At 45.0% G+C, this 278,695-nt stretch overlaps 2 protein-coding genes across 3 annotated transcripts; one reads left to right on the top strand and one right to left on the bottom strand.

Moving 5' to 3' along the window:
- Positions 1-58,201: 58,201 nt before the first annotated feature.
- On the bottom strand, positions 58,202-139,964 carry LOC146798673 (forkhead box protein N3-like). Of its 2 annotated transcripts, none has more exons than XM_085625974.1 (5): positions 139,628-139,964; positions 114,871-115,329; positions 95,244-95,347; positions 93,695-93,768; positions 58,202-58,717 (listed from the first exon to the last, which is right to left on the bottom strand). In XM_085625974.1, exons 2-5 carry the CDS (start codon positions 115,309-115,311, stop codon positions 58,416-58,418), a joined length of 921 nt encoding a protein of 306 aa, XP_085482100.1. In that variant the 5' UTR covers positions 115,312-115,329; positions 139,628-139,964; the 3' UTR covers positions 58,202-58,415. The 2 variants fall into 2 exon arrangements, with proteins under 2 accessions (XP_085482100.1, XP_085482101.1); XM_085625975.1 differs by lacking the exon at positions 139,628-139,964 and adding an exon at positions 122,090-122,236.
- Positions 123,510-222,155, top strand: LOC146798674 (potassium channel subfamily K member 13-like). The gene is made up of 3 exons (XM_085625973.1): positions 123,510-124,014; positions 130,897-131,638; positions 216,939-222,155. Exons 2-3 carry the CDS (start codon positions 131,182-131,184, stop codon positions 218,534-218,536), a joined length of 2,055 nt encoding a protein of 684 aa, XP_085482099.1. The 5' UTR covers positions 123,510-124,014; positions 130,897-131,181; the 3' UTR covers positions 218,537-222,155.
- The last annotated feature ends 56,540 nt before the right edge of the window (positions 222,156-278,695 follow it).

Here is a 278,695-nt window from a genome sequence, read left to right on the forward strand (position 1 = left end):
ACAGTAGAGTAGTCTGTAGTGGCCACAGGTAGGCCCGAGAGTGCAAATCCAAGGGACAAGAGGGTCCTCAAACCCGTCTGTAGAAGAGAGAACGAGTTCAGTGCAGGGGGTTAGTTTCAACCCAGGGTGTCATCCTCCAGGCTTCGTTCCTGTGACATCTGCGGGTCACGTTGGCAGTTTCAGAGATCTTTTTGTTGTTTCCATCCGGCGATCTCCCCACACGTCGCCAGCCATCAAGCCATTCCCAGGCTTCGTCTGGAGAAAGGAAGAACCATGATTTCCCTTCCGATTCTACCCTGAGTTTGGCTGGGAAGAGCATAGAGTGCTTAACCTCTTTGTCTCTGAGGGCTTTTTTCACCGCCATAAAGCTGCGTCTCTGGGCTTGGACCCTAACTATAAAGTCCGGGAAGAAGGTGACAGTCGCGTTGTAGGATGATGTCTCTAGCTCGAAAATTAAAGACCCTCGTAATTATAGGCCTGGGGGGGCACCAGATTTTGGGCGCCCGCCCGGGACTCGATGGGCTCGTTCGATGGAGAAATAACTAGAGAGGCCTTTCGGTTGGAGTTTGTAAGTCCTCCACATAGAGATCAACAGCCGGCCCTTCTGATTTTTCCGGGACCCCCAGGATACGAATGTTGTTCTGCCTCGCCCTCCCATCGTAGTCATCGAGGAGCTCTTCCATTTTCTTCTGTTGAGCTTGAAGCTGGGACACCTGTCCCTGTAGAGTAGAGGTGTCCGATACCAGAGCTTTCGTGGTGACTTCTACATCTTTTACTCTTGAGTCCATTTTCTTCAGGTCTGCGCGCAGGAGAGTGACTTCCACATTCACCGAGTCAATGCGGGTTTCCAACGAAGTGTGAACCCCAGCGATGGCCTCCATGACGTCTTCCAGAGTGAGAGTTTTGGATGAGGAACGGGGCTGCGGGGTCCTGGGATCCTCGCCTGGCGTAGCTACGGTCTCCTCCCCCTGTCTAGACCAGGCACATTTGGCGAGTTGTTTCTGAGTCTGAAACTTGAGCCCGCCACTTGAAGCCATGGATGCAGAGAGAGCACGATGGAGCCCAGAAAACTCAGAGGCTGCTCACAGAGATTAGTTGAACACATCTGTACTATCCGCCGGCAGCACAAGGGAAAATCCAGCCCCCGTCGGCCTGTCGGGGTTCCAGGTGAGTCAGCCAGGTGGCGGGGTGGGGTGGAGAGGACGTGCGAATATGTATCTGTCAATCGCGTAAGAATCCTCTGCACCCGGTGGAGGGTGCTATTGTCTCTGGGGTAGTGAGAGTTGTGGTATGGAGCAGTGTATGGTCCCCCGGGACGCCGTCCCTTGAGTTATAAATTAAGGCGAGTCCAGACGAGCTAACGTGTAGCACACCTCCGTGGTTTGGGGAAGCCAATCGGGTCTAGGTGCACCCCTCGTGCCCCGTGGATTAAAAACTGTGATTTTATGTCTCTTGATCTGTTGTAAATTCTAAAATTGTTAAATTTATTTGGGTATTTTACTGTGAGGTTGGGTGAGAGTAGCTGAATAGTTTCTTTTGTTTTTACTACTGTTGGGACATTTTGAGATTCCGTTTTGGTGTTGCAGCGCTCTAGTCTGCTCATTGGGCTGGAGCTTTACCTCCTGGTAGCCCATTTAACCAGCACACTGGTGCAGATGCGCCACTGGTGCGCCAAAGGCAAGCCCGTCTGTGCCTGTCCCATACAAAATGGTGAGTCCCATACAAAAAGCCATGCGTCATTCCTTACGCCTGGTCTGAGCAGGCGTAGGGATTTTGACGTAGTGAAGGCATAGAATGACGCAGTGAATAGTTTGAAAATTTCTCTGCGTCAGTCCTACATAACTTTTTGCGTGGGAACCCCTAGCCTGCATACATAATACCTGGTGCAGGTATACATCCAGAAATGTATTTCTTATTCCTAACCCATCCCAGAGCGCCCAAAATACAGGAAGTGAGCATAATGTACCACTGTCATGGCAATCCAAATACCAAGTGGGGGGGGGGGGGGGGGGTGGGTGGAGAGTTTATTTACCTATTTTTTCTCTTTTTTTCTGTTTAAATGTAATCCGATTGTAATGTCCATTATAGTTGACACTTTGGATGGAATGTACTGAGACATGGTAGCTATGGAGGGACACACTGTATTGTTTGCCATAAGTACAGTTATACCATGTGCATCTTTGTGAACTATGCACAAATCTACTGCCCTTTTTTCTTTCTTAACTGCAAAAATCAATATAATATGTTAAAAAAAAAAACCTGGCGCAGGTATAAGGTGACGCAGGGCTTTACAACGTGATGCATCTCCCTAGGTGTGTCACGTTGTAAATTGACGCATTGTTTGCGCCGCCGCTGCGTCAAAAAAAGAGACACAATGGTGACACAAAGAGGCGCAAGGGGCTTGTAAATCTGCCCCTAGATTGTTTTCTGTTTGTTCCCAATTGGCGGGTCTGACATTCCTGAAACTGAAGAGAGGGAGCCCAGGCACTCAACTGAGGAAAGAGGAGACAGGCCTCCCCTTATAAATGGTATTAGGTACTTTCTAGTTCAGAGGATGCTGATTAGTCTTCCCCTGACTATCAATTTCTGGATGGAAGGGGTGAAGGCTGGGACTACATTTTCTATTGTCAGGGTATGAAGGGTCTTTTAGAAGTGAAGCAGCCCTTTATCTCTCTTCCTGAGTGCTGTCAGGTGTGGCTGTTGATAGGTGCAGACAGCTCACACCTCTTTGTGACTTTGATGTTGTGCTCCAGCTTGTAGATGACACTATTGTGAAGAACATCATTCAGGACAAAGGCTGGAAGACGGCCTAAGAAGGACATATGGAAGAAAAGAGAACAAACACATCTGGTTCCGAAAAGACAGATAGATAATCCCCATCTCCTGTCTGCCATCCTGATTGAATGAGAGCTGCTGATCCCCTTGTACTTCTTGTTCCACATTCCTGTTGACCAAGAAGGGGGTGCTCTACAGGGTATCCAGAGGACACCTGCACAACCAGAGCATACAAAAAAGTGATGGATGGAATGCCTGAATTAATCTCAGCCACTGGTAATTACTTGGGCCGCATCCCAGTTCATTGCTATTTTGCACACCGTGCCACCTCAGTTTGGACCCATCCATATGCAAACCAGCCTTGTGCCAATGGGAGTCAGCTCCTCACTGAAGTAACCTAGGTCCGGTTTTGCCCTAGTTAGGGACGATGCGGGCCTGAGTAATAACCAGTGGCTGAGATCAATTTAAACATTCCAGTCACTTTTTTGTATACCTGTGCAACCAGGGCTTTTGTCTGTCTGACAACTAGCTTTACAGCAATGAGGGAACATCACCTGGAGTTACGTGACTTGCCCTGGGACCCCAGGGAGTCTGCTGAGAGAGAGCAGTGAGGGGGCTACTGAGCCAACTCTGCAGGAGGATCTGACTGTTGGTGTAGACAAGAAGCAATTTACATTGGTGCTGAGATTTAAAACACATATTACTGGAATGCTCAAGATTGGAAACCATTCCCTGAACTCATCAGAGAAACAGCAACACTTCCCAAGTGTGCTTGAGGAGTCTCCGTTGTTGTTCCCATCATCGCTGTGACATTTGCCAAAGTGTGCCCATTCAGCTTGCCCAAATGAAGCCAGGATCAACAATACTCCATTGCACCTGCTTTGTGCTCATGATCTAGGCCGTTGCGAAAGAGTCACTTCTGAACCTGTGAGATCTGTGCTTCGCCACCAAAGATGCCTGCAAATCTGTGGTATCCAAGATACCCCCACTGTCCTTATTGAATGGCTAGCTCAGCACTGATCCCCAAGAGTGCCAGATGGACAATGCCGCTCCGAAAAATGTGGCTTTTGTTTTGTGTAAAACATGGCCTCAGGCCTACTATTGTAAACGGACTGTGGCAGTTTAAACACCTCAATTCACCTATCAAAATCAATGTATCTACCCTATGTATGCCTCGTATTCCACAAAGCAGGCTAGATGGTATTTAAAAGTATGAAATGTAGACATTTGATGTTAAAATGTCCTTACAGTGACTAGTATCCCAAAGCTGTTTTCACTGCAGGAAAAATGTCTGCCCCAGAGAGAAAACCAGAGTACAGATTAAAATTCCAATACTGTATCTCAGGAATGGGACAAGCTCGAAAAATAACGAAACAACAATTTGTAATAGCTATTTAAAGTCTAATTCATTGGTGTAGTTGAATTAAAAAAAAAATATTAAGGAAAAGTACTTTGCAGAAAGTTACATTTCCCTTCATAAAAATCCTGGAGACACTGATTTGCAAGGTGTAAAATGCCTCCAAGGAGCAAGCAATAGGCCCATTTGAATGGGCAGAGATGACACCTCTGAACCTCCTACAATATGCAGGGTGGGGGCTATGAGCATCCTTTTTGACATTTCAGTGACAAGTCCTGCTGAAGTGTCAAAGCCTGCTTGACAGGTCTGCTGGGTTTGCATATAACACTTTGGGCACACTTGAAGGACAGAGAACAGGATGCCAAGGTAATGTGTATCCACAGACTGGTTGCAGAAGTACCCTGAATTATTCTACCCAACTTCTATCTCTGGGTTTTACATATAGCACTTTGGGGTGTACTTGAAAGGCAAAGAACAGGATGCTGAAACACTAAGTGTGTTTTCACTGTCTGGTTCCTGAAGGACCCAGCTTTGTCCTACCAGACTTCTGTCTGTGGGAATATTTAGTGCACAGTGGCTGCTTTAAACTGTATTTTAGTGTTAGGTGTGGAAGGACACTAGGATTACAATAGAATACTCCCCATACACAACGCCAGCCCTCGGAGCCCAGTTAAGTGTGGCTGGACTTTTGCCTTCTTAAAAATACCCAATGTGGGTACGGTTGGCTCCGGGAACCTTTACCTCATTGGTTAGGGCGTGCTGAGGACTCATTCCCACCCACTAGCTCATGCCAGGCATAAATGTGGCACCTCCAGGCACCCAATTCACAACATTGCTGGACCTGAGGAAACAGACGAGGACTGAACCTGCTGTCTGTGACCTGACAGGATCCCTGAAGGACTGGACCTGCTTCCTCTTGTACCCAGGATCAAGAAGTGGACTCCAAGGGTCAACCTGGTTTGGTGTATCTGATACGCGCTCTGTTGTCAGCCTAAAATTGCATCTACTTCCTGTTCTACCATGGCCATTGACTATCATTGGCGCTTTGGGCTTTTTGGCACCAGTTCTACTTAAAGCTGTAAAAAGTCACATTTCGTTCCCTTTATTAGGTTTTTGCCATTTTTGTCATTTTCATTTTTACATTTTACTCTGTTTTCTAATTCAGGTTGGATTTCTTTTTGTTTTGCATTTTGACTTTATTACTGTTTTGGTACAGCATAAATACTTTACACATTGCCCTAAGTTAATCTTCTCTGCTCTGTGCCAGTAGGTTAAGTTCAGCTTAATTTTGTAACTTTTAGTGGTTTACCCTTACAAAGGTTGTAAGGTGGGTAGTCACCCACTACAATTAATAATCCAATTTCTTCAATTGTAAAAACATTGTAATAATGTTGGTGTTACTGTAGATTAGCATAGAAAAACATGTCTGGAGTCTGCTAGAAACTGCACAAATAATAAATGCAAGCTAAACAAAGTATGCAAATTCCGTTATTATTTTCAGTAAAGAGAGGTGAATACAGCTCTGTATTGTCCTTCTGTCTTGAGTCTCCAGTACAAAGTTCCTTTCTATCTCATTACACTCTCTTCTTAGTTTATCTAATGTATCTGAGCATTGTTGAACATTTTCAGAATAAACAAGTAGCAGAATGGCCCTGGTAACGTTTCATTTGCTCACATTCTGTGAAACATTGCCTATTGTTCAAACACAATAAATGAGAAGTGATGTTATCAGCTTCTATGAAAGCCTTTTCATTATATAAAAACAATCACTGAAAACGAAAATTCAATCCCATACAAAAACATGAGTCTATTCAATGAGACTTAATTATCAGGTTACAATGAATTATTGGCTTGAATAAATTCCATTCATGTTTTGAACATATACCCAAATACACAGCATATATAGTGTTAGAAGGGGGATACACAGAAAATAAAACAAATTACAAATATAATAATGCCATTGAGCTATGCACCACGCCAGATACTCTCACAAGTTCTGGTTCAAAAGTATGAGACCTGGTTGAGTATGTTATAGGCCTATCAGACAGAGGCTTGCACTAGTGTTGGTAAGACGTGGTTTTGTCTATGGAATTCACTCCTATGCTGCTCATGCTCTATCTTGTCTGGATGTCTAAGAAAGCTTGACTTGCTGCTGTCTGTGTTGCATCTCTTCTGTGTCAGAGGAAAGCTACCAGATTTGCTGTACCAGTTTTGCATATGATTAAAGCTTGCATGGCCTGCTGTGAGTGCTTAGACCACATATGTAGGAGTGTGAATGTGAGGATTGTGGTGTACTATATGGTGATGTTTTGCAACCTTACCATGTAATATACTCATAAAATCGTGTTGGGCCCAGTCAGACTCGTTTAGAAAACTTTCATCTCATCCCTGGGTAGCTGTGGCTTCGAGTAGCAAGGCTTAAACAAGGAACTAGTGTAAAGCATTTAGAAGCACTAAACAACAAAAAAAGAAAAGCGCACAACTCAGAGGAAATCCAACACTAATTTATAAAAATAGATTAGAACGTTGGAATGTTGAGTGCTCCTCTGACGACAAATGAGAAGAACCGGGCTTATAATGGCTGGTATAAGTCTTCATGTTTCGCCCTTTTTAATTTAGAACATTCTACCCTTAGAGCATGGAATGTTCTAATAGCCTTATAGCCCTTCTACCTCGGACTATACCAGTTGCTAAAGGCTCTCTAACTCGTTATCAGGATCAGGGCCTTTAAGAACCGGTATAGTCCCAGCAGCGGGCTATAAGGCTGAATCATATTTACATGAATTTTTAAACACAAAGATGAGCAAACTTCTCCGGAGTGTTCCAGAGATATTGATTTTTAAGAAAAACTTATAACTCAGCTTTGTAGTCCAAAGCGCAAATTAGCATTGGTAATCGTTTGAAAGAGTTGTGTTCGGCAACTCCAGCCAGGATTGGGCAACCAATCCTGACAAGGAGATGGTTGGGGTCAATAAGTGTATTTGGATAGTTACCTGGTCACCAAAGCAGTTTCAAGTCCAGTTCCACATTATACATCAAGACCACCAAAGACTTCAGTGCTGTGGGCCTGATGATGGGGATTCACGATGCGGAGGATGCTGAAAGATGTTTTCGGTGCTCTGCGGCCGACGGGGGACTTCCAGGGGTTATTCCTCGGTCCATGGGTAAATTGGGGCAACTTTTGCCACAAGGGTTGGAGTCCCTCAAAGTTCTCTTTGAGCCAAGTAGAAGACCAGCAGTGGCTGGGCTACCAGTCTGCGGTCAGAGCGGGTCCAGTGGTATCCTTTGGTGAGGGCTAGTGTTTGTCTTTGGCGACCAATCCACTCTCTGATGACTCTCCCAGGTTTGGCAGACACAGGTGCAACTTTTGTGTCTCAAGTGGGGGGTTCTTGGCTGCACATCGGCAGTCAGCAGTGATTCTTTGCGAGTGGTTGCTGACTGGCTAGGACAGGCGACTTCAGCTTTTGTAGCTCTGGAGCTAGATCAGGAGTTCAGCCGACTGACCCTTGGAGTCATGACTGAGGTCTGAGGCTCAGGAGCAACTTATCCTCAAACCAGAGGAACAGGGTCAAGACTGATTTGCATATGGCTGGGTCCGAACTGGGGTGGTGAGGTGAGCAAAAAAACAATGATGGATTCAACCCAGATCTAATAGTGACTGGGGGTGAGTGTCTGAAAAGTTTCAGTGCTCTATCCATCATCTTATTCTGTTTGCTAAAACCAGGCCCCACAGGCACAGGCCTCTGTCTGCTAGCTCAAGGAGCAGCAGATGCAGTCCAGTGGTTGGTGCAGTCTCTCTTGCCAGATCCACTGGTCAGTTGGGCAGTCCTTCTTTGGTCCTCTCTCCAGTTCAGATCGGGATCTGAGATTCAGGGCGCCAAGGGAGCCATATTTATACCTAGAACGTGCCCTGGTGGGATGATACATTCACTAGTCAATGGGCTACCAGGATCCCTCCCACCGTATGCACTATTCTGCCCACTCTCAGGATTTCTAAACCCTTCCGGGGATGTTATGTTAGGAGATTGGTAGCCCACCCTAGATGTAGGGCTGCCTGTGGGCTACACACCCAAGGAAAAAACAGTTTAATGGCACAAATAATTTGATATCTTGAAGTACCCATCTCTGTAGTCCCATTCTGAATTTAGCAGGACTGAAATGTTAGCCTGGAACTCTGTATTAGCCAATAGGGCTAGTAACCATACCACATTAAAAATGACAATTTGAAAGTTAGATTTTTAGGACAAATTATAGTATATGCAGGGCCACTGGAAATATGTAATGTGCGGCTGTGGCAACATTCGTATAAGTGTATCTTTGCCACATTTGCCACATAATCCATCATCTGCCGCATAATCTGCAGATTTTAACAAAACATATTTAGTTTCTAGCATGAATGGTTCAGAAGTTACTAAAAATGTGATGATATATTTTGCCGTGCAGTGAAAAGCCATTAACAAAGCTGGACTGGTCACCTTTCTGCTGCTTATTGCTATATTTGGGTGTTAAACTGTTATTAATGAGGTACAACCAATGCCCAGAGAGTGTTATCGAGTTTAAAAATGAGCAAATAATGAAGCAATACTATTACAAAATGTGCAGCATTATCCTGCATAATTGTCCTTTTTTTGCCGCATAATTTACTCAACCCTGCCACATAATTTGGCCCTCCCCTGCCTCATAATTCCAGTGGCCCTAAATATATGTCCCACTAAATAATATACAGCTCCTTGTCTCAGGGCTTGATAGGCTTTCCGTAAGGGAGACTTCTATATATTCTTAAGGGAAGTGGTGGCTTTGCCATTGGATGGTAAAGTCGAACTAGCAGTTTTAAAACTGCTTTCCCAATTCGTAGTGGGAGGCTGGGAGCCATTTTGTACATTGTCACACAAAGGATGGCACAATCAGTGCTGCAGCCCAGGGTGGATAAAATCAGTGCTGCGGCCCTCGGTGGACACTTTAACTTACATGCCCTTGTAACCCTTGGTACCATATACTATGGACTTATAAGTAAGTAAACTTATGCTGATTGGGGTTAGCCAACTCAACATACATTTGGTAAGGGATTAGAACACTGGCACTGACGTCAGGTTAGCAGGCCTCAGTGCAGTCCCACACAGCAGCATCAATCCAAAACATTGTGGGGTGATCATGCAAAACAAGGCATTTCCTTACAATGAGCATGCACACTTTGTATTATTTCTGCTTGTGGAAGCCTGCACTGCTACTGCCCATAAGGCTGCATTTACGTGTGTGGAAAGGAAGCTCACACTGCTGTTATCCATGCATTACCTGTTACATGTATCTATGTATGTAAAGGAAGGTTGCATTGCTGCTGCCTGTGCAGTTCCTGGTCTCTTAGTTTTAGAAACATTTTCATTGCAGTTACAGGTAGCTGGTGTGTGTGAGTGTTTGTGTAAGAGAAAAATAGAAACTTGCATTGCTTTTCCCTGTCAGTGTGCTTGTTCTGGTGTCTTGGAAGTTTGTATTGATGCTGTCTACCATATAACTGTATATGAGAGGAGCTTGCACCATGACTTGCTTTTTGCGTGTTTGAGATGCTTGTAATGCCTTTGCTGCTCTTGCAGTCCCTTTCCTCTTTTAATGAACCATTTACTGCTGATGCCTATGTTGTAACTGTTTTGTGTGTTAATAAAGCTTCACTATTCATTTTTAGGTAGAGCCTGGGCCGTGCATGCGCTGCTCTTTGAGGCATGCTGTACTCGAGAATGGGCTTGAAGCTCCGCCCATATTTTTCATTGGCTTGTGTCATTGTCCTCTGCAAATGCTGGCGTCTGATTCGTTAATAGGCTTGTTAGTCCCTCCATAGTACCGCCTTTGTTTTATTTGTAACCTCCTATGAGGACTGGCCCTTTTGCTTCTGTTGTTACACGGTATGTCTCATCTAGTCTGTAAGCACTATTTTCTTTAAAGAGTTTCTCCTACTGCAGGCACCACATGCTTTCCTGCAACATTCAGTGCGCTATGCACGCTTTTACTTTCCAAGCAGCCCGGGACAATGGTGGCCGCTTCTTTGAAATGATATAGGTCTCGCATTTACAAGAGTTTGAGCTATTGGCATTGTAAATGACAGTTCTTTTTATTTATTTGTTAATTATCAAAACTGAAAAATAAAAGGCAATGTCATTTACAATGCCAATAGCTTAAACTCTTGCAAATGCGAGACCTATTGCATTGCAAATGCTTGTTTGCTATGTAAAAGTGAACCCTTGTGGTTTTTTCAGTGCTTGTTTAGCTAAACATCAGGGCCCTCGCAAGGTGGGAGTGACAGAGAAAATCAGAGTGACAGAGAGAGTCATTGTGCCATAGGTCTCGCACTTTCCAAGGTCCCGCTCACATTCAGCAATATTTATTATAGTCTTCGTCTTCTATTATAATGAGGTAGCTTGCGTGGCCAGACCACACGATAGCGATACAAGACATGTTTTCTCTTTCCCTTTAGTACATTAGCTACTGGGGGCCAGGCAGTATTGCAGGTCCACTGCCTCAGAGGCCCACAGCTTACTGTTGGATCCCCAGACGATCACCACCAGACGGTGATGTACTCGGGAGGCAGGGGGGGCCAAGGCAGACCATTGGGCGTAAACAACAGTAGGGAGGGGACACAGATGGAGGACCCAGTGAGGCTCGTTAGCCTTGAGCCTTAGGATCACCTGCGGTCCCTACCTATTTGGGGTCTCCAAGGCAGGGCTGGGCCTCCCCAACTTGCCCCCACATTCCAGTTCCATGGCAACTCATCGGGAAGGGGGATTTGCATCTCATCCCTCTGACGTTTAGGGATCACAGTAACCCATAGGAGGAGGGCTATCAGCGCCGGAGCTTCACTGCCATGCGGCCATTTTGACTGCTGGCTTGGCCGCACCCCCAGCATGAGTTATAGTTAACGCAGTGTGGCGAGTGAAGTGACCAGACTGTTCGGAGGTGCATGACTTATAGTAATGTGAAGGTGGTGCGTAAATTATAAATTGAAGTTATAATTATAACTTTATAATTTTAATGTTTGTGTATTGTAAGTTGGTTTTGTATAGAAAGAATACATAAGGTGTTTCTAACTATAAATGATCTTTAACCTTACTTTTTTAATTGTATGTTAATGGTTTTTATTTTTTTAATAAAAATGTGTCATTGATTGGACTGTCGTAAAGTGGAGTGTAGTACAGTACAGTGACGGAGAGTGTTTTAGAGTCTAGTGTCGAAGAGTGAAGTATTGTAGATTGGAGTAGAGTGGAGGGACGTAGCGTACAGTGGAGTAAAGTGTTGTACAGTGGAGTGGTGTGTCGTTGTGGAGTACCATAGAGTGGAGCGGCATGATGTGCAATGTAGTGGCGTGGCGAACAGTAGAGCTGAGTTTTGTGCAGTGGAAAGTTGTCAACTGGAGTGTCATGAAATGGAGGAGTGGAGTGTCATTGAGTTGTGTCGTAGAGTGGCATAAAGTGTAGTGGAGTGTTGTAGAGTGTCATGGCATAGAGTGAAGTTCAGTGGACTAGAGTATCATATAGTTCAGTGTTGTTGAGTGTAGTGTTATGGAGCAGAGTAGCGGAGAGTCTCGTACCATGTAGTGTTGTCCAGTGGAGTATCATTATTTGTGAGAACACAGTGCATGGTAGAGTGGCGAATTATAGTTAGTGTTGTCTAATTAGCATGCTGAAATGAGTGTGTAATGAGATCCACTACTTATAATAATTTGAAAGTGGTGGATAAATTGTAAATGAAACTTATAACTATAACTTTTTAAAGTTTGTGTAGTTTAAAGTTGATTTGTAAAGGGAAAATAAGTTTTCCTAACTATAACTGAGCATTAACCTTTGTTTTTTTCATTGATTTTCGATGGTTTTGAATTCATTTTTAGGAAAAATGTGTTTCAAATCGTAGAGTCCCGTGTCACAAGTGGAGAGTTGTTATGTTGAGTGTCATACAGTACAGTGGATGTGAGTGTCGTGGAGTGGAGTATTGTGGCATCTAGTTGAGTTCTGTATCGTAGAGAGAAGTTGAGTGGCGTGTCGTCAAGTGTAATACAGTGGCGTAAAGTGAATGGGTAAAGTGTTATAAAGTGCTATAGAGTGTAGTACAGTGATGTAGAGTGGAGATGCATACAGTGGAGTACAGTTTCAGACAGTGGAGCGGTGTAGAGTGGAATATAGTACAATGGCGTAGAGTAGGATAAAGTGCAGTGGAGTGGAGTACACTGGAGTGGGGTAATATAGAGTGGAATAAACTGTCATAGAGTGAAGTGGCGTGTTGTAGACTATAGTTGCGTGGAGTACATTGGAGTGGCATAGCATACAGTTGAGTCAATTGTCATAAATTGTAGTACTGTGTTGTACAGTAGAGTGTAACGGGGTGTCTTACAGTATTGAGAAAGAAATGTAGACTACACTAGAATAGAGTGGCATACAGTCTAGTTCATTTTTGTTGAGTGTAGTTGTGTACAGTACATTTCAGTGTGGTAGAGTGGATTGGCATTCAGTGTTATAGAGTACAATGGTGTAGAGTGGAGTGGCATACTGTGGAGTAGAGTGGAGTACTGTTTCAGAGTAGAGTGGAGTAAAGTGGAGTGCAGTGGTATACAAAGAGTTGAGTACAGTGTTGTATAGTGGACTAGAGTTTCATAGAGTGTTGTACAGTGGCATACAATATAATACAGTGTTGTACAGTGGACTGAAGGGGTATAGACAGGAGTAAAGTTTCAGAGAGTGACATACAGTGTCTCAAGTGGAGAGTTGTTATGTGGAGTGTCGAACAGTACAGTGGAGGAGAGTGTCATAGAGTGGAATGGAGTGTCATCTAGTGGAGTGGCATAACATAGAGAGAAGTTGAGTGGCATGAGAGGCATAGGGTGGAGTGTAGTTTAATGGCGTAGAGTCGGATAAAGTGCAGTAGAGTGGAGTATAGGGGAGTGGGATACTATAGAGTGGAATAAAGTGTCGTGTAGTGGAGTGGCATCTGATAGACTATAGTGGCGTGGAGTGCAGTAGAGTGGAGTGTCGTACGATACAGTCGTGTAGAATATCATAAATTTGGGGTACTGTGTTGTACAGAAGAGTGTAGTGGGGTGTCACACAGTATTGAAAAGTGGTATATACTACAGTAGGGTAGAGTAGAATACAACCTAGTTGATTTTGTATAGTGCAGTGGTGTACAGTACAGCCGCGATCCATGCAGGTAACAGCGGTAGGGCGGTGGGGCCATGTAGGGGGGATTTCGAGGGACGATGCAGAGGGAAAATTGATTATTTATTTAATTTTTCCTCTGCATCGTGCCTCAAAATCCCCCCTTACACTGCCCCACTGCCCCTCCGCAGTTACCTACACAGACCACGGCTGGTACAGTACAGTGTTGTAGAGTGTGATAGAGTGGATTGGTATACAGTGTTACAGAGTACAATGGCTTAGAGTGGAGTGGCGTATATTGAAGTAGAGTTGAATAGAGTGTCAGAGTAGAGTGGCATACAAAGAGTTGATTACAGTGTTGTATAGTGCACTAGAGTATCGTAGAGTGATGTACAATGGCATACAGTATAGTGCAGTGTTGTACAGCGGATAGAAGGGGTATAGACACGATTAAAGGGTCAGAGAGTGGCATACAGTGTAGTAGAGTGTAGTAAAGTGGAGCTGCAGAGAGAGCAGTAGTGTGTGAAACAGTAGAGCTGCGTAGAGTGGATTGTTGTACAGTAGTGTAGAGTGAGGTAAAGTCTCATACAGTGAAGTAGAGTTGAGTGGAGTGTGTAACGTAGTGTGGAGTAAAGTGCAGTAGAGTGTTGTGGTGTGTCGTAGAGTGGAGTGGACTAGTATACAGTAGGTAGTAAACTGTTATAAATTGGAGTGGGGTCTCGTACAGTAGAGTGGAGTATTGTGTTGCATAGAAAAGTGTTGTATACTAGAACAGAGCGTATAACATTGGAGTATAAGGGCATAGATTGGAGTATTGAGTTGGACAGGCAAGTGTACAAGTATATAGTGGAGTAGAATGTTGTAGAATGGCATGAAGTGTGGTGGGCTTTTCTGGAGTAGAGGAGAGTGTAATACAATGGAGTGGAGTGGCATACACTGTTGTGGCATGACCTGGATTAGCGTAATGTGGAGTAGCATGCATAGAGTGGAATAGCGTACAGTGGACTGTAGAAGAGTGGAGTGGCATAGAGTGGATTAGCGTAGAGTGGAGTGTTGTACAGTGGAGTGGCATGGAGTAGGATACAGTTGATTAGCATAGAGTGGGGTGGTATACCTTGAAGTGGCATAGCGTAGAGTTGAGGAAACTGCTATATATTGGAGTGGTGTCTCATACAGTACAGTGGAGTGCTTTGTTGCACAGTGTTGGAAACTGTGGTAGAGTGTTGTACAATGGAGTGTACGGGCATAGAGTTGAGTACAAATTAGGACAGTGGATTGCACCAGGATAGACTGGAGTGGAGTCTAGTAGAGTGGCATAGAGTGCACTAGAGTTTTGTAGAGTGGAGTCAGATAGAGTGGAGGAGAGAACATTGGAGTGGTGAAGAGTGGAGTAGCATGGAGTGGCATAAAGTGGAATAGCGTAGAGTAGGGTAGCACAGACTGGAGTGGCATAAAGTGGAATAGCATACAGCGGAATGGCATAAAGTGGAATAGCATACAGTGGAGTGGCATAAAGTGGAATAGTGTATAGAGTAGTTGAGTACAGTGGAGTGGCATACAGTGAAGTGGTGTAGACTGGAGTGGTGTATTGTGGGGTGGGGTAGGGTGCAATAGCATACAGTGGAGTGGGGTAGCGTGGAATACCTTACAGCAGAGGGGCAAATATTGAAGTTGTATACAGTGTAATAGCATAGAGTTAAGTGGTTTACATTGGAATACCATAGAGTGGAGTACAGTGGAGTGGTGTAGAGTAGAATAGGGCAGAGTAGAACAGTGTAGAGTAGAGTGGTGTACAGTGGAGTGGGGTAGAGTGGAGTAGTGTATAGTAGAGTGGCATACAGTGGAATAGCGTAGCGTGGAGTGGTGTACAGTAGAGTGGCATATGCTCGAAAAGCGTATAGTGGAGTAGCATACAGTGAAGTGGCGTACAGTGAAGTGGTGTAGGCTAGAGTGGCGTACATTAGAATGGGGTAGGGTGCAATAGCATAGAGTGGAGTGATGTCCAATAGAATAGCATACAATGGAGTGGGATAGAGTTGAGTGGCATACACTGGAGTAGAATACAGTGGAATAGTATAGAGTGGAGTGGCAAACAGTGGAATGATGTAGAGTGGAATAGCATATACTGGAGCAGCATATAGCGGTGTGGCATACAGTAAAGTTGCATACAGTGTAATAGTGTAGAGTGGAGTTGTGTACAGTGTAATGGCCTAGAGTGGCCTGTCATACAGTGGAGTGGCATAGAGTGTAATAGTGTATAATGGAGTAGCATACAGTGGAGTGACGTATAATGGATTGGTGTATACTGGAGTGACGTACAGTGGCGTAGGGTAGAGTGTAATAGCCTACTGTAGAGTGGTGTCCAATCGAATAGTGTAGAGTGAAGTGTCATAGAGTAAAGAGCCATACATTGGAGTGGTGCAGAGTGGAGTAGCATACAGTGGAGTGGCATACAGTGGAGTGGTGTACAGTAGAATGGCGTGGAGTGGAATAGCATATAGTTGAGTAGCGTCCAGTGGAGTGCCATACAGTGGTGTGACATAGACTGGCATGGCGTAGAGTGTAGGTAAGTACAGTGTAAGATCGTCGAGTGTTGTAGCATACAGTGGCATTGCGAGTGTGTAAAAGCATATAGCGGAGTGGCATCGAGTGGTGTTTTGTTCAGTGGAGGGACGTGAAGTGGCGTACAGTGGAATAGCATATAGTGGAGTGGCTACTGTGGTGTGGCATACAAATGTATGTGCAATTTAACAGCAATGTAGATTGTGGTGTGCAGAGTAATGCAAAACAGCGAATTGCGCAGCCCTACATTTACCAATCAACGCAGGGCCACGCAGGCTGGCCTTGCGTTGCTTTGTAAATCCTACCTAAGTATGGCATTGCCCATGCGATACCATGCATGATGCAAGGGTACCTCAGTGCAATAATATAGCTAGGCCATAGTAAACCATGATAACTTTGTAGTATTCCTTGGTACAGGGTGATGACAAGCCAGAATATAATTAGGTAATGTCTTTTTCAGAGAATAAAAAGACAGCCATATTATTTTTACTATAATTCTGCTGTGTGCAGTGTTAGGGCCTTAGATACAGGTGAGTAGTAGGTCCCTACCTATTACCACTTTGTTAAAGTGGAAAAAGGTAGGAAAATGCATTTATATGTTTAATACATTTTTAAATAGGTTTACGGCCATGTACCGCAGTAGTTTCACTCAAATGTTGACATTTCGCCAAAGTACCATGGTGACAGATATCGCTAAGTTTAAATGCCTTACAACTTAAAAAATACTTACCCAACTTAACTACAGTACCCAAAAAGTATAATCTCTTCCATAATGTATAATCCTGCAAAATGTCTTGTAAATCTATTCAGCTGTTTTTGTGCTACATATCATACAATAGTCTATGGAAAATGTATTGGTGGAAAAATGCGTTTTAGGACCCCCTTTTATCGTTGCACCCCTTAACGATTCACTGCAAAAATGTAGAAATTATTGGTTCGGGGGCGTGGCCGAGGCGCCGACAGAGATAGCGGCTGGTTGACGTTGCTCCGCGTCAAGTTCCGAGGATTTCCTTTTCTACACCGTTGGAAGCCTTCAAACATCAGCTTTTTGCACAGGAACTGTTATCGGAGCCTCTACTGACATCGAAGATGCCTTGTGTTTTGGCATTTTTATCTTGAATTCGCGGCGCGCTCCGTAGCTGGGCCGCGACCGCCATTTTGTTTTTGGTTTTTTCTCACTTTACTCCGTTTTTCTCATATAATGTGGAGAAATTGCCTCACAAATTGCTAATAGCTCCATGAAAGGATAGTTTCCTTTGAAGGTCCACTGCTAATATTGATTCTGGTGGTATTCCATGAAAGGCATATTTTTTCAAGTGAAATTTTCTACGTATTCTTTTTACACAATTGACTCTTTCACTTTGACCTTCCCATCTGATGGAACCTTCCTCTTGATAACACCTGTTGGTGCCTATGCCTGTGGTATGTCAGCAATCTTGATGTATCTGTTTTAACTCTACGACACGTTCCATGACTAGACTGTGGCCGCCTTTTTGCTTCAGCCTGCAACGTTCTTCTTTGACGCAGTAATAGATGTGCGATATAAGTTGCCGCCACCATAATGTGTTGGGAACATCTCCCTTCATGGTCTGCTTTCAATTTCTTCGCTTATAATTTTTGGTGCTGAGCGGCACTGGAAGCATATGCCAATATTGAACCTTTGCTGCAACTTTCTTCAACAATTGATATTTTCATACTATGAATGTTGCTCCCTCCATAGTTTAATCCGCGTTTCTCCTGATTGCGGCGCACAATCCTTTTCACAGGATCTCAACTAATTGATACTTCATCGACATCATAAATCTGCCTCAAGCATGTTTCTCCACCTATCTTCAAATAATCAGTGTTTACCTTGCTGGTTACCCATGTCTATGGGAAGGAATAAGTCTAATCGGGGCGCTGCCTCATCTTACGCATCTGTCATGCGCCCAAAATCTACCGCAGTGCCTACATCTAACCTCTATTCAGTATTAAAGAACGACAATGGAAGAATCCACTCAAATCCCTCATCTTGCGGAATCATCCTCTGACACTTCTGCCTCTTCACCTACTTCTAGTTCTCACTCACCTCAAGTCATCGGTAAAAATGCGTCTAAACCTAACTCTTCGCCATTGCTATAGTCTACTAAAAGAGTTAAGAAAGACCCTTCTTCACCAACTTCCTCTCCTCCACCAGTTCCTCTGGAATTACTTCTGGATGAAATAAGGGCTCTTAAGCCATACATGGAAGATACAAATGCTCACCTCCAAGCTTTAGAGGATAATTGGGTTTCATCTCAAAATACAATTGCTTCCATGGAAAGTCAAGTCAATTCTTTACAAGTCTCTGTGCAACAGATTCCTCCAATGAAAGCTGAAATAATTCACCATCAGAAACAAGTAGAAAATCTTGAGAACCGTAGTAGACACAACAATATACACATTTATGGCTTAGTAGAAGGTCTAGAAGGGTCCAATCCTATAGCCTTCAATCTTCAATCTTTTCTTTCGCAGGTCTTAGAGATGCCAGAGTCTCCTTCATTAAATATACAAAGAGCACATAGACTTGGTCGAACACCATCTACTCCCTCATCTCAATGTAAACCAAGAGGTATAATCCTATACTTCTTAGAATATACGGACTTGTTGAAAGTGTTACAAGCAGTTAAATTTAAGTGCCGTATTGTTTGGCAATGCTCACATCTATTTTTCTCACAAGACTATGCCAAAGTTACTGCAGACAAACGGAAAAGTTTCCTTGCTATGAGGCCAGCACTTCGTGATTTAAATGCTAGATATGGTTTGATTCACCCCTGCCTCTTTAAAGTAACTTATAAAAATAAAACCACCACCTATGAAGATCCTGATTTACTTCAACATTTTCTGGACAATTGCAGAGAAGAATCTATGGAATTTACAAGAGCATCTTCGTCATAAATATAATATTGTTTCCTTATCTCATATGTAACCTTACGTTATCTTTCATTCCCCCCTTTTAAAGATAAATCCTATTAATTATCTATTCTCCTTCTTTGATTCTTCATTCCAGATACCGATTTCCTTCCGTATTTCCGCCGTCTGTTATATAAAAATTGTTTGGAACATGTTTCTCCTCGTGGTCTTCCCCGCAGTTGTCTCGCTGGTCGTACGTCTTCCCGTTTGTATCGCCTCAGCACCCCTCGTCTATGTTTGAGTTTGTGGTATGTTTCATTGTTCTTCTTCTACATTTATTCAATATTTTCTCTTACTCCCGCTCTTCTTTTCTCTCTTCCCTTCTTCTCCTTTCTAGCTTTCTCCTTTTTCCTTTTTATCACTCTCATTTTTCTTATTTCATTTTCTCTTCTATCTCTAATGAGCTTCCTACTAATTGTATTTTTGATTCCTACAGGTTTTTTTCCAATGTTCTTATTTGATATACATTTTCCATTTTTTATGCACTTTTATTTTTTTCTTGTATCTTTGCATGAATTACGTTATGTATATTTACTTGGAATGTCAAAGGTTTGGGTACACCTATTAAAAGGCAGAGGGATCTTACCCACTTAGCTAATTTAAAGGCAGATATTGTATTTCTACAAGAATCTCATCTTGTTTCTTCAGAAGTTTTAAAACTTAAACGTCAATGGGTAGGGACTGTTTTTTCCTCTCCGGGTACAAGTAAGAAGAATGGTACAGTGATTCTTTGTCATAAAGAACTTAAAATTTCCTTTTTGTCTGAGGATACAGATGATTGTTGATTAATTGTTCATCTTAAAGTTAATAATGTTCCTATTTCTTTATTTAATGTGTATGCACCCACTAAACCTGACAACAATGTTTGGCCTCATATCTCCACACTTCTAATGTCTATCCCCACACCATATGTTATTTTTGGCAGAGACTGTAACCTAATTGTTGATCCATATATAGACCATTCTTCTAAAGCAACTTTCATCCTCTCCCCAATGCACCAACAGTTTTCTACCTTAATCTCCCATGGATCTCTTGTTGATTCATGGAGATTCTGTAATCCTCAACTCCGTGAATATAGACTATTTATTTGTTTCTAAGGCACTTACACAACACTTAATACATGCATATATTGGTTCTATATTGATCTCAGATCATGCCCCAGTAATTTTGGATTTGGAACTACTTCCTGTTGGTGAGCTTAACAGAAGATAGAGATTTAATGTGTCCTTGCTTATTGATCTGACTTTTACTTCTTCTTTTGAATCTTTTATTACTGATTTCTTTGATCGCAATTTATCCTCCGTTTCATCTTTTGCTGTCATTTGGGATGCTTTTAAAGTCTCAGACAGACATTTTATTATTTCTCATGTAGCTAAAAAGAAAAAATGTAATTCCCAGAAAGCTTCTGAACTTCTTAAAAACATTAAGAGATACTTTACACTACTTCTAATTCTAAAGCTGACCTTAATAATCTTATTGTAGAACATTTTTAATACAATAAATTATCTACAGAAAATGCCAGCTCCTTAAAGGTAGTGCTCGCTATTATGGTGGCCAGAACAAAGCTGGCAAGCTCCTTGCCTCTTATCTTAAAGTTAAGAAAGATCATTTAAACATTGAATATATTCTAAACGCTGATTCTTCCAGAGTCACCAAAGACCTAGACATTTTAGAATAATTTTAAAAATACTATTCGTCACTCTATACCCCTGAAACTACTCCAGATTATACGCAAATACAACAATACCTAGACTCCCTACCGAAATGCTTTCCTAATGATATTGATTTTTTATCCTTAGAAGATGACATTTCCGTCAAAGATATATCTCATGCCCTACGTCTCATTAAGACAGGGAAGGCTCCTGGTCCAGACGGATTTCCTGTGGAATTTTATTCTCAATTTTCTAAATTGCTTTTACCACATCTTCACTCACTATTTACATTTTTTATTTCCTCTAAGGCCTCTTTTGGTTCCTTTCAAGATGCACTTATTTGTTTGATTCCCAAAGAAGGGGAAGGTCCTCATTTATGTAAACATTACAGACCGATATCTTTAATTAACTCCGACTATAAATTATTCGCTAAACTACTTGCTCTTCGTTTAGAACCATTTTTGCCATCTATCATTTCTCCAGAGCAATCTGGTTTCATTAAGGTTATGTCCATCTCTGACAGCACTAGAACCTTTTTTAATATTTTACATAAATCAAATAAATACCCTCATTCACTTGCAGCCATCTCGCTTGAAGCGGAGAGAGCTTTCGACCGAATGGACTGATCTTTTATTTTTCACACTCTCTCATGGTTTGGTTTTGGGCCCAAATTCATTTCTTATGTCTCCTTATTATACACATCACCCAAAGTTTCCATCCTTGTTAATGGTTCTACTTCCGCATCTTTTACCCTTCATAGAGGTGTTTGGCAAGGTTGCCCTCTTTCTCCACTTCTTTTTATCCTTTCTCTGGAGCCCTTTCTTGCTAAAATTAAACAAACTCCTGATATTTATAGTTTCCAAAATAATAAAACTAAAATGAGTGTTTATGCAGATGATATTTTGTTATATCTATCCAAACCTGACATTTCTATCCCAGCTTTTTTGTCAGAGGTCAACGATTTTTCCTCTCTTTGTGGTTATAAACTGAATCCTGACAAATGCGAAATCCTTCCTCTTAATGTTTTTTGTTTCAGACATGATTTCCTTTCAACTAATTTTACATGGAGAGCCCAAAACATTAAATATTTGGGTCTATGGTTTGCCCCTCCCATCAAGCTTACTCTAACATTAAATATGACCCAAGTCTCCAACACAATTTCCAATTCCATCTCTAAATGGCGTCCTCTATATTTAACCTGGTGGGCAGGCTTGATACTATTAAACTGATGCTTGTACCTGTTATTCTATATAATATTGTTGCTATTCCTCTTGCTATCCCCTCTCATTTCTTCAAGAAAATGTATTCTATTTTATCTGTCTTTTTATGGATTAAGAAAAAAACAGGTATATCCCTTGCTATGCTCAAACGTAGTAAAACACTTGGAGGTGTTAACTTCCCTGATTTTTAGGTGTATCACAAAGCCTTCCTTCTTAAACAATTCTTTAAATGTTTAAATAATTTTTCTTCAAACACCTACCCACTATGGACAGATATTGAATTTTCTTTCCTTTATCCTTTCTCAATTAAAGAATCTCTCACATTTACTCATGAGACACATTTTTTATCCTCAAATATACATAATTCTTCACTTAAATTATTTCAAAAATTATTGTTTCACATCTCTTTGATCTTGATCGTTTTTTCAACTCTTCGATTTGGCATAATCACCTTATAACAATTAATAATAAACCAATATTCTGGAAATCTTGGCAAGATAAAGGTCTGCTCTGGGTTCATCAACTTTACCCATATGACTCCTTTCTTACCTTTCCTGAAGCGCAGACCCTTTGTAACCTCCCAAACTCCTATTCTAATAAATTTAAGGCATTGACTCATTCTATTCATTATACACTCTTGTCTTTACCACCTTCATCTGTGTCTTCTCTCCCTTCCTCAACTCACGATAGTATCCTTCCCATATTAAGTACCCAATCAAGTGCTTCTACTATTTATAAATTTCTTCCAAAGCCCATAGAACATAAATGTAAATCTGAAGTTAAAATACAATGGGAACAAGATTTTCATACTGTATGGTCTATTTCATTTTGGGATAAATTATGGACTAAAATTCACAAGACCTCAAGATCAGCTAGTACAACTCAGACACTTTTCTTTTGATACAATAGGCTTATGTTTACCCCAGCATCACTACATACATTTACACCTACCATTGGCTCCAACTGTTGGTCCTGTAATGCTTCTAACGCTGATTTATTTAATATGCTATTTTCTTGCCCTATCACCCTCCACTTTTGGTTGCAGGTATGGTCTCAGATCAATACTATTTTTCATACTCAATTTCCCTTCTCCCCTCTAAACATTTTTCTAGGTTCACTTTCCGAACATTGGCAAACCATCACATATAATACAGATATTGTAGATTTATTGATTGCAATAGCTTTCCAACAAGTCACCAAAAACTGGAAACAATCCACACATTTATCCTTCCAAGCATGGTGGTATAGTGTTTGTCATAAGCATCGACTAGATTGTGCCTTTATATCTCCTATATCCCTACTTATTAAAAGAGAACACTTATGGTCACCTATTACCATTTTCCTAGATATTTCTGCTCAAACATTCAATCAACATCATCCATTATTGGAAGAAGTCCCCAAACCTCCATAAATATACTTCCTCATTTTATATATATTTTATGTTTTTTGCATTACTTGTCTTTTCCCTTACTTCATAATGTTGTATATTTAAAGTCAAGTTGATGTAGATTAGTTTATTTGGTGCATAATGTATAACTATGCAGTATATTTGCTAACATAATATATGTATATATATATTTTACTTTACAGATATTCTTTTCAATTGTTTCTTATCACATTATATTGTATTAAGCTCTTTTATTTTCTTATCAGTTTCTGGTTAAATTATTTTTATCTTCTTCCCCCCTTCTTCTGCTTTGCACCCTTTCCTATGTTTGCATTATTGTATCCTTTTTACTTATGCAGCAGTTTGGTTTTTGCTATTTAGTTAATAAGCTATTTTATCATTTATGATTATATTAGCATACAGCAGTTGTTTGTTAAACATGGAACTAAGTTGCATTTTTTCAATCAACTTCTATTCAAACTTAGAAAAAAATAATTATTGGTTGGCGGAACTTGAGGAGTTTCACTCCGAAATACTGCGAAGATGCATAAAAACCAGCGAGATTCCACCAAGTTCTGCGAGCAGGCGGAATTCAGCACATCGCGCTGCTCGAGCTGATTTTTGGTGCCGGGAACTTGTGCCACACTGTAAAATCAGCGTGAATGGCACCACGTGGCGCCCTAGATGGAGCTGCTTCTTTCTGCCGCTAGGTTAGACTTTCTACTCGAGCAGCAGCTTTTTCAATGCGAACTGTCGCGACCTGCTGTGACAGCCCACGTTGAGAAATCTCGCCAGGAGGCGTTCTAGCACCCAAAAATCATGCTAGGGGACTCAAATTGTTGCTGACACTTGCCAACTTAATGTTGGCGAGCCGCGTGCACGAAAAAAATCTGCTGTGCATCAGTTGGCGCTGTTTTGCCGGAACTCCATGCTCCAAGCGGAATGCTGAGTGGACAAATCTCTGCAAACTCCGCCGGCAGGGCTGAATTTTTCACCAACTTCTAGTAGAAATGCTATTGGTCGGAAATGTTTTGTGATGATTCGTCAAACGGGTGGACGGTATTAGGGAGCTAATATCTGTGGAATTCCTATCTTTAGGAATACTAACTAGAAATACAGAGTGGAAATCACATTTAATGTGATTTCTTTAATTTTATGTATTGTATTTTGTATGTATTTGTTCATTGATTTGCAGAATCTTGTGACAATAAATGTGCCTTTTAGTTATTCATGTAGTAATTCTGAAACTTTGCATATACAGTCTGGTTTATTTTGTGGGATCCCTTGCTTCTTTTAGTAGGATTATGCTACATATGAATCCCAAAGTGAATGATAGCCAATCATTGTTGTTATAAAAATTAAGATTATTGTTTTTTTCCTAATGGCCAATTATCATGTCCTCCACATAGTAGTTTGTGTAGCTCACTGCTAGGTCGCTTTTCAGTTTTGTTCCAGAGAGTACATAAGGAAGACAGTTTTTGTTTAGCTTGTTGGGCACAGTTTTATTTTGTGAGCCAGGGAGCATGCAAAGAAAACGTATGTAGATTAGGATGTATTATTAGTTATGCATTCATTTATAGGATTCCATTAGCATGTGACCATAAATGGGTCTTTCAGTTGTTCATGTAGTAAATCTGGAACTTTACATATGCAGTCTAGTTTATTTTCTTGCTACTTTCAGTTGAATTGTTCAACATATAAAGGCCAATGTGAATGAAAGACAATCATTGTTATGAGAATTGAGATTATAAATAGTTTCCTAGTGGCCAATTACCATTTCCTCCAAATAGTACGTTGTGTGGCTCATTACTAGGTCAAATTTGTCATTTTGCTGCACAGAGATTGTTTTTGTTTGGATTGTTGGGCCAGTTTTATTTTGTTAGCCAGAGAGCATGCAAAAAAAAAATTATGTTGATTAAGATCTATTTAATTTGTTATATATCAGTTTATAGGTTTCCATTAGCATGTGACCATAAATGAGTCTTTCAGTTTTTCATGTAGCAAATCTGGATCTGTACTTTGCAGTCTAGTTTATTTTTTGGGCTTCCTTGCTACTTTTAATAGTGTTGTGCTACAAGAGATCACTAAGATGTTGGGCCTTATAACTTCATAACCCCTTAATAACATCACTTGCAATAGTAAAAATGATCATCTACATTGTTCAATGTACATTGCTGTGAAATTTCATTACAGTCTGTTCAGTTGTTTTGCTGCTACATGAAATACAAAAGTGTATGTAAAATGCATTGTATTTCAAGCATTTCTTGGAACCCCGACCAAATGGCGCAAAACTTTCAGTCCTCCGATGATGTAATGGGCAAAACCGGTCTGCAAAGTTTTGCGGATATTCATCAAACGGGTGCAAAGTTATTAAGGGACAAACATTCAATTTATCCCTATCTCTGGTAACCCTAACTATAATTATAGAGTGGCTCCTCCCACTCTGGGAAAAATAAAATATATATATATATATGTACGTAGACTGTCTTTGGTTCTGGTCTGTTCTGCCATCCCAAATGGCCACTTCCTCTAAACCAGGACACCGTTATGGAATGCTGTTGTCCACACCGTGTCATTGTTTTACTATTCCAAGATGGCCAACACATTGGTTCTGAATGTGGAAGCCATGCAAAGAAGGTACAGTCATTTTATTTTGTACTTATTGTATGCAAATATGACCTGAATATTCTAATTTTAGATGTTTTGTGGGCAAATACAACAAGCACTGGGAGAGCCAATAGCTTTTGCCTATGGGAGAGCTACTGGCTTTGTCAATTTATTATATCTATGTTGCACAGTAGCGTGGCTGCTGTGCAGCATGGTTGAAAGTTAGGAAAAAAGGCGATATGGCATGATCAACACTGACTGCAAGGGACCGTGATCCGTTTTCTCAGTATAGAATTATTCCCTGCTTTCACCGACAAAAAACCCCATTTAATTATCTTACGTACAAGCTGAACTTCACCGTTTAGGCCTCGCCTGAAGACAGCACCATGCAAAGCAGGGAGCACAGTGCCATTTGCTCACTAATGAAAACAAGCATTTGAAATGCAATAGGTCTCGCATTTGCGAGAGTTTAAGCTATTGGCATTGTAAATGACAATGCCTTTTATTTATCTGTTTTAGAAAACAACGCATAAATAAAAGGCACTGTCATTTACAATGCAAATGCGAGACCTATTGCATTGCAAATGCTTGTTTTCTTTCTATTCCAGTACTTTGAAGTTACTTAGCTGATACGATAGTGATCCCACACCCTTCTAGAAAACCCTTTTGCTTGCCTAACACTACAAACTAAACAACTAGACTAATTTAAATAACTCTGGTTGAGCTAGCGTGCAAACTGTTGAGAAGTTTTTTCAAGTGCCCTCATGCTTGCTAATGTGCGCTTTACAAATATAGGTGGTGGAGTCATCCAAGCTTGGTAAATGGTGATTTTTGAGTGCCTGTCTCTACCCAATAATGTGTCATGTCAAGAAAGAGCCACAGTTACTGGTACATCATCTTGCTCCAATAGCGCCCTGGCTGGATAGACATTTCCTGCCCTCGCTTCTGGTGGAGAAAAGAAATAAAGCAGCATCCTTTTCGCAGGTCAGTCTGAAGCTGGCTACATCAAAGATCAAGTTGTCCAGGTTTACTAATGAGCAGAGCTTGACTTTGCTAAATATGCCGCTGTGCCTTCTGCTGTATCGCACTCTAGGTGGCACTGGTACCCAGTGCTTTAAGTGGGGAAAAAAAAACTGGGGGTGCTCTAAAAGGGGCGTGGTTAATGTCTTGAAGGGGCATGGCCTATCCGAGTAGGGGCGTGGTCTAAATCAAAATAACTAGCACTGTGTGCTTAAGAAAATCATGAAGTCGCATCCAGCAAAGGATAATAAAATAGGCAAAGAGGTATATTTATTAAATATAACCCATAAAAATACCAAACACTTTAAAAAACATGTAAAGAATATTTATATTACTTAGAAATCTATTGCAGGATTCCCCAAAACCCTCGAAGATATTCAGTGTGTTTGTTTTGCTGGGGTTTCTCACAACAATTTTCTTCAACAGACCTTCTACCTTTTGCAAGCCAACTCTTTACATACAGCTTTGGGTCAAATGTTTCAAATGGAGGACCATTGAGTTTTATCCATAGGCATGAAGAAATGGTCTCTACAAGAAGAGAGGCCCTTGTTGGACAAGCAATTAAGTTCATTGCGCTGAAACCTCTCTCGCAATCCGCATTACTTGCTGGCAGGGTTTCCATGCAAACTACTAACTTTTTTAATGCTTCAGGGGTTTTCTTTCCAACAAAATCTTTGAAAAGTCTAAAAGCTTGTATAGTATCTCTTGCTGGCAGCTGAAATTCTGAACACAGTTTCTGGATACCTGTTTCCCCATAAAGAATGCATTCATCACCAGAAGGCAAGTTGCCTGCATCTAGCACACTGAAGCTGGCTATAAGTTCTTTCTCAGAATCAGGGGCACATCGTTTATTGATATTTACTGAAAGACTTTGGTAAAACTGATTTTGATTAAGGGCAACAGAGTTACTTCTACCATGGGAAAGAGGAACATCCTTGAATTTGCCCTCGTCTACCGCTTTCTGAGCCGCAGAAGCAAACTCCCCTGGTGAGTTCTTCATTGCTAGAAATATGCGTACTTGACTAACCAAAAGTCTGTGGGCATTAACAATTGTAATATCCCTCCTCTGTAAGGAGAGTGATAAGTCTTTGAGCTCTTGAAGTGCATCACACATTACCCCCAAATCTCTGATAAAAGAATAGGATGTATGCTTCTTCAAGAGACCTTCATACTTACTCCGGTCTCTTATGGGTCTGGATGGGTCTTTAGAAGCATTCTCAAAATGTTTGCACAAGGCAGGGAAGCAGTTCCAAACAGCTTTCACAGATCTGTAACTGGATGCTACCCATCTAGTATCAAGCATTTTCCCTATCTTCTGAAGCTGTACACATACCTCGCTGGCGGCCAGATTTAGCTTTCTCTGGTTTTTTGGTGACATGCTGTATGTGGCATACAATGAGTCCATGAAAATCTTAAAGTGATTGACCCCTGCAACCTCATCAACTGTATCTGCCAGGTGATAAGGCCTTGCGTCACGAAAATAGAATATTGAGCCTCTTATCTGCAACAAAAATTGAATAGTTTACTCCAGTGATCAACAATGTTTATTTGGAGTGCTATTTGGCAGGCAGGTGTTACTCTTCATTTTGTGCTGCTCCTGAAAGGATCTCTCATTGTACATATACAGGCCCCATCCCCTCTCCCGCACATATCCAGGCCCCCACCACCTCTCCAGCACAGACGCAGGCCCCCACCACCTCTACAGAACAGATTCAGGCCCCCACCACCCCTCCAGCACATACACAGGCCCTCCCCACCTCTCCAGCACAGATGCAGGCCCCAACCACCTGTACAGTCCCTTTAATCCCCCCACTCCCGTGACTTTCTCCCAACGAAACAGTTTTTCTGCTTGACCTTTCAGGTGGAAAGCCGGGGCTTTCAAGGGTAGCCAAGTATAAACATTTTACTACTATGCAATTTTAAATCCATGTTTCCCTTTTAAATTAAACCATTTTCCCCAACTTAACATGTGAGGAAAGCCTGAGCAGTAAAAACCGTAACAAATCAACCTCCTAGAAATGGGCTGTGCACCTAGGGCCTCATCTGTGGCCTTAGGAGCGTCAGTGCTGAGGATTAACCTTCCACATATTTCTTCCCTAAAGCATTCTGCTTTGGTATCTTATTCAGTTATTTTGTCAGGAAGGAATACGCCTCTTGCCCAGCCAACACCCTCCCATCCAGAAAATGCAGGTTGGCACATGACTAAAAATTACTTAGATGTCACAAGCACGAACAGAAGCCCCCCCCTCCCCGAACTCAGGACTCTTGGAAGCATGAGGTTCTCACATATGCTTCAAGTACATCTGCCTCCTACGTCTACCTAACCATAAACAATGTGCAGCCACGGTTCTTAGTAATCCAGTACTTTTTGACTGTAAACACTGGTTAAAAAAATATCCATGTTAACCTTTGTTCCCTAATAGTATAGAAAGGCTGTATTATTTTGTTTTTGTTTTTTAGAGTTTTATATAGCGCGAACTTGAACCGAATAGGTTATCAGAGCGCTTTACATAGCACCAGTTACGTTACATAAGGACACACATTCATTTTTGTTAGGCACGGGGAGATTAAGTGATTTGCCCAGAATCACAGGATGTTTTAGCGACATTACCGAGACTCGAACCCAGTTCCCCAGGTCCGAGGTCGAGCGCCCTAGCCGTTAGGCCAACACCTCTCCCCTTAAATCCTCCATCTGCATATCTCACATCATCCAACTATTCCCATAGGCATATATGAGACTGTCACTCCGTGTGGCCTACAAAGAGGCCACGGATTGGATGTGCATGCAGTCTGCACGCCTCTATGACCTTCTGACACACTGAGAATCTCACACTGCATTCTGCCTCGGCTTCAACCATCTCAACCTTGCCACATCATAAACACCGATCCCTAATTTAAACTCCGACGCCCATAGAGCACTCAGTTCAAAGTATGCAGTACACAACAGTTGTGTGTTGCACGAAACAAAAACTACTTCCTGGTTGGGGGGGGGGGGGGGGGCGACGACGACGACGACAATTCCTCTTAGGGAATGCAAGATGAAGTAACACGTGACTGCATGCATAAAGCACTCTCAACGGATACCATCTCTGGGTGATGAAGAGGGCTTGGAGTCAACAAATACTTGGACAGACTGTCAGAGGGCTATAATTAGCATTTATATAGTGCACAACCTGCCATAAACTGCACTTACCGAGAAAGGATGGGGCTCCACAGGTGAAAATGCTGAAGGTCGGGTTTTCGTGCTGGAGCAGGCTGCCTGGGGTCCTCTGCCTCTTCAGTTTTTCAGCATCCCATGCTGGCACCACCTCGACGTTGCTCCTGGATTTGTCCCGCGCTGCCACCACCTCGACGTTGCTCCTGGATTTGTCCCGCGCTGGCACCACCACGACGTTGCTCCTGGTCCTGGATTTGTCCCGCGCTGGCACCACCACGACGTTGCTCTCCCGCCGGAAAAAGAGAAGAGAAGGGAAATCCCGAGAGAAAATGGCTCTCTTAAAGGATTTCCCTTCCTCCAACAAAGCTCACCTGGCATGACGTCATGCCGTCGTGCTGTGGACGTCAGGCCGTGACCACTGAGCTGATAGGTTCCCAACAAGTTCAGCAAAGTGGAGGATGGCGAAGGGAGACGGGGTCAGGTTACCTAACAGTGCAGCAACAGTGGGCAGAGTCTGAGCACCGGCAGTTTTTTTTTTGGGCCCTCAAAACGGGTCCGAAAAAAATAAAATAAAGAACGGACTACCTTTAGTAGCCACGAAAATAGAGCCCGATAGAGACCCGTTTCGAGGGCCCCAAAAAAAAACTGCCGGTGCTCAGACCCGGACAGACCCGGCCCACTTAAAGCCCTGCTGGTACCCTTTTTATTCGAAAGCCCATCTCTCCATCACGCCTGCTGTTTCCTTTCTCTTCTTTCTAGTGCCTGTTTTAATCTTTCAGTAATCACATGCAATCTTTAATGAATAAACACAAAAAGACTGTTGCCCCAAGAGGATGAAAGCTGTTAGTTCCATTCTTAATCGTAAAGCTCACTTTTCAAAACACTGCATGGCTGCAATGAAAATAGCCAAGAACCGTGGCAGTGTGCACTATCTCAATAAGGAACAAAAAGGGTTTAAGGGTAGGTGTGCTGGAAGGGTGCCACGGAACGGGAAATGAAGATAAAAGGCCAATAAAATGCCGATCCTTATATCGAGAGGATGCTCTCAACAGCTAGAGCGGCTGACTTTGGTACTGGGAATCAGGGTTCGAACCCCCCTAAAAAAAAACAGACTGGCGAGCTACCAGGAGATGACGAAGAGAAAAAGTAGTGCACAGAAACAAAAACAAATGGCCACTACAGTTAGGATCGAAGTAGCAGGGCCAGTCGCCAGGACGTTGACAAACAGCCAGGAGGCAGGACTAATGTACAGTATTTACCAAAAAGAGCCATGAAATTTACGACGTCAGACCAAGCAACCAAGGAAAAAGGGCTGGGTGTGTTCCAACACCTGAGATGGATTACTTCATGCCTCGCAAAGCAGCGCATGCGCTGACTCTAGGCTCGACCTAAAGAAGAAAATAAGAGTGACAATGAAGGTAACCAAGGGAAAGTAATGGGTTGGGTTAAAAGTACCCTTTTAGAGTTTGTTTTAAAAAACAATAGTGTAGGAAGCTGGCTCTGTAAATACTATACCAAAGTAAGATAATGCAGTTTGTAAACAGTTTGAATTTGTAATTGTATATGCACTTTAGTTTGACTTACAGTATGGTTGCAGAGAAATGCAATAATTTGTAAATACAGTATATAGACTTGAATTGGCTTTTCAGTAAAATACCAGGTAAGGTACTTTTTAGATTACTTTTCTTACTCATAGTAGTATGCCTGGATACTACTCTGGGAAATTTCCTGTAAACAGGTAAGTAAAATCGTTTTGGTTAAATAGTACAATTTTAAAGAATTTCTTTAGGTTTTTAAACTCCACACTTAGACCCTTTTGCTTGTCAATGTTATCCTATGGAGGAAAATAGTGTTATCGGTTTTAGGGTAAGTATTTGGTAGTGGGAGTTGAGGTTCTGGGGGTAGACTCAGGGGTCCCCCAGAGTCAGGGATGCACTCTCGTTACACCCTCAGTGGCACTAGGGCGGCTGGGTGCAGAGTGCTGAGGCCCAATGTTATCCAATGGGGCATAGGGGGCCTCCGGTTGGTGGCTGTTGAAGAGCAGGCCACAAGGTTGTGAGAGCCAAGCTTCTGGTGTTAGGCTCAGGGCAAAGGGTTTAGCACCCAAAGTGCACCCGCAGCGGCGCAGGGGCAGCTGGGTGCAGGGTGCTGTTTTGGCGTCGGGTGCCCTGTTGTTTGCGATGGGGATTTTTGTTTTTGGTTTTCAGCTGCAGGCTCGGTCCAGTAAGACTTCCGGGAGCAACCAACAGCTAGGCAGGTAAGTTGGATGGCTCGGGGACGTAGGTGCACCTCGGGTTCTTATCTCCAGTGTGCTGGGCGGCTGGATGCAGGGGTGTCTTTTGAGGTCTGATTTCACCTTACCGGGCAACTTGGGGTTGGGGGGGTCTCCGTGCAGAGGCTGCAGGTGACGTCAGGTAGTCCTGGAAGGGTCAACCCACGGTGGACTCGGACTCTGGAGCGCTGGGGGACCTCACTGGGACCAGTGGGCCACTCGAACTCAGGCCGTAGGCGAAGGGTGCAGTGGTGGTTCCAGGCATCTGGTTTCTTTTTCCTTAGCATGCTCGGAGTCTTTCTTTGGCATTTCTTCTGAACAGAGCTGCTGTTCACAGGAGATCCGGTCTTTGTTGAAGGCAGTCAGTCCACCCGGGGGTTCTGGAGGTCGCTGGCTGCAGGACAAGATGATTTTTGGCGCAGGTTCTGAGGAAACTGCAGACGGGCCGGTAGGGCTGGGGCCAAGTCAGTTGTTCTCTGCATTCGCCTCTGCTGGGCATCTTCTTTCATCCTTTTTCTTCTTAGGTTAAGGGAATCTCCCTTCTTGGTTCAGGGCTGCCCCCTAAATACTGTATTTCAGGTGCGTTTTAGGGGTCTCGAGGTCAGTAGCCAATGGGCTACTGGCCTTGGGCTGACTACACCCTTGGTGAGCTCACCCCATTTGGGGGAGTGAGTACAATCCCTAATCCTGATTGGGGAGTGCCTGCCATCTGCACAATGGTGGGCACTGAAGAGAGGGCTTCATCTCGCCTCCCCCACCTGAGCTGCCGAAAAGGAGGGGCGACAGGACGGGGGCCTGCTCCTGATAGCAGGAGAGGCTGGGGTCGCATTACAAAGGCTGCCAGGCCTTTGAAGCTCTCCTGCCACAGATGGTTTTTCCTGGCCTGTGGCCTGTGGGTGGTGTGAACATCTCTGCCCAGGAAAGGCTTCGTTTCTTTGTTTCTGGGCTCAGGGAGCAAAGGCTCCCTCCCTAGGGGTCCAGAAACATGTCTCCTGTTGGCAGGCTAGTGTGTACCAGTCAGGGAACCCACCAGAGGCTGGTCGTTTTTCAGGGGGCATCTCAAAGATGCCATCTGTGTGCATTTTTCATTAAATCCCACACTGGCATCAGTGCGGGTTTAATGTGCTGAGAAGTTTGATACCAAACTTCCCAGTTTTCAGTGTAGCGATTATGGTGCTGTGGAGTTCATAATGACAAGCTCCCAGCACCATTTACTCTTAATGGCATCACTGCACTTACAATGTCTAAGAATGGACTTAGACACTGTAGGGGTACAGGGCTCATGCACCTGTACCCTCACCACTGGTATGAGGCACCCAGCTAGAGGGGTGACTGATCTATGCCAGGGCAGTGGGTTGTAGGCATGGCACACAGGGATGTGTGCCATGACGACTCTTCACTTTGTTATGCACCAAAGCACGCAGCCTGCAAAGGCAGTGTGTGTGTGTGTAAAGATATAGGGCCTCTAAGGGTGGCACAATAAGTGCTGCTGTCCTTCGGAGTCTTACCTAGTCACAGTGCCCTGGATACCTGTGGTACCATTTACCTGGGGCTGACCTGTGGCCAAAGATGCCAATTGGGTTAGCTTTTGGGAAAGAACACTGGTCCTGGGAACCTTATTGGCAGGGACCCAGGGCACATCTAGTCAAAGTGCATCAGTAGTCTGGCAAAAAGTGTGGGGGGGGGGGGATTACTGCAACAGAAACCCACTTTCCTACAAATAGATTGTCACAAACAATGAATGCGCGCTGTCTTCAGGCGAGACCTAAAAAGGAATGTAAAAGAGAACTATAGGAGTACTTTTTTATGTATGCCAAAATGCATTTGTGACTAGGCCCCACTGACGTACATGGTCCTAGTTGACCTGAGCCAACACAAATGTAATCTGATGCATACAACTTACTCCAGTCTCAAATTGTATTGATACATTTTGGACTGGAGACGAGGTTAGACTCAAATCCAATTGTACGCCATTACAGTAGTCCAATCATGATGACGTGATCGATCTCTGCCAATTATTCACTTTTTTCTGTGTTGCAGACATCTATACTGTATGTATGCACATCATTTGTTGCACAGAGGCATGTCTACTCTTTGTGGGTGAGTCTTTTGCTAATTTCAGAGTGGGTGGTAACTCTTAGAAATAGAACTCTCCACGGTCTTGATCAATCCGATGAAGAGGGAAGAGAAGTTTTCCTTGTTATAGAATGATAAAAGAAAGAGATCCACAGCCAATGAAACTTAACCTTTCATATCTGAATGAATGTTGCAAGGCACATGCTTTCTGAAAAACATGTGAAGCTGTTAAATAGGGAGACCGGAAAATGTTTCTGTGAAGATACAGATATGACTGCAATTGTAGACCGGCTCATTTTGATGTGAGTATAAAAGGTTTTATCTGTTTACCCAAAAATATACGGGACCTTTTGTTTACTCTGTGCCAATGACTTCTAAAAGGTGTCTGCAGTGGACTGGTTGGTGCTATGCAGGATTACTAAACGAGTAGCTTATGCATATTTGCTATGCAAACAAATGATGGACGGAATGAAGAATAAATCATACATTCACCCCCAGTCAAGAGATCTGGGTTAAAATCCATCGTTCTTTTGCTCACCATGCCACCCCAGTTTAAACCCGAACTGCCAAGCCAGGTCCTCCCTGGCCGGAAACAAGCATCCTGGGACAGGTTTCAGAGTATTACCCCATATCAGCCAGGCTAGCTTGAATCCAGTGAGCAAAGGACCCAGGTCTGGGCATACCCATCCCACTTAGAGCGAAAAGTGCTATGGAAACAAATGATGGATTGAATGCAGAATGAATTCTACATTCACACCCAGTCAAGAGATCTGGGTTAAAATCCATCGTTCTTGGCAGTTCGGTCTGGACTGTTCCCATAAGGAACAAGGTCAAGACTGATTTGCATATAGCTGTGTCTGAACTGGGGTGGCAAAGTGAGCTAAAGAACAATGATGGATTCAACCCAGATCTGTGACTGGGGGTGAGTGAAAAGTTTCAGTGCTCCGTCCAGCATCTCTTTGTGTTTGTCTTATGCATTTTTGAAGCATGTGTTTGCTTTGTTCGCCCTAAATTGGCAGGGTATGCCCAGACTTGGGTCCCTTGCTCACATTGCCACTGGATTCAAGCTAGCCTGGCTGATGAAGAGTGTTACTCTGAAACCGGTCCTAGGATGCTTGTTTCCGGTCCAGGGAAGACCTGGCTTGGCAGTTTGGGCTGGACTGATCCCATGAGGAACAGGGTCAAGACTAATTTGCATATAGCTGGGTCTGAACTGGGGTGGCGAAGTGAGCTAAAGAAAGATGATGTATTTAACCCAGATCTGTGACTGGGGTGGAGTGTCTGAAAAGTTTCAGCGTTCCGTCCATCATCTCCTTGAGTTTGCCTTATGCATATTTGAAGCATGTGTTGTTTCTCATGTCTTTGTGTTTGCTTTATGCATATTTGAAGCATGTGTTGTTTCTCATGTGCAGTGTACTCTCCTGTCATCTCATGTTCTGTCCTGAATAGCAGAAGCCTGCAGCCGGTGCATCGTATATCAGGGCTACTGAATTCCAAGACTGCGTAGTCATGATTCCACCCCATGCCTCTTTCTTCCACTACCAGACACTCCCTACCCCATAATTTAACTCTTTCAGGTACTTTTTAATTCCTGCTTTTTCCTTTAGTCACTGTTTTCCATCTTTCTTATCCTCTTTTTTAACCCCTTTCATGTTTTTCTCTGGCCGAGAGTCTGATGAGAAAAATAAGTGCTATTCCTAAAAAATGAGTACTTGTTTTACTTGGAAGTCTTCCTTTTAAGGTCTCCTTTTATGAATCCTGGTAACCACATTCCTTGAAACCCATAATCCTCTGGGACTACTCTACATCCTAGATGATTGTTTCCATCATGGGGTACAGAACTGTTAACCTGTGCTGTGCATCGACAGACCGAATTGACACCAAAATACAGAAAGAAAACATTAAAGGCAAATTTACAACACTGGGGTGGTTACCGGAGTGCTTTTTGATGCTGAATAATTTTACGAACAGATCAATTGAGGCGGTGACAGCTTGCCTGTAAGGGCATGAGGGCGCTGTAATATCAGCAGTTTATGCACTGCTCCTTCCTTCTTGAAATACGTGCTCAGCATGATTGTATTGTATTGTATTGTATTGTAATTGCATTTATATAGCGCTTACTACCCCCCGCTTGCTACCACTGACGAGTCTTTTTTAGTGAGTAGCACGCTACTCCGGAACCCAAGAAGGATCAGTGTTGAATTAGTATGACTCTGCTTTTACAAGCAAACAAACAATCTCACTGATCATGTAATATACAGAGACGTTTTAAGACATGGGTAAAGTGAGCAAATGACCAGGGCCCCCACCTTTCAAGGGGGCCCCGGAAAAGTGAAAAGTGTATCTAGTTCACGGCTGTGTATTTTTGTATTTTAGTCTTTAACATATGCTTCAATATTGTTAGGCAACATAGGGCTTGAATTAGTAAAACATGTGTAATAACGCTCAAAGTTGTTTTAATCAGGGGCTCCTAAATGTTTCTTTCCTGGGGCCCCCCAAAATGCTTAATATGTTCCAATGCCATGCCTGCACCAAGTGGGCTCTGTCGTGTCGTGGGCCTCAGGCCCACATGCTACTGAAAAGATGGTCACCAACACAATTAGTAGGCTTAGCAACTGAACTCGAGCACGTGCACCCAGGCCCTTTTTATTAGCAGGGTCACGTCACTTGTGACGCCTGTGGTGGATGGGTGCAGAGACGTTTTAAGGCATGGGCAAAGTGGGCTCTGGCCCCGGGCCCCAGCCTTTCAGGGGGCCCCCTGATACAGCCAGCTCTGTTCTGCAGAGAATCTTGCTCTGATGACTTTGAATAATTCTAAAACCGATTGTTGTCAAGTGCGTTTTTCTTTCATTTATGTTTAATGTGGGTAATGTGTAAGAGTCTATTACAGACATTTTTCAGACAAATATTTTGTTTATGTTTCATGCAACATCCATAAAATAAAGTTTATTTTAGATCAACACAGTAACTCACAGATGAAAAATGGGAGGGGGGGGGTCTCAGAGATTAATTGCAGTAACATTAGTTAGCTGCTGCTGTGTTACAATATTGTAAACACACATCACTCTCCCTGAATATTAGATGGAAACACACATAGAATTTGGTCGAGTGTCCATGCGCACTGTCAGTGAGCTGGCCAAAGAGGGCATGAAAGAGCTGAAACTGGGTCATAAACTTAAAGCTGCTCCGGAAAGGGGCCCCCAAAGTACGTTTTGCCCAGGGCCCCCAAAATCCTTAAGACATCCCTGGATGGGTGTGGGTTGCATGTGTGTCCACTGCCACGAGGGTGTGACTGACCAACTAAGTGTCTGCTGAGACACTAGAACGTGTCCAGCACAACACTACAGGATCTACTGTCTCCATTTTTTGTGTGCTTATGTGATGGCACTGGCTTTACAACCGTCGTCACACATTGAAAATACATAACTGACACAGCGGTCAAAGTGCATAAAAGAAAGTATTGAAAGTGTGATTGTGGGTCCAATGGGGGTAGAGTCAGCGAGTGTGGGGGCGGGGTCAAAGGCATGACTTAAAAGAACAAAATATTCTATAGCTGTTTTATTGGCCTTTCATCTGCAGTTAAAAGCATATATAATGTAATACAAACAGCATAAATGAAACACAGATGCAACTTAAATTTATACATGGAAATGCATTTTCCTGGTAGGAGAGGTCAGTTGTTTATGCAGTCACTTCAGATCTCTGTCGTCGTAACACATGGACCCCTTATTATATTCCTAGTTGGTGCACTGGGGAAATAATGACATGCATTTATAGTGATAAGATGTTTAAGATATGGCAAAACGCTGTGAATAAATCAGACATTAGTTTAAACAATGTAATACACACATTATAAGATAGATGGCACACAGTGTAAATAAGCTGTTGCAAAATGTGCAAAAAGATTTGTTCAAATGTTTACAGTGCTTTCAAAAGTTATGTTTTAGTAATATGCTGATTCTACTTAGTGCAAACTGTTTAATAGGTTTTTATTGAAAGGATAAATTCCATATATTGTCTATTAAAGACTATACTGGCTCCCAGGCAGCCATTTGATTTGCTGATTAATCAGTTGCCCACTCTTACACTTTTTTGGGTAGCAGACACCCTGGACAGAAGGCTTGTTTCTTCTTTAGTTGCCTCTCCCTTCTCGTCTTTCACCCTGCTGCAACTCAACCGTGAATATGTCTGTGGACATATGGTACACTACAGTGTTCTGCTAAGCTACTATTCTACAATTCATTGTTGTACTGCTCTATTATGCGGCTATTATATGTTTTTAAGATAGCTCATCGCTGGTTATATTACATTATACTTTGGGGTGTGTGTGTGTGTATTACCCATTTTGTATTGCGGCATGCTGCTGTGTGGTGCAGTCATGTTATGCTGTATTATGCTATGTTCGACTCTACATGCTTTAATTACACTATGCTCTTCGATACTTCGATATCTCTTATATTGCGCTATGCTCTTCGATACTTCGATATCTCTTATATTGCGCTATGCTCTTCAATACTTCGATATCTCTTATATTGCGCTATGCTCTTCAATACTTTGATATCTCTTATATTGCGCTATGCTCTTCGATACTTCAATATCTCTTATATTGCGCTATGCTCTTCAATACTTCGATATCTCTTATATTGCGCTATGCTCTTCAATACTTCGATATCTCTTATATTGCGCTATGCTCTTCAATACTTCGATATCTCTTATATTGCGCTATGCTCTTCAATACTTCGATTTTTCTCAGACCTCCTAAACCTTGATATGGTCTCCATACCATACTGAAATATACTGTGCTGTATCAATGCTACCAGAACTCTATTCTGCTATGCTGCTATGATGTGGTGCTCAGCTGGTCATTGAGTCAGCACTCAAGGAGCTAACCTAAGCTCCTGGCAGCGCTCTACTGCAATTGAAGTGCTTCGAACACCTAGTTTCTACATTGTGTGAGAAAATCTTGCTCATTGTGTGTGAGAAAGCAGCATCAGAAAGCAGAGCATTCTCCTCCTTTGCAAAGGTTGCTTGGACAGTAGTCCATTCTGGACTACAGAAACACTTCATAAAGTATGCATGACACACTGATAACGTGACCATTGATTCATTTGTAAAAGAATAAGTGCTAGTGCCCAACGTTCTCCTCAGAAGCCGGCAGCTGGTGCAGCGGATATCAGGGGTACTGAATTCCAAGACTGCGTAGTCTTGATTCCACCCCATGCCTCTTTCATCCAACACTAGACACTCCCTGCCCCATAATTTAACTTTATCAGGTACTTTTTCATTCTTGCTTTTTCCTTTAGTCACAGTTTTCCATCTTTCTCGTCCTCGTTTTTTGACCCCTTTCATGTTTTTCTCTGTTTCTCTGGCTGCAAATCTGATGAGAAAAATAAGTGGTATTCCTAAAAAATGAGTGCCGATGGGACCCACTGATTCAAATTAAGCATCATTTTATTAAAAAGTCACTTCAAAAACATATAATAATAACCATTATTTGTGTTTCTCCTTTTATTTTTTTTCATTTATTTCACATGCACATTCTGCAGTTCCCCATCTGCACCCTGCTGGGTCTACCTAACCCCCTGACCTACCACCTCAAATCTGTAAGAGGCCGACAAGTAGCTCTCGCCCTTGGCGTCGCTTATCAGACTATCCTCCAACTTTGGGGCACACTCAGGTATCCACATCATACAATAGGTTTACACAAACTGTGGCATGTAGTAGGCATGGAGAGGCTATCACTCACCACTGATCTCCAGCTAGATACATACCATGACCTGTGGGCTCCATTTATAGGTGGGCTCCATTTATTCTGTCTGCAGAATTTAACGAACTGACTTGCCCTAAATTCCTTCAACTATTGCATCTGATTCCGGAGCCCATAGATTTGGCAACCAAGACTGTCTGTCACTCACTGGCAAGAGGGGACCAATGTGCCTGATACATTTGCAAGAGGGGTTAAGAAAGGCATGTAATATGATTGATGCCTACATATAATAGCGACCGAGTCAAAAATGGGGGGAAGGGGCGTAGATGGATGGGGTTCTGTTTGTTCTATTTTTCTGCCATATCATAAGATTCGTCTGCCAACCCCCGGGTTGAAGGCGGGAACCTGTGTAATTGACCTGTGGTGATTTGTTTCTCAAAAATAAAAAAGACTCGGTCCATAAAGAAGTTCAGGCTTGATTGCTTTATTCTGCAAAAAGAAGCAGAGAACTCTGGGTAGTTCTCAAGTTTAGGTGGAGAGCAGCTCCTGAATAGAGCACTCTTAACACCATCGACACTCTAAATCTGCTGACCTCAAATGTTAAGAGTGTCGTCGGTGTTGAGTTCTCTATTCAGGAGCTGCTTTCCATCTAAACTTGAGAACTACCCAGAGTTCTCTCACCTGAGGTGAAACAACTCCTTTTAAGTATGTCTTTCGATGGGGAACCATCATTGTGGCCCAGAAGATATACATACAAATCTCAAAAAGATGAAAAAAATCAGAGCAGGCAAAATCGGTGGGCATGTGCTTCACCAGTACTCCTAAAATATAAAGCACTGTCACACAAAAAGACTGGAGGTCATAGACAATATAATCAGTCACAGTCTAATAATATCAAGAGGAGACGCATCAGTTTCATCCAACCTGACCGTTCCCATGAGGTCATTTTCAAGGACAAATGACCCAGTAATAGGGATCCACAAGGAAAACGGGCCTCTGCCACAAACAGTGACTGCATTTACTTGCCTCCGATCACACAACACCTGAGGGTAAAGTCTGAAGTTTTTTCCAGAAAAAGGGAAGGCAGTAACAGTAGGTAATAATATTCACTGTGCTGAAAGATGCATATTTCTATATTGCGATGCAATAGGCACATTGACAATACCTGAGATGTTGTGGTAAGTGGCAAGCATTACTGCTTCAGAGTACTACTATTCGTCATGAAGTCTGCACCGCGGGCGGTCAGCTGCGCTTTTCAGTGCGCAGGGCACGGGAGACACCGCCTCCTTTCCTCCTGCTGCTGCCTTGCTTTCTTGGACAGCGAGTCCCTGTCTTAAGCATGGGTGAGTCCTGGCCGCACTTCCACGTCACAGTTCCCCCTGGTTTTATCGAACAGCTTTGCACCTTTGGGCAGCTTGGACGCCTGCGATTGACTGAGGGTGGCAGTTCCTCGGGAACCTAGGATACTTAACTTCCAACAGGACGTTTCCTTGCTAGGCTGTAGCAACAGGGGGGGAAGCGGATGTAATCTCATCTCATGGAATATCGCGTGATTGGCCAATAAGTTACGTGCTCCTTCATGGCTTCTTTTTATACAAAGGTTTGACATTATCTGCTTATAGGAAACTTGGGCAAGTACAAATAATTTCCATTTGGAGGGTTGTAAGTCCTTTTTTGTCCCGGCTGTCCTCTCGAGTTCAGGAAGATCAAAGGGTGACCTCTTAACTTATGTTTCCTTAGCATTAGATTGTACTGTATCAGCGTTGCCTATAGATAATCCCCGCTTACAATCGGTGATATTTCGCGAAGGGCCTAGCAAATGGGGACTTGTGAATTTTTATAACTCAATTTCTTGTCCCTCAGAAGTTTGTTATATATCTTCGTTGGGTTCCTTTTAAAGAGAAAAACTTAAGGCAGTTTGTGGAAACATTATGATAGCCGGGGATTTTACTATTCATCCATGTGGGGATCCAAGGAAAATGAATCTTATTGATTTGGGTTGCTTATGTGTGAAGGGTATTCATTTTGAGCATAACGCATAAGGAGACATCCTTAATGATTTATTGAATGAATTTGATTTATTCTCGTCCTTATGCACATTGGACCCACGTAGTAAGGTTCTCAACCCAACCTTTGAAGGAAGTGGCGGAGGCTCTATCATTGATTTCATTCTTGTATCATTGCCCCTTCTTGAGATGATCTCAGGTTTTTCCATTGAGGCAAGTATTTACAGTGACCATAATCCCCGATGTGTGCATATCAGTCGGCCTTCCATGGTTTCCACCCGGGCGGGCAGGTAGGAGTGGGGTACTGAAAGCAACGGATGGAGGAAGAAGGTTAAAATGAGCTCAGACAACTCTGGAGTCATTTTGCTACTCTTTACACGCCCACTGTGACATTAAGCTAGTTCTATGTACTGGCCCATTAACAGACCCGGGTGAAATTAAAGAAGCCTTTAAAGTCATCTCTTCTACAATATCAAATCTTCTTAGTGTTCCTGCACGGCGACCAGCTATCTTGATGCCCAGATGGTTTGATTCTGATAGTTCCCGTGCTGCTAGGAACCTGAAAGAAGCACTATGCGAGAGTCCAAAGGATATGGTCTTAGTTAAAACCAGCAAAATGGAGTATAAAGCAGAATTATCCAGACTTAAGGCAGCAATTGAAGGCGAAATTATGGAGGGATTTAATTGAGGCAAGTACCATGAAGAGCAGTGCCAAGTTTAAGGGCATTATTAGCAGCCCTTTTTAAACATGAACGCAGGCAGCGTGGTGGAAGCCCATATAACAGAGAAGAATGGGTGCACCGTTGCTGAGGTTCGTTACTCACAAGACCTCAAGGTATCTCGCCAGTTCCCAATTAAAAGAGGAGTGCGCCAAGGGTGTATCTTAGCTCCCTTTTTGTTTAATTTATATATTAACAAATTAGAGCAGATCTTATTGTAGACTAAGATAGATTACCCCTACGTGGGACGGCGTGGCCTGCCGGTTTTGCTGTACGTGGACGATGCAGTCCTTATGGCCCAGACAGCTAGAGGGTTACAATCCCTCCTTAACTCTTTTTCTTCTTTCATGGAAGATTTGTATCTGTCTATAAAGACTCCAAATCTTATGTGATGCAGGTGGAACCTCGAACAAAAAAGCGGTACCAGTTTAGGGTTGGTGCCACCCTGGTTCCCCGCACAATCAGTTTAGGGTTGGTGCCACCCTGGTTCCCCGTACAGAGGTTTTCTCCTACCTTGGGGTCCTGATAGATAATGAAATGAGAGCCTTTAAAACGGAGTAAAAAGGGAGATTTAGTACGCGCTAACAACGCTGTTTTTAATTTTGCATCTCAACTGGGTAGGAAACCGATTGCTGCACTTTTGCAGATATATCAGGCAAAGTGCATTGTAAACGTTTCCTATAGAAGTGAAATTTGGGGGTACATTACCACGGATGAATTACAAGTGGTTGAAAACAACTTCCTAAAACGTCTTCTATGTGTGCCGCAGGGTACCTCAAGCTACATGGTTCACGAGGAGCTGGGGGTCCCCGATCTGTTGGCCCTTTGGCCTCTTTTATTGTGGCTGAAGTTTTGGTTGCACGAGTTACCGACCTTAAGTAAATTAATTCTAAAGGAGTGTATGGGTCTTGATCATGCCCATTATATCCCATGGCTTAACTACATTAAGAAATGTTTTGATTGGTTGGGAAGAGTAGAACAATTCTCCAACCCAGAATCCGTGCACAAGAAAGACTTGGCTGGGTAAAGGAGAACTTTTTTAATCGGAGGACTGTCGCAAGGGAAGGGTGTGAGCTGAGGAAACCTAGTGTTCGTAGGTTTGTTATTCTGAAAACTGTACAATCTACTGAGCCATAACTATTAGGGCATTTTAGTGCCTATGATAGTTTTTTACTAACTAGGTTTCGTTTTGACCTCTTCCACCTTCTGCTGGCTCAGCTGTGTGGGTGTAGTAGAGGTCAGGGCTTACAGTCCTATGGCTGCGAAGGGACGTCTCCACAGGACATGATTCATTTTGTTTATGTTTTGTAATTTTTATAAGATCCCCCGGAAAAAAATTATTTTTTCAACTCTGAAATTATTGGATTTTAGGCAAGTGTGCGTCCAGCTTTCATATTTTTACAAATGTTATCTGGCAACATTATCCTACCTGTCCTTAGTTTTTTTAAATCAGCAGTGAGGCTTAGAGCCTGCTACGACTAATTGTTCATGGCCTTAAGGGATCGTCATGTGCTTTTTTGATTTGGTTTGAGCTCTAATTTTATTTTCTTGCGCGCGTACATGTATTGCATAATGTGTTCTTTAAAGTATGAGTTGCCATCCATATTACTCTTCTGTATATGTATTGTTTTAGATTACTTTTATGGTTTTATGCAAAAACCAAATAAAGTGAAATTGTTGTTGTTGTTGTTGACTTAAAATCCAACTTTATCCTTAAAGAGGATTTTAAATTACAATTCTTTTGAAACCAAACATGATTTTTCTATCTGTACCCAATCAAACGTTAGCACTTATTAAATGTAATATGGTAACCCAGTGTTATCCTATGGGAGAGGTAGGCCTCACAGTAGTGACAAGCGAATTTGGGAGTTTTTTTACTACTAGGACACATAAAACTTAAAAATACATATCCAGCTTTTTAAATGCAGTGCTCCTCGCCCTATGGACTGTTTAGGGCCTTCCCCAGGGATGATTTCTATGTATTATAAAGGTAGGTTCAGGCCTGGCAAAGGGTATTTTTGCCAAGCCGACTTGACAGTTTAAATGGCTATTTAGGTTGGTAGCACAATAAGTACCACTTTTAAAGGGACTCATATGTAAATTAAATGGACCAATTGGGTGTAAGTCAAGTTTACGATGTTTAAGGGAGAGATCAGAAGCACTTTAGGACTGGTTAGCGGTGTTAAAGTGCACAGAGTCCAAATGCCAACAAAAAGGAAATTAAGAATATATGAGGTGTGAAGGCGATAGGTTTGGGGGTGACCCTGCAGAGAGGGTCAAGTCCAACACTTATATGTTCTCAGCATCTCTTCTGCCATATGCCTCATAAGACAAGTGGCAAGGAACTGTGATTCTCTTTGTTCTTACAGGGGCATGTCAACCCTGGCTCTCATCTGATGGAAATGTCAGTATATATATATTCACCAAGCTGCAGCTAGAGCCAGGCTTGATAAGCCATCAATGTGGACATCTGTCACATCCAATTCCACACTTGATGAGTTCATCGAATCTGGCACCATAGATCTTTGAATTTAGCTGTTTAGAACTCCCTGTGTATTGTATGGGTGGTCTTAGGAAATCACACTACCTAACAACCTGAGCATGTTATGCAGTAAATGGAAGTCTTTTGTAGAATATTTATTTGTAAATGTCAATCCACTCCAAGAACCTGTTTAATATTTTATATAATATATGCATTGACCTTAAAAAAGCCAGAGTTGGCCTGCACAGCAAAATGGCCAGCATGCTTTGATTTTTAGAATTCCTGTCGTAAAAGCCTTAGGAGAAAATATGCATTTTAAAAATGTTTCAGTGCTTTTTTTAATTAAAGAATTATTCTGCCTTGTTTAACATAATTGCCTTTTGAGACACAGTAGTTACACACACTAGAAAATCCAATATGGAAGATGGTGTTTATTTGCTATACCACAATTTCGCCCAGTGAGTGAGTTACAAGTGTTGACAGTGGAAGAGCCATGCTTACAGGTTTTCAAATATAGGGTAGTCTTACATACTTACCCAAGATTTTCACCAAAGTCGGATTGCTATTTCACATCAGTCAATCCGCTAAATTACAAACATTTTTCTAACTATTAAAAAATGTGACAGAAAGATCATTATACATCCTTGATGTAATTATATAGCACCACTCAATGGGACTGGGTTAAGCGAAGAAACATAAGCTTGCAGTTTTGGGTGTTGTAGGGTAGTAGAAAATTGAAAGAATAACAATACCAAGCAATGTGGAAAAGTAGAAAAAGAGGTGAAATGAGATTGACAATAAGTGCAAAAAATGAATATACCTAGAAAAATTAGAACAACTGAGACATGGGGAAAAACAGAAAATGCTGGAATCGCAAAGGGTGAGAAAAGAAAAGTGTAGGAAAGTGCCCCTTTTTTTTATATTGGTTGCCCCCACTTTTTGCCTGGTACATGATGTGATTTCGACTGAAAGTGCACTTGGTTCCTGCCAACCAGGTCCCCAGTGCCAGAGCTCTTTCCCAAAACTGTGCAACTGTTCCCCGAATTGGCAAAACCTTTAGAACCCTCTGTAGGTCCCTAGTAAATGGTACCATGGTATCTTAGGCCGGAGGTACTAAAGAGGGTCCCTAAGTGATGCAGCACGAATTGTGACATACACTAAGGGACCCCTCACCAAGCACATGCACGAGTGCCATTTCAGGCTGTGTGTCTTGGTAAAGACAAAGTGAAAACACAACATGTCACACGTCCTTGTGTGCCTTGTCCCCTACCACTGCATATGATATTTGTAAGTCACCCCTACAACAGGCCTGACACCCCTAAGGCAGGGTGCTTAATGTTATATGTGAGGGCATGTAATCACGAGGGAACTCCACAACGTGTGGAGGAGGGAACAGGAGGCATGGGGTTCTAGAAGCTAGCAGCCTCCGCTATTAAATGTTTACCACAGAAAGCTGCTCCTAGTGAAAGTGACCCTAATATAGTTACAAAAGCATTGTGAGTGAGGGCATCTCACAAAAAGTGATGGACTGGTCTCACACACCACCTGGTGTCATGCTTCATCATCGGCCAGTCCTCGCCCTCTAAAACCTTCGTTTGATAGAGGGCGGGCATACACCTGACGACAGGGATGCACTTCTAAGCAATTGAGTGGGGGCCCGGGAAAATGTGTGTGAGGTTAAAAATCATTATAGTTACCAGAAAATCTTATTTTAATGTGGCTAATAACTATATGATATTAAAAGCATTGGACGGTGAGTGGGGTGTTTAGTGTCCCCTAACCGTCTTGTGAGTGGTCAACATGTTTCTGCCGTGTCGGCCCAACTTGGTCCAAGGCATTCATCAGGACCTAAGTGAAAACAGGGGGGCTCCGTTCTTACCAACTGGAGGCAAGACAATACCACTGTGCGGGTGTGGCAAAGGCCACGCTCCACTTCCTAATGAGCTTCCAATATCAAACATTTATTTGAAACTGTAAGAATGGGTCAGGAAAACAATAAAATATTAGCATAAAGAAACAACGCATGCGTAGGTTCCTCTAGGTGAGTGACTATTCACGTGACTTGTGACACTCTATGTGTGTACACATAAAAAATTATTGTGAGAGCGAGGTGGCTCTCATGAGTCTTACCCTAGTCGCAAAAACTACTTGCCCCATGGGGGGAGGGGAGGGGAAACTCCTGTTCGTTCTGAAAGGAGAAAATGTAAACCAAAATTGCATGAATAAACGTTTTGGAGTGAGGCCTCCAACCACAACGCAAAACACACACATTCGCACAACGATGGATCAATGAATCCCATTTAATCAGTCACTTCAGTCACACTCTTACTGTCTCAGGAAAGTATCCCTCGTGCGTCCTACGTTACTGCTCTGCTCCCGGTCCTCCCGAATGTTAAAGTGAGGAAGTTGGGCCGGTGCTTTTATAGTGCGGTCGTTTGGTTAATTAGAAGCGGCGCTGAGAGATAAAGCCGGGAGAGTGCCTCCCGGTGTGTTGCTTCCGATGTCGCAAGCGGACATAGGTATAATGAGTGCCGAAAAATGCCTGGTTTTAAAATGGCCGAGACGCGCGTCCAATGGTATCACTCATAGAGCGGGTTATGCCCAAATATGGTGTCATACCGGTATGGCGGGGCGTGACTGGCTGGGGGTGCGACCCAAGGTGGAAGTCGTTCAACGTGCAGGCGTCGCGTGCGGCTGAGCGCGTGTTTGGTTGCCTGGGTAACGCGGGTGTCTTGCGAGAGCCAGGGCTCGGCAATGCCGAACACGAATTGCCAGGGTCGGCGCGAATAGCTGTGAAAGTTTAAATGAAGATGAAATTAACATAGGAAAAGGGGGGAGAGAGTAACCACAAATTCCCAGTTTGAAATGGATACCTAGAGGGCGCAGGTGCACTACAGCATTGTAGAAACTGTGGTGCGTAATGGTGTCATGCGTAGCTCTATGGTGGGTTGGCAAGTTGTGGGGTAAAAAGGTGACACGATGGCGTCAGGGGGAATGAAAAGACAATGGTGATTGGTACAAAAATGGGAGTTTGTTAAATGAAGGGGCAGAGCTGATCGCAAGGTGGCTCGGTGTTTGTGGCCACTCTAAGTGCAGATTCTTGAGGAGGTAGGGTGGTATGATCATGAGAAAGTTAGATCTTAGACCAGTGATCATCGACCCAATTGTAGCCACGGGATGTCATCATTGAGGCCCTGCTCGTGGGATCGCAGGCGATAGACCCACCGTTGTTCCCTCACATGTAGGGCTTTTGAGAGGTCAAATTTGCTTTTATTCATCACTTCAAGGATGGTCCATCGTAGGTCTGTGTCATTATGATTTCTTTCCAGAAAGTGACGTGTCAACTTAGTGTTCGTTTTTTTACACCTGATGGTGCTACAGTGTTCGTTAATGCGAATTCTGATTTTTCTTGTTGTCATGCCTACATATTGGAGGCCACATGGGCACGTTATTAAATAAACTACATTTTCGGAATTGCAGTTGCTGAATGTTCGTAGTTGCCATGGTTTACCGGTGCCTATGTTCACTTCTTTCGTATTACTGGTAAGGTTGCAGGATGTACACCCACCACATGAAAAATGGCCCACCACGCGTGGTTGGTCCCAAAGCCTCTGTTGTTCAGCGCCATCTGTGGTTGGCATTTGGGCATGTACTAGTTAATCTCGCAAGCTTTTATTGCGTTTGAATGCAAACAATGGTGGTTCTCACTGTTTGCCAGCGCTGTTCACGATATGCCATCTTTTCCTAATGATCTTTTGTACTGTGTTTGAGGCAGGAGTGAATGTGGTAACACACACTGTTCTCTCAGTGTTCTCTTTTACCACGTTCTCCAGTAGCGCTTCCCTTGGATTGTTTCTTGCTCGTTTTTTGGCCTTTCTCACCATTTGTTTAGGGTAATGTCGTTCAAGGAGTTTCTTTTCCAGTTGAACTGCCTGTTCTTCGAAGGTATCAATGTCGGAGCAGTTTCTTTTAACACAAAGGAATTGTCCTACCGGTAGATTTTGTCTTAGGGCCTTTGGGTGGTAGCTCTCATATAAGAGTAAGCTATTTCTGTTGGCGGGCTTGTTGTGCACCTTGGTTGCTATCCCTTCGTTGGTCATTGTGATGTCTAGGTCTAGGAAAACTGCATGGTTCTTGTCAATTGTGTGTGTAAATCTGAGGTGTCTGTCTTTGGTATTGACCCATTGGACAAATCTTGTTGCATCCTCTTCAGTTCCATTCCATACTATTAGAACGTCGTCTATAAAACGCTTCCAAATCTTAAGGTGTTGTAAGAATGGGTTGTGTGGGCTATGGATGAAGTCGTCCTCGAATTGATGGACGTACAGGCAGGCCATACTGGGGGCAAAGGTGCTGCCCATCGAAGTTCCCGTGATGTGATGGTGGATGACCTTCTCGAATTTGAAGAAATTTTCTGTGAGGGTCAGTTCAGCACATTCCATCACGAAGTGTTGTGGGGTTCTAAAATCCCACTCCCTGTTGAGGATGATGTTCTCCACAACTTCCAGGGTCCGTCTTTGTGGTATGCTTGTGTAAAGAGCTTCTATGTCCATTGTTATAAACCAGTCATTGGTTATATCCACCGTCAGGTCTCTAAGGAGACATAGAACATCCTTCGTATCCCGGAGGTAAGACAGTGATTCCTTAATGATTGGCCGCAGGAACCAGTCACAAAATTGTGACAAAGGCTCCAAGGCTGACCCTATACCAGAAACGATTGGTCTACCTGGTGGGGGCATCCGGTTTTTGTAAATCTTCGGGAGTATGTAGAATTTAGGCATCCTGGGTTCCTCACTTACGAGGAAGCCTGCCTCCTGTCTGGTGATCCAGTCGTTGCTGAGTGCTTCTTCTACCATGTTTTTGATCCTGATTATGAGTGGTCCTGTAGGGTCGGTTCGATGTATGGTGTAGCTGCTTGAGTCGGTGAGCAGTCTCAGGCATTCTTCTCGGTACATGTCATTATCCATGATGACAATGGCTCCCCCTTTGTCTGCCGGTTTGATGATAAGGTCGTTGTTATTACTCAGGCTTTGTAGAGTCGTACGTTCTTTTCCGGTAAGGTTATTAAACCCTTGTGTGTTCTGGAAGTTGATATCCTCAATGTCTTTAAGCACTGCTTGCTCAAATGCAAGTATTTGGCATGAGATATTTTGATTAGGTGGTTGGAAGGTCGACTTCTTCCTTAATCCAGTTGATTTCTTCGCCTCTGTATTTTCTTTAGTGTCTCCAAAGAAATCACGTAACTTGATTTTACGGAAGAACTGGGCCAGTTCCGTGTTGAGTACAAAGGGGTCGTTCTTAGGAGTGGGAACAAATCCCAAACCTTTGGAGAGGACGGTCTTTTCATCACACGTGAGTGTATGTTTGCTGATGTTGACTATGTTAGTTGTTCCCTGCTTGTCGAGGGCATGTCCACTCTCCCTCTGCTCCTGGTCACCACTACATGGGGGGGGTTGTTGTTGGTCCTCCCACTGTACCTTCGTGTTTCTTCTTTTTTGTCGGCCTCTCCCTCTGCCTCTGCCCCGGAATAGAAAAGGCGGTGGTCCTTGTGGGAATCCGAAGCCTGGTTGGAAATACGGTTGCTGCCAGTAACCGAATGGAGGGGGTTGTGGGGCTTGCATCATGGGGTGGTGGTACCCCGATGGTTTCCCATATTGTGGTCCTGAACCCTCATCGCTGCTACTATCACTCCTCTCCTCTCCGGAGCTGAATGTCCAGTTAAGAGGAGTGGGTCTGAACCGTTGTCTTCTCTCGGTCTGTTGTGGAGCTGGTTTGTCATAGTGTTTATATGGATATACAGTTTCTTTTCTGAATTTCTGTACGTCCTTTCTGAGTTTTGTCAGTTTTAACTGTGTGAGGTACTCCATATAATCAGAATGGTCTTTGTTGATTTCTTCCAGCTTCTTCTTAAAAGCTGAAAGTTGTACCGTTGTCTTCAGTTTACATTCGCTCTGTTGGATCTCAATAAGAAGGGTATCCGCTAATTGTCTGGCGGTGTTAATGATTAGGATAAGCCAGTCTTTCGTGCACTTCCAGGCGATGCTAGACCAATTGATTCTGAATTCCCTATTGTTGAGGAACAATCTTGGCTCATTGGTGACAATGAGGCCTCTTGGGGCCGTGTTCATCCGGAGATACTCCGTCATAAATGCCCCATGGAGGGCTGTACGTATTTGTTCTTTTTTCTTAGTAGACAGTGCCTCCCATTCGTCTGAATTTTTAACCGTCTGGGTAACTATGGTTTCGGCTAGTAAAGATGGTGTGTTGAGGATCTCCGCTAAGATCTCCTCCCCGAACGAGAGTTCGGTATCCATATTGCAGGTAGGGTAAGCGGATTGTGATGCTTGATCAAACCTCTAATATGCTCTTTTCGTTCTTGGGGATAGGCTCGACTAAGTCTGTCCTTTTGTTCTGATCAGGAAAGTATGTGACTCAGAACAAGGCCCTACAGTTAGGGAAGGGTACCCCTTATTTTGTTCCCACAGCAAGCAGCTGTACATAACTGTAATCACGAGGGAACTCCACAACGTGTGGAGGAGGGAACAGGAGGCATGGGGTTCTAGGAGCTAGCAGCCTCCACTATTAAATGTTTACCACAGAAAGCTGCTCCTAGTGAAAGTGACCCTAATACAGTTACAAAAGCATTGTGAGTGAGGGCATCTCACAAAAAGTGACGGACTGGTCTCACACACCACCTGGTGTCATCCTTCATCATCGGCCAGTCCTCGCCCTCTAAAACCTTCATTTGATAGAGGGCGGGCATACACCTGATGACAGGGATGCACTTCTAAGCTATTGAGTGGGGGCCCGTGAAAATGTGTGTGAGGTTAAAAATCATTATAGTTACCAGAAAATCTTATTTTAATGTAGCTAATAACTATATGATACTAAAAGCATTGGACGGTGAGTGGGGTGTTTAGTGTCCCCTAACCATCTCGTGAGTGGTCAACATGTTTCTGCCGTGTCGGCCCAAGTGGGTCCAAGGCATTCATCAGGACCTAAGTGAAAACAGGGGGGCTCCGTTCTTACCAACTGGTGGCAAGACAATACCACTGTGCGGGTGTGGCAAAGGCCACGCTCCACTTCCTAATGAGCTTCCAAACGTCAAGCCTAGAGAAAGAGTGATAAAATATCAAACATTTATTTGAAACTGTAAGAATGTGTCAGGAAAACAATAAAATATTAGCATAAAGAAACAACGCATGCGTAGGTTCCTCTAGGTGAGTGACTATTCACGTGACTTGTGACACTCTATGTGTGTACACATAAAAAGTTATTGTGAGAGCGAGGTGGCTCTCATGAGTCTTACCCTAGTCGCAAAAAATACTTGCCCCATGGGGGGAGGGGAGGGGAGGGGAAACTCCTGTTCGTTCTGAAAGGAGAAAATGTAAACCAAAATTGCATGAATCAACGTTTTGGAGTGAGGCCTCCAACCACAACGCAAAACACACACATTCGCACAACGATGGATCAATGAATCCCATTTAATCAGTCACTTCAGTCACACTCTTACTGTCTCAGGAAAGTATCCCTCCTGCCTCCTATGTTACTGCTCCCGGTCCTCCCGAATGTTAAAGTGAGGAAGTTGGGCCGGTGCTTTTATAGTGCGGTCGTTTGGTTAATTAGAAGCGGCGCTGAGAGATAAAGCCGGGAGAGTGCCTCTCGGTGTGTTGCTTCCGATGTCGCAAGCGGACATAGGTATAATGAGTGCCGAAAAATGCCTGGTTTTAAAATGGCAGAGACGCGCGTCCAATGGTATCACTCATAGAGCGGGTTATGCCCAAATATGGTGTGATACCGGTATGGCGGAGCGTGACTGGCTGGGGGTGCGACTCAAGGTGGAAGTGGTTCAACGTGCAGGCGTCGCGTGCGGCTGAGCGCGTGTTTGGTTGCCCGGGTAAGGCGGGTGTCTTGCGAGAGCCAGGGCTCGGCAATGCCGAACACGAATTGCCAGGGTCGGCGCGAATAACTGTGAAAGTTTAAATGAAGATGAAATTAACATAGGAAAAGGGGGGAGAGAGTAACCGCAAATTCACAGTTTGAAATGGATACCTAGAGGGCGCAGGTGCACTACAGCATTGTAGAAACTGTGGTGCGTGATGGTGTCATGCGTAGCTCTATGGTGGGTTGGCAAGTTGTGGGGTAAAAAGGTGACGTGATGGCGTCAGGGGGAATGAAAAGACCATGGTGATTGGTACAAGAATGGGAGTTTGTTAAATGAAGGGGCAGAGCTGATCGCAAGGTGGTTCGGTGTTTGTGGCCACTCAAAGTGCAGATTCTTGAGGAGGCAGGGTGGTATGATCATGAGAAAGTTAGATCTTAGACCAGTGATCATCGACCCAATTGTAGCCACGGGATGTCATCATTGAGGCCCTGCTCGTGGGATCGCAGGCGATAGACACACCGTTGTTCCCTCACATGTAGGGCTTTTGAGAGGTCAAATTTGCTTTTATTCATCACTTCAAGGATGGTCCATCGTAGGTCTGTGTCATTATGATTTCTTTCCAGAAAGTGACGTGTCAACTTAGTGTTCGTTTTTTTACACCTGATGGTGCTACAGTGTTCGTTAATGCGAATTCTGATTTTTCTTGTTGTCATGCCTACATATTGGAGGCCACATGGGCACGTTAATAAATAAACGACATTTTCGGTATTGCAGTTGCTGAATGTTCGTAGTTGCCATGGTTTACCGGTGCCTATGTTCACTTCTTTCGTATTACTGGTAAGGTTGCAGGATGTACACCCACCACATGAAAAATGGCCCACCACGCGTGGTTGGTCCCAAAGCCTCTGTTGTTCAGCGCCATCTGTGGTTGGCATTTGGGCGTGTACTAGTTAATCTCGCAAGCTTTTATTGCGTTTGAATGCAAACAATGATGGTTCCCACTGTTTGCCAGCGCTGTTCAGGATATGCCATCTTTTCCTAAAGATCTTTTGTACTGTGTTTGAGGCAGGAGTGAATGTGGTAACACACACTGTTCTCTCGGTGTTCTCTTTTACCACGTTCTCCAGTAGCGCTTCCCTTGGATTGTTTCTTGCTCGTTTTTTGGCCTTTCTCACCATTTGTTTAGGGTAATGTCGTTCAAGGAGTTTCTTTTCCAGTTGAACTGCCTGTTCTTCGAAGGTATCAATGTCGGAGCAGTTTCTTCTAACACGAAGGAATTGTTCTACCGGTAGATTTTGTCTTAGGGCCTTTGGGTGGTAGCTCTCATATAACAGTAAGCTATTTCTGTCGGTGGTCTTGTTGTGCACCTTGGTTGCTATCCCTTCGTTGGTCATTGTGATGTCTAGGACTAAGAAAACTGCATGGTTCTTGTTAATTGTGTGTGTAAATCTGAGGTGTCTGTCTTTGGTATTGACCCATTGGACAAATCTTGTTGCATCCTCTTCAGTTCCATTCCATACTATTAGAACGTCGTCTATAAAACGCTTCCAAATCTTAAGGTGTTGTAAGAATGGGTTGTGTGGGCTATGGATGAAGTCGTCCTCGAATTGTTGGACGTACAGGCAGGCCATACTGGGGGCAAAGGTGCTGCCCATCGAAGTTCCCGTGATTTGATGGTAGATGACCTTCTCGAATTCGAAGAAATTTTCTGTGAGGGCCAGTTCAGCACATTCCATCACAAAGTGTTGTGGGGTTATAAAATCCCACTCCCTGTTGAGGATGATGTTCTCCACAACTTCCAGGGTCCGTCTTTGTGGTATGCTCGTGTAAAGAGCTTCTATGTCCATTATTATAAACCAGTCATTGGTTATATCCACCGTCAGGTCTCTAAGGAGACATAGAACATCCTTCGTATCCCGGAGGTAAGACAGTGATTCCTTAACGATTGGCCGCAGGAACCAGTCACAAAATTGTGACAAAGGCTCCAAGGCTGACCCTATACCAGAAACAATTTGTCTACGTGGTGGGGGCATCCGGTTTTTGTGAATCTTCGGGAGTATGTGAGGGCATATCTGCATGAGCAGATATGCCGTTGTGCTGGTCAGCCCTATTGCTGCCAGTGCAAGTGACCAGGGAAGCCATCTTAAACCTTGTACTGGACACTAGTGAAATGAGTTTCCACGCTACATGATGGCTTCACTGAAAATAGGGATGTTTGGTACCAAACATCTCATCTTGATAAACCTACACTGATGCCAGTACTGGCTTTATCAATACATGCACTCAGAGGGCACCTCAGAGCCTCCCCCCCCCGAATCCCTACCTGCTTCTGGTGTGCTTGCTGACTGGATTCTTCTACCAGCCTGCCACCTGAGACACTGTTCTGACCTCCTAGGTGTTACACCCTCTGCCCAGACAGGCTTTTGTTCTTGGCCTTCTGAAAGCAAAGGCTCTCACAAGCCTTTGCTTTCAGGAGGCCGAGAACAAAAGTTTATCCAGGCAGAGGGTGTAACACCCCCTCCCACAGGATGACCTACTGATTAGCCTTCTTGGGCTGGTGAGCTTCAAAGGAGCTGCTGTCTTTGGAATGCGAATCTGGCTCCCCTCACAGGATAGTAAGCCTCCCACCCTGTCCAGAGCCCACATGGCACCTGGACAGTTGGTAAAATTAGCTGGTCAGGGCGGCGTGCCACCCCCAGGCTAGTACCACCCCTAAGGTGGGCCAATTGCTAGGTGACGCAAATTTTCAGAGGTAGCCATCTTTGTGATGGCATACCTAGGAATTTTGGGACAAGGTTGTGCCCACTTCCTACTAGACATTGTCATATAGTGGGCGCAGTGTCCCAAAGGGGCAGTAGCCCACTGGCTACTACTACCCTACACTCCCCTAAAGCCCCTAAATTCAGTATTTAGGGGAGTCCCTGACACCAGAGAAGCACATCCTGATGACCTAAGAAGAGAGAGGACACCGAAGAGCTCCAAAAGCAGAGAAGACTGAAGAGAGCACCTTACTTGACCAAAGCCACGCTGGCCCGTCTGCAGCCCTCGTGGAAAACTGCGCCAAAGTCAACTCGTCCTGCAGCAGTGACTCCAGAAACTTGGGATGATGACGCCTAAAGACAGCTCTGCAACTGTCGTCCCTGGGCCTTGGAGAAAAGGACCAAAGTTGTCCCCCCCATCCCCGAGCATCGCAATGCCTGAGCCCACTTGCTGGTTCAGCCCAACTGGTTTCCTAGTCAGAGCCTGCAGCCTCTTTTAACAGAGACCGATCCCCATCGAAACACATTGGGCTCCCAACGCCGATTTGCTCCCGGCTGTCCTCATGCCGCTGATGGTGTACCGTTGGTGCTGCCTTAGACCTTGCCCACAACTCACCTTAACTCATGGAGATTGATGTTGTAAGTCAATGTACTGTATCTGTTTGCAGAACTTGTTTCCTCCTTCCATAGGATAAAATTGCAGAACTCAGAAATTGCACTGTGTCCACTTTTTAAAGTGAAAAGAATTAGTATCTAAAAATGTACTTACCCGAACGATTTTTCTCTGATGCCTTAACATATATAGAGATACCTGCTATTTTTATAAATTGGTGTGGATCTCTTTCTTGAGTCATGTTGTCATTTATTATTCATTGTCTGTATTTGCAAATGTCTCACACTCCTCTGTGCTAAGCCTAAGGCTGCTCCACCAGACTACCCCCAATAGAGCACTTTGGGATTACATTGTAAGCACTGTCCATGAGTAAGGGAACCCCTGGACTCTTTACACAGTATATCAGATTATTGATATAGCACATAAAAAGCCAGCTTCCTACAAAAATGGAATCGAGCCCGGGGGGGGGGGGGGGGGAGGTAAAGATAAATGAAAAAGTTAAAAAGACAAGAGGTGAGAAAATAGAACAAAGTGAAAATGGGAAAAAATTTGCAAAAGATTTTTTTTAAAACTGTATCTGAAACTTGTGTGTGTGTGTGTGTGTGATTGATTGATCACTGGTTCTAAACATTATAGGTTGGTTCTGTTGGTTAAAATACAGACTGTTGGGATCCAGGTGTAGGCTTCAGGTCACATGTTCTAAGTCCAATCTAAAACCTCAGTGGGTTAATGCATCTACTGCAAAGATCTCTGTGCATCCTGCTGGTCTCATCTAATCCCAATGAAGATTAATACACTTTCTATAGAGATTGGTGTGTAGCGCAAGGATCACAGGCTTCAATCTAGTGAAATTGATTGAGCTAAATCACCGGTGGGAGCGAAGCTGTAACCTCTAGGGCACACGTCCCAGTCCAAGTGAGATAGATCTTTCCCAGTTGTGCATTAATAGAGTTGTATGCTCTCTCACTGTGTGATTACAAATACCAAGCTTCCGATAGTTAGCGAACTTGTTTAAATATTATCAGTGAAATACAGACATGTTAACCTATCAATTGATTATGTAGTTGGGCTATATATTCGTATATGCAGTTACCAATGGTTCTGCGTAAACACTTAGACCACAAAAATGTCTTCTGCAAAAACAGACTCCAAAATAGACAGCTAAAATCTTGACTTGGATATGCTCCCTATACATTTTTGTACCTGTATTTAATTCCAAATTCAAGCCACTCTCACATTCAAGCTTATTTTAGGATTGGCGGCATTTACTGTTTGCTATACCTTTGCGTATTTGAGGCCAAGTGCTTCAGAGAGTGGCTTTAGATGCAGGTCAAAATTTCAGTTGAATGATATTTACGCACGGCTAAAGATGTTGAAGGTCAGCGTTTTTGCTAAAGATGCTATTGTAGTCTATCTGCTCTATTCATAAATATTGTGCTGTGTTTTACGCTATAGTACTCCTGACTTACTCTTAAATTCCAGGAGTATACCAGCAGTACTTCAATAGTAGGTTACACTTACTTATAGCAAAATCTTTGTGAATCGAGCCCTAGATTTCCAAAGGCTACTGTGACCTGTACTTGAAAGGCCAAATAAATACAGGATATTTTGTTCTTTTTGCCACACGTCTGACCATAACCCCACATCTGGTGATTGCTGCTTCGGTGCCTGTGTCGTCAACTATTGCACCCCAGATCATAGTTCATACTTTATTGACACTTTGCCCCTGTTGTCCCCACACACTCACACTTATCTCATCCCCCATCTTCGCATTTATGGAATATCTTTCTGCCATTTTGCCCTAACATTTACTGTCACACCCCAGCGTGTTCCCATCATCACCCCCTTATATAGATGAGACTGCCAGGCCCCCAATCAAATAATACTCTTGGACGTTTTGTGGTTTTATTGACCGTGTGAGAAGGCAGCATAACACCCCTGCCTTTGGCATGAGGGTCTTAGGATCAGTCGTCTTTGGGTAGTGTCTGGTCAGCATCAGTTGTGTGTCGGCGGTACTGTATTTTGGATTTCCATGGGACTCAGAGGCCCTCAAAGCAGTATGTCTCTGGTAATGAAAGATCACAGTAATTTCCCCTTTCAGTACTGAATCCCAGCCAGGTGAAGCAGGGACCTAGCAGCCTCTCGTGCTTCACTGTCCACCTCCACCAGACCCATGGCCTCGATGCACCAGTCCAGTCGGCTCCCGGTGTGGTCTGAGAAGACCAGGAGCTCCAGGCAGCCGCCATCCTCAGGTGTGCCTGGGCCCGAGGTAAACAGCACTTGCTCCGCACCTCCTTGCACCAGCTGGATGTTCACGATGCTGTAGGTGTGGTCCTTATTATGAGGCCCTGCTAGCTGTAGAAGGTCACTTGTCTGCCCACACATGTCCGTTCCTTCGCCTATGGGCAAAAAGAAAGGTGATTGACCATTATTTAAGACAAAAGTGCATGAGATTCCCTATTTTCGTCCACCCCAAGTTTTGAACCAAGTATTGTTATTTTCACTATTTCTTTATTACAGATTTTGGCATTGTACCAGGTCACAATCTTGAAATCACTTTAAAGCCTGATCTCCCAAACCCCACCTCCCTCCCATAAAATAATATTTTATTATTAGGAACTTTGGAAATATCATAATTTTTAGGTCGAGCCTAGAGGCAGTGCACATGCGCTGCTCTGCGAGGCATGCTGTAATCCCTCTGGGAAGTTTGAAGACACCCACCACACGCCCACTGTTTTGGCTGCTTGGTCCGCCTTTACAAATTCCATACTTTTAGTTGGGTAATTGAGTACTAATGTCCCACCTTGTGGCTGTTTTGTTCCCGCCCTGGTGACCGCCCCTGCTACATGGATCCTTTCGATATGGGCCATATGTTTTGGGAAGCGCACTACTTTTTCTTTGTGTCAACTTGTTTTTTAATTTTCTGTTTTGCTTTACTTTGCTCCCACCCACCTCCCGTTGTCGTGTTCACCATGCTCCCGCCCCCTCCCGTTGTCTGCATTCCCTTTGTTCCCGCCCCCTCCTACTGTCAGCATTGCCTTTGTTCTAGACCCCTCTCGTTGTCCATGTTGTACCCAGATGTGTACAGACACTGCACCGCTACAAGCGCTCTATCAAACTCGGTATTGTCATCTCATCGTTAGAAGAAAAGCAAAGCTACAATCCATAGAGCCTTGTAAAATGGCCGAATCAGTGGAAACACCACGGCTGTTATTTCCACTGACATAACTTTCCCTCTTAGAGGAATCTGGAACATTTCAAATAATAACAATTTAGGTCTATAATTCGAAAATCATTGCTCAGCACAGCTCGTTGGACAGAGAGGGTTTTACCACTATGTCAAAACGCAATGTTGACATTTCGGGATCACTAGTGAAGCCAACCTACTTTTGTAAAAGAATGCTGTGGCCCAAAACCGCATGTAATTGAGGTACGGCACCGAGAACGGACATTCCAACTCCCCGACTGTGGGTCTTGAGGGAACGCAACCGTCTCTTGCTGGATGCACATCAAGACTACGTCACTGTGGGCCTTGAGGACACTGCCCAGGCACTCTTGTTGCGGGCCTCGGAGGCTCAAAATAGACTACTTTGTGTGCACCTTGATGACACACAACCTCAGCAACTCGGGCTTTGGGCCTCGCAGCTGTATAATCCCTCACTCTGGGCCTGCCAACAGCCCACCCCATGGTTCGGTGGGCCTCCCGAAAGCATACCGCAATTTCCTCAATTGCGGGCATTCAAGGCACATAGCTCTGGCCCCTCTTGCCCTGGACGCATACACAATTCCTCCACTTTGAGCTTTGAGGAAGCAGCCGTGCCACTCCGTGGACCTCAGAAACATGCATCCCAACTTCATCACTGTGGCCCAGAGCGCACACATCCCAAGCCTGGAGGTACCTCTTGCTGGAGGCCTCACCGCTGGCAGAACTGCAGGCATTACAGTCCACGTTCACCACGGGCCTTGTAAGAGCTTGGCCCGACTATCTTGGAGTAGGCCTCGCTGTTTAAGATAGAGAGCCAGCAATCATTGTATTGCAGTTAAATTCTGCCGCCTATTTTAACATTCTCCGGACACAGGATCACTTTGAATTAATGATATGCTCTTGGTTGCAGCAAAGGCGCAGGTTCCTACAGGTACCTTGGGCTGGACGACGATGCGCCCTGCATCACTCACTACATACCACATCCTGTCCATGATTTACGCAGCTTACAAGAATACTTGTCTACCACGACTCCAGGTTTGAGCCACAAAAAGTGTCAGATTTTCATCTGCCGTTCTACTTTCTGACATGTTCACCCAAGTAATACAATCTACCCGTACATGATATTTTTGGCTATGCATGGCACCATGTCAGGCGAATAACTAGCACCAGCAGAAACGTGGAATTATAAGGCAGAACCAAGGTACTGGCCTAAGTCACGGAGGTAGAATAAAACCAGCGTCGGATTGGTAATGCGGGCATTCGGATACTGACTGATGGGCCGGTATCTGAATTCCAGCTGTGAGCTGCTTTTTTGAGCAGCCTGGGGGCCCGATTTGGGCGGTTTCTGCGTTGTTCGATGCAGCCTGCGGCCCAGTGGGTGCCTGAGTGGTCTTTCTGGAGATAGATGGGCGTCCATTACGTCCCTTTTATCAAAGGCAGAGTTGTCACTCCCTTTCTCTCGCTGGGACGGCCATTAATATATGCATATTGAGCAGGGGCAGGAAGCCTGAGCAAAAGTGGCCTCACTTGTTTAAGGTGTGTTTCACCAGTGTAAACTAATCCGTGCATTTTTTTTAAACCCACCTCTCCCCCCCCACCTTTTTTTTCAATTTTGCCGAAGCAGTGTTTTGCAGAAAGGCAATATGCAAATGTGGGCCACTTTTTTTAGCGTGCCCGGGCCTATTTTTAATCTCAATCCAACCCTGAATATGCCAAATGCATTTGCAATGCAATAGGTCTCGCATTTGCAAGAGTTTAAGCTATTGGCATTGTAAATGACAATGCCTTTTATTTATCTGTTTTAAAAATCACACATATGTAAAAAGCATCGTCATTGTCAATGGCAATAGCTCAAATTCTCGTAAATTTGAGACCTGTTGCATTGTTAGGTGAGCCTGTCACTAATGTGGGTTTGCATGTGATTTCATAAAGGAACAACTTTTTGGAAACCCTGTTTTGAGAAACCGTTTCACCTGAACTGTTTAATCAAAACTTTCAAGAAGAATGGCGTTCAGTAGAAAACAGTGAATAAAGTTGCTTTTTCGTGTGTTTATTGTGTAAAATGCAGTTCATTTTGATCCTGAATCCTCTCTTTTGGTCTTTTTCATTGGGCACTATTTACTTTCTTTTAATTTGCTACTCCTCCTCAAAATTCCTCCTTCTATCATTTTTTCTACCATGTTCCTTGCGTCTTGCTTTTTTATGGGGGTCTAGTCCTCAACCCATTCCATCTGTCCTTTTTAAGCTGAGCTTTCTTTACCTGTTGCTTGTGTTCCTCCTTTTTTCGTGGCCGTCAGCTTATGTACCCTCATTCCTCGTCTTCAACCTTCCACTAATCCGCCTTCTACTGCCTGTATCTCCTTATATTGTTTCCACTTCATTATTAAAACGATTTCCGTTTTACTATTGGCCCCAAATTATTTATTGTAATAATGCAATATTATGTACTTTTAAACCGTTCTTGCAGGTTTCCTATTATTTTCAACCAAACTGTATTTCTAATAATCGGTTCTCCCCCCCAAAAAATTATTTTTGATTATTTGGGTTGTTTTTCTTTGAATTTACATACTACATTAATGTGGACCCAGAAGCTCTCTTTTCTCTTACTTTCATCAAAATTCCAATTCTTGACTGCAACATGATGTGGGATCAATACATCCCTCATTGTAAATATGAAATTGTAATATTTATGCCAAAGAACATACCTCTACTGTACTGTTTCTTGCAAGAAATTGATAGCACTAAAACCTTTTCCCAAGTTTAAAGAGGTATAGTCAATGCATTCGGAAAAGAAGCCCACCAGTACCATTTCTTCTATGCAAATATTCATAGGACCAACAAAATTCAAGGTCGGTCAGGAAGCTTTACGTAACTGAAAGACACATTTTGCCATTTCCAGTGCAGAGTACTTGTGCTCATTATACTGAATGACAAGCATATCGATACTGCCATCAATCGTGGCCACCAATATGTTTTAGTCTGCTTGTTTGCGGTCCAGGGAGGACCTGGCTTGGCAGGTCAGCCTGGACAGTTCCCATGAGGCACAGGGTCAAGACTGATTTGCATATGGCTGGGTCTAAACTGGGGTGGCATGGTGAGCAAAAGAACGATGGATTTAACCCAGATGTCTTGACTGTGGGTGAATGTTTGATTTGCTCTGCATTCCGTCCAGCATCCTTGTGTCTTTTGCTTTGTCGCCCTAAGTGCGCCGGCCTTGCCCAGGCATGGGTCCCAGGTTCACTGTGCCATTGGATTCAAGCTAGCCTGGCTGATGAGGGGTGATGTCTAGACACCAATCCCAGGATGCATGTTTCCGGTCCAGGGATGACCTGGCTTGGCTGTTTGGGCTGGACAGTTCCCATGAGGCACATGGTCAAGACTGATTTGCATATAACTGTGTCTAAACTGGAGTGGGGTGGTGAGCAAAAGAAGGATGGATTTAACCCAGATCTCTAGACTGGGGGTGAAAGTTTGATTTCGTCCATCATCTTTGTGTCTTTCAACAATATGTTTTAGGCAGTTTCTTCTTTGTAGATGTCATGCTTGGGTCCAGTGGGAGCTGTCTCAATCAGCATATCATGAGCACTCTCAGTATCTCATGAGGGAAAACAAAATATCTCAACATAACAAGTTGCCCTGCAAAGGCACCTCTACCAGATGATTCTTTCCAATAAGGCTGCAACTCTTTGTTCATGTTTCTCTTTTGGCCAACCTTGTATAAGATGCTCGACCGCTTCAGACAGACCCTCACCAGAATGTACAGCACCTCCCCAATGTCCTTGGGGAATTTCTCCCTTAATCTTTCCATGACATCCTTCGGCTTGCGCTCTCTGTTCGGTTTAGGTTCTGGAGATCCATGGACAATGATAGAACCTCGCTGGAAGTTAAGCCCATAACCTGAACCCAAGGGATGGCCCCTCTCCCTGGCATTAGCGCCTCTGACAATCTGACGACACATATCTTGTATGTTCTCAATCTGTTGTGTCGCCACAGCGCTGTCATTTGGCCCCTTATCACGGTCTCCTCTATAGACAATTGTTATACATCTTTGTATAGTCTTGCATAGGCTTCTTAGGCTTAATTATTATATATTTTGTACTAGCTGTTCTACATATTTCCTACCATGTACAGACTATTTTCATTTTGTGAAGTGCTCTGATGCGCATGCGCCTATATAAAATCACTTAGTAAATAAATAAAGTACAAAACATAGTAAATATGATGCATTCTTATCCACTGTTCCCCTTTTCTTCTTCTGTTTTCATAATATTACACTTCATAGAATTGCTTTCTTTCATTTTTGGGGTATTATAGGTCATATCATGGTAATGCATTGTATAGCAATAGCATATTTTAAACACAAAAATACATAGTATATATGCACATGCGCACAGTGTAAAATGCTATGTATTGCCACTGCTGTATGTGTGGGAAGGATCATGATGTGCATGTAACACAATAATACACTCGCCTCCATTTTTGTGGGTGTGGGGGACGAGTTTGAAAAGCAGATATAATTTTGGTTAAAAACTGCAGCGATGTCGCTCCAGGAGTGCCAGATTCGGGTTCTGCTTGTGTTCACCGGCCCTCTGGTGCTAATCAGCTCCATACCAGCTACCTGTGGCGGCCGCTTCAGGCCCAGGTTAGATCGACACCTCGGCTGGAGTGTTATTTCCACCTCGGTGTTTGTCTCAGCGCCTACACACCCAGCATCACCATTGCCGTCGGTTCCCATGGAAACCTCCGTTGCTAAGGATTTTTTGTACTCATTTGAAGTAAGAAAAAAATGAATAAAACCATCCGCTCGGAAGCGACATTGACGAGTGAGAAGGGAAGATGTGTGAAAAAGTGCACCTGCTGTGATACAGGCACAGATGCGCCTGCGTCTATGCAGCTATGCCTGCGTATGTAGTTGCGTCTATGCCTCGCCTTTTGGGGTGTAAGTGTTCTCTGGGTCTGACTCTGCCCTGAAGCCAGTTCTAATCCAAATGCGCGTGCTTGTGTGTTGCTGTGGATATGAACAGTGCGCTGCGATCTGGAGCTCCTAGGCGCACTGTAAAGTGGACCTGCTAAAGAGGCAGATGTGTAGGGTGATGGAAGAAAGAGAGAGAAGGTGGCCTCAAAACCAGGCACCCTTGATAGTAGCAGTGCTCAATTTGTAGAAAATTATGTGCCAGGGCTCTCGTCAGGAGGCTGCTGCAGCTTGCACCGCAGATTGCCCCTGCCAGCCTTCAAATAATGGTAACAACACAGCTACTAACCATCACACTCCTACAAGTGTGACAATTTGGACTTTTTCAGGCCCCCAAAGCTATAAGAATGACTTGGGAGGCAGGCAATAGTCATTGTTGATGTACTTTGAATTAATACTTAACTGTTGTTGAGGTCATCTCTAAATTGGCCACCTTGTGGCAGACTGTCACAAGCACCGGTGCTGATAATTAAGTGCCGGTGCTGAGCACCGGAAACCACATGCTCAAATTAAGCACTTATTAGGCAGCCCCGTTTTGGGCACGGGTGACGGCAGGGTCCAAAGGAAATCTTTAGGATAGTACTTAAAAAAATACTTTAAAAAAAACTGCATTTCATATTGGGGCCCCTGTTGTGCTGCGATACTCTAATTTATCACTAGGAGTTACTGCTACACGATCTACACTATTGCCACTAGATGTCGCTGCTGCATATAGTGTAATAACTAGTTGCTTAGTGCCTCTGATGCCCATAATAACATGTTTTCCTCCTTACTGGCCCGGTCCGTGGAATTCTGTATCAGGGGAGGACCAAAGTATGCGGCAAGGTTGCCTAAATTATGTAAAACAATGCAAAGTAATTGGGATAATGAGGTATATTTTATGATAGTATTATTTTATCATTTTTACGTTTTTGCTCGTTAATCATATGGCAAAGGTTCAACTCAGTACCAGTTTAACACCCAAACAAAGCAATAAACGAACAGTAACAATTCAACCTATGCGAAAAGCTATCCACTGTGCTGCAACAAGGTGTCACTGCGTTTCCAGAAACTTTTGATCCGTCTGAGCTAAACGCAATTTGTTTAAAATCTGCAAATTATGGAGAAGATGATGCATTACGTTGCATGCAGTACTTCTAACATGTTTTGAGATTGGACTACAGCAATCCTAATGCATTGTAATCCTGATGAAGGGCTGATTTGCCTGCCAAGGATTGTAAGGGTGAAGTGTTACCACAGTATGACTAATGTTGCTTCTTGTCAAGATCATGACAGTATGGTTTCGTTCAAAGCACCTAACACACCAGTTTACTATACACCAATCCACATCACACAGAATTTGCACAAAATACGCTTCATTTCATGGACTCAGCCCACTTACTCCAGCCTACGTGAGACCACCAGGTGTACGAGTGCTCCTAGGATGTCAGGAAATCCTGATGTAGCATAGATATTTGCTTTGCTGGCATGAGCTGTGTGGGTGTCCAAGGGTGGCTGGATATAGAGGTGGGCGAGCCACTGAAAAGCTCAGGCCGGTATCAAGTCCGACTCCTGGCTCTGCTCTCCCTTTTAATTTGTTGGCTCACCAACTTCTGGCTGTATATGCGGCTCACTCACTCTCTGCAAAGCATCCATCATTTAGTAGGGTATTTTGCTAACGGTTGACTGAGAAATACCACACACCAATCCTACTATCTAGGCCAGATCCCATGCACAATATCACTTTATTATATATCTTATGTCTTTAGTACTGTATTCATTTTACTTGCTACTGTACTTTTGCTTGATTCTGCTAAATAAAAATAAATTTAAAAAAACAATCCTACTATCTGCTGTGTGATACCTGTTACCAAGAATTTTAGTACTGCTAGCATTTTCGCGCAGAGAAGATGGTATTCAATCCCCGTGTTGGGTTCCAGGGTACCCAAAACAATAAAAATCTGTTTTGTATATTGTATCCTCTGGAACTGAAGCTCACTCACGTTTATGAAAAGGGGGGGCTCTTGGCCCCCCCGCCTGCATGGCGGTGCGGCGACCTCCCCCTTTCCTTCCGGACCTCTCGGTGGTGGGGCGTGTCCTCTGGGGCGCGCCCTGCCACCGATTGGTTGCCACCTTGACCCGGATGTCGTTAATCGACGTCCGGGTCGGAGGGGAGGGGGCGGGCCACTGTGGAATAAAGAGGCGGGGAGCGCCCAGGTGACCCCCTTGTTGCCTGGACGCTCCCCCACAACGGACGTGCCCTGCGTTCGGGGCTTCGATTTTTCACGTGTCTTCTTGATTCCCTTCTGCAGGTTTCGTCGTTACCCAGCGGATAGAGCGGAGGATCGTTGCGGGGAAGCTGGTGCAGATCCGGCTCGAAACGAGGTCTGGTGCCGGAAAGAGGTTTTCGTGTTGGTGGCGTGCGGGAGCCTTCGTTAGCTCAGCGGGGACTGTTGCGAGGTATTGCGAGGCAGCGGGTGGGGTGCGGCAAAAAACGCCGGCAGAGCGGTTGTCCCGCCCATTCTCACTGGTGCTGGGGTAAGTTTCTGGCAGAGGCTGTGGCGTGACCTTGAGAGCTGCTGCCTTCGGACCGGGGTACTCGATCGTCATTTAGTGGGTCCCTTTATTTTCTGCGCTAGATACGGCAGCTCCCCGTAGAACCCAGCCAGACAAAGACCTTCTCCTCCCCCCCCCCTGGTTCTCGCCCGAGCTCCGTGTGGAGAGAAGCGTCAGTTACAACAACTGGAGCCTGTTAGGAGGTTATTATTTTATTGGAAGTGGGGGTGCTTGGAGAAATAAGCGCGCGCAAAGGGCATTAAAGGCTGTAATTAGTGAGCATTATAGATTAGGTGATTCTCGAGACAGGAGTGTGTACAAGGGTAGTGGACTGGGCAGTCACAGAAAGTTAGCGCTTGTACATACGTGTTTACCTTTATACACTCTGCTTTCACATCTGTGTGATTTACCACTCCCAGGAATTAATATATGTTCTATTTTAGGTGGGTTATTACTGCATTGCTGTTTTTTCCCGAGGTAAGCTGAGTGGTGGACGGCGGTGTTGGACGCAGGTCTATTTCCGGCTGGGAGTACGCAGGATTCGAACGGTAAGAGGAGAGCGGGGGGCTCGCATTGCATTGCTTCTGGTAGCCGCCGGGTGGGTCTACGTTAGAGTTCACTCACCCCTGACAAACCGGATAAGCCGGGGCGTTGCGGTTACGGTTGCATGGTGCTTACAGCCCCCTGTACATCCTCCATCTGGTGAAGGTAATAAGCGCACTTACACTTGTGTCGGAATATTAGGAGTGTAGGGCGGTGCACCTCAGTCATGCCGGGGTTCATGGGTAGTAAAGGAGGGTCCAGGATGGAGGTTATGATGCAGGCCATGATGCGGGAGATGAACAGCATTAATAGGAGGTTGGGGAAAGTGGATGAATTAGAGGCCCGCATGAATGAAAGGTTTGCTGATCCCCCAGGGCCTTCAGCCAGGCCCACACGGCAGCGAAAGGCACCCTTGCCAAGGGGGGATTTTGCTAGCCCACCAAGGAAGTCTAAGGCCAAGAAGCCTAGGTGCAGTGCCTCAGCCCCGGTAGTTCCGGTTTCGATCCACCCCGCACCCGCGGTTCCGGTACCTCTTATACCTGTGCCGATAGTTCCTGCGCCGGCTCCGGCCACGCCGCCGGCGCTACCTCCTGTGGGGCCTGTTTCCCCACCCGCGGTACCGGTGCCGGGCCTCCCGCCGCCGGTCACTCCCTTGCCTGCCATACCAGTGCCGCCGGTCACGCTCCCAGGGGCGCCCGTAGCCCCAGATGATAAACCGGATTCGGTCCCTGCTGAATTGGTATCTTAAATAGCGGCCTTATTGCCTTGGCTACAAAAGGGGGGCGTTTTACCTGCTTCAGCAGATCCTGCTGCGGATGCAGCACAGTTGGTAGAAAGGATTAAATCGGCAGCGGCGGCTGACAGAGCTGCGGTTCCCTCATCTTCTTCACTTACAGGTTCCAGCCCCGCCCAACCGAGCGCAGATGGTGGTCAACCGGCCCGCGTGCAAGGAAATGGTAAGGAGGTGGCGCTGCCTCTCTTGGGTGATGGGTCAATGCCCTCCAGGAGTGAGAATTTGGCACAACATGTGTCCCAGGCAACGAAAGAAATGATCTGGGCGGGAAAATATATTTACATTTTTTCATTGCTACTTGATAACAGGGAAATGGAACATGCAAAGTCACTAAAGGAGTGGATGCATCCTAGTGAATGGAGGGCACAGTGTTCTAGATTTAGGGTAGAGGAAACTTTGCTCAACTGGGTTAGGGCTTTCGCAGTATTCACGGCCATCATGGCCGAACGGCCTCCTAATGTGCAGGCGCCATTGGCTTGCTACCAGAGTAGGATTGTGGGGTGGAGCGAGCAGTACCCGGGGGATGCCTGGAAGGAGTATGATGTCAATTTCAGGAAAGCTAAAGAATTTGACACATCACTGACATGGGACAGGGTTGACTCTGTGTCGTGGCATAGGCAGTTCTCAGGGAGCTCAGCCCCACCCCAGTCCACCAGTGCGGTCAGGGGGTACTCCACCAGACCCCAACACTCCTTTCGGTCGGCTCAGGGGAGCGAGGTCCCGGGTAGGAGTAGGGGGGGGGGGGTCTGAGAGAAAAGGGGTGTGCTGGGATTTTAATAAGGGCACCTGCACGAGGGCCCCTGGCACCTGTAAATTTAGACATGCATGTTCAGTCTGCGGTCACCCCTCCCACCCCGAGTCATCTTGCAGGTCTAAGCAGGGCAACCACAGTCAGAGGGGGAGGAAGAAGCCAGAGTAGTGTAGATAATTTGGCTATCCCCACCCTTATAGATGTTTTGGCTATGATCCCCTGGTTGAATAGGTACCCGAATCACACAGCGGCCACTCTACTTCAGGAAGGTTTTTCCCAAGGTTTTAGGATCCCGGCAGGGGGGTACACAGGTAGCGCACATTGCAGGAATCAACTGTCAGTACAGCATAACCCCGCAGTGGTGTCTGCTAAGATTAGCAAGGAACTGTCCTTGGGTAGGATAGCTGGCCCTTTCCAGAAGGTGCCGGTCCCCAATTTTGTGTGTTCTCCACTAGGGGTAGTACCCAAAAAAGAGAAAGGGGAGTTCAGGCTGATCCACAACCTGTCGGCGCCTAGAGGAGCGTCATTGAATGATGCGATTGATGAGGGGATTTGTAGTGTAAAATATGCCTCATTTGACCAGGCAGTTGACTTATTGCGGGCACTGGGGCCAGGGGCGATGATGGCAAAATCAGACATAGAATCTGCTTTCCGTCTCCTCCCAGTCCATCCTCTGGACCACCATCTCTTAGGTTTCACTTTCGATGGCAAGTTCTATATGGATAAATGCATGCCCATGGGCTGTTCCATCTCACGTGCCTACTTTGAGACGTTTAGCTCATTTTTGGAATGGGTCATGAGAGAGGCGACGGGCCACCGGCAGGTTATGCATTATCTGGATGATTTCCTTTTCTTAGGTGCGGCGGGATCTCAGGAGTGCGCTTGGGCGTTGCAGGAATTTTGTGTGCTCATGCGGGCTTTTGGGGTCCAGCTAGCGCCGGGGAAGACGGTTGGACCGTCCACCTGTTTGGAATTTCTTGGTATCGAAATTGACTCAGTGGAAGGATGCTTCAGGTTACCCATGGACAAAGTGTCTAGGTTTAGAGCCGCCCTACGTCAGTGCCTACGCAAAGACAAGGTTACATTGCAACAGCTACAGGAGGTCGTGGGGCAATTGAATATTGCGCTTCGGGTCATCCCAATGGCACGCCCTTTCTCGCGCTCCATTGCCCAAGCTATGAAAGGGTTACGGGAAAAACATCACCACACAAGGTTGTCATCTGAGGTTCGCCAGGACATGCTTATTTGGATGGCATTCCTGGAAGATTTTAATGGCAGAGTTGTGTGGTCAGGTCCTCCCACCACATCAGCAGAATTGGGCTTATGGACGGACGCTGCGGGGAGTGCGGGCTTTGGTGCCATCCTGGGGACCAAGTGGGTCGCCCAGCGGTGGCCGGCGGAATGGAGAACACGGGGTCTGACCGCCAATATTGGCTTTCTGGAACTCTTCCCGATATGGGTAGCATTGATGGTCTGGCCGGAACACTTACGCAATCAATCCGTGGTGTTCTGGTCAGATAACATGACAGTTGTGGAATGTATAAACCAGCAGGGGGCACGCTTTCCATTAATACTGCGCTTAATAAAGGAGATTGTGTTGCAATGCTTAAAATGGAATGTGGTTTTCAGAGCCAAACATGTCCCTGGCATCCTCAACAATGCAGCTGACTCCCTTTCTCGCTTTAAAATGCAGGTTTTCAGGGAACATCTTCCTGCAGCAGACCCTCAGCCAGCGCAATTCCCGGCAGTACTTTGGCAGATTGGTGCCCCAGATTACAGGACCTCGTGGTTGCTAGCTTAGCCCCCAGGACCAGGGCAGCTTACGAAGGGGTGTTTTTGTCTTACCGGGCTTTTTTGGGGCAGGAATGGGAGGTTAGGTGGGCTCAGGAGGACAGCTTTGCAGCTTACCTAGAATCGATGCACAGGGAAGGGCGCTCAGTGGCGGCTGCGAGCAGACATAGGGTGGCGGTCTCCTTCTTCGCCCAGGGTAAGGGCATGCGAGATCCCACTAACACCTTTCTGGTACGCAAGGCCTTGAGGGGTTGGCGCCGTTTACAGGGTTACCGGGGTGATAAGAGAAGGCCCATTGGACTGGCACGGCTGACAGCCTTATTGGGGGCGCTACACGGTGTGTGTAGCTCACAGTGGGAGGTACTTTTGTTCAAAGCTGCATTTTCCCTGGCCTTCTATGGGGCTTTGAGGGTTGGGGAGTTAGTGGCTAGGTCGAAAGCGGATAGGGTGGGCGGACTACAGTGGGCCGGTGTGAAGATCAGTGAGGACGTTATGCGGATAACAATTCAGAGATCAAAAACTGATCAGGATTCTCGGGGTCACACCATAGTGCTCCACCGGGCTCGGGCCAACCCTTGCTGCCCGGTTTCTCACGTGGAGGCTTTCTGCAGGCAGCGGGAGGGCACGGCGGGGGGCGCACTGTTGTGTCACGCCGATGGTACACCATTGACTAGGTACCAGTTTAGACGAGTCTTGGAGCTAACGGTAAGACTGGCAGGTTTTGATCCAAAGGAATTCGGCACCCACTCATTTAGGATTGGGGCAGCAACTGAGGCAGTGGCAAGGGGTCTCTCAGTTGAGAATGTTAAGAGACTGGGGAGATGGTCGTCCGAACGTTACAAGAGTTATGTACGAATTGACATGTTGTGACAAGACGGTGCTCACGCCTGGTATGTTCTGGTTTTTTGCAGTTTCTCAAACCTGTCACGCAGGGGAGGAACTCGCCACCGGGCGCCGACGACCGACACCAGCACAGCACGGAGGACACAGGAAATTGGTGACTTGGATTGTGGGCCACTCTTATGTTAGGCGTGCGGAACATGTTTTTCTTTCAGGAGACCGTAGGACGAGGGCGGCGCAAAAGGGGTTTGATATCTCATTCTTCGGGAGAGGGGGTTTATGCCTCAGCCAGTTTCGGAATTTTTTCCAGGGACTCTTAGCTCAGCAGCTGCCCCCCGTCAGTGGTGATACTTCACCTGGGGGAGAATGATTTGGCCAAATTGGGGAGGTGCGTGCTTATTGAGGAGATCATTTCCACTGCGGGGTGGGTGGCCAGGACTTGCCCGGGTTCCACAGTAGTTTGGTCTCAACTTATCCCTCGGTGGCAGTGGCGAGGGGGGGGTCTCGGTCAGGGCGTTGAATCACTCGGTACGGAGGATCAACACACAGTTGGACAAATTATTTCGGGCCCCCCAGTTGCAGACGATTCCACATGGGTGTATCTGGGGCGAGCATTTTTACCTGAGGGACGGGGTGCACTTGACTGAGGCAGCGAACGTCTTGTGGTCTAATAATGTCTGGGCCTGGTTGGAGGGATTTGCAAAGTAAGCGCGCTCCTGGCTTAGGTCTAGGTAGAGGGGGAGGCCAGATCGTCGGTTAACAATGCTGGCCTGTGGCGGTAAGGTCATGACCGGTGAGCAACTATTTGAAGGTCTGAGGGGGCGGGCATCCTCCTAGGGAGGTTCCCGCCCAGGGGGAGGGGCCATTGGCCCCTCCTAGAACTTCAGGTGCAAGGTAACTGGTGCTTCAAAGGGGCGCGGGTTGGGGAGTCACGCTTTCCTTAGGCTGGTAGCCACCCCGCGCGCGCATACTCATGACGTCACCGGATGGCGCAGAGTAAGGGCCCTCCTTTAGTGGGTAAATGAAGTTCACGGCGTGGACCGGGTAATTACCGGGCCCGGCTGCGCATGCGCACATCTGTAGGGGAGGCGCAGCTAGTAGGACCTGACACCGGTTAGCGACCTTGCCATATGGCCCAGAAATGTTAGTATACAAAAATGCAGAGGAGGATGTTAGACTCGGTTAGGAAACAATCTGTATTAGAGTCTTTGTTAAGGATAGTCACTCACACCTGTTGACAATAATGTATCTAATGTCCTGCTGATTTGTGTATAACTGTTTATTATGCAATTATAAAAAAATTTTGTTTTATAACTTAATAAATACGGCCGGGGGGTCTTGCGACCTCCCGCCTTCCAAAGATACCACGTCTATGTTCCTGTGTCCGGGGGTGGTGAGGTCATAGGGGGAGGGCGGTAGCCAGTCACTGACCATGTGGGTTCCAGCCTTTCTCTGTCAATCCTGTATTGCTGCACCATTTAAGGTCATTGATTGGTGGCCTGGTTTCCCACCTCATGCTGCATGGTTTGTTGTAGCAGAACATGGATCAGGCATAGCGTTTAGTGGCGTAACAGTGCTGCATCCTGGATGGTGTACTGCAGAATGAAAGTGTGAGCTGCAGCAATCAGCCTGTGAGAGATTCACCTCTCCATGGCCGTTCATGTAGGTCTGGCCCTGGGCGCCGGTGTGTGAGCTTTTATTTTTTTCAGATCAAAGAGAGCATGTACTGTTTTTTTGCTCCCAATATTGGGTTGGTCTTGAATTTTGTGTGTTTTTTTACATCTTTTCTTTAATTCTCTACACTTTTAGGAATTTTTATCACTTGATTCTGATTGGTGGTATTTCAACGTGGTATTTTCCACTGGTTTTTAATCACCTCTCATACTTGTAATTGGGTGTTAGTTATGTTTGACATGTGATAAATATTACATACGATAAATGGTGTATGCGTTAAATAGGGCACAGGACTACAGACATGTGGTATTAGCACATGCGTCAAATATCACGTGTTTTTTAACCTGAGATCAGACGATTTGTTAAAGTCATACAGTATTCGCCCTGGCATGCAGTAATGTGCCTAAGCAGCCTAACTCGTTATCGGGGCATTAGTCTGTGTGAGCAGGGCTGTTTCTAGTTCGTGTTTCTCCAAGTCAAACTGCTGTAATAAGGTACGCCATTTTGAAACAGTCACACTCGTCAAAATTGGCATTTTCAATCATCAGAGTAATACAGGATTTACATTGTTTGGAGGACACTTAACGTGCAGTGCAGTGCACACATATGGACCAGTGAAATTCAATGTTGGTGTTTCACTCTATCCGCGGGGACAAATTAAAAATTTTAGTTAAACAAATGCGGCGACTTCAACTTTCAACAGGTTGTTACAAGGTTTAATGTTTGTTCTGCTTATTAATGCCATTTGACCCGAGTTCCTTGCATGGAAAGGATAGATGTTTCTCTACTAAAAAACATAAACAGCAATAGACCTACATTACAACTCATATACAGAATTATGAAGCCACAGGTATGTATTCTAATTTAAAAAAGCACACACATAACTAACCCACAGGACCACTAGCAAAAAAAACACACGACTGCTCCGAGAGATACCAAAATAAATCAAACACATCAAATGCAAAGGGACATATGCAGCGAAGCGTGTTCGTGAACATTAACAGATATACATACAAAACAAGCCCATCAAATACATACACACAAATGGCTACACAGACAAGCTCAATAGTCAACACAAACAGAACTACCCATGAACATCTATACACAAATCTAACCAAGCAGAAGCACATAGACACAGACACACGTTAGCACACTATGAACACAAATTAGCAACAAAACAAACACCAACCCCATAGCTAATCCGATGCACAGTCAGAGATGTTAAAACAAATGATGCTAAACTCTTGTGATGTTCCACATTTCTATGATCATTTCATAAATCTCCCTGCACCAGATGGACAACGAAATGTGCCTGCGCGTATTGCTTGGCTTTCAAGCTAAGCTTTCCGGTCTTTTTTCTGATGTTGCAGCCCCATGAGCAGGAACCACCGAGAGACCTTTTTAAAAAATATATATATATTATCCCCATGTGGCTGCTTAGGAAATCTGGGCCATGAGTTCGAAAATATCATAGCTGTGGCTGTATGCATGAGAAAACGATCTCCACACACTCCCAGTTCTAAACGAAAACCAGCAAAATCATTTACCTTATTTCGGTATAAGCCCTTGGGATGGGAGGAGGCTGACAAGTACCGCCTATTTCTACCCGTTGACCTCACCGCACCTTTAAATAATCAAGGCCTTATTTATAAAAACTGTTGCATCGCTGCGACAAAACAGTTTTCACTGCACCCTCCTTGCGACACGTTGAATGCTCTGTATTTAATGTACAGAGCTCTATGTTGCAAAGAAACACAGATACGTCAGGAATGATGGCGTATCTGTCGGTGCAAAAGGCATGCATTGCCGGAGTTGTGCCGCAAGCATGACGCAACTCCAGCAATGGGTAGGCCTGTGCCTATGGCACTGCGTCACCCTTACGCTTGCCATGGGGCAGGCATAAGGCTTTGACGCATTGGCGTCCTAGAAGTGTCGCAGTGAAATATCATAGATTTCACTGCAACACTTCTACAAGGCTTTCTTGCTGGGGAACGCCCACCCTGCATTCATTATACCTAATGCAGGTGTAATGTGGCTTATGGCTTTACAAGGTGATGCATCTACCTAGATGTGTAACTTTGCAAATATGGCGCAACATGGCGAATTGTATACACTGCTGCTGCATCACGAAAAGTGGCGCAACGACGGCGCAAAAGTGTCGCAAGGCCTTCATAAATAAGGCCCACTGTTTCATGCAATGGAAGACCTCGACAAAACTCCTATGCCCTATTCGAGCTACCCATAATACTATTCAAATGTGGGGGGAATTTCCACCTGGTGGAACAAGGAACCAGTTTGTTGCCATTTGATCTAATATCTCCCTATGCCACCAGCTCGCGGTATGCAGTAGCCGTGCGGCCATGTAGAGCCATTTGAAGTGAGGGCGTCAAGCCCACCGTCCTCCTATGTGACCTGTAATTTAAGGAGAGCCCATCATATTCCCAGTTACAAGTAAGTCAGAGCAGAAGTTGGTTGGCACACCTTTGCTAAGATAGCGCCCTGTGCGGAGAGTGCCCTTGCTGATGGTAGTGAATCAAATGAGGCAGCCGGGGGCCCCTTTTGTGTTCACTGGTCAGTGCCCGGATGATCAGGGACTGGCCCCTGAACACAAACATTCCCAGACCTCTCCCAGCTCACCTAAATCATGATAGCTTAGCTGCCTCACCCAGGTGATGGGCCAAGAGGGCTCAGAGGGTGAAGGGTGGGCAAGGAAGGGGTCAATTGGGTGTTAAAAACATTGCCCGCGGTACGATAATGAATGACTAAAGCCACTTTAAACTGGCAAATCGGACAGGAACGAACAGCAAGGGGCAAAGACAAGGCTGGAGTAAGATGAGAATTGCGCTGTTGTTGGCATAACATTAATGCACACAGCTCCATGCGCCCCTCAGAAAATTGCCGGCCTGGGCCCGGCTCGCCAATGCTAAAGTCTGGCCCTGATAGTAAGCTATGTGGCAAGATCATTTTATGTTTTGTTAATAAAACTTATATACCACAGAATTACCATTGGTCTCATAGCTCTTATCTAAAGGTTAGAATACCATATTGCACCAGCTATTATTAAAAAGAGCCAGTCAGTCATGGCAGCTAGTGCTACTTTTCCCATTCAGATGCTTGGCAGTGGAGTTCAAAATAGCACAAGCTGCTATTGCCAGGCATTTAAAGAAGTTACTGAATACTTGAGTTGAATAGCTAAATCTGACAGGCCAGCATTACAGCTCAGTAAGGGACAGGGCACAGATTTTGTTGGCGATTAATTAACTGGCTAGATAGAACAAAGGCAACTCCTTAGTAGACTCCAACATATCAGAGAATGTCTCCGGGATATATTTATGTGCAGCAAAATATTGTTGGCATATAAGGAGAGAATGCGGTTGTGGTTTGGGACTAAGTTTCTGTTGGCAAGACTTCTGTCTCAACACAGATGACAATAGTTATAGTTAGCAGGATTATGGGGTAGCTGAGGATACCTCTGCCAGAAGTCAATGTAAATGTAAATTGATACTTGTATAGTGCACTACTCACCCGCAAGGGTCACAAGGCGCTCGTACGAATACCACTGTGGAACCCATCCTGGCTTTCCCTGTGAGGCGTCCACTCCTGGGCACCCCCAAGGTGGAGGCCAGGCATCCTTAGCGTTGTGGGGGCCGTTGTGGAGATTAAGCAAGCTATTGCCCAGAGTTGCAGAGTGGGACTCCATGATTGGAATGGCACCAAGGCGAGAATTTTCAGGTCCGTGGAATTTTTGAGCCAAAGACCCGCCGAGGCAGGGAATTGAACCCTGGTCCCGGGCCAGACCTCTGCATCAGGGTCTGCCGCTCTAATCATTGAGCCACACTTCTCCACTCTTAACCAGCTTTCTGATGGTATGAGATTTGTCTTGTTTATAGCTATAAGGTGTGAGAATTGTAGTTCAGACCAACTTCAGAGACTCTAAGCCCAGACAAACAGGTATCCATGATCAGCAGAATCAAAAGCATTGTTGGCATCCAAGCAAGTCACTCTCAGTCACCACGCCGGGCAGCGCTGGAATTGGAAAACTTAACTCTGGAAACCCATACATTAGGGGTCAAGGTGTACCAAGAAAAAGGGGGTGGAGTCACATGGGCGGAGTTATGAAAAGCAGTCTGACAGTCAACTTATACGTTTATTCACAAAGTCACAAACTGGCAATAAGGAGAAACGCAACAGTAAATCTGTTCTGGTTTAATTGGCTGCAAAGGCTGCATTTTTAAATATCTTATGGGGTTAAGGCACCTCTCAAGAGAGTTTTGTGTGTCCAGTAAATCTGAGGGAATATTAATAATGGTAAGATAACTCTGGTGGTTAAAGCCCTTGCTGTAAAGATCTGTGTTTTGTTTAGTAACAGATTTGACTCACATAGTAGTACAGAGGATTAATGTGTCTCCTGCAAATCTCATTGTGTACCATGTAGAGACAGACTATGTTATGTAGATAGGTAAGTTGGTCACTGCTTTTGACACCGAGATTATTATTGCAGTTCATAAATTGCAATCCTTTTAATACAGCACCCTACGCCGTGAACCTGCATCAAGCCCCGGCATGCAAAAGTGCAAAACATGGGTTTAGAACCATATTTTATTTTTCTCAGTCTGTTATCATAAGGCTGCTAAAATGGTTTCTTTGGGTAAGAATAAATTCTTATTAGTACAGACACCCCAAACGCTGCATTGGGTTTTAAATTCTGACTTTGTGTTTCTCCCAGCCATTCAATCTTAGTATATAATCCCTACCAGTAAAGACAATGTATGGCTCCTACACCTTGAAACCCTCTTTGGCTTATGTAACATCCTGTATATTAATTTACATATTTCTGTGATTTATTGTCGCTGTATAATGTGCGCATGTGATGTAAAGCACTCTGACATCCTACAGTAGGACGAGTAGCACTATAAAAGTATTAAATTAAAAAAAAAGTAAGTGCTCTTTAAATTGCTAACTGTGTAAATAGTTATACATACTGATACATCTGACAGTCTTACTGTGCATGCATATCTCTTTTTTTTTTTATAACTCAGAATCTGTTTAATAAAGTTTTCACATATCAAAACAAAAAAAAAAACCAGAGCAATGGCCTGGGAAGGCATAAAAGAAGTCAGCACCTCGAGCCTGGATCCCAAGCCCAAGAGATACATAGATACTGATTTAGGGGATACATCAGATTAAACAACAGCAGCGTCGAATTGACTCATGCATGCACATCTCTTACATGTAGGGGTTGCAGAAGGTCAAAACCTCCTACTAAATCATAGTTTCTCTTCAGTACTTTTGAAGTGATAACAAACTGTGTGCCTGTTTTACCCATAGTATTGGCATCTAGGTGTTAGGCTGCAGATAGCTCCCAGCCAGGATTATACAAAAACAAAAGAAGGGCTGATGGACCTTCAAATTTGCCCTTTGTTTTGGGCCTAGATGGAAGAGAAAGTAAAATTGCCCCCCTGCTGCTCTTAACTGAAAGGAGACAACAGGTGGATGTTGCCAAATTGTATACCAGCATTGGCGTAATGAAACTTGAGGAGGGCCCCTCCAAAGTACATGCAGGGACCCCTACCCATGCTTTGGAGCCAGTCTGGAGCTCTAAGACCAGGGACCTGTCAGTGCTGCAGGGGGCCCCTGGAGCTCCGGCTTCCCCGCACCGTGGGGGCTTTTATTACGCCACTGTGTCCAACTGTTGGCAATTTACACCAGGACCAGTTCAGCATATTTCACTGGGGCCAGACGGATTCCCGATCCGATGCAATAACAGCTGCTGGAGACTGACTCCCCCTTCATTCTAGCACTGAGATGGGCATTAATGCCATCTAAATACAAAAGAATGCTGTGCAAGTCTGATGGTTGGTTGCATCCTGGTTTACATTCAGCCTGGTTAGCAGAAACTACTGTTGGGTTTTCAACTGCTAGCTAGCTGCCTGCCAGTATTTTATAAGACGTTTTGCATCCGTGTTGACCATGGAATGTGATCTATTAGAGCCAAAGTCTCTATTACCCTTGTTCAGTGTGAGCAACAGCACTATCCACAATTCTCTCATCGACTGGGGTGCTTTCCTGTTCCTCAAGATTCAAGACTACTTCTAACAATATGAAACTCTGTGTGCTTCATAAAACATCTATCAGGTCTTCCCCATCTATTAGTCTATCTCTGTTTGGGCCCGTCATTGCCAAAGTTATGTCTACTTCAAGTAAAAGGAGTCCTAATGGATTTATAATACTGCCCAGTTTCCCCGAATAAAAGCCGCTTGAGCTCTGAATTGACCACAGGAATTTAGCAAAAAAACTCTGCACCCAAATAATGTATAGCTCTCTATCTAGCCATTTAAGAGTATCACGTGGTTGTTTATTAAAAGGGTTAATGCTATCAACTCTTATTCCTACAACCATCATCAAGGATATGAAGAGAAGGGAGAAAAATAACTATACTTCGTTCATTGCCATAGGTTTAGCCACCTCTTTTATGTGTGTGTTTTTGCAAATAAGCTGTCTGAATTTTATGGCTATGTAAATAAAACCAGATTATTTGCTTCTTAACCATATTGTTTATACCTCAGTCATTTTGATGGCAGTTGTCCAAAACCAGTCTTGCGCCATGTCGACAGGTAGGGAGCCATGTATTTACACAATCAAAGCAGAACACATCTAGTGAATTATTAAGGGTTCCATAGACTCATTAAGACATGTACTAACCATGCAGCAAATCAGGTGGGGGGCAATGTGGGTTCATTTTGGTAGATCTAGGATGACTGGCTGCAGCATTCTGTATGGTCTGAAGTGTTCTGAGTAGCTGGGTGGGGAAACCAGCATAGAGGGTGTTGCAGCAGTCGAGGCCGCTGGTGACGAGGGCCTGAGTGATGGGCTTTCTGGTGTTGGTTGGAATCCACCTGAAGATTCTGAGGAGCATGCAAAGTGTGTGGAAGTAGGAAGAGGCAACTGCATTGACTTGTCGTTTCATGGTCAGTTGTCTGTCACGGATGATGCCGAGGTTGCGTGCATGGCCAGTCAGTGTGGGTCCGAGTTCTGCAGGCCACCAGCTGCGGTCCCATGCGGAGGTGTTCTTCCCGAAGATCAGCACTTCAGTTTTGTCGGAGTTGAGTTGGAGGCACTTTCCTCTCTCCCATCTGGCTATGTTGGTCATGGCGTTGCAGAAGTTGGTTTTGGCATTCTAGGGGTCCTCTGTGAGTGAAAGGATCAGCTGAGTTTTGTCTGCATAGGAGAATATGTTGAGTCTGTGGGATCTGATGACATCTGCGAGGGGGGCCATGTAGATGTTGAACAGGGTTGGGGTGAGGGATGAATCCTGAGGTACGCTGCATATGATGCCTTTGGGTACGGAGGTGAAGGGAGGCAATCGGATGCTCTGTGTGCGTTTTGTGAGGAAGGAGGTGATCCACTTGAGGGCGTTTTGCTTTATGTCAAAATATTGCAAGAGAAGTAATATGTTGTTTTAATGGCTCCTAATTAGCCCAGGTGAATTTGGTTTCCTAACCAATTGGAGTTAGGTGTGAATCCTCCATGGAACTTCTCTTTCTTCTGTCCTAAACCAATAGCATCTTCAGTTTTCTCACCTCTGCTTGGTGGTCTGGCAAGTGAAAGGCTAAGTTTACAGGGTTTAGGATTATCTTTAGAGGAAACAGTTCAGTGTTTTAGAACAGTGTTAACTAGAAGATCTTATGAGCACCATTGGTCCTTTCACATTTGATGTACAACATACAGGTTGCAATCTTTATCTTGTCTTCAGCTCAGATGTAGTATTTTCTTCTGGATATTTTTCTTTTGGGGTTAGCTGTAGCCACGTTGAATGTCCAGTGGGCTGCAATCATAGCCTTTAGAGAACTGTGGGAAAGTTAGAAAATATTTCTGACTTAATAGGTTATTTAAAGGTCTCATCCTACCTCATTGTTCGTGGTACACTTTACTTCCATCAAGGGGATTTACCATTAGTATTCTTCAGCATCCACCCTTTGATTCTTTGAATTTAGAAAAGTTGAGGTTGAAAGTTGTATTATTGGTGGTGATCACCTCCCCGGGGAGATTAGGCGGTTTGGGCTTGATAATAAATTCTCTACCTTATTTGAGAGTCTTTCCAGATAATTTGTTTCCGAAACGGGTTCCTTTTCCGCCAATAATTTTTTCTTCATTTAATTTAGAACAGGAAGTTGTTGTTCCTGGTATCCCAGAATAATGTTATGATATACAAATATTTAGATGTACCTAAATCTCTACTATCTTCTTTTGAGTGTACATCAGAGATTCACAAATATTGTTCTTATTTTGCTACATTTGACACAAATACCAGTGGACTGAAACATTTAATTGCCAATCTGAGCAGATGGGTCAGGAGTACCTCTTCTGCCTAATAAACAGAGAAGGTCTGCAAAGGTGTGCTACTGCTACATGGGCCTTGACATCAGGTGCCTCCTTATTTAATATATGTAGAGTAGCGATGTGAACCTTATCGAATGATGATTTCTGATAAGACAGCATTGACAGTAGACCAAAATATTCTGTCAGCAGGAAACTATTATTCTGGTTGTTTCGAAATTTCATTATTGGCTTTCAGTAAATGACAATGGTGAAAGCCATACATTCTAATTGAGACTTCTTGCTGCAGATTAACCACCTTTTGAATACTTCCCAGGTGTCAGACTGAATCTGGAAACTTTTCAACAGTACCTCAGTGCGCTGGATGAAGGCACCTTGTGGCACTGCACGAATGTTGTCCTTCTCCAGAATTGATGTGCGCGGACAATATGGGCCAGCACAACCCGTGTTTCCAGGGTTGAATGCAATCTTGCTTCAGATCAAAGTTTCACCCGGCCATGCTCAAGCTCCTCAGATTTGAATATCTTATGACTCCCTCTGGGCCCCAAAGGGCGAGAGGTCCTCCATCTGGACCACCCCTGGCGGGTTCGCCCTCTGCACCAGTTGGACCTTCCAAGCCCATGCTTCTGACTCCACTTTCGACCCTACTTCCGGACCGACCCCGTTTGCTTTGATGCCAATGACGACTCACGCCGGAGGAGGAGGACCCAATCGTTCTCTCCATTGTCGAGTTGGCACAGCTCTTACCGCGATTGGAGTCATGCTTGATTCCACCCAAGGCACCTCTTTCCCCATTGGATATATCTGCACCTCAACAGAGGCAGCCCACTCCCCATTCCCTATATGGCACCGTCTCTGATAACGACTATGACCAGGGTGATGAGTTCGCTAAATCTTACAATGACAGCAATTGGTATGAGGACTTGCAGGAGGGTAGGGGCCTTGATACCTCTCCGGAGATAGTTCTTTTTTCTCCCAACGAACCAGCCACAGAGGAATCAGCATCTTACATTATGGTAATGTGTAGGGAAGTCGAAGTTCTAAACCTCTAGATCCCCACCATGGGGGTAAAAACTAATGTTCTTACTGAGGTCCTGCAACTGGGACATACTTCTACTGAGCCTATCCTCCCATTCAATGAGGTGCTAACAGACATTTTATTGGGGGCATGGGCCAGACCTTGTTCTGGCCCCCCATCAACCGACAAATTGTAAGGTCAGCCATCATCGCCCTACTCTGGGCGACACTGCTTCCTTCCACAGTACCCTTCTCCTGACAGCCTTGAGGTACATGCCTGTACAAGTCGGTCTAATACGAACACGTTCCCTACCACTCCTCCTGACCGGGAATCTAAGTGAGTGGAAACATTCAGTAAGTGTATCCTTTCCTCCACCAGCCTGGACCTGCAATCTGCCTACACCAGTCGCTTGTTAGGGCGCAACTCCCACGCCCTTTGGGATTTGGTGGCTCAAGTCCTCCTTGGTGTGCCCGACAACCTTCGTCCTACCCTGCATCAAACAATACAGGATGGTCTTGTTGTGCTCAAGTTCACAATTCATTGTGGCTTGGACACCAATGATTCCATCAGGTGATCCATTGGCATGAGTTTTGTCATTTGCCGCCATGAGTGGCTGTGATCAACTGAGTTCTCTGCAATGTCCAGTCCTCCCTGATGGACATGTCCTTTGATGGGAAGTGCCTGTTTGGGGACAAGGCTGATTCTGCTCTCAAATGATATGATTTAAAGAGAGCAGGGATACCACTTGCTGTCTGGGCCTAGACCCCCCTCTGCCAACAACACAAGGTCCTAAACTCCTTTCCCTGTTTTGGACAAGGCACCCCTTAATTGCCAGCCAGTCCAGCCCCCTATGTGGACCCAGCAGTTCCGCGGTCATGGCTACAGTCAACGTAGCACCCAATCTGCCACCACCCCACCTCCTGCAGCCCCACCTGCCAAACCTGTTTAGCTTGCCCTTGAAGGAGCAAAGCCATCCAATTGGAGGCAGAATCCAGTGATTCCTTACGGGTTGGCAGGGGATCATTTCCAGCATGTGGGTCCTGCAGATAGTTCGCACAGCTTATGCTTTACAATTCCTTTTTTGCCTGACACACCTTCTACCGTCTCCCCAAAGACTGATGGAGGACCATCTCTTCATTTTGCTGCAGGAAGTGCAAGCCTTTGGGCCAAAGGGGCTGTTGAGAGGGTGCTGGCCACAAAAGAAGGGTGTGGTTATTATTGCCTCTAAATTCTGGTTCCCAAGAAGGACAGAGGTCTTTGGCCTATATTAGACCTGCACCCTCTCAAAGCCTTTCTCCGAAAGGTGAAATTCCAGATTCTCGCCCTGGCTGAGGTTCTGTCGGTCCTCGACCCTGGAGCCTGGATGGTGGCAGTGAGCATACAGGGTGCCTGTTTTCATATTCCCGCCCTGCTGCCCCACAAGCACTACCAGCAGTTCGTTGTGGGACAGGTGCATTTCCAGTTTTCTGTACTCCCGGTGTGGGGTGGGGTGCCAATCTTCGCCTACCTTGACGACTGACTGTTGAAAGCAGGCTTGCCTCAGGCAGTTGTCAACCACATCCAAACTACGGCGAACCTCCTATCATTGTAGGGATTCACTATTGAGGTGCTGAAGTCACACCTGATTCCTTCTCAGATGCTCCCCTTCATCTGAGCCATTCTTGTCATGGTTCGGTTTTGTGCCTTTCCCCTGGGAAACAGAGTCCATGACATTAGTTCACATCTACCGCATTGCCCTTATCAACTGCATATCGACCGTATATTCAACTTTATTTGTTCAAATTGTTGGATTGCCTTGTGAATATGATGATTTATTTTATTCTATTTCTATTTTTGAATATACATTTTCTATTTATTACTTCCTGCTAATATCTATTGTCATTGTATATTCTCTCTAATTAAAGGAACTGAAACGAATTCAAGAAAAATATAAAAAAAATGAGAGTTGAAAATAAATAACATCATATATTTCTTATATAACAATTGTGTATTCTTGATCTATGTGTACAGCAGAGTTAGTGGTTGTCTCTATTTGCACACCTAGAATATTTTGGCGTATTTTATTGAAGCTTGCTATAATCTCTTTACCCATTGTGTCTTGTCCCTGCGTATGGCAAGTTTATTGGTTATGTAGGGGTCCCCTTTTTTTCAAAAGTGGAGGTTGAGCAGTGACAGCTGAACACCTTTGACCTTCCTCTAGAGGTGCCTGATGTCATCTTGGCAGTCATATTTAATAAAAAAAAACTGTACACGTCTGTCAGAACAAATTTGTGGCTTGGCATGGCACACACCAGATTGACCTCCTCTAGGCTAAGTTATCTTATGTTTGTTTTTTCTCTGGCCTGGCAAGGCTTTGCCCTGGGCATAGTTAAGAGTTATCTTTCGGTCTTCTTATGGTTACCAGTCCAGCCCTCACTGTTTAAGTCACTGGTTGTGATGTGATTTCTGAAAGGGATTCAATGTATATTTCCCCCTTCTTCGTCCTGACTTTATCTAATGTGCACTCCGTTTGAGCTGCTTCACCGCTGTCCCTTAAGGCTCTTTACCATTAAGACTGTGTTCCTAATCGCCATCACCTCTGCACTGTGCGTGAGTGAGCTCCGCACTCTTTGTGTCAAGCCACCATACACTACCTTCTTCCCAGACAAAACTTGTTGTGCGAACTCCGGTATTCTTCCCGCTGAAAATTGTGACACCATTCCATGTCAGTCAAACCATCATCAAACTGGCATTCTGTGCTCCGCCTCACCCCTCTAAGGAGGAGGAGAGACTCCATCGCTTGGACCCCAAGAGAGCGCTGAGCCTCTACATAGATTGTACCAAAGAACACTGGGTGGATGATCACCTCTTTGTGGGGTATGTAAAGGCAATGCAGTGCAGAAGAGAACAATCTCCCATTGGATTGTGCTCTACATAAAGATCTGCTATATATTGCCCAAAAGAAGCCTCCAGAAGGACATCATGCTCATTCTACCAGGGCCAAAGCTGGTATCACTGTGTTAGCACGCAGAGTCCCTGCTCTAGACATTTGACAGGCAGTTATGTGGGCGTCCCTCCATATGTTCACAAATCACTATTGTCTGGACAGTCATGTCCGAAGAGAAAGGCATTTTGCCCGCTCCGTCCGGTGGGACTTTCTGGTTTGAGTCCACTCACAAACCCATTTCCACATAGGCACTGCTTTGGTATCTATTCAAAAGGTGAAAAATCTGTGGCAAGAAATCTCTATCAGAAGAACAAGTTACTCACCTTCGGTACACTTTTCTAGTTGAGAATCTATTTAGCCCTAGATTCCTTATCGATCTTACCATCCTCGCCGTTCTGTGATTGGACTCTGCTCATTATTTAGATATTAAGTCCAGGAATCTGCACACTACCAGTTTTCTTTTGTAACTCTGCACAGGGCTTGACTGGCCGTAGCGGGCACTGGACGCTTTACCGGTGGGCGGGAAGGGTGGGGGCCGGTTTTGGACCAGTGGGGGCGTTTTTGGTACAGGGGGCCGGTTTTGCAGCAGTGCTGCAATATCGGCCCCTTCAGCAAAAGCAGCAGTAGTGTTTCCCATCAGCACCTCCCCCAACTCCCCTCCGTCCACCGCCGGTCAGACTTCATTGCCAGGGTTGGTTTGCGTTCCCAGTCCGGCACTGGCTCTGCATCTGGTGGCGCGGACAGTCCCGAAAGCACCTGACGTCAGCGCGCAGTAGTAGCATCTATATTGGCCCCGCATGTCATTTCCAGAGGGGAACGGTGTCCATGTGGAGCCGCAAAGTACCACCTTTTGGCATGTGGAGGCACTGCTGAAAAGTTTCTGGATATAGTCTGACGCCTGGAGAGCATTCAAAATGTAAGGAATCTGCCTCTAGATGGAATATCTACCAGTAAGAGTGTTACCAAAGGTAAGTAACTTGTTCATCTTGGTTTTACAGTGCTTAATTTGAGCCAGTGGTTTCTGGTGCTCAGCACCAGCAAATAATTGTCAGCTCCGGCTCTTATGACAGTCTGTCTGCACATGGTGGCACTGTCAGTCGAATTTAGAGATAAGGACAACATCTATTTATTAATTCAATACACAATACAACATGACTAATACCTACCACCCAGATCTTTTTTTAATGGGAGACATCCATTACAACGCGGGCATTGCATCGCATGCCTTTAGATCGCAGTCATTACAACGCAAGTCGTTACAACGACTTGCCCTGGATGGCGCTCTAACCTAAGGAATAGTATGATTTACTATTCCAACACCTTCCCTACTGTACGTAGACTGGAGTTGGAATAGTGAATCATACTATTCCTAAGTTCAGCGCCCTCCAGCGCAAGTCGTTGTAACGACTTGCATTGTGAAAACCGCGATGTGACATACCGCGTTGTAATGGAACGCGTTGTATCGTCATATATTCTTTTTTGATAGCTTTGGGGCCTGGACCTGTCACACTTTAAAGAGTGTGATGATTAGTAGTGTGTTGATGCTGTTATTGGCCGCTCTGGCAGAGCCAACGGGGGGTGCAAGCTACAGTGGCCTCCTGACGAGGGCCCTGGCACTTATTTTTCAAGCACTGTAGTTTTATGTATGTTAGTACTCCTTCAACTGGTGTGTGTGGTTGGACTTCACAGATTAAAGGAATTGTACAAGGAAGAGGGGTCGCTGCGAAGGAAGAGGCAATTTCTAGATTACTTGGGGTAATCTCCATTACTCTTTCTCCGTTTCTTCCTCATATAATTCATTTTCAGCCTCTAATAAGGTTTGAAGGACAACAGTAAACTTGTTAGAGACAGGACGTCTTCTGGGAGAGAGTCCTTAACGAGGTTCTGCCTGGCAACTGTACACAATGAGAGGAATAGTCAAAGAAAGTGTTGTAATGGATGAATGGTCCGTATTCAAGATGGTATGTTCATGTAGTTTATTAGGTAATAAATAAATGAAGTAAGGTACAATGAACGAACCCCAACAGGAGCAGCCTGCTTGCTGCTCAGCCCTACTCTCAACTGACATTTATGCACGCATACAACATTCTATGACATCATACACTCATACTAACATTCTACACCATACACTGGCTGAGCAGCAAGCTGGAAGCAAATACCACAGAAAGACGACTAATACAAAGAAATAAAAAAAAGGAAAAGCAGAGGGACTGTTTATGGAGCGTGGCTTGATTGAAAAAGAGCTATGGAGATCACCGCAGGTAACCTTGACTTGAAGTTGCTTATTTGCTGCCCTCCGTGATGAATCGCTGGAGCTCCAAAGCTGAGGGTGACAGTGGATCAAATCAACCACCATGATTGTGGTGAGCTTGCCTTCATGCTTATGAGTGCTTTCAGCCGGGAGTCATTTACAGGCCCTTGATTAGGCAATTGATGTATACAACAAGCTGGGATGTGTACAAGAAGTGGGAATGGCTTTACAGGTTGCACTCGCATTTCCAAATAAAACTGTCAGCATGAGAGGAGCAGGAAAAAAAAATTCTTAGCCGCTGTAGAGATCTCCAATACAATTAGAAGAATGTCCGCTACCCTTTTACTGCATATATTGCGATTTTTTCAAGTTTGAGATTCAATGTCATGGTACCAAAACTTTAGAGGAGTCTCCTCTACTGGCAGAGTAATTAGTCCGTTCTCACTTGTTCCAGATACTGCTGAAGAAGATGGCCACTGGATCCTCCAGTGACGTCAGCAGCAGTACCAAGCCAGGCAAAGCCACGCGAGCCCCGAGAGAGGAAACTTTCATGCCAACCTTCATGGAACCACCATTCCCTGTGAAGAAGAGGGGGACAACTCTGCTTCTCACGTTAGGTGGGTGACCTGATTTCCTTCCACTAGCAAGTCTCTACAACTTTTCACTCCATTACTCAAAGTCCTCAGCTCAGGACAGTTGAAGGGGATTGAAAGCAGCTAAAGTGCAAGCAATGCCAGACAAACACACAGGTCACACCTGGCACCAGTCAATTGTTAAAGGGAGGCACTGGCCCGCAAGAGCAGGCACAGAGGCAAGATGTGCATGAATAATTCAGTGACATGCAGATGTACACGATCTAGCAACGCACGGCAATATTATTGATACCTCGTCGCCATCTTGCACGTCATTGTTATTTTTAAAATAGAATTTCCATGAAACTTAGACCTGCATCACAGAAGACATTGCTAATATAGCCGATGGCACTAGATCTATTTTCCCCTCTGTCTCCCGAGGTGTTGATGCCAGACATGCATAGCAGGGCACAGCGGTCTCTGCCTCCATCTTCACATAAACAAGGTCTCATAATATTCTTTGGGTAGATAGTACTTAGGCCAAAGCCATTTGTTTCTTTGGAAAATAACCACAACTCTCTAAGCTTAGGTAATATATTTATATATTATTTGATACTATCCCTCCTAGAAAATCAGCTGAGGGGTAGCAGCACTTTTTGGATTTTTATTACCTTGTCAGGAAACTACAAAAGATAATGGGGCCTATTTGCAAGGCCTTTGCGCCACTTTTGTGTCATTTTTAACATGGGAAAAGTGACGCAGGGGCTTGTAAATCTGCCCCAATGTGTTTTGCAGCGATTTTTTTATAGAGCTGACGATTCTGTCTTCCCTCAAATAGAAAACTGTTAGCAGAACAGTCAGACCAAGATATGTATTCCCTTGTGTCACTGGATTTATGGACATCAGACATGCGCAGGCTTCACATGGGTTTTTATCTGTACTTACCTGTTTCTTTTGTATTTATTTGCTTGGAATATGCAACATATAAGCATTCTAGTTTCACAGCGCAGGGGAAAGGGATAGAGGGAAACGACTGCGGAGAGGGGTTCAGATAGAGGCAGAACTCCTTCATTGATGATGTCATGTTCTGCGCTTTTGAATGGAAACACAGAACTGAAATCAAAGATAGTGAAGTTATATGTTTTTAGATTGTATCCACCCCAAATAATCCATTGGTGGGTGGCAGCCTCTAGTCGGCCTGATTATCCTGCCATAAAGGTTTAAAGGAGAGTGGTGCTTCTGTTTTTGTTTGAATAATGGTTTTCAAAAGATGTATTTTCTGTTCTCCATCATTCAGATATGGACATGTCAGAGGATATAGTGCACCCGGATGTGATCCCAGGATCAGGGTATGTTCCTAGAGTCACCTAAGTGTAGGGATAGTACCAGTAAATTATAAATGTGCATTAGTGCTGAAACCCCGAGGCACAAAAACAAATTCAGCTGAAAGCCGCATGTTTGACAAAATAGTAAAATGTGGTGCATTCGATATAACAAATGTAAAAAAACCAATTATTGTGCCTATACATATGAAAACATATGTGGGGGTTATTTAGACTTCCGTTGAGTTTAAAGTTGTTTGGAGATGCATCGGTGAGGTGGTCCCCAAGATGGTGGCCAGAAGAATTGGGCACTGCGCGGAATCCCAAACAGGTGGTTACAAATCTGGGAGTCCGCCTGGATCAGCAATTGATGATGAAGGAGCACGCCACAATGACTGTTGGCACATGTTTCCATGTGCTAAGTCTTCTCCGAAGGGTATTCTCCTTCTTACCTTTAACCACTCGAAAAACTCTTATCCAGGCACTGGTGTTAAGCCACCTGGACTACTGCAATGCTTTCCTGATTTCAGCTAATGAAGCCTCTTTCAATAGATTGCAAGTAGTCCAGAACACAGCGGCTCGCTTGGTCTCCAATGCCCCAATGCTTCCCCCCCCGACTGGCCTCCCGCCCTCTTCTGCAACAACTGCATTGGCTTCCAGTGCGGAAGTGGATCAGATTTAAGATCTGTTGCATTGTCCACAAATCTTTGAATGGCAAAGGTCCTACTTATCTAGCAGACAAACTCACCAAGGGGCATATTTACAAGGGCATTATCGCCGCTTTAGCGGCAATAATTTCATAGCCCTATTAACAAGGCGGCGCTAACATGCATTAGCGCATGTTAAAAGCCGTTTTGGTATTGCCTCGCTTCGCATCGCTAATGAGATGCAAAGAAGGCGTACCTTTCAGGGAACAACATGAAAAGATTCGCTAACCGCACATCGCGGTATATACAAGCCGGGCCAGTACTTGCGTAGGGAAGAAAAAAGCAGCGCTAACCGCGGATATCGGGGAAAACTAACGTCTACAAATATTTCGACTTAGCCATGTGCATAATGGGAGGTGGATTGTAAGGTTACATCCACCTCTCCTTATTAACAACATGCCCATCAGCGCAGTTGTAATATCGCTGGTTTTCAGGTGATATTGTTGAAAATCGCCGTATATCGGCAGATTTCACATCGCCTGTTTGGAAATCGTTGCAAATACGCCGCTAACACGGCGATGTGAACTGGCGATATACGGCGATATTCAAAATCGCGCTAAGCGCGATTGGCAATGTTCAATGTGAATCATTGATCATTTGCCTCCAAATATCTGCCACTTAGGTCCCTTCGATCAGGGACCAAATATTTACTTCCTACTCCACGCTATAAAAAATCTCGCCTAGTTGGTAAAGCTTTCTTCCACCTAGCCCCTACTTATTGGAACTAACTTCTTATTCACTTGCGACAATGCCCAGATCATTTACAGTTCAAAAGGCTCCTCAAAACTTCATTGTTCTAACCCGATCCTCTTCTGTGGCTTGCTGTAGCAACTCTATAGCGCGGAGATACTCCTTGTGGGGTGATTCAGGCGCTTTATAAATTAATAAATATCAAATATAAATTAATAAAAGTTATCAGCTGGTTTAGCAGACATTTTCTCGTGGAAACAGCTGCTACTTATATTGTTGGAACCTCTTCTGGTGGGAAAGAGAGTAGTGGAGGGTCCACCATGCTATGGCAGACCTGTCATCCCTGATGTTATTTCCGGTAACAGACTGTGAAATCTGCCTTCAAATATTTAAGAAGATTAAAAGGTCTTGAGTAATGGCTCTGTACATAAGGTGGGTTCACAGCAGAACAGTAGACCATTCTGCTCCCCAGAAAAAGGGGTTATAGTTGGAGGAGGTTAACTTTTTTTTTAACTGAGTCACGTTTAAGGTATTTCTAAGTGTCATTTAGCATTTTAAGGTAAGTTTGCAATGGACATTTTTGTTAACGCTGCCATTCATTTTTCTTGCTTTCTTTTTCTCACACCATCATGGGGCATATCTACAAGGCGGCGATATAAAATTATCGGCGCTTTTGCGGCCGTTTTCGGCCGAAAAGCGGCAATAATTTTATCGCTAAATTAGCAAGGTCACGCTATTGCGTGAAACCTTGCCTTAGCGCCTGAATTCCTAACGCCCATCTTTGCATCTCTAATGAGATGCAAAGTGGGCGTTCTTCCCAGGATAACGGGAGAAATGTCGCTAAGCGACATTTCTCCTATTATCAAGCCTCACGCAAAGCAGCATAGCGACAAGAAAAGTAGCGATAACCTCTGTTATCGCTACTTTCCTTACGCCTGCTTTGAAACTGACTTAGCCATGATATCCTATGTAAGGTGGATATCATGGCTAAGTATGTGCGGCCCTATCAGCAAGCTATCGCCAAACTTCCTGGGATTATCGCTGGGCTTCCAGCGATAATCTCACATTTGGCAGTTAGCTCTAGGATTTTTATCGCTTTTGAGATAAGTGATGCTAATAGTACGCTATCTCAGCGATAAAAATCCACGCTAGCTGGCGATAATTATCCTAGCACTAAGTGCGCTTAGCGATAATTATCGCCGGCTGTTGCTGATATGCCCCCATGTTTGTTGTTGATGGAGCTTTTTATGCTTTCCACCTCCATCTTAATTGCATGGAATATTGTTTCAGAGGTTTTTTTTAAAGGTGTTTTAAAGGTGTTCTCGGAATTATTGTCATGACTTCGACTTTATTTAATGTTTTTTGAAAAGATGTATTTGGTCTCACTTTCAGCAACCTATTTTGCTCACAGTGTAATATTTTGGGACTGATTTCTGGACTTTAGATGTGGCCAATTGGGGATGAACACCAGAATCCATGCGAGAGGAGGGTCACAGGGCACTACAAATAGATGGGGGCTAGTTAGTGTATGAAATGCCAGTGATATCACATTAAATTATGTTGTACAGGGTTACTTCAGAAAGCTATTATACACCTGACTATAATGGGTGTGGGTAGGTTATTTTCTATATCGTCTAGTATTCTGTAAAGTCACCTAGAGAACATTCTATCTAGTTCCCTACCTGCGAATATGTTGTTATGCATCTCATGACCTGCCTTTTCCTTGTGCTCCATATATGATAGAGTTTAGCGTTGAAACCCGGCATATATGTTTTATTATGCCTTTGTGGATTAAGCGCTCTATGTGGGAATCTGTTTCTAACCAGTAGGTCACGGTTTCAGATCCCTCGTGGTCAACTGAGCTTTTCATCTTCCAAGGGTCAAAGACATTAACATGAAATTAGACTGTGTAATAACAATTGCATACAAAAATGTATATGAAGAGCCACAGATAAAAGCGCTACATAAAAAGTTGTCACAAAATATTGCATTGTTCTCTCCTCAAAGTTTGTTTTCAGTCAAAGCAGGAAATCGCCCCCCTCAATCCAGCAGAGACATTCGTACGTCTTTGAGATCTTGATACATGGACCAAAGAGTAACTGAGGGGGGACCTTTGTCATAGAATTAAGAGCGCCAAGATATTAGGACCACTTTCAGACACATAGATGCACCGGGGGGTTGAAAGGCATGAGGCTCCATTGAAAGTGTATGGAATAGCCTTGAGCAGACACAGGGCAACAGCCAATGTGATATTATTGGTCATTTCACTTTAAGGAGACCATATCCCTCCTCCCTCTCCACAGGACTAAGGGTGCAGCACCCCCTCTTTCCAAATTAGAGCGATGCATCCACTCTTCACTGGTGCCTGCAGGGTGACCTCTGTTTCTTACAGTTTCCTATGCCTATGTCCGCTCACCATCCTAATCCACCCTAATCGTTCAGATGGTACCTGTCTCGTTGGGGGTGCTGTCTTCCAGCTCGTCAGCAGGAGGGCCCAGGAGGATCTGGCTCAGAGCATCTTGTCTAGAATAAAAGGGCAGGAAGAAAGACCAGCAGATTATTAGGGAGGACAGAATGGGGCTAGGAAGTAAGAAGGGGGCAACAACACAGAGGGCACTTGCCCTGGGCATCGGAGGATCAGAAATCTATTGCACCACTATGGAATACAATACAATACTAGAACACACAAGTGACACTCACCAACGGCGATATAACCACCCGAGTCCTGAAGGTGAGATCTTAATCCTCATTAGTGGACTAGGTCCCCCTCAATTACTTAGGGAGAGCAGGCTCCATATTCTGTATCGACTGCTGCAATATTCACTGGAGAACTCTTATACTACTTGGTGCACAGACTCCTACTTGACCCCAGCATTTCCCTCTACCCATTGCCTGAAGAAAACCTTGGCCTCTGCAGAGACGACTTAAACAGGGCCAGACTTGGAACCTCAACCAGCCCTGGCAGATTGCTGCTCGGCCAGCCCTGGGAGCGGGGAGGCAGGGGGTGCTAGCAAGAAGCACCACTCCCGCTTTTGGTACAGGGGGCCGATATTGCAGCACTGCTGCAAAACCGGCCCTCAGTGACAAAACCGGCCCCCACAGGCACAAAACCGGCCCACCGAGGAAGTGCCCAGTGCCCGCTACGGCCAGTCCGGCTGTGGATTTTAGGCAAGGGCAAAGTGGGCTCTGGCCCAAGGATCCAGACTTTCAGGGAGCACCCCTGATAGAGCCAGCTATGTTCTGCAGAGAGTCTTGCCCAGATGACCTTGAATAATTCTTAAACAGATTGTTTTAAACACCGTTTTCCTTTAATTTATTTTAATGTGGGTGATGTGTGAGTCTATTACATATATTTTGCAGAGAAATGTTTTGTTTATGTTCCATGCAACATCCATAAAAAAAAGTTATTTTAGATCAAAACAGGACCTCACATATGGGAAATGGGTAGGTGTCACAGAGCTTATTTGCAGTAATATTAGTGAGCTTCTGCTGTGTTACAATATTGAAAACACACATCACTATCCCTGAATATTAGATGTAAACACATTTAGAATTTGGACGTGTGTGTTTGTGCACTGTTAGAGACCTAGTCAAAGAGGGCATGAAAGAGCTGAAATTGTATCATAAACTCAATTTAAGCTGTTCTGAACAGGAGCCCCCAAAATATGTTTGGCCCAGGGCCCCCAAAATCCTTAAGATGCCCCTGTGCCTCTGTACCACTACCTGCAGATCCTCTGCACCACTACCTTGAGGTGTTTTGCACGACTCCCTTACAGGTCCAGCACCACTCTCTGAAGACTGTTTGTACCCCTTCATGAAGGGCATTTGCATCCCACACATTACGGCTGATTCACATCTTCCTCCATAGACTTATACGCAACATCCCACCTAGACTCCCATTCTCCTCCCAGCACATACTAGCACTACTCTTTGCAGACCCATATTCACTACCTGTGCTGCTTCATACAAATGCTCATGCGCCACACCTCTGCCATTACCTTGACGTGTCACAGTTTTGTCCACACCAGTTCTTCCTCAGCCCCTCTATAAGCAGGTGCCGAAATTTGGGCTCCACGCACCACAAGGAGCCTTTGCCCTCAATCTGTGAATACAAGGAGAAGAGAAATAACTTAGGATAGTTTACCTGAATGCTTGCATCATAGTGGATGTCAATTGCGGGCCAGAGTTGGAGTGACATTGTCATCTAGGAATCTACGTGTGTAGACTACCTTGTTCAATGTTGGAGTGATGGACACCTACAGGGGGAGGCGGGGCCAAGTCTAGGAAGGAAGTCTGCGCAGGGTGGTGTGTGAGTGACCTGCTCTAGCAAAGGATCTCATGCTAGGAATGTAGATTGCCCCGCTCAGGGCTGGGTTGAGGTACATCTAGTAAAGGACCTCAGGCAAACTAGTAGAGAGCAACCTGCGCGTGTCTCAAGCTAAGGAGGTAAACTGCATATGTCAGGACATGTGTGACTGAGCCTAGCAGAGGTCTCAGGCTAGTGAAGCAGACATTCTGTATTAGGATGGGAGAGTCAGAATCAACAGTGTTGTGGCCCACAACTTTGCCAAAATGGCTTCAGTTTTGGCAGTATTTTGGGAGATGAAGGCATGAAATTAATAGGCAAGCATTGGAAGACATTCCACGTGTTTGAAAGTCTGAATACTTTTGTCTTTGGTTTAGCAGTAGATGGCTTCCATGACAAAGAATGGGTAGTGGGTGGTTAGATGATTTACCAAGCAGAATTTACCTCAGTAGGGAGAGCAAAATCAATGATGGATCAGCAAATGCGATCCGTAAAAAGTCTGAATCAGGCACACTGAGTGGGAACATGTACCCAGGAATAGCCTCAAAGAAAACAACTGAAAATATGCGTAGGAAAGTGCCCTTTTTGACACGGTCACCCCACACTTTTTACCTGGTACTGGATATGATTTCGACTGGAGGTGCACTGAGTTCCTGCTGAGCAGGTCCCCAGTGCCAGATCTCTTTCCTAAAACTGTGCAATTGTTTTCCCAAATTGGCAATACCTTTAGTTCAGTGGCGGCCAACACAGATAATTACCGGCAGGGCGGGTGGAGGGGGCAGAGGGTTGGGGGGGTGGGGATGGGGGTGGGGGTAGAGAAGGCCGGTAAGAAACGCACGGCGGGTGGTTTAATAATGAAAAAAAAACACTTACCTGGTGCTGCCGGCTGCCTCTTGCTCCTCGGCTGCCAGCTCCTGGTCCCAGCAGTCTCTGGGACTGCATCATGGTCTCCCCATCCAATCCCCACGTTGCTCTCAAGCATGAGAATAGCATGGCGATTGGCCTAAGCAGGTTGAATTAATGCTCGCTTAGCCACAGGAAGTCTGTGCTGTTTCTCCAACATAGCCGTGCAATACAGCTTGGTTGGAAAAACCTAAGTGCCCTTGTCAGGATGGCTGGTGAAACTGACATGCGCACTTAAAAGTGCACATCTACCCCTCCTCCTCCCCCCTTCCCCCTCACCTCTCCCATAACCCGGCCCGCCACTCCCAGCACACACTAGCTCAGCCAGCAGCTGAAAAATAAAACAATAGTAAAGTATTGTTTTATTTTTCAGCTGCTGGCTCTGAGCCAGTGGGGCGACGCTCCTCTGCTATTGCGAAGGAGCCACCGCTGCTTTAGTTCCCTCTGTAAGTCCCTAGTAAATGGTACCCCTAGTACCTGGGGCCTGAGGCACTAAAGAGGATCCCCAAGGGCTGCAGCACTAATTGTGCCACCCTAAAGGACCCCTCACCAAGCTCATGCAAACTGCCACTGCAGGCTACGTGTCCTGGTGCAGACTAAAGTGAAAACATGACATTACACACATCCATATGTGCCATGTCTCCTAACACTAAATGTACTATTTGTAAGTCATCCCTACAGCATGCCTTACAGCACTATGGCAGGGTGCCTTATATTACATGCAAGGGCATATCTGCATGAGCAGATATGCCCCGTGCTGGTCAGTTTCATTACTGCCAGTACGAGTAAAGAGGGAAGCCATTTTTTAAACATGTACTGGACACTGGTGCAAACGAGTTCCCCAGATACATGATGGCGGGAGAGGGGTGTTTGGTATCAAAGGTCTCGTATTAATACACCCAAACTGATGCCAGGGTCTGAATTAGTAATCCATACACACAGAGGGCCCCTTAGAGGTGCCCCCTGAAAACCTACCAGCCCTTGGTACTGATGACTGGCTTTCATCAGTCTGCTACCAGAGATGAGTGTCTGACCCCCAAGGGTGAGGGCCTCTGCTCACCGGAGGTCATAAACCGAGCCTGCTTGGAAGAGGGTGCTTTCACCTACTCCCACAGGATGACCTGCAGATTAACATTCCAAGGCAGGAGAGCTTCAAAGCGCTTACCACCTTTGGTATGTGAATATGATATCTCTCCTAGGAGTAGAAGCCAGCCCCACATGTCCAGAACCATTTTGGCACCTGGACTGGTGGGAAAATGATCTCGTCCGATAAGCGTGCCCACCCCCAGACTGGTACCAACCCGAAGGGGGCCTAACTTGAAGTGGGCACAGCTTTTCAAAGGTAGGCATATTGGTGATGGCAAAATCAGGCAGGGGGCGTAGTGACCTCAAGGGTAGGTAGCCCATTGACTAATATCCTACACTCCCCTGGAATCCATAAATTCAGTTTTTAGGGGAACCCTGGCACAAGAGAATCATATCCTGATGACCTATGCAGAAGAAGGACACTGAAGAGCCGCAAAAAGCAAAGACTAAGGAAGAGCAATTGACTTGGCCCCAGCCCTACTGGCCTTTCAGCTGTTTCCCCATCAAATTGCGCCAAAATTGTCTTGTCTTGCAAGCTTTCATGCCACCAAAGTCATGGGAGGACTGCCTGCCTTCAATAAAGACTCAAGGATTCCCATAGAGCAGTGGTGCTGCTCTCCAGCATCCAGCAGGCATCCCAGAAAAGACTGAGATACTCCAGAACTGCAATAGTCCAATGCTGCAAAGCACCGCTGCAGCCGCACTTTCTAGTCTGAGCTGATGTGGGCCAATGGTGTCAGCGTGGTCCCCAAGCCCTCAAGAGACAGAGTCCACTTTGGTTTTGCCATTGTGAACTCTTCAACACCGCCTGCAGCCTCTGTTTGCAGGCCCCCTCTACCGTGCGTCCCCCCGGCGATGAAAATCTGACACCTGAAGACACCGCTGCACCCATTGCCCCTGGCCTGTGGAGAAGAGGACCAAAGGTGTCCCCACATCCCAAGCATTGTGAGACCTGAACCCCTCCCCTTGTGGTTCAGACCAACTGGTTTCCGAGTCCAAGCCTGCAGCCTCTTTTCGATTGGACCGATCCCCAAAGTGTAACATTGGGCACCCGACGCTGGAAAGCACTTTTGCACCCACCCACCCCAGTGCCGCCTGAGGTGACCTATGGGTATTGTCTTGGACCTTGCCCCATACATACCTTAAGTCCAAGAGATTGGTCCCTTAAGTTGCTGTGAAGTGCCCGAATGTAGTACATGTTCTTCTCCATAGGATAACATTGGAACCAGACGCTGAAAAGCACCTCTGTACCCTGCTGCCCCAGTGTCACCTAAATTTACCTGTTGGCGCTGCCTTCAACTTTGCCCAATACTCACCTTAAGTCCAGGAGATTGGACTCGTAAGTCGCTGTACTGTACCTGAATGCCATACTTGTTTTTCTTCCCATTGGATAACATTGCAGCTTCTGAAAGATGTACTGTTGACTTTTTAAATGCAAAAGTATTTCTCTTGTAAAAAAAGGTACTTACCTGATCGTATTGATCTGGTGCCTAAACATATATAAACATACGTGTTATTTTTTATGAATTGATGTTAATCTCCTTATTGTCAGGTGCATCATTTATTGACTATGGTGTGTATTTGCAGAAGGAATACCTTGACTCTTTGGACGGTATATCTCTTTTTGGTATACCATATAACGAGCCAGCTTCCTACAATATGCCGCTTTGAGAATACTTCAGATGCTTTTAATCAGGAAGTCATCAATCAAACACAATGTAGTCTACAGAAATCTCTTTTAGAAGTTTAAAAGCACTAGTTGCACGTCTGTCTTTGTCTGGCACCTTCTCTGTGAGAAATTATAGAAAAACATTATTTGTGTGAACGCACTAAAAAAATAAACCAAAGAACTCAGAATGATACCAAACAATCACCTTTGCAGAAAAATAATGAAATTGAAGGTGTATCTAAAGAAGAACCCGTTGTGATGTTACCTACCCTGAGATTGGTAGTTCCATTATCTTGTGTGGCCACTGAGCTGTTCTTGCTGGGAGTTTCACATTAGTGTTTTCCAAGTGACCCCAATCACCAGAGCAGATCATGGTCCATGTGAACAGGGAAACTAGTATCAAGGAGTTATGGTCCACAGTTTCTGCAAGGCAACGCCTTTGCCGTATCTTGTTTTCGCCAATGGCCACATCATTTCTTTCCTTCTGTTGATGTTTCATGCTAAGAGGCACAATGGGTTAGTGTACCATCCTCATCAACTTAGGTGAGGGTGGCCTCTGTCTTGTGGATTGAGCAATCCATTAATTGTGTGCACGAACTCTGGGCAAATACTTCAGAAGACAGGGGAAGGAGATGGCAGCATCTCCCCCCTTTCTCGGGCCGTGTCTGTCCCATCATGGCTGACTCCCAGGCTTCTGTCTGGAACGTTCTCAGTGGATTTTTGCTCTTCAATGAGGTAAGTATTCCTAAAATAGCATAATCTTGGCCAAACGTGTTGAACTAACTAGCAATCCCAAGAAAAAAACATTGTGGTGCCCATACAGGGCATCCAAAATAGCCACCTGCATGGCTGCAATGGACTTGACTTGCTTAAAGTATTCTGCTTGTAAGAGGACTATCTGGTATCAAACACTCCAATACCAAGTGCTTTGCCCAGGAGCTGTAAAGAGTAAGAGTGAGTTTTCAGATCTAGGTGCCATTAAAGTCATTTTGCACAGTCACCTGGGGCCACTGAAAGTGAGTGGCTCCCAAGCCTTGAGATCCGGGACACTTTCCGGTACTCTGTCGCATGTATCATAGTAAACATAAAGTTGGTAGTCTTAGGCATGTAACATGCTACATCCCTATGTGTATGCAAAGGTTTTATCCTGAGAGACAAGTGAGCCAGCTTTAAAATGCCTGATTTACCATGGGGCAGGTAGTAGTAATGGCGAGGATGCTGATCTCCACTCTCTGTGTCCTGCCCATCATTTTCCTACCTGCATTTAAGAGCTCTCAAGATGGTGGACGAATGCCAATCTCAGGGTGCAAGGTGGTCCGAATTTAGTAATCAGGCTAAACATGAATGCAGAACCCGTCACCAGTGTGCTGCGTGTACCAGACACAACACTAGATACTACACTCAGTAAGCAAATGGAAGCCAGTACAGTGAATACAATATTGGTTGAATGTGCTGACTTGGCTTGATTTGGAGAGACAGTCTAGCTGCTCTGTTTTGAAGAATATGAAGAATAGTAGCGCGGAGTCCCTGTCGCATGGCAGCGAGTGATCTCAGCTAAGGGGGTGCATGTATAAATTAAAATGTAGAGAGGCATAACCAAGGCACTCCACAATGAAATAGGTGAGAAAATAAATGAACCTAATTAAACCTTTATCAATCTCCCAGCAAGGAAGTGATATCCCTGCTGTCTGTGACATTGAAGCCAAATCGACCTTGCGCATTCCTTTGAAATTTTACAATGGGTTTTATCCAGTGGTACAGAAAACCCCACTAACATCAGAAAAACTTTCTTGTGCTTATAAATGTCCCAAAGAAGCTGTTACCTTCTTCTAAGATGACCTGTTCTGTACCGTGAGCTGAGCAGAATCAGGATTGTGCCTTTCGCAGAAGATTATTTTGTTCAATGATGATAACACTCCAATGGCGTTCTCCTACGTGTAGACGTCTCTAGGCGCTAGTGCCTTTATCACTTGTAACCGACGAGGTGGAGTTTATGAAAAGAGCTGTTCTTTGAAATCGCTTTTAAAGTGAGGTGGAGAAGGCTTCTGCCTTGGAGCTTCAGGGATGCAGTTACATTTAGGTTAAGCCAGAATGCAGACGTTCCTACCAGTCGCAGTATGAAGATGATATGGCTTGGGTTAAAATAAGAATTTATTGCATGACGTTAGAGCTCTCGTCATAGGTGGATACGACATCTTATCTACCAGGTAAGGGAGAGCCAGATTGAGATCATGTTAGAAGAATAGGAGTGGACCTTTAAATATGGTGGACGAATGCCAATCACAGGGTGCAAGGTGGTCCGTATTTAGTAATCAGGCTCTACATGAATGCAGAACTCTAAACCAGTATGCCGCTTGTACCTGACACAACCCTAGATACTACACTCAATAAGCAAATGGAAGCCAGTAGAGTGAACACTGTTTATTGCATGATGTTAGAGTCTTGTCATAGGTGGATATGACATCTTGTCTATCAGGTAAGGTAGAGCCAGAGTGAGATCACTTTAGAAGATTAGGGGTGGACCTTTAAACATGGGCCAATCCTCGACCTTAAACCAATGGCGATTTCGCCTGACGCTCTCTTCTGCTCAGCCCGCTGTAGGTCCCGCAGTGTGTTCCAGCTCCATAATTGTGTCCTCACCACTCTTTCCAATGCTGTAGCACAGAATCGAGGCTTTCGGATAGTTTTACAGCTGCTTGGCTTAGCTATTTTTAATCTGAGATATTTTTAACAGTCGCATAACACCTACTTCTTAAAGATATCTGGGTCAAGGCCCTCAGGAGAAACCTGTTTGCTTTTTTGGGCGTTCTGCGACAGGAAGTGTGTCAAGCTAAGTAGATAAATTGCAGGATTCTATCAGCGAATCAGAATAGACCTGGATCCTTTATAATCTTAAAAACTGTTGGAAAGTAGTTGCCAGAAAACTATGTGGTGCCAGTGCGAAGAATACTGTATTACAGTGTTCCCAAGCCGTGTTGTGTCTTGGTCTGTTTTATGAATAAACAATTTCCCCTTTTTGCCACAGATACAATGTAATTTCTTTTTCTTGAAACCATTTGTGTGCAGTGATTTGTACTTTTATATTGCCCGTCAAGATGTGTGGTTTCATCTCTTGCTGCTAAGGTTTGTTTTACTTTCTTGTCAAGTTCTTTTCTTTTGCTCGTTTAATCTCATGTTTTCCAGGACGTTTGTGCAAATATCACAAAACCACTGATGTAAAAAATAGCAATTCTTTCGACACAGCAACGAATTTATTTTCTTTTTTCCTCACCATATTTTGTTTTTTGCTATGGAGGAGAACCCTATAAACACTTCCTTTCCCATCCCTGCTATTTACCTTTCTTTGTTCTTTTTTATTTTACACCTGAGATGGTGTGCTGTCACAGCACTGTGTACCCTTTCCACATTGTGATAAATATATTGTATTGCCTGAGTTTATCCCCTTCTTCCAGAAGAGTTCAGCAAAAGAAACACAATTGTTTCCCCCACGCTGAAATATGCCACTGTGTTTTGTGAAAGAGTCTAAAAATCAAAGAGATTATAACTTATTTTTTATGATTTTATTTTTGTTGCCTTACAATTTTTAGGTCTTGGCGTGGAATAGCGTTACGTTTTTTACCAGCCTCTTGTAATAAAAAAAAAAAAGAAAAATAGGAAATAAATACATGTATGCATACATACAGGTGCTTTGGGTCAGCTCTCTTCATTCATTGGTCTGTTCGTCTGTCATTCACAGACTGTTTTCAACCATGACATCATACAGCATGGGGCAGAGGTCAGTCCGCTTCGAACATTTGCTCTCCCGCCCTGAATGACGGCCATTTTTTCCCTAATTAATTTAAAGAATAAAAGAAGTACAGTGCTGATGAGCCAATGCCTTTTTTATTTATTTTTTTACAATTTTTTGCCTTTTTTAAGTTATCCTTGTGTGTTTACCCTAAGTGCTCAGGCCAAAGTAAATCAAATCTAGTAGTACCTTTTCTTTGTGCCAATAAGAATCATATTTTCCTGTTTTTTCTTTTAGCGTGGCTCATGCTTGAAATAAAAAATAAAAAACCTTGCTTAAGTCAAAGCTATTGGCTTTGCCAATGCCTGTTTTTCTTGTGTGCTGAATTCCCTGATTTCTTCCATAGCCTTCCGAGATTTCAACTCACTTTTGTTTATTTCTGAGGAAACACACCTGTTCCCGTAGGCTTTTGAGAAGCAACATAGCAAATATTAGGGGGTTCCGGGTAAAAGCTGCCCATCTCCTTTGGCAACCAAGAAGATCAGTTGTATTAGATAGAACTGCTCACATCCATTTCTTTTAGGAACAAGCTCTACTGGACATGACCAGGAAGGGCAAGGGGGAAAAAACGCACCCAGCTGCAGTATCTTCTGGATTTCAAACTGTGCTGTTGCATTGGCAGAATTAGGGCACTCAAAGAAGCAAGACTTGAGTGGGTGGTACAGAATTATCCACACCTTCTAAAAAACTCAGGCAATGCTACACGGCCATACTAGTGACAAGGCGGATCTATACAAATCTCTATAACATACCATATTCATGTAAACTTCCCGTAACCGTACTAAACAACGAGCCAAGAACATCTTGCTCTAGGTCACTTTGTTGAAAAGGGGACAAGCCTTCAGGATTTTCAATGTCGCCACCTATGGGGAAACCCTGGCATCTTTGAGAAAGCTGTGACAACATGAGGTCTTCCTCCATGTATGTCTGCTCCCCTGATCTACATGGAATCAAGGCCTCTCATGGTAGGATTTCAACATAGTGACATGAAATGCCTGGTAAGCCCAGTGCAGTCTGAGGTTCTCAGCATAGGTTCTTCTATAAGCAATGGTCCGCTTTGTAGATTCCAGTCCACTTAGACTGTATTTTAAGAACAGCTCTTCCTCCTCTATATTAATAAAGGTAGCCCTGGCACTCTGCCCACACCAGATGCATTGTCACCTTCTGGCTGCACAGAGGTGAGCTACAGACAAACGGTTAAGAAGTAACCTTGTACTTAATTACAAGATGTTGGGATACCCCAGGTTGTTTTTTCTCTGGTTGGATGCTGTTCTACCTCAAGCCACTCTGTTCTGTTGGGGTCCCTCATTATAAGATAATACCGGTTGGTGGAAAACGTTCCCTCACTGTCTTTCCCTCTGTTTTCCAAAACAACAGAGCAAGTTGACTAGGCCTATAGTGAATATAATTGTGGCTGACATTTTGGAACTTTTTGTGTAAGCCGAGGCCCTCGGGGTAGCTAATCCATCTGTTTAGGCTCTTTGTATGTGGCTTCGTTTGTCCAGGCTATGTGCTGTCCTTGGTTACACGAAAGGAAAAATGTGCCTCTAAGCTTGTCATGCTTCTTCAAATGGACGCCACTCAGGAAGTTGACAGAAGACAGACCGTGCTTGCTACCAGTTATGGACATTCTAGCTCAGTAAGCGAACATCTATGCCCAAGCCTGAGCAATACAAATTCAAGAGAAGTGTAGACATCCTACCTAATGGCCGCCTCTCTGACCATGCCCAGCTTGACCCTCCTTTCTGCTAAATCCACCTCCTTGTCCCTTGAGCGTCATGTAGAGGTAGGGCAAAGAACAGATCCAGATGGGTTCATTTTGCCTTTGGGTTGTTCTATGTCAGTCTTCATTTACTCCCTGGCACCCAGAGCTCTCTCTGGCTTCTCACACTGTTGGGCGCTGGTCCGGCAAGCTAGATGGATCTGCCGGAGAGGCCCCCCCTGTCTTCAGTGCCACCACAGAACATCTCGCAGTGACGCAGCATTAGAGATTTGACATTCCACTCTGTTTCTTGCGCGTGACATTGAATTCGCCATAAAAGAGGCCGAGGTGTCGCTTGATCCTTGTTGTCTGTTGGTACCATGTTGAGCGCAGGTGAAGGACTACACTTACTCCAAGCCTCGATCTGAAGGAGGAAGTGTTAATACTGATGTAGAGTAGCACCTTACTGGTGGGGGAATGAGTTGAAGAGACTGGGCCTGTTGACGCCCAGACGTGCAGGGACGTCTAAGTAGACTTATGGGAAAAGAAAAGAATATGCCAGGTTCTGTTTTTTAATGTGTATCTATAATTTTGGAGCCAGAAGCGTTTTTCGAGAAGGGTTTGTTGTGACTGGTATGGATGGAAATCAGTTCTGGGAGACTTAGTTGATTTTAGAAAAGTTTTTTCCTCTGGCTTACATTCAGTGGGAGGAAAATGTACACTAAAGGAGTATCATGTTATGTATTCCCTTATCTTACTTTTATCTTGGATGACAGAGTTGTAGGCAAGATGATGGTAGGATAGCCTGTTACAAGTATTACTTCCTGAGGCATTTATATGCTCTACCCTGCCACTGTGATGTGGACCTGCAAAGGATGCTTGCTGGTGTATTCCTTGGGATGCGGGCAGAGTTCAGTTGGCTCACAACGCCCATTGCTCCCCCAATCTTCCCTCATATTCAATGGGCTGGGCTGAGGCTGCTGGTCCTGATACCCCTTCTTTTTCTTAAACCTATCAGTATTTCAAGTCTCATTACCTTTTTACAACTCTGTCATGTCATGTCCCATGCGGTGCTGCGACTAGGTGTCCATGGCTGGGTGTGAAGTCCAACCCCCTGTAAGAATGAGATGTTGATTTGCCAGCAGAAACATGCCACTGATGTTGCCTTCCCAAGAAAGGTAAATTAGAGCATTTATGTAAATTGCAGCGGTGGCCGACGCAGGTAAGCGCGGCGGGGTGGGAAGTGAGGGAAGTCGAGAGACGACGGAATAGGTCAAATTAAATAAATAAATAAAACGTATTCTGTCGACTCACCCCGACCCCACCGGCTTACCGGCACCGGCCTCAACTGGTAAATCGTAGTTGTCATTCCATTTAATATTTTAGTGTTGCAGACCTTTCATGGCATGCAGCACTATTTAAATGCATCTTGAACAAAAACGAATGCTGAATTATGACATTGCAAAAACAACAGTTGATGGACAGAATGCAGAACAATGTCATACATTCACCCCAGTACAAAGATCTGGGCCTAAATCCATCGTTTTTTTGCTCACCATGCCATTCCTGTTCGACCCCATCCATATGCAAATCAGTCTTGACCCTGTGCCTCATGGGAACAGTCCAGCCCGAACTGCCAAGCCAGGTCCTCCCTGGACTGGAACCAATCATCCTAGGACCGGTTTCGGGGTTTCACCCCTCTTCAGCCAGGATAGCTTGATTCCAGTGGTATGGAGAGCACGGGACTCACGTCTGAGCATACCCGTCCCACTCAGGATGACAAATGCAAAAACAACAGTTGATGGACAGAATGCAGAACAATGTCATACATTCACCCCAGTACAAAGATCTGGGCCTAAATCCATCGTTTTTTTGCTCACCATGCCATTCCACTTCGAACCCAGCCATATGCAAATCAGTCTTGACCCTGTGCCTCATGGGAACAGTCCAGCCCGAACTGCCAAGCCAGGTCCTCCCTGGACTGGAACCAAGCATCCTAGGACCGGTTTCGGGGTTTCACCCCTCTTCAGCCAGGATAGCTTGATTCCAGTGGCATGGAGAGCACGGGACTCCCATCTGAGAATACCCGTCCCACTCGGGGTGACAAATGCAAAAACAACAGTTGATGGACAGAATGCAGAACAATGTCATACATTCACCCCAGTACAAAGATCTGGGCCTAAATCCATCGTTTTTTTGCTCACCATGCCATTCCAGTTCGAACCCAGCCATATGCATATCAGTCTTGACCCTGTGCCTGGCATGGTGAGCAATAGAATGATAGATTTAACCCAGATCTCTTGACTGGGGGGAATGTTTTGAATTGTTCTGCATTCCGTCCATCAATTGTGTGTCTTTTGCTTTCTCGCCCTAAGTGCGCCAGGTATGCTCAGATGTGAGTCCTGGGCTCACTGTGCCACTGGAATCAAGCTATCCTGGCTGAAGAGGGGTGAAACCCCGAAACCGGTCCTAGGATGCTTGTTTCCGGTCCAGGGAGAAACTGGCTTAGCAGTTCAGGCTGGACTGTTCCCATGAGGCACAAGGTCGAGACTGATTTGCATATAGCCAGGTCTAAACTGGGGTGGCATGGTGAGCAAAAGAATGATGGATTTAACCCAGATCTCTTGACTGGGGGTGAATGTTTTGCTTTGTTCTGCATTCCGTCCATCAATTGTGTGTCTTTTGCTTTCTCGCCCTAAGTGCGCCAGGTATGCTCAGACGTGAGTCCTTCATACTTGTGACCTGAAGAGATAACTGGATGTTTCAGGAGCAAACATTTAACTTGCTGTTGTGCCAAATATTCTAACTGTCATGACGTATGTATATATATATATATATATATATATATATATATATATATATATATATATATATATATATGTGTATATATAAATATAAAAAAAATATATATATATATAAATATATATATGTGTATATATATATATGTGTGTGTGTGGTGTGTGCCAGTATTATACCTTCTGCATGTATCTATGTGCAATCTGCAGGGCCCGGTTTGAATCCAAGTTCGGGCATCTCAGCCTTTCATCATTACGCAGCTAGTGAACTATGCAGCTCTAACCACCTCATTATGCGTGCCTGTATAATTCTAATACGTGCAGTACCTCCCGTTAATGCCTATATGAAAATTATGAGTTGTGGGGATTATATTACGTCCACTATATACCACGTGTGATAAAATCTGTATCCCCTGGATACATTTCGACAGGTCAAACCTGCCAAATTTTACTGGTCAAAATTTGCAACAAGAATAGTGCGCCATGCAGGTTTTGTTGCAGTAAGCGCCAAGATCTGCATGTTGTGACCCATTTTGCCAGCAAAACTTGGAAAATGTGATCATACTCTCACACAGTAAAAATCTGAGCATCTTGGTATTGGATTGTAGTGTATGAGATAATTATTGTACAGAACATTGCAACATTCGTAATGCGACCCAAAATTGACTAAAATACTAATTGAGAGTTCGGCGGGAGCAGCATTATCTGCCAAAAAACAGGAGACGTCCTGTCTGGCGAACTCACAGCTGGCTTAATGATTTTCTAAATGGGCTATGATTGAGCTAATCAATAAGCCCGATAAAGACCAAACTGTCTTCGAGTTGCATCGACCTTTATTGATGTTAAACATGAAGATTCTCAGTGGAGACGTGGCATGGAGAGCATCGATGGTCGTACAGGACTTAATACACCCAGATCAGTCAGGATTTATACCCTTTCAGAAAGCCACTGTAAACTTAACTTAGATTGGTTCATGTTAGTCATTTCTTAGACCGGGATGAGCAGGAATATGCCGTGGCCGAACTTGACATAGAAAAGCCACTTGATATTATGGCGTGTGAGTTCCCATTTAAAACCATACAGTGAGTCAGATTTAGCCCACATCCTATCAGTCTGATTACACTGATCTACTCAAAATGATGTGCTATTGTAAGCACGAGCCAGGAGACACCTGAGAGCGGCCGCACAAAAAAGGTATGCTTCATGGGTGTCCTCTTACTCCTCTATTATTTGAGCTTGTGGTGGAGCCCAAGGCCAATATGCTTATGTCATACCTGAGGTACGGGGGACTACTAAAAGGAAATCTTATGCATTTGGTGTCCCTCTGTGCAGATGAAACTTTAATATAACTGTGGGACCTTTTGAGGTCTGTGCCCTGTATGTTGAGGCCACCTCATCACCTGGGATATCTACTGCTTCACCTCCTTCACTGTCAACCTCCACGTGAGAACACCCCCTGCTGTAATAGTGACCAACAAGGCCATAAGGCAGTGAAGCAAATTCAACACCCAAATTACAGCAACTTTACAAATGGCATTCCAACAGCGTATCCAGTCTCATTCTTGCTGAGACATTCCTACGATCAAACCATGGACCTATGACAACTTGGCTCAACAAAGACATAAAGAAGATGGAAATAGAAACCACTGTACTCCTATCTTAGTGGAAGAAATGGGACACCCATCATAGCAATACTAACCTTCAACCAGATCATTGGTGTGACCAAATGTCATATGAAGGAACTTCATAGAATTCTCAAGTAATTATGCAACCCAGACTGCACCACATCAAGGAGCTCCCTTATGCTGCCTCCCCCCACCCCATGGAAAAGAAAATCATGGGGCCCCTCTCACAATTTTTCACAATTCATCTATTAAATTGGCAATGTTTAAATATGTCTAGACTTATTTAAACATTGCAGTTATGTTCTGTTACAGTATTAGAAATGTAATCAAATACAGGATTGCCAAACATACTATTCTGGTCATTCAGGCCTTATTAACATGTAAAAGTATCCACTGTGTGATTATTAGAAATGGAAGTGGGGGTTTTGAAGAATATTTGGAGTTCCTTCCCTTTTGATACCTTCTCCCAGCCTGGCTATAAATACCAAAAGATGTTAGTTATGGCCCATTACGGAGCGGTTTACTGGCGCTCATTTTTTCTGCTTAAAACAAGGCACTGTTGGCAGCATAATGCTTCTTTTGGCCAAAGCATGGCACCCCCCCCCCCCAAGGATTACTTGAGGCCACCCTAGGGGAGGCCAGCCCCCCAGTTTGAAGACTCCTGGACTAATGGCATTGTAGATCACCTCATTCGAAAGCAAAGATGCTGGAGCACCGCCTCAGAAACAATACTCCTGCTGTACAGCCCACTCAGTCCGAGATGAAGAAGATAACATCTACCAAGAGACTTTGAACCATGGCCTCTATCAAAAATCTCTCGGAGTCCTTATACAAGGAAATGGTCATTATGTGGCCTAACTGGCTCAACATCAGTTCCTTGTCCTGTTTGACTGTGCAAGGACAGCTTGATTGCTGCCACCACTGTAAGGGCTTCCTTCAGCAACTCTTACAGAGAGAAAGAGAGACCCATAGAGAAAAAGATTCACAGAGAAATTGTGCAACTAAGAAAGAGTGACCACGTGAAAGAAACCCAGCAGTACGTAAAAGTTAAAAACAATCTAAGCTGCTTTGTTACTTATTTGAATATCTCTTTGGTCCCTCAAATAGTTCATCAAAGCAATCAAAGTTGAGGAAGCAAAGGTAGATAAAAAAGAAGAGCAAAGAGTAAGGAAGAACATTTTCAATGGAATGGTCTTCCCAAAGAAACTGAGGCCCACTTTTAGTGAAGTTTTGCTTGGGTGTTCAAGTGAATCAACGCAATGCAAATGATAGTGTCAATGTACCTACCATTTTAAAGGTCTTCATATGCACGGCTAAATTGTGCTGTGCTGTGCAAGCGCAAAAATGTGGGCCTCATTTCTCACCAGACAGAGCAACCGAGCTATGCTGAGCCATCTCATAAGCAGGTATGGGATGAGAGTAAAAGAAATGCAAACCAAAACATAAGAGGACTGAAGGGGCCATTGAGATGAATCAGGGGATGTGAGAAAGTTATAAACGAGCATTCAGTTGATTCGAGGGCAGGCCAGAGAGAGAACATTTAAGGCAGGAGACTGTGTATCCAGAGCTGGAAGGAAGAGGGAGGATTATTGGGGAGTTCAGAAACCTGCTCGGAGGACAGAAACCTTCTCGGAGGGCAGAAATAAACAGGGATAGAAACCACACCTCTAACATTGGCTTAGGGGTTGAGGGAAGAAGAGTGTTTAGTTATCTGGTATGGTAGTACTTTCAACAGTAAGTGCAGGTATTGACTGTCTTGGAATATCTGCTGTGAAGGCTGAAAATTAAAAAAGATGGGCATTTAATTGCCAAGCCTAATAATTGTGCCCACTTCCATGTCTGCTGCAACACAGTAGACTAGGGTATCCCTCACTCTCATGCCCCCTTTGTCTCACATTGATTATTCTCATTTGTCCAAAACCTGTTTAAATCCAATTTCTGCTTTAATCTGAGCAGTCCTGCTAGTAGTCGGTTTTTAGCACTTACATTTCTGCAAGAAGTTTATGCTACTAGTGACCATTTGTTCAAAATATCTTATTCGATTATCCCTTGCCGCACACATAAACTCCAATGGAATACACATATTATGCCATATGTAAAAGTTGCAGAGTTGTTTCAGATAGAAAGGAAGAAATTATTTTGCCATTTCTACGGGAAAGTATTTAAGTAAAATACTTTGTTCCTTTCTATCTCGACGTGGATGGCACTGGCTAATCCTATGCTTGAAGACTTTGATAGAAAAGCAGACATTTCAGGTTCACTTGGTTGGTATGTTACTGATTCAAAATGTAATACTGTGCCTGGAGTGGTAAATGGCCTTTGTTATTTTACAGCTCGGCATGGACAGCAGTGTGCTAGTCCTATGCTTAAATACTTTGCTGTAGAAATGACAAACTACTTTGTTCCTTTCCATCTCGGCGTGGATGGCACTGGCTATCCCATGCTTAAAGACTTTGATAGAAAAGCAGACATTTGAGGTGAGCAAATTTAGATTGTTGCTGGTGTTGAGGGTGCTCTATACAGGAGCTGCTTTCCACCTAAACTTGAGAACTACCCAGAGTTCTCTGCTTCTTTTTGCATAATTTATGCACCACTCTATGCCTGAAAGGGTATTGTTTTGATATATATATATATATTATGCTTGTAAATGTATGTACATACGCACACACACACACTCACACACTCACACACACTTACAAGGCTACATTTACGTAACAGTTTCTATGGCAGGGCCTCCACCCTGAGCCTCCTGCCCTTCTCCCCAACCCGTCTTCCCTCTGCCGGGATTATGCAGCCGCCCTCCTCCTGTGCTGCCTGACAGAAACAGAATGCATTGCTTAATTGTTTTCAGTCTTCTGAGGCCCTGTGTAAGGAGAGCATACCTTTCAATTCTCCTTACAATGACCTGTCCTTTGTCCCAAAAACCGGGGCATGTATTTAAAATTAAGAAGTATGTTGGGACAACCGGACAGTCCACCGTAAACTGGGACTGTCAGGGGGAAACTGGGACGTCTGGTCACCCTAATCATATATGAACAAAAACTCTGGTTTACCATATATTACCAAGGAGCTTAGACTTCACATGATATATGTTATAGAGTCTGGACAAGTCACCACCACACTGCTACAAGAGTGTTGCTCCTGTACTAACATTCAATTTTACAACTAACTTAATTGTATTATTTGCTGATTAATGCAGTATGACTACAGCATTAGCTAAAGAAAAGTAATTAAACTGTAAGTTTTTACCTCTTGTCATGCTGAAACCAGTGCCTGGTGTGTTTTAAAATCCACCATTGCATATATATTTTTCCAGAGAATCGATGTTCTATACCAGGCGTTGTTCCAGAATAGTACCAGAATAGTACAGGGAGCCCTCACAAGTATTTCTAACAAGAATCTGTAGGTGGCTCTGCCCACACTCTCAGAAGTCTCAGCCCCTTGGCTGTAAAGGTTTGTTCTAGATGTGCCCCTGGTGTTCAGCATTTCAAAATCTTTGAACTGTGAAGTTTTCATGGTCACGAAGCAGAGAGCAACTTATCGGTATGCTGTAAGTCATTGGTACAGTGGTTTGGGTTATGTGGAGTAGCTGTTCGAATATCACCTGGGGCAAAAGAGTCCCTTTTTATTAACTCCAGTTTGACACCACAGCTCTCTGTAAACCTGTTATTACCAAGTCTTTAAAGTACACATAGTGGGCATTGGCTCCACCCAAATAAGTATCGCTCTTTTACTTCTTACTATTGGCTGTTTGGTGTATCATTCAACCTCCTAAAATGTGCTTGTCTTACAAAAAAATTGTCCCTCAAGTATTGTATCTCAAAAGTACACTGAATCATCACATATGAACTTTTTAACTCATAGATGCATTGTGTAGAGAAAGCAATTGTTTTTTTTTTCATTTGCAGCATTCTTTTTTTATGTTTTATTCAGGACTCAAAATGCAAGCCAGACCTATTGGCTTTACTACTGCTTTTTATTGTTGTGTGATTGTGTGGAGTTCAGTATGTGTGTGTAGTTAGCAGTGTTAAGGCTAGGGGAAGACGAGTACCCTTTTGCCTTATGTGTGGTTTGTGTACACGTGTGTGCTCCTGTTTTGTCATTGCAGGTTGGGGTGACCAGTACCCTTTTGCATGATGTTCTGTATGCATATAGTGTGCAGGGTCTTTTTTGGTTAATGTGGGTTTGGGGAATATTAACATGCTATTGAATGATAATGTGGTGCATGCAGCAGAGTGTGTATATCTTTCTTTTGTCAGTGAACGTTTGGGGTAGTCAGGTGCTCTTTTGCATGGTGTGATGTGTGTATGAGTTTCCAAAGTGAGTTTTTACAGTGTCAGAGAGTGTGATTGGAAGAGTGCATTGCCTGTTTGTTCTGTGAGAAGTATGTTGTCTGTTCTTCTGTTTGTAATGAAAATCAATGATGTAGAGTCTTGGGTCCTCATTACTAGTGCCCGGTAAAAGATGTGCTATTTCGTAACCCTGGGCGTAGTAGCGCTACGCAAAGTGCACTTCGCATGTTACGTGTAGCTACGCAAACTGCGTAGTGCGGTAGGGAAATGCTGTTCGCACTGATTGCACAGTGCCAGATGCTTGTCCGCACTGTGCAATCATTGCAAACGGCATCTTCCACAATGCAAGCTGTCGTTTTCTGCCGCTCGAGTAGATTTGTACTCGAGCGGCAGCTTTCTCAACGCAGACTGGTAGTTTCTCATCGCGAGCATACGCAACCACTCGCAATGAGAAACCTGACCTCCTCACGTTGAGAATCCCGCCGGGAGGTTTATTTTCCACACTCGCGATCGGCAACTTGATGTTGCTGATCATGAACGAGAAAAAAGTCTCGCCGGGATGTTGATTTTGCTCGCTCAAGGTCGCCAACTTGACGTTGAGGACCGCGAGCAAGCAAAAAAATGCCGGCTACACTACCCGTTTTTGCACTGTGCTACGTGCAATTCGCGTAGTAGCGCAAACAACGCACACTCCGCGAGCGTAGCCTAGTACTACGCCTAGGGTTAATTTCTTGCACCTGATAAAATCCAATTCCGCTGAGTCAGAGTTTATTTGGTGCGATAAATACTACCTGATTACAAGTTTTGACTTGTCAGTGATTATCACAAAATCCATAATTTCAATACGTGCAGTAACAGTGGTTGCTGCACATATCGCAATTAACCAAGCGAATTGAATGTAATGTTTGCCCTGGTTTGAGTTTGTTCATATGTACTGAGCCTAGGTTGCTATAGAATGGTGAGTATGGATGAAATAATGCATGGAATTTAGAGGTGTGTGAGCTGGGAAAATCTGGGAGTGGAGTCATGGTTGGAGGGATGATGAAGCCCAGATTAGAGCTATTAAGATGATCCTGTACCTATGTCCCGAACATGTATTGAAGACATATCTTCCAAATCCCTGAACATCTCCAAACAACATCCTAGTAACGACCTCCTTTCAGCTACAATACTTATCATCTGGAGCAGTGAAATGGTACTGAAGCTTCTCTGGGAAGCCACAGTGGCACTCATTAAATTTTGCAAAAATGGAATCCATGGTGCATTTGTTATGTAGCACTCATCTTTTAACCCAACCCTACTGATCTGGAGTTCTAAAAAGCTGCCACTTGGGCACCAGTCATTTCCTGGGCAGCTCAAGCCCAGGTGCAAGTGAATGAACTTGTAATGGCGCTGGCAATCTAAATTTTTTCTTTTGGATCTTAAATCTGGGATGCTTGTATCTGGCAGGACCCCCTTACCTTGGCACTGTCTGTCTGCACCTTCCGGAAGCACTTGCTGAGGGATAGGTTGTGGCGCACCGAGTTCTTCCATCCCAGTGATGCTTCCTTATAGTAAGGGAAGGTGTTCAGGATCCAGCTGTAGATGTCCTTCACTGGCAGGCACTTGCCCCGCGACCCCTCGATGGCCATGAAGATCAGGCTGCTGAAGGAGTATGGGGGCTTGGCCAGGCAATTTCCTCCACCTGCAGCTAAAGGAGGCTTCTCTGTGCAGCCAAGGGGCTCTGTTCTGACCCCTCCCTCCCTTCCTAACTGCAGCCCCCTCAGCAGGTTTTTATTCTTGTGCAGCCAGTCTAGGTTAGTCAGGTCTGTGTCAGCACGAGTCGGATCTCTCGGGGGGACCTTTAGCCAACTTCCAGCAGCATCTTTCAGGTTCTCGCTGTGCCACGTTGGCCTTGCCATCGATTACGGTGTTCTGATCTGTAATATATACACAATTAGATGAGTATCACCTCCTCCCTTTAAAACATATCCAATTCTTGGATAGTGTCCTCTGTATAGCAGAAGACTGCTCCCCTTTCAGCCCTGTAAGGGAAACTTGAGATTCATATTCTAAGCCGCTTTTGGATTCTAGGCCAGTGAAGGACATTTAGGCCATGTGTCCTAGGTTGTTAAATTGTATGCAATTCAAGTGTTCTAGCTCATTGAGGGGTACACTACTCCCTCTGTTCCAAAATGTTGAATGATACATTCCCTACATGTTGTGCGTTATAACGACACCTGACCCCCTCTCGTCCAGGTAATTTAGGGTTACTTGGTCCCTTTGCTTTGCATCATTGAGGGGCACTTATTCAACCTGTTGTCGATCACTGAGAGACACTTGGTCCACGTATCCTTATGTTGTACATCATGTCTGTTTTACTGAAAGCCCCTTCTCCGCCTCTTCTACGTTATTAAATGAAACTACTCCCATTCTAGTTCATCGACTCATACTTGAACCACCCGTCATTGAGGGCTACTCATGCTCCGTGTACTAGTTCATGTGTAGGATATAGGTCTTACATGCTTTAGGTTGGTTAGGGACACTAGGTTCCGCTCTTCTGCATCATTGATTTCCACATTCCAATCATTTAAAGGTCATTGATAGAAACATGGTTCATCTAATCTATGTCATATATGCATTTTTTTTATTTTGTTGAACTCAATGTGTCACTTTGAGGCTGGTTCATAACATTTGTCCACCAGGCAGACATCTCACAACAGAAATTCCAATCTCTGGTAGATATGCAGTACTGGTTACTGGCTGTATGATAGCTGTATTTTAAGAAATCTGGAGGAAAGTGAGAAGCACTTTCTTCTCTGACTGATTTTGGGGAATCTGTTTTAGCAAAAAGGTGACGGAGTCTTAGAGATTGGTCCATTTCGGGTTGGCCTACAGGCCAAGCAAAGCTATAGGGCCTCCCACCTGGAACCATTAATATACAAGCTAACTATCAGAGTTAAGCACCATATAGAAGCTGTTCTAGATCATTCATGGTTGGTCCCTTAGAGATAGGTGTTTGGGGGACATTAGGCTATCCTGATCTAGACCAGTTAAGGATGGTAACTCACTTTGTTCTAGTTCCACTTGTCCTACAGCATTAAGTTCCGTGAGATCTTAATCTCCTAGGCAATTGGAGGACAGTTTGTCCATCTGTTCTAAGCCACTGAGGGTCAAATGCTTGCTACATTATAGATAATAGAGGGGCATAGTTGATTTGTTAAACGTCCTTGAATTAATTTGGACTCCTTTATAGTTTAACATTGAGAATCGCCTGGACCAAGTGCCCCTCAACTTCCAAAAAACGAATGGCCCATGTGTATCTCAATAATAAAGAACAAACGTCATGGTTGAGGGACACTTGGTCTATCTGTTTTAGGCCACTTGGGTCCCTATAATCTATTCCATGTTACTGAAGGACACTTTTCCCATCTGTTCTAGATCACTGATCAAACTCACTCTGTGGGTTCTAGGTCATTTAGTTTAACGTGTTCCAACTGGTGTAAATGATTGACTGACGTGCCCCGCATGTTCTATGTCATTGACAGCACCATAGGTATGTCTGTTTCGGATCACTGAATAACACTTGACCCACCGGTCACTTACCAACAGGCCAGGGAGCGAATACTCACTCTACTTGTTTTAGGTCACTGGTGAGATCTAAGCTGCCCTTGCTCATTGTCATGGAGGGGTAGTTGTTTAGTGTGTTCTAAGACCTTGAAGGACACTTCACTTTCATGTTCTAGGTCACTGAGGTCCCTTGTACGAGTGTTTTATGTCATTGAAAGCCACTTGCCTCATATGTTCAAGGTCAGTGAGTGAAATGTAGTCCCCCTTTTCTAGGTCATTTTAGACACCTGATCCGAGTATTGAATGTCTATTGATGCCACATTCAAGATCAAACTGTCACACTTAATCTGTCTTCTCTAGGTTGTTAATGGACAGTTGTAGTACCTGTTCTGGATCAGTGAGTGGTGCATCAGAAGATGTATGGTGTCTATCTGTTCTAGAAAAACCAAACACAAAAAAAGTTATGGGAGGAATGCTTGCTATAACTCTAACCACTGTCTGTTGGTTAGGTAGCATTCCAATCCGTCTTTCTTTTGCCCACCATGCCACCTCAGTTTGAACCCAACCATATATATGCAAGTCAGTCTTGACCTTGCTTCAAATGGAACAGTCTGGCGAAAAATGCTAGTCCAGGTCTTCCCTTAGCCAGAACACAAGGTTGGTTTCACCCTGATTGAGGCTCGTCAGTTGAGTGTAGCTGGGTTCCAGTGGCACAGTGAGCATAGGACCCACTTCTGGAGATACCCCTGCCACTTAGGGCACTACAACAAACACACAAAAGTTGATGGAAGGAAAACTTGCAACAAGCTCTACAAACACAATCTCTTGGAGCAGCTTTCCAACCCATCACTCTTTTGCCAACCATGCCACCTCGCTTTGGATCCAGCAATACGCAAATCAGACTTGACTCTGCTCATATTGGAACAGTCCAGCCCGAACTGCCAGGCCAGGTCCTCCCTGAACGGGAACACCAGCAACCCATTACCAGTTTCACCCTTACTGGGGCTCGTCATTCAGATACAGCTTAGTTTCAGTGACACAGTGAGCACTGGACTCACTTCTGGGCATGCCCTTGCCATCTAGGGTGGTACAACAAACACATAAAAGGTGATGAGGGAATGCTTGCAATAAGTCTAACCTCTGGCAATTGCTCGGGTAGCATTCCAACCAATTTTTTTATTATCCACCATGCCACCTTAGTCTGCACTCAGCAATATGCAAATCAGTCTTGCCTCTGCTCCAATAGGAACAGTCCAGCCTGAACTGCCAAGCTGCACCAGAGTGATGAGCACCAATCAAGAAAAAACCTGTCTTGGGTTCTTGTGTTTCGCTTTAGGGAGGACCAGGCCTGCAGGTTCGAGGTAGACTGTTCCGATTGGAGCTGGGCCAAGACTGATTGGCATGTGGTTGAGTCCAAACTGAGGTGGCATGGTGTGCAAAATAACAATGGTCTGGGATGCAACCCAAGTAATTACCAGTGGCTGAGATTAATTCAAGCATTTCATCCATCACTTTTTTTGTATACTTAAGTGTGATGGGTATGCCCAGATGTGGGCCCCATGCTCACTGTGCCACTGGAACCAAGCTGCACCCGACTGATGAGCCCCAATCAGGACAAAACCGGTCTGGGGTTGCTTGTGTTCCAGTTCAGGGAGGATCTGGCCTGGTAATTCAGACTGGACTGTTCGCAGGGTAAAGACTGATTTTCATATGGCTGGTACCAAACTGAGGTGGAATGCTTTATAAAATAATGATGGCCTGGAATGCAGCCTTTAGTAATTACCAGTGGCTGAGATTTATTCAAGCATTTTACCCATCACTTTTTTGTATACTTCAGTCTATCTGTTCTAAACCATTGGTGGGTGCTTTCTTGCAGATCACTGAGAGACACATGGGTACCTGTGACACGCTATTGATTGGAGATCAATGAAGGACGCTGAATCATCCTGATCTGGGAGCTTGAAGGACATGTCCATGTGTTCTAAGTTACTGAGGGATACCTTATCCACTTGTCCAAGAACACTGAGGTGAACTTGCTCTAACGTCTTTAGGGTGGATGTGGAGCATCCCCGCCTCCCCCCATGTTCTGGGTCATTGAGGGACAGGTGCTCCACTATGTCTGGATCAATTGGGGGCACTTACGTTACCCTTTCGGCATAATTGAGGCAACATGGCATGCCTGTGCTGGATCACTGAGGAGCCCTGTTTTACATCAATGAGCAGCACATATATAACTTGGTCTGGATAATCATGAAACGTTTGGTCCTTTCCTTTAAGTTATTTGAAGTACAATTAGTTAATTTGTTCCAAGTCATCATGAAAGGGCAATTTGCATGTTCTTTTTCCACGAGGGACACGTCACACTCGTTCTAAGCCAATGAGGATCACTTGATACATTTGGTCTGGATCACTGATGGACAGATGGTATGACTAATGCAGGTCACTGAATTGTCCCTGCTTTCCATTGTTCTGTCTTATTTGGCAACACTTCTCCCCGTTTCAAGTTGCTGAAGGGTACACTAACTACTTTTTGTAAGCCGTGAACGAGCACCTAATCAATCTTTTTTAGATTAGCGATTGGAACTAAGAGTACATGTTCTAAGTCACTGATAGACACTTCAACTTACTGTTCTGGTTCATTGGGGACATTTGGCCGCTGGTGCTAGGTAGGGACACTTGAGCCACCTCTTCTGTGGTACTGATGGGCGCGTGATTCGTAGACGCGTGGTCCCATTTTGTAGATCATTAATACCTCCCTCCAGTTTCAGGCTATGCATGGGCAATTGGTTTGTCTGGTTTAATCTATGGTGGGAATAAAATGCTTCAACAAAGTTTAAGGTCATGGAAGGTAACTTGCTCCTTATGTACTAGGTCATTGATGGATAACCCTGTTTTCTAGATAATTGACGGATGCTTGGACCACTTTTAATACAGCAAGGAGAGAAATTTAGTTGATCTGTTCTAGGTCACAGAGGATCACCCCAACTACATCTTCTGGGTCACTAGGTCTTTAAACGGCGCTTGCCCGCCCTGTGCCAGGTAAATGTGTGATGTTTGCAGCTTGGACACTACTACCACGACTTGGACAACTACAGCACCTGGCATTAGCCGAGACCAGAGAAATCTTCGGGTTTATAAACCCTCGTTAAAAATACCGAATTACATGAACACCCGCCCTGAGGAAGCCCCAGGCCTGATGGCCAACTAGGGGGCGAAACACGTGTTGGCTGTGCCATCCTTTTTTCGTTTGCAGCTACCAACAAGAATAAATAATACAAACATCAACCGGATCTACTTGTATCAATTGGATTTTATCCCAAATAACGGAAATTCAAACTCTAGCCCAGACACACCATTGCAAAACTAGTTTCAATTTAGGGGGAAAGGGGCATCTCCCCCTGTCTCTGGGCAAGAACCAGCACATGAAGGCTTCTCGCTTATTATATGATGAGTAAGGGATGAGGATCTCTTTCCCCTCGCACACATACAACAAAAGGTCAGTATAGCAGTTTTGTGCCAATACGGGTGGATTTTGTGGCCAAAGTGGACTCTTTTAATAGTGGTTTCTGTATGAGTACACCAGTTCATGGATTTGTGGGGCCATAGAAAACTTTATGTCGGGTAAAAAGGCTAGGGGGAAAAGACAGGCGACATCCTTAGCCTTTCGCGTTTTTTGAAATACCATTAGAATGCACAAGTTGCCACAAAAGTCCCCCATATTTCTTTAGTGGATATTTCTGTTCTGTGAAGTTGCCTTAACATTCTATCCAGGTTTGCTCAATGTCCCTGGCCCACTGTGATTTCCAATTGACTACTTAACTTCCCTCTGACATTCAAACAGTGTGTCGTGAAAGGTCTTAATTTGCATTCTGTGAATGAGGCAGGCTTTTCTTTTTGGTGCTGGGGCCTGTTTTTTGTCCCAGTCCAATCACTCCTCGCCCCAGCTAGCCTCCCCTATTCATCTCTCCACTTATCCCCTGCTCAGCCGGACCCTCCTCCGTCTCTTCCGCTCTTTTCCACCTGCCACGCTCTCTCCCACTCATTGCATGTGTTCTCCCCTCTCTAATAGACTTGTAGAGAGGGAAGGACAGATAGTGGTAGTACTAGTGCGTGTTTTTTCCTTCAAACTCCCTATTTCCTCTCTTCCCACCCCAGCTGCTCTTGTCTACCCTTTTCATTCCCATGTCTCCCCATCTCTGTTCCTTCCCCTTCAGCTCGCGCTCAGTCCCTCGTTCTCCCCCCATCTCCATTGCTCCCTAGGTCTCCCTCCTTTGGTCTGCACATGGCCAACACAATCTCCTCAGATCTCTCTCTTTCTGTTTTCATTCCGTCTTTCTAGCTCTCTCGCTATCTCTTCCATATTCACTCTCTCGTGCTGTCTGTCTTCTTTGCTCCCCCCATGTCTCTTGTCACATCTCCCGCGTTCTCCTCCTCTGCCCTCCTCTCTTTCGCCCATCTCGCGTCCTTTCTCCTCTTCTTTTTATCCTGCCGTTATCCCACCTCTCCCTTGGTCGCTCTGTTGCGCTGTATCTTCTTTCGCCCCTGCTCCCTCTCCTGCGCTCTCTCAGTGTTGTCCTTTCTCTATCCCTCTTTCTGTCACTCATGCACTCTCCTGCTCTCTAATCTCTCTCCCGCTTTACCCGCCTTCCTTCTTCTTCTCTCTCCACACCTTCCTTCCTGTCTCTATCGTGTTCGGTTTCTCTTCATTACTTGCCTGCTCTCTCGCACTCCCTCAATTGTCTCTTTTTCTCCTTCCATCGAGCCGTCTGCTCGCCTCCCTCCCCAATTGCACCCGTCTCTCTCCCGCGCTCTCTATTCCTATCTGTCTGATGCTCTTTTGTCGTCTTTCCTCATCTCCCTCGTACTCTTTTGTAGGTGTGTTTTTTTTAATCTCTCCTGCTTTCGCCCACCACTCTCCTCATCTCTCCGTCACTTCGACTGCCTCTCTGTTTCTCCTGCTTTCTGGCCACCTCTCGTGTATTTTCGCGACCACATTCAAACCTCTCCCGCTGGTTTCCCATCTGCTGTACTCTTTCTCTCCCCCACCTCGCCCCTTCTCTCCCTCTCTCCTGCAGTGCTGGGACCTCGGCAGCCCCTGCCAGCTCCCTGGTCCCGGCCCCTCTGCCTTACCTCACAGTGCCGGTCTGAGTTCGCCATTGCTTGAAGGATAAAGAGGCTGCGAGGGGCTGAGGTGCCCCCTCCATGCCTGCAACCACCGGTCTCCATGACAACAAGGACGCTGCTCCCTCTCCTTCCTCATTGTGTCTCTGAAAGCATGTGGAAAGGGCTGGTGGGGGCAAGGGGGGAAGGTAGGGGCTAGGCGAGGAGGGAGAGTAAATCTGGGGATGGGTGCGAGGAATGGAGCAGGGGGGCTGAAGGGCGGAGAGAGAGTCGGGGAGGAGGGAGAAGGCATCATTGGAAGGGCCGGAGTGCAGATAAGGGGGGAATAGCTGTGGGGAGGATCAGAGATGGAGGAGTGGGGAGAAGAAGGAAGTGAGGGGGGTGGTAATCAGTGAATAGCGAATACAAACTCCTGCACCTATCAGCATCTAGAGACCCACAGACTTCCACCAGCCCTCGCCGCGGACCTGGGGGTACGGTGTGCATCCATCTACCAGCGCCCCGGATTCATGGGGTGCCCCCAGCATTCACAAGCACGGATAGCCCCCCGCACCCCGGTATCTAGTGAGGCAGGAGGCATCAGCGCCCCGGATTTACAGACTCAAGCCCGTGCCACATAACTCATGAGCGTCACCACCTGCCGTCCCAGCTGCCCCCACAGAGTGGCGAAAAAACCTCCCAGCACCAACGCGTGTAGACTGGCGTTTCCCAACACCAATAAATGGCCACTTGAAACCCAAACACCCGTCCAGCACATTTCTCATCCCCGAAAGTGCACTCTACCATCCCCTCTGTGCCCATGCAGTTACGGACGGCCCCCATTACCCATCTAAACTCGGAGTTACAGCTGCCTGTCTCCCAGCACATCCGAGCGCCCCAGCACCCCCAACCGCCAGTTTCAGGCTGCGCCACCAGCACGCGGACCGTTACTCTCTCATATATATTATGTTGAAGGAAATTCCGCCTGCGGATTCTCCGCAAATTGGAGGATTTTTGGTTCCTCGCGCTGTTCCTTTCAACCCAATGCACAGGTGCGCTCTTGGGACGAGGGTGTCCGCCTGGCAGTCTGTCAGCCTTGTGTCTGTAGGTGAGCGCTCACAGGGGCGTGTCCCTTGCCTGCACTCCTCCCGGCAGCGGATTCGGCTCTGTCTCTGAGCTGCTGCTATGTTTTTCGGAAGGGTGCATCTCCGGTTCTGCCGTGTGCAGGTTTCCACCGGTCAGGGGTGCATTTCCATGTTTTGCTGAATTTCAGTGAATAGTAACTTAGGCGCGATCTAAAGGGCTGCAACCAGGAAAGAGAAATCGAGAGAGCGAGAGAGAGAGAGAGAGAGAGATGTCAGCTCCACTTCACCGACAGGAGGGGGAGGTGAAGGATGGGGGCGGAGAGCACTAGGAGAGACCCGTACGTGGCAGCGACAGGCGAGAGCTCTCCATGGTGCCGCCCTGCCTGCCTTGGTAGCATAGTCTCCCGTGCAGACACTGGCAGGTGGAGGCAGGCTGGCATGACCACCTGAAGCAGACTCGTGCAGCTGATGCCACGTTGCCATTATTCCCTCGGCAGCTGGAGCCAGGCTGGCATGATCACTCGCTAGAGACCTCGGCAGCTGGTACCACTTTGCCATGGTAGCGTGATAGACAACCAGCAGCCCGAGCCACATTGACACTATAACTCAACGCACCTGGATCCATGTTGGCAAGATCACTTTGCATGAGCCAAGGCAACTGCTGAGATAGTGGCTTGATCATTGGAAACACTCCCTGGCATCTACTTGGTTGGTACCACGCTGGAACCATAGCTCAATAGACCCAGCAGCTAGATCCACATTGACATGACTGCCACAGCATCCGGCACCTCGTGGGCATGATCACCCGATCTGAAGAAACCTACCTGCGCTGAGAAGCCTTCGCAAGCGCTGATCCTGACCCACCCGAAGGTGAGTGACGAACGAGGGGTCTTTTTCTGCCTGGTGAGGTGTTCCCGGTGGCAGGGGCATCTTAAGGATTTGGGGGGCCCTGGGCCAAACATATTTTGGGGGCCCCTGTTCAGGACACCTTTGAATTTATGATCTAATTTGAGCCCCTGTTTCCCCACGCAGTTTCCGCTTCCTCAGCTGCGCTAGCGATTCAGTTTGCATCATAGGCATTAGCCTATATATTCCCGATGTAAATGGACATGTGCAGCTTACAGGTGTAGGATTCAGGGTTTCCTGCCCTGCTACTACATTTTTAATACTTTTTAAATTGTATATGTGTGGCTGAATTACTCTGTGCTTTTTAACAATTTCTCCTACCTATTCGCCCTTGCACTTTACTTGATTCTGCTTGCCAACACCTCCTTAGCTGCTCCGATTCACATTTCGGTTTTCCTCCAGTCCTGGTCCGCTGCTGCTGATATGCCGATTGTGTGGAGGGCTGGGGCTACTATCGGGCTACTCACTTCCGCCCACGCAGTTTCCACTTCCTCAGCTGTGCTAGCGATCCAGTTTGCATCATAGGCATCAGCCTATATATATTCCTGATGCAAACGGATGTGCGCAGCTGATAGCTGTAGGATTTGGTGTTTCCTGCCCTGCTACTAGGTTTTTATTACTTTTTAAATTGTATATGTCTGGCTGAATTACTCTGTGCTTTTTAACAATTTCTCCTACCTATGCGCACTTGCACTTTACTTGATACTGCTTGCCTACACCTCCTTAGCTGCTTCGATTCGCATCTCGCTTTTCCTCCAGTCCTGGTCCGCCGCGGCTTATACGCCGATTGTGGAGGGCTGGGGCTACTATCGGGCTCCTCACTTATGCCTATGCAGTTTCCGCTTCCTCAGCTGCGTTGGCGATCCAGTTTGCATCATAGGCATTAGCCTATATATTCCCGATGCAAACGGACGCGCTAAGTGGACGTGCACAGCTGGCGCGCTGCTGGCGCCAAAGGTAAGCCTGTCTGCGCCCGGAGGCGTTCGGCGCCGGCCATGCTGCCCAGTTCCCCTCCGGTGAGTTTCTTCCACTATATTGCAATAGGGAAAAACTGTTTAGCCTTAGGCGGCTACCCTTATGTCACTGTACAGCCGCTGATCCGTGGTTGGAGGTAGACTTTCGATGCAATAAGTGCAACTGGACTCTCAGCCCAGGAAACTCGCACCCAATATCCTCCCACTTAACAATAAGTGTAAAAACAATAAGAAAACAGAGGACTTAAAGGCCACCCTTTTAAATTGTCGCTCTATACAAAAGCATGAACCATAAATTTATGGCCTACTTTTAGACTAACAGTCTGATCTTTTATTTCTCACTGCCATCCCTACGGGTTATAACATTCTTAGGAGGGACCGATTGAATGGGAAGGAGGGAGGTGTTGCCATAATTTACAATAAAAAACGAGACTGCTTAGGCTTCTGCTGTACCTTATCCCCCCACCATAGCATAGCTGGATTTCTGATTTACAGACCTCCCAGTGCTATTGGAAATGTTATTACTACGCTTAATACAGCCACCACCTCCCTGGCCTTAAAATACAACAACTGCCTCATTGTGGGATATTTCAATATACATATGGACAATGGAAGAGACCCTCAAACAATTTCCTTGTTGGAGGAGCTGCAGGCCTGCAACATATTTCCATCTGTTTCTTTGGCCACCCATGAGAAGGGCCATACCCTAGACCAAATCGTTCACAACTTTGACATATCAGTAAGCCTACCTCTTCCCATTACCTGGTCTGACCACCTCCTATTAAAATTTGTCATTCCCAACTCTGCCACAGCCCCTTGAGCTAACACAGGGCAGAGAGTCTCTAATTACATGACGTTCAATAAAATAACCATCCCGATGTTAGCAGACGCCCTCGGTCGTTCCTCACCAGAGCTGTCTGGCTGCCCCGACTCGGACGCCCTCTCAATAGATTCATGGCTCCGAACCAACATTGATGCAGTGGTACTGGTTGTTTGCTGCTCCTCAAAGAGGTCAGCCCCACCAGCTCCATGGTTTAACGATTCCCTTAGATCTCGCAACAGAAATTGTGGAACAATTGAACAATAATGGCGTAAATCCTATCTACCTGAGGACAGGAAGGTGTATAAAGACACCTTAAATGCTCATTACATTCTCGTGAAGGCAGCCAAGAAAAACCTCTTTCAAACCAAGATAGAAAATGCCCAAAATAAGAGGAAGGAAATCTTTAGCATAGTTAAATCCTTTACTGCCCTGAGAGCCGGCACAAAGGAAGGGCCATGCACTGAAGAATGGTCTAAGTAAATAGTTGAATTCTTCCACAAAAAGATCTCCATGATCCAACAAGCCTTCACTAACATCTCAGAGGAAGAACTGACTTTCTACCTTAGTTCTAATAGCAAATTTCACCTCTTGGATCCTCCATCTTTACTAGCTTTCCCTGAGTTTCAGCTTGAAGAGTCACTGACCCCTCTCCAAAGCATTAAGTCTGGCTCTCCTACTGACCCATGTCCAGGGAATATCTTGAACCTATTAGCTCCCACCATAAACCCCACAGTAAACCAGCTCTTTAATGCTTCTCTCTCCTCGGGCAACATGCAGAAATTATGGAAGAATGCTAAGATTCTGCAACTGATAAAAAAGGCTAACGCCAAACCGACGGACCCTGCCAACTACAGGCCAAGCTCCCTTCTTCCGACCCTCTCCAGAGTACTAGAGAAGCATGTAAACAAGGCCCTCCAAAAACACATTGAAGATGGGAAGCTCCTTCATGAGTCCCAATCCGGTTTTAGTGCTAACTACAGTATGAAGTCCGCTCTGCTGGAAGTGACTGAATTTCTCAAGGGTAAGCTGGACCAGGGAGGCAAGACTGTTCTGATATTGCTCGATACGTAGGCAGCCTTCGATATGGTCCCACATGAGAGGCTCCTGGAGAGACTTGCTAACATCAGTCTGGGGGGGGGGGGCCGCCTTAACATGGATGTCATCCTTCTTGGCAAATAGATCTCAAGACATCTGGCTCCCCCCTTTCTCATCCCCAGTTCCAGCCATGAATGTAGGTGTCCCTCAGGGCTCCATTCTCAGTCCTACCCCTTTTTAATATATATCTATCCCCCTTGCATTTCTGGTAGAGGAAGAGGGCGCCAAAATTGTTTCCTATGCTGATGACACTCAGCTGATTTTTACGTGTGAAAAAGGAACCGACTTTGACGGGGCAATGATTAGGTCTTGCCTCACAAAGGTTTTTAACTGACTTAAAATCAATCAGCTGAAGTGCAATCCTGACAAAACTGAAGTTGTTTTCTTTGGTAATCCATAAACGCCTGACTGGAGCGCTTGGTGGTCAAAAGATCTGCCGCCCCCGCCCGCTGAAAAGGAGAAAGTCAAAAATGTAGAAATTGTCATAGACAAGACACTCTCCATGTGCTTTCAAATTCAAAATCTAAATGGCACTTGCTTTGGCATACTCTGGATGCTATTCAAAACTCCTGCCACTGTTACCGCTTGAGAGCAGAAAGATCGTGGTGCAGACTCTGGTGACATCAAAGCTTGACTATGTCAACAGCTTGTACCTCTGTCTTCCCAAATCCCTTATCCAGCGCCTACAAGTGGTACAATACGCGGCGGCCAGAGCCATCCTGAGACCTAAACCCAGATCTAGTATGACCCCTATTCTTACGTCTCTCCGCATAAAAGACCGGATCGGCTTCAAAGCGATGACCATCTTCTTTATAGCTTTCCATGGCTTAGGAGCCGGCTACATAAATAAGCGCGTTAATCGCTACACAACAGCTAGACCCCTAAATTCTTCCAATGCCAACCTGGCCATCATGCCTAAAATATGCAGTGCCCGCATTGGAGGCAGATCCCACGGCTTTCTAGGCCCAAAATTGTGGAATAGCCTTCCTGAGTCTCTGAGACTAACCACAGACCTACTCTCTTTCATGAAAGATCTTAAAAACCTGGCTTTTTGATAACTGATGGGTCTTTTACGCATGTTTTCCTCCCACTGTCACGCGCCAGGACTCTCTAGTCTCAGTAGCTGTGCGCTTTATTAAATACACTATTTCATTAGGCCCCTGACAGTGCAAAGGAACACTCGTCCAAATTCTAAGGGCCTTATTTATGAGACCTTGCTTCACTTTTATGCCGCCAATGCGTCACTTTTTGTGCTGCACCGGCAGCGTAAAAAATGTGCCATGATGCGCCCTATTTACAAAGTGACGCATCTAGGCAGATGCTTCACTTTGTAAACCCCTGCACCGCATTATACCTGCGCCAGGCATAATGTATGCAGGGTGGGTGTTGCCCCGCAAAATGCCTCGTAGAAGTGGCGCATTGAAATCTATGAGAACTCAGTGCGCCACTTCTAGGACGCCATTGCGTCAATATCTTACACCTGCCACACAGCAGGCATAAGACTGATGCAGGCCCTTTCACATGGGGCTTGCCCAATGTGAAAGGACACATTGCTGGAGTTGCATCTATTTTCAGACACACCCCAGCAATGCATCACTTTTGCGCATACAGATTCGTCAGAAATACTGACATATCTGTAACTCCTTGCGACATGATGCGTCATACAGTAAATATGACACATCCGTCATGTCGCAACGAGGGCGCACTAAGAATTGACGCATCCCTGTTTTCACACAGCGATGCATTACTTCTCATAAATAAGGCCCTGAATGTGTTTACATCTAATATTCAGGGATAGTTATTTGTGTTTTCAATATTGTAACACAGCAGCAGCTCACCAATATTCCTGCAAATAATCTCTGTGACGCCCTCCCATTTCTTATATGTTGGCCTTGTTTTGATCTAAAATAAACGTTTTTTATGTATATTGCATGAAACATAAACACAAAATTTCTCTGCAAAATGGCTGTACTAGACACTCACACATCAGGTACATAAGAAATAAATGAATGGAAAACAGAATTTAAAACAAACTGTTTAGGAAATATTCAAGGTCATTAGGGAAAAACTCTGGAAAATGGAGCTGACTGTCAGGGGGCCCCCTGAAAGGCTGGGGCCCTGGGCCAGAGCCCACTTTGCCCCTGCATTAAAACGTCTCTGCCCGGTGGGACCTGGGTGGCTGAGGATGGTTGATGGACCCCCCAGTGCCCTCCCTGCAGCGGGAATGGAGGGTGCTAGGGGAATTCCTTTGGCCAGAAGGCATCAGGTGCTGGTTCCTCCCTTCAGGACAGCAAGGGTGGACTTTAGATGATTCCTATTCAGTAGAAGATATGAGAAGGTCTCTTCTAGAGGAAGGACAGTGTTGAATTACTCGTTAACAGGAGATAATCAGGGTTTTTTCTTTGACAGAAGACATGGGCAAGTCTCTCCCTGGTAGCAGATATTGGGGGGGGGGGTCTCTTTTCAATAGAGGCTATTTTTGACCGAGAGCATCAGTGTTTCTCTTCAATAGAAGACATTCACGAGCCTCTCCTGATAGATCTCCTCAACAGTGTCTATTCGATTAAGGAGGTCACGCGTCTCTTCTATAGAAGACAATAAGTGATCCCTTGTAAACAGAGGGCAGTGTCGGTCTCTCCTTGATAGTGTACATTATGGGTTTCTCTTCAACCAAGTTCCTAAGTGGCCTTTCTTCTTCAGGCTATCAGAAGGCAGGGTAGGTCGCCACGTTGCACCTTACGACTCTCTATAGTTTCCGTCGCAGCATTGTCGCGGTCCTCTGCTACTTTCTCAAGGTGCACACAATTCCTGGCTGTAGGGTTGTATCGAGAGACCTCATTACGCTCATTTTAAAGTCGGTACTTGTTTGACTCACCTCCCTAATCACATTATGATAACTATCTGATACCAAAACTTTCCCCCCTAAACCTGATTAATGGTAGGGATACTAATTATCACTTTCTGGTCCTGAGGAAACGCCATGGATCCCTCCTGGACCCCTGAGGCGTGAAACATGTCGACCTACACACATTGATAGAGTGCCATTCTTCATAATTAGAAGTTAACGATCTACACATGATTTTTATCCGTACCAAGGGGAACCCGGATTAAATGTATCTTTTTGGTACCCCTTAGGTTTTTTAAATTCACCACTTCACTCATCCCACACACCCACACTCATCATCGCGGCTGTTTTATTAAAGGATCTCTGTCAAACAGCCCTCTCGCAAAGCCCGTGGGGTACTGCAGCGCGGACCCCACAAGGAGCTGAGCCCGATGATGACGCATGACACCTTCACAGGTGTGTGAGGGCACTACTTCCTAATACGGAAGACCCCCTCTTCTTTGCTAGATATCCATCCCGATACACACTACCTTAGGAACAGTTACCCTCTCAGTGTTTTCATACTTGTTCTTGGGAGCAAGGGTTCTGGACAGGGCCGGACTCTCTGTAGCAGGCACCGGATGTTTTACCGGTGGGCCGAAAGGGTGGGGGCCGGTTTTCAAACAGTGGGGGCCGGTTTTGTTACTGGGGGCCGGTTTTGCAGCAGTGCTGCAATATCGGCACTCGGTAAAAAAACCCAAAAAAACACAACAGTGCTTCTCACTAACACTCTTTCCCTCACCCCTCCTCTGAGCCCGGTGCAGCTGTAGTGCCAGGGCTGGTTTGGGTTCCCCGTCCGGCCCTGGTTCTGGACCTTTTATTAGCTTCCTGTACCCCCCACCTTTTTTGATCTCCTTTATAGAGTACATTATTGGTCTCCTTCCAGCAGTCTCTCTTTTATTGAGGATGCCGGGGCTCATTGAGGGGCCACACCATGAAGACCTTCCTTGGTTGCAGACTTCTGGTGTCCTGGGAGGCTGCGATGTCTATTGAAGAAAAACTTTATCTTATTTTTCTAGCGTTGAGGATTAGGACACTTTCTTGACACCTCTCTCTCGTTTCCTTTTCAGGGTTGGACACACCAAACAGATCCTTTTTTCAACCGTCTGTGTCCCGGAGTACATATGGCCCAATATCACTTGTACATTGGCCAGGTAGACGTCATGGAGATCGGACTCTGGCCCTCATCGTGAGATGCAATTACACCACTGCGGTACTTACAAGGAGGGCTCTCTTCATCTTGCCACACTTCACCATCAAACTGACCACGAGCCTGGAGGGCCCTCATAGTGCCGAGAGGCTGTTGAATTGTTGACATAGTTCCAGTTGACCACCCTGGCAGCCGCCTAACCCTGATGCCTCTGGGCAGGGAGCTTTTGGAGAATGCAGCGGGTCGATCAGCCGTCCCCAAGGCGGTGTTTAGTGCCCTCCATGGTGGAGTGATGGCCCCAAGCAGCTCCCAGGCCTCGGGGGGCTGCTGTTGTAGTGGCAATTCCAGGTGCACGGACCTGCCACCCAGCGATGATAACGCCCGCTTTGCCCTACTTGCCCTGCTGATGGTCACTTATTTACTCTGTGGCGCCGGAGTCTTCTCAGCGCTAGAGCACCCAGTGGAGCTGGAGAACCAGCAGCGTTGGAATCGGACTCTGAGTGCCTTCTCTCAGGACTTCGAGGTGAGCCCAGCTGAGCTGCGCCGGTTCCTGAGGGAGTACGAGCTTGCCATGGCTGCCGGGGTCCGGGTGGAACCACTCAAGCCCCGCTGGGACTTCGCCGGGGCCCTCTACTTCGTGGGGACCGTGGTGTCCACCATAGGTGAGACACATCTTACCCTTCCCAGCAAACTTGCCTGACTGCCCTCAAACACTTTTTACCACATTCAGACTTGCCTTGCCACAGCTCTTCCCCATTACCACAAACTCTCCGTCCCACACCAACACTCCCCATATCATACTCAAACTCAGGAAAACTCAGTAAAACTCTTCTCACTGCACTCAACCTTTCCTCACCATAAAAAAAACCTCTTCACTATAATTTTCCACATTTTCCTTACATCACTCAATCTCCTTGCCCAACGCAAGACCTTCATACCTGCCTAACACTCACCACAGCTCCCAGCCTCCTCCTCACACACATTCATCTCACTACACTAATTCTCCTCAGTGTACACAATCTCCTCGGCTCGCACAAACTTATCACATACAGATTCTCCTCACCACATCCAAATTCAGCTAGCCTCACTCCATGTTCTTCACACCAAGCCACTCTCCTCACCGCACTCAAATGGTTCCTCATAGAGATGCACTCAGAGCCTGATTCACAACCTGCACTTTAAAGTAAGTTTTGTAGTACTACAAACATTACTACAAAGTGCTATTCAATTAAATTCAATTCAAATTAAGCTTTATTCGATTTATAAATAAATCATAAAAGCACGGCTAAAAAAGTATACACATTCTGATATGTTATATAACAGACATTAACAAGCATCGGCATAGCCACTAGGTCTCGCCTTTGGGACCTTATAAGAGACTACAATGCAAGTGCTAAGGTGCTTGCCCCTGCACAAGGGGTTCTGTGGGGTCTAATGTTACACCACTACATAGTGGATACATGCTTGCCCCAACTACATCTTTAGATGACTTTGCAATGTCAAATCGTGCCCATTGTCATCGGCTGGCATTTTATTATAAAGGCAGGAAGAGTTGAAAGTTGGACCTCACTGTAGTGCAGACGCTCGAGGTTCTTGACACACAAATGCACAGTGAAAAAAAATAACAAATCTCTCAATTTAAAGTCCTGGTTTGTTACAGGAGCCGGTACTGACAAACACAGGCCTAGCCTCTCCCCACTCACCGTGCTTGCTTGCTGCATGGCATCAGCTAGGCCCCAGTTACACACACAAACACCTTCTTAGAGGCTATCCACCCTTGCACACAAGGAGGAGACTTGAGGAACCGAGGCCTTTCTCCCCAGTGACACAGAGAGCCCCCCTCCGCGCAGCGTTAATTACGGCATCAAACAAGATGAAAATATTTCACAAAAACGCTCCTTCAAATGGGACCCCACACCAGTTGCCACAAGACTGCACATATCTTTCTTAAAACGCCTTTATAACCAACTACAGTATTATGCATGTTTTTTGCCACTGCAATAAATGCTGAAAGAAACAAAAGTTCCAAAAGGCCAAATGATAACTAAGCAGTCTGATTTAACCAATACAACGCAGGAAGAGCCACCGCCGACTCATTTGTCTATTTATGGCAATATATTTCTAAACACACAGCATTAGAATACAACATTGTTTTTTAAATGACACACAGCGCCACCTGTGAATACGGTGGACCTCAAGGCACATACGTATTTAGCGAGTATTTGTCTACTTCGGAGCGCTGCACCAACATAGCATGAGAGAACTCATTCAGCTGTTGTTTGCCAACTGACTGTCTCACGATAGGGTTGGCACATCTGGGCCATCAGCAGTGCAACAGACAACAGATACCTCCAGGGGAGGTTTGTCAGCTACAGGGATGGACATACCTTTACTGCGACATCAAATAAAGCAAGACCCCGATTGCACTCACGACAACGGGGAGGTATATGTTTGGGGGGTTTACTAATGCCCAACAGACAACCCTGGTGTTATTTACACATGCTGTAAAAAATGCACAACAAAAACAGACTATGAAAGTGCCTGCCGTTTCAATTTTGTAAGAGGTATTACAGAATAATATTTTTATCGGGATTGATACATGCAAACCAAATAACCTATGTTAATGCCATGTATTGGGCCTTATTAACGTTATCGGGCAAGAGAGAAAAAACACACACACGTATACCTCACTGGGTGATTATAAAATCGTATGATTATGCCTGTGACAACACTGCACTCTCAGAGGATTTACGTTTTCTCGTGGATGGCAACACTTTATAAATCTTAGTTTTGCAAAATAAAAGGAGGGACAAAAATAATGTGAGCTGCTCTTAATCGCACTGTACCCTATAGTATAGCGTCCTGCCCACGGTGAGGTACGTGGAAGAGATCACCGAACAAGGCTTCCCCCGAGAAGCGAGGCCTCTTTTTACCAGTGACTCCTCACTCGAGCAGGAAGGCCTCGCTGTTGCTTTTCAAGGCTCAGAAATTCTCTCTGCCTAGCTCGTCCCCACTCAACCGGCTTGTCGGTTGTCTGCGTGTAATCTCCCTTTCCCTCTACCCCTGAACCACCCACCAAGGCCTCCAGCAAACCGGACGCACTGCTGGCAACACAACTGACCAGCTTCTGGGAGTCTTGCATGTAAGTGTGCTACTGGGCCGCACTGACTCCAGGAACTACTGCTCGGATTTCACATGTGTGCAAGAAAAAAAAAACAAGCGCGGCAGCGAAAGTTAAAGCGACCGCACTAATTAGACAAGGAATGTCAGGAATGCAGCTGGCACCCGGTCACGCTGCTGCTTGCTCCCAAGACCCCTAGGCCATGGGAGTCAACGTTTAGCGAGAAGGCGGGACATGCACCCGCCATTGGCCAATTGTGTGCTTTCAATTTTTGAAAGCCACACGCAAAGTCCAATAGACTGTGTGGCAAAACTAAAGCCAGACGCACAAGTTTGCCGCAAAGCTGGAGTGTTTCCAAGAGGCCATCTCCTAGAGCAGCGCATGCGTGCTGCGCTGAGCGAGACCTAAAAAAACAGGTTTCCAAATACACGCGGTTATCAGGCATATAGTAAAGAAAGCATAACTTTAAGGAAAACAATACATCAAACTTTATGACATTTCATTACATAGAGTTTATAAAAATGCTGTCGTAGCTCTAGCAGCATAGGTCGATTTCACATTGAATTCCTAAACCTGATAACACTTTTTAACAATAAGGCAACAGATTTCATAATCATTTCATTATCCAGAGTTTGTAGTTTCATATATGCTACACGACATTGTCTTAGACCTAAACATTTTAAAATATGGATTATGAACCTTTTCCTTGGAACTGAATACAATTTACAAAATAGGACAGAATGCAGAGTTGATTGGCATGATATATCATCATATGGGCACAGGACCAAATTTCTTGACCAATCATTTATAGTTGGATGGCTGACAAATCTATGAAGAATCCCCAAACGAAAATGGGTCAAGAGCATTCGTTCGAAGCATCCCTCGACTTGAACCAAATATGGCTGAATGCCTGGGCATGTTAACATCATCTGATTATCCATAACAGTTATTTTTTCGCTTTCTTTAGACCATCTCTTATCTTGTAGATAGACCAAACAGTCTGCTTTCAATACCTTTCTATGGATTACAGCCATGCTCTCTGGTTTCTCCTAATATTCAGGCTGGCCAATTTCATTTGCTCGATGTTTGATATAGCGGAGCCACGGAATGGAGGAAACCCTATCCAGTTTTAAACAGTCCTTGATAATTTCACGATTAAAGCTGGTCTCATTGGACACCCAAACTATCTGCCAAAGCAAAATGGGGTTAATTCTGATCACATCCGAGATGAAAGGCAAACAAAGCTCAGAATGACAAATAAAATTAGCAGTTGAGCTTGGAACAGCCAGCAAATATCGTATGAATGCGTTCTCACTCAATTGTAGTGGCTGCACATCCATAAACCCCCATATACCCGCTCCATACAGAGCTATCGACAGACACTTTGACTTATACATTTTTAGTAATTCAGGGGCTGGTCTGCAGCCCAATTTTCTAGAAAAGTTGATCCAGCACCTATAGCTCTCGAAAACACCAATTTCCTTGCCTATACGGCAGCGGACCACATCCCCGTACGATCAAAGTTAATCCCCAGGTACTAGAACTTATTAGTGCATTCCATTTTATCATTTTTAATAAAAATATTACAACATTTAATGATCTTCTTTCTGCATTTCATTATAAAAGTCTTACTAGTGTTCACACTTAGACCCCTGTCATACATAAAAGTAGCAAAATTAGTTACTGTTCTTTGTAATCCTAGTTGAGTCCCTTCCATTAAAACCGCATCATCTGCATAAAGTAAAACTGGAACTGGGCTGTTGTTAATAATCAGATAATCCTGGTGATGATCTATCAAATACTGGCCAAGACCATTAATACATAAGGTAAAAAGAAAAGGAGCAAGCACGCATCCTTGCCTCACTCCTTTTCTTATCGGGAATTTAGCTGAGCATTCACCGAGTTTCCCGAACCGCACCCTTGCCCCTGCATCTCTATATAATTCACTCATAAAAAGTATTAATGTGGGATCGACTCCCATCGCCTTCAATGTGCTCCATAACATTTCATGTTTCACGCTGTCAAACGCAGAACTAAGGTCTACGAATGACAAAAAGAGAATCCCCTCCTTTGCCTGCGTATATTTACTTATTATCAGGCTTAGATTTAAACCCTGCTCAATGGTCCCAAGACCTGGTCGAAACCCGTATTGCAGGTTTGAGAGGATGCTAGTCTCGTCTGCCCATATCTGCAGTTTATTTAAAATAACCCACCCTACCACACTGAGGAGAGAATCTAATAGGGAGATTGGGCGATAACATATAGGTTCATTTCTATCCCCCTTTTTAAAAATCAGAATCACGATTACATCAAACCATGAAGAAGTGAAACCTTGACGACAGCATCTATCCAGGACATTAGTTAATAATGGAGCCCATAGCTGGATATTGCTTGTATACACATCCACAGGAACTCTATCCGGCCCTGGGGCTTTACCAGCTGCACTCTCATTAATAGCCTGGATTATTTCCTCAACAGAGAAACATATATCTAGGGGAAATACAGTATGATGTGCGATCATAGGTAAACTGGCGATTCCAGGTCTTGCTGAGTTTGAGCAGGTTTATCATCATTATAGAGTGTGGTGAAATGTTGGCTCCATTTATCCTCACTTATCGCAATTTCTGCAGATGGAATGTCACTTGAGGCAAGAAATGGGGCCTTAACTGCTTTCCAAAGCTAATATTATCTCTCCAGAGGCATGCATCATGAAAAGCTTCCCACACATCTGCCCTTAATTGATCCTTTCGCGCTTTTAACGCACTCCTATAAAGAGTTCTGACCAGTCTTATTTCCTCACGGTTTTTATCCTTTTTATGTAGCACTTTCTTTAGGTGTGTATGCGCCTTACTGCATACCCGATGAAACCAACCCTGAACCTTTGGTTTTCTCTGTTTTTGTTTCACTGTTAATTGATTCTGAATCTCCCCAGTAATTTTATTAAAAGCATTTAGGACAACCTCATTCCCCGCAATGGTGCCAAGGCATGCTTCAAAATCCTCTTTGCATATCTTTACCAGTTGTTCAATAAAATTATTTGGATCTACTTTAGGCCAACTAAGGGAGTACCCATTAAGACTAGCAAGTTCTATTTTAAAATCGTATTGAGTTCTCGGGCCCTTCTTACCCATGACAGGGCTCACCAAATCAAAATTAATGCTTACGGGATAGTGGTCACTCATGGGAATAGAGTGAGTTTCGAATCTACGGACCTTACTGGAATGTCTATTCGAGACTAGAATAAAATCAATGATGGAATTGCAACCTCTACCATTAAACACTGGCCTATGTGGTACAGATGGTATACACAAATCATTGGCATAACCCAGATCAAATTGAAAAACAATTGTATTCAGCAGGTCCCCCGTCTGTGTATGAGAAAAATGTGCCTGTTCATCATCTTTTTCTTGATCTAATCCACAGATGCCCTTTCCACTTTGCTGGCACAGGAGATGGTTAAAGTCCCCTCCCTATATTATACACATATTAGTAGACAAATCATCCTGCAATTTGTTTAAATCCTTTTGCAAATGCATTAGTGTGGCGAATATCTGCCCTTTGGGAATATTATTGTAGAAATGTAATATTACAACACAATACCTTTTCTCCACATACAGTATTAAGATCTGATAGTAAGCTGTCTCGACTTTAAGATTTAGCTTATTCACCCCCACTGTGTTTGATACATAAATACATAGGCCGCCCTTGTTGCGTCCATGGCCCGTACTAACTGCTGGAGTGTAGAAAGTTTAATATTCTTTAATGTGTATTTCCTTCACCATCTAGGTTTGTTGTAGGCATAGTATAGAATATCCTTCAACAAAGGTTAGCCACAGGGGGTCGGATACTTTCAGAGACAGCCCTGCAACATTCCAGAATAGTATTTGACATGCAGATATTTCAGATAATCCAACTTTAGGTATGGCCCCTCAATATCACTATTTATCATGTTAGTTAGGGTATCTAGTCCCATTGGATCTGTTGCTGTTATTGTGGGTCTCCACAGGGCAATCCTGTCAATACTGTTGTTTGATTTATAGGTGCATATCTTCTCCCCTATTAGTTCTAAATTTGTTTTAGAATTAACTATTGGATAAGCAGGGGACACCCTGCCCCACTAACATCCTGAGTGCTTATTTTGCCTACTACACTCGGTGAATCTATATCCTCGAGTGTAGGTCGGATGTCGAAGCAGTTATGAACCGGGACATTATAGTGGTTTATAACATTTAAGTAGGGGCCCCCAGTCTGGGCTTTGTGCTGTTTAACATTTTGTGGCTGGTAAAAATATCCTAACAGTAAGACATTCATTCCCGTGTGTGCAATATGTGAATTCCTTGCCCTAGAGAAAATAGTGTGTACTAAATTTGGGTCACTAAAGGTCAATATGACACAATCACCCTGCAAGGTTTTATGGTCTCTTCCTACTCAAGTGACCCGTCTGACCATTTTAAATTTGGCAAAAAGTGCATCCATTAGGCCAGTTTTACCACCCAGCCAACAAAGAGATTTGTTGCGTAGGGCCTCCCAGGTTTCGGATGCTGTTATAGGCAGACCTGGGACATTGGCTAGAATTACTGTGTATGGAGTTACAGCAGGAGGTAATTCGAGGTAGGTATTATCTACATTTACTGATGATTCCAAAGGCCTAGCCGTAGGCCCCCCCCAGCCCTGTAACCTTTCAGTCCCTTGTCTCTTAGATGTCCGTTATCCTCGTGATTGGCATGTATCATAATGGAAGATGGAGCGACTATAGATGTATCAAGAGGTACCCTACCAATCACAGAGTTTTGAGCTGAGCTTCCTTGGAGGGCAGTATGGTGAGGAGGGTTACCCTCATGTTGTTTTGATACTGCTGTGGGACAGGGCCTAGTGTTAGATTGTACATTTATATTACCATGCATAGCCCTGTTACCGTCTCTCAAACAACCTTCAATAACCCCCACTCTCTCTGTTAGTTTAGTTGTAACCTCAATAACATAATTATTCAGATCGTCTATTTTCCTCATTATTTTAACAATTTCAGTAGCCTGGCCCTCGATTAGCGCATTCGTTGAGTCTACCCCAGAGGATGCAGTCCTACTGCCGTCCACCGTCTTACCCTGTTTGCCTGCATTCTTCCTTTTCTTAGTTAGAACTTGCTTACTTGAGATTATTGCATGCATTGAATCTCGAGTTCCCTCCCGGGCCTCAGGGTTTCCATTCTGGGGAGCCTGGGCTACTGTTCCATCTCGTACACCACTAGGGGTGGGGGGGGGGCATTAGATGTATTAACCGTACACTTAGTTATAGCCAGCGTACCCACCCTCCCTTGCGTCAGAGTCTCCTCCACCAAATTAATTTGTTCCTCAATTGCCCCCATATCCCCTGTAAGATAATTCATCAAGGATTTCTGCCCTCCCACACCGAATATAGCTGGGGGGATGGTGCCTGCCTTCCTTTTACCCATCTCAAACCGCTATCCTCAAGTAGGGAATACAGATGCCTAATGATAGTAACAATGTGATTAAAACACAAAATAAAAACTCACAGTGCTTTTTAGGGGGGTGGCCCCTTGTTCGGTCTAGGACGGGCTAAGACGGGCCCGTCTTGGCCCGGTCTTGGCCCGGGCACGTCCTGCGCGCGTTCCACGCTGCGGGACTCCTGAGCCCTCTTTATAGCGCTCCTGTGCCCATCAAGTTGCGAACCCTCCTCTCTGGACCGGTAGGGACAGAGTCAAAAGTGCTGGTGCTGTGCACATGGTAAAGGGCTCCCGCCTCGCGGCACTCCTGAGCCCTCTTTATGGCGCTTCTGCGCCCGTCACGTCGCGGCCCCTCCTCTCTGGACCAGTAGGGACATAGTCAAAAGTGCTGGTACTGTGCAAATGGTAAAGGGCTCCTGAATCCTATTTATAGCGCTCCTGCGCCCGTCACATCACGGCCCCTCCTCTCTGGACCGATAGGGACAGAGTCAAAAGTGCTGGTGCTGTGCAAATGGTAAAGGGCTCCCACATCGCGGCACTCCTGAGCGCTCTTTATGGCGCTCCTGTGCCCCTCATGTTACTGCCCCTCCTCTCTGGACCGGTAGGGACAGTGCCAAAAGTGCTGGTGCTGTGGAAATGGTAAAGGGCTCTTCACAAACTGCACTTTTGCAATAACTCCCACTTTTGAGTAAATTTACTATTTTTAGGTATTTACAAACTGCACTTTTGCAGTAACTTACACTTTTGTAGTACTTACAGTTTTGTAATACTTACACTTTTGTAGTACTTACAGTTTTGTAATACTTACACTTTTGTAGTACTTACACTTTTGCAGTAAGTTTCCACCTCCACTGTTTTCTAAGGGAGGGTATTGCAGTACCAGTGGTGGGCCATGTGCAGTGCTAGACTTAATACAAAAGCGCACGTTACTATTGATGATGACAGTATTTTATTGTTTAATTTATTTAAAACCATACACAATATGTGAAGCATTAAAACCTTACAATAAATAATAAATATCGACCCCCCTCTCCAAGATTTTAAAAGTTTAAAGAAAAACGTTAAAAAAAGAGACCTTTTTCTTCTAGATGTTCTGCAGATTACATCGTCTGAGATTTACCTTCCCATCTTCTCGTTGCTAAAGATAACAAATTTCTCACCTGTCCTACCTGCTGGGGTCTAGTGTCCCAAAAGCAGAATAGAATAGCATCACATATTGTTCTTGTCCCTTCTGTATTAAAATACGTTTTCAGCAGCTTCTTTCTAATGTCTAATAATTCGGGACACAAGCAAATTATGTGTTCCAGCGTTTCCATCTCCGTTTTACAAAGGCAGCACTTGCTTGTAAGTTACTACAAAAGTGCAGTTGGTGAATACAAACAAATAGTAAACTTATTCCAAAATGTAAACTTCCCTAAAAGTGTAAGTTACCTTTGTGAATAAGACTCCTAGGGGCATATCAGCAAGGGCCGGCGATAATTATCGCTCAGCGCTCTTAGCGTGAGGATAATTATCGCCAGCCAACTCTGAATTTTATCGCGGAGATAGCGTGCTATTAGCAACGCGTATCTCCAAAGCGATAAAATTCAGAGCACAAGCTGCCAAATGTGCGATTATAGCTGGAAATCCAGCGATAATCACACAACTTTTGGCGATAGCTTGCTGATAGGGCCTCACATACTTAGCCATGATATCCACCTTACATAGGATATCATGGCTACGTCAGTTTCAAAGCAGGCGTAAGGAAAGTAGCGATAACAGAGGTTATAGCTACTTTTCTTGTCGCTATACTACTTTGCGTGAGGCTTGATAATAGGAGAAATGTCGCTTAGCGACATTTCTCCCATTATTCTGGGGAGGAACACCCACTTTGCATCTCATTAGAGATGCAAAGATGGGCGTTAAGGGAAATGGCGATAAGGCAAGGTTTCACGCGATAGCGGACCTTGCTAATCAGGCGATAAAATTAGCACCGCTTTTCGTCCCAAAACAGACGCAAAAGCGGCGATCATTTTTTATCGCCTGCTTGCTGATATGCCCCCTAGTCTTGTCACCATACGCCCAGTTTTACTTGCTGCGCTGAAATTCTCTACCACACCCGAAACACGCCTAACCTCATCCAACCCTCCTCACAGCACTGAACGTTGCGCATCCTAGTACCACTACTTCACCTCTCTTTTCTGTTCTTTTATCGACACCTAACTCTTCCTAGCCCTCTATTCCTCACTCTCACGCCTCTCCTACACCCCGTCACTTTATGTCTGCTCCAAAATACCCTTTCCTCTCCCTCTCCCAAGTTCTTTCTCCTCACCCAGCCCTGCCAAGTACCTAGGTCCATGAGTGAGGTGCTGCTCCAGTCCAGGGGTTTCTTTGAATTCTGGAATTTATAGTCTTGTTTATTCCTTTTTAAACAGGACTACCAGTCCCAGAATCCAAATTAAAAAACGTGGACTGGAGCAACTCATCGCTCATGGACCTGGGAGACTAGACAGCTAAGCGCATCCCATCACCCCTGGGCTTCATTTCACCGCTCTGCATTTTCGCTTCCGTGCCTTGCCCCTTCTGGCGTCATGATCCCTTCTTCCTTACCCCCATCACCTCGTTTAACCCCCCTTCTCACCACCACTTCGCCCCAGCATACTCCTCCCCATCACCTCTTTCAGTATCCTTACCTCCCCACCCTTTCTCCTTTCCCCTCGCCAGTGCTTAAATTGTAAAAAAAAAAAAAATTGTTGGGGCTCTTGTCAGGAGGCCACCGCAGCTTGCACCACCCATTGCCACTGCCAATGACAGTACACACACAACAACTAGCTCTCACTCTGCTTCAAGTGTGACAAAGCAGACTGTTCGAGGCCCCCCAAAGCTGTGAGATTAGGCTTGGGAGGCAGGTATTTGTTGTTTTAATGTCTATTTGGTTACTAAACAACTGTTATTGCGCTTATCTTTCTATTACACAAACAGCGCCACCATGTGGGAGTTGTCATAAGATCCGGTGTTGACAATTATGTGCGGGTGCGGAGCACTGGAAACCACCTGCTCAAATTAAGCCCTGGACCCTCTCCCGCCCTCAGCACTTTCCCTCCTTCCCTTCCCTTCTCTCTCTCTTTCACCTCACACTTTCCTTCACATCCTCACCTTTCTTCCTATCATCCCTCTTCCCACCCCTCAACTCTCCCACCCGTTCCCTTTTCAGACTCCCCACTGCCCCCCTCCTCGTCCCCTCTCAGCCTCTCGTGCCTTCCTCCTTCATCTACTCCTGCCCTCACCCTCCTTCCCCTCTGCGCGCTACTTTACCTTCCTCTCTTTGCACTCCCCCCTGCAGCGACTCTGTGAACATCCATTATTGCCTATTATTGGGGCTCTGGCTGGAGAGGACTGTGAATCAGAGATAATGAGCGGGAACGGAAGATGTGTCAGGGAATATTTTAAGATCTGAGATGTAAAGGGGCTGGGGGGGCTGCAGGGAGTACTTTAGCATTCAGAGGGACACATCAGCGATAAGCACCTAGCAGAAAAAAAGCAGAAACATTCTGAACAGGAAGAGCCCCGTCTGCTGGGTATTTTTTGTTTTTCTTTACATAGTTCATCTATGCCAGAAAATATCAAAATCAGTGGCGTAACATTATCTCCCGCGGCGCGGGGGGTGAGGGGCAGCTCCGAGGCCCCTGCCCCCCCTATCCGGCACTGTGCACGGGTTGCGGGCCCCTGGCCTGACAGAAGAGCTCCTGGGGCCCCTCCAAATAATTTGCAGAGGGGGGCCTCATTGCAACGTTGTTTGCACTCCCTTAGAACCTAGACGAGCCCCTGGCATTCATTGAAGCATTTTAACCCGCCCCGAGGGCAATGCCCGTCGTTTAGAGCCCTCATCCTGTCTCTCAAGGCCAGACGGGGCCTGGTACGTTAATCAAGAACCAATAAATAGATGAGGGCCACTTAGGAGCAGGTAGGGGGCAAGTGGCAACAACTAACTACCGGTGCTGCCAGAGGGGGTGGGACTAAAAAGCTTTAGGCTATTTGCCCCAATCAGGGCACACGGTTTAGAGAAGGTCTATGCCAGGGCTTTAAGTGTTTGGGTCTTGCCCGGGCTCAAACTCGCTGTAATTAGAAAAATTACTGAGAACTCGGTGGCATATCATCAACAACCGTCGATAATTATCGCTATGCGCACTTAGCGCTAGGATAATTATCGCCGGCTAACGCCGAATTTTATCGCTGCGATAGCGTGCTATCAGCAACACTTATCTCAACAGCGATTAAATTCCAGGCGCAAGCTGCCAAATGTGCGATTATCGCTGGAAATCCAGCAATAATCGCACAACATTTGGCGATAGCTTGTTGATAGGGCAAGGCAGACTTAGCCATTAGATCCACCTTCCATTGGATATAACGGCTAAGTCAACCTGAAAGCAGGCGTAAGGAAAGTAGCGATAACCACGGTTAGCGCTACTTTTCTTATTGCTATGCTTGCTAGCGCGCCCATTGATAATTGGAGAAATGTCGGTTAGCGACATTTCTCCAGTTATTTTGGGAAGGAACGCCCACTTTGCATCTCGCAAAGGTGGGCGTTACGGGAAAGTGGGCTAAGGTAAGGATTCACGTGATTGCTTGACCTTGCCGATTAAGCGATTAAATTATCGCCGCTTTCCGGCCGAAACGGCCGCAAAAGCGGTGATCATTTTATATCGCCGCCTTGTTGATATGCCCCTGGGTCTCTTCTGGGTCCTATATTAGAAGTCCATGTTGACACCAGAACCTGGGCTTCTATTGGAATTCTCCAGGGCATATTATCAAGCTCATTATCGCCGCTTTAGCGGCAGTTTTCTGCCGCTAAAGCGGCGATAATTTTAACGCCGTTTCTTGATAATATGCCCCTTAGTTTTACAGGCACAAACGCTCATTGATTTTTCAGCAATGGCTCTATAAACACCCTTAAAGTAATCCGTGACAGCGATGCAGTCCTTGTTTAGACTTAACGTTTTATTTCATTTTGCCTTTCCCAACAATATTTGATTTTTCCAGATATTGTTTTTCTGTAGTTCTCCTGTAGAGCGTAAAATGGATTGAGTCGCCTCCAAGTGTCTGGTTGTTTTCACGATGTGAATGTGTATTTGTAACAAGGAGCGATTGGAACTCTGAAGTTGAGGCTGAAGGCAGAGTGGGTTTCTCGCAGCGCCTCTCAGTGGGTAATAAAGGTGTTTAGACCACATGCTCATCCAATGCTAGGCCTCTCTGCAGAGCACGCAGAGTGATGGTCGCATATGCGCCAATTGTAATTACCATTGTATGTGAGCGCGTGTGAAGTGATTTATGCATTTGTTGAAATACTGACAGCCCCAAACCAAAAGCAAATGCTGTGTTGAGAGAAATCGAGTGTATGTGTGTGTGATGGTGAATAGGAGTTGAATGATGCAAGGAGGTACATACAGGAGGACAGAATGAAAATGCAGTGAGTAAGAGGAAGCAGATGTTGGGAGAAAAAGAGCATAAGTGTTTAACCGAGTGAAAGATTGCAGAGGAAAGTGGTGTGAAGGGGAGAATAAGAGTGACAGACTGTTCCAAAACTCACTTAGTTCACAATCTTACATTTTCAGAATCTTACATTTGAAATTCTAATTATTCACAACAATATTATTGTTACTCATTTATCTAAAACTGCTAACAAGCATGGACAATGCTAACAGGCCTGGCCTGTTTTAGGCACATGTTCGTTGTAGTGTGATACGTTTTATTGCAAAACCAAAAAATTCCCAGAGCGCCACCAAATAGTGGACATCTGGTACCTGTGTGAAGCATGGGATTCTAGCTCACATGTTCTAACCCTTGCTGTTTATCAGATAGGCCATGCCTCTTGAATTTTTGATGACACTTCTTTGGTCACGCCCCTTTTAAAGACTTTCCATTTACTAGCCTTTAGCGGCCCTCTGGTTTTCTGTTGTCTTCATTGGAACACTCATCAGACCACGGAAGCTCAAGGGAAACTGGGCAATCTGTGTAAAGAGTATTGAGTCGTGTCCCTTTAATTTGAGGAACTTTAGTCCTCTTTTAGCCTCCTCTGCAAAATTTGATGAGGGCGAGCAGTCCAAGCTTTCTCCAGGTGGGTAAATTAGTAATATGTGAATGGTACATATGTAGAGAAATTTCCATCCAATGGTATAGTTTTTTAAAAAGTATAATCTATGGGCATGGCTGCACAGGTTGTGGTAAGGCGGTCCTTTCTATGGGCCGTGGTTTAAATTGGATGCATCCCTGACCTGGTGCAGGTCCAAGGGTAACATACAAGGGAGTGGCTCAATACCGCCTGTGCTATTTCTGCACCATTTGGATGTTCTTATATCGCACCTTTGGAGGTCTGACTGAAGCTGGAGAGAACAACTTTTATGCCATGTGTGCCAGGTATGCCCAGACGTGGGTCCTGGGCTCACTGTGCCACTGGAATCAAGCTATCCTGGCTGAAGAGGGAAAGCGGTCCCAGGATGCTTGTTTCCGGTCCAGGGAAGACCTGGCTTGGCAGTTCGGGCTGGACTGTTCCCATGAGGCACAGGGTCAAGACTGATTTGCATATGGCCAGGTCTAAACTGGGGTGGCATGGTGAGCAAAAGAATGATGGATTTAACCCAGATCTCTTGACTGGGGGGGAATGTCTTGAATTGGTCTGCATTCCATCCATCAATTGTGTGTCTTTTGGTTTTTATGAATATCAAGATGGCAGTGCCCATCTAACACAATGATGAAGCGGCAAGAGGAAGTGGTGCCTTAGTGGGTACGGGAGTGCTCGCGGTGCTGTGTCAATTTATTTTGTAGAAAGTGTGATTTGCACAGGAGGATCCCATGGTGAATCAGTTCCTGACCGGGTGATCTGACAGTACACAGAAAACATGGTGGAGTTGCGGCTACATTAACAGGAATATAGAGACAAGCCTCTAATCCTTGGCATCCACAGAGAAAGTATTACACCATAGAGAGGTGAATTCGTGAAACCGTGGATAAATATTGTATCCTAAATATCATTTATACAAATGTTGTCTATTGGTTATAGATTTTCTAATATTACCTCCATTGGGGGCAATATTTTTGTAGATGATGGTTAGGAGGTAATATTTATGCCAAGCATATCTGAAACAGCTGGTCTGGTACCACAGCCCAAACTTAGGTTTCTTTTGGGGCAGGAAGGGGTAAAAATCGCTATTCATTCCAGCGCTAAAAAAGGCTAGGAGAGCTTTCTGATTAGTGTACAGGACAATCTTGACTGGGACGCGCATTGCAATCCTTTATTTGATTCCTGCCATACACCTACCGAATCATCGCCGTGAGGGGAAAGGCCAGCAAGGGTAGAACCTCCACATTGCCAGCCACACGCGTATTGCTTTGAGGGGAACGGCTTGAAGGAAAACTACACTGCCCAGCATTCCACTCCTGGCGCTCGCCTCAGATGTCATCAGGCAGCGCCGGGGTACTTTAAAGCCGACACAGGAGCACCGCAGCGCGGGACGCGCGCGGGCAGAGCCCGGGCGAAGCCCGGGCCAAGGGCGGGCCCGTTTAAGCCCGTTTAAGCCCGTTGAAGACCGGCGAAGGACGGGACGGACCACCCCTCTAACGTCCAACATAAGGTGAGGGTTATTGCCATCTTGCTCCATCCCAGCTTCTGTGCTAAAACTACTCGAATATCTTCTTTGAGATTTGCTGTGGGTACAGTTGAGGTGTAAGGTATCCACCATGACATCTGTCACTACAACATCCCTATGTGATAACAGTGTTACCACTGCTGGTGTAGGCGGGACAATGTTGGGCACTTTGGATAACTTCCTTATACGGGTGTCGTCAGTTCTGGCTAAAGATATCGAATTGACAGAAAAAAGGCTATCCTTAGACACTGTGTTTGACGAGCGGTCATCTATGGGAAGCCTGGCGGGGGCTAAATCTCCGGTTGTTATCGATACAGTGCCAGATGACACACTATGCTCTTTGGGCAAAGTTATAAGTAGCCCACTTCTTTCTACAAAAGATCTTATTGTGGTTCCGGAACAACAGCCTATAGTCATCTCGGGGACGAATAATAAATACACTGCCCAGAAACTTTTGACCTCCCCTATTATTAAAACTAGATCAGCACTCGTAGCTAAGAAGGGTATGATGATCCAATCTAAGGGCATGTCTGTGGAAAGTAAATGTCAGGGCGACAAAATTTCTACACCATCAAAACTTAAAGGCAAAAAAAGGAAGCTGGGAAATGATCGACCAACCAAGGAGAGTATTATAAATAAAGATTGCTCTGGCCAACCTTGTTTAGCAAGTATCGAATTATCATCTAAGTTGGGTGTGGAGAGTGATCCTCTAGCTGAACCGGGTCCCTTATTTTGGAAAAAAATGGAAGATATGCTCAAAAAGACGATTCATCCTTTTCACGGAAGACTGGACCGCATTGTCTCCCGTGACATGTCTCGAACTTTCGCTTGTAACAGTCCAGAAGTCTTTGGGTAATCGGATTAGTGAACCGACTAACAAACTGATGTTATCCCTATGCCAAAATGCCGTGGGTAATTCCCGAAATGGATTGCCCAATAGTGGTAGTACACCCGTTGTAAATATGCCTGAGTCTTCTTGTGCTACTATTTCATTAGATAAAGTTGTTGAGGGTAGACAATATGACCAGGGACCCAAGGATAAAATAGATGGGACAAGCAAATTGGTACCTAATGTGGGCTCTATATCAACTAAACCTGCTGAGTATGTGACACCAAATTTACCTACTATTGAACTCCCTCCTGAATCTGTCCCCTATGTGGTTATATTGGCTGGAGTACCATCACTGGGGCCGGGCAAGAGGGAGACACATACAGAGTTAAGAAATAAGTGCACATTTTGGCTTCATGCAAATAGGCCGTTGCCTGTATATAACAGGGCCGAGAGTTTGTCTGTGAGAAGAGTAAATTGGGTAGGCAGAAGTGTAAAAACATTCGGGGGGGGACTGTGTAATTGTTAATTTTAGGGATAGGAGATTTGTTGAACACATTTGTAATTGGCCACATATAGATCCCAGATCACGGATCCAATCACTTTCACTAACCTATTTTTATACTTCTGGACAAAATCTAGATAGAGAAAAGTCCCCATGGAACGGTCAATTTAGTTACCCAATTGCACGGAACCTAAGCCTTTACAATAGGTTTTCAGTTTTGTCAGGATTGGAGGAGTGTGACTGACAGCAATTGGAGCCAGGGGGAGAGCCCTTAAGTTTTGGTAGAATTAAAAGACAACCTGAGTTAAATCTAATGGAAGGGGAAGGACAAGTGACGGAAGGTATAGGAACAATTGTGGAAGGACTAAGTTTAGGAGCTAACGTTAATGTTAGCACAACCTTACGATTAGGCACTAACTGTTCCCCCCACCCTAGCTTATACAGGGCAGTCAATTCATCGATCCCGGCTAAGTATACAAAGTTTTGTTCTAGTACTGTTACAACTAGGGATCTAACAATTGAGGAACCCCAAAGCAGTGCTGGAAGCTCGATGATATACCCTGGTCTTATTGAGGGCTTGTCTTTACCAACTAAGGAATCATTAACTATTGATATGCACACGTGGATATATCCTAGCCCAAATGCGGTTAGGACTGTAACAAAAGAGGGCACACAGATTACAGCTTGCCTGACTTCAATGGTATCGTGGAATCTGGCTGGCATCGGGTCTAAGGTTGCTTCACCATGTTGGCTAGATTTTATTAATAATTTTGATATTTGTCTCTTTCAAGAGACCTGGTCTGTTGAACCAGTCTATAATCTAGGTTACTTGAACTTTTATATCCCTGCAGTGAGAGGACACAGGGGACGCCCAAAGGGAGGATTGACAATCTGGGTCAAACAGCATTTAAGTTCTAGTATTCACTTATTTCCATCAGGGCATAGCGATATTATCGCCATTAGGCTTAATATGATGGGTGACCTAAAAATTGTTATCATTAATGTGTACGCCCGAGGACTCCCCGGTGGGAAAAAATCAGAGGTATTTAAGATATTAGAAACTCTGATTGAATCATTGCCAGATGGGGTTTTGCCACTAATTGCGGGCGATTTTAATACAACTTTCGAACCGCTTGGTCTGGGAAATGCAAACATGTTGGAAGAGGAGGATATCAGATGGGGTGTTCCCGAACTGGAGGCAAGACCTTCAGTTAAATGGACCTAGGCTGCATTGTATTTAAATGGGCTTTGCCTAGGTAACCAATTAAGGGCGGCAAACGGTCGGACATTGTCTGATAGTAAGCTAGCAAAAACAACGGGATAAGGTCAAGTAACATTGACTATATACTCGTTCATTTGAAGCTTTGGCATACCCTGGTAGACATGGAAGTTAGGATTCGCGTAGAGAGCGACCATAACCCTCTTGTAGCATCATTTAGGTTTGGGCAGGAGGGATTAGTTAATTCAAGTGTAGACTTATTTGTGCGCCAGACCATTTTATCAAATGATGAGCGGCATCTTAAGTGGTGCAAAGTGAGCAAACAAGCTGACACACTATGTGCTATTAAAGTTCAGCTTGATAAGGTACTAGCTAAGATAGGAGATGATGCATACTCTGGGACGAAGTCCTGCCTATTTGAGGATGATCATAATGATTTGTTTACTAATCTCAAAGCCCACTTTTGTAAATCTGGTACCACTAAGATAATGGCGAGAAGAAAACCAGAGAGGTGGTATAATAAAACCTGTAGGGAAGCTCGGGCTGGTCTGAGTCTAGCACTAAAATAAGGAAATTAGAGATAATTAAAGCAGCCCGCTGTAACTACAGGAAAACAATTTGTGGGGCAAAAAGAGATTGGGATGACCGAGTATGGCTGAATCTTAAAGACTCATGTTTATCAAAGAACCAGGCACTTTTTTGGGACATCTTCAAATGGGAAGGAGGTGGGATAGTGGACAGCCCTCAAAACAATGTACCCCAGGGCTCCTGGGTTGAATTCTTTAAGCCTCAGTATGCTAATACCGAAGTCAACCTAAGTGGGATGGTTCCCAGTATTAAATTTTATGAAGGTATTGTTTTTAGCCTAGGGGATGTGGATAGAGCATTGAATACTGTAATTGCAGGGCGAGCCCTAGGGATGGATTGTATACCCGTTGATTTATTCCTCAGTGATAGAGGGAGATGGTGATTATATATTAGTCATCTATCTAATGCAATTGCCCAGGGAATGGCCGTCCCTCATACATGGAAAGGAGCAGAAATTGTGCCAATTTATAAAAAAGGTGATAAGTCTTTAGCGAGTAATTATAGGCCTATTAGCCTGATCGATTCATTACAAAAAATAATGGGACGCCTGGTCCTGGGAAAAATCCAGGACTGGATGGAAGAGGGGGATATCCTCAGCCCATTCCAAGCTGGGTTTCGAGCAAGGACTAGCACGATAGATCAGGTTTGTAGATTTATTGTCTTATACTGGCGCGTTTTGATTTTGGGAAAAGGCGTTTTATATGCAGTATTTGTAGATATAAGGGCAGCATTCGATCGTGTTCCGCGGAGGAAGCTCTGGCAAGTACTGGAGGAGCTAGGTATGCCCCTGGAATTGCTAACTCTGATTGCACGCCTTCATGAGGATATCTATGCAAGAGTAAGATGGGGCAGGCTGGGTGAAGTCACAGATGTTTTCCCGGTAGGAAGGGGAGTGAGACAGGGTTTGCGTGATGGCGCCTACCCTGTTCTCACTCTTTATTAATGGTGTGGCAAGATTTCTTTCTATGGTTCCTACCGATGCCCCCGTGCTGGCAGGAGAGTGTGTCCCGGTACTTATGTTCGCGGATGACACTCTAATAATATCTAAAACCCCAAGCGGTTTGCAGAAGGCACTTCAGCGTTTTGCTGAGTTTTGTGACATGCGAGGGCTTGAAGTGAATAGTGCAAAAACAAAATTTATGGTCCTCACTGAACCTAGATGTCAAAAGCAAACTAAACGGTTTAAGGGAAGTATATATATGGGCAATTGCAGGATAGAGTGGGTTGAAGCTTTTACTTACTTAAGTGTCAACCTCCAGAGTGATATGTGCTGGAACACGCAGTTAAATACAAGCACACTGAGGTTTAAACAACAAGCAGGCGCATTACTTAAAAGGTTTAAGGGTTCCTTTACTAAACCGATTAGATCAGTTTTAGAGATCTACGGGATGAAAGTATTGGGTTCTGTCTTATGTGGTGCTGAGTTGTGGGGGTTTTCTAATATTAAGCAGCTGACCACCCCAGAAAATGAGTTCTTGAGGAAAGTCACCCATGCCCCCCAAAGCACCCCTCTAGTTCCTCTGTTCTGTGATCTTGGCAAGAAATCTGTGTTTGACCTTGCCTTGCTGCGATCGGTCTTATACTGGCATAGGTTATGGACTACGGAGGAATTGTCTCATTATGCTAGAGGCCTCAAGGAAGTTATAGAGAAGGATTGCTTTCATAAAATCAAGTGGTTGAAATCAATCAGATCTCTTCTTGAGAGAATGGGGTTGAGGGATCTGTGGGATGACCCAAGTAATACTGCTTTTCCTTCCAAGGCTGAAATTAAGAGGATATATTGGGAGATGATTTTTACTGAAAAGTGTTATTTAAATGCATCTGCTCATCTCACAGAGCGTTTCCTCGAATTTAAATCTTACCCACTATTGGAACCCCATTGGGATGCAATAGAGAAACCACTAGATCGAAAGCTTTACTTTCAATTTAGGATAGGAACCCTTCCTATAAGGGCATTTACGACAAGATGGGCGGGAACTGATGATGGTGATAAATGCCCCAAATGCAAGGATAGGAAAGAGTCGATGAGCCACTTTTCGTTTTTTTGCCCATTATATGCAGCCCCAAGAAATAAGTGGGTGAAACCATTATGCCGCCTTATTGGCCTAAGGAGACATGAGGAGGCATTAAGAATATTATGCACTTATCCTAGCCTCCCAATTGCCCTAGCCATGGCAAAATTCCTGAAATGGGCATGGCTGCTTCGAGCTAAGGAAGATGGCTAGGTATATGAAATCTAACCAGTATCAGGATACGGAGGCAAGCCCTAGGATTATAAATTGAGTTATGGGGACCTTTCTTCCACCCCTTTTTTATGAGATATACTTCATTCGACGTCAATTATATGTAGTTTAATTGCTTTTTACGATTTTAGCTATTTATAAACTTGTTTTATTGATTTGTAACATGTTTTATGTACATATGTGATACTTTTATGACTTTTTGTCGAATAAAGTTTATGATGATGATGACTGAATGACTTCATGCCTATCCTGGTGCTCCAATGTGCTATGAAAAACATTAAATTAACACTTTAATCTGTCTTTCTGGTTTCCATTTAGGGCTCTTTCGTGTTTAGCCTTCCCACAACTCCTTTAAAGTGATGGATGCAAGACTGTAAACAGGGGTGCTTGCCAAGGAATTTTATAAGTCCCTGCCCCTCCCTCCTCAGTGCAGTTTATACTCGAGATCACCACTCTTGCTCCCTTTAACCTTTTCTTATGTGGTCGGTGCGTTTTTAAATTCAAACTCGTTTCGCTGTGATGTGCTGTTAGATTTTTGGAAACACATGGGCCTCTTCTTTTTAGGTTGAGACTAGCAGGGAGCGCAGCGCTGTCTGGACTGGTTGTGAGACATATTCTGGGCTTACCAAAAATAGAGAGATAGGCATGCAGCTCACCCACTGCTTATCTGCAGTTGGCTTTATTGTCTCTTTCATTTGTCAACTTAGCTTTTGATGCCTTTCCTTTTCCATCGTCCGTCTGTCTTGGAGCATTTCCAATTAACTTGTGGTCTTCTAGTGCTCACTGCTCGGTAACTACTTTTGTTGTCTTAATCACTCCACAAGAGTGCATGTATTTTCTAGCTTGCTCCCTGGTGTGCTTCTGTTCCCGTTCCACGGTCCATATTTTCTTACGCCCTTGTGCCTTTCCCCACCCTCCTCTGTGATATGCTCGCCCTCGTGTACGTCCCGCCCGTGTTGCTTTCTCACATGCGTGCTTTTAATCTTAGCTTCACATTGCTCTCTCTCTTACCTGTTTGATTTTCTGCCTCCACATTGCAAGTTGCTCTCTCTCCCATTTGTTTTTCTCCACCCTATTCATGTTCTTTCTGTTGCTTCCCCCCACATGTTGCTTCCACCTCCTTCCCCTTCACTGCTTCCGCCCTCAGTGTTGCTTTCTCCTCCCTCATTATACAAACTCATGCTTTTGCATGTTTTTTGTTTTCATTTACAGATCCAAGTTGGATCAGTAAGTAAAAAGAAAAAATTGCCCGTATTCTTTTGTAGGCAGTGCATGCCTACAAAATGGCACACACAGCCGCATTTTAGGGGTTTTCAATTCTTCTTTAGCCATGCTACACAGCATTGAGGAATCTGTACATCATTGCTAAAAACCATTGGCAAAGCCAATAGGTCCCTGGGCTGAGATATATTGGTTTTGCCAATGCTTATTTGTATGGTTTCAATTGTAGAATACATTCAAAATGCTTTTAATCAAAGTATTCTTTTCGAAGGGTGCATTAGCATTGCCAGTTTTAATACTTAACCTATATTTAGTTACATTTCTATGCATTTAATATGCATGGCATACTGCCTTCCAACCCATTTAAAACACAAATCAAATGAAAGGATGAGAGTTAAAGTGCAAGACCTGCTGTACTCTGCACTACAAAGCAAACACTTCTCAACAAACAAACATATAATTTCCTTCTAGTAAGCCGGAGACAGGAACTGAAAATGATAAATACGTAATAATGCTAAGAAGTGTATCTTATGCTTCTATTAACTCTATGGAAGTGTTTTTCTAGCAGTCATTTTTTTATATTTGTCTCTTTTTTGTGTGTAACCAAGTCTTTAAGCAAAAGGCTTACTTCCCAACTCATAAGGGACCGATCAATCCATCACACATCACCTAACTCCACTTTTATGCACTAATAGTTACTTGAAGCTGCCTTTAGGGGGACTAAGAGCTATACAAGCAAACACCATTAGAACACTGAGAACCATAGCCATTAAGGAGACACTGATAGGAGGGCGCATTCATGATGGTACGAGGAAATTGGCACAGGGGCATGGACACTGATATGAGGCACATCCTTGGACAATGTGTAATAACAGGTACACACTGGAGTGTAAATAGAAGGAAATTATCCTTATTTATTAAGTAAGTAAGTAAATAGGAGCTGCCCAGAGAAATGAGAAAAGCAACTGTCCTGTCTCCGTTGTGTCTCTCCCCTCACAATGAGAATGCTGGAGACAAACACTCCACTTTCCATAACACGAAAAGACGAGAGAGGAGGATCATAACACACCTCCCCCTTCTCTGACAGCACATTGAAACACATTAACAATAGGAAACAAAAGAACAAGAAATAAAAATAATACAGAAAAATCGACTTATGAATATGGTTATCAAAAATAAAGATGTAAGGACTTGTTGATCTAAGGATTCAATTGACAACAAAATCTTCAAATGTTTAAATTTCTCTGGAAACTTACATATAAAGGTGTAAGAACGGGTTGAACTAAAGATATAATTGACCTCAAAATCTGTAAATTACTGTGGAAACTTACATATACATATACGTTTAGCACATTTAGCATTTCTTTTGGACATCTTGGTATTACCTTGGCCAGACACAGTGTGCATGATCCCACTCTGACAAATGTAACCATTTCATTGGACAATCTGCCATTACCTTGATAAGAGATAAAATGCAACACACCATCCGACTGTATTTTGTCACTTTGCCCAAACATGCAGCATTTTTCCATTGTCCATTCGTACGTTTTACAGCACATCCATCTTCGCTGACTTCCACAATCTTACATGGTAAATCCAATCTCACTCTTGCTTTGAACATCTTCCAGTTTGGTAATCTGATGCAAACCCAATCCCCTTTTTGAAAAAAACAAAGCCTTTGATCTATTTATAAAACCAAACCTATATTTGCTACTCCTCTGGCTAAGATGTATGTCGGAACACATTTTCCTAATGTCATATTCAACTCTGTGTGAGACAATTATCCTAGGCAATTTGCTCAACCAAGTAAGTTTGAGAAGATCTTGTCCAGTTCTGCCCCTTAGAGCGACAAACTGTGAGATTCCAGTTACACTGTGTGTGGTGTTGCGGTAAGACCATAGCGAAGCATGGACAGCATTATCAAAATTCACACCTTAAATCACCACTGACCTAATACACTCGATGACCAGTTAATTCCTTCTATCTATCTGGCCATTCCTCTGGGGATGATATAAACTGCACCTTTTGTGTTTAATGCCTGCACAACGTAAAAAGTCCTTCATCTCGTAGGAAACACTACTGCACAACATTATCCAATATCAATTCAGCAGGAAAACCCTCCCTAGAAAACACATCAGTGAGAAATGTAAAAAAAAAGTGTTGGTGTTAGTTTCATGCATGAAATTCACTTGCAACCACTTGGACAGGTGATCAACCAAGACTATTACAAACTGTTGGACGTTAGGAAAAATGCAAAATGGAACAAAGAAATCCGACTAATACTATCCATACCTTCTCTGGTCTCCCAACCTTGCTCATGGGCAGTGTAACATGCTTGAGACCTTTGTCATATCGCTAACAATGGATTAAACTCAGTTATTTGTGACTGAGGGTGAATGTTTACACTGTTCAGCATTCCCTCCATCAATTGTTCCTTTTGCTTTTGTCAACGTAAGTGGGAAGGGTATGCCCAGACGTGGTTCCCATGCTCACTGCTCCATTGGATTCAAGCTAGCCTGGCTGATGAGGGGTGATGCCCCGAAATCGGTCGCCAAGGAATTTTATAAGTCCCTGCCCCTCTCTTCTCAGTGCAGTTTATACTCAAGATCACCACTCTTGCTCACTTTAACCGTTTCTCATGTGGTCAGTGCGTTTTTAAATTCAAACTCGTTTCACTGTGATGTGCTGTTAGATTTTTGGAAACACATGGACCTCTTCTTTTTAGGTTGAGACTACCAGGGTGCGCAGCGCTGTCTGGTCTGGTTGTGAAAGACATATTCTGGGCTTACCCAAAAATAGAGAGATAGGCATGCAGCTCACCCACTGCTTATCTGTAGTTGGCTTTACTGTCTCTTTTATTTGTCTACTTAATATTTGATGGCTGTCCTTGTCCGTCTTCCGTTTGTCCTACCCCTGGAGCATTTCCAATTAACTTGTGTTCTTCCACTGCTCACTGTTAGGTAACAACTTTTTTTGTCTTAATCACTTCACAAGAGTGCGTGTTTTTTCTAGCTTGCTCCTTAGTGTGCTTCTCTCCCCTTTCCACGCTCCATGTTCTCTTCCGCCCTTGTGCCTTTCCCTACCCTCCTCTGTGATGTGCTCGCCCTTGTGTACTTCCCGCCCATGTTGCTTTCTCACCTGCGTGCTTCTAATCCTAGCTTCACATTGCTCTCTCTCTTACACTTTTGCTTTTCTGCCCCCACATTCCACTTTGTTCTCTCTCTCCCATTTGTTTTTCTCCATTCTGTTCATGTTCTTCATGTTGCTTCCCCCCACATGTTGCTTCCACCTCCTTCCCCTTTGCTGCTTCCATTCTCCGTGTTGCTTTCTCCCCCCTCATTAGAAAAACTCAAGCTTTTGCATGTTTTTTGTTTTTATTTACAGATCTAACTTGGATCAGTAAGTAAAAAGAAAAAAGTGCCTGCATTCTTTTGTAGGCAGTGCATGCCTACAAAATGGCACACACAGCTGCGTCGTAGGTGTTTTCAACTCTTTTTTAGCCATGCTACACAGCATTAGGAATCTGTAAAACATTGCTAAAAACCATTGGCAAAGCCGTTCTGGTCCGAGACATATTGGCTTTGCCAATGCTTATTTGTGTAGTTTCAATTGTGGAATACTTATAAAATGCTTTTAATCAAGATATTCTTGTCGAAGGCTCCATTAGCATTGTCAATTTTAATATATAACCTATATTTAGTTAAATTTCTATGCATTTAATATGCATGGCATACTGCCTTCCAGCCCATTTAAAACACAATTCAAATGAGAGGATGAAAGTTAAAGTGCAAGACCTGCTGTACTCTGCACTACAAAGCAAAGACTTCTCAACAAACAAACATATAATTTCCTTCTAGCAGGGCGGAGACATGAACTGAAAATGATAAAGACGTAATAATGCTAAGAAGTGTAACTTATGCTTCTATTAACTCTATGCAAGTGATTTTCTAGCAGTCATTTTTAGGTCTCGCCTAGCGAACGCAGCGTATGTGCAGCACATGCGCTGCATCGCCTTGGGGAACCTCTATTGTCGTCGCTTTCGTTTGCGAAGGGAGACAAACCATGTGCGCACCCGGACAGGAGATGTGTGCGCGCTTGATTTATTATGGCTCGGCCGCTCACTCCCTCTCTCTCTGCACGCACGCTATTTGCCTGAAACATCATGAAACATCTAGGTGGAGACGAGGCACTCCAATCAATCACGCTATGGGAATATTCTGTTTAATAAATGTTGTCCTAACAAAACAGTGAGAGTTCATCAAGTCTGTTTAACAGCTAGCTACAGTGACTAACTAGTCTGTCCCACCCACTCCTTTAGCCCTGCGCGGGCATTCTGGCGTTCAGAGCGCCTGAAGCGCAGCTGAGGAATGTGGCCGCGGGGCTGGAGCCAAGGGGTCTCTGCGGCCACACGGAGCTGGGCTCCTGTGCGTCACTGCCGCCTGCTGTCTCCCTCCCATACCGGGATGGCTCCCGGAGTGCACCGTCCCGTGGGCCCCGGCTGCGGAAGGCCTCCCAGCTCTGCACCGGTGGCGGGGGGCCCGGAGACAGCCTGCCTGCGTCCCACGGAGCCTTCATTGCGGTGCCAGCGCCTCTGCGAGTAATACCGATGCGGCGCATTTGAAGTGTCCGAGCACGGTAGCTTCCCATCGCTCTGCAGTAAGTGCGCTGTGCCGCCACCGTGCTGCGTGCCCCCCGCAGTGAGAGCTGGGTGAAAGTTTGCCAGTCAGAAGCGTGGTCACTGCATAGTATGTTAACGTTACAACTAAACTGCAAGACTAATGTAAATTGGCATGCAAATTGAGGGTCTACAAATGACAATAAACAAAAACTGTAAGGATCACTGTTAAGAGCGTGCCACAAAAGGGGTGTGGCACTTTTCACAAGAGGAACTACATTCTGCTTTATACAAAAACGTCAACCATAACACTTTGCAGGTGATAGATTTGCAGAGTTGCTTGAAGAAACAAATGCATGAAAATGAATGGAAACGGGCATGCCTAGGTTAGGAAGTGGACTACCTAAGGTGGTTAATGCTAATAAATACTTAACCACCATACTGTAATGTAGAGTACGGAATACAACGAAACGGGGGAGCCGGTGTAAACATAGCACTTGAAAGGAAAGGGCCGCAATTTCTGTTGTGTTTACCGAGGGGCAATCCTGTTCGACAACTCTTCCAACTGCACAAATAGCCGGATGACCCTTTCTCTTCCCCTGCAGCCTTCTCCCGCCATTTTTGCAGCTGCCAGTGTGCACTGACTGCACATCTTTCACTCTTGTGCCCGTGGCTCCCAAACGTTCGTAGGTTGTTAGTGCCAGAATATGGGGTGACACTAAATGGAGCACAGCCCCTCCCCCGAACTAATCGTCGAGGGCACGACATGTCTGATCAGTCCCTCTCTATTTTTAGTCTACATGGGGCTGTTCGTCAGTGTTAATCGGGTTTCTGACATGCTTCTCCTTTCTCCCCAAACTACCAACGTAATCACAGGGACTACAGACTGACACAGTATACACCGCGCCTCCCCAAACTCCAGCACAGCTCACCATCGCCTCCAGCTTATTAACGGTCGACTCCATGTTGAAAAGTTTACATTCCTCAGGCAAACCTGTAAAAAAACAAGGACAGGGTTGGCTGGAGCAGTTGTAGGTTTTCCAGACAACCATCATGTACGTACCTAAAACGTACTTAAAACCAAAACTGTGGAAACTTAAATGCACTATAAGTAAAACAAACATAGAAATAAACGTCCTTTACATTTAGTGAATAGCGGCCGCAACTCTCAAGGCTATCTGTGGATTCAGTCCAACTCCAGGTCCCAAACTGAATTTCTCATACTGAATCCAGCACATTTCACCAGCACCAAAAACAAACCACCGATTCACAGAAGCACCTAGTGGCCATTCAGTTGGCACTGTGTGGTACACAAGTCAACTCGCTAAATTAAATAGAATGAAATTAAATGGCAATGATGGAGTAAGGCATTGCTTAAAGAGAGGGGGATAGTTCCACAGTGTGAATGATCAAAGAAACGATCAAAAAAAGGTTCTGCTGTAGTGTTGCGCATGTGCAGTGTCAAAGACACTAATCATAGCCCAAGAAGCAGATTAACAATAGAATCATCTCCAAAAGATGTTATATTAAGCACAACCTTGTGTAAATTTGAGGAATGATTGAGTGGTGCGCCTCAGAGTAAGGTGCGGATACAAAGCATTAGTAGAGGAGAATCAACCACTGGAAATCCTGTGTGATGTATCTTATGTTGTGATGTAACAGATCAGTAGTATGATACATCTACAATAGAAGCCAGGGTATGTCATCATTCAGTCCATTGGCATCAGTACGTAGTTTGTGTACCCATCGTTGTTCTCTGATCAGTAAGAATTGATGAATGTCACTGATATGAGGGGGAATAGTTGGTTTCTCTAATACCACCCAACGAATGTCATTCTCAGTGTGTCCTTGTGTAATGAAGTGATTGGTCATCTTAGTTGAACTTTTCTTGCAATTAGTGTGTTTCATGAGAGACCATGGTCTGTTGGTGCCTATGTCAATTTCTGTAGTCTGTTTTGAAACACACTAATTGCAATAGTAACAAACTGATCTACATGATCACATGCCCTTGCCTGATGCGGTACATAGGCATGACAACGAGAAAGGTGAAGACAAGAATTCTGGAACATAAAAGCAATGTGAGATGCAAGAAAAGTTCAACTACTACTTTTGGGGTTAGCATTTTTTATGTTTTATAAATATATTACCTGCATTACTAGAACTGTATATATGCTGTGACCCTTTCTGACCAGGGGAGTTGTTGTTTTTTTATCTCCCTCAGATGGACCCAATAAATACTGAACACATGGATCATCGGTGTAGTATTATTACTATTATTTTGTTCAATTTGAGCACACCACAGCAGTAGCTTTATCTTTCACCCGGTCCTGAAGAAAGCCCAGATCCTTGTATAGATCCCAAGGGCTGAAACATGTCGACCTATTGCGAAGAGTAGTGTCGAATCGCCACTACTCTACCTTATGCACTTTTTTAATCCTGACAGTGAAACCTACACAGTAAAGTCTTTTTTGGTATTCACTAGCCAGTTTTAACTTCACCACTAGTTTTCTCACCACTAGTTTTCTCACCACTGATTCTCTAGCCCTGCTCTCTTTTACCTCACTCACAGTATAAGGAACACTACTCCTTGTACATACATCCTCATCCTCGCTGAACAAAATCCCTGGACTCCTCCCTCTTAGTGAGGGGGTTGTAGGCCCCTTTGGAACTAGGTTTTTCCACTGGAGGAACGAACCCGATGATGAAGCATGTCACCTCTTGGTGAGTGAGGGCTCCAGTCCTCTTTCGAGATTATCCCCGTGGGGATTCAATTCACCTGCCTTGGTCTTTTGTGTTCACTACCTTCTTAGACCCGAGATGACTAGTATTTTAATATGGCAGTGGAGAGATATCATGACTCTTACACTCCACCTGAGGGGCTGCTATTAGAAGAAGGGATTGCTTTATTGCAATAGGTGATGCGCCCTGCTCTGTGGAGCGGGGAGACTGCCCAAGTTTCCTGAATTGAAACTATGTGGAAGGAATCCATGAAGTTGTTCCAGGCGGGATCCGCAACTTTGCTGCATACACCTGCAACGTTCCTTGAGAGTATACAAAGCACGTGGCTACCCGCCATGAGGTCTTCAGTAACATGCAAATTAGTATCAGATGAATTAGAAGAAGTGTTCAAGAAAATTGATGGGAGGCAAGTCGAACGACCATTACTTGAGGTAACAGTAGACTCAGGCGGGGCGAGTCAATCTATCTCATTAAGATGCCCACTGGGAACCGGCGTGGGTGCAAATGACAGGTTACACAGAGTTAGAGAGTCTCTAGCAGCCTGTGGATTATAATGTTGAGATCTGATTGATTGGCCGCTGAGGAGAGCGCGGGGAGCGACAGGCCTGTCTTCCACCTGTAATGGGTTTGCATTGCAAGAGGAGCAGGAAGGATTTTGTAAGTCAGGCACGGCCTTTTGAAAGGTGTTATACTTGAACAGAATAGAAGAGCCTGAAGGTGCATAGATCTCGCATCCATATTCACAAAGCCCTGCACCAAGTGTTCGTCAATAGGTTCTAGGCAAATTCAATCTTGACGATTGGCGCTAGACGATATTTTTTGGCAGCCGCTGTCTGTGCAGGTAAGAGCGGAGGGCGTTGTGGAAGGGGGAGTCGACAGACGAAGAGGTAAAATAACATTTAAAAAAAGAAAAACACTTAACTTGCGCTCACCAAGAAAGTTTGCATTCTGTGTTAATGATGGGAGCTGTGGAAGGGGTAGATGGTTCGGCCCAGGTGCCCGGTTAGAAGGAGAAAGAACAGGGTGGGAAGAGGATACAGGTAAAGTATTTTTGCCAGTTCGATTAAAAAAGCGTGTAATATTTGGGTTGCGCTTCTGCGATTTGACCTCATAATTAGTGATTAAACTTCTTCAATTAGAGTATTTCCTTAAACTTGCAACTTTCTGCTGCATGTCTTGAAAGTTTTTTGAGCTTGCTTGGGCCTGACAGGCCCTCCTCCGCCTTTCTCTTAACCATGTGCACTCTAAGTATTAGGCTTCGGAAGATAAAATAAAACTAGTTTCAAAACATCAAAATTAGGCACTAGATATAATCAGCAGCTTAAAAAGAGAAACAAAAAAGAGAAATAATAAAGCTAAAATGCAAGCAAACCAGCCCACCGTAAACAACTAAAACGTGGATGCCGCCAGGAAAATCCACAGAACCGCAGGGCAGAGCCTGGTAACTTAATGGAGGAACAAAGGCAGGAAAGGCTGCTACGAGCACGATCGTGTAAACAAAACAAAAAGAAAAGAAAAAATAAGTCAAGTTTAAAACAAAATCAAGGAGGGTGGCCCAGCAGAACCTCTTCTGGTCGATGATGGGCGCAGAACGGGCTGCCCTTGGCCTGGGGTTTGTTCAGGGGACCCCCAAAGCTCCAGGGGGCCCCCTCGGCACAGCACTCTGGCTGCAGTGCTTCTGATTGAGCCCGGAGGAGGCCCCTACATGTGCCTTGCCGGAAGGACCCCTTGAGTTTCCAGGGCCGGCTTTAGGGCGGTGCGACCGGTGCCACCGCACCGGGTGCTGGCTTCCTGGGGGCGCCGTGTTTGAAAGTTTATTATGCTTTTGAAGCACCTGCTGCAGCGTTTCTTTCCCGGCAGTTACCAGGCCTCAAAAAAATGTCAAGATAACTTGTGTGATTAATTATCTTCCTGGAGAGAGATCGGCATTTTGTATAGTTGAGGTTTTGACTTTTAGGTGAAGTTAGTGCAGAGGGTTAATATGCCTGCTGCAAACAACGTGTACCAAGTAGATTACAGAGTGCGTACGATGTAAACAGATCAGCAGGTTACTGCTTTCAAAAGAGACATCCTTTTGTTACTTGCAATTTATAACTTAAAGTCCTAATATAGGATAGTGAGCTATTAACTTTCATCCTAGAACTGCATACACACTGCAAAGTATACATTATTAGAGCATGGATTAATGTTGCAAAAAGGGTTAATTTGGCTAGAAATCGATTCTTATTATTAAATAAAACTCCCAACTATGCTGTTTCTTTTTCGACTCTGAGTTTGTGCTTCTCCACACCAAGCACTCCTAAACTATACTGCCTACCAGTATGGATGAGATGTGAGTCCTACACTTTTAGTCCTTTGGCTTACGTAACATTTCCTATACACTGATTTACACATGTGTGATTGATTGTCTCTGTGTAATGTGTGTGTGATGCAAAGTGCTCGGACACCCTACACTGGTATGAGTGGTGCTGTATAACTAATTCAATGCATCTGAGAGGGTGTGGTTATGGAGACTTGGTCACTGTGAAAGGGTGCTAGTGAGAGAATCCGTAGTGGAGGTGGTCATTGGGGGGCGCCAACAAACATTGTCGCAAAGGGCGCAACCAGCACTAAAGCCGGCCCTGCGAGTTTCGTTACGCCGGTGCACAGCTTGTGTGCGTTTCCGGCAGGCACGAATAATTATGGGGGTCTGTGGTCCTGAGACCCCCTGGTAGCGTCCTTGATAGCGTTCCACGCTGCTGGCGTAATGGGGCGTTTTATAGAGCAAGGGAGCCACGTTCCTCCTCCCCTGTGCACTAACACGTCGGTACGGGCAGTCCCAAAGAATTATGGGTCCTGTGGTCCCGAGACCCCCTGACAGCGTCCCTGATAGCTTGACTGCCCTGTCACTAGAACACTAACACTGTTTAAATGAACCCAGGAACAGACACGGATTGACATGGGACACTGGCAAACGGACATGGCATACGGACACCTTTAGCATGACATTTTTATGGGGCTCGCTGACACTGGAATGGGATCACTCACACTGGTGTAGACAATGAGACACTGAGCTGGGTTCATTTAATTTTTGGTGGAACCCGTCAAGTGCAACATTATCTCCTTCAGATACATTTCAGTCCCATGGCATTGGCAGCAGATATACTATCATGTTCTCTGTGTCAGGCAGACCTCCTTTAAAACTGCCAAGAAAGTGTATTTCTTTCAGAGTCTCCTGGCAATCCTGGCAGTTAGGCATCAGACTTCTGTGCAGGAGTGGACTACAGGGTTCAATGTGTGTACGAGTTATGGTTTGCATGGTAGGTGTGCGAGTTAAGGATTATTATCCCAACTAAAACTTTTGCATTTAATTTGTCCTTCAGTTTTAATTCATAATCGTAGCTGCACTTTAACTAAAGTTCTTTAGGAGAATTTCTGAAGTTTTTTTAAAACATATGTTAAGTTGTCATAACAACAGTGAATATAACTTTAATATAAAGTGTCTGTTTACACACACACACACACTCTCTCTCTCTCTTTCTCTCTCTCTTTCTCTCTCTCTCTCTTTCTACCCAGTGGCAGTCACCACCACCATAGGGAATAGATTTTTTAGTTTGCTAATAAATTTGGTGCTGTTTGAGACTTTTTTGGGCAAGTTTAGTGAAGATTCATCAGAAACTTTAGCTTCTTCCAGGAAAGTTTTGGGGTGATCCGTCAAGTGGGGGATGAGGAAAAAGGGTGGTGAACAGTGATACACCAAAAACGGAATTGCACCAAATTTCCCAGTAAGCTAGATCATGATCCAGAAAGCTGGCTTTGTGGTGTAAATCCATTCAGTAGTTTTTGAGACATTAAGGTTCAAAATGCATGTATATTTCACAGAGGATCCGTGGACCCAATAGATCAAAAGATAAGATTTAATTGGCTGGCACAACGATGTTGCCGCAGCCATTTTAGAACTCATAGAGTCTGTCCCCTGTCCTGGAAAGAAGATAAAAGAAAACAAATAGGTGGCAGGGTAGGGAAACCTGACACCCTTGGCCTGTTGTAGGGGTCCCAGAGGAACCCCTCCTGGGGCCCAAAAATGTGTTTTTTTATGTATTGCAATACAGAAAAATGTTGCTATGAATCCAATGATTTAACAAGGTATAAGTGATGTAATATGAAAGGGTATAGATGTGCATGGTAGAGGTGTACGTTATAGTTAATGTAGTCTGCCTAGCGAGTTCACAACACTGTGTACGGAAGTCTGCGAGTTATGCTAAGTTTTGGCTGGGGCATAAATGATAACTTTAAGTTATAACTATAAGTTTAGAATTTCTAATTTGTGTAGTTTAAGTTTGTTTTGTATAGAAATAATAAATCAAGTTTTTCTAACTATAACTAATCTTTAACCTTTTTTTCATTGAAAAAATAAATAAATATATATATATATATATGTATATATATATTCCAAAAGTTATCTCACACCGTCTTCCCAGTGTAAGTCAGCAAGCCCTCCAGTCGGGAGTAGAGTAAAACATAAGTTCTTTATTCCAGCAGGCACCTACAAATAGCATTACGCGTTTCGACCGAATGGTCTTAATCATTTGCAAAATATGAGGAGCCGTTACTCAGTTGTTTAAATACTGCTTAGGTAGTGAACAGCGAAGAAGGACTGGCATGCAAACTCGAAGTGAATATTTTCTATAGGTGTAACGTTTTTTAAACACAGAAGATCAGTCCAAATCCCTTTCTCTAGGAACAAAATGTCCTGAATGTTGCCAAAGTCACCACTTCCTGGAACTACCCAGTGTACAATGCTTTACTTTGGATTTCTAAGCATTGCCATGTCCTTCATTTTTAAAGTCACATTAATAAGGTCTTTGAATCACAGGAATGAATTTGCAAAACAATACTGTTGTCGCCTCAATAAGGAATCAGTTCCATGTAGGGCTTTGTAACATTTTAAATGCATATTCCTGTGGAAAATGTGCGTCCTCATGTTTGTTTGAACAAATCCATTATGCGGGTACCTGCCTGTGATGAATTCTTAACTCCTCCGTCGTGTCAGGGTTAATTAACCCAAACAAACTCTGGCTGCTTCCGATACTTGAAAATTATTTTGCTGGCAGGCCCCCGGCTCCACAAGTAACTAAGTCACCTGGGTGTGCAGTGGCCTAAGCTTCGCCAAATCCTTTCCAGTCCATGGGCAGCCGGCGGGCGTCCTTTAACATGACAACATGACCTCAAACGAAAGTTGACGAGAGGACGCCTCAGCCAAGCGAGTCGGGGCTTGATTACGGAGTCACCGATAAATATTCCAAAAGTTATCTCACACCGTCTTCCCAGTGTAAGTAAGCAAGCCCTCCAGTCGGGAGTAGAGTAAAACATAAGTTCTTTATTCCAGCAGGCACCCACAATTTGCATTACGCGCTTCGACCGAATGGTCTTAATCATATGCAAAATAGAGAAGCCGTTACTCAGTTGTTTAAATACTGCTTAGGTAGTGAACAGCGAGGAAGGACTGGCATGCAAACTCAAAGTGAATATTTTCTATAGGTGTAACGTTTTTTAAACACAGAAGATCAGTCCAAATCCCTTTCTCTAGGAACAAAATGTCCCGAATGTTGCCAAAGTCACCACTTCCTGGAACTACCCAGTCCACAATGCTTTACTTTGGATTTCTAAGCATTGCCATGTCCTTCATTTTTAAAGTCACATTAACAAGGTCTTTGAATCACAGGAATGAATTTGCAAAACAAAACTGTTGTCACCTAAATAAGGAATCAGTTCCAGGTAGGGCTTCGTAACATTTTAAATGCATATTCCTGTGGAAAATGTGCGTCCTCATGTTTGTTTGAACAAATCCATTATGCGGGTACCTGCCTGTGATGAATTCTTAACTCCTCCGTCGTATATATATATATTCCTGTCCTCGGCTTGCTTGCTGGCTGCCGCTGTGCACTTGAACATAGGGCGCATCATCCAAACGGACACAGTTCGTAAACATACATCAACACCATTGAGATACAAGGATGACAATGCTATGTGTAAACTCCAAAATCCTTTATTGTCTGTCTACCATCAAACACATTTTGGCTGGCTCACATTCTTGTTCACTGATTGCGATGTATCATTTTCAAAAAGTTTTTACAGACATGAGTGCAAGAAGTGATCACACTACAAATGCAGAAAGACTTTGAAACCTCTCACATCCTGTTTGTGTCCAGACTATGGAATTTCTTCCTCACACTCAAATCGAACATTATCATTAAATACATTAATACACATGCCAAGTTTAAGGATTTTAGAAAAACTGTCAGATTATAAAATACAAGTCACACGCTGCAATGCATAATGCTTGATTATTACAATTGTTGTAGATATAATATGGAAACAATGGTCACATTAACCAACAGAATGACTTAACAAACATGACGGCAATCAAACTATATTCAATTTATACAACCATGTCATTGTGTGAAGAAAAGGTATGTCTTGAATCATTTCTATCAAGGATATAGGCTAATTTAATATCGTCCATGTGGACTGAGCCCCTCGTGTTGACCCATACATTACAAAGCATAATGCTGTATCTCCCAAAGAATTTGAATAAACTAATTTGCCCCATAAATTTTACCATCAGTTCATGTGGACCGAACCTCTCACGTTGACCGATGCATTACAATGCATCATGCTGTATCTCCCAAAGAATTTGAGTAAACTCATTGGCTGCTTAAATCTCGCCTCATGACAAAAGTAGCATTGCATGCACAATGTACAAAATAGATGTAGATACATAAATCTATGTCAATGTTGGTAATTGCATTGCATCCATAATTGAATACTCAAACATTAGACAAAATACATATTTTGTCTAATGTTTCAGTTATTATGCACAATTTTGATGTTTGATTTAGTAGGAACCTCTCAAATTTGGATACATTGTGCCTTGTTAAATCCATATAAAGCTCAAATCGGCCCACTTGAGCTGGAAAACATTTATTTGTAAGATGATGTCAGCCTAGAGGGGCACTGTCCACTAGGACGTGAGTAACTCTGTTATTGCCCTTGAGGGTACAATTAATGTTGCGCTGCAACATCAGCACAGTTTGTGTATCTACATCTATTTTGTACATTGTGCATTCACTGCTACTTTTGCCATCAGGAGCACTGATGGCAAGATTTATGCGGCTAATGAGTTTATTCAAATGCTTTGGGAGATACAGCATGATGCATTGTACTGTATGGGTCAACGTGAGGGGCTTGGTCCACATGGACAATATTAAATTAGTCTATTTCCTTGATAGATACGATTCAAGCTGTACATTTTTTGCACACAATGACATAGTTGTATGATTGGAGTATAGTTTGATTGCCATCATGTTTGTTAAGTCATTCTGATGGTTAATGTGATCAATAATATATCTACATTAATTATGAAAATCAAACAATATGCATTGCAGTGTGTGACATGTATTTTATAATCTAACCATTTTTTAGAATATTGAAATTGTGTGTGTGTGTGTTTGTTTTAATGTATTTAATGATACTGTTCGATTTTCCTGTGAGGAAGAAATTCTGTAGTCTGGACACAAACAGAGTTCATAGTCTTTCTTCACTTGTAGTGTGATCATGTCATGCACTAATGTCTGTAAATACTTTTTGGAAATGGTGCCTCCCCATCAGTAAACAAGGGCCTGAGCCAGCTGAAATGCATTTGAGGATAGCCAGTCAATAAAAGATTTTGGAGCTTACACATTGTGTTGTTGTCCTTGTATCTCAAGGGTGTTGGTGTGTGTGTGTATATGTATATGTATATATATATTCACTGAAAAAAACATAGGTTTCAGGTATGTTATAGTTAGGAATTAGCATTTAAAAAACCTTAGAAATTCACGGAAAAAAACATAGGTTTCAGGGGTGTTAGAGTTAGCTGGACATTTCACTCGTACAAAACCATTGAAATTCCTCCGTTATAGTTAGTTCTAGTAATTATAACTCGAGCACCCGCAATCCACTGCTGATGATGTCACATATTACATCATTCATGACATGGTCAGTGACATCACTGATGACATCTCAAATGACATCACTGATGACATCACTGATGACATCATCCAGTAGATGTAATATGTGACATCATCACCAGTGGATTGCGGGCGCGCGAGTTATAGTTACTAGAACTAACTATAACAGAGGAATTTCAATGGTTTTGTACGAGTGAAATGTCCAGCTAACTATAACACCCCTGAAACCTATGGTTTTTTCAGTGAATTTCTAAGGTTTTTTAAATGCTAATTCCTAACTATAACATACCTGAAACCTATGGTTTTTTAAATGCTAATTCCTAACTATAACGCCCCTGAAACCTATGGTTTTTTCAGTGAATTTCAAAGGTTTTTTTAAAAGCTAATTCCTATCTATAACATATCTGTAACCTATGGTTTTTTACTGAATTTCATAGGTTTTTTAAATCATAATTTTTAAATGTATTAATTGTTATATTTAGTTTTTTTATACTGTTTTTCTTCATTTTTTAAACTTCTTATTTTTACATATTTTTATTTTTTAATTATATAACATGTTTTTAATGTAATATTTTAGTTTTTTATTTTATATTTTTTTAAATATTTTTTTTATATTTTCTTATTGTTTTTTTTCCTTCAAGTTTTTTGGGAGGTCACGCGCCCAATGCGTACCGTTCTCGATCACTGCGCGGAACTTAGCCGCCACTTTACGAATATTGTTAAGGATCCGCTTAGGGTGTGCGATGGGTGCGTATTTGCCTGCGCGATTGCTATGCGACCCGTACACGACTTCAGGCACACAGGCGATGCATACGTTGTACGTTACGCTCGCGCGCTTCCGTGTGACGTCATATGCATATTTGACGCGGTGGGTGCGCGAGTCCCGCGAAATTTTTTAATGTCAAAAAAGATATATATATGTATTTAATATAAATATTAAGGCAAGACATAATCTGCGCTAATCATAAAAATAATATATTCTTACTTTTAATAAACCTATATTAGTTTTTAATGCGATTTTGCGAAGTCGCGCTGGGTGCGTGCTGCCTATGCGCAGGATGCGCGACTCCTAATTTGCCGGTAAAAAAAATAATTAGCACCTATCACTAATTTCTATTCTCCCCAGGGACCTCATCCCCCGGGGCCTATATACAACTTTGGGTACCGCTGGGGAGCCCCAATGCCCCCACGGTCCCAGCCGGCTCCCCACGTCTTTCGGGAGCCGGCATTGCTTTTCCACACGGGGAGCTGCTAACATGCAGCTCCCCATGTGGAAAAGCAATACGGTTTGCATTTTGAAAGAGGGAGCAGGTTTCCTCGGCTTGGCTCACACCCTGCCATAGCAAACAGCAGTGTCCCGGGGTGGGCACCCCGAGACACAGCAGGAGCCGGCCCTGGGGGGTGGCGGTCCCCAGGGCCATTGCTGGCTCCAGGAGGGGGGCCACACAGCCCCCTCTCACAATATAAAAAGCCCTGGGGGTGGTGGTCCCTGGGGCTTCGGGGGGCCTTTGAGCCCCCCCACCTATTTATTTTGTAAACCCTCAGGGTGGCGGTCCCGGGGATGGGGGGCCCCTCTGGGCCCCCCATCAAATGTTATGTTTTTTGCCCCCGGGATTTGTCCCCCCGGGGGCTAATTATTAAAGTAGTGCGGGAGTCCGCGCTTTGTTTTTTTTTTTACGGCAGGATCCGGGCTACCAGCGCGCATTTTGCAGTTTAAAAAAACACATTTTTTGGGGCCCTGGGGGTCCTTGTGGGACCCCCTAAGCAGGTCTAGAGGGTCAGGGTATTTCTACCCTGCCCCTTTTATACGTTTTGCACACTTTATCCACTGATTTCTCAAGCCTCGCTTCTAACGAGGCACAAAATGGCTGCCAACACTTCCTGGTTTGGAGTGTTTACAGCCAGTTGACAGCCAATTAGCATGCAGCTTGTGATCGGGAGGGTGCGCGCTGGGTGCGCGGATCCTCCGAGGCCATGGATATATCTATGATTTTACTTTTGATTTTCTCAGCAACTACTGAACGGATGTACACCATTTAACCAAAGGCATGAGTGTGAACCAAGGACTACCTCTTTGCCAAGTTTAGTGTAATTCCGTTCAGCAGTTTGGGCTGCGCTGCGATTAACGGTTCCTATGGAAAATTGCATGGGGAAAACACATTTTGGGACCCCCCTTTTTTCTCCGCCCCCGCTTGACGAATCACCCGAGACTTTCAGCATAGGAGTGGACCGAAGCGCCCCACCAGTTTTGGAAATTTCGTGAAGATTCGTCAACCGGCGCCAAAGTTATTCTGCATAGAATGTTGCGGATTTCCTATGGATAATAGGTCCTAACTATAACTACCTACTGGTGACCGCCAGTAGGTAATATATGTATATATATATATATATATATATATATATATATATATATATATATATATATACACATATATATATATATATATATATATTCATCGATAACATTCATCATAGTTAGGAAATAGAATTTTAAAAGCTTAAGAAATTCACAGTTTCTTTTTACAGGCACGTTATAGTTAGGCTCAGATTTGACTCATACAAAACCAGTGAAATTCAGCATTTCAGCTATTTCCTAACTATAATTACCCTGTAACCTTTGGTTTTTAAGTGAATTTCTAAAGTTTTTCAAATTTGTTTTCCTAACTATAACGTCCTTGTAACCGTTGGGTTTTTTAAGTGAATTTCTCAGTTTTTTTAACTAGTAGGTGTGATTTCAGAGTGGCGGAGAACAGGGGCGGAGCCTCTGGCCAGCTCTCAGGAATCCTGCTGTGTTGAACTTACTGGAGGTGACAGAAGGGCTTCTAGGCCCCCAAGAACCCTCAACATTCAAAAGGACTTCATCCCCCACCAGCAGTGTGCCAAGAGATGCATTTGCAGAGTGATGGAGAAAGGGTGTGTGGCCTCCCAAGACCTCTCAGCAAATCCGTTGTGTTGGACTTACTGGAGGTAACAGGAGGGCTTGTTGGCCCCCAAGGACTCTCTTGAGCCAAGGGGACTCCATCCCCCAACCAGCAGTGTGGCAGGAGGCATGTTTGCAGAGTAGTGGAGAAAGGGGGAATGGCCTCCAAAATCCTTCCAGCAATTGCGCTGTGTGAGACTTACTGGGGGTAACAGGAGGGCTTGTTGGCCCCAAAGCACCCTCAGCATCCAAGGGGACTTCATCCCCCAACCATTGGTGCACCAGGAGGCACCCTTGAGGGTGGTGGAGAAAGGGGACGTGGCCTCCGAAGACCTCTCAGCAATGCTGCTGTGTGGAGCTTACTGGAGGTAACAGGAGGGCTTGTTGGTCCCCAAGGACCCTCTGGAGCCAAGTGGCTTCACCCCCAACCAGCAGTGTGCCAGAAAGCCCAATTGCAGGGAGGTGGAAAAAGGGGGAGGGACCTTTTGTTGTTTAATTTATATGGGGATAGGGGCCGCTTGGCCCCACTTCCTTGAGCCAGTTTCGGCCCTAGGGACTCCATCCCCCAGGGCCAGGCCTATTTGGAATGGGGGAGGGGGGCTGTGCGGCACCACTCCCCAGACTGACTTTGGCCCCGGGGACCCCATCTCCCAGGGCCTGGCCTATATATTTTTTAATTAGGGAAGGGGGGCCATGCAGCCCTCCTCCTAGGCTGATTTCAACCCCGGGGACCCCATCCAAAATGCCCACCTCTCTACTGGGCGCCCTGGGTTCACCCAGAGCACCCAGTTTCTTTTGTTGGGGACTGCAGGGGAGACTCAAGGTCCCTGCTGGTTTCCTGCCTCCTGCGCGAGCTGGCTACACATGCAGCTCTCTCTGTGTAAAAGCAATTGTGCTCTGCTTCTAGCAAGCAATAGCATTTTTTTATGCTCTCGTTTACTAGAAGCAGAGCACAGTTTGCTAAGGCTTTCCCGGAGCAGTGAAGATCCTGTGAAGCCATAGCAAACAGCTATGTCCCGGGGTAGGCACCCAGGACATAGCAGGAGCTGGCTCTGGGGTGTGGCACTACCCAAGGTCATCCATGGCTCCCGGAGGTGGTCCTCGCGGCCCTCCTCCTTCTCCATTTTTGCCTAAAGGAGGTGTCGCTCACAGGGGCTGTGTGTGGGTGGAGGCCATACATTTGGTTGCAAACAAGCCCCAGGGAGGTGGTGGTCCATGGGGCATCAATAAGCCCCAGGAGGGGTTCCCCGTGCGCCCCCCTCCTTCATTATAAAAATGCCCGCAGGACCTGGCCCACTCGGTGGCTGATTAGTAACAAAGATTAATTTTTTTACATTTTCATCGGGATCCGCAGATCCCAGCAAAAATACAAAAATAAAAATGTTTTTTGGGTCCTGTGGTACCCCTTTCCTCCCAAAAGAGGCCTAGGGTGTCAGGGTATTTTTACTTTTTTTTCTACGTTTTTTCTGTGACTTCGTTCAAGCAGAGTTACAAGATGGATGCCAACACTTCCTGGTTTGAAGTGTTGCCAGCCCATCAGATCTCAGCACGAGACCGGTAGGGGTCACGGATCCTCTGCGTCCCTATATATACAACTGGAAATTTATTTTAATAACTCTGCAACTACTGAACGGAATTACACCAAATTGCAAAAAGGCACTTCCCTAGACCAACATGTATCTTCCTGCCAACTTTGGTGTAATTCCGCTCAGCAATTCGGGCTGTAGCCATCTCTAAAGTTCCTATGGAAATGAACAAGCGGAAAATGCGTTTTGAGACCCCCCTTTTTCTTGACCTTTGCTTGACGGATCACACCGAAAATGTCAAGACATCAGCTGAATTGAGTGTCTAACAAATGTTACACATTTCGGGAGGATTTGTCAAACAACACCAAAGTTATTGGCAAATGAAAAAACGCTCTTCCAATGGAAACTACATCCTAACTATAACTACTTACTGACAACCTCCAGTAGGTAATATATATATAGTTTGAGATTAAGTGTTAATTGACTTCAATTGAACTCAGTGGATGATTTTGGGCTGTCCATAGAGGATAGAAAGATTAACACATGAATTGTGGTACTTCACCAATTATCTTCATCTACTGTTTGATTGCACTTTAACTGAGCTCCATCTATATTAGATTGATCAATTCATATCATCCATATATGAAAGAATGTAAAGCCAGAATAAAAGACAGTAAAAAACTGTACTTCACTATACAATTCCACAGAAATAGTCCCTTGGTATACCTGGAATGGTATTTATTCTTATATTTGATGCACAAAAGTCCTGCAAACAACAATATTAAGATTGAATGCATAATGATTGCGATCCTGTAAATTCAATTTTAATGTGGTGATGGTAGGAGGTGGATTCTCCTAAAAAAGGACACTCTATACACACATCTCTTTAGTACTGTGGAAGGCTATGGCCGAAACGCATAGGCTATGAAGAACTGCAAGATGCACTTGGCATAAATATATAACATAAAAAATCCGAGTGAGAAAAACATCGAATGGTGTCACGTACTGTTTTGAACATATTTGAAAGGAGTATGGAGACAGTTCAGTGAAACAAACTTAGCAAGCTATATATACTAAAATATTAATCATACCGCAAATTAATAGCATTCTGCATAGGTGTGGCCTTGAATGTGTATGTGTGAAAAAAAACATAGTTAGAAGTTGGTTATGGTTCAGCAAACACAAAACTAAGAAAGCCCAGAAAGTCACAAGTTATGGTGTGCATTACACAATAAGTCACACCTGCTTCGTTTTAATCCTTGAAGTTTTGTTACATGCCAAAGGGTGTACTGATTAGGACATGTTGTGTGAACTATGGTGTGCCTTATATTATGCGATGCTATGTTTATGTTATGTTATTTTTAAAGTTCAGCACAGGTATGATGGGAGACCTAATTCTTGAAAAGATAGGTCTTCAACTCTTTCCTGAAGTGTAATAATAAGGTAATCCTACAGAGATGTAGGGAAGCTTGTTCCAAACTATAGCAGCCCTAACAGAGAATGTTTCTTGCCTGAGACAGCCCCCATAATTCAATGCATAGTGAGGAGAAATGCCTCTGAGGATTGCAAACATCATGAGGTAAGTAGTTAGTATTTTTCCCCCCAAAAGTACTCTGTACCTATAGGGTGAACAGCTTTAAAGACATGACACAAACTTAAAAACATTAATTTTTTTCACCGGAGGTCAGTGAATAGTTTTTAAAGCTCGAGAAAAGAATATGGAACCCCAGAGCCAGTCTGGCCACCACATTTTGAAAACACTTTGCAGCGTCTTCATCAGGCCAATGTCCATACCCCAAAAAAATAGAATAACAGTAGTCCAGACGACTCACTACGATAGCCTGGATCACCACGTAATTGACATTGTTTGGAAGAAACGGCAAGATCGCCATAAGGACCTTCAGAAGGAAGTAGTAAGTAGATGCAACACGCATGAGCTGCCCTTCTAACGAGAGCTACGGCTCAAGATATATCCCTCAGTATTTTTACTGTTGTGGAAGGGCAGGTAAGACAGACCAAGATTGCTGCCACCATGTTGCACACCATAAATGGTGAATTTCAAGTCTTTTTTAGCTTTGTGATCACTGATTCATGACTGATCTCTAACTGTGTTTTTTGTGTGAATTTAATGAGTTTTCCCATGATGTATTGCATTTGCCTGGAATGTACCTATTCTGTGCGGTGAGCAGCCTTCAGCAGGACCCTTTTCAACACCCACTCTGGCTGTGTGCAGCAGAGTTTGGTCACAGGACCGGTCTGAACTTAATTTGCTAGTTGCCAGATTTCACGACAATTCCTCAAACGGCATCAACATTGGTGAATGTGTTTTTTAAGCACCCCTCATTTATCTTTGCATCCCACCCTTGTGAAGGAGCTGCTCAAGATTTGATATAACCAACACAATCTTAACCTTACAAACGTCTAGCAAACTTTGTGCTGATTCATCAAACGGTGCCAAATTTATTAGCAAACTAACACTTTCTTGATCTGCACCCCCGTGAAATCTGCCCTTGATGAAGCTGAAAGAAATTGAGAACACGAAGAGCAGGTTAAACATGTTAATACTCTGCCTACATTTGTGAAGATCCATTAAACTGTGGCAATGGTATTCCTTAATCAAAAAAGGCTTTACTCCCCCTGCCGCTTTTTACTTACACTCCATCATACATGCCAACATTTTAGAAGAGAAAAGTGGGAGATTTCTAAAACAAAACTGGGAGAATGTATTTCCCCCATTGACTTCTAGTGGTGCCTGAATTGGGTTACTGTCATGCATGGGATTGCAAGTCTGCTGCTGCAGGATCGGGAATGAGAAACGCAAATGTATGGTTTTCTTTACACCTGTCAGGAGCACGGAGAAAGCACTATGGCAGGGCAGAGGGAGCGTGTTGCAAGTGTTGCGCACTGGCCTGCAGGAAAAGGTTGCTGGCAGTGCATGCTACAAGTTACACAAGACCAGCCCCTGCCATTGGTTGGCAGGAGACTAGCCTTGAAATCAGTAGTCTCCCGCCTTAATCGGGAGGGTTGGCATGTATGCTCCATACCCTCCCATTGGATCAGCATGGAACTTGCTATGCCAGCACTGGGTGTAACCTGCTAGTTGTCTGCCACATTTGATGCAGATACATCAAATGACATTAAAGTAATAAGCAAATGAAAGTTTTATTGACCCTTTTTAACTCCACTTGCCATCTGCCCCCTTCCTCCCTTAATGGATTGACACGAAACTTGATAAACCAATAGAAAACTAATTCTTTCAAGCTTCTACCAACCTCTGTGCAGGTTCATCACCCAGTGCCTAACTTATTAGCAAATGACACTATTGATGGATCTACGCCAGATGCATAAATACCAAGAGTAATCTCAACATACTAAAGGGCATATTTAGCAAGGACTGGTGCAAAGTCACAGAAAAATTGCTGTGAAGTATGGACAAACTATTTACTATTTACTTACCAGTGCAATTCTTTATTTGTGCTGGGAAATTGCCTAAAAGTAGAGGCAAGTAGTACTTTGCAGTATGTTGTGGTTGCCTTAAGGAGGCATCCCGTTGATCCAACATGGGCTTGCCCATGCAACCACCCATGGTTATTGATGCAAAGCCCTAGCTTCAAATATTAGTAGACTGGGACTTGTGCCCCAAAAATGCTATTTTGAGGCAGACCTTAACTTGGAGAAATGTTTTAATTTCTCCAAACTGTGTGTACAGCACACTAGAGTGTTTGAAAAAGCTATAAAGTTAGTTTGGGCATAGGTTTTGTGGTAGAAGGGTACCCTTCCAGAACAAAACACCTGCACAAATCACACACCCTGCCCCCTTTACAATATGGTGTAAAGGAGTGTGCATATTGCTAGGCACCATTAAAGAGTGCCAGTACTCTGGAAGCAATCAATAGCACCATATCCTAGTAGGTATGGTGCTGCAAGTCTTACCCCCCTAGTGCAGTGCAATGCAGTGCAGCAATTTGGTGTTCCTGTTATGAATTGTGCTGCCTTTCAGTAGAACTCTCCCTAAGCGTCTGCTAGATTTCACGAAATGGGCCAAGCAGTGCCAAAGTAAATCAATAAAAGGCAAGGGAGGTGCTTGCTGCTGTTGTAGGTTTTGGGGTTATGTGCCATGTACCCTTACCCTCATGCTTCTTTACCCTACTGTGGCTGGCTGCTGTCAATCTACTGACTGGTGTCTTGGCTTGGGATATCAGGGTCTTTTGTGGGCCTTGTCGTTTGTTTCCATGAATAGCTTGGAGAGCCTTTGGCCTTTGCAGTGTGCACATTGTGGCCTTTAGCTTGCTGTTTTCTCCTTCTGATGCCTCTGCTTGTAAGAGTGTGGGGTTCTCCATTCCTGCAGCTCACCTCCTCTTTCTGGTCCACTCTGGAGATAGTGGAACGGAAGTGGTATGGGATTGTTAGGGTGGACACTTCTGTTGCTCTTCTGTGACCACAGGGCATTTTGGATTTTTTGTGGGACTTTTAGGTGTTGCAGTTCTCTTGATGCCACATTGGGATCTCTCTGATTTGCTTGCTAGCTTCTGCTTTCAGTAGGGTCTGGTTTCCTCATGTTGGACTGCTGGGATCTTTTTACCAGGCCGTTGGTTTCCACCTGCTCATTACAACTGTCGTTCGCTATGTAAACATTATATTGTATTATTTGCCTGTATGCCTGTCTTTTCTGTCTTTTTCTTCTTCCCTATTTTTGCTCATTTCTCTATTATATTATTGTACCAGCTCCCTTATTATTTTCTCACAAATTATTGTAAAGCCTTTTGCTGAAAGCAGTATAGAAATTTCATAAATAAGAAAATGATGATTACTATTTTTTGACTACCTTTGAAACACTTCCTTTGATCTTCTGGCCTCTTACACAGCAGGTACACCTACCAAGTTTTTCAACCTGCATTGCCTATATGGTAGGGGTGGGCGGAATTTGCGAAATTCACTTTTGCAACTATCGCGAAAATGTTAAAAATCTCTGCAAACAAGCGGAAATATCGCGAAGACGCAGAAGTTTTTTTCCCGCTCGTTCGCGGTATTTTCTGCGTGATCGAGCTCGCCAACTTACCCATGCGGTTGCTCACGGGCGTGGCCATCTTGTTTTCACTTGTCTCACGGTGCATGATCGCAAGAAGAAAGATGTGATCGCGCGACGAATGACGTGATCGCGCGACGAATGACGTTAATGCGGGCGCGAACTGTCGCGAGACAGCGCAAATGGCTACCAACAATCCAACATCTCGTGGAGAACGCGACCGGATCGGGAAAACTTGTCGGCGAACTCGGGGATTCAGGTAAGGCGATCTCGCGCACGCGGAATGTATTTTCCAGTAAGATGCGGATTGCGGAAATGTTGACATTTTCGCGCTCTCCGCGGAACGCGAAAATGTCAAATTATCGCAATTTCCGCGAGCGGAACGGAATTTTCGCCCAGGCCTACTATATGGTCCAAAATATGTAACTATATCAAACTTGCAAGTGTATTAAGAAACAGCAGACTCGGGCATTCATTTGAGAGATTACACAGATTCAGCAAACATTACATTTTCCTTTATTCAGTTCGCCATTGTCAGACTGTGATGTATGAATAATGCTTTGTCTGACACAAAGTGTTAGCATCTATATAATCCAATTTCAGTGCTGAGTAATTGCTCCTGAAACTCAACCTGTAGCAGCTACTTGCACTGTGAGAACCGCAGATGTGTATCTGACTAAGCTGCCTATATTCTGTTGCTGTATCACTCTCCTCCCTTGCAGTAAGTGACCTGATAAGAGCAGGGGTGGCATCCGATTTCGTAGAAAACAAATTCACAGAAAACAAATTCTGATAATTATTTTCCCTAAACTGTTGAATTGACATTTTCAAGATGAATGTCACTTACCATTTTGAAGAAACCCACTCTTAAAATGTCTTTTATTAACTGCCTCTTAATTGTTTTTAAATGCGTAGATGCCAGTTATCTTGAAAATGCTTTCACTCTGTTGGTTTTTCTGCAAGGTTTGCATAGATCTATTTTCGCATCAACCACATGCCTTCCCACATCTTGTCACAGGGTAACGTTTCACTATTTTTAGGTCTCAGCCTGGCGAAAGCAGCGCATGCGCTACCCTGCCATACAGAGGCTTTTTGGAATCGATATGATTCCAGAAGTCGTGTCGTGGCTCCACCTACAATTGTGATTGGTGCGCGTCGTTTTGCGTCATGGATGATGCAAAACACCGGAGGCAATCATTACACTGAGGGTTGCCACCCTGTCCCCTTTTGGACCCACCCACCGGGATTTGATCTTTTACTTGCGGCAGGAGACAGTGTCTCCTAATTAGCCGCTAGGCACATTTTTTTTGTATTACCGCATTTGCCTTCAACAATGGCTGACGCGCTTTTCATTTCTCTGTTCTCGCCACTTTTCATTTCTCTGTTCTCTGCGCTTTTGCAGTTTTAAGCAAAATGTGTCTCTAAATTTCTTCATTATTTTTTTTTTAAAGAAGTTTACTGACAATAAGGTTCAGTGTCCTTTTATGTTTTTTTCAACGAACTAGACTTTCCGGTCAAGAGGTAGGGGAGATCGGAGAAGCCTTACGCTGCTCTTTGCGTGGATATTTCTGCAACAATATGGGTATTTATCAGCAGTTAAAACGCATGCATGATTTCCTTAAAGCCGACCAGCTGGACCCCTTGAAGTCGACATCCTGTCAATGGAAGTTCGATAAATTCGTAGGAACCCACATGCTGTGACGCCTCGTTTCATGGGGGTAACTTAATGACTGAACTGGACCTGAAGTGTTGCTGTAGTTAATGTTCTTAACTGGGGGATTGCGCGCTTTGCAACTTGAAGGCGCTATGCTGTGCAGTTTCAAGTTGTGCAGTTTCAGGTTGGTTCGGCTGCACCCCCAAGAAGCAGCAGCAGGCCCCTTTCACTACTGTTTGCAGTCTTTCAGCCCTACCTCCCTCCCGAGAAGGAGGGTTTGTTTGTTGTTTTTTATCTCCTTGCGGGGGGGGGGGGGTGCACACTTTTAGAGCTCTCTCCGTACCCCTTTTCTTCTTTTTGGCGGGATTTAAAGCTTACCAGACACAGAACACTCCCCACCAAACGCAGGTCACTGCTCACCAGGTACAGGACTTGCCTCACCTGACACAGGTCACTGCTCACCAGACAAAGGAGCCCTCTCACTCACTAGACAAAGAACATCCCTCACCAGACTCGAGACTCTTCTCACCAGGCACAGGACACCACTCTTTAGACACAGAACACCCCTCAGCAGACTAAAGTCATCACTCACCAGACGCAGGACTGCGCTTACTAGACACAGGACACCACTCACCAGACAGAGGAGCTCACTCACAAGATAAAGAACACCCCGCACCACACACAGGACTGTGATCATCAGACACAGGACACCCCTCATCAGACACAGGACTGTGCTCATCAGACACAGGACACCGCTCACCAGACACAGGACTATACTCATCAGACACAGGACACCTCTCACAAGACAGAGGGCTGTGCTAATCTGACACAGGACACCCCTCACCAGACACAGGACTGTGCTCATCAGACACAGGACACCCCTCACCAGACACAGGACTGTGCTCATCAGACACAGGACACCTCTCACCAGATACAGGACTGTGCTAACCAGACACAGGACACCCCTCACCAGACACAGGACTGTGCTCTCGACTACTCTCAACTACTCACTCTCTACTACTCACTCTACTCACTCTCTACTACTCTCTACTACTCATTCTCTACTCACTACTCACTCTCTACTACTCTCTACTACTCACTCTCTACTGCTCACTCACTACTACTCTCTACTACTCTCTACGCACTCTCTACTACTCACTCTCTACTACTCACTCACTACTACTCTCTACTATTCTCTACTACTCACTCTCTACTACTCTCTACTACTCTCTCTCTACTACTTTCGCTCTACTACTCTCTCTCTACTACTCACTCTCTACTACTCTCTACTACTCCCTCTACAACTCACTCTCTACTCTCTACTACTCGCTACTCTCTACTACTCACTCTCTACTACTCTCTACTTCTCTCTACTCTCCACTACTCACTCTCTACTACTCACTCTCTACTACTCTCTCTCTACCACTAACTCTCTACTCCTCACTCTCTACTACTCTCTCTCTACCACTCACTCTCTACTTCTCACTCTCTACTACTCACTCTCTACTACTCTCTACTTCTCTCTACTCTCTACTACTCACTCTCCACTACTCACTCTCTACTACTCACTCTCTACTACTCTCTACTACTCACTCTCTACTATTCACTATCTACTGCTGCCTACTTCTCTCTACTCTCTACTACTCACTCTCTACTACTCACACTCTACTACTCACTCTCCACTACTCACACTCTACTACTCACTCTCCACTACTCACTCTCTACTACTCACTCTCTACTACTCACTCTCTACTACTCTTTACTACTCTACTACTCACTCTCTACTACTCTCTCTCTCTACTCACTCTCTACTACTCCCTACTCTCTACTATTCACTGTCTACTACTCTCTCTCTACTACTCACTCTCTACTACTCTCTACTTCTCTCTACTCTCTACTACTCACTCTCCACTACTCACTCTCTGCTACTCTCTACTACTCACGCTCTACTATTCACTATCTACTACTGCCTACTTCTCTCTACTCTCTACTACTCACTCTCTACTACTCTCTACTCTCTACTACTCACACTCTACTACTCACTCTCTACTACTCACTCTCCACTACTCACTCTCTACTACTCACGCTCTACTACTCTTTACTACTCTACTACTCACTCTCTACTACTCTCTCTCTCTACTCACTCTCTACTACTCCCTACTCTCTACTATTCACTGTCTACTACTCTCTCTCTACTACTCACTCTCTACTACTCTCTCTCTACTAGTCACTCTCTACTACTCACTCTCTATTACTCGACTGTCTACTCTCTACTCCACTCACTCTCTACTACTCTCTACTCTCTACTACTCACTCTCTACTACTCTCTACTCTCTACTACTTACACTCTACTACTCACTCTCCACTACTCACTCTCTACTACTCACTCTCCACGACTCACTCTCTACTACTCACTCTCTACTACTCTTTACTACTCTACTACTCACTCTCTTCTACTTTCTCTCTCTACTCACTCTCTACTACTCTCTACTCTCTACTACTCACTCTCTACTACTCACTACTACTCACTCTCTATTACTCTACTACTCACTCTCTACTACTCACTCTCTACTACTCACTCTCTACTACTCTCTACTTCTCTCTACTCTCTACTCTCTACTACTCACTCTCTACTAGTCTCTCTCTACCACTCACTCTCTACTACTCTCTACTCTCTACTACTCACTCTCCACTACTCACTCTCTACTACTGACTCTCTACTACTCTCTACTACTCACTCTCTACTATTCACTATCTACTACTGCCTACTTCTCACTACTCTCTACTACTCGCTCTCTACTACTCTCTCTCTCTACTCACACTCTACTACTCACTCTCTACTACTCTCTACTTCTCTCCACTCTCTACTCTCTCCTACTCACTCTCTACTACTCACTCTCTACTACTCTCTCTCTACCACTCACTCTCTACTACTCACACTCTACTACTCACTCTCTACTACTCTCTACTTCTCTCTGCTCTCTACTCTCTACATCTCACTCTCTACTACTCACTCTCTACTACTCTCTCTCTCTACCACTCACTCTCTACTTCTCACTCTCTACTACTCACTCTCTACTACTCTCTACTTCTCTCTACTCTCTACTACTCACTCTCCACTACTCACTCCCTACTACTCTCTACTACTCACTCTCTACTATTCACTATCTACTACTGCCTACTTCTCTCTACTCTCTACTACTCACTCTCTACTCCTCTCTACTCTCTACTACTCACACTCTACTACTCACTCTCCACTACTCACTCTCTACTACTCACTCTCTACTACTCACTCTTTACTACTCTACTACTCACTCTCTACTACTCTCTCTCTACTCACTCTCTACTACTCCCTACTCTCTACTATTCACTGTCTACTACTCTCTCTCTACTACTCACTCTCTACTACTCTCTACTACTCACTCTCTACTACTCCCTCTCTACTACTCTACTGTCTACTCTCTACTCAATTCACTCTCTACTACTCTCTACTCTCTACTACTCACTCTCTACTACTCACTCTCTACTACTCTCTCTCTTCTACTCACACTCTACTACTCTTTACTACTCTAATACTCACTCTCTACTACTCTCTCTCTCTACTCACTCTCTACTACTCACTGTCTACTACTCTCTACTACTCTCTCTGTACTACTCACTCTCTACTACTTACTCTCTACTACTCACTCTCTATTACTCTCTACTACTCACTCTCTACTACTCTACTGTCTACTGTCTACTCTACTCACTCTCTACTACTCTCTACTACTCACTCTCTAATACTCACTCCCTACTACTCTCTCTCTACTACTCACTCTCTACTACTCACTCTCTACTACTCACCTTCTAATACTCTCTGCTACTCTCTACTACTCACTCTCTGCTACTCTCTCTATCCTCTACTACTCACTCTCTACTACTCACTCTCTACTACTCACTCTCTACTACTCACTATCTACTCTCTACTCTTCTACCTCTCTACCTCTGTACCTCTCTCTACCTCTCTACCTCTGTACCTCTCGCTACCTCTGTCTACCTCTCCACCTCTCTCTACCTCTCTCCACCTCTCTACACCTCTCTACCTCTCTACCTCTCTACCTCTACCTCTCTACCTCTACCTCTCTACCACTCTACCTCTACCTACCTCTACCTCTCTCTACGCGCACACATATGCACATATATATATATATATACTACTCACTCTCTACTACTCTCTACTACTCACTCTCTACTACTCTTTACTACTCTACTACTCTCTCCCTCTACTCACTCTCTACTACTCTCTACTTTTCACTGTCTACTACTCTCTACTACTCTCTCTCTACTACTCACTCTCTACTACTCTCTACTACTCACTCTCTACTACTCACTCTCTATTACTCTTTACTACTCACTCTCTACTACTCACTCTCTATTACTCGACTATCTACTCTACTCACTCTCTACTACTCTCTACTCTCTACTACTCACTCTCTACTCCTCACTCTCTACTACTCTCTACTACTCACTCTCTACTACTCACTCTCTACTGCTCTCTACTTCTCTCTACTCTCTACTCTCTACTACTCACTCTCTACTACTCTCTCTCTACCACTCACTCTCTACTACTCACTCTCTACAACTCTCTACTTCTCTTTACTCTCTACTACTCACTCTCCACTACTCACTCTCTACTACTCACTCTCTACTACTCACTCTCTACTACTCTCTACTACTCACTCTCTACTTTTCACTATCGACTACTGCCTAATTCTCTCTACTCTCTACTACTCACTCTCTACTACTCTCTCTCTCTACTCACACTCTACTACTCACTCTCTACTACTCTCTACTTCTCTCTACTCTCTACTCTCTACTACTCACTCTCTACTACTCACTCTCTACTACTCTCTCTCTACCACTCACTCTCTACTACTCACTCTCTACTACTCTCTACTTCTCTCTACTCTCTACTACTCACTCTCCACCACTCACTCTCTACTACTCACTCTCTACTACTCTCTACTACTCACTCTCTACTATTCACTATCTACTACTGCCTGCTTCTCTCTACTCTCTACTACTCACTCTCTACTACTGTCTCTCTACTACTCACACTCTACTACTCACTCTCCACTACTCACTCTCTACTACTCACTCTCTACTACTCACTCTCTACTACTCTCTACTACTCACTCTCTACTTTTCACTATCGACTACTGCCTAATTCTCTCTACTCTCTACTACTCACTCTCTACTACTCTCTCTCTCTACTCACACTCTACTACTCACTCTCTACTACTCTCTACTTCTCTCTACTCTCTACTCTCTACTACTCACTCTCTACTACTCACTCTCTACTACTCTCTCTCTACCACTCACTCTCTACTACTCACTCTCTACTACTCTCTACTTCTCTCTACTCTCTACTACTCACTCTCCACCACTCACTCTCTACTACTCACTCTCTACTACTCTCTACTACTCACTCTCTACTATTCACTATCTACTACTGCCTGCTTCTCTCTACTCTCTACTACTCACTCTCTACTACTGTCTCTCTACTACTCACACTCTACTACTCACTCTCCACTACTCACTCTCTACTACTCACTCTCCACTACTCTCTACTACTCACTCTCTACTACTCACTCTCTACTACTCTGTACTACTCTACTACTCACTCTCTACTACTCTCTCTATCTCTACTCACTCGCTACTACTCCCTACTCTCTACTATTCACTGTCTACTACTCACTCTCTACTATTCACTCTCTACTACTCACTTTCTATTACTCTCTACTACTCCCTCTCTGCTACTCACTCTCTACTACTCTACTGTCTACTCTCTATTCTACTCACTCTCTACTACTCTCTACTCTCTACTACTCACTCTCTACTACTCACTGCCCACTACTCACTCCCCACTACTCACTCTCTACTACTCTCTCTCTACTACTCACTCTCTACTACTCTTTACTACTCTAATACTCTCTCTCTACTACTCACTACTACTCACTCTCTACAACTCACTCTCTATTACTCTCTACTACTCACTCTCTACTACTCTACTGTCTACCCTCTACTCTACCCCCTCTCTACTACTCTCTACTCTCTACTACTCACTCTCTACGACTCACTCCCTACTACTCTCTCTCTACTACTCACTCTCTACTCACTCTCTACTACTCACTCTCTACTCACTCTCTACTACTCACTCTCTACTACTCACCTTCTAATACTCTCTACTACTCACTCTCTACTCTCTACTCTTCTACCTCTCTACCTCTCTACCTCTCTCTACCTCTCTACCTCTGTACCTCTCGCTACCTCTCTCTACCTCTCCACCTCTCTACCCCTCTCTATCTCTCTACCTCTACCTCTACCTCTCTACCACTATACCTCTACCTACCTCTACCTCTCTCTACCTCTCACTACGCGCGCGCGCGCACACAAACACACACACATATATATATATATATATAGAGAGAGATATATATATATATAGATATATATAGATATATATATATATATATACATATATGCATACATTTGCATTTATATATGTATGTGTGTATATATATACATACATATATATACATATGTATACATCTGCATATCTGTTTAAATACAAATCTAAATGCATGCATACATATACATATATGCATATATCAATCCTCCTTTGGCTCCCTTTGCTGATGTGGCGCTCTAGGAGTTGTGCGTTGTCCCGCGACCGAGCCTGGCCACTGATAAATCATACACTCTTTCTTGCATAGAAAGAAACGGGTCGCACTCCGGTCTAGCTTTTCCACTTTGGTGATTTATTAACGTTTGTAGTATAACTCCATAGCAACAAACAAAACCAACGCGTTTCGGTCTCACCCGAGACCTTGCTCACGGTAACGCCCCCATCCTAGGTCACATGTTATAAACCTATCTTTGTTATTACATCACTTCCTATTATTTGGAAAAGGGGCATTCTGGGAATTGTAGTGAAAAGAAAGTTAATACTTAACAAATTAATTAATTCTAATGGACCTTGCATTGTGAGGAAATGGTCATATGTTCCCAATATTGAATTAAATTAAAGGGTTTTTCCATCTGTTCATTTGCTAATGCATTATTTAAACATGTTTTATGAATTCATTTTTCAGACACATGATGATATAATATAACTCCTCCAGTGGAGAGTGACTTCTCATAATTTGTGTCTTAAATAACCCCGATCTTAACTCTACTTTCAATCATAATTGGAATTTTCCATTTGAAATTCGCACATTTTATATGCAAGGCACATAGTTATTAAAAAAAGGTTTTTTTGTGTATATACAAGTTAGCGGTGCAAAAAAAAGGGTATTATCATCATAATGTTCCATCCTACGTTTCTATCAGTTCATTTACAGATGTGTATAGAGTTCCTCATTTTGATTGAGTCCATGTGGGGTGAGAGAACGTAAGTTTAGAATATGGCATGATTCCTTTTGTCTTAGTTTTTTCTCTCTATCCCCTCCTCTCTCCTGTTTTTTCACAGTTTCAATCCCAAAAAAAGTTAACAGTTTCCAATTGCTATTGTGGTTTGCCTCCATATGTTTCGCCACTGCATTACTTCTGTCTTTGTGAATGGTTGCTCGAACGTGTTCTAATATTCTTTTTTTCAATTCACATATCGTGCTCCCAACATATCTTAGTTGACACGGACATTCTATTACGTAGACCACATACTGGCTCTTACATGTAATAAGTTCCTGGATGTTCCAATTTTTTCCATCAGCCATTTTTATTTCCTGAATATTTTTTGCAATTGAACATACTTTACAGTTGTAACATTTCTTAAAACCTTTACTTTGAAGCCATGTTTTGCTCTTTTCTTTTCTGTAGTGGCTATGTGTTAAGCGATCTTTCAGATTTGTGGCTCTTCGATAGGTTATACTTGGTGTTTTACCCATGATTTGTCCAGCCGTGGTATCTAGCTGTAAAATCTTCCAATTTTTCTTGATGATATCTTTTATCTGTTTAGATTCTTTTGAGAAGGTTGTTATGAATCTTATCGGTTCTTCATCCATATTGGTTTTTGTTTCACTCTTTTTTGATTGTAATAGATTTTTTCTATCAAGAATATTTGCTCTTTCCCAACCACTTTGGATCTGTTTTTTGGGGTAACCTCTTTTTTCAAATCTCTTAGATGTTAAATTACTCTGTTTTATCCATTCTGTATTTTCAGAGCAGATTCTTCGAAGTCGTAAGAATTCGCCGTATGGAATGTTTTGAAACAGACATTGTTGGTGGAAACTGCTAGCGTGTAGTGTCGCGTTTGTTGCAGTGGATTTTCTGTGTAAAGTTGTTTGAAGCTGATTTTCCGAAATATAGATTTCAATGTCCAAAAAAGTTACTCTTGTTGGGCTTAAAGAATATGTGAATTTGAAGTTTGCTGGTGTGGTGTTTAATATCTCAAAATATTCTTTGAACTCCTGATCCGTTCCATCCCAAATGATCAGGAGGTCATCGATGAAGCGTAACCAAAGAATTATTTTATTCAGAAACTTGTCGTCGTTGGGTTGCCAAGCCCATTTCTGTTCCCACCAGCCCATTGTAAGGCAGGCAAAACTGGGGCTGAAAGAAAAACCCATCGCAGTACCTTTTCTTTGGTTGAAAATGTCTTCACCAAAGTAAAATACGTTCTGTGTTAGGCACATTCTGATCATTTCTTCCAACATGATGTTATGTTTGTTGTAATGGATGTTTCTTTCTCCTAAAAAGAATTTACAGGCTGAGATCCCAATTTCATGGTCAATGTTTGTGTATAAGGACACAACGTCCATCGTTATCATCTTATACGATGTTTGCCATGGGGTACCATTCAGATGTTTCAACACGTCGCTAGTATCTTTAATGTATGAACTTAAATTAGGGACGAGTGGTAACAAAAAATTATCAATGTAATTTATCATATATGCATTTTATGATAAATGAAAGTTTGAAAAACACTAATAACAGGCAAAGCTGAAAAGCCACCTAATTACAAACAGAATTGCTTTAACTTAAACGAGGGCGAGACCTATTGCATTTTAAATGCTTGTTTTTAATTGGTGTTCCAAGTAAGGGCGTTAGTCCCCCAGCTTCTCTTTCCTTTTTTTACTCTCCCACATTACTTCGCTAGTGTCTTTCCCTTTTTTAAATAATTTTGTTGTGGGAGGCCCATTCCTTACCCTCATTTCTTCTCCTCTTAACCCTTTCCCTAACGTGCTTCCATTACTTTTGTATTTTACCAATTTTTTCTCTTTTGAAATTAAAGTTGCTCACTAACCAGATTTCAGTATGAGGTTCACTTCATTTCTTTTAAAAACATAATTTTTTGTAACCTTTGTTGGTGGGGATGAGGGTTCTATTATTTGCTTCACTGAACTGTGTTGTTTCTTTATGTTTTTCTGTGAATATACATAGTACAATGGAGCAGTACTAACCTGTACATTAAGTGAAATTTATCAAGCCACGCAAGGCCACCTTGTGTGGTCCTGCATGGCTTGGTAAATCTAGTGTAACGCAAGGCAACGTAAATTGCTGCCTAGCGCTCAGGAATGCGTTCCATGGGTGGAGCGTGGGTGCTCCCACACATCCACCTGTGGATTTTGGCACATTCCCCGATTTACCATTAGTGGTAGACCTGGGACTGCGTCAAAATGATCCTCCTCCCCAAGACAGGCCTAACTAGGAGAAATATCTTTATTTCTCCTATTTATTTCCTCTTTCTACATGTGCTACATTCTGCAGCACTCATAGAAAGAGAAAAATGCCTCAGAATTGTTTTTGTGCAGGAAGGTGTCCCTTTCTTCACAAAAAACAATCTTGCCTACAACACAGACATCCTTGCAACATGTCGGAAGGGTGCCTGCATTGGCGTTAGGCACCCAAAGTGCACCAGCGCCTACTTTAGGAGTACTCACAGCTCAATTAGAATGTCACAGTAAGAATGTCATTTTTTTACACTTTACTAGGAGTTTCACTATAAAAGCAATGTTGTGATAAAGGCAGTACTCATTAGGTCTCGCCTGAAACAGTGCATGCACTGTTGCTTGCAAGATCTTTTGTTAAGTTTAAAAAAAAAAAACTAAGGGGCAGATCAGCAAGGCGGCGCTATGGAATTATCGCCGCTTTTGCGTCCGTTTTCGGGCGAAAAGCGGCGATAATTTCATCGCCTTATCAGCAAAGACACGCTATCGCGTGTTTTACTAATTTAGCACGCTATCTCCGCGATACAATCCAGCGTTAGCCTGCGATAATTATCCTTGCGCTAAAAGCGCTGAGCGATGATTATCGCAGGCCCTTGCTGATATGCCCCTTAAGTAGGCAATAGAGTCTGACCATTACTTACCTTTGGTTGGCTTTGTCATTCTCATTTCCTTTCTTCTCATTGGTCAGCACGTACCATTTTCACTTTCTCATTGTATGTTTGTCCCTTTGGTGGAGCATGGACCAAGTAGAGCTTCCTGTCCACGGCCAATGTCCTCCTGGGTGCCTGCTTCTGATGGTTCTTTTTTTCAATTCAGCTGTAGCATTCCCTTAGAGTGCATGTATTTACAGGCGATCATCCTTCTTTTCACCACATCCCTCTTTCATCGTTGCTTGCATCTGGCCCCTAGCACCACTCCCTCTTCTTTGCTTGCACCCGGCCACCCTGACCCAATCCTGTGTTGTTGCTTGCAACCACCCATTGCCCCCCGCCCCCCCCCCCTCCGGTGTTGTTGCTTCTTGCATCCCCTTCCAAACCCTCCCTCGTTCTTGCTGCTTCCACCTGCCCCCGCCTTCCTCCAGCATTGTTGCTGCTTCATAGCACTTTTTTCCCGCAAGCATTGGCAAAACCGATTGGTCTCACCTTTGCGAGATATAGTGGCTTTGTCGATGGTTTTTTTTCTGTCATGATGTACAGGTGTGCAGCTGCTGTGCAGCATGGTTGAAATGATAATTTAAAAAACACGCTATGACACTGCCAGCATTGACCGCATCATAGCGCTTCTTTTGTACTTTCAGCCATGCTTTTCATCTCGGCCGAGGCTTTTTTTAAGTTTCCAGCTGGAGTATTTTCTGTGCACAAGCCATACATTCCTTGAATTATAAGTGTTTCAGGATTTATGCGGAATTAGAAGCAAGTTTTTAAAAGTAATAATTCGAAGAACAAAATCATGGGGTTTTTCCAACTTCTCCGATATTTATCACAAGTGCATTACCATATATACAATTACACAAGATGCAAAGTGCAAGGCCTGGTGTGCTTGTTTGTACTCGGGGTAGGATTGCCAATGCGGGCCATCGGGCATGGGCCGATCGGCCGGTGCTTGAGTGCCAGCAGGGGGCTGCTTTTTCCTGGGCCTCGGTCAACTGGCCACAGTGTGCTAAAAGGCCAGGCGTTGTTGTGGCCTTTGGGCCATTCTCACCTAGTTGTCAGTTGGCACTACGGCACCCATGGGGCCAGCCCCTCCCAGAAGTGAAGCGATGCCATTCCCATTACACCTGCTCCTCCTCCACTAAGACTTCACATTTAGGTCATAGTGGGAGGTGGGTGGGGGAGTTCACAAAGGCTAAAAGTCATCGTTCGAAGGCCAGACCAGGTCAGGTGTTGTGGCGATTTTCACGTCGACCTGGCCGGTTCAACATTTAATTAAGTAATCTATCCAGCATATGCCCACTATATTTTGTTTACTTGTAGCATTTACTTGCTGGGGATATCTGTGTTTTGCCTAGTCAGGTTTAACTCATCAAAACTAGCAGAGAAGGGTTTATATGCCTGCTGCAAACACAATGTGTTGGAGCTAGCAGATCACAGATTTGTATTTTATGTAGAAAGGTCAATGGGTTATTGCTCTTATGTGACTTGCAGCTAATAAATTATAATCACTGTCATTGGAATTATGTGGAGAGAGGACTAAATTATGTGGCATTTGACTACATTATTTGGCTCGATAAGACATATTATGCAATTTTTTGATGGTATTGTTTCATTATTTTGTAGTTTTATAACACTGTTATCCCAGTCTGGGAAAACGTTTCACCACATTAGCATCAGTTTAACAATCAAATACAGCAATAACAACTGAAAGATGACCAGTCAACATTTGAGAAGGGCCTTCCAATGTACAGGAACACATGTCGCCAAGTTTATTGTAACTTTTAAACTGACTAAGCTAGAAACAATGTTTTTCCTTAAAATCTACATATTATGCAGCAGATGAAGAATTAAGTGGCAAATCCCTAACTACATAGAGCATGCTGTGGCTGCTGAATCACATAATTCCAGTGCCCCTAGTTATGTGCTCTATGAGCCCGCATCAAGGAGCTGCATGCAGACTGCAAAGCATAGAAACTTATTTCATTTTTAATCAATCTTTCTTTATTTTGCTATAGCTAAAAAAGGGTTCTTTGGGTAGTAATAAACTCTCATTAGTGCAGACCACCCCAACCACTGTGTTACGTTTTAATTCTTGTCTGTTTCACCATACCAAGCACTCTTAACATATTATACCAAGGAAGATATACTACTTTTACACCTTGTAACCATCATTGTCTTATGTAACACTTCCTATAAATTTTGATTTGCACACTTGTATGATTCATTTTCTGTGTACAATATGTGAGTATGCTGTAAATCTCTATGTCACCCTACACTAGGACACATAACGCTGTAAAATAAATTGAATAGGAAAATAAATGATGCCTGGCCCTTACATACAGGGGTTGAACAAAGTCAAAAAGCTGCTTTGAAAGTGGAGTGGTGTAATACTTGCTCTGCATTCCTGTGAGCAAGCAAAGCAAGTATGCCCAACTTCAAGGAAGGTTCACAGGGTGTCTCTCTCTAAAAAACCTTTTAAAACAGAGGTTAAATAGTGTATTTTAAAGCAGAATTTTCACATAAACTTGCTCAAAATCTATTGTCTCTCCAAGTGCACTTACTAAATACTGAAGTACTTTAAAGGTGTGCCAAGTCAATAAAAACATTTGACCCCATTTAATTAAAAATGTGCAGCGCGTGCCCCTGTATGTTAATAATTATCTCCATGTGTCAGGGCTAGAATTATTTTGGTAAAGATGGTTCCCATAAGCCAAGGGCACTCTGTTAATGCCAAGATTTACATACAGTATGCCAGTGGCACACTATTTCGATTGACTTCTTCCATGCACTCGCATAAAAATTAGTTTTCTTTATGTACAAACACCAAACTGCAATTCGACAGAATATCAATTTGGGTTTGCGATTCGGTATTTGGAAGAGGTGTGTTTAAGGCGTCCCTTCCAAATATTGAATTGTAGTGTTATGCATAAATGTTTTATGACCGAAATGTGGTCACAAATCTTTATTATTCACCAGCACCTCAAAGGAGGTGGTAACCCGATCGCAAATGGGAAGGGGTCGCCAACGGATGCCTTCCCTTTAAAAATGTAAAAAAAAAAAAAAATGTTAAGAGCAGGCAGTGGTCCCATGAACCACTACCTACTCTTTAAAAATTAAAGTTACACTTTTCATTTAAACGTATCCCTTTTTCCTTTAAGGAAAACTAGGCGCATTTGAAAACACAATATCATTGCTTTATTTTAATATAATTGCAGGCATGGTGGTCTGCTGTCCTAAGTAGGCCAACATCCTTGTGATTGGTGTCATTTCTGATGCTCGCAAATTGTAACCCATCTTAATAATATTCATGATGTAGATCGATTTGTGGCCCATTAGGAATCAGTAGTTAAAAAATAAAAGTTGTACACAATAAGAGTAGCGATTACCAAATAACGTTTCACAAAAAAATTGCTAATTGAAATTTACTATTCTTTTTTTTTTTTTTTTTTTTAAGAAACCTTTATTACACATTAAAAAGATACAAACAAGGGCCTACAACCACAAGGGCCGGCCGCTAGAAAGCTCGGGAGCCAGCAAGGCAGCGCCATACATTCAAATGAGCCAGAAGCAAAAGCTCCCGAAAGTTCGTAAGCACATATAACAGGCCGCGACCACAGTCCAAGGGCGATCAAAAAGGACGGTTTCATATTTTCTATTAGTAAAAAAATAAAAATAAAACAATAACACACAAACAAGGCAATGAGAGTCCGAAATAGCAGCGTGCGCTCCCCAGGACGGGGGAAGGTCCACATTATCTGGAATAACTCTTGACAGGAGGTGGTAGTGGGGGGCGGCGGAGAAGAGGACAAAGCACACACAATTACGTAGAATGCGCGGCTAGGGGGACAAAGCGACGTCGACCTCTCGCGGCAGAGGCGGAGCGCAGATATTTCCACGATAGGAATTCCATGGACCCCACACCTTAGTCCAGCTCCCAGGCTTGCCTCTCGCCACATACACCGTCTTTTCCCTGAACATACACCAATCCATAATCTCCTTCCATACCGAAATGGTAGGCGGCCTCGGGGAACCCCACAACTGTGCGATATTGCGCGTAGCCACCATGTACCCCAAAGTCACCCACTGCGTCTGCGCCGCATTATAGTCATTTGGTTCCCAGACATTCAGCAAACACCTCCTGGCCTCTGGTAACAAAGCGACATGCGTGACCTCCTCCATTACAGTATGTACCCCGTTCCAAAATCGCACGACCTCCGAACATTCCCATAGGATATGAAGAAAGGTACCCAACAAGCCACAGCCACGCTTACACATTCCATCCCTCGAATAACCCATACGTATCAAACCAGGCCCTGTGACATACACTCTATGGAGTATCTTCAGCTGCACAAATCTAAGGCGGGCCGGGATCGCCACCTCTTTCGGGGAGGCCACCGCCGATACCCAATCCTCATCGTCCAGTTCCAATCCGTCGGCCGTCCACGCCTCCCGCAGATGGGTCAGCAAGTCCGTACGATCATTAATACGTTTTTTATAGATCAGGGAAATAGTGCTGTCGGGCACATAGCCATCTAACACTCTATCTTCCAACGGGGAATATTCTGGGATAGCAGCAACATCCGGAAAAACCGAACACAGCGCATGGTAGACCTGTGCATATCGGAAGTACTCCCTATCATTTAATTTGTATTCAGTTTTGAGCATTTCAAACGTTTTAAAGGACCCTTTCGCCCAGAGGTCACCCACCTTACTTATACCAATCATATCCCATTTCTCAAAGCCTTTCGTTTTCCACAGACAACCCAAGCGCTGGGAGGCATACAACGGCGTAGCTCGAGTCAAGCGATCCCTCCACCCCATCGCAGCATTCGCCGCATGCCACACGCGTACCGCAACTTGCGTTGGTCCTGTCAACCGTGCATCCGGAGTCGCCGAATACAGTGCCCTATTGTAATCCCCGCCCGGAAGTAATAACTTATCCATCTCGAAGGCCGGATTCAAAGCAGGACCGTATATCCCGTGGTTCACCGCCGCCAACTGAGACGCCCAATAGTATCTTTTAATATCGGGGAGGGCAACACCCCCATCATACCAAGGGAGTGTCAACTTAGCGAGAGCGATCCTCGGTCGCCCGTTCCAAAACAGTTGGCGCTGAAGACCCTCCACCTCACGGAAGTAACGGGCCGGCACGACATCTAGCGTATTTTGTAAAGCGTACAAGAAGCGAGGCAGCGACATCATTTTAAACAATGCCGCCCGTCCGAGCGGCGAGAGCGGAAGCCATCGCCACCTCGCGACGTCGGCCTTCAATCGCTGGAGTGGAGGGAGAAGGTTTCGCTCATAGCGGACCGCGGGGTCCAGTGATATGAAGAATCCCAAATATTTGAACCCCAATGTAGCAATCTGAATAGGGCACCCCCGCGGCAGGAGGGGGGCCTCGCCCGAGAGGACGTAAACACATGACTTGGCCCAGTTGATAACCAGGCCAGAATTACGACCGAAGGAATTCAATACGTCCACCAATACAATTAGGGACTTTCGAGGAGGTGAGATACAAAAGAATGTCATCCGCATAAAGGGAGACACGGTCCTCAAATTCCGGCGTCCATCTAATGCCCCGCAACGACGGCTCCCAACGCAACCAGGCAGCGAGAGGTTCTAAAGAAAGTGCAAAGAGGAGGGGCGACAACGGACAGCCCTGTCGCGTACCTCTCCCCAGCGCGAGGGGAGCCGACACCCTACCATTCACCACAACCTGCGCCAATGGGTCAGCGTATAGTAATTTTACCCACCCAATGAATTCAGGGCCAAACCCGAATTTCGCTAACGCAGCCCAAATATACGGCCACTCTAAAGTATCGAATGCCATGGTAGCGTCCAAAGACGCCAAGATGGCCGGCTCACGCATAAACTCCGCTCTAGCAAGCACGCCATGCAACCGCCTCAGGTTCAGGGCGGTATTACGATGAGGTATAAAACCGGACTGGTCCTGATGAATCAAGTCGCCCACGACCCGAACCAGACGATTGGCCAATACCTTAGCCAGGATTTTGGGTTCCGCGTTCAACAACGAGATAGGCCTGTAGGAGGCACAGCGGTCTCGCGGCTTCCCCTCTTTATGTATCACAACTATGGTGGCAAGACGTTGGTCTAGGGGGAGGGAGCCCGCCGCCCGTGCAGCGAGGAACATGTCACGGAGATACGGTGCTATCTTATCTGGACGCAACTTATATAGCTCAATGGGGAGACCATTGGGACCCATGGCCTTACCAGAAGCGATCGAGCGAATGGCCAAAGCAATCTCATCCGGCGACAACTTCGCCTCCATCAATATGCTATCAGCCTCCGAGAAGGACGGCAATGCAATATCTCTAAGCAACAGACGAGAGTCCTCCTCCGAACGCCCAGAGACCGGAGAGTATACCCCACGGAAGTAATCCGCGAAGCAGTTAACAATTTCTACCGGGTCAGTCACACACACGCCATCCACTCTCTCCACAACCGGCACCACTCTACTCGCTCTCTCCTTCTTGTCCAACCAAGCAATCAACTTTCCGGCCTTATCTCCCACATCATACAGTCGTCCTTGTTGCTCTCTACTCATCCTTTTAGCAGCATCCGTGACCAGTGCTCTATAATCTGACTGTGTAAGGCTGAGAACGTGCAATTTCTCATCCGTAACACTCCGCTCCAAATCCCCCTCCATCTCAGCTATGTCAGTTTCCAGGCGAACCACCTCTTCCCTCCCGCACCTCCTAGCATGGGAAATAAGAGACAAGGCATGCCCCCGGATCACCGTTTTATAACCTTCCCATAGGGAGACAGCAGACGACACTGACCCTACATTATCGTCGAAGTAGTGATCAATGGACTTAACCAGTTCCACGCGAATATTAGGGTTACGTAAATACCAGGGGTTAATTGGCGCTACTCTTCCCTCTGCCCCAGGAACAACCTCCATCTGCAACAATAGAGGGGAATGGTCAGAAATACCTCGGGCCAAATGACGCACCTCCCCGATCATTCCAGCCTGGAACGCCGGCATAAGTATATAATCAAGTCTCGAGAGACTCCTGTGGGCCCCCGAGTGGAAGTTGTATTGTGCCTGTCCCGGGTGCATCAATCTCCAGCAATCTATAAGTCCTAAAGTATCTAGAAAGCCACCCAGCCAGGCCTGGGCTCTAGGGAGATCCCTGGGGGGGTGACGGTCCTCTATACCGGATACAACCGTGTTAAAATCACCCCCTAACACCAGGACCCCCCCAGGGAGTCCCAGGACCAAACGCCCCAAATCAGCAAATGTAGCCGTCTGCAATCCCGGTGGCACATAAACAGCAACGAGCGAAACAGTTCTACCCTCCCATCTCCCCACCAATGCTGCATATCGCCCTCTATCATCGTGGAGCACCTCGTCCACCTCCAACGGGAGAGAGGCCATGACCAAGATACCCACTCCCCTAGAGCCAGAAGTGAAACCAGAGTGAACAGCAAGGCGATAGCCCCGCCTATTCAGGGCATGGAAGGAGTTCCCAATCAGATGTGTCTCCTGCAGGAAAACAATGTCGGGCGAGATCCGTTTCAAAAACTGCAACACCACCCCGCGCTTGATCCTATCCCCCAGTCCGTTCACATTCCACGAAAGTATTCTCAATCCCCTACCCCCCACCCCGCTCCCGTGCATGATGCCCACATCCCAGAGAACACAACCAGAACAAATCAGCAGCTAACCTCACATTGCCTTGTGAAACAAACAAACAGTCCCCAACACCCCCCCTCCCCCACAATATCCAAACCACAACTCCCCCCTCCCTGCACCCCTGCTTGAGCCCAAACAGCCCCCCCAACTTGCAGTGTGCCTGTCGCCCTAACATATACTGAACCACAAAAAGAACCCCTGAAGGAGGAAAGGGCCCCAATATGCTCTCCACAACCTCCGAGCATTTGAAGGGCATATTGCACCAAACTTAAGTCCCATAGAGCTAAGGTACGTCACCAGCCTAGTCCATCACCGGGAACCAAAGTTCTAGTCCTGTTCCGCCGAACCCTCGCCACTCTCTGCCGTCTGACCATCCCGACCTTGACTCCGAGGCAGGGTATCCAACCAGTCTCCAACCGCCTCCGGTCGGTCGAAGAAGTGCGAGCGATCCTCGAACTCAACCCGCAACCTGGCCGGAAATAGCATCGCATACTTCAGCTCCATGTCCCTCAAGCGCCGTTTGACGCCCAAGAATCCCAGTCGTTGTTTTTGGACCGCTTGCATAAAGTCTGGATAGAAGCTGACGTTAGAGTTGTCAAACTTCAGCGGCCCATTCACCCTCGACGCCTGAAGGATAGCATCTCTGTCCCGAAAGTTAAAAAGTCGGGCAATTATAGGCCGCGGGGGAGCACCCACTTTCGGCGCACCACCCGGAATTCTGTGAGCCCGCTCCACCGCAAAGAATTTGCTCAGCCCCTTGGGTGCGAGATGGTTGACCACCAGATCCTCCACAAAAAGGTCAGCAGCAGGGTTCTCCGATCGTTCCGGTACCCCAATTATGCGAACATTGTTCCGCCTGGCCCTGCTTTCGGAATCCTCAAGTCGACGGTCAGTTAGGTCACTGGCCAGCCGTAACCTACGAACCTCCGTTTGCAGGGCGGCCACGTCCACAGTTAGGCTCGACGCTGCGTGGTTCAAAGCATTGACCCGCTCATTCGTTTTAGACAGATCCGCCCTGACCAGATTTACATCGATCAGGACCGCATCCAATTTACGAGCCAGGGTATCAAACTGCTGACCCACTGCAGCCTTCATCTCCTCAATGGCGCCCATGACGTCTATCAAAGTCAAGTCAGCAGATAGGCCCGAGACATCCTTGGACCTTTCCGGCGATTTATGTGACCCACCAGGGGATCCCTTTGTCTGCGCATAGCGGTCCATGTTATTAGCCTGGGTGTAAACTCCCCGCCGGGTATTCTTGGGTTTCTGCTTGTCTCCGTCCAGCCTCGCCGCCATCGTCCGGTGACCACTGAGATCGGCACCTGCCAGCACAGGAGTAGGGACCAGACAGCTAATTCAAGGGACCACAGCCGTCACGGACTGTAGTCTGTGTATAGTCCGAGATCCAGGCCAAACACTCCACCATCCACGCTCCTCTGGAACATCAAGGTCCCTCAGCCGATGTCAGCAAACAGGTTCGAAAACGAAAGTGAAAGTGCGGGGTACGTGACAGGCCAGGCCCTGCATGCCGCTGTTGTTCACTTCGTACCCGGGCACCTCACCAACTCGAGTTCGGGACCAAGGCGGGAGCAGGCCGTAAACTTCAGATCGCAACCATTCCGGTTCCCCGAGCCCGATTTGAATTTGGAGAACGGATGGCACCTCAGCTCAAGCTCAGCAACAAAAGCCCGTCGACAAAACCAGGATTAATTCAGGATAGACGTGGGAGGTTGCGGAGGCCCTCGGGAGCCTTGAGCCTACGCGGCCATCTTGGTTATGCGCTAGGCTCCTCCCCCCGAAATTTACTATTCTTAATGCTTGTACATCTGGCCCCTAATTTCTACGTTCAAAAAATTCAAAAACGTCTCTGTAGCTTAATGTTTGTAACTGGTATCACTGTTAGCTTCTTAATGTATATATCAATGTCCCAGCACTGAGAACTCAAGTATCACCAGGCCATGTGTATGGTATCAATCTGAATGTTTGATTTTTCAATTACTATTTTTTTACTTTGTAAAATTTACAAGCCTGGAGAAGTTTTTCAAAAATCACCACAAAGTTGGAGAAATCTAACTTCACAATTTTCATGCTCACCCAGCATGAAGAAACCTTTTTAGGTCGAGCCTAGCGCAGCGCGCATGCACTGCTGCATGGGAGGCTTCTTGTGAGGGATCAAAACTTCTCCGTGTGGGTCGGACTCCTCCCACACATCTGATTGGCCTTTGCATGTGTCCTTCAATAAGGAAAGCACGCAAATGGCCAAAGGCGGGTGCATGTCCCACTTCTTCTTCAAATGTTCATTCCCACGGCGTTTTGCTCTCAGGAGCAAGCAGGAGCGCGGAGGATGGCAACTGCATTCCTCCCTCGTCGTGGATCAGATTACTAATTAGCAGCCTACGCTTCATCACATCTCTCAAAGAGGCACACGTTTTGGGGTTAACAAGGCTTTTGCATGTTTACATCGTTTTCAACCCATCATGTGTTTTATTCATCTTTTTATGATTCCTCATCTTGTTGTGAGTTCCCTTCTAGTTGTGTTTCTTTCATTGTACCTCCCGCTGTGGATCCCTATTAAGGTTCTCCTGAAATATGGATGAATGGATGGCAACAGGGGCAGTTGTTACCACCCTCTCACTTATCCTACTAGTTTGCTTTCATACTTGCATCCTCTACTTCATTGTTTTGCCTGTTGTCGGTTCCCTCAGTCGTTCTTGTTATACTTGTCTCTGACTATGCTCTGTATTCCTTGTGGACTACCCATGTCTAAATGTACGTTGGTTTTCCCACTGTATATGACAGCACAACACTGCTTCCCAGGTGTAGTGGTATTTGTTTCTTCTTCGGTTCTTGAGGAATATTACTGGTTTGCCTGGGTCTAGTTACAATGAGACTCCAAGTTGCATGGAGATAATTAAGTTATACTCCATATATCTTGTTTGTGACGCTGCGCCGTTCTGTGACCCAGAGAGTCCCGGCCAGGTCTTCCATTCTCTCATTGTCTCTCTCTCTCTCACCGACTGACTCTCACTCTCTCACTGACTGACTCTCTGACTCTCTCTCTCACTGACTGACTCTCTGACTCCCTGACTCTCTCACTGTCTGACTCTCTCTCTCTCTCTCTCTCTCTCACTGACTGGCTCTCTCACTCTCTCTCAATGACTGACTGACTCTCTCTCACTGACTGACTCTCTCTCACTCTGTCTCACTGACTGACTGACTGACTGACTCTCTCACTCTCTCTCTCACTGACTCTCCCACTCTCTCTCTCACTAACTGATTGATTGACTGACTCTCTCACTGACTGACTGACTGACTCTCTCTCTCTCACTGACTCTCTGACTCTCTCTCCCATTGACTGACTCTCTGACTCACTCTCTCTCACTGACTGACTCTCTCTCTCTCACTGACTGACTCTGTCTCTCTCTCTCTCTCTCTCACTGACTGACTTTCTCACTCTGTCTCACTGACTGACTATCTGACTGACTCACTCTCTCACTTTCTCTCTCACTGACTGACCGACTCACTCACTCTCTCAATCACTGACTGAATGACTCTCTCACTGACTGACTATCTCACTGATTGACTGACTGACTGACTCTCTCTCTCTCTCTCTGACTGACTGACTCTCTCACTGACTGACTATCTCACTGACTCTCTGACTGACTGACTGACTCTCTCACTCTCACTCTCTCTGACTGACTGACTCTCTCACTGACTGACTGACACGTTGACTGACTCTCTCACTAACTGACTGGCTGACACTCTCACTCTCTCTCTCACTGACTGACTCTCTCACTAACTGGCTGACTCACTGATTGACTCTCTCACTCTCTCTCTTACTGACTGATTGACTTACTCTCTCTCTCTCTCTCTCTCTCATTGACTGACTGTCTCTCTCTCTCTCACTGACTGACTCTGACTGACTGACTCTCTCACTCTCTCTCTCACTGACTGACTGACTCTCTGTAGGAGAGTAGGATCTGCCTCTTATGTTGCCCCCACTTTTTTTTCTGATGTTAACACTGGTTTCTGGCTATAGTCTGGCTGGGACCCTGCTAATCAGGGCCCCAGCCTCTCTGTTCTCTCTAAACAACATGGAGTGCATATTAGGTGCACTAGTGATTGGATACTGTGGTCCCTTGTGAGCCCCTAGTATATGGTACCTAAGGCACCAAGGGCATAGGTACTTCACAGGCCTACCAGCGGTTGAAGCATGTATTATGCCACCCCTGGGAAGCAGACTAAATCTGACACCACAGGCCTGCTACTGTTAGCACTCCTCACTGAGATATAGGTTCACTATATCTCACCCTGCACACACATATAAACCTATCAGTCACCCCTAAGGCAGGCCCTATCAATCCTGAGGGCAGGGTGCTTGGTTTCCATGTGAGGGGGTGCCTCTGCCTGAGCAGTGCCCCTCTGCAGCTCTCAGAGTCCATTCTCTGGGGCTGTTTGTGAATGCGGTCAAACCATATACTCTTAAGTGCATTATAACCTCGCGGTAAATGCTAACTTTGGAATGGCTGCATCAAAACATGTCGTGGTTGGTATCAAACGCTTTGGAATCATACCCCCACACCAGTAACTGGTGTGGGAGTATGATCCCACCCTTATAGAGGGATAGACATGTACCCACTGTGGAAACACGGTAGAATCCTGAAGAGCCCTGGCATCACAAAATGGATGCCACCAGTCACAGACACTGGGCTGCCCTCCTGCTGCTGACCGAAACTCGCAGTGGAGGAGGCCCAACAATAGGCATCCTGTCACAGGGAGGTGTGACCACCTCCCAGACAGGGTTTAGTGTATTGGGACTGGGTGGTTGCACTCCTAGAGTGCTTTGAAGTCCTGCACTGGGGGAGCAGTAGGCTCTTCTGTGCATACACCAGTTCAAACCGGCTCAGGGGCTACCTGCCCCTGCTCTGGCGTGAAACTGGACAAAGGAAAGTGGGTGTAGCCACCCACTCCCCTGACCCTCCCATAGGTGGGGTCATAGAGCTAGTCCCACCTTTCCTTTCAGTATAAGTTAGGGAACCCTTGCCATTGCAAACTAGACATCCCTGGACGACGCTCTGAGGAAGAATCCTGGACCTTCGACGTTCCATTACCTCTGGAAGCCGAAAGAATCTCCCTTGGAGTCAAGGAGTGACTCCCCTGCTTGGCAGGCACCAAATCTTGCAATCAACGGTCGCAATCTTTCCCGCTCCCGCCGGAGTCCGAATTCCCTGCAGCCCAGGAAGAGGATTTCCTGACTTCTCCAAGGCCATCGTGAGTCCCCAGCGACGCTGAGGCAAGTGGACCCCACAAGTGATGAGGAACCGCAATACCTGTGGTCCAAGCCTCCAGCAGGATTTCCACGTAAGATCAGAGGCCTACCCCATCTCGAGTGACCGTGGACCCCTGTTGAGTGAATCCTCCAGAGGTATCTTCGCAATCCCTTGCTGGTTGTCTTGTGGGTCCCCAGAAGACATTTCTACAGTTCCAAAGGGCTCCCCTGGTTGCTCCAGGCCTGCTCCAGGCCTGCCCTGACTTACCCTCGCTGGGTGAGTCCCTCAGACCTTGCTGGTCTGCACCGCTGACTTTTTATCTTTTCCACGAGACTTGCTGTTACCAAGGTTTGTTGGCTCCAATCTGGTCACCGATGCCGCAGTAAGCTGCAAACTTCGTAGGACATGCCAAATCCAGCTCCTACTCATCGTCGACGCCTCCTGGACCTCGTGGCTGAAGAGTCATGACACCCGTGATCATCTGAAATCACCCGACGACTGTGGGCATCCATCTTCCTTGCCCCAGGTCACTGCCAAGTGACTTTGAACACTGTCCCCTCTGCTTTCAGGTCTTCCTTCTTCTGAATCCAGCCTTGGATTCCACCGGACACTTCTCCTGTCTTCACAAGCAGCAAGTCTTCCTTGGCTCCCATTGAAAACGACGCCGCGACCTCACACCAAAAGACACCTATGCACCTGGCTTCCCTGGGTGAGGTAACTCCAGTACTACAGTGCTCCTGTGAGTGTTGGCTCTAGAACTACTTACCCTGTAAGTGACTTGCTTGTAGACTCTCCCGAAGTATCCTTAAACTCTAAATTTCCAATTGCGACCTGCTCCATTGAAGTCAATTGGGATCCGCGGCTGTGTTCTCACACTGCATGCGTCTCCCGTGGGTCCTTTACTTACCTGCCTTGGGTAGATTAGTGAGGCCCCAGCGCTTCTGAAGGCCCTAGGTTTTGTCCCCACGCAAGTCGTTATTCTTAAGTCTCTTTTTTAGTATATGGTCTGGTACGCCCCTAGGGCCCCAGCCATATTTGTGCTTAACTGGTTGTGAATTGTTGAATTATGCATATGTTCCTGACTTCTAATCTCATAAAGAGATTAGTAGAGTGTGTCTAGTAATAAATACATATATATTTTATATATATGCCTGTGTGGTGTCCTTTCATTTAGTAATTCAAGAGATTATAAGGTAAAACAAGCTGCTTTACATTCCTCTAAAGACTTAGCCTGATGGCTGCTCTCCACAGCTACCACTAGGATAGCTTTCTTTAAAAGGTTGTCTTAAACCTACTACCATAAGAGTCGAATTGTACTGGTGCAAGGTGGCCACTTTAACTAGTGACCAGCATATACCAGGCCAACTTCTCACACTCTCACTCTCTCACTGAATGACTGACTGACTGACTCTCTGACTGGCTGACTGACTCTCTCACCCTCTCTCCGACTGACTGACTGATTGACTCTCTCACTGACTGACTCTCTCACTGACTGACTGATTGACTCTCTCACTGATTGACTCTCTCACTGACTGACTGACTCTCTCACTGGCTGACTCACTGATTGACTCTCTCACTGACTGACTGACTGACTCTCTCACTGAATGACTGACTGACTGATTGATTGACTCTCTGACTGGCTGACTGACTGACTCTCTCAATCTCTCTCTCTCTCACTGACTGACTGACTGACTCTCACTAACTCTCTGACTGACTGACTCTCTCTCTCTCTCTCTCTCTCTCTCTCTCAGTGACTGACTGACTCTCTCACTGACTGACTGACTCTCTCACGGACTGACTCTCTTACTGACTGACTGACTCTCTCTCTCACTGACTGCCTGACTGGCTGACTCTCTCACTCTCTCACTGACTGACTAACTGACTCTCTTACTCTCTCTCTGACTGACTGACTCTCTCTCAATTTCTCTCTCACTGACTGACTCTCTAACTGACTAACTGACTCTCTCTTACTGACTGACTGACTGACTCTCTCACTGACTGACTCTCTCACTGTCTGACTCCCCCTCTCTGACTGACTGACTCTCTCTCTCACTGACTGACTGATTCTCTCACTGACTGACAGACTCTCTCTCACTCTCTCACTGACTGGCTGACTGACTCGCTCACTGACTGACTGACTATCTGACTCTCTCTCACTGACTGACTGACTCTCTCACTGACTGACTGACTCTCTCACTGACTGACTCACTAACTGACTGACTCTCTCACACTTTCACTGACTGACTGGCTCTCTCACTGACTGACTGACCTTCTCACTGTCTGACTCCCTCTCTCTGACTGACTGACTCTCTCTCACTGACTCTCTCACTGACTGACTCTCTGAATATCTCTCACTGACTGACTCTCTCTCGCTCACTGACTGACTCTCTCTCTCTCACTGACTGACTTTCTCACTCTGTCTCACTAACTGACCGACTCTCTCACTGATTGACTGACTCACTCTCTCACTGACTGACTGACTCACTCTCTCAATCACTCTCCCACTGACTGACTGACTCACTCTCTCACTGACTGACTGACTATCTCACTGACTCTCTGACTGACTGACTGATTGACTCTCTCTCTCTCTCTCTCTGACTGACTGACTCACTGACTCACTGACTGACTCTCTCACTGACTGGCTGACTCACTGACTGACTCTCTCACTAACTGACTGGCTGACTCTCTCACTCTTTCTCTCACTGACTGACTGACTCTCTCACTAACTGGCTGACTCACTGATTGACTCTCTCACTGACTGACTCACTCACTGACTGACTCTCTGACTAACGGACTCACTGACTCTCTCACTGACTGACTGACTCTCTCACTAACTGACTGACTGACTCTCTCACTCTCTCTCTCACTGACTGACTGACTCTCTCACTCTCTCTCTCTCTCACTGACTGACTGACTCTCTCCCTCACTGACTGACTGACTGACTCTCTGACTGACTGACTCTTTCACTCTCTCACTGAAGTTTGAACTCGGAGCCCTGCTGTATGTGCGAGACCTGCTGCCTGGTCGGGGGTCGTCAATGGTGCTCTCCCTACCTTTCGCAATCCTGTTGTTCCTCTCCTGGGCTGCTACGCTGCCATCGCCGCAACACCATCTCGCGGCCTGGAAAGCGGAGAGCACTACAGCTCCCAGCTGCCCTAGCGACCCGTGACGCTACCTGCGCGCCCGGAGGCGCTCAAAAGGACGCTGTTCTCCCGCGTCGCGGGACGCGTGCGGGCGGACGCCGGGCTAAGCCCGGGCAAAGGGCGGGCCCTCTTAGGCCCTCAGAGGCCGATAGAGGTTGGGTTGGGACTGCCCTCTGCGAAGTGACTGCTGTTGGATTGAACACCCATTCTCGGGACTGCACAGGTGATTGTGACGGGCAATATATAGCACGAGTTATTGTGTCAAATACTATCTGGAAGGACTGTGCTTCGTACTGCTCGGTGGAAGCATGTCGAAAGGGTCTTCTAAAGCGTGCACAAGGGTTGCGGGCATGGGGACTTTGGACAGTTATTTAAAACAGGCAGAATCTGCCATTGTGAAAGAGATCGCTTCGGTTGAACGAAGACTGTCTTTGGACCCCATTAGATTATCTGTTCCTTTATTACCCGCTGTGGACTGTTGCTTGAGATCATGAATGGCTCTTGTATTAATGTTAGTCCTACAATTGTGTCACCCCCCTCACTTATAGTAAGTCCTGCTCAACCCCCACTGGTTACTCGCACTAGACAATTAAGGATTAGGCCTAATCTGAATGTTGGTGGTGGTAAAATTGCCACGGGGAAAAGAAAGGCGAAGGATAACCATCAGGGTACTAGAAAACCGGCAAAACTATCTAAATCTAGTAATCCCGCTCATGGTTTGAACAAAGTTAACACTGAGGCTCCCCGTTCAGTTAGCGAGACTCTGGGAGAAGCAGTGAATGATTGTGTTAAATCAGCTACTGATAGCACTACTGATAGAACTAGCGAAAAATCTATGTCAGACTTTACAAATATCCTTGATGAGCACCTTAAATTATTTACTGCTCCTTTATTGGTCACTTTGAGGCGCATTGAGGAGCGGTTGAATGTAATTGAGTCACACCTTACCTCTAAGGTTTCTATTCCTGGCCCAAGTACCCTGGCAATTAACTCTCTTAGTACAGTTACCGCTTCGGTCAATAACTTGTTGGATACCATAATTACCGCACCCCAACAACCAGTACCTCACTCTACTACCTCGGCCACTGGTGTAAACCTACCGCCCCTAGCTTTAAATCCCACGGGTACAACACAAGGGGTGGTTTCGGGTTCTCAGAACATTGAAGGGAGGCCCGGCTTTTTAGCTAACTATGATAAGAGGGACTCGCTACATCTACCTGTTGAGGCTTGTCCATATACTATTATCTTAGCTAACGTCCCAAAATTGGAAGGGGGAAAAAGAGAACACTGGACTTCCCTGAAAAACAAGGCCATCCACTTCTTATCTAATAAAACTGTCTTGGGAAAACATCTTGCCAACAATTTTATGATGATTAGAAGGGTCCCGTGGGTGGGCAGGACAAACAAGAGTCTGGTGGGTGATTGTATTGTCGTAAGTTTCAGATCTCCAAGGTTGGTTGAGGATATATTGAAACAGGCTGGGACAGTGAGAATCCAGACGGATTTTGTTAATGTCCTCCCCCTGGGTTTCTTTTATCCTCCATTTCATGTTGGGTTGTGCTTAAGTGACCCCCCTAGGGGTATTGGTCTTAACAATTATGCTGTCCCTGTTTCTAACAGATTTGACGCTCTTTCAAACCTAGATGACAATGAATGACTAGGGACATTGGCAGAGCACAATACTCCAGATAGTTGGGTAGTTGGCCGTGATGAAAATATATTGCAACCATTGGATGACAGTCATGTCGCATTTACTCCTGGTTTATTGGGCAATCTATTTAGATTGGTCAGTTGGAATATAGCTGGCCTGAAAAATAAAATCGATGACCCGGCTTGGCGAGCATTTATAGGTTTAGGCCACATTATTAGTTTACAAGAAACATGGGACATAGAGAATACCCTGACTATTGATGGGTACAGGAGTTTTTTTGTTCCAGCAGTACCATCAAATGCGGGGAGGGCAAAGGGTGGGTTGGCTACCTTATTTTCCGCTAGTGTACCGGGTCAACAGACCCAAATAGATACAGGTTCACGGAATAGTTTGGCTGTACAAATCTCCCTGTTAGAGGGAGGTGTTTTTTTAATCGTAAATTTTTATAATTCCTATGACAGAGTCACCACAACTGATCATCTCTTAGCTTTAACACGCTTTTTGGCGGATTACAAAGACGCTAACCAAAATGATTGTTTTATTATAATTTTGGGTGATTTTAATATCCACGGCTGTTCAGACAAATGTTTGTCCTCTGATCCTCTAGGTCCGTCTGCACAAGGTGATGCTCATTTTGAGCATTCTGCTCAGGGAGACTGTCTTGAGTCAATCTTAGCAGATTATGGTCTTATACTCCCTTCTTTCACGTCTGAGGAAATTCCTACTTTTAAAGGGAATGGCAAACATTCTGTCATTGATTACATTTTTATTAGCTTTGCACTTGGTGATATGATTCACGGTTATAAGGCGATTTGGTCACATTTTAGTGACCATAACCCTGTGGTCCTTAGCATTTCGGACATTTTTATCACCCCTACTAAAACTTTGGAAAGGACGGATAAATCTAATATCCGCCCCTCTGATCAGAATCGTAGGATTAGATGGAACAAAATAATTCCGGAGGACTTTCATTCTAATCTAAGAAGGAAGGTGGGTCCTGAGATAAATATCTGTTTGGATTTGGACGCCGGTAATAAGGAAGTTTTAGAGGCTTACTCGGCAATTTGTTCCCAAATCTCTGCGGACCTTAGTTGTCCTGCTAAGGGTAAATATAATACCAACTTAGGCTGGTTTGATAGAAATTGCTCCCTGGCTAACAGAAGGCTGAAGGCCGCCCTAAATTGTAAACCTATTAATAGGGCAATTCTTGCCACGCTTAGGAAAGAATATGATAAAGCCCTGAAAACTAGAAAGCAAAAGATTAGCGAGGATGCATGGGTTGAATTAGCTTCCGTGGATGTTCTTAGAAACAGTGCAAAGTTTTGGTCAGTGATGAATAAACCCTATTTTCGCGACGCTTGTAACGGCCAATTAGACTGTGGCATAGGGGAAGACTTGTGGTGTACTCATTTTAAGTCAGTTTATGAAGGGGTAAGCAACGGGGTATCGACCTTGTCGTCCCCTACTGCAAACCAATATACTTTATCGGTTTCTAAGATCGAGGTAGTCGAGGCCATTGAAAAGATGACAAGTAATAAGGCCCCAGGCCCGGATGGTGTTCCGGTTGACCTTTATAAATCTGACCTTGAGACTTGGTCTTTGGTTTTAATGAATGTTTTTAATAGGGTTTGTGTTTCAGGCATTCCGGACACTTGGTCCGAATCTGTGATTATACCCATTTTTAAAAAAGGTTGCAGGGGGGACCCTAGTTGTTACCGCCCTATCTCCCTTATTGATTCTGCAGTTAAAGTCCTAGGGCGCGTAGTTTTGGGGAAACTAACAGCGTGGTTGGAGGCTAACGAGACCCTTCATGTTTACAATATGGGTTCAGAGCAGGTCGGGGTACTATAGACCAAAGTCTGAACCTATATTTATTAATAGGCAAATACACTATTGCCAAAAAAGGGAAGTTATATCTTGCCTTTATGGACCTGTCCTCGGCATTCGACCGAGTGAATCGGTCGAAGCTGTGGGATTTGCTCCGTAAGTGCGGCATTGACGAAAACATTGTATTTTTCCTGGCTGATTTACATAGGGATATCTCCGCCACCGTTAGATACGATCGCCTGGGTAATTGCACTGGTAGGATTGGAATCACCAATGGTGTTAGACAGGGCTGTATTTTAGCCCCCCTGCTTTTTACGTTATACATCAATGATTTAGGTGCTGTTTTAACTAGGTCGTGCAAGGATACTCCAAGAGCTGGCAAGTTTTCTATTCCGGCATTATTATACGCCGATGATGCCGCCTTGTTAGCACGTACACCCGTGGGTTTGCAACGTTTGTTGGACTCATTTGCAAATTTTATGAAAGCACTTGATCTTAGTGTGAATTTTTCTAAATCACATGTCATGATTATGGGTTGTAAAGCAAAAAAGTTAAGACCTTGTACTGCGAAGGGCATGTTTTATCCCGCGTTAGCAGATTTCCCTACTTGGGGGTTATCTTTGATGATAAGTTCACTTGGTCCCCGCAATTGGCAGCTAAACGCAATGTATTTGTTAGGTCTACTTTAGCTGTCTTGGACTTTGCTCGCAAATTGGGGGTGAAGCCTATACAGGCCATTTTGAACATATATGTTGCTAAATGCCTTTCTATAGCAATGTACGGGGCTGACCTATGGGGAATTAAAGATGTTAAAGTCCTTCAAATAGTTGAAGATAAATTTCTAAAATCCATCTTATGTCTACCTCAGTCAACCCCTGCCTTTATTGTTCATCAGGAATGCGGGATAGATTATTTAGTGGATCGTATTGCTCTAGCTCCTTTGTTAAAATGGATTACAATTTGGTTAAACACAGATTTGGATCTAAATCATGTGATTCTAAAGGATTGTTTATCTCTTGAGTATGGCAGCTCCATTCCTTGGATAAATTATGTTAAGAACTTATCCAGAGAATTAGGTCGGCCCGAATTATTCGATCTACCTGGCAACTTAATTAAGGGGGACTTGAAATGGGTGAAAGCTGCATATAAACAGCGGATAATTTTAGAAAGGGAAGAAAAGGAGCTACTTAAACCTTCAGTAAGGGCTCATCAGTTGGTAATTACTTCCAACAGTATTGAACCCTACTTGGTCACTGTTAACAACATGAGCCATCGTTTTTTATTGACCAAGTTTAGACTGAACAAATTCCATCTTTTGCTCACCGATTCCCCAGGGTGGTCAAAGGAGAGGGACTTGGGAATCTGTTCTTGTGACGGATTTTCCCTCAAAGACACGGTGCACTTTGTCTTCTTCTGTAAATACTTGTCCCCTATTATCCCCCTTATTAAGGACAAAGGACTTAGGCAGGTTAAACCTGCCCTTTTATATTTACAACTGCTGGGTTCCACATGGGAGATTTTTAATATTGCCAATTTTTTAGCAATCTCAATGAGATTAAGGAAGAAAATTTCTTGGATATAATAATTAATTGGGTAACTCATGAATTGAAATCAAGTGTCTTGTATGCCTTTTTAACTCAATTGTAGTGTCCAGTGTCAATGTTATTTATATTGTATGTTTTTTATATTTATATGCTTTTATGGTTTTTGCTATGAACCGAATAAAGTAATTTTGACTGACTGACTGACTGACTGACTGCCTCTCTCACTGACTGACTGACTCTCTCTCTCACTGACTGCCTGACTGGCTGATCCTCTCACTCTCTGACTAAATGACTCTCTTACTCTCTCTCTGACTGACTGACTCTCTTTCAATTTCTCTCTCACTGACTGACTCTCTCTTACTGACTGACTGACTCTCTCACTGACTGACTGACTCTCTCACTGTCTGACTCCCCCTCTCTGACTGACTGACTCTCTCTCACTGACTGACTGATTCTCTCACTGACTGACAGACTCTCTCTCACTCTCTCTCTCACTGACTGACTGACTGACTCGCTCACTGACTGACTGACTATCTGACTCTCTCTCACTGACTGACTGACTCTCTCACACTTTCACTGACTGACTGGCTCTCTCACTGACTGACTGACCTTCTCACTGTCTGACTCCCTCTCTCTGACTGACTGACACTCTCTCACTGACTGACTCTCTCACTGACTGACTCTCTGAATATCTCTCACTGACTGACTCTCTCTCGCTCACTGACTGACTCTCTCTCTCTCTCTCACTGGCTGACTTTCTCACTCTATCTCACTAACTGACTGACTCTCTCACTGATTGACTGACTCACTCTCTCACTGACTGACTCACTCTCTCAATCACTCTCCCACTGACTGACTCACTCACTCTCTCACTGACTGACTGACTATCTCACTGACTCTCTGACTGACTGACTGACTGATTGACTCTCTCTCTCTCTCTCTCTCTCTCTCTCTCTGACTGACTCTCTCACTGACTGGCTGACTCACTGACTGACTCTCGCACTGACTGGCTGACTCACTGACTGACTCTCTCACTAACTGACTGGCTGACTCTCTCACTCTCTCTCTCACTGACTGACTGACTCTCTCACTAACTGGCTGACTCACTGATTGACTCTCTCACTGACTGACTGACTCACTGACTGACTCTCTGACTAACTGACTCACTGACTCTCTCACTCTCTCACTGACTGACTGACTCTCTCACTAACTGACTGACTGACTCTCTCACTCTCTCACTCTCTCTCTCACTGACTGACTGACACTCTCCCTCACTGACTGACTGACTCTCTGACTGACTGACTCTCTCACTGAATGACTGACTGCCTCTCTCACTGACTGACTGACTCACTGACTGATTGACTGACTAACTCTCTTACTCTCTCACTGACTGACTCTCACTGACTGACTGACTGACTCTCTTACTCTCTGACTGACTGACTGACTCTGACTGACTTTCTCACTCTCTCTCTCACTGACTGACTGACTCTCTCACTGACTGACTGACTCTCACTTTCTCTCTCACTGACTGACTGACTTACTCTCTCACTGACTAACTGACTATCTGACTCTCTCTCACTGACTGACTGACTCTCTCACTGACTGACTGACTCTCTCACTGTCTGACTCCCCCTCTCTGACTGACTCTCTCTCACTGAGTGACTCTCTCACTGACTATCTGACTCTCTCTCTCTCTTACTGGCTCTCTTACTCTTGCTCACTGACTCTCTTACTCTCTCTCTCACTGACTGACTGACTGACTCTCTCACTGACTGGCTGACTCACTGACTGACTTTCACTGACTGACTCACTGACTGACTCGCTCACTGACTTACTGACTCTCTCACTCTCTCACTGACTGACTGCCTGACTCTTACTGACTGACTGACTGACTGACTCTCTCACTGACTAACTCTCTTACTCTCTCACTGACTGACTGACTGACTGACTCTCACTGACTGACTGGCTCTCTCTCTCACTGACTGACTAGCTGACTGACTGAATCTCTGACTGAATCTCTGACTGACTGACTCTCTCATTCTCTTTCTCTCAGTGACTGACTGACTGACCCTCTCTCTCTCACTGAATGACTGACTGCCTCTCTCACTGACTGACTGACTCACTGACTGATTGACTGACTAAATCTCTTACTCTCTCACTGACTGACTGACTGACCGACTCTCACTGACTGACTGACTGACTGACCGACTCTGACTGACTGACTGACTGACTCTCTTACTCTCTCACTGACTGACTGACTGACTCTCACTGACTGGCTTTCTCACTCTCTCACTGACTGACTGACTGACTCTCTCACTGACTGACTCTCTCACTGTCTGACTCCCCCTCTCTGACTGACTGACTCTCTCTCTCTCTCTCACTGAGTGACTCTCTCACTGACTGACTCTCTGAATATCTCTCACTGACTGACTCTCTCTCTCACTGACTGACTTTCTCACTCTGTCTCACTGACTGACTAACTCTCTCACTGACTGACTGACTCACTCTCTCACTTTCTCACTGACTCACTCACTCTCTCAATCACTCTCCCACTGACTGACTGACTCACTCTCTCACTGACTGACTGACTATCTCACTGACTCTCTGACTGACTGATTGACTCTCTCTCTCTGACTGACTGACTCTCTCACTGACCGGCTGACTGACTCTCTCACTGTCTGACTCCCCCTCTCTGACTGACTGACTCTCTCTCTCTCACTGAGTGACTCTCTCACTGACTATCGGACTCTCTCTCTGTCACTGGCTCTCTTACTCTTGCTCACTGACTGACTCTCTCACTGACTGACTGACTCTCTCACTAACTGACTGACTGACTCTCTCACTCTCTCTATCAATGACTGACTAACTCTCTCACTGACTGGCTGACTCACCGACTGACTTTCACTGACTGACTCACTGACTGACTCTATCACTAACTGACTGACTGACTCTCTCACTCTCTCTCACTAACTGACTGACTGACTCTCACTCTCTCACTGAATGACTGACTGCCTCTCTCACTGACTGACTGACTCACTGACTGATTGACTGACTAACTCTCTTACTCTCTCACTGACTGTCTGACGCTCACTCACTGACTGACTTACTCTCTTACTGTCTCACTGACTGACTGACTGACTCTCACTGACTCTCTGACTGACTGACTTTCTCACTCTCTCACTGACTGACTGACTCTCTCACTGACTGACTGACTCTCTCTCACTTTCTCTCTCACTGACTGACTGACTCTCTCACTGACTATGTGACTCTCTCTCACTGACTGACTGACTCTTTCTTTGTCTGACTCCCCCTCTCTCACTGACTGACTCTCTCCCTCTCACTGAGTGACTCTCTCACTGACTATCTGACTCTCTCTCTCACTGACTCTCTCTCTCACTGACTGGCTGACTCACTGACTGACTTTCACTGACTGACTCACTGACTGACTATCACAAGCTGTCTGACTGACTCTCTCACTCTCTCTTACTGACTGACTGCCTGACCCTTACTGACTGACTGACTGACTGACTCTCTCTCTCACTCACTGACTGACTGACTCTCTCACTAACTGACTGACTCTCTCACTCTCTCTCACTGACTGACTCTCTCTCTCACTGACTGACTGACTCTCTCTCTCACCGACTGACTGACTCTCTCAGTCTCTCTCTCAATGACTGACGGACTCTCTCACTCTCTCACTGACTAACTGACTGACTCTCACTGACTCTCTGACTGACTGACTGACTGACTCTCTCACTCTCTCTCTCACTGACTGATTGATTGACTCTCTCACTGACTCTCTCACTGACTGACTGAATCACTGACTGACTCTCTTACTGACTGACTGTCCCTCCGCCACACTGACTCTCAGTCTCTCTCTCACTGACAACTAACTGACTCTCTTACTCTCTCACTGACCGACTCACTGACTCTCACTGACTCTCTGACTGACTGACTCTCTCACTGACTGACATACTCTCTCTCTCACTGACTGACTGACTGACTCTCTCTCACTGACTGACTGCCTGACAGACTCTCTCATTGACTGACTGACTGACTGACTTTCTCACTCTCTCTCTCACTGACTGACTGACTGACAGACTGACTGACTCTCTCACTGACTGACTGTCTCACTCCCTCACTGACTGACTCGCTCACTGACTGACTCTCACTCTCTCACTGTCTGACTCTCTCTCACTGGCTGACTCTCTGACTCTCTCTCACTGACTGACTTTCTCACTGACTGACTCTCTGACTCTCTCTCTCTCACCGACTTACTCTCTCTCTCACTGACTGACTCTCTCTCACTGACTGACTCTCTCACTCTCTCTCACTGACTGACTGACTGACTCTCTTACTGACTGACTGTCTCACTCGCTCTCTCACTGACTGACTCTCTCACTCTCACTGACTGACTACCCGACTGACTGATTCTCTCTGACTCTCTGACTGACTAACTGACTCTCTCACTGACTGACTGACTAACTCTCTCATTGACTGTTATACAGGTACTATTTCGCAACCTTCACCCTACTGTTATTTATGCTCCCCCCCCATAACAAAAAAAACCATAACAAGCAACCATTGGGACAGACAGATAGAAGGTGCCAGCATTGAAAGGACAAAAAAAAACTCAAGACATTATTTATTTTTAATACTTTTTTTAATATGGTCGTTCAGTTGTTCATAATGCTTTCTTGGTCATATATAAGGTAATAAAAATGCTTCTGACACTTCTTTATTATAACTTTTCAGCATGCTGCAGACTTCTGTACAGTACAGCTTACAGACATAGGCAAAGTCCATATCTCTGGCTAAACACTTATAAGGTCCCAAAGGCGAGACCTATTGGCTATGCCAATGCTTGTTTGAAATGGTACTATGTTAAAAAAGCATTGCCAAAGCCATTAGTTTTGCGTAGGCAAGATCTATTGGCTTTGGCAATGTATTCTTTTAGACATATTGCACACAGAATGTCTTAAAGTAAAATTTGTAAATGTGCTATGACTCGCCCAGTGCTGTTCACGTCATAGCCCTTTTTTTAAAAAAAACTTTCAGTCATGCATAGCTGTTGTACAACATGGCTAAAAAACATTGTCAAAGCCAAAAGCTCTCACATAGGTGACATCTATTGGCTCTGCTAATGCTTGTTTTTCCTTCATATCTCTGTTCTGTTAATGTTGCCCTTTGGACCTTGTTTTATCATTTATTGATTTCTTGTCCTCCACAGGGTTCGGCATGACCACACCTGCCACCACCACCGGCAAGATCTTTCTCATCTTCTACGGCATGATCGGTTGCTCTAGCACCATCCTGTTCTTCAACCTCTTCCTGGAGCGTATCATCACCCTACTGGGAGTGGCCATGCGAGCGTTCCACTTGCGCCAGCTGCGGAGTCGTGGTGTTTTTCCAAGGGCCTTGCCCACGGCTGCCTTTGACGAGGAACGTAGCCACCTATTGGGCTGGAAGCCTTCTGTCTACAATGTTATGCTGATCCTTGGCCTGGGCGCATTGGTGATCTCCTGCTGCGCTTCCACCATGTACAGCCCCCAAGAAGGATGGAGCTATGTAGACTCTCTCTACTTTTGCTTTGTGACATTCAGCACAATTGGCTTTGGTGACCTAGTGAGCGGGCAGCGCCGGAGCTATGACAGTCAGGGCCTATACAGTGCTGGCAACTTCCTCTTCATCCTGCTGGGCGTTTGCTGCATCTACTCCCTTTTCAATGTCATTTCCATTGTCATCAAACAGGTCCTTAACTGGCTTCTGAGGCGTTGCTGCCCCTGTTGGCGAGTCAAAAGGCACCAGCGGCCCTGTCGAAGGGCAGGGAGGCGGCACCACCGTGTTGTGGCTCCTACCTCAGCTGGACGGCCCCCACGGAGTGAGATTTCCATGGACACAGAGGCAGTGTATGAGAGCGAGGCTGATGCCAGGCGCACATCACCTGAGCTGAGCACGCACGACTTCTCTTCTACAGCTGCGCCGGGGAGCGCTGGCAAAGCAACCAGCTCTGAGGTGGGGAATGGGCACCTGAAAGTGGCCTGGAAAGACCAGACAGAAGGTTCACCCACAACTGGAACACATGACTCAGGAGAGTGTGGTCATCAGAGGGGTCTTCTCAGCAACATTGGCTCCCTGGCTGTTATGAACAACAAGCTGGCAGAAACTAGTGGCAGTCGATGTCACGGTGGATTGGCTTCCTCAATGGTGGGCCCTGGTAGGCTTCTGGAGGGCATGGAGCACCAGAACAGGCAATCAAGCTGCCAGAGCTCCCCAGGAAGTGTCGTCAGGGACAGCCAGGAAGAGAGCTGTGAGCAGGAGGCACCATCGTCCAGTGGTGTTGAATACTTGGCCAACAGCAGTCTACCCCACTGTAGTAAAGGGAGTAGCCGTGGATCCTTCCCCCATCAGGCTTATGCCAGTGATAGTAGAGGCAAACTCTGCAAGCAACCATCGCAGCTTCAGGACAATGACCTTCTGGATACTGAGAATGGTAACCACAGTGGTGGCCGGTCCTCTGGCCCCACTGGATCCTCAGTGGATGAGGGTGGCCCCACAGTGGCCCTTCACCCACGTTCATTGGCATTCCTTCACCGGAAGCTGGTCCAGTCCAGCAGTGTGGACAGTGCCCAAGAAGTGTCAAGTGAGAGCCGAGGCATGGCTCTCCGAAAGAACTGGTACCATCACTACCGAGGAGAAGGCTCTAGCAGTAGGCTTCTGGATGATGTAGGTTCCTTGGCAGTTATGAACGACAGGTTTGCTGAAACTACCAGCAAAAGAAAGATGCAGACAAAATCAAAGGTATCGGATGAGCTTGACGACACCTAAGTCATCAATCAAGGCATCAACAGTAGTTTGGTTGAATCGACATAAGTGAAAAAGATTTTTAAACAGGATGTCCAACCTAAAGGAGTCATAAATATGTTTTTTACTCTGGGCACTCCGTGGAACTTAATGCCTACAGTATGAAGCAGACACATCAGAAGGATACCCTTATTTGCAGTCAGTTGATCAGTCAAATATGGTGCCCAGTATTAATCATTAGGATGGGCTATTGAGGGGAACAATGGATGTATTAGCTGGATGTGGTACCCAGAGGGCACAAAGGATAAATCCATAAAACATTGTACCTAAAGGGTCTGATGGATGCATAAGTAGGGCCCTTGTGTAAAGTCCCAGAGGATTTCTCAGTGAAACAGGGTATTCAAGGGGAACACTGGATTTGTTAGTGGGCCGCAGGAACCTGAGGGCCCAATGTTCATATCAGCAGGATATGGTACTCAGAGGTTATACAAGGGGTGGTGTATCAGTGGAACATGGTACTTGGAAAGGGATATATTAGTTGTGTATAACATCCAGTGCAGAATGCTCCAGTTGTGTATAATGCCCTTAGGATACATTAGCCTTACATGGTACTCTCAGAGAGGTATAGCTGTGGTGCACGTTACACGCAGATTAATGTGTTGCTGTTGTGTACCAATTGCTCACTCATAAAAAATCCATGTCAGCCCGGCTATCTAGATGCGTTCAACATCCTAAGCGTGAAAGCAGGACACAAATTATTGTATGTATTTAGTGCCGTCATCCTTTTAATTTTATATGGAGTAGAAAGGCAGTCCCACACTGTCGTGGGGAAACTAACAACCTCAAGCGTGCTTTTTGGGACACAGTTACCCCTGTCCTGATAAAAGAAAAACAAGGAAACCCTTCCTACTTATGTGGGAACGGGGTACTATTCACAACCAATTTATTCGAAAACAGGGTAGATGTATAGTGGTTGTGGGTAAACACTGTACCACCACCATGGATAAGGGGAAACTGATGACCTCACCGTGGCCTTAATTGTATGACTGTCCAGACTACTGATATCATCAAATGATTACATATACAATCCCAGTAGCTTTGTATGATATAGTCAGTGTCAAAATGACCATGTTAACATACTACCTACTTTGTACTCTTCTTCCACACCTGTAATCCCCAAGATGTACCTACTCCTTGATCATTGGCTTGCCCACTTGAGTTCCTACAAATCAATGGCCAATGAAGAGAAGCAGGGTGAAGAGGGAACATGAAGGCCCTTCCCCCTCACGGCAATGTTGGGCGCTGTTGAACAAGCGGCCTGTTGTCATACAACGCCAAAGTAGCAGACACAGCACTCACTGTTAGCCGCAATAGTGAGCACCAGGCAACGAACAATCTTAGGCGCTCCTTCAAAGCTACCATGGATGTAAGGTCATGCATGCTGATGCATCCCTACCATATTCCAGAGGTAGCCATGCCGCCTACAATTACAGCAGGAGACACACAATAGGTGAGAAGGCACTGAATGAGCATTATGTTCACTGCATAATCTGGAGGGATGCCAGGATCTCTTAGAGCTTGACCCATCACTCATGCAGTAGCCTTACTTCTCTGAACTGCCTGCTACCTCTATAGGAGATAACGCATCTATAAGTCAAGTGTGTAAAAACTACAATCAGGCAACACCCACTTCCTACGGAACAGAGAAAGCTGTTTCACTAGAGAGTGGCCATGGTGTGTACACCCAGGGCAGCCTTGCAGCCTCCCGACTTGAAATATAATGTAACCTACTACAAGCAGCTGTGTTGCGTTACATTTCTTTACAAAGCCATGCAAGGTGGAGCAAATTGTCCCTTGCATTACTTTGTAAATATTACTGAAGCTTTGCGTAATCTGTACATCACCTTGCGCAAAGGCTTCATAGAACTAGGCCTTAGTGCATGACCCTGTGCAAATGCCGATGGTCGATCTCTAAATTCCAGGTCAAAATACAGGGATAGCCTGTCACAGCTTTCAGATTCTGGTGCTTCTGTAAACGTAAGGCGTCTTGGCGCTGTCGAAGTCTGATTTAGGCCGCAGCAAAATCCTTGTCGGGTCATGTCGGGTAATGCACTTGAGCAGTTACTAAGACTCGTGCAACCACCGACCATGATACCGAACCAGGTATCCGTTGCTTGACATGCATCATCATTTCCCTCCGCTGGTCACTCATCACTAACATTGCACGTGAGGACCACACGGTACGTGCCCCAATATTGGTAACAGAATAACTAAAAGGAAACCTAAGCTACACCTCAACCCAGTTTCTACCTCATCTAATTCACTCTCTAAATTGTCAATTGGCCCTTAGAATGGTGTTTTGACAAACAGTGAAAAGCATCAAAATTGATTTCAAGGACCTGTTGAGATTGTTACTCCGAGGTACCACGGCCTAGCATTTAACACGCAGAAACACGTTGAAGAAGAGCTAGAAATTCTTCAGGGTGCTGACATTGTTGACATGGTGTCTTCATTCTACATAGCACACAAGACAGAACAACCTGGGTAGGTGCGGGTCTGCTGATTTTCACTTCCCAGATCTGACTATCAGAAGGGAGCGTCTCATCACCTCCACCACTGAGGACCTTGTGGCTGAAATCCACCCGGTGTAGTGATTCTCCAAGATTGACCTGAACCCCTGTGTAAAGAATATCTGTAAATTACGCCTTTCTTGAACCATTATTGGGCTACTGTAATGTAGATTCCTCAGCTTCAGCATCCACAGTAGAGCCTAGGTATTCCAGAACAGCATCCCCAAATCACAGTTAGACCACCTTAGTGTCGTCAATGTCATGCAACAGCCTCTGCGTAACCCCACAACAGACTGAGCTGCCCTGAAACACACAGTGAGAGTACACTCCACAGAAACAAGGGCAAGGTTCTCTAGTCTGAATTCTGGTTCTTTGTATTCCATTTTTCAGAGGAAGGAATACCTCAAACCCAAAGAAAACAGCCAATGTCAAAGCCACAACTGTGCCCCAGCCCGTGTCTAGAAGTGAGAAATGTTTAGGCCTTAGTGACATACTTCAGGCCTTCCAACAAGAACCTGGTGTCTCTTACAGTGATCTCCTGCACACTACTTAAGAGATCTTCTCTAGGAGAGTGGACCAAAATAATACCACCAAGTGTTCTGGGACACAAAGGACGCTTTATCAGCAGACACCAGCATAAAACACCGGGGTCACGCTGGTGACTTTTCAGTTGATGCGAGTTCTATTGGTCTTGGCATGTTCTTTTTCAGATGCAGGAATACATGTGTTTCCACTTTGTATCATATCTTATGCATCGCAGTAAATAAACAAAGGTGCGATTGCAATGCAAAGGAGGCTATGGTGATACTATGTGAGTATTACTGCTTCTGTCTCTGATTATACAGGAAACAGTTCCAAATAGCCATCAATCATAAACCCCCGCGTCTGCTTCAAGGTGCAAGCTCGAAATCACTTCCAAGGATCGAAAAGTAGATCCACCCCCCAACTAAAAGAAGACTCATTCCAAGTGAATGACAAAACCGGTGCGCCCAACCCATCCGTCTGTTTGTTCTGACGTCCTCGCCCCACCACAGAACAATCAACTGTCCAGGCCAAAGTAACAGAAGTACATGCAAGGCTCACTCTTGGTGGAGCCTTACCCATTTCAATACCCCCCCCCCCCCCCCCAATGAAGGAAAATACCCCACCTCCACTGATGAGTGCCTTCAGCTCGTGCTACCTACCACCTTAAAAAAACAAATGGAAAAGTCACCATCACAAACTAGGAAGAAAGAACCCTCATGTGCTCATGTGCTCCATACTGTCCAATGAGAACTGTCAGCAACAGGTAATGGTCTGCCAATCAGGGGTGCGTGCCTAGTTCTCACACTAACAATGGTTCCAAACAACATGCTGCAGGTCCTGCCAGATTTCGGGGATTGTAAAAACACAAAGCACAACTCATATGAAAGGTCTGGATTTTGACCTAGACACTCAGGATGAAGCCCTGGTGTATTGTTGCCTGATATGATCAGCAACACCGCCTGAAGGCAGGCCAGCCTAAAATATCACAGAAATGATCCCACCCATTCTTGAACAAGAATCAGCATCTACATCTACAGCCCCCTGATGGCAGGTTATTACTTGTGGTGACTGGCATTGCCTCAGGCAGAGATTGTCCTCACCATATCAGTCAGTCTTAGCTAAGTTGTGGAAAGGATAGCCACACTTGGGCTTATAAAGTCAATCAGAGCTTATATTGGGCATCCTATAGGGCAGGGAATTTTAGCAAAATCCTATGCCAAATAACACAACTCTCCCCCACAGTCTGGTCTCTGCAAAGGAAAGCTGAAGTACAGACTCACAGGGCCTGTGGATGAAAACCCGGAGTAGGCCATAGTTACATCATTGAGAGGATATAGAAGCATCATCACTCTTAGCCTCTATGAGCATGGACAGTGGCTGATTTGTTCTGTAATCAGACATTGAAGGCATCGAGCCTGCAAACTCTGAGAAAATACATACCACATGCCACAGGCAGGAGAACAAGAGGATCACTTGGATGCAGAATTCCTGCCTATTAGTCCTTCAGGTTGGACATATAGTGCCACTTTATGTTTGCCACCCGGAAAACAGGCGTATAAATAACCTGAACAGTAAGAACACGTCACGGGCCAGTTCTCATGGGAAGATACAAAATTCCAAAAGGAGGGACTACTACGCGTATTCACCAATGAAAAGCCAGCATTTCTAAAGGACAGCCAAAAGAACCACTGAAAAAGCTGGTCGTGTTTTTCAAGCCCATTTCCTAGATACAGCATGTCTCGAAGACCTAGGCGAGACCTAAAAAATAATGCAAAATGTAATAACCGTTTTCACACCAACTAAGTAAGGGACTAGCAATTGCAAGAGCACCTGTTTCTTCATTTTATAGCACACATACGCCAAATATGTGGAACCAACTAGTATCGTAGAGTTAGGTTGTAGACTTGTGATAGGAATTTCATGACTTGATCATCAGAATGTTTCTAGCCAGTCTCATGTTCCACCTCCCACCCACACATACACAGGGCAGTATGGTGCATTGCATTGCAGTGGGGAGACAGACATCTACTGGAGGGCATGTTCAACGAGGAAATAATCAAGCAAGTAATTGTAAGAGTGAACTGTTAAACATGGTGGGCTATTTATTTTTGAATACATTCAAAAACGCTACAACCATTATGTAATACATTTTATAATAGCAGAATAAAGACATTTGAAGGACACTTACCTATAACAGGTTTTCTCAGTTAGTGCCTGGTGTGCCAAAATGTTTTGCCAAAAGTGGGCACTAAGACTTATTGTAATTTTGAAAATTGGTATTTTTCCTGCTTTAAAACAATATTTTCCTACAACTAAGATCTATCTAGTTTATTGTCTCTTTAGTACAGTCTCAACCATCGTGGCATATAGTGGTCTCTTCTTTACCCCCCTCCAGCTGCGTTCGAGCTCAAACGCAAAGGTCACACGGACTCACTTGATGTTGACCATGAAGATGCAAACTTCTGATTATGCTGTGCTGAAAAAATAAACTTTGATTTGCAAGGATGTGATGAGTTCTCATAATTAAAACGTGTACACAAAATGCTGTGGGTGTATATTTTTTTTAGAAGAATGCTTATGTAGAAGTGCAACAGAAATGTAGAAACTGGAACGCACGACCACAAAAAATAGGCATGTGTGAAAGTTATAGACATGACAAAGGGCTTGGCAAGCAACTTTAAACGTATTTGTTAATGTTTTTTTTACGTTTATTGATATACTGGCTAGAGTAATGGAAAAGCCTCCTGTTGCTTAATTGTGTAGAAGTCTTGTAAGTGATGGCATCTATGTGTACTACATTTTAAATCATTTTAAATTTTTAAAAAAGGTTTAAAAATACAAGATGGCTTCTATTAGAAATGCTATAATCTAGTCATTTCTTTCTTCTATACAAAATTCCAATGCACACGTTTAGTCCAATTGGTTCAACAGAGATTCATCAGGGCTACAACTCTCAGAATGCACTATGTTGTTGACTGAATGCCAAAGACAGTAATAGGGTGGGTGTCCTGTTATCCAGACCCTGTTAAGCTTCACAGGTCCTTGCTCATTGGCTGCTGCATTCCAGAGGTTTTTGTTGCATTCTGGGACATGCAATCGTATTTATCTATTCCTGTCCGCTCACCCTAACTTGGGGAGCGGGCCCTCTTTTCACTCATATTTACCCTACTGATAAGCGAAATACCTCCATACCCTTCGATGGGATCACCTTCTTTTAACAACTTGTCACCATCCAAAAAACTGTTCCTTCACCTTAATAGGATCACCATCATTTGAGAGTCAACGGGTTGGCAGGTATGTCGTCCAGTTAGAAACCTACGGCTACAAGTCGCAGATTGTACATAAAGAAACGTGTCCTGGCCCAACTAGTCACACATGGGCCTGAGAAGCTTGGCAGCTATGGTCTTTTGGTAACCTTGTTCATGATTGTATTGTATTGTATTCTTTTGTAATTGCATTTATATAACGCTTACTACCTCTGATGAGGCGTCAAAGCACTTTTTCGGCGAGTAGCACGCTACTCCAGAACCCATAAAGGATTAGCAGTGAATCAGCATTGTGAAAATATGAAAGTATTTGTGTGGTGGATATGTTAGTCAGTTATTTGGATTGAGAAGGATAGTGGAGGGATAGAAGAGGGAAAAAGGTTTGCATTTATATAGTGCTTGCTACCCTTGATGGGGTGTTGAAGCGCTTTTTCGACGAGTAGCACACTACTTTGGAACCAGAAAGGATTAGTGGTGAATTAGTATAGTGAAAATATGAAAGTAATTTAAGTGTAGGTTTTATCTGTTTAGCAGTGCAGCAAGAAAATTGCCACAAGTAAAATTGTTAAGACATTTGAGGTGTGTATTTGGGACAAAAGAGGCAAAAGGAAAAAGTCGATGCCCCCCCCCCCCCCCCGCTTCTGTCCTGTGTCCAGAAGAGCAAAGGTTAAACCAGTATTTTCCTGCTAAACCGATGTGGTAAAGACAGTCAGTGTAGGCTTCAATCCATGGACTAAATTAGATCATTGTGCCGCCCGAGTGATGGCAAAATGCGTCACATTTACATGCCTTGTTTAATCCTGCCATCTAGTGGTTGATTGCATCATAATTATTCGAATTTTGATTTCAATATACTTTTTATTGATTTTTATACATATAGTTTATCATCGCTATTTCGTTACAGGGTGGCAGCCCAACTGGCTGTCTTTGTCAAAAGTACATGTACATGGTATATATCTTTGGCTGTCCCCCTATCCACTGTCTTGTTGAGAACATAAGAATCAACAATTGTAGCAGCTGGATAGATAGACTGTGTAGTGGTCTGACGGAAAGACCATGCGAACTAACGGTATCGTCAGATTGAATTCACTGATGCAGCGAGACCATTTACTTTGTGGCTTTCTACAAGACTCGTAGCCAGCAGTAATGCTGCGAATATTTTCCCAGTCCCTGACAAATCGTATAAATATGTAGTGGTTCTCTCCGTGCTTCAAACAGATTCGTTCAACCTGCAAGAACCTAGTTTGAAACATTGCAGTGATTTATTGTTGGCTTTTTAAAACATATTTGTAGGTCTTGGCTAGACAGCGCATGCGCTGTCTTGAACAGACATGTAGTGCTCAATCTGTGGGCTTCAGGCCGCCCATAGGCTTTCCATTTGTTTGCTCCATCCTTGCTCTCAAATCCTTTGTCCCCATTTGTCCATGGCATGAATGCATCATGTCTCTCCTGTCTTTGGCCCTCCCCCTAGAGCATGGACCAAGTACTTGTAAACATCCAATGATCCCATTTTGAGAAATACTTTTTTTCTTTCTCTTGGAGCACTCTATACAGTGCTGTGTTTTCACTTCACTTGCTCCGTCCTCTGGCTCTTTTTTTTTTTTCTAAAGCAGTTTTAAATAGCGTGGCCACTACCCAAATGTATTATTATAGGGCTTTACGTGAAAGCCAGTTACTTTACACAAGAACACGTTCTTTTTTGTAGGAGCACAGAGTTTAAGTAATTTGCCCAAGATCGCAGGATTTTGTGCCGACCACGAACCTTGATCCCGGTCTCCTCATTTCTACAGTCGGCAGTTCTGGCCGTAACACCACGACTTCTTCTCCTGTCCTGAACCTCCGACTACAAGGACTCTTCGCATTTAAAAAAAAACAAAAAAACATTAAAAAGCTATCACTTTGAGCAAGTGCCTCTCAGTGCCATGGCATAATGTGTTGTATTAATATCAAAATTTCCACATGTTAAAGAAATACATTCTTTGAGTATTTTATAATCTCTATCAGTCACTCTGTCTCCTGTTTTTTCTAAATGCAGTTTTATACAGAGGAAACGCCACACAAATATATTATTAGAGTTCTTTACATGAGGGGTAGTTACTTTACACAAGGACACATTCGTTTTTGTAGGAACAGGGAGATTAAGGGATTTGCCAAGGATCACTGGATGCTGTGCCGATGCAGAGACTCGAACCCGGTTTCCCAGCTCCATAGATGGCAGCTGTGGCCTAACGCCACATTCTCTCCTCCTGTCCTGAACCTCCGATTGTGAGGGCTCTCCAAGGGGCATATTATCTAGAGCAAAATCGCCGCTTTACCGGCACTATGCGCCGGAAAATCGGCAATTTTTACAACTCACAATTTACAAGGACTCGCGATCATGCTTTAGCGCGAGTTTCCTTGAGTCAGGTGCCTTTTTAACCCTGCTTTTCATATCAGCAATATACATCACTAATGACGTGCAAAGTAGGCGTTCCCAACCTAATCCGCATGGATTTCGTCAAAAACACAACATCACCCTATTATCGAGGCGGGTCAGGGGATCACAAAAGCCGCGCTAACCGCGTTTTGACCCCTGAAGAAAACCTGACTTAGCCATTCTGCCAATAGAAGGTGGATTGTCAGGCTGAGTCCACCAGGGCGTATCAACAAGGATTTCGCCATTGGTGAGTTTATACGCCATTGGTGAGTTTATATCACTGGATTTCCAGCGATATTCAAGCATTTTGCCGCTATCGCTGGATTTTAAATCCCCAATGCGCAAAGCTTTGTCAATACAGCGCTATCATGGCGATAAAATCCAGCGATAGCAAAAAACGCGATAATTATCGCTACATGTTGATAATATGCCCCCACACTTTTAAATAAAAATGTCTAAAATCTATCACTTTGAATAAATATGTCTCAGTGTAGTGCCATAATGTGCCGTATTAATAAAGATTCCACGTGTTAAAGAAATACACTCTTCGATTATTTTATAAACCCTATTATATTTTACGTGATGTGTGTTGCATGGTCTACATTACAAACACTTTCAGAGCTTTGCGCAGGTTGTTGGCTCGCCCATCTCTAACCATGGTAGCTCCAGCTCCAGCTGTTTAGAGCCCCTATCTCCGCAGTAACTGGTCCAAGCCGGGCCAATAGAAGTCGCAGTCAGTGACATACCAGACATCTGTTTCTCCACTGGATACAGCAGTACAAGCATAAAGATAGATTTAACACCCCATTCACAAGCAGGTGCAAACTGAAGACAACGCCTGTATTCTCGCGATAACTTCCTCAAAATCTAACAACACGGCGGACACCACCAACTAACTCTAATGAGATGCAGAGTAGGCGTTCCTGTGCAAAAACACACGAAGAAACAACAACACCACTTTCACAACAAACTGACAGGACTGCGAAGCGAACCAAAAACAGGCGATAAGCCGCGGTGGCCGCAGGTATTTAACACCTGCCTCAAGCAGGTGTAAAGACGGATGACTCCATGCAGTAGGCAACGGAGCCCCGCACACAGCCACACCCGAAGAACAAACAACGCCATGGAGCTACTCATCATGCAGCTCGGAGCGCCAACAGGGCCACAACACCCACAGCCACCACCCCCAGGACCCGGACCCGCCCCCCCAGACCACCATAGAGGCAGCGTAGAGTAAGACAGCGGTCCTACCGAGAACACACTACTCTCACAGACCTAACGCCCGCGGAGTCATTGCCCAGTACAGGCTCAAAAGGACAACCATTCTCCGCATCATGACACACTTCGCCCACAGGCTGACAGTCCCAACACAGCAGAGAACCAACATCCCACCACAGACAAAGCTGCTGGCTGTGCTGCACCTGTTGGCCTCTGGTACCTTCCAACCAACAACTGCCAGAGTCGGAGTAGTCTCACAGCCAGCCCTATCAAAGTTCATCACACCTGTCCTGGATGCAAGACTCAGCTTCATACCTCAGTACCTTCACTTCCCCAACACTGCACAGGAACAGCTGGAGACAAAGCCATGTTGGGGGCAATTGACTGCACACATGTACTCACAAGTATATTCTGAAGGGTGCAGTGCAGGAAGCCACACACAGTCCCCAGGTGTACCGGGAGAAAGAACAGTGCGTACTAAGGTGGTGAGGGGAGCAACCAATGCCCATGGAAGAGCAGTGCTTGCCTCAAGGTGAAGTGGCTATGATCTTGAGTGGGGGAGGCAAGGGGATCAAGAGGTTGCAGTAGAGAGTTGCACTATGTACCTCCAAAGAGAAGCCAGTCCTCAAACGTCAGGGTCCATTGGAGGAAGTGGGATTATGCCAGGAGTTCACATAAACATGTTCCTGGAGACAAGATACCTTAATCCAGTTGGACTTTGCATGATAGTTGTTGGTATGGTCTGAAATATTTAGATGCAGAACCAGGGCAGAAGAAAGCGCATTCACTTGTGTGAGCTTCCTGCCACTCTAGTCTCTAACCTCCATCAAGTCACATTGAGTTCTTCCCATTGAGTGGTGAATTAGCCCAGCACTTTCCTGCTGCTGAGCATCAGTTTCACAACTGAAGTTGGGTTCAGCATAGATCAATAATACCCTCCCTAAGCCTTGCATGTGGAGCCGGGTGCCGCTATAGAAAGATAATGACATGGAAGCAAAGACTATGGCTATTTTAGACTGGTGAGACTCAGAAACAATCACCAGATTTACGCCCTCTGTTTTTTGCGACTCTGGGCAAATAACACTTCAATAGTTTTTATCTCCCATGCTCATCTCCTTCTGCTCCAATTTCAAGAAGGTCACCTGTATGACGTTACAACGCTTACATTTACAATGCATGCCTTTACAACGCGGTTTTTACATCGCAACATCCTTTACAACGCATTCTTTTACATCGCATGCCATTACATCGCATTTTCAGAAACTACCTTTTCAACGCATTCCATTACATCGCATTATACCTTTACAATGCATACCATTACAATGCATACCATTACATCACATTTAAGGTAAGTGTTGGATAGTGTAGGGGTAACAATTACTATTCTAACTCCAGTGAGTGCAACAGTAGGGTAAGTGTTGGATAGTGTAGGGGTAAAATTTACTATTCTAACTCCAGTGAGTGCAACAGTAGGGTAAGTGCTGGATAGTGTAAGGGTACTATGCGTTGTAATGGTATGCAATGTAATGACTTGCGATGTAATGCCTGCGTTGTAGTGACATGCATTGTAATGACATGCGTTGTAGTGACATGCGATAGAATGGCTGCGTTGTAATGACATGCGATGTAAAGGATGGTGCGATGTAATGACTGTTGTGTAAAGGTAGTGCGATGTAATGACTGCGTTGAAAGGTTCTTTCCCCTTCAGTTGGGTGCTCTCCAAGAAAAATGCATTCGGAACATGTAAAAAACCATTTGGTAATGGGGCATCCACTTTGAAGCAGGCAGCATACCAAGAGCGTAATGCAACATGGGGATCTCCCTGGAGGTTTCACTCCCAAGATGCACTTGAGAGCCCTGTAGCACTCTGCTGTTGATGGACCACATATGCTGCTTCTGATTAGAGTAGAGTCCAAGCGGGACCATAGGCGTTAAAAGTATAGCAGCCAATTGGCCTAACAATATAAATCATGTATGGAGCTTGTTTAATTTAGCTTGACACGCCCAAGGCTGAGGGGAAGGAAATCGTGTCTATTTCTAATGTGTATCAACACAGAGGAAACCGGAAACTGGACAGCCCAGGTAGACCAATGGAAACCCTTTGACCTAATTGCTCTACGTGTTAAATACAAAAGCTGTGTTTTTTTAAAGAACTCGGTAAGGTGTTATATGGATTAGCATTAGCAAAATGCTTTGGGGCGAGGGGCAGATGTATGACTGGAGTTGAAAGTCATGTTATCAGAGCGTTAGTTCAATCACTTTAAACAATTATGGTCCAATTTTTTTTTTCAATAAGTGAAAACAGCTCTGGGACGGACTGGGAACTGCAACCAGCCTTGGCAGATTGCTGCGCGACCGGCCCTGGGACCGGCGTGCTAGCAAGACACACCGCTTCCACTTTTGTTACAGGGGACGATATTGCAGCACTGCTGCAAAACCGGCATTCACGGTCGCAAAACCGGACCCCACCCCTCCGGCCCACCGGGGATATGCCCGGTGCCTGCTATAGCCAGTCTGGCCATGCTTTTGCAATACTAAGCGTGTATCCCATTTGTTTTAAAATGCTTTCCCTTTGTGTCACTTTAAAGCTTAATATGTAGAAAAGGTACACGTGACTTTAAAATAGGTCAACTTTATTTTAAAATGTTTTTTACATTTCCGTATGATTTTATTTTGATTGTTTTTTGCTCAGTTCTTGCACTATCAAGAGACCGCTTTGAGCCACTAATAACAATAGCATGGTCACAAAACTCTGGGACCCTTGGATGGAAAGCTGCTCTTATGCCCAGTGGCAATCTCTACTAATTTATCTCAATGACATGCTTTTGTCATGACATATTATAAATGATATTAATTTGATGAGATTCGTAAACATAAAATAATAGCACAAGAGCCTATATCTTTGTAAAAGCATAGTCTCCATTCCTTTACATCAACTTACTCCATCAGGTAGGAGTATATATTTAGAAATGCATGCACACTTATTAATGTATCCTTATGCAATGCCCTGGACTCCTCCCTCTCCATGACCAGACAAGTCAACGCCGTCTCCTCGTCCTGTTTCAACATCCTGCGCATGCTACGTAAGATCTTCCGGTGGATCCCCACCGAGACCAGGAAAACAGTCACCCAGGCCCTCGTCACCAGTCGACTGGACTACGGCAACGCCCTCTACGCCGGTACCACCGCCAAGCTCCAGAAGAGACTCCAGCGGATCCAGAACGCCTCGGCGAGACTCATCCTCGACGTCCCCAGACGAACTCACATCTCCAGACACCTGAGAGACCTGCACTGGCTCCCAATCAACAAAAGAATCACCTTCCGGCTCCTCACCCACGCACACAAAGCCCTACACAACCAAGGCCCGACCTACCTCAACAGCCGCCTCAACTTCTACGCTCCCAAACGCCACCTCCGCTCGACCAGTCTCGCCCTCGCAGCCGTCCCCCGCATCCACAGAGCGACAACAGGAGGTAGATCCTTCTCCCACCTGGCCGCCAAGACTTGGAACGCCCTCCCCACCGAACTACGCCTGACCCAAGACCACCTCTCCTTCAGGAAGAAGCTCAAGACCTGGTTGTTCGAGCAGTAGCGGACCCCCCCCCCCCCCCCCTAGCGCCTTGAGACCCTCCGGGTGAGTAGTGCGCTTTATAAATGCCTATGATTGATTGATTGATTGAACATTAACTGCTGCTTTGCATTGACTGACCAAAAAGTTGATAGACATGAATGTGTGGTTTAAACTGAAGCCCACTAAAGTGTGGCGGATTCAAGGACAAATAACAATGTCAGCAATGGAGTCAGCACAGTCACCTCATGCGTAGGTCTCAGTGAAATAACTCTGCAATCCCACCTCTCTTTGTCCCGCACTCTCGGCTAGAGTGTTATCTGCAAAATTCAAGTAATGCCTTATACCTGCTTTGCTGCCATCGCCATATTGGGGACTCCATTCCCTAGGAGCCTGTGTTAGCCCAGGAGGAGGGGCCTGCACCAACCTAGCGCTCTTAAGTGTGACAGGACACCGCGGGACGTGCCAGGGCCAAGAGCGGGCCCGTCTGCAGCCAGAAAAGGCTGAGCTGGGCCACCCCTCTGGCCCCTGGACAGAGTCCAGCAGCTTACGGTAGAACTCATCCCACTTGCGTTGTTGATTCTGTTTTACCTGCATCCACAAAGATGGGGGGGGGAAGCTTGCCCAACAGCATAAATTAGGCGTTAAAAAAACCATCATCTCCTTAAATAACATCATATTTATCATCAGTCATAAGTGCAATTTTCACGTAGCTAGAACTAGTGGAAAATCGAATTGATGCGGTTCAAAGGCTGATTAAAGATCTAACAACTCACTTGGGTAACCTTCAGTTGAAACCTCACATTACACCATCATATGGAGAAAATGTCACCTATCTAAGAGTCTCTCAAACTGGTCAGCAACCACCAGTCTCTGTCCAAATTCTAAATCATTGTAGTGTGCATGACCACCCCACCCCCATGACATATCTATTGTTGGCCCCAGTAGTAACCCTAGGCGTAGTAAGCATAGCGGGGCTATGCGGAGGTCCACGGTGTTGCAAACAAACTACGTGGAACTCCGCTCCGCTACACTACCCGCCTCCACCCCCCATATTAACAAGTAATTCTATATTTCTTAAAGTAAATTAAAACCACTTACCTGCACTGTGGCGCCCTCTGGCTGCCCTCCTCCCCTTGCTCGCCGTCTGGATAAACCTTGAGAAAACTGCGCATGCTCCCGCGCATTTCTTGCGAGAAACGTGCATGCGGGGGGAAATGTAGAATTACATGTTAAAAAAGGGGGGGTGGAGGCGGGGGCTGGCCAACTCCGCTCCGCTGCGGAGTGTGTGGAGATTTGCCTTCTCTGCGTTCTCCGCAGAACGTGGAGGAGGAAAATCTCTGCACACTCTGCGGGCGGAGTGGAGGTCTCCACGCGGGCTTACCTAGTAGTCTACATTCAAGTGCACACAAATCCCCACCCCGTAAGGGGAGTGATGGAAAAGCGCAAATGGGCATAACTAAGGCTAGTAAGTCAAAGCTAAGACCTGGTGGTCCAATAAATAATCCAGTTACCCAGGCATACTTGATTTCAGGACCCATTTATACAAAATTTGTAAACCTTTTTTCGGCAACTTGGAGTCTTTAGTGAAGGAGTTTTGTCACGCTGTAACCATGCACTTAAAAGACCTTGAGGAAAGAGTACATGTTTTATCAGATACTCAGGGTAACATTCTCCAGATCAACTCACAGTCTAAACTCCAAGAAGGAGTTCTTTCCCAGTCTGTGATTTCAGTCCCAAATCCAGCTCCGACTTCTAATGATCCCGGCCTGTCCACTCCTAACACCTCAGGATGTTTAAATACTCAACAAAATATTATTAACTCTAACCAAGCACCCTAAACCACTATCAGCCACCTAAATGCAAGCATGATCCTCTTAATAATGGGCAATTGGCCCTCCTAAAATTACCACCGGAGTGTACACTGTTGCAGGGTAACTTAAAACGGAAGAAAAAGACAGACTCCTTTTGTCAATATAAAAACAGATTGTTACTGTTGCGGCAGGGAGAATGGCCGTCTTCACACAAGTGCACAGCCGGTCTCAATTCGCTGCTTCACAGGCAGCTATTTATATACACAGTTAAACCATGTTAGTTACAAAAGTTCAAACAAGTCATTACTAGTCATTTACACATTGGTACACCTTAGTTTTAGAAAAACATGAGGTCACTTGTGACCCTAGACTTTAACCTAATTCTCTACACATCCTTTATTGCAGTTCTAGGAATTATCAAGACAGGGGCGTGCAAGGTGGCCAATGTGCAGCGGCCACCCCAGTTCAGTGGTAACTGGGGGTACAGTAGATCTCCACACTGCCAATAATAGCCCATGAGACTGGCGGTGCCACCCTGCATGTCAGTGTTATCTATTGAGGCTCTACAGTTGGTATTGTGCCCTAAATTAACTGTGTCATTTCCTTTGAAACACAAAGAAACCAATGTTAGTCACAAATTTGCGCACACTTTTTTTTTACTGCATCCTGACTAACATCATTACCATTCCATAAAGACATGACACTACAGGATAATTCGATATCATAATGCCAATGATCCCGGGCAAAAACTAATCCAGTACCTAAATCATGGCCTACAAACAAAATACTTAGTAAAGGATTTACTAAGTATCTATTACACTCCTTCGGGAGGCGTGTTACTCCTAACAACCCTAAGTCTAAAACCATCTGGTAGAATGACCTGTCTTCTTCATGCATGATATCTCATCCTTAATGTCCTGTCTGTCTGTAAGAATATATAAAACTTCTACTGAAGAGTCACATTTTGTGAAATTGACTAGAAAATGTACTACTTTAACATGTGTTAATTGCATTTGGGCCTTAATCCTACACAAGTAGAGATGCAATAGACCTAGAGCTGTGCTTGGGGGGACTTCTTTCATTAATTGTAGTCTATCTGATCCTGGAGCATGAGGAATTAGAGAGCAAATGAAACATGATTCACTGGTACTTTCTGAACCTATGTCTGTTATCTGATAATCTGGTATGAACATTATGGGACACATTAGCATGAATAGAAAGTTCTCTTAGTAGGTGTGTGAGGTTAGAGCTAGAAGAAATGTTGCTGTAAAAGAGCAACAATGGAAAAGCTAGTATTAAAAGACAAAAAAGAAAAAGGAAAACAAAAATACATAACTTTTGTGCCGTTGATCCCAAAAATTGTGCAGAGGTGGAGGGTGGTATTTTTATGATGGGAATCTTCACCCCTCTTCTTCCATTACATTGTCTATGATGTGATGTTGGATTCAGATGAATATCGGTTAAGTGGAACCAAGGCTTCCTGCCATCTACCTTGAGGGCATTGAGGGTCACCATGGTAACCATGAATGGGCCATCAAATCTGGGCTTTCTCAATTTCTGGACAAAATTGCGCACAAAAAACTCGTCACCTATTGTGCACAAATGGGAGGTCGGCCTCAGCGGTGGCGTGCTTCTCCTTCCCTTTGGTTACCTGTTTAGAGATGAACTTTCCAGCCTTGCTTAATTCACAGAGGTAAACATGATTGCTGAAGTGCTTTCTCCTTGTACATTACTTCTAGTGGCAGGTACTTGCACATTCATGGGTCTCCCTGTCACTGCCAGGCGCTCACTGATGCTATTGCTCTGGGGATGGTAAACCCAAGATAGTTTATGTTTTATCCCTAACATTGCTGTAAGATATGTAAATATTGCATTAACAAAGTGTGTGCCTTGGTCAGATCTTATCCCAGTGTGGAATCACCTCCCAAATCATAAATGTAGTAGCTAACTTAGCATCACAATGGACGCACAGTCCTGCTTCAATCCATCGTGAAAAAGGACAAACTACAAGGTACAAATAGTTGTTGCACTTATCTAGTATGTTAATAAAGTCAATATGGAGGACTTTAAAAAGACCTTTTGGTTGTGGAATAAATGTATCACCTTCTGTGTGGGGTGGGGGAGAATTGTTGGCAAATAATACAGTGATAAATGTACATGGTTAGTATCATGCAAATTGGGAACAAACCAGTCTTCTTGTATTTGTATAGACAAGTGATCTCTTGAAATGTGGACAGGTAAATGCAACTGATCAAGAGCTATCAAAAGGTTAAGCCTGAGGCATCACTGGTTTACCTGTAGATATTTGTCTACATATTAGGTCATCCACTGACTGGGAGAATATTCTAGCCTTCCATAACTGCTTTTCATGTAGTAGAGTGGCATCTTACGATTCTTGGAGATGTAAACATGCTGTCTCAGCATAATGAGGCGTGACATTGTCCGTGGTAGGATTAGATTCATATTCAGGCGGCGAGGCAGTCTGAGCCACCAGAACAGGGACATGTTTTGAACCTGATGGCAAAGGCAGGGAGGGGTGTGCGCCTAGCTGCATCTTTAGCTACCTAATCCGCTACTGCATTACTCAAGACACAAAATCATGTCCATTTGTATGTGCTACACATTTCACAACTGCCACTGCCTGTGGTAACACAAATGCCTATATTAGAGCCTTTAGGAGAATCCTATGCATAACAGGTCTTCCATCTGACTTAAGGAAACTTCTGCTACTCCATCTCATAATGCTGGAATGTACAGTGGTAGTCGCATAAGCTGAATCTGAATAGATTGTGATGACTTTTCCTGCTCGAGGCTTAAGAGCCGCAATCAAGGCTAACAATTCCGCTGCTTATGCAGAATAATGTGCTGGTAAGGTTAACTTCTCTACTATGTGGAGTGTATCAGAAGAATCATGCTGTTGTGCTCTCACTACTTCTGAACCTGTTTGTCTTACTCCTGAATCCTGGTCAATAGTAGAAGAAACATCAACAAAATAGACAATGCTAAATGGTTTAGGGTTCTCTTTTGCTTGACTAGTTTCACTAGGAATGTAAGTTGCACATTCATGCGCATCATCCTCAGAATCTAATATAGGAGGATCAAAGAATGTCACAAGATTCACTGAATGACACTTCACAACCTTGAAAGACAGTAGTGACAGTATCACCTCATATCCTGACACACTGTTTAGTCAGAGTAGTCTTAGCCTTCTGACGGATAGCAAACACTGCATGCTCTGTATAGAGCATCAAAGGAGACCCCATAACAATGGGAATGCTCTTCTGCACTGCAAATGCTGCAGTGGCGAGAGCTTGCTCGCAAGGATAATGTCCTTTCAATACTGAATCCAACTGCCCACTAAAGCATGAAATGGGTTTGTGTCCTAAAGGATATTTCTGCGTAAGAACGGCTGTCATCACTTGACCATTGCAATGACAAAATAAATAAAACTCCTTGGTATAATCAGGAGTTGTCAAAACTGGAGCATTTGTTATCTCAGTTTTCAATTTCTGAATAGACTCCCTCATCTCTGGTGTCCATGTTATCTTGTCATTTCTGTCTTTTGCTTGTTTGATAGAAGCTAGCAAAAGTGCTGTAATCAAAACTCATTGTTTCACATAAATACAGAGAGACTTCTGCATTACTTTAACAGTTTCTGGCACAGTCATTTGATGAATGGATACTTCTCTTTCAGGGGTTACTGGTCGACCAGAAGCTGACAGAAATTGCCCTAAATAATGGACTTCCTCCTGGCAGTATTGGACTTCGTCTCTCTACATTGTAACCTCGCTGTACAAGAGTAACCAAAAGGGATATAGTATCTTTCCTACACTGCTGTGCTGTAGGACTGCAAACTAGTATGTCGTTGACATACTGCATCAATGTATTGTCACACTGAAAGTTTGACAGATTATTGTTTACCATTCTGTTGGAAATGCTAGAGGACTCACAATATCCCTGGTGTAAGCAAGAGTACATATACTGAGTCACATGATAGGAGAACACTGTCAAATAATGGCTGTCTGGATGAGGGATGCTGAAAAAGGCATTCTTCAAATCTATAAGAGAAATATTTAGCATCCTAAGGCATATTTGCTAGAATGATGCAGGGGTCAGGAATAATTGGAAATTCTGGTATCACTACATCGTTCAGGGGGGGGGGGTCTTGAACCATACACCAAGTATTACCCTTGGACTTCTTAAACAGGTAAATCTGGGTATTACAAGGAGATGCTCCGAGGTAAATTACACCTAGCTCTAACACCACCAGTATATTAGGGGCGATACCCTTGTCTGCTTCCTTAGAAAGAGCATACTGCCGCACTCTAGGTTAGACAGCATCTTCCTTTAATGTTATCCTGAATGGTGTAGCGGTACGAATAAGGCCTACATCATGGGTATCCTTAGTTCACAAGGTGTCTGGTACTTGGGACAGATCTGCTTTCCTAACAGAATTAAAAGCTCTACCAGATGTGGGCGTCCTTCCTTCTAATACTGTCCTCAACAGTATGTCATCCTGAAAGACTATAATTGTTTTCTTTGAATTGTCATTCAACAGTTGATCATCCAATATTTGCCTAACCATTTTACCTGGGTTAAGTAATGTAACACATGCCCATAAAACACTGTTATGGTCACAGCCTATTAAGAGCACCATAGGTTTGTTTTACCTCTAAGGCCTCAATTTGCAATATTATCTTAATGTCAGGCATTCAAGAATCTTGCCCTTGTCGCCGGAAAAGGAATTTTGTAGGTAACTGGACCTCCTTTCCCAGTAACTCTAGTGTCTCTGCTATGATTGTATACACTTCTGTGGTAAATGCCTCCACATCAGCAGGTCATGCTCTGATTTGATCTCCAGCCGAGGAACCTACTGTTACTGCCATAATCCTGGATGGTGAAATTCAAGGTGCAGAACAGACCATGGCACCATCAGACTCAAAATGAATGGTTATATTTAACTTGGTCCTAAGATCTCTCCCTAACAAATTTGCTGGGGCAGCTGGAGAAAACAACCATCATCATATCTTCCACCTACTTCCATCTCTAATGGTTTAATAAATAGAACCCTGATTACTTCCCCCGAGAATCCTTGGGTGTCCAGTGATCTATTAGAGATTGGAAAGTCTCCCTTTCTATACAGGATCGACTGGCTCCTGTATCTATGAGGAGTGCATACCTCTTGTTATTGATAGCTACCGTCACAGTGGGTGATCATCTGGCCTGTGCATCAATGGCAATACTGGACACCTGGAAATACTCTGTGGGCACCCTCATTGTGTATTTCCTCCCACATAATTTGCCTGGAAAGGTTTTCCTCCTCTCACAATTACACCTCCGCGTCCACTTTGAGGTGGAGTCACCATTGGGGGTGCTTGGTAACTTTGCTGTGGCATCACTTGTGCTTGAGGCATTACTGATTGCTGCACATTTTGTGGTGGTGTTTGAGCACATACACTATTTGTGGTTTTGACAGAGGCTGTACTGCTGTATTCCTGGGCTCATTGTAAACTCCTGTCCTTCCATTTTGTTCATCCCATCTCTTAGTTCTGCAATCTATAATAAAATGTCCATATCTGTGAAGGTAATGACTTACTTAGTCCACCCTTTAGAGACCTATCCTGCATCTTTCTATTCTTCCTCGTCCTCTTCTACTACTCCCTTGTGCCGTTACATTATCCTGCTGTTGTGGGTACTGTTGTTGGGGGTTTCCTGGGACCAATCCCACAGACATTACAGTCATCTGAGTGATGGCTGCTACTACAGGGCCTTCGCCATCCTTTGCTGCAATAACATTGCTGCTGCTTTCTCAGTCCCTTCCTGCTTGTTTCTCTCTTTCACCTGCTTTATCTTACAAAAATGAATTATATGTGCCTGTATCCTGACCATCAGAAGGTAACCCTTTCTTTACTACATTGAAAAATAACACTGCATTTCCTCCTGTGACTTTCCAACCCTGACCTACTTCTTGGGTCCACTTTTCTATAACCTTGCTAAGAAATTGAGCATTGTCCTCATTTGACAGCATTGATGGAGCCATGAGGTACCCAGTGTCTGGCCTGTCAGAATACATTTTCCTCAGCTGACCCCAAACTACTGTCCTAACTAAGATAAATGGAGATCCATCATATCTAGTCTCAGTTAGGGTAGCATGTTTTACTCCAGGGTTCTGAAAAACACTGTCCGTTTCATCTCCTATAAGAGAGGCTAAGCACAATTGTTATGTCTCCTACTGCCAAGGTGAAGCTTGCAGTTTTCTTTTCAAAAGCTCAAATGTATTTCCCTGCTCCCTCTGTAAGCGGCAGCAAGAAGTTTCTTAAGAGTCCCCTTGTTCATCTGTGGCCAAGGAACATAATGGCTCCAGGTCCCTTGCGTATAAGGTGCATCTGATACATGGGAGTGGTAGAATGTTGGGGGTTGTGCTGCCTGGCATATTTTTGCCACACGTGCAAACATTTCCACATGTAGGGATAATCCCAGTCTGGATCTCCCTCACTATAAAGAATGCAATCCTCAGCACGTGCCATGTCACGTGGATCAAAGGACCCTTCTTGTGGCCATGTACTCATCTGTGAAGCTAATCCTTCAGTCCATTCTGCCACTTTATCCACATATGGCACAACACTGTGCCAGCTATTCTCTCCTTCAGCAAATATCTCACTAGGGGTGAGATACACACTGCGTAAAACTGACTGAACACCCATCTGCTGCATTGGCCTATCATGGAGTGTCAATCCTCCCATAGCCTCACAAAATCCCATCCTGGGGTCTTGCTGGCTTTGTGTTTCCTGAAACCACAACCGTTCAAGCTCTGTTGCTCGAGGCTTCCGAGCTTCAGAAAACATATTGTGCTTTCCTTCTCTAATGTCAATGCGATTAGGCAATCCCCTTGCACCCTTTGTGTTACCTATATCGATAAGGGGCGTTTTTTGAGTGCTAATATCATAGGTGGAGTGCCAAGCCTTTGGAGATCAAAGTACTTCACCCATATTATCTACATGCCTGTGTATGGACTCTATTCTATTTGACATCCTCCCAAAACCTTTCTCTGTCTGTCCTGAAAGGTTATAATGCCCTTCCCTCTTCACTTCTTTTTTTTTTTTTAAAGGATTTATTGTTCAGTCCATATCAAATAGCATAACATAATTCATAACCAATTATTCAGTATCATAACACAATATATCAGGTTATAACTTAAAACCAAGTGTAAACAGAATGAAAAAACAAGAAATTATACAGCTAATGCATTTTACCTAAGCTATAAAATTATTTGAGATTATCTATCATCGGACCACAAATCTGCAAGCCTAGTTTTTTTCACTTCAGTGATTTAAGAGAATAAAGGCTATATTCTAAATTAAAAATATTATAGAATTTAACCCGCCACATCTCAAACTTAGGGGCTTCTCGCTGTAACCAAACTGAGGCAACACATAGCCGTGCCACCGCCGCTGCAATGAACATAATATATCTAAATATATATATTGGCTGGCCTATTTGTACATTATCACCTACACCCATCAGCATTATATCTCTTGTCAAACAAATTTGTTGCCCTAGAATTTCCGACAAAAACTGGTCTATTTGAAGCCTTAATTGCTGAAGCACGTTACAATCAAAAAACACATGTACCATAACAGCTTTTTCCATACTACATCTAAAACATTTGCAATCATTAGAACACCCCCACTTCATCATCTTCTCAGGTGTATGATACAAATCAAAAATCATCTTGTAATGTTGTGCGTTCAAATTTGCAGACAATAAAATCTTCCCAGCCATATCAATTGATTGTTGCACATACTCTCCCTCCTGTCCCAACCGTTCCCTCCATTTAGCTGTTTGTGCAACCATATCGTCAGGTTGAGTTTCAATTAGTATAGTATACAAAACCCCTAGCCGTACACTCCTTCTGATTGCCTCGACTATCGGGAGCTTGATTATTCCCTCGCCTATATAATGCTTAAACAAAAAATCCCTAACCTGTAAGTATTAAAAGAATTCCTTTTGTTGGAGTCCATATCTATTCACTAACCCTATAAATGCACCTAACTTCCCTCCCTCAAAAAGATCTCCTAATAGTCTAATCCCTTTAGCCCTCCAATCGACATCCTAACATCCCAAAATATAGCAAGGAAAATAGCTGATGCATCCAGCGGTGTATAGTAGCTCAACCGTGGAACATCTACCACCTTCTGTACTACTTTCCAAACCTTGTAAGCCGCGTGCACTACCTTAAACCTAGTTTTTTTTAAAGTAACTTGGTTCATAGAACTTAACAAAAAAAATTCTAGTCTCTAATCCTAACATTTGATATATTGACGGTGTATCCGCTATCAGTTCATCTTCACCTGTCAACAATATCCGTATGTTTTGAAGAATACAAACATAATAGTAAAAAGTAAAATTAGGAACAGACCACCCCCCCGATCACATGATGGCATCATATATTTAAACGCCCGCCGTGCTTTCCTTTGTCCCCATATAAACCTATCACAGCTAGATTGAACTCCCTGTAGTTGTATTTTAGTTAATTGCAATGGAACCGCCCTAAAGTAATACATAACTCTGGGAAGGATAACCATCTTAAGTTCATTGCATCGTCCCACCATAGTAAAATGCAAACATTCTGATCGATCTAACTGCTTTTGAACCCCATAAACAATACTAGACCAATTCACTTCAATCAAATCCTGCAATGACATTTTCAATTTAATGCCTAAATATGTAGCTTCTTTCCTCACCCGTACATCGCCCGGGCATGCCAATTTAGTACATATAATCTGTGTTTTTGAGGCATTCAGCTTATAACCTGAAACCTCACCAAATATGCCAGCTAATCTTTTTATCTCAATAACTGATGCAGCAGGATCTGAAGATGTCACCGCTATGTCATCTGCATAGGCTAGGACGCGTACCTGATACGGTCCACAAATCATAGATTGAATGTGCTCATTTTGCTCCAGCATGACCAGAAAAGGATTCATATATATTGCAAATAGCAGCGGGGAGCAAGGGCACCCCTGTCTTGTGACTCTACTAATCCATACCTGCTCTGTTTCCATACCCATTACACAGATCCTGGCTTGTGGTGATTTATACATACTTTGTATTGCACTGATATACCCCTGTTCAAACCCTGTCACCCGCATAACAGCCCATAAAAACAACCATGACACTCGATCGAACGCTTTTTCCGCATCGAGAAAGATCAGCCCAAGCCTCCTTTGATTTACATGGCGTAGTCAATAAGAGAAACTACTCGATTAATATGATTAACCGTACTTCGACCCAGTATAAAACCATGTTGATAAATAGATACCAGAGGCGTAATAACTTGCGCCAACCTATTAGCGAGTATTTTTGCATATAGTTTACCCTCTGAATTTAACAAAGATATTTGTCTATATGATCCTGGGAGATTAGAAGTCTTATCTTTCTTTAAAAACACCGCTATATTAGCCTCATCCCATGATGGAGGGGAATTCCCTACTTGTGCCTCTTGGATTTTGGCCAGCATATATATTTTCAAAACTTGAAAAACTGTTTGATAAAACTCAAGCAGATGCTTATCCGGCCCTGAGGCTTTACCTCTCGCCAATGAACCCATTGCCTCCTCCAACTCTTCCATAGTAATTGTCGCATCGAATAACAATTGCTGTTCTTGACTAAGTTTAGCTACATTCAGTTGTTGACAGAAATACTCTATTTCCTGCTCGTTGACATCCCTTTGCGTCTATAGCTCTTGGTAGAAATTATAAAATACGGCCAATAGCTCCTTCCCAGTTTCAACCGTATTGCCTGCAGCATCCACCATTGCCCTTATTGTCTGTGAAGGCTGTCTAACTATTAACCTTTGTGCTAGACATCGTCCTGTGGCTTCCCCATATTTGTATCTATCTTGTTTATACAACTTATATTTACAAGCTATTTCCTTACACCAGATCGCATTGATTTTAGCTGTACAACATGCAATCTTATTTTGTATATCACTAAGCTCTAATCCCTGTCCAAGCACCTTTATCAGCTCTTGTTCTTGCCTCCTTAAGTCTTCCAAGAGCCGCTGCATAAGAGTTTGTGCTGATTTCTGTTTAGCCAACCCATAGCTAAGTACTTTATCCCGTATTCCTGCTTTAAGGGTATCCCATACAATTGCGCTGGAAGAAGTTTCCCTATTAATCTCCAAAAATTGAGAAAGCCAAATCAACATATAATTAATAAATTCCTTCTCCATTAAAAGCTTCCTATCAGACGTAAATACCCTACGACTTTTAACCTACCTAAAACAAAATACATCTAACAATAATGGGCCATGATCTGCTGTTATTCTGGGCCAGACCTGCATTTTAGCTCCAACAATCATTAGCTTAGACATAAATACATAATCAAGTCTAACTAATTTATGTTGAGGGTGTGTATAAAAGGTGTAGCCCGGATCCGGATCATTTAAGGCCGCCCATACAGCTACTAATCCATGATCTTTTAACAGTTGCTTCAATGCTTTAAAGACCCTAGGTTTACGACCCATATATTTATAATTGTCATCTTCTAACTGATATCCCTCTATATGTATATTAATATCCCCACATAAGATCAGAGGGGTATCCCACAACGCCAATTCCATATTCAAATTCTCTAATATAAGGGCCTCATCAAAATTTGATCCGTATATTGTACATATTGTCACCTTAGCACCACCAAGTAAGTAATGTTTATTATTTAGTTAGTTAAAACCATAACAATTTAAAACAAGTAGCAAAAGCACAATATTACGATAAGCAGTTAAAAGCAGAAATTTAAGTATAAAATCATTTTGTTTCTTGAAAGTTCAATGCAGAAAGTTAGACCTCATTTGTCCAGCTTCTGACCCTTTTAGCAAAGCTTTTTAAAGGCTTTAAGAAATGTGATCAATCTGCCATGCAGTGGGGGGTCTCAGGGGCTTAGGCACGCCATTATTGCGGCTCTGCAGGATCTAATACCTCTTTCATTGAAACTTGTCTTTAGAAAGATTACACGTTCAACCCGCAGTTTTTTACATGTGCAAATTATATGGATAAAGTCTTCTTTGTGATAATTGTACAGCCGGCACGATTTAGGTCCTGTGTGCAGCCAAGCTGGCTGCTCAGCCTGGGATGGTAGTGTTCCAAAACGCAGTGCCATAAGTTGTTTTTTTACGTTAATTGAGTAAGTTTCACATAAATAAGCCGCCGGTGCAAGGGACTTATAGTGGTTTATCACCATCCAGGCGTGGGACCTTGATCTTAGGATATTTTTGTCCAGTAGCAGTGAATGGGTTTTTGATGCTTTATTTACAACTTGTTTAACCTCTTCGACGCGCATGACGGAACGGTTCCGTCATGCACGTCGGTTGCGCTGTGCGCATGACGGAACCGTTCCGTCATGGCCCCGCCCGCGCACGGAACCTTCAGCGTGGCGCGAAAATCCGCGCCGCGCTGAAGGGGTTAAACGATTGGTACGGCAAGTTTTTGTTCCATATTTCCGTCGTACATGTGGCCGAAAGGGATTTGCAAAGGTATTGATTGAAAGGAGAAGATTTGTCTTGGTTTAGTTCAGTCCAGATGGCCTCGTTGATTTTTGATGTAGCAGCGTTTAGCTTAAAGAGGTACCAGGTTTTCACCGTCGCGTACATTCTGCCAACTTCTTCATTTGTAAGGCAGAATTCCAGCCGAACCTGGGCTGGGGAAGCTGACCTTGGAATCAGAAATACTTTTTTGTAGATGGAAGCTATTAGTTGGTTTAGGAGCTCTCCATCCTCGCCATGGAAGGCCGCGCTGGCATATGTTAAAGTTGGCAGGGTTTTTGCCTTCATTAAGGCGAGCAAAGGTTTATAGGAGGGGCCCTTCAGCTTTTTAGATAATAAGCTGAAAGCAAATGTTAGTGCACTTGATCTCTGAGACATATATTTTTTATGCTCCGTAAGATTTCTTCAGTTATCAATATAAAGGCCTAAGTATTTGTATTTTTTTACCTCCTCGAGTTGGATTCCGTTAAGCCAGATTGTCTGTTTTCTTAACTGTTTTTTTCCAATCACCATAGTTTTTGTTTTGGATGTGTTTATTTCAAGTTTGTTTTCTGAAATGTAAACTGACATTTCATTCAGGCATCTTTGCAGGCCAATCTTTGTTTGGCTCATTGGTACCACGTCATCCGCGTATGAGAGATGAGAAAGTCTCAGTTCGCCAAGCTTTGGTGGATGGGAATTGGTACAGTCCAGCCTTTGAGAGAGGCCAGATAAGAACAAATTAAAAAGATGGGGGGCCAGAACACACCCTTGTTTTAAGCCTCTGGTGGTTGTCAGCTTCCTTGAGAGTCTGGACCCATCACCTATCTTAATCCTTAGCCAGGTGTTTGAATAGAATAACAGGATGCCTTTTAAAAGCCTTTCAGGGATACCCCAGGCTCGCAGCTTTTTCCACAGAAGATGGCGATCAACACTGTCGAAGGCTGCTTTTAGGTCTATAAAGCAGAGGTAAAGTTGCAGTTTCCTCTGCGTACACTTGTTTGTAATTAGCGAAAGACCTAAAATGTTCGTCGTCGTTCCAAGGCCTTGTCTAAAGCCCGTCTGGTTTTCCGGAATTAGGTTAAGGTCGTCAGACCATGCCTTAAGCTCTTCTAGTACCAGGGAGGCATAATATTTGGCCTCTACATCCAGCAGGGCTATCAATCTGTAGTGCGCCGGATTAGCTCTGTCTCCTCCTTTGAATAAAGGTGTCAGGATCGAACCTTGCCAGTTTACTGGTGTGATGTTTAGTTTCTCTATTTCTTGATATAAGAGGTGTTTGCCCCAAAACGGAATATCATATTTGAAGATTGTTTGGGGGATTCCGTTGGGGCCTGGTGCACCGTCGTTTTTGGCTTTCTTAATTATACATCTAACTCCTTCAATCGAAGGGGACAAGTTACTTATGGCTGGAATCGGGGAGACATTTTCCTCCATTGGATTTGTGACCACGTTCGATTGTTCCTTCTGTTTTGAAGTTGCGGCGTCTTCTGAGCTGGTGCTTTCCAAGAACCCAGTGGGCTTTACATGAACTGCCCCTTGATCATAGATGTTTCCCATGATTGGTTCTAGCAAGGGAGCTTCCCAGAACCTCCTGGATAGAAATTCCACCCACTCAGGTTCTTGTATGCTTGAGGATAACACTGTAACTGGTCGGTTCAGGTTGTTTATGATGATCCAAAACTGCTTTGAGTTGGATTTCTTTGAGCAACAGAGGAGTTCGGCCCAGAATTTGTCGTTGCTCTTTCTTTTTTCTTCCCAGTGGTCTTTTTTATAACATTTCCTGAGCTGTCTTACACTGTCCCATGCTGCTGTGTCAGGAGTTATTCTTTTTAGCATCCTTATGCATTTTTTGAGTTTACGTTTCATGGATCGCAGACCTAACGTTATTGTTTTTGGGCTGCTTTTGTCCTGACGGCATTAATGTTTTTAGCTCAGCTATGAAGCTTTCCCATGCTTGTATTTTGTCCTGGGCTCCAATTTTGCTAGTAATTAACAAGTTTTTTATTTTTAACTGCAATATTTCAATTGTGTCGTTTGACCATTTTAGACGTTTTAGGTCCACTGTGTGTATGTTACCATCAATAGTTGTATTTACCTGGTGTTTGGTAATTTTTGACCTAAAATGTATCAGCTGATATGAATGGTCACTCCTGGTTGTGAACTCTATCGAAAAGTGCGATAGGGATGGTATCAGCGATACTGAGATTGCTGTGTAGTCCAGTCTTGACCTTATCTTCCCCCCATGGAATGTAAACTTAGGGGGGGAAGTCGTCTGGAATTCTACCATTCAATACTCTTAGCCCAAGAAACTCTATGGCATTAACCAACCCTTGCCCTATGTGGTCCACTTTTGGCCTCATTGGCTGGTATTGATGTGGGACGGACCAATATATGTTGTCTGCTGATGTAGATTCGTCCTCGTCCGGAGTATAAATTAGGTTTGAATTAAAGTCCCCTGTGAGTATCAAGTCCCACAAGGGAAAGGTACTCCGGATGTTGGTAATGATTCCGATTAGTTGTTTGTTATGGGCCAATTTTTTCCTGGCCGAGGGATGTGTGTATGTGTTCATCAAGAGGACGATTTTTGATCTATTAGCAGGCCCTAATGTCAATTTGATCAATTGAATATTTGGTCCTTCTGAATCCATTTGTTCTCTTTCAATCTTTAACTCTGAAGAGATAAAGACTGCTAAGCCCCCTTTTGGTCGACCAAAGGTTTCGGTTTTGGTTGCTGGAACTGTATAGTGGATGTAGTTTGCCAGTGGGAGAGCTTCTAGAGCCCAGGTTTCCTGCAAAGCTATTTTATCATAATTTTCCCATTTTTTTTGAGAGTTCTCTGTTCTCCAGCCATTTTTTTGCCCCCGCGATGTTCCACGAGAGCACCTGTATGTTACTTGTGTCTTGAGTTGGTAGATTATTTTCTGTTGGTCAGAGGCTTGTTTTCGAAGTTAGTACTCCTGGCAACCATCCCCAGTTGTCCTTAGTCCCGTCCATTCCGTTTACCCGGTCATTTTGTGGCCCCTCTTTCTGTGTTGTAGAGAGGTTGCCGCCAATTGCCCCTTTGAGTAATGTTTGAATGTTAGGTGTGCTATCGTTTCGCCTTTGAGCTTTTCCTTTACTACGGTTGAGAATGTTGTTTAGGGGGCCAGGATAACGGGGGGTCGCTGGTTTTAGCAATTTAATTCCCCAAGCTTCAAATTGCACCTTAGAATACATGATGTGCTGCGCGTCTTCTTCTGTCAGCCAGGTGGTCAATGTTTGCTCCTTACTCTTTTGGTGTTCCATTCCTATGAATTCTACTGCCAGTAGATTCTCTGATGTTAAGTATTTTAATGCCGGAATGTTTGATGTTAGCTGCAATATGTTCCCTCTATTCAATATATCATGGGGCCCTTTTGAATCGTATTCTGGGATTAGCAATAATTGCCGTTCTGTTGATGCATTGCAATGGCCTGCCTGGGGCGTTGAGTGTTCTTCCTTATTTCCGAGTGTAATTTGCTTTAAGTCACCTGTAATTTCGACTTTTATGTTGACCCGGTGGGATTTGAGATCCATCGCAGACTGATCGACAAGAGGGCCGTCCACCCGGCGTCCTGCGCTCGAGGTAGTTTCTACTTCCTGTGCCGTACTCCTAAAGATTGAGTCGGCTTCTTGTTTCGATTGTGGTCTCTTTTGGTTTTCCACCAATCCGTTGGTTCCCCCTAGACTAAGCATTTGGAACTTTGGGATGTCCGTTTTCTGGGCAACTTTCGTGCTGTCACCGTACTTTTGGTTCCCCATGTTTGGAGTATCTTGATTATCAGGAAGTTTCCAAGTTTCTCTTCGTCCATCTGCACGATCTCTATTGGTGTCATGATCCAATTCTGATTTATATTGTCCTTGATTATTTGCAACTTTGTTTCCACGGCATTTTTCTTCAGGGCAATTTTGAGCTGTCAGGTTACTAGTCGTAGCTTGAGTTCGCCGAGACTTCTCGCGTCTTCAATGATGGTTTCCATTCCTTTCCCTTTTTTTTGTTTTTGAGCACTTGTTCTTCGTTGTTTGTTGGGTTCCGGTAAAGTCTCCAACTCGGGTCACCTCTTTATTTAGGCCTTGTTTATTATCTCCCTTTCCTTCTGCTTGTTTTTCAATGGCTGCCGGATCTAAGCGAGCACAGGTCACCTCATTATTTGGGCCTTGTTTATTATCTCCCTTTCCTTCTACTTGTTTTTAAATTGCTGCAGGATCTAAGCAAATAACACTATCGGTGAGATCATCTGTTGAACTAACCGAGGCTGTTGTTGTATAACCAAACTCTGGTAAGCGAAACATTGGATAGATCTTTGTTGCATGCTGCTCTAGAGGCAGAGACAGTTTATTCCGTGCTTTCCTGTCGCGTTTTTTTTGTTTGCGTTATAGTTTTTGATCTTTGTTGCTTGATCTGTCCTGATTGTCTGTTTTTATGACGTTGTGATAATCTGGGCTTGAAAGATCTTGATTGTTTTCGGTTTTAATTTTTGTCAATTCCTTTTCTTTTGTTATGCCCTTCACGCCCAAGGAGGATTTATTGATTCGAATTATCTGATCTAGGAGTGTTGGCAACAAACTTAGTTTGTCTATTATTGGGCTGCATGCACACTGGACGGAGTATTTTGCCTGGGCTCTGGAAATAAGATTGCTCATACTCTCCAGTTTGGTATTGATCCCTGCTATTTGTGTTGCTATAATGTTCATCAGGTCAATTTGGATATCCATCTTATCATTTTGCATGTTAAACGCTGTTATTGTTGTCTGTAGTGTATTCAATAAAGATTTAGATGTCTCCGAAAAAAAACTATGGTTACTGGCTGTTTCTCCTTGTTGCAACTGTGATTTTAAATTTTTGGTCTTCTTTGGGTCTTGTTCTTGATTAAGCTGGTGGGTTTTGTCATCAGTCTCCCTACTAAAGCTACTGTTGGTGTACATTTGATAGCTTTTTTTTCCCCAGAGTGGATTCCTATGGCGTTGTATTGTTTTGGGAATTAGCATGATGCTTTCCGCCCGCTTGGACAGGCATTTCGGACACAGTTATTTGCATGATGTCTTTGTTTGGTGGTGACATTCTTACAATTTGACGGATATTGTCAATACCTTCTTGATCGTCTTGGTCCAGCTGGTGCACCTGAGCGGCTATGTGAAGCCTTGTTGGTCTAGAGTTGTTTATTACGGACTTCGGGGTGGACGATGACAGGTCCCCTTGGGTTGTTTTGAGTATTGTTGTTGGCGAGTAGGATTTTTCACTGAGACTTAGCGCCCTTTGGTCGGAGATTGTTAAGCCTACTGGCTGATTCAGGCGGTCCGTGGGGTTAGTTAATTCTATTTTGTATTCAGTGATATTGTATATAGTGCCCTCATTATTTGTCCTGCATGCCTGTGCTGTGTCAGAGCTCAGGCTTAAATCCTCTTTAAGTGCCGGTCCTATGCTGGCACCATTCATCCACTCCTCCCTTTCTGACACTGACAGAACAATCTTTTCCTCTTCCAGGCTTGGTTTTCGTAGAAGCCACTGTTTGATGGTATGGGCTGAGTTTTGTCCCGCTTCCTTTTGTGGCTTATTTTTTCCATTCCAAGGCAAAGAAAGTGTCTGAGGAGCTAGAGGGGTCATAAGGCCTGGGATCTCCGCTGTGGTTGAGTAAATGGCTGCACCAGGATCTTTCAGCAATAGCAGTCTGGTGCCTTCCTTTGTGTTTCTAAACATTGTAGCAATCGGTGATAATAGAGGGCTTTTTTGCTTAGTGACACAGCTTTCTGCTTCTGTTTTTGCGCCTTGTTTTTTCTTTTTCTTATTCTGCCTGTCGCTCTTGGTTTTCTGAGTGGGGGTCTGTCTGACTCCCCCTGGTCTCATCTCCCTGAGTTGTCTGCCCTCGTCGGTCTTGCTACTTTCCACCAGGTAGAGCCAAGTACGCGGGCTTCCTTTATCTTCTTGCCTTATGCCCCCTTATGACACCCTTTTGGCCTTTCCTTTGCCCACAACTATGCCTTTCCCGGCCTATGAAGACAAAGCGGGGTCACGCAAGGTTAGCAGCCCCCTGCTCATGGAGGCTCGTTCGCGGGCTCTTTCTGCCGTTTCAATGTTTTTTTTTTCAAAATTAGCAGATTAAAACTAGACAGCTTATAAAGTCATGCAGAAAGGCCTCTAGGGCCTAACTCCTAATTGGTGCGCCCTAAATTCTCGAAGTAGCCGATATTGTCCGTTTATCAGTTCTATTGGATTTATCAGGCCACTGCGAATATTTACCGTTTTTTCCTGCAGTTTTTCTATACTTTTCCTTGCTTTTCTGTGGCTCCTGTTGACTGCAAGGGCGGAATGCAGTAAGGTGGGGCACAGGTGATGAACTTCAGACTGTCTCTCTGAGGCTGGCCAAAACTGGCCCAAACTGGCCAAGGATGTGAGTGAGTGAGGCGAGGGTGAAAGGGGCAGTCTGGGAACCTGTACCCCACAGCTGCTGACGGGGTGGACCGTCGGCGGTTGGCGGTGGGTGGAGCTCACGGGGGGGGGACTGGCTGTGAGCAGTGAGCGGAGCATACAGGGGGGGCTGCGGATCAATCAGACCTAGTCGGACTGCCTATCGGTCAACCCCCGGGTTCTTACTTCGCGGCCGCCTCTATCGGCAGCCGCACTCACGTCTCTCACCCCCTCCGCGCTTTGTGTCTTGCTCCGGTGCCGGTAACGATACCGGTGCCGAATTGCCGGGACGCACAGCCTCACCTTCCTCCTTTCACCAGGCAGATGGGCGGACGGTGCAGAGCGTTCAAACCGGCTGAGGGGGCCCTGGATCGCAGGAAGGGAAGCCCACAAAATCCTCTGCCTTTGCTTCGCCTCTCCTCGCCTCTCCTCGCTCCTCCTTCAACACGTGACGTTAATTAGAGAGTCCCGTGACTTAGTACCACCAATGATGCTCTTCACTTCTTTTGCATTTGTCCTACCATCACTTTGCGACAACTATTCCTGAACACTCTCTTGTGAAACTATTACTTTCCCTTTTTCCTTCTGCCAAGAGGGTAGATTACCTTCAGTCCTAGCTCTTTCTTGAGTTTCTGGACATACTAACAGCCCTGTCCACATAGTCAATTCATCTAGCACCATCTGTATCCCTTCACTGTAGGATAGACATTTGCTCCCCAGCTACCCTTCCTGTTGTTTCTCTTTTCTGTAATAAGTGTGATGTGGCTGATGAAACATGTGATTGACCATCATGGTCTCCTGGACGTTGCTCTTCACTGCTATCCTCCTGGTGAGCATTTGAATCTAGATGCACTTTGAACTGCGCTTCCAGTTGACCTGAAAACTGAGTCACCCACCCGTACTTACTGTCTGGGAGTGCTCTTATGTCTTGGCTTTGACATTTGTGGGGCGCCATTTGGGAGCTCTTTTCGGGGTCTCAACTTCAGGGTTCTCATATCCTACTGCGGCTTCTTGTAGCTGCGTCAGTGGATATATACTAAGTACCTTTGGAGAAGTACTAATAGGGTCATATGGAGGTGGGGGAGTGAACGAGGTCCCAAGGGTTTCAACTTTTGAGGAGTCCTCAGACAGCTCAAAAAAGCCTGTTCATAAAGCTAAGGTGGCTTATCGCTTCTGCAGTTTGGCTCCTGCATATTTTGCTTCTAAGATGCATAACAACATGCTCTAATATTTTATCATCAAATGTTCTTTCCGTTACTCCTGACAATAGTTATCTAATTTTCTCTGATCATTTGGAAAAATCTTTTGCATATGCTCTAGGCAAGTCTCCATAATTTCTCGTATTTCTAACAAAGTAACTTTTTATCTGTCTGACCAATTTTACATTTTTTTTTAAACTTCACGATAGTCCTCAAACAAGAAAATCTGTGAATGTGTCCAAAACAATCACATATTAAACATTATGCATCACAATAACATTATGCAACAACATCACTCATTTCCCTTCACATGCATGCATTCACCATCAAAATTTTAAAAACACTTCAACTACTTCTAAATGTGAATCACCATAGTTCTACTCAGCAACTTAAATGCAGTCAGCAAGCCCTGACCACTTCCCTCCATGCTTAGAGAGGATAACTCTCAAACCATGTATTTCATAGAGAATGGAATGACTTCTGGACATTAGGTCCGAGTGTAAATTTGAGTGTTAAGATCCTACCTGGAGGTAAAGTTTAGTGACATCAGCTTTTCAGCTGTCCCTCTATGTCAAATATTGGAACACATTTTGGTAACCCAACTTCAAATCACCCACATTGACCACTACCAACTTTATACTGGGATAAACAAATTAACTGACTATGTAGCGCCTTCAACTTAATATTGTGCAACACATGTACACAATCGTGCATGTAATAACCTTCTCTCTCTTATATTCTTATATCTACACTTGTATTTAATATTGACAAAAGAGACATGTCATGCACTATATACAAGACATGGAACAAATTCCGTGTTGGCCTCACCTTAAATACGGCAATCCCCGGATCCTACCCATCCCCGTGAATAGGCAGAACTTTAGGGAACACAATATCTACTCACCACATCAAAGATGTGCAATGATCTATACAGCAGCAGCAGGCAGTGCTCCGGTGGCAGCAGTTGGTTGAGGGCAAAAGGGACCCTAGGCTGACCCGCCAACTGTTGCAGGGTAACTCCAAAAGTAAGAATAAGACGGACTCCTCTTGGCAATGTAAAAACAGCTCTTTACTGTCATAGCAGAGAGAGCAACCGTCTTCACACAAGTAAACAGCCGGTCTCAATTTGCTGTTTCCCAGGCAGCTATTTTTATACACAGTTAAACAATGTTAGTTACAAAAGTTCAAACAATGAATTACTAGGCAGTTACACATTGGTATACATTAGTTATAGAAAAACATGAGGTCACCTGTGACCCTAGTCTTTAACCTAATTCTCTACACATCCTTTTTTGCAGATCTAACAATGCTTAGCAAACTAAATATTCTACTTTTGAATGCATGTGTATTTGGGTTTAATACATATTTATTTGTGTGTGTGCTCTATCACTGTGCTGCTAAGACCTCTTATCAAATTCCGTGTGTTCTTGGCTAATTCAATCTTCTGCTTCCATTGTCTAATCATGTTTCAATCTATTAAAACACAGAATACGTACCTGTGTTCTAAGGTCATAAATTCCTTCAAGCTTTTCAAACACAGGTTTTCCTTTAACTATGACTTTACAGGTCATGCACTCTATTCTCAAGTAAACTCTTCAACTCTTTTTTATCAGCATGAGTTTTGGTCCTGCACTGCTCTTTCACCACATATAGCTATGTGACGCTCTCTATTGTTGTCTGCTGTTGCGCCATGTTTTCATATTTTATTTCTTCCATAACCACACACCTTATGTAATAGTCCTCGTAGGTGTTCCTCCAATGAACAAGGATACACATAAAGACTGGCGGGATCTAAAATATAAAGTTGCTTACTTGTGTAAAGGCAAATAAGGAAGCACAACTGATTTGGTGGATGAAATTCTTACGGTGCAGAGGGTTGGATGGCTTGGTTAATCTCCAAAAACTTCAAGAGGGGACTGTGTGGTGGTCCATTTTAGAAGCCCTTAGTGAGTGAACTATTACGCTTCCTAGACTGCTTAGGAAATAAACAGAACAAGACACAAGCACTTCCTCTGCGTTTCTTCTATCTTCCATCAATCTCAGAAGCAAGGCCCTCCACCAGTGGAACTTTCTTCTGACCCCCTATGTTCACGAAAGCCACTTTGCACCTTTTTCATGCTCATTGGACATTGTCTGACTTGCCATGTCTCTGGGCCCCCATTTAATACCACCTCTACTTATTGAAGAGTCAATCAACTGCGGGGAAGGAAAGTCTACTATCAACAACACTAATTTAGAAACAATTGAGATATATGGCCTACATCTTCCTTCCTGGAATATTGTGGGTATCCGTAAGAAATTGGAGAGTGTGGATTGGCTGCATATCGTCAACAACTATGATGTTGTCTGTTTCCAAGAGACGTGGGCTCTAGAAAAATGTTATACTGATGGTTTTCAATCTTTTTATGTTGCAACTACACTTTCTATATCTGGACGACTAAAGGGGGAATTTAGGAATGTTTATTTCTCTGAAAATTAGCAATGTAAAAATCAAAGAGGTGTACTTCCTGCTTTCAAATTTTACTTTTGACATATTCTGGTGGTTTTCGTGCTCTCTTGTTGATTATTATTTCTTTAAAAATTATCAGTCAACCTATTGAACCAATACTTGATGTAGATACCATAATTTCAGATTTTATGGAAGAGTACAGGCAGGTTGGTCATCATTTGGATGGGCAACTTAAACATCATTAATGCCCTTTAATAGGAGACTTGTATGTGGTGTAACCGATTCTCAAGGGGAAAATACAACACACTTTCTACATATCTCTCATGGGGACGTATTAAACCAGATTATTAGCAAACATAATTTGCTCTTTAATTCAGATTTCCATACGGAGCATGTTGTATCATCCAACTGTTACAGGTAAAGGCAGAGGGTCTACAATTGATTTTTATTTTGTTTTCTTCATACTTGGCCCAGTTAATCTTGGATTCCTATATTTTTCTTTCTAACATTAGTGATCATAACCCAGTTTCAGTTTGTCTAACTTGTCCCGGTACTAAGACCCAAAAGTCTGGTTGTGTTTTGCCCAAATGAGGGGCTACTTATTAAATGGGAAAATTTAGACCACAACAAAATTCTTGATTATCTAATTACTGTCAAGAAAGTAGGGGTGGTGTGTTGCCCGTCAGATGAGGCGAAGCCCCAGGAAGTTCTAAAAGGTTTTGATGATCTCTGCAAAATGGTGTTAAATAGGATGATTTTTAAGAAAACCCATGTGGAATCTACTACTTGTAGATGTTTAACCATGCCTGTTACACTGCTTCTAAAAACCTTAAATTGGTAACCAAGATGTTACCCCATAACATTGAGGCAATGTGACAAGCTAGGCAAATGTATAAGTCGCCTCTGGAAGAGAGGAGAAGCGAAATGAGAAAGAAGGCTTGGGAGGACCTACAAGTAGTTTAGGAACTTAGGGACTCCAGGGCTTTCTGGGAAGTTATTAACAGGCCTTTTTGTCTCTTAAGAAAAGCATAACAAAATAGAAAGTCACATCCCATCATAAGATTGCGTATCTAATTTTTTAAGGATTTTTGACCAAGAAACTTTTAACCCACCACTCTTAAAAATAAACAAAATTGCTTTGGATAGTGCACCTCATTTAGCCAATTCTATTCATGTAACTTATGTAGCACTTGCTGTTACAAAGAGCCCAGTTGGAAAGGCCCCTGGCTGTGACAGGGTCCTTATAGATGTCTTTTGACAGAATCCAACATTTTGGGCCCCTTTACTTACAAATGTGTTTAGAGCCATAATAAGAGAAGAAATCCCAAGTTCTTAAGGAAATCCACTATCATTCCAATCTTCAAAAAGGGTGATAGAAGCCAACTGACATGTTACCACCTGATCTCCATTTTGGATTCCTTTGTTAAGATCTTAGGGAGGGTGATCCTCCAAAATTGGAAGATTGGGTGGAGGAAATAATTTTTTTCTCAGAACTACAATTTGGCTTATACCCAGGTGTGGGCACAGATGAACAATCCCTTGACTTGTTCCTACTAATTGGGAAATATGTCAAAGCTAGGGGAGGTTCCTTACACCTGGTGTTTATGGACCCCTCTAGCACTTTTGATTTGGTGGATAGGGGTACACTATGGGATTTGATGAGTGAGACAGGGATTGAAAACCCCCAGATAGAACTCCTCAAACACCTACACTGGGGTACGGCAGCACATGTCTGATATGGCAAAGATGGAGAATGCACTCCATTCTTTAAGTCTAACCGAGGGGGTCACACAGGACTGTATACTAGCCCCACAGCTATTACTCGATATCTTTAATGAATTTATGGGGGAACTCAAATCAAAGGTCAACCATCAGTAATTGTACATCCTGATTAGTGGGCTAAGGAAAACATGCTTCCGTAGGTTCAATAAAGGTAAGAACCCCATCAAAAAGGTCCAGAATTTTAAGTATCTTGGTATGATGCTCAACGCTAACCTAAAGTGGGACAATCTTTCAACTCAGAGGGCTCACAAATTTGCAGGGGCAGTAGATGTTATTTTTAAATTTGCCAGGAAACTCGGCCACAAGCCTTTCAAAGAACTAATTTCATTGTCAAAAGATAAATGTCTTTCTTTGGATACATATGAGGCAGGCATTTGAAGCTACATTGACCCAGGGTGTTTGCAAATCACAGAAAATAAATTCTTAAGCAGACTGTTAGCGAGCCATAAGAGCACGACAAGCATTATTGCTCACATAAAGGTTGGTCTCCCTTATATGGATGACACGATAAAGATTGTCCCTCCCCCATTATGGCTGAAGATTTGCCACTCGGCTTGGACCAAATTTTCCTGACATGTTTTGGAAGACTGTGTCAAATTAGATCATATGGATTCTATCCCTTGGTTAGCCTATATCAAGAGAACTCTTACAGAGCTTGGAGTTCCTAATTATTTTACTCCCCAAATGAATTTGATAATAATTACATGGCTGTGGTAAAAACCCTCTTTGGATATTATTCTATAGCTAGAACTCAATTTTATGCCCCATATTGCATGAGAATAATCTTAGATCCTTTAGGTTACGTCTCCAATTTTTACAGCGCCAGGACTCACTGCTTATATGCTTTGACATCATCAGTTATGTTCAGCAAGCATTGAGGATAAGGAGAGATATGAAAGTTCTGGCTGCGCCAGCCTTTTCACCTTAATACAAGTTTTTGTGGTATTATGTTTTATGACGTTTTTATGCTGAGTATTTGATACTGCAGATTGTTATGTATGAACTGATATTATATTTTCTTATCATTCGCTGTAATTTTATTTAAACGCTTTATTTATGTTTACTATTATTGGTGTGTCTGTCTTTTTATAGCCATGCTGCCAAATAAAAGTATTTTGACTTTTGACTGACTGAGTGATAGAGCAACAGCTCGGGGCACCTTCATTGTAATATCATGAGTACTGGCACATGGTAAATAAATTCTGGTAAGTTTCTTCTTGTTTTAACATTTGTTTTATTGGTATTCAGTAAAGAATAACTAAGATGGATACAAAGTACCAATTGATTCCTAGAGAAAAAATGCACTAACTAGGTCTAGTATGATTGGTTTATGGCTGAAGACAAATGGCAGAAAAATGCTATATGAGACAATGATGTCAGGGCTCGTGGCCGGGCGCCGATGGAGAAGGAAGCCTAGATCTGGTTTCCCGCCGGCAATCCCCCATCTGGTGCCGTCCTGACTATGACAGGGGTCCCCAAGAATAACAAATCAGCTCTCCCGACTCCCAAAACACAGGGGAAGCGAACAGTCTGCAGCTTCCAGAAAACAAGAAGAAGGAATGAGCCGCTGACTTGCCGACAGCAGGACCGTGAGGGAAGACAAAATGGCGCCTGCGACGTGGAGCTGAGTCCGGTGGCGGAATCAAGGGGCAGAGGCAAACCACAGAGTCCAAAGAGTAAGCCCCCCTGAAGCAGTGAAGAGGATGAACTAGATCGTGGCTACCCAGCGACTGACAGCGGCGGGGAACGAGAGAAACCTGATCGCCGGGACGGCACAGCATTGGTATTGGAGCAGGGAGGCGTACCTCGCAGCACGACTGAAAGACAGCCGATGGCGGAACCCACCAGTGAGACCCCAGCCTCTGAATCTGCGCGTGTAGGAGGGAAACAGACTGAGCCTTGAGGGTGCACAGGACCAGCAGCGGCCGGGTCCAGCAGGTAAGCCACCACCGGCGCAGGGAGAAAGGAGAGCTGCACTGGAGCCAACTTGTGGGAGCAAGTAGCAAGGGGCGAGAGAAGCCCCGCTTGACAGAGGCAATAGATGCGGCGGTGGAGCAGTGAATCAGGGGGCCGATCACCATAACCCTGCAGCGCAGCTGGGGAGGTACTGGAGGTGAGGCCAGCCAGGGGAAACATAACCCCCAACCCACCATGAGCAAGAGGAGGGGCGGACAGAGGCCCGAATCGTTGCAGAAGCGGCAGCAGATAGAACAAGGCGGTGAGCACACCTAAGTTCATCCCCGACGAGGAAGTTTCTCCCCCTCTTCCTACCGGGCATAGGGGCAAGGAGAGGCCCGGCCTGGAGCTGCGAGAGCGGCAGCCAAGAAAGTAGAGGCCCTCGTGGGGATGGCAAAATGCCAGCACGAGGTGGGCCTACAAGAGCTAACTTCAAGGCCGGCCACCGGAGAAAATAACCCACAGGGGTACAACATGCCCGGGAACCATCCGAAGTCCAAATTCAGCGACAAGGGGCTGACAAGAAGCTGAAAGAGAGGGTATGGGCCTGGGACCGGCTGGGAACTAGCCGAGTGGAACCCGGACCAGCGGGCCAATACCAAGGGAGACACTGACCTCCATTGTCGGCATACATTGCGGTCAGAGTGCGAGGGGAGCCAAATGGGCAGCAGAACAGCTAGACCAGGAGAATCTTCCTGAACCAACAAATATGAACCCACCAGAGACACGAAGGGCTACAGAGATCGGACCACAGATCGACGGCCAAAACCACGAGCAACACAAAAGGACCCTGCCAAACAGACTTCTCCATGAGGAGGTAGGCACCATGGTGAAAATCACCAAAAGGCAGGAGCAGGAGCAAGAACTGCCGGGTGATGAACCGGGTGGCACATCCACGAGGACAACGGGCCAAAATGTGTGGAAAGAGGCCACAGAAGACCCCTTCCTCTCGGACATTCTTCGAGCCATAGAGACATCAAGGACGGTGGTGGAAACCAAAATTGACGCCCTCAGAGAAGACTTGGGCCTACTGAGGGCAGACAATCGGAAACTGACAGACCTAGGAGGGCGAAGTTCGCGACCTAAAACCCCAGGTGACCACATCTAACTAAAGGCTCTCCGACATGGAGAAGAGAGTGCAGGCACTGGAACTTAGGGCAGAGGACACAGAAAACAGAGCAAGGTGAAACAACTTACGCATAGTGGGCCTTCTGGAAAAGGTGGAGGGAAACAATATGATGGCCTACCTAGAGCACTGGATCCGTACCAAAGTGGCAGAAGAGGGGCTATCCCAATATTTGGCGCTGGAGCGAGCGCACAGGGTCCCGCAACAGCACCCCCGCTAGGACAACCGCCTAGGCCGGTGGTGGCACATTTGTTTTTCTACCAGGACAGAGACCATGCGCTGAGGCAGGCTCGGAAGAAAGGGCAGCTCAGGGTGGCAAACAGTGTTGTCAGGATGTTCCCGACTTCTCCCGGACAGTACAGAAACAAAGAGCCTTATATGTCACTGCCAAACGGAAGTTGCGCCAGCTGAACATACAATACTCAATGGCGTTCCCAGCCAAGTTAAGACTGTTGATTGCAGGTGGGACAAAGTTCTTGGTGCGGGAGTGGATCGACCAGCGTGCCCCACAGGACTGTGGGGACCAGAGACACGAGGGGCAAGACAGAGGCAGGGTTCAACACGGATGTAATGGAGGGAAACCAGAGAGCCTGCCCAAAGCAGAGGAAATGCAACTGGAAAGGTACAGAGCAGTGGCGGCAATAGCCTCTCTCAGCGCACATGGGCAATGAGACACAGCCTTAGAAACCAGAGGGGACCCAAGAGACTCGGAACACAGCAACACAGCACTAGCACAGTGACGGAATCCAGTCAGGAGCTCCCGGAAATGACACCCAGATCAGCGGACGATATAATTTGAACCACTGCGAGACACGCAAGTATGTTCAGGGGATGTTCAAAACAGGGGAGACCCAGAGAACTGAACATGTGCTCTGACGAGCTGGGAGGGTCTGAGAACATTACCTGATGGCTAAATCCTACAAAGCACTGAGGTGGGGGAGACCCTTTGGACGTAGCTCTTCTCTAAAAGGGAGCGTCTGTCCCATCACTACCTGAACTTTGGACATTTTCTACAGTTGCACGCGAGTGCATAGTTTGGATGAGGGAGAGAACCTCGCTTGTCCTGGGGAGGGGGTTTTGGAGGGTTCATAAAGTTTTAAGTTGGGGGCACTGCAGGCTACTGGAAATAGGATTAAGGGCAGCTAGTAATGATCACAACCGCCAGCTCTATCTTCCGGGGGATCCCGGTCAGGGGGATAACAAAGAGAATAAATAAAGATGAAGGATAGAGTAACGTATAACCTGATATCCTGGAACATCAGAGGAATGCACTCTTTGCACAAATGATATAAATTATTCTCATATCTTAACAGACGCGGGCGAACATCGCCATGTTACAGGAGACACATACCCTGGCCTCAGAGGGAGCTGCACTACACCGTAGGTGGAGGGGTCAGGCCTACTACACCTCGTTCTAAGCATTCGCGAGGGGGGTACTAATTTGGAAACTGGTGGGGGGTCCCTTTCCAACACACTCATAGTCACAGGGAGGCTGGACGGACAAGACGGGATGTAATTAACCTCTACGGACCGAATACAGACCAAGTGGCCTTCCTGGAGAAGATATCTGGGATATTGGCACCCTATATGATTGGCACAGTTATTATGGGGGGAGACTAACTGTGTGGCAGACCCGGACCTCGACCGCTCTCACCCTCTGCTCCGTGACTCGCCAGTACACAGAACAGCCAGGGTCCTTAGAGCCTGGCAGACCCGGTAGGGACTGATAGATACCTGGAGGTGCACGCACCCACTAGACAAGGAATACTCACAACTCTCGAACGCACATGAACTCTATGTACGGCTGGACACATTCCTCTGCTCTCCAGACATGCATGCCACGATGCGAGGAGCAGAGTATCTGACTTGCACAATATCAGATCATAATCCCCTCCTAATTAGGATGCAGTGGGGAACGCAACTACAGCCCATCCCAACATGGCGCCTCAGACCAGAGGTGCTCGAAGACCAGGTATTCCACAATGAGATCAGGGGGCATATCACCTCCTACTTGATCAACATGCCCACCCCACGGACTCTAGAGTCAGAATAGGAGGCCTTTAAGGCTGTAATCAGCGGGAGGTGTATGGCAACATAGATTGTGGTACGGCGTACATTGGTCACGGACATAGAAAAGGCAGACCGCACATTGAGAGAGCTGGAGACGAGGCGCCCGAGCACCCGGAGCTCTGACAGGAACTCCTGGAGGCAAAGGAGGAAGTAGCTCAAGAGGAGCACCTGAGATGCTTTGACTACTAATAATACATGGATCGGACTCGTGCGGAGAGGGACAAGGTGGGCAAGCTGCTGGCATGGCTGGCCAACCCATCCCGCAGAAGAAATAACATAGTAGAATTAGCTGACCCAGATGGACGCCGCCTATATAAGCAGACGGACATAAATAATGGGTTTCCAGACTACTATAAACAGCTATATAAGAGGTCTGGGCCCCGGGGGGTGAGGAGATAAGAGATTACCTAGAGGGCCTTCCCCTTTACACGATATCCGGGGAGTACTCATACCAGCTGGGAGAGGACATCTCAGAACATGAGATTAGAGCAGCCATTAAGGGCCTGGCAAAAGGCAAAACTCCAGGCACAGATGGCCTTCCAACGGAATTCTATGCCACCTATGTAGAGGAGCTGGCGCCCAGAATGGTGGAACAATATGCAGCAGCCGGGGAGGAGGGAACCCTGCCACAGATTACCTGGGAAGCAGTGCTGATCCCACTACTTAAACCAGACAAATCCCCCCTTGACTGCATGGCTAATAGGCCTTCAGTGATGCTCAATCTCGACTTTAAAATCATAAGTAAACTGCTGGCATTCAGACTGCTCCCATACATGAACTCTCTGGTCCACGGAGACCAGACGGGTTTCATACCAGGCAGAAACACGACTCTGAACATAAGGCAACTCCTCTCTATCCTGGAATTGGGCAGCAGTGCAGAGCGGGAAGGAGTGATATTCACCATAGACATGGAAAAGGTCTTTGACAGCCTGGAGTGGGAATTCCTCTACACTGTATTAACGAAGATGGGACTGGGCCAGGGACTCAATCAATCAATCAAAAGACCTTTATTCGAATTCCATAAAATCCATAAAAGTACATACATAAAAACAAGACATTATCACAATATTTCAGAATACAATTTGAAAATTATTAAAAAGCAACACAGCTATCATTCAAGGATTTTCCATCATTTTACGTGCACGTGTTATAAGTCTCAGGAAAGTGCTAGTGTGAAAAATTAGTTCATCCGTGTCCAGGGAGAGTAACATTAGACGGGACTCCCCCAATGAAAGGGGTCTTTGTTTCCTAAAATAGGGTGTTAAAAACCAATTGATATATTTTAAATAAAATCTACAGAAGAATAGGAAGTGCAAGTCATTCTGTGCGCTAATACCATCACACGGGCATGGATTATATTCTGTTGAGTGATGGTAACCCAGCAGAAAACCCAATAAAAATTTCACAGAACCTGCCCTTAGTCGAAATAACAAGGACCTTTCCCAATTAGACATGGGGAGAATGAGGTAAAGTGGAAATGGTTGTTTACACAAATCGTTCTCCATATATCTAACGATAGTAGGTTTGGGAATTTCCCTTTCCATTCTCTCTGTATCAAAAAGTGCATAAGTGCTTCTTTGACCTCTGCCTTATCTTTAGGTTCATTTCTGGCTGGGAGAAAAGATCACCGCTATTCACGGCACACAATGTTTTTTGAACTCCAGCAAGCCAGGAAATTGATAGGCCGTAATCACATTTGAGGCAGTCTTTAATTATATCTTGTGTTAATGTAGCTAAGTTATTCCTCCAAATCCTCAACCAGAATAGAACTAGTCTAGATCCAATAAAATCACAGACGTAGGGGAGGTTTAGCTCTTTATGGCAAATAAATTTAGAGGATGAGATTGGGGCGCCCAGTAATTTCCTACAGAAACGGCTTTCTTCACGCTGGATGCCGGGGCTTTTTCCTGAGCCCCAAACCTCAGCCCCATAAGTAGCTACTGGGATGCACTGTAATCTAAAAAAATTTAAAATGGCTCTAGTGATGCCTAATTTCTTTGGGCGTGAAAGGCTCAATATTGAATTGGTGGCTTTCGAGAACTTGCCCATGGCGTGGGCAGAATGCCCACTCCATGAGCCGTTCGCAGCGAAAACCAACCCTAAGTATGGAAAAGAATTTACAGAGTCTAATTTATTTGACCCTATACGTATGGTATTGAGCTTCCGTTTCCCTGGCCCGCAAGACATGATAAAGGATTATTTAAAATTTACACGCAGATCTAAGCCCTCCATGTGGTGGACAAAAGTTTCCACAAGCAGACGGAGGGCATTTGGAGTGCGGCCCATTAGGACCGCATTGTCTGCGTATAGTAAGACTGGCAAGAGGTGCCCCTGAATTATTGGCACATCTTTAGTTACTTGTTTTAGGGCTTTTGCTATGCCATTAATATAGATAATGAACAACAGGGGTGCTAAAACGCACCCCTGTCTAACCCCCCTACCAATCTTTATTGCTCCAGATACCTCACCACCCATCCCAATCCTAACTTGTGCTTTAAGATCGGTATGGAGGTAAGCCAGGAAATGTATGAGGGCCTCATCCAGACCATAGTCAAGAAGCATAATCCACAATTTATTTCTATTAACTAAATCGAACGCGGATGAAAGATCCATAAAAGCAAGGTAAAGGGGGGACGATCGAGCAACGTTATACTTGTCGATTATTAGTTTTAAATTCAAACATTGTTCTACCGTGCCCACCCTGCTCCTAAATCCCATTTGACACTGGTCCAGTAAGTCTGAGTCTTCAGTCCACTCTACTACCCTATTGTAAATGACTCGCCCAAGTATTTTTAGGGTATTATCCAAGAGCGAGATTGGGCGGTAGTTTGCTGGGTCTGATCTATCGCCCTTTTTGTAAATTGGGACTATGATACTGGAGGTCCACGTTTTAGGAATAGGCGCTTTTGACAGGGTGTTGAAAACATTGAGAAGAATTGGTGCCCATAGGTCCGAACTATGCTTTATGACATCTATGGGGAGTCCGTCTGGGCCTGGGGCCTTGTTGCCAAGACTCTCTCTAATAGCTGTTTCTACCTCGTAAGGATCGATCTGCAAGCTGCGCAGCTGTCCCAAAACTGGGATGGTTACATCCTCGTTCGGGGCAGCATAAATTTTAGAAAAATGGGCCTCCCAGGTGCTGCTGATTATATTACAGCTAATTGGGGATAGATGTTTGCCCAAATCGCGCATTTTCCCAACGGCAGACCAAAATAGGCCACTGCTCTTCTGATCCGCACTTACAAACAACAATTCCCATTGTTCCCTCAATAGTGCAGCCTTCCTCTCAGCTATTTTTAATTTATAATGTTTCCTGGCTGACTGAACCTCTACTGGATTCCTTGGCTTGCTGGTCAGTGCCCTGCGTAGTTCCCTGTTTGCTATAGAACAAGCAGAGTCGAACCACCTTGGGTCTTTCCCTTTTGTGGGTAGTGGGACTGACAAAGAGGTTTTTATTACCGAGCACAGTTTACCAAAGTCTGTGATTATTCTATGGCAATTCCCGTCAAATAATAAACAGGAATTGATTAATTCAGAGTGATCGTTTTTCACACTATCGAGTATGGCTCCACAGTCAATGCCCCTCCATTTTAAACGGAGACCATCACCAGATGGTGTAATATCTCTAGCACCGTTTAAGTTAACGAATACCGGGCTGGGGCCAGGGACTCATATGCTGTGTGAGACTGTTGTACGCAGGCCCGACGACTAGGGTGATCACGGGCCGCATGATCTCAGAGCAGTATCGGGTGGAGGGGGGCACTCATTCTACCTCACTCTACCCCCTGCTATTCGCTCTGGCCGTGGAACCATTGGCCTGTGTGGCACGGATGGGCGACAGATACAGGGGGTTATGACTGGGGGGACAAGTACATCAAAGCGCTATACGATGACAACCTCTTGCTGTTCCTGAAAGACTCAGGGGAGGATCTGCAGGGGGCCAGGAATATGATGGATGGCAAAAATCCCAGCTGTTACCAATGGTAACGGACCGACAGCCACCTGAGGGGTTGGGGGACCTGAGATGCTTCCGATACTTGGGCTGAAGATCTTCCACTAGCCCCAGGATGTACAGGAAGGAAACCTAGGCGGGGCACGGAGGGCCTTAAAGCACAGGTTACTTACCTTCGGTAACGATATATCTGTAGGAAACATTAGTTCGTTATAGATTCCTTACCTTAGAATTACCCCCAGGCGTCAGACTGGATCCGGAAAGTTTTTTCATCAGCAGTACCTCTGCGCGTCGGAAGGTGGCGTCGGTCGGATCCGCATCCGTCATTGGTGTCGTGGTCGCAGGGATGTTGTCAAAGTAGCTACTTAGACGTCGCCCTCGCGCACCGAGGCATGCAAGACACTGACCACTGGTGCACAAAACGAGGGCCCTGAAAGGATATCCTCAACCCTAGAAATCAGTTCGCAGAACGGGGAGGATGGGTAGGGCGGTAAGGAATCTATAACTAATGTTTCTTACAGATATATTGTTACCGAAGGTAAGTAACTTGTGCAATGGATAGAAACACGTTAGTTATAGATTCCTTACCTTAGAATAGATACCCCAGCATTGGTCAGCGAATCAAGATCACACCAGAAAGTCCTGGAGAACAGAACGGCCAAAGAAGCCGTCCAGACAGTAAAGTTTCTTAAATGTGTGCAGTAATGCCCACGTAGCTGCCTGACAGATGTCATGTAGAGGAACTCCTCTTCCCAAGGCAGTAGAGGCTGCCGTCACCCTGGTGGAATGACAGCGTAGTCCAACCGGAGGCTCCTTTTTAGCCTGAGAATAGCATGCTTTAATACACAAAACAACCCATCGAGAAATGGTTCGCTTGTGTACGGCCCAACCTTTCTTGGCGCCCACGTAGCCAACAAAGAGTTGGTCATGCACCCAGAACTGTTTTGTGCAATCCAGATAGAAAGGAAGCGCACGTTTTGGGTCCAGACTGTGGAGCCTCTCTTCTTCTTTTGAAGGATGTGGAGGTGGAAAGAAGGTGGGCAAAGTGATGGTCTGCCCGATGTGAAAGGCAGTGACAACCTTAGGAAGGAAGGATGGACGAGTCCTGAGAACCACCTTGTCCAGGTGGACATACAGGAAAGGAGGCTTGGAGGAAAGAGCCTAGAGTTCACTCACTCTTCTGGCAGAAGCCTCAAAGGACAGTTGTGAAGCGGCTCAAAGGGAGCGCACAGTAAATAGGTTAAGACTAGATTCAAGTCCCACTGAGGCATAACAAAGGGAATAGGAGGAAAGAGATGAGTTATGCCTTTCAAGAAACGATTAACCACCGGGGACTTGAAAAGAGAAGGCTGATTTGGAAGCCAAAGGAAGGCAGAGATGGCCGAAAGATTGCCCTTGATAGTGCCCAGAGCAGAGCCCTGCTGGGCTAAAGAAAGAAGAAACAAGAGAACCTCAGAAAGAGGGGCAGAAAGGGGATCCACAGCCTTTGCTGTGCACCTTGCCACAAACTTGTTCCACCGGCAGGTGTTTACCGTCTTAGTGGAGGGACGCCTGGCTGCCAAGATTACATCACAAACTTCGGAAGGCAGGTCAAAAGAAGTCAACTGCTGCAGCTCAATCTCCACGTAAGGAGGCGGAGGCTGGACAGGTTCGGATGGAGGACCGTCCCCTGTTGCTGCGACAGAAGATCCTCCCGAAGAGGCAGACGGGTCAGGGGATCGATGGCCATGTTGAGCAGCTCGGGATACCGGACTCGTCATGCCCAATCAGGAGCCACAAGGATGACTTGGGCCCGGTTGCGCCTGATCTTCTTCAGCACTCTGGGCAGAAGTGGTATAGGCGGAAAGGTGTATAGACGAACGCAACTCTACTCGCAACAAAAAGTCGCCTAGCGAGTGCCGCCTTGGAAGTTCCAACGTGCAGAATTGCTGACATTGCGCGTTCTCTTCGGTGGCGAATAGATCTAACCAAGGCTCTCCCCACTGTCGAAAGAGACCTTGCACCACTTCCGAGTGAAGACGCCATTCATGATCCATCATGCACCTGCGGCTGAGTTCGTCCGTCCTGGCGTTCAGGGAAACTGCCAGGTGTTGAACCACCAGGGATATGCCCTGATGTTCCAGCCATGTCCAGAAGCGGAGGACCTCCTGACTTAGGGTCCAGGACCACACCCCACCCTGTTTGTTGCAGAATCACATGGCGGTGTTGTTGTCCGTGAACACCTGCACTACTCTTCCACGGACAGAGGGAAGGAATGCTTTGAGTGAAAGACCAATCACCCGAAGCTCCAGAAGGTTGATGTGGAGCTCGGACTCCGCATGAGACCAGAGGCCTCTGATCTCCACCTCTCCCATGTGGCCGCCCCATCCCAGAAGGAATGCGTCTGTCACCACTGTGTGCTCTGGTTGGGGAAGGGAGAGGGATCTGGCGTTGACCCAATCCTGGTTCTTGAGCCACCACTGCAACTGTCGAGCAGTGCCCTCTGAGATCTTGATGCAATCGGACAGATTCCCCTGTGTGAGAAAGGGTGGCGGCCTTAACACCCCGGCTTACCTCTGACAGGGCGGTCAAATAGCGTAGGCAATAACGGGGATAGCGCAGAAGGTACTGCTTTAATGAAAAGCTGTCGCTCTACTCTATAGGGTGGGAAATCAGTGGGTTTGGGATCGAGCCCGCCCTCACGCTCACACCTGACCAGGTATAACCAATGGCCTGGCCGGATAGGAGAAGAAAAGGAGGCCACTTCATCTGAAGTGGTCAACAACCCGGAAGAGGAGGAGGATTCGGAAAGTGGACGCCGACGCCAGGAGAACCAGAGGAGAAGACGCCGAGGGGAACACAGAAAAGAGAGCGATACCAACAGCGAGCAACTACTGGGAAGCGGCGAGGCTCGACAGTGACACCGGAGAAGACCCAGACGAGTGGTGGGAAGAGTGGTGGACCCCGGAGGAGACGCAGGAGCCGCTGCAACTCAGGAATCACAAAAGGGAATCGACGCATCCTGGAGGCACGCTGGTGTAGTACCTTCAAAAAGAGCCAAGGCCCTACCTCATCCCAGAAAGCAGGAAACGGTCACACTGGTCCCAAGCCCGGTTCACACAACCCTGAAACCGTCAACACCTTTAGGTCCACAGTGTTTTCACTGTGGAGCTTTTGGGCACATCGCCCGCTCTTGTCCCCAGAATGAAGAACTGCCATTCCACAGAAGAACAACCATCTTTCCATAAGAGATTACTCAACGGAGAACCACGAAACGCCTTAGTGGACACAGGCTGCTTACAAAGCATCGTGAGACCACAAGAGGTCCCAGGGGGAGAACCCACAACCACAGGGGTTGTTCACATACAATGTGTCCACGTAGACAGTGAGGCATAGCCTGTGACAGACACCACTGTACAGCACCAACCCAAAATACCACCTGTCCCTCTGAAGGTAGGACTGATTCTGAGACTGCCCGAGTCCCTGGTATTGGGAAAAGATTACCCTCATAAGAACGAGCTCCTCCAAGGTGTATGGAAAGAAGGGACACAGTGGAGGGAAACTGCACCCTTTTCTCAAGACCCAGATCCTGACTGGAATGTAGGAAAGAAACGGAAAAGCCGGAAGCAGAGAAAAAAGGAAAAGAATGAAAGGACTGCAGCAGTTTTAACCAACTCAGGTCATGGACTATGGGACCATGATCAAAATTTCCATTCGGCCCAGCGAGAAGATCCCACTCTGCAAGAAGCTTGGAAACAAGCTACAGAGCAGGAAGACCCCAATCACGTAGGGCCCCAATTCTTCCTACAGCGGGGTCTGTTATACCGAAAAGGGGGGAAAACCTTACCAACACAACTACTGATACCCCAACCCTTTCGGGAAAAGGTTCTGTTTTTAGCACATAGCCATCTCCTGGGGGACATTTCGGTACAGAAAAAATAGAGAAGGCAATCTTAGATAGGTTCTACAGGCCAGGAATCTTTCAACAAATCCATAAATACTGCAAAGAATGCTCAGTGTGCCAGAAAAATAGCTGCTATATTTCCCCTAGAGTTCCGTTAAGACCACTTCCTGTCATTGACGAACCCTTTTCCAGAGTGGGAATGAACATTATAGGTCCACTTCCTCCATCCAGGAACGGATATCGCTATGTATTAGTACTTGTGGACTATGCCACAAGATTTCCAGAGGCAGTAGCCTTGCAACATCCCAATACAACACAAATGGCAAAAGCCATTTCAATGACTTTTCTAGGGTGGGATTTCCCCGGGATGTCATTACAGATCAGGGGACTCCCTTTACTTCACGCCTGATGCAACAGGTGTGCCAACAGCTTCAGATTCAGCAGATACGCACTGCAGCCTACCACCCACAGACCGATGGTTTGGTAGAATGGTACAACTCCACACTAAAAACAACCCCAAAGAAACTACTGAACCTAGAAGCTAGGAAGTGGGAGGAAATGCTTCCTTTAGCCCTATTCACCATCAGATGTAGTCAGCAAATCAGTTTGGGTTATTCTCCCTTCGAGCTATTCTATGGAAGACAACCTAGGACCCTCTTAGATATGGCCCGAGAAGAGTGGGAGGAAGAGAGGGACACCACCAAACCCTTTTTACAATACGTAACCAGTCTGAAGACACACTTGAACCAAGTAAGGGAAATAGTACGTAATAACCTAGAAAAAGCTCAGGTGTCCCAAAAAGAACAATATGACAAAAAAGCAAAAGACTGAACATTAGAGATAGGAGACATGGTCCTCCTTATGATGCCAACCACAGAACAGAAGTTGTTAGGTCAGTGGCAGGGTCCATATAAGGTAATTGAAAAGGTAACCCCAGTGACCTACAGATTAGAGTTGGATCCTCATAAGAAAAAGACGCAAATTTACCATATAAATCGGTTAAAGAAATGGGAAAGGCCATTGCCTGTGTTAATGGGCTCCACTTCCATAACCTTAGCAGAACAGAATATAGATCCTGAGTTATCTGACTCCTTAAGGCAGGAATTACTTAATAACCTTCAACCTCTAAAATAAGTGTTTTCACTAACCCCAGGTAGAACAAAGGTGGTGGAACATGAAATTCACACTCTTCCAGGACAGAAGGTCAGGCTGTGACCCTATTGGATACCTGAAGCCAGATCAGAAGCTATAGATCAAGAAGTCCAGAAAATGCTAGAGTTAAGGGTCATAGAACCCTCCAAAAGGGAATGGAGCTCCCCAGTGGTTCTCGTTACCGAACCAGATGAGTCAATCAGATTTTGTATTGACAACCGCGAAGTGAAAAAGATATCCCAATTTGACGCATACCCCTTCTCCGGGTAGATGAAATGATTGAGAGGCTAGGGAAGGCCCAATATGTTAGCACGCTGGATCTTTGTAAAGGATACTGGCAGGTGCCACTAAGGGAACAGGATCGAGAGAAAACTGCGTTTGCCACCCCCAAAGGATTATACCATTTTAAGGTACTACCGTTTGGTTTACATGGAGCACCTGCCACATTCCAAAGGCTAATGAAAATAATTTTACAGCCTTATACAGCCTTTTCGGCAGCCTATATAGATGATATAATCATCTATAGTACGTCATGGAAAGAACACCTGGAACATCTCACTCAGGTGATACAAGCTTTAGGAAACAGCAGGTTAACCATCAATCCCACCAAAAGCCGTCTGGCCGCAAGATCCGTGAGACATTTGGGTTAACTACTAAGGGAGGGTACATCAGACCACAGGAGGAAAAAATCTCTGCCAGCATTCAGATTCCCTTTCCTCAGACAAGAAAAGACCTCAGAGCTTTCTTAGGGCTCGTCGGATATTACAGACGCTTTATCCCTCACTTCTCACAGATAGCCGCTCCCCTGACCGACCTTCTGAGGAAAGACATCCCTACTCCAAAACACTTACACAACCCTACTCCAGAAGAAAAACAAGTATTACGTCTAGACCTGTCCTCGTAAGCCCAGACTATACCAAACCATTCCTTTTACAAACTGATGCCTCAGACAAAGGATTTGGGGCAGTTCTTTCTCAAACGGATGAAGAAAATCAAGAACGACCAATCATTTACATCAGTAGAAAGCTCTTTCCTAGAGAAACCAAATACGCAGTCATAGAAAAAGAAGCCCTAGGAATTAAATGGGCTATTGAGTTTCTACGTTATTACTTAGATGGTAGAGAGTTCGTCCTTTACACAGACCATGCCCCGCTGGAATGGTTGTCTCGGAACAAAGAGCATAGTCAACGCATATTATGGTGGTTTCTCACCTTACAACCTTTTCGTTTTACAACACTTCATAGAAAAGGAAAAGAACAAGCAAATGTGGACTACCTTTCCAGATAGCCACCTGGTCCCTTTCTTGTACACAAGAAAGTTAGGGGAGGGGAATGTGAGAAAGGGTGGTGGCCTCAACACCCCGGCTTACCTCTGAAAGGGCGGTCAAATATCTTGGGCAATAACGGGGATAGCGCAGAAGGTACCGCTTTAATGAAAAGCGGTTGCTCTCCTCCACAGGGTGGGAAATCCGCGGGTTTGGGATCGAGCCCGCCCTCGCGCTCACACCTGACCAGGTATAACCAATGGCCTGGCCTGATAGGAGAAGAAAAGGAGGCCGCTTCATCTGAAGTGGTCAACAACCCGGAAAAGGAGGAGGATCCGGAAGTGGACGCCGACGCCAGGAGAACCGGAGGAGAAGACGCAGAGAGGAACACAGAAAAGAGAGCGGTACCAACAGCGAGCAACTACCGGGAAGCGGCGAGCGGAGAAGACCCAGACTAGTGGTGGGAAGAGTGGTAGACCCCGGAGGAGACGCAGGAGCCGCCGCAACTCAGGAAAGTTGCGGCTTGAGGCGGTACGTGTCGGGGCACCAGGGGTTCGTGTGGGTGGCAGGTAGAGAAGACGTGTTCTCCGTTTAAAGCGCACCACAATAATACTGTTTGCACATTAATATTTTTTTGTTTTCTTTGTTTGCACTTTCTCATATGCCTAGCCTTGGGGATCGTCCGACCACCTGATTTCTGTTGTGCACATGTTTGACTGTGTCCCATTTTCCTTCCCGAAACCCCAGTTTCTGGACCTTGACCGCCTTGTAAATCTTGACGTGCACATATTTCTTTCATTTTTCTCACCACACCACTCTCGCAACGTAAAGGGGAAAGTAAGAGAAGGACCCTGAGGGAAGGGACCGTGCTTCCAGCACAGCCTTCTATTACCCTACAACTGGCACATTTTCATCTGGGTGTGGTGGTAGACAAAAAAACCACAATATAAGGATACTTATTGTCCCCCTTTGCTCTTTTGGGGTGAACCCGCCTTGAGAACCTCCTGGGAAGCCCTGTTCTGGACCACCATAACCGAAGAGAGAGAGAGAAGAGAAGCATTGTAACCGAAGACCTTCTTTTTACGGCTGCCTATCGAAAAAGCACACCCTAGAAGTCAAGCCTCTATAAACAACTTTGCTCTGTGACCTTGTCTACCTCTACTATTCTGACAAAATCCCTGAGGCCCAGCAGCCTCGGGGTCATCCGGAACGAAACTCGGGATAGAGGCTGAAAGATCGGAATCATAGCCGGAATATCCCGGACTCGCTGATCGGGAAGATAAACCCGAAACCGCGTTGTGTCCACAATCGCTCCGATGAAGAGGAGCTTCTGAGAGGGAATCAGGTGCGACTTTGGCACATTGATGGAGAACCCCAGCGAATGCAGGAGGTCGGCCATAGTCTGGAGGTGGGAGACGACAGCCTGGGGCGAGCCCGCCTTCAACAGCCAGTCGTCGAGATAGGGGAAGACTGGAACCCCTGATCTGTGCAGATGAGCTGCGACCACCGCCATCCCTTTCGTGAACACCTGAGGGGCGCTGGTAAGGGCAAAGGGGAGCATGGTAAACTGGAAATGCTCGTGGCCTACCATGAACTGCAGGTAACGCCGGTAGGCTGGCAGGACGGGGATGTGACAATAAGCGTCCTGCAAGTCCAACGCTACCATCCAGTCTCCAGGGTCGAGGGCAGACAAGACCTGAGCAAGCGTCAACATCTTGAACTTCTCCTTTCGGGGGAAGCGGTTGACGTTCCTGAGATCCAAGATAGGACGCATGCCCTTGTCCTTCTTGGGTACCACAAAGTAGTGGGAATAACAACCACAACCTACTTCTGGTTCAGGAACATGCTCAATGGCCCCCTTGGCCAAGAGAGCCACAACTTCCTGTTGGAGAGGTGCCAGGTGATCCTCCGACATGCGGTGGCATTGCGGTGGCATGGCTGGAGGGGTAGCCTCGAAGGGGAGGAAGTAGCCCTTTTGGACTATTTGCAAAACCCACCTGTCCGACATGATGGTGCGCCATTAGGGGAGGTGATGGCGAATCCTGCCGCCCACTGGCGTTTGATGGGCCTGAAAGGTCGGAGTAGGAGGGTTGGTGGACTGGCCCGCCCGCTGGCCCCCTGAACCACGACGGTGGTTCCCACGTCCCCGGCCTCGCCAAGGCTAGGAAACTTGCTGCGGACTGTGGCTCTGGGCGGGACGTAGTGGAGCACCCCTTCCGTAGCCACAAAAGGGGCGAAAAGCAGACTGTGCTGGGCGGCTCTAGAGGCCCAAGGACTTGGCTGTATCCCGTGAGTCCTTGAAATGCTCTAGAGCGTTGTCCACTTTGTCGCTAAAGAGGCGACGGCCATCAAAGGGCATGTCCATGAGGGTGTTCTGGACATCACCCAAAAAGCCAGTCAATCTCATCCAGACGTAGCGACGAAGGGCTACATATGTGGAAATTGTCCTGCCTAGACAGTTGGCAGTATCCAGCCCACAACGGATAGTAAACTTTGCCGCATCTCTCCCGGCGGCGACAGCCTGGGAGATCACTGTCTGGGCCTCCTTTGGACACGGAGGCAGCACCTGCACAACCGTATCCCACATAGAGTGGGAATAACAGCCCAATAGACATGCAGTGTTTACCGACTGCAGTCCCAAGCTGGCGGAAGAGAAAATCTTCCCAGGATGATCCAGCTTCTTGGATTCCCTTTCAGGTGGAGGGGTAGGGAATGCGCTCTTGGAAGTGGAGGCTTGGACTACCAAGCTCTTCGGGGTGGGGTGTTGGGAGAGGAAAGTGAGGTCACCTGGAGCCGGGCGGTGGTGTCGGGCAATCATCCTGTCCACGGTAGACCCCGTGTTGAGCCTGGACCATGTGCCCAAAAGGACGTCTGTAAGGGCTTCATTAAACAGTAGCAGGGGCTCCGAAGAGCTCGCAGCCGGCTGAAGCACCTCTGTCAGGAGGTTAGTCCTGACCGCCACCGTAGGAAGCTCGAAGTTGAGAGCCTCAGCTGCCCTACGTAACACCACTGCGTATGACGCTCCTTCCTCCGTAGCCACGGTAGGAGAAGACACCATGCCTAGGTCAGGGGAGGTGTCTAGACCACTGGCATCCCCCAGTTCCTCTCTCCAGTCCTGTTCAGATTCCAGCTGATCAGTCAGAGGGTCACCTGACCCTTCCCAGACCTCCTCCTCATCCTCTGGGTGCCAATCTGTCCGAAAAGGGACTCCGGGAGTGAACAGGGGCACAAAAACCGCTCACGGCGCCGGATCCGGTGTCGGGCGGTGCCAGATCCGGTGTCAGGCGGTGCCAGATCCGACGTCCAGCGACACCTGTCTGGCTCCGGGTCCACATCAGGATGGAGGCCGGGGTTGACGCCGGCCAGGGACACAACCCAAATCTGCTGCTGTAGCGGTGCCGGAGGAAGCGGCACCGGTAGAGGTGTTATAAGGTCAACCGGCGATGGTCCGAATACAGGCCTGGATCCAAGGGGGGCCTGCGGCCCCCCAACCAAGTCCGCGGGCCCGAAGTCGCGCCGGCGGGTTTGGGCTGCCCAAAGATGGCATGCATCCCCTCGTAAAATTTACAAAGCTGGGCAGGAGTCGCCCCGGGTCCCGGAAAGGGAGGGAGGCCCGGAGTGGAGTCTTCGGGCTCCGTGCGCGGAGTCGCGGGAGGGGCACGGCACGCATCCCTCATCGCGTTAGCCGACCGATGGGGAGAAGTCGAAGGGCAACGATGCTTCTTCGACGTCCTCTTATGCTTCGACTTACCCGACCCAGAGTGCGAAGACTTGGGGGAATAATAATGGCTCCGCAACCGGTCCCTCGACCTCCCTCGCGACCGCGACCTTCAACAGCGCGGAGCCGACTGCCGGCGCTCAAGAAGCTTCCGGGACCGCTCCTGCAAAGCCTTCGGAGCCATGGATCGGCAGTCAGAGCTCGACTTGGGGTCATGGTCGTGCTCCCGGCAAAAGCGCCGCGGATCCGTAACCGCATGCCTTGAAGCCGGGCATCCCTACATGCACCAGGAGTCGTAGACTCAAAACAGACATTGACAAAAGTTGCCAAAAAATTCAGTCAAAAAGTGACTGGAGGTACCACTCTCTCTGGATCTGCGCTGGCTGGCGCAGAATAAGAAAGAACTGACGTCAGCGCGCGAGGGCAGCATCTAAGGAGCTACTGCGACATCATCCCGGCGACCACGACGCCAACGACGGACGCAGAGCTGACCGACGCCACCTTCCGACGCGCAGAGGTACTGCTGACGAAAAAACTTTCCGGATCCAGTCTGACGCCTGGGGGTAATTCTAAGGTAAGGAATCTATAACTAACGTGTTTCGTTGTTGTATCGTTCAGATAGACAACATTGGATTCTGGGGGAAACTCCCTATTTCGGTAGAGGGAAAGATTTCCTTGCTAAAAATGGTGGCCCTTCCCGACTGCTGTACTTCTTTGTTACGCTGCCTGTGTGGATCCCCTGGGCATGGTTCCGGAAGTTGGACACATGCCTATCGGCCTTCCTATGGGGGACTGGACGACAACGAGTAGCCCTGGCCATGTTAAAGCGGCCATCGGCAGAGGGAGGGTTGTCAACCCAGGAATTCGAGGCATACTATTTGTCAGGGCAGCTGCAGAGACTCACTCAATGGATAGCGGGGTGGATTAAACCAGATATGGGGTGCCCCCTTTCACCTCGGGGAGGGATGAACTACTCCGTACACTAATGAGGACCGCAAAGCCACAACACATACCAATGAGCATAGAGTGATACAGCGATGCCGGAGCAGATGCCTCCAGAGGACCCAGATGACACCCCCGTAATCACCAGAACTGCCATTAATGACGATCAGGACGCTGCCATACGGGGGACAATGGGGAGGATTCGATGACTGGGTACAGGCAGGGGTGACGAAAGTAGGGGATCTGTATAGAGATAGAGAACTGCTTCCATTCAAATAATTCAGTACTGACTGGGGCATCCCACAGGGACAGTTTTTGCTTTACAGAGCGGTCACGGGGGCGATGCGACGACACTGGCAGATGGGCACTCTCGAATCGCCGCGGCACTCCACATGTGAGTATCTTGGGGTGTTATAAAGGCAGTCACATGCCTATATAAGGTGATAGGGAAAGACTCTGCTAAGCCGCTAAATAAGCTAAGGATCATTGGGTGGAGGATCTAGGACACCCCCTTGAGGACAAGGACTGGGAAAACGTATTGCAAAGGACGCCAAAGGTGTCCAGAAACGCATGGTTTGGGTTGATAAGCTTCTATACACTACATCGAGCATACATTATCCCGCAACGAATAAACCGATACTTTCACAGGGAAGACGCAGAATGTACTTGATGCAAGGAAGAGGGAGCAAACGTCATACACATGATGGAGAGCTGCCGGGCACTGGCGCACTACTGGCAGGCGGCGACGTCGGAAACGGCCCAAATCACTGACAGAGTAGTACCATGCACACCAGCACACTGCTTGCTCAACATGTTCCCACACACAGCCAAGACCAAAGTCACTGGCAAGTTTCAGGACCTGGCCCTTCATCCTAGCCAAGAGGGAAAGCACAAGTAGGTGGAAAGCACCAAATAGCCTTAGGATGACCAGGTGGAAGCGGGAGGTCTGCAAGAGCAGACTTCTGATGAGGAACGAGAGACGGGGCCTAGCCAGAATAGAGAGGGCCCAGGCATGGGTGACACTGGTGGAAGAGATGAAAAGTAACTACCAGGAATGCGGTAATACCACCCCAACGGCAACCTCTAGACAGGGGAACCCCCAGAGACAAGGCCCAGAAACCGACCCAGGGCTGGAACCCAGGGAGACTAACCCAGGGAGACTAACCCATAAGTTTATCAAGGCGGATAGAGCAAGGCAAGATAAGGGGAAGAAAACACGTAGGCGACACAGATAGCCACCGAGCAGCAAGGGAAAGCGACAACTAGCAGAAGTGAAGTCCCTAAATGGCCGCCTGCAGTGCGGGAGAGGGAGAGGGGGGGGGTGGGGGGGGGAGTTAGGGGGGGGGGTTCAAACCCGATTAGCCA

Source organism: Triturus cristatus, chromosome 9 (genome assembly GCF_964204655.1).
Source record: "Triturus cristatus chromosome 9, aTriCri1.1, whole genome shotgun sequence".
NCBI classification, from domain to species: Eukaryota; Metazoa; Chordata; class Amphibia; order Caudata; family Salamandridae; genus Triturus; species Triturus cristatus.

Bases quoted from the DNA above. Each gene is read 5' to 3' on its own strand.
- LOC146798673 (XM_085625974.1), bottom strand. From the start codon at position 115,311: ATGGCAAGGCCAACGTGGCACAGCGAGAACCTGAAAGATGCTGCTGGA. The intron at 93,769-95,243 runs GTAATGGCAGAG...CTTTTATTCTAG, and splicing joins CAAAACTGTGACACGTCAAG to ACAAGATGCTCTGAGCCAGA. The intron at 58,718-93,694 runs GTACCATCTGAA...TTTTGCCCATAG, and splicing joins CAGCACCCCCAACGAGACAG to GCGAAGGAACGGACATGTGT.
- LOC146798674 (XM_085625973.1), top strand. From the start codon at position 131,182: ATGCCTCTGGGCAGGGAGCTTTTGGAGAATGCAGCGGGTCGATCAGCC. The intron at 131,639-216,938 runs GTGAGACACATC...TGTCCTCCACAG, and splicing joins GACCGTGGTGTCCACCATAG to GGTTCGGCATGACCACACCT.